General features: G+C 44.8%; 9 protein-coding genes across 33 annotated transcripts; 4 read left to right on the forward strand and 5 right to left on the reverse strand.

Annotated features, from left to right (window-relative positions):
- Positions 1 to 472: 472 nt before the first annotated feature.
- On the reverse strand, positions 473 to 14,721 carry GFI1B (growth factor independent 1B transcriptional repressor). Of its 4 annotated transcripts, none has more exons than XM_054849222.1 (7): positions 12,255 to 14,721; positions 6,870 to 6,998; positions 5,193 to 5,339; positions 4,375 to 4,637; positions 3,966 to 4,103; positions 3,328 to 3,496; positions 473 to 2,429 (listed from the first exon to the last, which is right to left on the reverse strand). In XM_054849222.1, the coding sequence occupies exons 2-7, from the start codon at positions 6,982 to 6,984 to the stop codon at positions 2,251 to 2,253; spliced, it is 1,011 nt and encodes a 336-aa protein (XP_054705197.1). In that variant the 5' UTR covers positions 6,985 to 6,998; positions 12,255 to 14,721; the 3' UTR covers positions 473 to 2,250. The 4 variants fall into 4 exon arrangements, with proteins under 4 accessions (XP_054705197.1, XP_054705198.1, XP_054705196.1 ...); XM_054849223.1 differs by having other exon boundaries at positions 3,328 to 3,493; positions 12,255 to 14,720; XM_054849221.1 differs by lacking the exon at positions 12,255 to 14,721 and adding an exon at positions 7,259 to 10,266.
- A 2,077-nt stretch (positions 14,722 to 16,798) lies between these two features.
- Positions 16,799 to 45,321, forward strand: TSC1 (TSC complex subunit 1). Of its 8 annotated transcripts, none has more exons than XM_054849212.1 (24): positions 16,991 to 17,121; positions 21,377 to 21,603; positions 24,196 to 24,258; positions 25,347 to 25,522; positions 26,380 to 26,483; positions 27,126 to 27,278; positions 29,008 to 29,152; positions 30,201 to 30,355; positions 30,680 to 30,753; positions 32,189 to 32,340; positions 32,794 to 32,903; positions 33,133 to 33,256; positions 33,640 to 33,755; positions 34,067 to 34,139; positions 35,507 to 35,605; positions 35,705 to 36,275; positions 36,975 to 37,018; positions 37,638 to 37,804; positions 38,645 to 38,827; positions 39,216 to 39,326; positions 39,883 to 40,005; positions 41,024 to 41,211; positions 41,325 to 41,486; positions 42,252 to 45,321. In XM_054849212.1, the coding sequence occupies exons 4-24, from the start codon at positions 25,417 to 25,419 to the stop codon at positions 42,736 to 42,738; spliced, it is 3,447 nt and encodes a 1,148-aa protein (XP_054705187.1). In that variant the 5' UTR covers positions 16,991 to 17,121; positions 21,377 to 21,603; positions 24,196 to 24,258; positions 25,347 to 25,416; the 3' UTR covers positions 42,739 to 45,321. The 8 variants fall into 8 exon arrangements, with proteins under 8 accessions (XP_054705189.1, XP_054705187.1, XP_054705185.1 ...); XM_054849213.1 differs by lacking the exon at positions 16,991 to 17,121 and adding an exon at positions 19,921 to 20,893; XM_054849214.1 differs by lacking the exons at positions 16,991 to 17,121; positions 21,377 to 21,603 and adding an exon at positions 16,799 to 16,847.
- Positions 45,322 to 46,993: 1,672 nt separating this feature from the next.
- Positions 46,994 to 54,564, reverse strand: SPACA9 (sperm acrosome associated 9). 4 transcript variants are annotated; one of them, XM_054849039.1, is made up of 5 exons: positions 54,024 to 54,251; positions 53,724 to 53,879; positions 50,686 to 50,888; positions 50,021 to 50,168; positions 46,994 to 48,554 (listed from the first exon to the last, which is right to left on the reverse strand). In XM_054849039.1, exons 1-5 carry the CDS (start codon positions 54,144 to 54,146, stop codon positions 48,546 to 48,548), a joined length of 639 nt encoding a protein of 212 aa, XP_054705014.1. In that variant the 5' UTR covers positions 54,147 to 54,251; the 3' UTR covers positions 46,994 to 48,545. The 4 variants fall into 4 exon arrangements, with proteins under 4 accessions (XP_054705014.1, XP_054705012.1, XP_054705011.1 ...); XM_054849037.1 differs by lacking the exons at positions 46,994 to 48,554; positions 54,024 to 54,251 and adding an exon at positions 54,425 to 54,564 and having other exon boundaries at positions 48,800 to 50,168; XM_054849036.1 differs by lacking the exon at positions 46,994 to 48,554 and having other exon boundaries at positions 48,800 to 50,168.
- Positions 54,565 to 54,614: 50 nt separating this feature from the next.
- Positions 54,615 to 125,337, forward strand: AK8 (adenylate kinase 8). Of its 4 annotated transcripts, none has more exons than XM_054849032.1 (14): positions 54,652 to 54,859; positions 57,460 to 57,544; positions 60,403 to 60,444; positions 61,528 to 61,577; positions 62,282 to 62,395; positions 68,031 to 68,099; positions 75,303 to 75,384; positions 77,008 to 77,079; positions 77,931 to 78,131; positions 80,913 to 81,044; positions 83,923 to 84,012; positions 97,154 to 97,295; positions 122,116 to 122,196; positions 124,757 to 125,319. In XM_054849032.1, exons 1-14 carry the CDS (start codon positions 54,776 to 54,778, stop codon positions 125,001 to 125,003), a joined length of 1,491 nt encoding a protein of 496 aa, XP_054705007.1. In that variant the 5' UTR covers positions 54,652 to 54,775; the 3' UTR covers positions 125,004 to 125,319. The 4 variants fall into 4 exon arrangements, with proteins under 4 accessions (XP_054705008.1, XP_054705007.1, XP_054705009.1 ...); XM_054849034.1 differs by lacking the exon at positions 54,652 to 54,859 and adding an exon at positions 55,045 to 55,171; XM_054849033.1 differs by lacking the exon at positions 60,403 to 60,444 and having other exon boundaries at positions 54,615 to 54,859; positions 124,757 to 125,337.
- A 3,278-nt stretch (positions 125,338 to 128,615) lies between these two features.
- On the reverse strand, positions 128,616 to 141,346 carry GTF3C4 (general transcription factor IIIC subunit 4). Of its 4 annotated transcripts, none has more exons than XR_008579970.1 (6): positions 140,914 to 141,346; positions 138,191 to 140,011; positions 136,276 to 136,406; positions 135,272 to 135,360; positions 133,760 to 134,230; positions 128,616 to 133,644 (listed from the first exon to the last, which is right to left on the reverse strand). XR_008579970.1 is itself a non-coding variant. In XM_054848263.1 (5 exons), exons 1-5 carry the CDS (start codon positions 141,241 to 141,243, stop codon positions 134,166 to 134,168), a joined length of 2,436 nt encoding a protein of 811 aa, XP_054704238.1. In that variant the 5' UTR covers positions 141,244 to 141,346; the 3' UTR covers positions 128,616 to 134,165. The 4 variants fall into 4 exon arrangements, 1 of the variants encoding a protein (XP_054704238.1); XR_008579971.1 differs by having other exon boundaries at positions 128,616 to 129,287; positions 131,304 to 134,230; XR_008579969.1 differs by having other exon boundaries at positions 128,616 to 130,776; positions 131,304 to 134,230.
- On the forward strand, positions 141,335 to 191,221 carry DDX31 (DEAD-box helicase 31). 4 transcript variants are annotated; one of them, XM_054848266.1, is made up of 21 exons: positions 141,360 to 141,618; positions 143,032 to 143,285; positions 143,466 to 143,541; positions 144,001 to 144,044; positions 144,452 to 144,522; positions 145,114 to 145,178; positions 146,076 to 146,120; positions 147,680 to 147,721; positions 149,458 to 149,522; positions 150,332 to 150,451; positions 150,835 to 150,941; positions 151,692 to 151,927; positions 152,283 to 152,459; positions 155,148 to 155,207; positions 161,121 to 161,171; positions 163,199 to 163,338; positions 168,874 to 168,955; positions 174,970 to 175,081; positions 180,298 to 180,478; positions 188,289 to 188,460; positions 190,798 to 190,934. In XM_054848266.1, exons 1-20 carry the CDS (start codon positions 141,544 to 141,546, stop codon positions 188,416 to 188,418), a joined length of 2,133 nt encoding a protein of 710 aa, XP_054704241.1. In that variant the 5' UTR covers positions 141,360 to 141,543; the 3' UTR covers positions 188,419 to 188,460; positions 190,798 to 190,934. The 4 variants fall into 4 exon arrangements, with proteins under 4 accessions (XP_054704239.1, XP_054704241.1, XP_054704242.1 ...); XM_054848264.1 differs by lacking the exon at positions 188,289 to 188,460 and having other exon boundaries at positions 141,335 to 141,618; positions 190,798 to 191,221; XM_054848267.1 differs by lacking the exons at positions 188,289 to 188,460; positions 190,798 to 190,934 and adding an exon at positions 185,671 to 188,282 and having other exon boundaries at positions 141,361 to 141,618.
- Positions 191,222 to 197,292: 6,071 nt separating this feature from the next.
- Positions 197,293 to 203,054, reverse strand: BARHL1 (BarH like homeobox 1). The gene is made up of 3 exons (XM_054848976.1): positions 202,604 to 203,054; positions 199,176 to 199,398; positions 197,293 to 197,587 (listed from the first exon to the last, which is right to left on the reverse strand). Exons 1-3 carry the CDS (start codon positions 203,052 to 203,054, stop codon positions 197,293 to 197,295), a joined length of 969 nt encoding a protein of 322 aa, XP_054704951.1.
- Positions 203,055 to 209,091: 6,037 nt separating this feature from the next.
- CFAP77 (cilia and flagella associated protein 77) lies at positions 209,092 to 270,749 on the reverse strand. The gene is made up of 6 exons (XM_054848961.1): positions 270,474 to 270,749; positions 233,937 to 234,036; positions 233,145 to 233,373; positions 220,462 to 220,564; positions 218,771 to 218,866; positions 209,092 to 209,323 (listed from the first exon to the last, which is right to left on the reverse strand). The coding sequence occupies exons 1-6, from the start codon at positions 270,597 to 270,599 to the stop codon at positions 209,255 to 209,257; spliced, it is 723 nt and encodes a 240-aa protein (XP_054704936.1). The 5' UTR covers positions 270,600 to 270,749; the 3' UTR covers positions 209,092 to 209,254.
- A 128-nt stretch (positions 270,750 to 270,877) lies between these two features.
- On the forward strand, positions 270,878 to 280,832 carry TTF1 (transcription termination factor 1). Of its 3 annotated transcripts, XM_054848958.1 has the most exons (13): positions 271,611 to 271,697; positions 271,750 to 271,868; positions 272,243 to 272,343; positions 272,504 to 273,408; positions 274,207 to 274,457; positions 274,822 to 275,007; positions 276,507 to 276,585; positions 276,874 to 277,004; positions 277,495 to 277,723; positions 278,037 to 278,126; positions 278,351 to 278,416; positions 279,099 to 279,184; positions 279,613 to 280,832. In XM_054848958.1, exons 4-13 carry the CDS (start codon positions 272,516 to 272,518, stop codon positions 279,771 to 279,773), a joined length of 2,172 nt encoding a protein of 723 aa, XP_054704933.1. In that variant the 5' UTR covers positions 271,611 to 271,697; positions 271,750 to 271,868; positions 272,243 to 272,343; positions 272,504 to 272,515; the 3' UTR covers positions 279,774 to 280,832. The 3 variants fall into 3 exon arrangements, with proteins under 3 accessions (XP_054704932.1, XP_054704934.1, XP_054704933.1); XM_054848957.1 differs by lacking the exons at positions 271,611 to 271,697; positions 271,750 to 271,868 and adding an exon at positions 270,878 to 270,917; XM_054848959.1 differs by lacking the exons at positions 271,611 to 271,697; positions 271,750 to 271,868 and adding an exon at positions 270,970 to 271,125.
- The last annotated feature ends 1,203 nt before the right edge of the window (positions 280,833 to 282,035 follow it).

Raw genomic sequence — 282,035 nt, forward strand, 5'->3', positions numbered from 1 at the left:
AGGTTCTGGCATGACCCAGGAAAGGACAGCAGAGTTTTAACGGGGGCTTTGAGAACACCGTCTGCTGGGCACACCGTCCCGTGTCATCTGGCGTGGTGTAGCTGCACAGCCCTCCTGCTCTGGAGAGCTGACTTGCTGCCTGTCCAGGGCTCTGCACAAATCTGTCTCTGAAGAGGAATGTCTCCGGATCCCAGGTTTTGAGCATTGTTCGTGGCTGTTCTGCAGTCAATAGGCCCCCGCTCTTGGAATTTGTCGTCTTTCCTGTCTAAGTTTGGGAGCCCTGTTCCTGACGGGACCCCTGTTCTGCATGTGGATTTCCATCTTTATTTCTACTCAAACCATATGGGGCATTGCTGTACTCTTTCCCTTCTCCTTTTCCCCTCATCCTCGCTGCCTGTGTCTCCAGAGCCAAGTATGAACTTTTCTTGGAATGGATGTTTTGAACGTACCATACAGCGCGTTAGCCCAGTTACCGAGAGGGAACAGATTTATCAGATAAATCCCAGCAGGCCTGTACATGTTGTCACTGTCTGGTATAGTGCAATAAAAATATACATTAGAATATGTATAAATACATATTTACAGTGTACAAGTAAAGCCAGGAGTACAGACTCTGTTTTGAGCTTCCAGAATGCATATTAATGACTAACAGCTTAGGCACAGCATCAAACAGGGACAGGTTCAGTGTAGGTCTTAGGAGCATAACTTTGGATTTACAGCAGTGTAACTGAGGGCAGGACAGACGACTTCTCTCCTGGCAATAAATCAATTTTTCCACTTGGACCATTTCTTCTTTGCCCATGATGGAAGCTCTCCTTCATCAGCATCGGAGTGAAATGGCAAGTGCCACAGCCCGTTCCCAGGGCGCTTCCCGCTGGTGCCATCGTCCGAGGCCACGTGTTCAGGGATGTAGTTAGGGAGTGGGCTGTGCGCTGCTACAATGCCCTGCTTAACTGAAAGCACTTGTCTTTTTAATGCTATAATACTACTTTGTCCTTCCTGTTAAGAACCCGAGGGACTCTACAAACCTGAGTGAATGACTCCACATCACCAGGAGGGGTGGAGAAATAAAAGCCCCCTGCAGTGACTTGCCAAAGGCTCTACAGTGAGAATCTAGCCGAGCTTGGAGGGGAACTGGCGCTTTACTTCTTCCAGTGCTCTAGACCTGGAAGAAGGAGGAAATACCACTGCTCTGTTTGTATAATATTTGTAAGGTACTTGCATACTATGCCAATGTGTACAGGCTAGGTCATTTCCTCCTTTACGAGAGTGGCTGGAAAGCAGAACTCTCTAGCCCTTGACATTGATATCCAAGGGCTGTTCCTGACCGTGCCGTGACACAGGATTGCTCAGGACAGCTCGAAGTCGGTATGTCCAGCATGCAGTGAAATACCGTGGGACATACCAGCCCTGATTCCAAGAGCAGCCAGTCTCTCTCGCGCGGTACAGAGACACGGGGCTTATTAGCTTATGGCTGGTGCTGTGGCAGGGCTCTTCCTGGAGCTCGCCTGGTCGCCACTAACCCAGGGATCTTTGCAGTGTGGTGCAGATCAGGACCGCATTGAGAGACCCCTGTCACCGGCTAGGGATAGGAGCTGGGTTTTCACTATTTTCCTCCCACTCCAAGCTAAAAATACAACACAGTTAACTTGTCATTTGATCACAGTAAATGCTCCACTGAAAGAAAATTACTTTTGGTGTCTGTTGCCAGAATTTATGACCTGGGCGAGCCTCTGCAGAAGCCCTGTCCAGGCTGAACGCAGCTCACTGAACGCGACCTATTTGCATGGCCCAGCCTTATCTTCCTAACCATCAAAGCAGAACATGGTTACGGCACTAGCTTGGCACAGATTGTTGCTGCCGCTAGTCCAGGAGTTCCCACCTCACTGCTGGTCAGTCTGATGAACCGAATTCTGCAAACTCTGGTAATCCAGAGCGACAGTGACCCTGGAGGAATTCCTCTGGATTTGCGCTTGCGCAGGTGACGTTGGATCTGGGCTGCTACCTGTTGTAATGGAAAAGTGAGAGCTCCCACAGGTTTCTTTGTCACCTACTGGGATGTGCAAGGGCCTGGGGCACCAGAACACCAAAGCCAATGACATGACTTTGCCAGTCCCCAGGGGAACACAGGAAGCTGTATGAGCTTTATGAGGCGGGCACCCCCATGCTGGATGGAGATGCTAGGGACATTCTTCTTCCCTGGAGCATGTACTGGCAGTGGGAGCTCCAGCAAAGACCTGGAGCTGTCCCTCACTTGAGACTGTGTTGGGTCTCTCTGTGCCTCCGTAGATCCACCTTGCGCTGGAAGCCCTTGGCGCAGAGCTCACAGCTGAAGGGCTTGAAGCCAGTGTGCTTGCGGCTGTGAGTGATGAGGTTGGAGCTCTGGCTGAAGGCTTTGCCGCATACCTGGCATTTGTGGGGCTTCTCCCCTGCAAGGCAGAGAAGATGGTAAGAAACATTTTCACAGATGAGAGGAGGTAGAAATGCCCTTTAGCAGACTTGGACCTGACTGATGCTTCAGCATCAAGGTGCTGCTAGCCCTGCTGTCCTGCTTATGCGTCTGCACTCTGACCCAGCAGCAGAGGGTGAGAAGAACCAGAGGCAGTCCTCCCCAGCTGTGTGGCCCCTGTCCTGTCTGCATCCAGGGCTGGGTACAACCATGACGTGCACGGGAGGCTGGTCAATAACTACCTCCCTGTCACACAGACGAGGACATGAGAAGCTCAGCATGACCCAGCAATGTGCGCTTGCAGCCCAGAAAGCCACCCATGTCCTGGGCTGCATCTAAAGCAACGTGACCAGCGGGTCGAGGGAGGGGATTCTGCCCCTCTGCTCCGCTCTGCTGAGACCCCACCTGCAGTACTGTGTGCAGCTCTGGGGTCCCCAACATAAGAAAGACGTGGAGCTGTTGGAGCTGAAAGAGCGTAGATTTAGATTAGATGTGAGGAAGAAATTCTTCCCTGTGAGGGTGCTGAGGCCCTGGCACAGGGTGCCCAGAGAAGCTGTGGCTGCCCCTGGCTCCCTGGCAGTGTTCAAGGCCAGGTTGGATGGGGCTTTGGGCAAGCTGGGCTAGTGGAGGGTGTCCCTGCCCATGGCAGGGGTGGCACTGGGTGGGCTGGGAGGTCCCTTCCCACCCAAACCAGGCTGGGATTCTGTGACATGCATCTCAGTGATGGTTAGACCTTCTGCTGTCTTACTGCGTAGGGATGAATAAATGTCCAGTGCCTCTGGACGCATCCCTGGTCCAATATCTCTGTGTCTGGGGACACATATCAATATGACGGACTGTAATTTGCATTTGCTTATTGTGAATATTTTGTTTCTCACCGGTGTGGATGTAAGTGTGTTTCTTCATATCCGACTTCTGGTGGAAGCGCTTGCCACAGTATTGGCAGGGATAAGGCCGTGTGTCTGAATGGATCAGTAGATGAGTGGAGAGGGTGGAGGAACGTTTGAATGTCTTCCCACACATCTTGCACTCAAAACTTCTTTCCTGCTAGGGAAAGAAAATCATGGGATGCCTGTGGCTGCAAGACATGTGACAGAGCTTGAAGAGTGTTAAGCCTCTGAGAACAGTAGATTTGATAAGCAAATCTCCTCAGCTTGTGGACTGATGTGCTAGGGGCAGTACAAAGAGAATGCGGGGAGGGTTACTTATGGAAACGGTTTACATCTTGTGATCCAAATTCCTGTGCCCTTTAGGAGGAGGCGAGGCACAGAAGAACCAGTAGCAACAATCCTCCCCTCCCATCCAAGGAATTCTCAAGGGCAGTCTGAGATTTATGAGACCAAGATCTATGATCTGTGGTCTTCAGAGCTCCTATCATTGTCATTGGGTGCTACAGGAAACCCATCACGTTTGTAACCTTGGAAATGTCACTTCCTTTATGATGGAGTAAGCAACAACTAAGGTCCAAGCACTCATGAGCTCTGCAGAGCTGGTTCTCTGGAAACACGCTACCCACCTGGGAGTGAATATTGGTGTGCTGCTCCAGGCTTACAGCGTGTCCAAAGGTTTTGCCACATACTTCACAAGCAAAAGGCCGGGTCCCACTATGAGACCTTCGGACATGGACCTCCAGTCCATGGGGAGTGGAGAATACCTGCAAAACAAAATGCCAGTGATTTTTTTACTTGAGGCAGCTGTGTCGCTATCCCTGTTTTCAGTTCCTTCTCTTTATTTGATTCTTCCATCTCGTGGGCCATGTGAACTGCATCATTCCTAGTGCCCTTTTTCCCTAGTCAGGAGAACAAGTAGGTACCCATTCTGAGCTGCGTGCATTGCACTTTGGTGTAACCCAGTGAAATGCTGATGTATGCAATGAAAATCACTCCAGACCCTCTCCATCCCCGAGGTTTTCATCTGACACACACCTTGTTGCACTTCACACAGTGGTAGGTCTCCATGTCCGAGGAGTAATGCATGCTGTAATCCAGCGGGGGCTCGGAGCTTGGCAGGAGGTGGCTTCCGTACAGGCTAACGGGGTGCTCCAGGAGGGCTGACTGCATGGTGGAAGACATCTGTCGGTAGCTGTATGGCAAGTGGAAAGCATCCCAAGAAAAGCTGGTTTTGTAGAAGGTAGGGGTGCTTGTCGTGCTAGTGCAGTCTTTGATCTGCAGACCTGGGACGGCCATCTCTGGAGAGGGAGAAGCGAGTGTCATGCCATTGCCTGCAGTTGGGCACCAGTAAAAAGTTCCCGAGGTACCATTCCCCCATTTAATGTCCTGCCTGACACTGGGAGCTGCAGTTGGTAACTCCTCCTCCTTTGATTCAAATCCTGATCCCCATACAAAGTTCCTATTATGAGTTTGATTTCAATCTGAGGAAATTTTATGGGGGAGGGGTTGCTAATGAAATATTAACTCCCCTACCAGCTCTGCTCCATGTGGTGTTTGAACAAGTATCACGTGGCCACCCGCCTTGACCCACAGAGCAGGGAATTGCATTAGTCCTTGAAATTTGGAGGCTGACTCACTGGGAATCATAGTGTGATCCTTCAGGGAGCTGCTGATCTAGACCAGAAGCGTAAAGGGAAATACAGAACGCTCCTGATGAGCTCTGCCTGGGACAAGTTTGGCCATAGACGTCAAAATAAGAGCTGCCATTTACTGAAAATCTGGACCCAGTCATAGGGCCTCTGTAAGCCAGCCCAGCCCTGACTCTTTTGCAATTGTGGTCTTGGGTAGCAGACCTGGAGCTGAAGGGCCTGGCAGCATCCTGCTCAGGTACTGGACAGGGACACTTTCTTCCTTCAGTTCAGATGGGTCCTTTTCTTGTTTAGGAACCACACATTCTAGGTCCTGCTTCTTGATGTCCTCCAGTGTCTTGTCTCCTATGGCTGTAAGCATGCAGTAGAGTCACAGTTAGTTTATTCTGGCTGTTAAGAGAAGAAGCTATTGAGGTGGGGTTTGTACTTATGTATGAACTCATGCTTGGATACGTGAGCCCGTGCTCAGTTCCCTGAATAAGTGCAGAGCGGTGCAATCAGCACAGCAATCGAGGTCTGCCCATTGCTGAGAAAGGGAAATTCCAAGCAGGATGAGATAGGCAAGGTAGAGGGGGGCAGGAAGAAATGATAGGACACTTGATACCCTATATAGTTAGAGAAAATTAACCCTAGAAGGCCACATGTCTGTAAGAGTCATTTCCCTATTTAAAACCCTTTTCATTTGTGAGGGTAACTAACAATCACTAACTTATTAACCTCCCCACCCCTCTCCTAAGAGAGCTCTGTATTGTTAACCGGAATTTATGGACAGCCGAGGAGGGAAGCAGAGAGGGGAGGTAACTGCTTCCGCAGTTGCAAGGGTGAGCACGGAGCCTTGTCTCCTCCTGCCCACGCTCCCATTTCTCCACGCTTGTCCCAGCCCTTAAAGAGACCAACCAGCCCTTGTTAGAAGTAGACTTCATAGTAAGAATCTGAAATGGACAGAAGTCCAATGCACGTGCCTCCTTTCTGCTGGAGGTGGGACTGGGCTGCTGGAGGACAGCATTCATCTGTTGTCCAAACCCTCTCGCGCGCCGGAGAGACACAACAAATGGCCAAAGGATGACGGCAGGAATCAAAATTAAAATGTCACCTCCTTTCTTTTTTATCAAACTTATCATAGGGCTGGACTCTAATTTGATAGCCAGGGCTAGAACAAAGGGTAGGTTGATCCTTGATTTGCATAAAGAGAATTTGAATGGTGCCTGAAGGAAGAAGGTAATTGTCCCGGCCCTGCCACTGCATGGGTGGCTGTGGGAGAGCAGAGGGAGGACAGCCGGCGTAGGCAGAGCAGTGTTGGTTGGTGTTAATAGAGTGTGTAGCAGCTGGCCCTTCACCTGTGAGTGCGTAGGACTCCTTTCACAGTCAGCGTTAGGGCATCGCTAGTATTTTCTCACTCTAGCTGTAACCTCCCTTGCAAATCATCGGGAGGAGGGGGTAACACACTGAGGTAGAGAACATGCAGGTCCAGAGAGAATGTGGGCAGCAAACACAGCAAGCTGGAGATCGAGGTGGCAGAGTTGTGAGTTTGTAGAAGACCGATAACTAAGTGCAAGCTCTTTTCCCAACTGTTGATTACCTGAAGTTGGCCATCTTTCCCAAACGTGACCAACTCCACGCAGCAATCTTAGATCTCAAATCTGCCCAGCTACCCAGCAGGAAACAAAGGGAGGATCTAAATTTGGGTTCGGTGAGACAGCGTGGATTTGGACTGGAGAAAGAGGGCACACAGTAGGGGATCAGTTTGTCCTTAGACTGACATCCCCGTGTGGAAGCCCTTAGTTGCTCTTTAGCTCACTCATTCTACTCCCTGAGCTTGCCCACTCAATTATTGATTTGCCTTGGTGTGTTCTTACAAGCCCAGCGGATGGATTGACTCACCAGTGAAGGGAGAGCTTATTGGATCCCACGTGAGTATAGGCAGGTCATCTTCCACAAAGCGGTGGTGATGGTAGGTATGAGCCTTTTTGCTCTTCACCAAAAAGGAACGTGGCATTTTCCATTCACTGCCTGCGCAGAAACACGGAAAACCAGCAGGTAAACCTCTGTGGTTTGGGGGGTGATTTCTCATTTGTTCCCCCGTCACATCAGCTCTGTACGCAGCAGCGGTGAGAATTAAAACTCTTCTACTAGGGAGACAGAGAGCTCATCTCAAAAGTCCCTGAACCCAGCTGAAGAGCAGGGAGTGGCCGCATGGGTTTAGGCGCGTGATGGATCTCAACTCTGGGGCGAACACACAGCTGTGGAGGGGGCTAAGCGAAAAAACTTACCGCGAGACAGTCTCTGCCACTGAACGTAGAGATGGGACGGCAGACTGAAGATGGGATTGCAGATTACCGTATACTCTGCAAAAATGACACTTCATAATCTACCCCTAGGTTGAGGCAAAGGATTACTGCTGCCTTTGTATTGCAGGTGGAGAAACAGAGGCATGCTTAAATCGCGCGCTGTGTTACAGACCAAAACTGCGCCTGTGGCAAAGATGCATTAGAAGCCAGGATCCCTGTCCTGTAGCTCTCTGCTCCGGCTGCAGGACACGGTCCCTCCCAGCGAGGACACCGTGGGGACCGCGGGCTGGAGCTCACCCCTTTGGGAAAGGGTCTGTCTCGGTGTTTGTGCCGCACCTAGAAGAGCGCGGTCCCAAGCCGTGACGTGGGCTCCTCTGTGAAACTGCTACACAAATAATAATTATAGAAACAACAGCCATAATAGGAGAGAGACAGTGGAAAATCCCTGCAGCCGTGATGTGTGGTGGGTTTTCTTCTCGCTGGCCGTAGCTTGAGCAGTTTGTATTCTGGCTGACAAACAGTCGCGCAGAGGCAGAGCAGAAGTGCTGCGTGAGAGAGGTTACCTTTTGGATCTGACTCAAATATCACAGACCGTTGAAATGACGGGTTAGGAACAAACATAAAATGCTGAAATTTAATCATACAAAATTCTCTTGCAATGTATCTGTTATCTTTACTACCCAGAACCCAGCCCGCCCTGTGCCCGCTCCCCAGGGCTAGTAACTGTTCTCATGGCAGCAGTATGACAACAGGCTCGATGCTGTGTATGGCAATATCAGCTGGCGCCTTATTTGCATACATATTTGCATTTTCCCTTGTAATTGTTCAGGATAGTAGCACTAAAAGCAAATCTTGCAATATTTCATATGAAAAGTCAGCAGTACGTCCTGGCTCTCTGTTGATGGGAACGTTCATTATTAAGTTTTGGGTTTTCCTGAGAGCAGTTAAGTGTAGCCTACTTATTTACTTAAAAAAACCAAACTCCCGTTAAGTAGGAATGACCTGAAACATCTGTGTAAGTCAGGACAGAACAGTGTGGGCTCCTGGAATCCCAAACAGCCAGGGATGGAAAAGGTCTTCTCCCTAGTGCCTGCACTACCCCTACATGCTAAATATAATTACGCAGCCCAGCCGTGTTTTGTTTAAGGGTCCGAGGGCCACGTTTACAGCGGTGCCTCCGGCGGCAGGTACGTGTACCTGGAATTCACACAGCAAGGTCTGCTGTGGAGAGGTGGATTGCCAAGCCCACTGCTGCTGGTGAGAGCCAGGCGCTCACCAGCCCAGCTGCCTTTGGAAATGAGTTACAGCTTAGCTGTCGTCTTAAATCTGGTCCAGGATTCCCACTGTTTCTTCTATGACTTCAGGGATAGCTCTTGGTGTCTCTAGCCATTTTTTTCTTCTGAAATGACTCACCTGTTTTTCTTCATATTTTTCCAAGAAATTTGCATGTAACTCGAGATGAAGAAGAGAAAACAGAGGCCAAGAGTAGATTTGTTAATTTAATTTTAGAAAGAGGACAAAACAGCACTGAGAATGAACCATAAGGATGCCCTCGGGGGAAGGGATGCTGAAGTACGTTGCTGCATTTACCCTCCCGTAACTCTCTAATGAGGTTCCTTCTAAGTATCGTAACGTGTGTCTGTGCCTGGCACAGAAATACCTCCAGCTCGGTACAAACACGGGACTGTTCTGCGACGGGCACAGCCCTTCCAGCAGCGTGCTCCGCTGAGCCTGTGCGCCTCGCGTCCTACCGGCAGTGCCTAGCGCAGAGGCGTCACAGGAGGGTCTCTCTAGTCGCGGCCCCAGACGGGGTATCTGTGCAACACAGACGTGCCCCAAGTCAACGTCCTGCCACAAACCCTTTATACGTGGAACTTCCACTCACGTCAAAGGGATTTTCCCATGTGGTGGGGCACAACTGTGTCCACAATGGAGGCTACTCATACCAGCAAGCTTTAGACATGGGATTTCTCTGCCTGAATTAACCAGTTAATTTCCCTGGGCTTCCAAGAGAGCGGAGGAAGAGGTTCTGGCAGCGGGTAGCTGAAGGCAGGGTGGCAGCCCGCACCCAGCAGTGCCTGCTGCTGGAGCCTCTCCATGCCTGTGGGCTACACGACCCCGCGGCAGCAGTCAGACAGCTCGGCCAGGTAAATTCGAGGACTGGAGATGGGCGGCAGAAGCAATCTTATGGTGTTTTACGGTAGCACCCATACGCTAAGTACACAAAGGCACTCGGTACAGCCCCTCTTTTCTGATGGCAGTTGGAAGTGGATGCACCTGAATCAACGGGATTTTCTGGATGCGTTTGCCCCAGCATATGTAGAAGTCAAATTTGGTCCAGTATCTTGCCCGCTGATAAGGGCCTCTACTGAGCACAACGATCTTTAATGCACTACTGAACGTTGCAAAAGGAAGTTACCTTCCCCCACCCCATTTTACAGAGAAAACAGGAACTGGGAGCCCAAAGCGTAGTTAATTAACAACTGCATTGGACTGTCTTTGTGATTCACACAGCCGGGTTAGAGGAAAACTCGAAGCACAGATTGTGAGAGAAAAAAATACCATCTCTCCTTGAAACTCAGGATTATCAGTAGCAAGTGATCAGCTGCTACTAATGGCTAACTATATTTCCCAGGGACAGTAGTGCTGTGGGCAACAGCTTCCGACAGAATTTAGCTTCAACCTTTTGCTAAAAATTAAACTTTATTTTTATGGGGCGTGTTCTTGCAGCCCCTGTGGCAGCAGTTTCTCTCTTGACTGGCAAGTGCACGAGGGAGTTCATTGCTTGGGCAGGAGAGCCTGCCCAAAATGCAGGTGGTGTGGCATTGTTTGGATTCACTAGAGAACATAAAATCAGTAGCCAGCCAGAACTGACAGTCTTATTTGTTTGCCATTCGTGTATCTGTACAATAACGTTGTAGTAATCTGCCCTGAGGAAAAGACAGCCAAAAGGACCCAAGGGAGAAGAACCTGCGTCGCTATTTTGGGTACCTAACTTGAAGCTCCTTGGAAGGGCTTCTTTTACCAGGCAAAAATTCCCCAGCCAGATCTGAAAGCAGACCCAGCCGGTTTCCCTCCTGTGTCCACACTCAAAGTTCCTTCATCCTCAGCGATGCTCTCTGGTGATTTTGCTGAGTATTACACGTAAAACTGTAATGTAATACTGAAACACGGGAGATTGTGTGAAAACCAAATTAGAAGGGTTTGGGGTTTTTTTAGGGGGTGGTTTCTGACTTCAGGATCCTAATGTCACTTGATCCTACGTTCCTCGTGAAGCCCTAACTCCTGCTTCACTGCACGGCACCTCACAGTTCCCAAAAAAACAGGGCTGGGTCCTTTGATACAATTTAGAAAAAATCCATATTCCTGATGAATTGGATTACGGAGCTGTTCTCTCCAGTTCCTTCAGAGATGATTCACAACACGAAACACCGTACTCGGGACGGGTGTTTGCAGGATTGTGCCACGCTGAATCAGGAACCCAATTTGCAGTGTAAATTCTATTCTAAAGCTGACTTTCATTTTCCCCTAAATTCAAGTAATCCTTTTTTCAAATTTACAAGCTTAATTGTAGACATGAAACTCTTTTTCCCACTACACTCAGTAGAAATGCTTTATTTTAACTTATAATTGATATATGTCTTCATATAAGTTGATGAGTGTACAAAGTTTTAGAAGAGGCTTATTTCCTTCCCATTGCTTAATTTATATTTACATCTTAATATTGCTGTTTTCTGTTCTTTCTGGCAAAAGTGAAGCTATCAAAAATAAAGACTAGTTTGTCTTTCAGACGACTACATTTTTGAAGAAAAAAGCACAAAACAGAACCCAACCTGTGTCTGAAATTTTTAAGAGTCCAAATAAGAGGTTTTATGGACTCCCGAGTCTTTAAATATGAAGTCATATTCAAAGAGAATTCCAGCTCTTTACAACAAAATTAATCATGTCTTCACTCGTCCACCCTTGCAAAACCGAACTTGGGGCAACTGATTTGAATGTGGCTTTTGGAGTGGAAAAATGAGCAGAACATTGTTAATTCCTGCGGTAAGGCTGGGCAAATGGACATTAAGGCAGGGGTAGCAAATCATGGTGGAAATTTTGTCCAAGAAGTGAAATGGAAATGCTTGTATATCTGTAGTATCTAGAAAAAAAACGTTTAGAATATAATTGCAGCATTCGTTCTTTAGAAACCTCATTTAGCTCCTGGCGATGTTGGGAACGCCACTGGCTGCAGCAAACTTTGCCTGAGGCTTCCAGGGATAAATAGACCTACACAGTGCAATCCAACAAACGCTATAGCCCCTTAACCTATGGATGCATTTACTGCGTGAACTTGCAAATCATTTGTTTTCCTGCTTAATGCAGCGGATCAATCTGGTGGTATATGAGGAGCGTCTATACATAGCTAATTCCATATGCTAAAAATTGTCACACTAATCAGCATGTACTGAGAAAGGATGGAAAAATAATAACAGAAAAGATAGCGTTGAAGCAAAAATCCTGAACGGGAGAGACTGAATTCTCATCTAGAAAAACTGGCATAGATTGATGTCAGCAGAGGTGTGCTGTTTTCTGAATTTAAAGGTCTGGCCCTGTAAAAGAGCAATTAAAAGGAAAAACAGAGTACGCCCTCTCCTCAACACTTAAGTACAAAAGTCTACATCTGGAAACTGTTCCTGCTGCATGGAGCTTGCTGGGACGCAGGTATCTCAGACCATTGTCACATCTTTCCTCTTTTGTTCTACTCTTACTGTTTTCACATGGGAGAGTGAAGTATATGGTACATAATTTTAAAAGGTTTGACTCATTTAAGCGAACCATTATCATAAAGGCATCCTCAGGACAAGTGACTTACGCAGTGGAATATGTTACATATTTGCAAACACAAGGAAAGAAGAAGAAAAAGCTTAGAAAAACATCTCAGAGAAGTTAGAAAAACAGTGAAATTAAAAAGTGATTAAAAGAATAAATAAATCACCTGTTTGGGGGACTTTGCTTTACTGGATTCGCCTTGAAATCTGCTCAGACAAGCGAGACGTCGTCTTCTCTCTGGACTCCTCTTCCACTTTTTCACTAAGTCGCAGTCTGCTGAAATAGACACTTCTCCTTTTTTCTCTCTCTGTTTTTTTTGCCCCTGTTCCCCTCCCTGATTTTTCAATCAGATTATTTGTGTCAAAATCTGGCGGTGAAGAAACAGCCAATAGAGAAGCAGAGCCCAGAAAGTATTTGCTTATCAAAACTTTCCAGGACTTTGAAAACTTGAAGAGAATTCACGATGCCCGGCTCGGAACCCTGGGGGCAGCACCCTTCACTTTCTGGGGCAGCTTCGCCTGCTGCAGGAATACTCCTCTGTCATATTGACAAAGAGCATGACACGGTGAAATAATGTACTGAGCAGGCATTTGTTATTTTGTCTTTTCTTTAAAAAAAAAAAAAAGAATAGCTCTTAAGAAACCTGTATTTTTACACACATTCATCCACGCATCATATCTTTCACAAACAGACACACCATCTGTCTCACATACACACACTCACATACTTGAGTCTCATAAACAAAACCATCTAGCACATATGCACAAAATTATTTTATTCCAGAATGGATCTTTTATCTCTCCAATTTCCAAGGAAAAAAGAATAAATACTTGCACGGTAATAACTGAAAAAGATGTGTGTTAATCAGCCTTCATATTCCTAGGCATATGCGTGTGCAATCCATACATATTTTTAGGCATTGCTCTATCTATATACAGCTGTATATAGGATATAAATATAGATTTAAGAAAGCTCATTAAGCAAGCTCATTAACAAGCATCTTTGCAAAAAGCTCTTCAAGAGCAATAATAAGAATTTGCACTTCTATCACTTGCTTTCAAAAAAGGTTTGAAAATGGGTTTGCAAAAGTGAAATAATTGACTGCCGAACGCTCTGTAACGGCAGGGTGGAAGGAGGGAGAATGGAGCAGAGGCAGAGAGACTTTTCTCAGGTCACCCGGTTTTCCCCAGCAGAGGTGGGACCAGGACCTGGAGAGCAGCGATTTTGAGAAGCCTTGGCCACGATGCTTATTTGGGGACAAAGAAGGAGAGCTCATCTCCCCAAAGGCTTGGGGCGGGGGGGAGAAGTAATTTCCTTGATTTCACCTATTCTCTGATGATCACGATCCTCCCGAGCGCGCAGGTGCACAGTGGCACGAGCTGTACGTGCCCTCGGTTATCCCCGCCTGCACTTAGAGCACTCCCTGTGCACGGCCGGAGTCGGGACAGCAAAGGTGCCTTCCGGGAAGCTTATACTTTACGACGTATATAAGTGCACACGCAGCTGTTGAGTGCCAAGTACTGGGACATCACCATCAGAGAAATGCCTTTATATCATGGCATTTTTCTGCTCGCTGTGAGCTTTCAAACACGTGTCACTCTTTTCTGCAATGGGCTGTGTTAGAGCAGGACCCAACTCGGTCCCTTTTCCCACCGCAGCTCAGGGTGGTGAAAGCACCAGGAAGCAATAACCCCTTTTGTGCCCTGCAACAGGGTGGGCTGTCGGGGTGGTGTTTCCCTGACGGAGCAGATGTGGTCCAGAGACACTTCAGATTCAGAGCGGAGGCATTTCGCATCCCGCCGTGCCGGGCGGCGGTGCCAGGCGTGCTGGCCCGAGCGCTCTCTGCCGGGACAGCCACGAGTCACAGCCCTTGTCATCGCGCCCTGCCATTGCCCCATGGCACCGGACAGGCTGTGCAATGGGTTTTGATGCAACTCGGAGATAGGAGCGTAGATTTCACCCGCGTTGAGAAAGATTCAGATTTTGATCTTAACCCATCTGTCATTTACTGAACATAATTAATTCTTGTTGTTTATAGAAGCAAACAATCCCTTTTCCCCTCTCCCTCCTCCCCTCCTTATTTATCTAGCTGGGTTTTGCATGAAAGAAACGTTCCCAAGGCATTGTGCTTGCAAGCTGATTTGCATCCTCTTAAACACAGGCATTTGAAGGATTACATTTCCCGCTACAAAAACAAGCATTGTAACAGAAAACCAAAATCTACATTGCAGCTTCAGGGTTTCATATGAAGACAGTTACAGGAATTAAACAAAACAGGAAAATGACAAGCTGCTGAAAGGACTGAGATGTTATTTTATGAAACATTGGAGTCGGCTTCTGCCAGCACCCCTGCATACAGACTTCCCGTTGACATAAAGTGCAAATGGCTGCAGAATGTGGCTCTTAAACTAGTGACGGTAAAAGCAAGTCAGCCACACAAAAACCCTATAGAAAACCAGTTGTGCAAAAAAATCTAACAGTATGTTCCGTACAACCTCACCGGCTAGCTGATTTCTGAGGTGCTCCAAAGAGCATTGGGCACGCTCCTTTGGAGAAGGAGGATGACTTCATCTCCCAGTGTCGGTAACCTATGCATAGAGCAACTGAAAATAAAACATCTCTATCAGCTGTTCTGCTTCCTCAAGTAGCCACCATCTCGCAAAGCCCAGATACAATTGCATACAAACTGATCTCTGAGATCATGGGCTCAGATACTCGCTTTTATGACTATTACACTAGAACACCTGAAGAGAGATGGGGACACGGCTGTCTGGTTCAGCTCTCACCCACCTTCTCCCTTTATTTTATTTCAGGAGTTCCTGCGGAGCAAATAGTTGCAGGATGGGAGCGCAGGCAGCTATCACCTCGGCTTCTTGTCTTCTTACTCTGCCCTGGATTTCTGTTTGTGGCTTCTGTTAAACTTATCACCTCTCCTCTCCATTGAAATCGCCATCAAAAGGCGATTTATACAAGCTGAATTAAAAAAAAAAAAAAAAAAAAGAGTGCTGGAGATGTATTTTGGGCTAGAAGGACCTTTGAGCTGGCCCCATGCAGTCATTCTGATTTTATGTTCTTCCTGTTGATATAATTTTCCCTGTTCTCTCTTCTTATGTCAGGGTCTGCAGAGAATGGAGAGCTGCAGAGGGCTTTGGGCTCACAGAAGCTTGTCCTGGCCCTGGCCCACACGGGCCGTGGTGGATGTACAGCCGGTTCTGCTTGCATCTGAGCACAGTTTCATGTTGTGTATTGCCGTGAGTTCTTACTACGTGTCATATGCTCCAGTGCATCCTAAGTAAATACATTATTAAATGTATAACTCAGGAATAATAAACAGGTTAATTATGACACATCATGTCCATTCTAATGTGGTCATTTTCCCTTTCAAATCTAGCAGCAAACCCCTCCTGTAGCATCCATGTTTTCTTTGTCAATTTGAATGTTACGGTAATTAAGTCACAGTAAAATAACACAACTAATTGCTTCCAGCTCTTTTCTGAAGCTCATCCTAATTTCCACTCTTTTCTGTGGCAGATTAAATAAACATGTCTTCTGCACAGCAGGAAAAAAAATACCATCACTCAGACCAGACCGTAATAAATATTAATTGCCACGCACGAGGCAGGACTAGATTAAAAACACGCTGGTTCCAAGCGACTCTATCTCATCCAGCAGCGGGATGACCTATTGCAGGTGCAGCGTGAGGGAACCATCTCTGCCCTGCAGGGACAAGGGCTGTGAAACACCACAACCAACGCCGCAGGAGTTAAAAATCAACCGATACTTCTCAGATATGGTTCTCATCTGCTTTTATTTTCTTAACACTTAGTTTCTACCTTTCAAATTTAATGTCTGTGATTCCTGCTGGTGCCTGAGGACAATTCATACAGACCAAAGAGTCAGACCAGCACCTCTGGTGCGTCCCCCTGAACTCCCCCTCCTTGGAGGATGAGAAACGCCAGGACTCTGCCAGCCTGGGGATTCAAACGCTGAGGTGAAAACCTGTTGGTATGGCATACAGAACAGAAGGCCGGAGAACCTGCCCTGAGGTAATTTCCATTCTTCTTTTCTAAACTCTGCATTTTCCACACGGAAAAATAAACCGTATCTGGAAGGAAGGATGGTTTATGGTGTATAGTTGCTGCATTTCAGCAAAAAAAAAGAATCCTTGTGCACGGCCTGTAGGAAGCGCTCAGGGGCCCACAGAAGGACGGTACGCGGTGCTTTGCACACTCACCCAGCAGAGGCGGGGTGCTGCCCTGCCGCCTCCCCCCACAGCCCCGCAGCGCGGTGCACGGCGTCCCGTTACCGCCACTCCACACACACAGGGACTCTCCAGACCGCTTTATTCCCTTTCAGCACACTCACGCACTTTAAAAACCGCTTTACAGGCAGGAGTCCGCATAACAGGTTCGCGGCGCGGCCCGCGGAGCCACCGCACAGGCAACCTCGGCCGGCCGGGCCTCCCGCGGGCACCGGGGTCCCGCTCCACACCCCGGGCCGGGCCCTGAGCGCCGCGACCAGCCTAGCAGCGCGGGCGGAGCGGGAACCGCCACACAACGACCGCCGCTGAGAGACCCACACCCCGCCCGCCGCCATCCCCTCAGGCCGGGCCTTGTTTACCGGCCGCCGCCCGGCCCCGCCCCGCCCCGCGTGACGTACCCCCCGCCCGGGGCTCCTCGCGGCACCGCCCCCAGAATCACGCGACCTCTTCGGAACCGCATCGCTCCCGTGCTGAGATACGTCCGCCGAGGGAGACCGGGTGGGTGCAGCGGATGTTCCCCTGCCGCGTCTCCCCCACGGGGAGAAGGGCCCCTGACAGGGAAGGGCCCGAGCGGGGCGATGAAGGACCGGTGCCGCGTCGGGCGAGGGGGGGAGTGAGGCGGTGGGGTAGGACTAGTTTGTGCGGCGGAGGGATTTGAGGGGAGAGTCGGCTTGTGAATGGGAGGGGGAGGGGGAGGCAGGGCCAAGATGGCGGCGCCCTGTGGGCTAGAGGAGTCCTGAGTGGTAAACAGCTGAGGGGAGGAGAAGGAGAGGTGAGTGCGCTGGGCCTCCTCCTTCCTCCCCCAGCGGGGCGAGAGCGGAGGCAGACGGGGGGGACGGAGAGAACGAGGCAGAGAGCAGAGAGAGGGGGGAGGCAGGGAGAAAGGGCTCGGGGAGGAGGCGGCAGGAGAAAGGGAAGGGGCCGGGGGGATGGGGAAGGCGAGGGTAAAGCCTGGCGGGGGGGGTGATGTTCCCCCCTCCGTCCCCTTTCCTTCCTCCCTCCGTCCCCTTTCCTTCCCCCCAGCCAAACTTGCTCTTGGTCGCTACACCCCACCCCCCCACCCCCCCCCGCGGTGGGGCTGCCCGAAGGGGGGGGGGAGGCTGGGGGCGCTGCCCCCCCCCAACTTCCCCCCCCCCCCCCCAGCCAACGCGCCTCTTTAATTTTGCGCGGTTTATCGGAAAAGGTTCAGCACCTCCGTTTCAAACGCTCAGTAGCGATTTCCAGACTTCTGCCTCAGTCACTTGCTGAGGAGGTTCCCTCGTCCGGGGTTAGGCATTAAAGCAGTTGGTAGCAGTCTGTCCCCTCGCTGAGGAAGGCTTCTCTGATTTCCTTGCTCGTGGGTAGGTAATGTGAAGTCAGGATGTTGTTTACTTTTACAAGAAAACATTTTGCTTCCTGTTATCACAGAGAACTTGGAGGACTAAAGTTCTGAAGTTTTCACCCTTTGTTTGCTACGGATGCAGCCTCTATCATTGTTTTATCAGTTTAGTCAGTGCTTCTCTCCTTGTTGTTTGGGGTTTTTTTAATGAGTCCTTTACACGGCAATCAGTGAAAGAAAGAACATGCGTTAAAGAAGTACATGATTCAAAACCCATAGAAATGACACAGAAACTGGGATCAGGTTTTGTGTGCAGAACTGTTTCCAGAACTGTTGTTTCCAGAGAGTGTTCAGTAGATGCTAATACAGAAGGTTTTCATTCTTCGTCTGGTCTGATCTTGTAGTTTCCTGACATTAACTTCTGTGGCAAGTTGTTAGAAAACAGTCATAATCGAAGCGCTACTGAAGTGATCCCATTAGGTGGAAAAAATCCTCTTTGGTTTACATGTATGAACAACTAGAAACTGAATCTTTGGAAACTCAGGAAGTTCTAATAATTAGTGCAAGCATTGGGAATACATACTTCTGTCTGCAGTTGACTTGACTTTGCTAAGCAGCAATCAGGTACTCTGCTTATCAGAAACAGCTATGCCACACTTAAGCTTAAAATAAAATCATGGGCTTAAAATACTTTCATTGGTAAAACACTTTGGTTTTGTTTGTTCATTTGTTCTTTTTTTTAGGATTTTTTTTTTAACAGCCTAGTCAACCCAGTACTAAATTGCCTTTATGAGGAGTTGCACGGACTTACTCAGATGAAAATATAGTCAGAATATCTACTTTGTCATGAGATAAGCTTTAATTAAAATGGTTCTATCTTTGGCTGTATTTAATCCTGGCTCCTTAACTCTTTGTTACTTGAGAATTTACTTTTATGGTGACTGATAAAAAGTAGCATTATTAAAGGGTTGCCACGTGAGATGTACTGTCCAATTGGAGATGTTTTGGTGTTTGAACAAACATGTGACTTTAGTAACTATTTGTAGTTTAAAATGAATGCTGGCCCAATTTAGAGCTGGACTGCTGGGATATTGACCTGTACCGATCCCTGAAATTCTTGCAGCGGCCAAGCACCTTATACGAGCTGGTGATGTGATTACCAAAATCAGTGTCTGTAAGAACTGAATAGCTTATAATACACATGCACGCACATATGCATGCAAAAACATTTAAATATATATGTATAACTTTGGAAAACATATCTTCTGTAATAAGCAAATCAAATAAAGCACTTTTTAATGGTGGAGGCAGGGGAGGGGTACCAGATCTTATGGCATGTTGCAAACAGGTGTATATTTTTTGAAAGCATATTACAGCTTAGGATCTCGGTCTGGTATGTAGCTGCTATATTTTCATGTAGTTTAATCAACATAACGAGGACAAGGAATAATACTTCCTTTGTTAGCATAAGCCTTTCTTTGGGTAGCACATTAAGATATAGAGCAAATTTCTTGGAATGGTGAACTGCTATCACTTTCCTGGGTAGTATTCTTTTTTGTTTTTCATTAAAAAGCTACACGTCATTTGGTATTGTTCTGTGTAATGCCTACTTCGATGCTTGGAGTAGTTAAAACGCCTTGACTGAGTATGCTAGGTAGTTTGCAGTGGTTTCAAGATTTACTGAATTGCAGCCTAATTCTTGGAATATGTTTAAAAGTTTCTCTTGGTGGCAGAAAAACTGCTGTAGACATTTAGGAGGTCTCGCTCTTTGTCTTACTGCGAAGTCTAGAGCTCTCTGTTTACCTGTTCATAGTTTTGAAAAGATTCCTTAGTTGAACTTATTTTCCTTGTGTACTGTTAATGAAATTGGCATGGAAAAACAGTGCTTGTTCTTATCTATTTATTTGCTATTAATATACTTGGTTGTGTGTAAGGAATTGAAATGATTCCCTTTCATGTAGTAACTGGCTTGTTAGCATGGCTTCTGCCAAAGAGTTAAATGTCAGCCCTACCGTGTTTGGGCTTTTTTCAGCATGCGTTGCTTTTAAACAATTTTCCCTCTGACAGAAATTTGATGGGTAGCAATTAGCATAGTGTATTAGCACAGCATAGTTTGAAAAGAATCTTAAAAATTGCTGAATATGATTCTCTCTCTTTGTTTGGGGTTATTGGGTTTTTGTGATCTTGCTGTTCCTGCATCAGTTAAGCACCTGTAACAAAGTACATAAGAATGTATATAATACCGAGTTACAAGTGATTATTGAGTTTAGGAATGGAGTCTCATATCAGATTTTAATATAACCAGAAAAATATGGACTACTGGAAGACGCCAGACACCTTCATTCTTTAAAAATGAATAAATAAATTAATTGTACTGCCAGTTGTAATGATCAGTTTGAACTGAGGTTTAAAGTGGTTAGAGTTATAATTTCAGGGCGGTGGAAAAGGGAGCAATCAGCTGCTTGCTTTCCTCTTGCCACCAGTGGTTTTTCTCCCTACTGTCACTTCTCATTCATTGCACGTGTCACTTCTATAATGGTAGTGTTTGGTATACCTGTGAAGAAAATATAAAGTTGAGTATTGTAAAGAAGTGTAAAACAGGCTGGGATTTTTGTATATCAGATGGGAGGGAGTGAGGCTTATCCTTTCATGACAAACTTTTCAAAGATTTCAGTGAGAAGGGCTGCTTTGTTATCAGTCTGAATTTTTCTTTGAAAACAATGATTGCTCTAAAATACTTCTGTCCTCATTCATGGCCTCTGCCAAAGCAGTACCTGAGCACCTTACTTTACCTGCAGTAGAAATGAGAGGGAAAAGTGTCAGTCTTGAGGTCTGGCTTCACTTCATTGCTGTCAGCAGTGGTCTTAGTTGTTGAAATCCCTCTTTTCTGTTGGCGGGGAGGGAGGGGGTGGATAACCATTGACTGGCGTGCCCCAAATTTAACTTACGATTAGTGAAGAGGGATGAAATGCTGATATTGATCACACACACACACCACCCCCCCCCACCCCCCCCCCAGAATAAGTTGTTCTGGTGTCTGAATTTCTATGCTGTTACAGCAAATGTGAAGGACGTTCTGGGAGGAGTGTGCGTGTATGTTGAGTGTGTCCCCCTCCTCCCCACCTCTCAGAGAAGCATAACTGGCACTACCAGCTGCTTTTTCATTTGGCTTGAGATAAAAATACACTGAACAGAAGAACATCTCTTGACAGAAATACTTACAGAAGTAATAATCTTTTGAAATATTATGCTATCTCTTTCTCCATTTAGCCTTTTCCAATTAATGTTTTTACAGTCTTTTCCTTTGTCTTGAGTTTGTAGCTTAACTGTATTGTGTTGTGGTTAAATTGGCCACTGATTTTTTTTTTTTTTTTTTAAACAAATTGGTTCTTGGCTTATTGGCTTCTCCTTTTTCTCCTCTAAGCTGGCTCCAAACTTGTATTGGTACTTAAAATTAATACTTTTTACTAAAATTTGTCTTTATGAAAGCTCTTGAATATGAGAATAAGAAGTTTGCTATTGGTGTTATATCTTCCAGTGAGATTAAAATGTTGCATTTTAAAAGATATTTAAACAGATTTTTTTCACTCTTAACTGTCGAGTGCCTTGGATCTTTTATATAAAACTAATTTTAAAAGTTAGTGAAGAATCAGTGACTCAAACCACGTGGAAATGTTACTGACTTTGTTTTAATCCTGTCATTTCCAAGTGTGGCTGCTGGGATGTGGACATTCTTCTAACAGGGGAATGATTGCAATAGCTAGGGATGGAAGTGTTAAAGAGACTCATCTTGTATACTGTGTATTTGAGAAGAAAGACGTGATTGTGATATGATACTGTGAAGATTTAAGGGAGTTCCTGTTCGCCACATGTGTCCTATCAGTCCCAGATACAAAATACCGTGGCATTCAATGGATGATCTCACTGTTTTACAAGGTAATGGAAATTCCTTAACCTGGCCTATCCTGAGTTCCTTATCTACAAGAGTTGAAAATCGCATCACAAATTACTGATGGGACTGGTCATAAATCACACTGACACCATGTGCCCTGGGAACTGTACTTCATCTACCAGAACACTGTGTTGTTTGATTGAAGTTAAAAGCCTGTTAACTAGTTATTCAGCTGTCTTTGCTTAAGTGTGACACGATTTAAGACTATCGCTGGAATTTCCTGGTTTGTTCATTTGTGTGGGGCATCACGGGCCCAATATGATTAGAGGATCTCAGTCTTAGTCTTACTTAGAATTTCAAATTCGTTCCTCACAAATGACTTGACAAGAGATCCTGCATTGAGAAAGCTGTGATTTGGTTTTTTTTAAAGTGTGACTATTTGTGTATAGCAAGGTGACGTTATATTAGTGTTTATATAACTTCGGCGGATAAACTTTCCACCTAGTGAAGTACCTATGTGTAGATGTGGTTTGGAATACTTTTATTAACATTTTGAATACTGGCTTTTGGAGTGGAGATTGCTCCACTTTCCATAAAGTACTTCAGTGCGCTATTGACTGACAAGTTTATTTAAACTATGCTGGATTTATTGGCACTAGGTCACTTGGGCCATCTGTTTTAATTAGTTCAGGGAGCTTGGGAAATTATTAGTTACCTAAGTGTATAGTTACCTGCAGCTAAGCTTGCGTTATCAGCCTTGCTTTTATCTGATTGTAGTGTTTGTGTGTGCCATCAGGCCAATAGCATAAAGTTGAACCTGACTTCCAGAACTCATCCAGAGTGTCTGCAAACGCATGTTTCTTGATTTCACCATGCTATAGTTTTTCCTCTGGCGATATCAGAATTAGTAAAACCTGCTGTTGAGGTTTTTAGTGGTGTGATGAAGATCTGGTGCAAGTATAATAGCACAACTAGAGGAAAGTAAGGAATAAAAGCGTTCTTTTCAGTGTGGTGGGGCAGGGAATCAAAGAAAAGAGAGTTGTCAAGGCCTTTATGGGGTAAAAAAGCAGAGACTAGCATTTATGCTGCTTTAATTCTCAAAACAGGTTTTGCTTGCAGGTGGTTTGGGGGTGTGGTCATGCATCTCTTTTGTTAACAAGACTTTAAACAACTAATTCATGTTGCTTAGGAAGCTGGTGAATCTATTGCTTAACGATAGCTGAGACTGTATCCTGACAGAAGTTGAGGCACCTATGTTAGCAAGCCCTTTACAGTCTCAAAGATAATGTTCTCAGAAATAAAGGAATAGATAGTATTAAACTATTTCCCCATGTATAGTCCTGCATGCATTCTGGGTATCTCAGTATAACTGAAATTTAGTAAATTAAATATTACAGTGGTTACTAGAAACTAAAAAAGCAGTTGACTCCTGAAAATGAGTCAGTTGACTCCTTAGGTTGCACGGATGAGTGGCTTTAAAGTTTCTGAAAGGATGGTGTCACTCTTTGAATATTGCTTGCCTTCTAAACAACAAACTTTTTGAGGAAGAAGTTGAAGCTTGGAAGTTTGCACATTGTGTGTGTGTGGAGGGGGAACCAAAACCAGAACCCCAAACCACAACAAATCCCAGCTATAATCATTTTGGAGAGCAGAGATCCATTCTGGTATTGAGTAAAAAGAGACTATTTCCCCCTCACCCCAAGTTTCTATTTTATTATCTTTAATTGAAAGTCTTGCTTACACTACCATCCAGTTTTAAGCCTGTAGTTTTTTCAGGTCTTGCCAGCATGGAACTTGAAAAGAAATAGCATTTAAATCTGAAACACTTCAATTAGAAGGCTCTGCTGGCTGCTTGTAGATGAACTGAAATTTTATTTGGACTGTTCAGCTATGGAGCTATGATCATTGAAAACTGAAAGGGGGGGTTGTGTTGTGGAACAGCAATTACTAAAGTTTGTTGCTAATGCAATGCCTGTTGTGAGTGGTGCCATATTATCACCTTTGAATTTGCAATCAGTGCCAGATTAAGTAAGCTGATGTCTTGCAGCCCTAATAAAAGTGACCTTGGGCAGTTCTGCAACTAGAGTGGTATGTTGCAAATGACAAAGTTTACTAGTAGACAGGTTAACCCCTGCTGTCCAGTAACATTGTTTTCAAGAAAGTAATAATGTATATAAGTAATTATAGCATTATCATTTCAAATAGAGCACTGATATATGGTCCTTGTCTAATGTCTGTCAACATTTTGACTAGAATCTAGAGACCTAAACAATTACGGTAATTAGTCTAGGTTCAGAATTTGGTAGGATAAAAGAAGACTTCTTTGTGTGTAAGACTTTACTTACCATAAATAAAACTTGAGCACCTTTGAAGGTTCACAGTATAAAACTACGATCTTTTGAAAGCCATCTAGTTGGAGGCAATTGCACAGCTTAACCTGTGGACAATTCTGGAAAAGACAACTGTGCAACACCTTTTGGTGTTTTTCAAACTGAGGGCTGACTTCCCTCTCACAGGAGGTACATAGCTCTGCTGTGCTTAGTAAAGACCTTAATGTTCTTCTGAATATACGAGGTTTGATAAGGGAGAAATAAATTGTGCCTTTTATTAACAACTTTGTGCTTTTTCTTTATTAGTGATCATGAAAAGTGTGTGGCTGACAGCACTGCAGACAGAAGCTCAGCTCGTCCACAGAAAAGGTGCTGTATACAGAATTGCAGTAAAAAAAAATTTTGTGTGTAAACTTGGTACATGTCAGTCTTGCCTTCCATGGAGGAAGTGAAAAAGGTATGCTAGCTGGAAGTAGAAGGAAAGAAGAAACCCTTGCTAATAAAATTAGGTGTGATGTCAAGCCAGATTCTTTCTGCCACTGGGAAAGGTTCAGCATAGGATTCTTATGGATGAAGGAAAAACTTGATTCATTTTGTGATTGATAGATGGATGTGATACCTGAATCCCTCCCTTGCTGGTACATGGGAGGAAATAATCTTAAAAGCCCGAAATGGCTTAGATTTACTCCTGCTTAATACTGTGAAGCTGACCAGCCATGTTATCTGCACACTGTTGCATTTAATAACCTGTGTGGGTTTTGCACTGCAAAGTTTTTAATATATTGCAAATTATACATGTGAAAACAAGGTATGTGGTGCTGCTACGCTTGTGATTTAGTATGCGCTACTAGGGTGGCCGAGAAATAGCAATTGTAGTAAACCTGAGTTTCCTCACAGCTGCAACTTGGCCACATTGCAAGTATTAAAGCACAAATCTATTAGTATGCAATAATGCAAGGCCGAGGGCAGTGAATTTCTAATCTAGCCACAGGAGTGGAGAAGGATCTTGAGATGCATATTTTCTCCAGAGTGTAGATCACTATGTGAAGGACTTGAAAGATTGGTTGAGGAGGAATTTCTGTAAGAAAGTGAGAATGGAGTGATTCCAGGAAGCTATTTGCATTTTATTCAAAACTTTAGTCTAAGGTAACTGACCTGGAGAGCAAATTGAAAAAATACGGTAACAGAATGGTCTGTCAGTCTGTATATGCTAGCTGAGGTCTTCCACAAAACAAATTAATGTCTTTTTTTAAAAAGGTGAAGAAAACCTTGCTTGTCACTCATTGGCTTCTTTGGAAACTTTTCTCTTACAGCTTTTATTGCAGGTGTGTAAACTCTAGCAATCCTTTCAGTGTTAAATGGGCAATACTGCAAAAAAGAAATAGGGAAGTGATGAGAGATTTAAGATGGAAAGGGAAAAAGAAAAGTTCCTTCATCTGCTCTCTCTTCTCTCCCAGTCTGGTAGAGAGGCACCAATGAGGAACTTCCTGAAATTTTAACCTCCACATTCATGTCAGTACGTGCATCATGGCACAGCAAGGCAATGTTGGTGAGCTCCTCTCAATGCTGGATTCTCCAATTCTGGGTGTCCTGGAAGATATAACAGCTGCGTTCAAAGATAATCTCATTTGTGGTATGTATCCTTTTACAAAATTCGAGGAAGGGTTTTGCTTTTACACCAATAAGAATAATGCAGAATAATGTGATTTTTTTCTATCAAACACAGTCTTTGCAAATGCAACTTGAAAGAAACTCTTGATATTTGGGTTTGAAATTGCTTTAAGGATTGAGGCTTCTTTTCAGTCCATTCTGCTTAATGGCATGCCTCTTGAAAGGTCTGTTATGTAATTGTTAAAATGCTATTATAAAATGAGTAGCTTTTCCTGGAGTATAACCTCAAGTTGTGAGCTGATGGAACTTTCTTTGTCAAGTGTATCTAGAAAGAATTAGGTGTCATCCACATTATGGGAACTAGTGGGATTTTGTTCATTCAAAAAATAAACAACAAAAAACCCCAACAAAACAACAGACCCAGCCTTTCCTGAAAAAAATGATTGCTGCTATTAAGGCATCCCTTATGTTGATAGAGCCTTTTCAGAGTGAGAGAGCACTGTCAGTGTCCTTGTCCCTCTCCTCTGTCTGCTGAAGGGAGAGAATGTAAAGTTATTCCTGAACACTTTACCTATACTGGGTAAAATACTCTTGCAGTTCAGCTACCTCTAGGTTTTTAAGGTTAGACGGTAATTGTTAGTTATTAAAAAAAACTAGTTACTTCCCCTGAGCCGAATGCAATTGCTTGAATGGTTAGGAACTAGGAAATGTAGTTAAGAGGTCTCATTTTCCTAGAGGTCTGGTAAACACTAAATATTGATTTATGTTATAAATTGTGTAATAGTTATTAAAAAGTTGTTACAGGGACCTTGCACAAATGCTTCATTTTTAGTGTATTAAGAATAGTTTGGTTTTTTCTTGTTTTAAACAAACTGGTAGACCGTGGACCTATGCTTGTGAACAACCTGGTGGACTATTACTTGGAAACCAATTCTCAGCAGGCACTGCATATACTGTCCACACTGCAAGAGCCGCATGACAAGGTAAAAAGATCTTGTTAAGTATGGCAGATTTTAGCCTGGTATTGGGGCAGCCTTTAAATAGCACCTGTTAGAACTCTGTTTTTCCATTCTGGTATAGAATTACCTTGTTGTAGAGGTGTAGTATCTCTGTAGTAAGAGTAGTTAAGTTTAAAAAAAACTTCAAAGGTCTCCATTTCTTGAGTTGCTTAAACTGACCTAGTTCAGCAAAGAATCTCTATAAATGAAAGGTTTCTGAGGACTAATGTTGTCTCTTTGCAATGCTGCTGCTGCTTGTTCAGTGCTAGATGTGTTAGTCTAAAACAAATTGGGTATTTTGAGAGCAAGTAAGGATTTTTAAATAGATTGAGAATGGCACTACAAATTGTTTTACTTCTGCTGACCAGAATGTTTTTATTGTTTATTTATGATAAACATTTTGAAGTGCAGTGACTGCTTCTGGACTGAATAGTTTGCATTTTGCTACCAGCAGACTTAAATTTATTGCTGGGTTTTATTTGCCCTCCTGTATATTTGTAAAATGCCCATAGTTTCCATAATTGGCAATGGCAAACTGCTGAATACAGATTGGTGAAAAAGAATATATACCAGTTAAATATAAATACCTTTCCTTTTTCTACCACCCTCTGCAAAATCCTCTATCAGCACCTACTGGACAAAATTAATGAATACATGAGCAAAGCTGCTACCCGTTTACCCACTCTCTCTCTGCTGGGACATGTGATAAGACGACAACCATCTTGGAAACATAAGCTTTCTCAAGCACCTCTCCTACTTTCATTACTTAAATGTCTCAAGGTAAGAACTGTCAGTGGTGTCCACAAAATGCTTGTACGCTGGATGTAAACATACGTACTTGTAATGCAAGGCATTTGTTTTCTGTTTTGATGTCATTTATTCAGTTAAGCTGTGAGAAGAGATAAAATGTTGATTAAATACTGACAGCAGTGGAATTACATGTACTACTCTGTGCTGATCCTGTTATTACTGACGGTCTTGTTTCTAAAAGCCTCTGTCACTGTATAACTTTGAGTTAGGGAAGTTTACTAAAACTTTTAGAAAAGTAAGTTAAAGTCAGAGGGCCATCAGTGAAGTTGACAAATGTCTTGAATGTGAACTTAAAGAGAAATATAACTTCCCATTAGTGCATTCTGAAATTTGTGCATGTAAGGTAATATACTCTACTTGCAGTGTAGATGGGCCATGCAATAGACTATTCCATGGTGGAATTACCTTGGAATTAGCAGACTTTCCCTTCTTAGCTACAGACGTGCTGGATTACAAGGACGTAGCTGTTTCCCTATGCTTTGTGGTTTGGTTTTTTTCCCATCTGCAAATTTATCAGTTATAATACTGTGCAGTATTGTAACAGGGGATAAAGAATGGGAAGTGTTTTGAGACCTAGAATTAAAATGCATGATGTAGTCAAGTGCCAGTGCTCTTCAAAACAAAAACACAATGAATTTGTAACTGCCAAAGAAGCGGCTACAAGTGCTGTTACTGGAACTCCTGACGTGCCTGACGAGTTCTGTTATCCTTTTCAGTGTGAGTCTTCTCTGATTGTGAGGGGAGTGAAGTGTGTCAGAAAGCTGGTGGGAGTAGAACAGAGCTGTGGAAGTGCTAGGGATGTGTACAGAGGCATACGGATGGACATGAAATGTGCTGTGAAAGGCTATATCTGGACCAAGGGAGAATAGAGGCCGTAGATTACACAGAGGAAGAAAAATCCATAGCACTGAATATGTCCAATCAACCTGAGTGGCTCTTGGGAGATACCAAGACCAGTTCAGTGGCACCTGGCCACAGGCTTACCTGTGCTGTTTACACTTCTGTCCTGACAGAACAGAAGAACTACCAAGGGAAGTGCACATTAAGCTGGGGAAGCAAGTAGGGACCGCACCAGGAAAGAATTTGGAACATTTTCTGTGTCCTGTCCTAAAGTCTGGTTCTCTATTACTGTTTCATCTAGCTAAAGATTTTTACCGCCACGCCCCTTTTGGTGTAAGCCGTGGGGTTACAGTTATTGTTTGAATTACTGCTTTATGAAATACTTAGCAGCCAGAGTCATCAAACAGGTTTAATAGAAAAAAGCTTTTGACCCTTGCGTTGGTAATTGGCCAACGTCCTTGAACACCCTGATCAGATTTGCAGTTTCGTAGGCTCTGAATGTTGTGTGTGCTTAGCTCTGGGAAAGAAGGCAGGCGGTGTGTAAGATGCTTCACATACCAGTGATTTTTTTCCTACCTAACTGTGGAACTGTGGTGATGTTCCCTTTTTAATTAAGTCAAGTCTTTATACAGAAAAGCAGCAGCAGAATAGGAGCAAGAATCCCAAATCTTTTTCCTTAGAGTTGTTCTGGATGAAAGAGACAATAATCTTGGTTTATTAAGTTATGGTAAGTTTCAGAGGGACTGTTTCAAAATAGAGAACTTTGTCCATGATGAGGATTCCATGTTCATGTCATCCTTGGAAAAAATTAAGTTCAACTCTTTTAACTGACTAATGCAGGTTTTGTCCCTTCTTGCAGACTGACACAGATGTAGTAGTACTCACCACAGGTGTCCTAGTGCTAATAACCATGTTGCCAATGATTCCTCAGTCTGGCAAACAGTACCTTCATGATTTCTTTGGTATCTTCGGGCGTCTCTCAGCCTGGTGCTTGCAGAATTCAGGTGAGATTTCAACTTTCTTGCATGCAGTTATGGTTTAGTTGTATCCTTGTGACTCATGCAGTTGGTGAGCACATTTTTTTTTTGTGAGACCCTTAATGGTCTGAGATTATTTAAATGCAGCAAATTTAAAAGCCCACAAACTATTCTGTTCTTTGATAGTTAGCATCAGGGAATGCTGCTTTCCTCAAAATTTAGAAGTATCTTAGATTCTTCCATGTGGTGTCGCTACTACACGAATTTTCACTGGACTGAAATGCTACCCTGATGACAGTGAAAAGCAGAGATTGATCTTAATGGATAGAGAAGGGAAAATGTTGACATTTGAGGCAGACATTTGGGAATTTGAGATTCCCAGGTATGGATGGGGAGGGGGAAGAAGCAACATATAAGAGGTTTTCCTTAATGTGCAACCATCAATAGTCAGGAAGGTGTTGGTAAAACTAGTCTTCTCAGTTATAGCATTGATTCTGATGAATTGGTTTTGCTGAATTTGTTGTAAGGTGTCTGATATCTAACACTAGCGTTACCTATGTGTGTGTCTCATGGCTATATGAACAAATGCTGTGTTAAGCCCATAGAGATGCTACTTAGAGGGCTATTTTGCATTGCAAGTAGGATTGGAACTTCTAAGATGGCTAGTAAGACTCAAGTCTGTCGTGGTTGCTTTTTGTGGATACAAGGTTTTAGTTTTTACCTTTGAAGTGAAACAAACCTTAGTTTTCTTTTTTAATCAGTCAGTCTTGAAAACTCTGGTTTGCTATCTTGGGGGGGGTTCAGGTTTTAACTTGAATAAAAAATCCTGTGCTTTGAGAATGACAGGATACTGATTGGAATTAATGGTCCGTATCTTAATTTTTGGTTTTGCTGTGAGCTGATGAGTAAGCATTGCCTGTTCTCTCAGAAGACTTCACAGTTTTGCTAGGGACCATTCATATCTCAGAAGATTTGTTCCAGTAACATTTCAAATTTAAAAGTACTTTGCTTGCATTCTTAGAAGTTTTGTTCTTTTCTCCAATGTAATGAAAAAGATTCTAACTACTTTTTCCAGGTCACGTGGCAGAGATTTATCTTGTCCATCTTCATGCCAGTGTCTATGCTCTCTTTCATCGTCTTTATGGAATGTATCCTTGCAATTTTGTCTCCTTTCTGCGTTCTCACTACAGTATGAAGGAAAACTTGGAGACCTTTGAAGAGGTAGTCAAGGTAAAATGCTGCTTGTCTCTGTTATCTGAGACAAGGAATTGATAGCTGTATAAAGGCAGGTATTTGCCTATTTAATACGCTACATTGATTTAACTGAGGGCTGCTCAACAAAACAGAATAAAAACAGGCTCTTGGAGGACTGAAATCTCAGTTCGGAGCAAGGTCATCTCTTGAAGCCGTGATCGTGTGTGCTAGCTTTATCTGTTAAATATAACGTTCTGAACTATTGGGACCAGTAGGTTGCTCATCAGCTTTGTGTAGTTTAGTGCAATCAAAAGATGCTGTACCGATAATACGTACTTCTTCTTGCTCTTACTCATCCAGCCAATGATGGAACATGTGCGAATTCATCCAGAATTAGTGACTGGATCTAAGGACCATGAACTGGACCCACGAAGGTATATATGTTCACTCTGCTATTAGGAAAGGCTATAAATGAGCAGCTTCTAGCTGGATTATTTCAGAAGGCTTACAGCAAAACCTTTTCTCTCAGCAACAGTGTGTGCCAGTGGTGTTTTGCCACCTGTATTCATAGGTACACCAGGTAAACATGGAGGCTTTCTTCATCCAAGGTTACAGCTGGATGAATAAGCAAAAACTGTTGTGAAAGGCCATTAACAACAATGTTGGGGTTCTAAATTCATTTTTTGTCTGGGATAGAATCTGTCTTCTACTTAAGGGTTGACTACATCTTAATTTTATGACTCAAACATCCTCATAAAGTTCTAAAAGAATTTGCTTATAATGAATAAAGACAAACTACCACTGACCTGCTTCATTGGCTTAAGGTTTGGGTCATATTTTTTTGGTTTGTTTGAAGTACTTGGTGGGATTTAAGTGCTTAAAATGGCTTCAGTGTGTCTTGTTTTGGTACCTAGATATTGGTTCAGTTAACAGATCAATTCTTTTAACAGGTATGTCTTAACATTATCAGCTGTATTTAGTTTTCTTTAGAAATAGGCTCATTTGCCTGCAGCAGCACCACTTGCTGCTTTTCTCTTGTCTCCACAGGCCCAGCCACTGAAGAGGAGAAATTGACTCTTGTTGCTGCACAGTAGTGCTCTTGCCCTGCTTTTCAGAGCCACTAGGAAAACACTACTAAATGGGAACCTATTGAATATCACAGTGCTCAGTTTTGCAGGCTTCTCCCAGACAGGGGGGAGGGTGGCACCACTAAAAGGAGTACAGTTGGCACAAAACTACCAGTTGAAGCCTTCTGATTTTGGTATCTTGCATTCAAAAGCAACTCAGCCTTTAATAGACAGGCTTCTGTGCTTTCTCTTCTTTACAGTGAACTTCCATTCTCTGAAATATTGGGCAGATCTAATCTGACTGCTTAATATAGTGAGAAAAAGTTTCCAGAATGAAGGAGGTAGTAATAATAATAAAACATTCCCAAAACTTGAGAGGAAAAACACAGACCTGAAACTGGCATTGCAGATGGTGTTTGCTTAAATAATGTAAGATTCCCTCACTGCTGGCATGTCTAAATTTTGACTACCAACCTCCGAGTCTAGTTGAGCTCATTTCTACAGCTGCTGAAGCTCAGGATCAACCAAGTCTTCGTACGCTGTTCCTTCTTTCCAGAGTGCTCCATGGCAGACCTTTACGGATCTCTATGTCAAAGCTGTTTGTCTCCTCTCTGAGACCCCCTCTCACAAGTCATCTGGTTGCAATTTCTGTATGGTGTCTTGTTCCAGTTTTGGCTGGGAGCTTGCAAAGCTGTCTGGAACAAATGAGCCATCCTACAAGCCAGTTCCTCATATCTCCAGGAACTCTTGTTTTAACAGTAATTGACTAACTTACTCTCTTGGATCCAAAAACTGTCTGCAGGTGGAAAAGACTAGAAACTCATGATGTTGTGATAGAATGTGCCAAAATCTCCCTGGACCCTGCAGAAGCCTCGTATGAAGATGGCTATTACTCTGTGTCTCGGAAACTCTGCACAAGCTTAAAACATCACATTGACAGACAGAGCAGCTATGGTAAGACCTGCCTGATGGCTAATGAATACCCATTTCCTGGAGGAAAACTGGTCCTATAGCAAAAAGACATCTTCCTAATTTATCCCACTTAGCCTGATTCTTAGGCATTGGAAAATAAACTGTCATTTAAAAAAAAAAAAATTATACATATATCTGCTGTGGTCATGCAGACGTACAGCATGTTTGCAAAGTTGCCTTTCCACTGCCTCTTCCTCCCCTGTCCTCCCTGCTGCAAAACAATGAACCAACAGAAAAAAAAGCTGTAGTATTTAATATATTCAATAGGTATTTTCTTGGGCTGGAAGAAAAGTCTTGTTTGCTAGCTATGACTGCATATGTTGAATGGATTTGAAATGTTTTGGCTAAAAGCCTTTAACTACTAGCTGGAAGAATCATTGATTTGTATTTGATGTGTAGGATACTTTTAATTTTTTACTTTTTTTTAACTTTCAGGGACTTCTACCCCATATTCCGCTCCTCAGCTAACACTATCATACATGCCAGGGCAGCTACCTCAGATTCTGAGCCCACAGTCAATACGGCCGACAACTGAGCCACAGCAGGTAAAGCAGAAGATAAAGCGCAGCGTGCTTTTAATGCTTTGCATTTTGCGGTTTCTTGTGAGAACCTTAAAAATTCATGTTTGAGAAATACTGTGAATTCTTCAGAACTTAGTGTACATTTCAGATTTAATCCCCATCTGATTTCCTGTGTCAGAACCTGGGTACAGGTGCTTCACATGTTCCTTTGAGCTTCACTGATTTCTATTTATTGTGTATTGCTTTCACATAGGTTACCATCTGGAGTCCTTCTGTAGTTTGTGGTATGACCACTCCACCAACCTCCCCTGGAATTGTCCCATCGGAGTCATCCCAGTCTGCATCACAACCTTACAGCAAAGCTTTTGGCACATCCGGTACGTACTGAATTTTGGAATTAGGCCTTCAAGGTTTATTATAACAGAAATTCTGGCTGTAAATTTTGCTGTCAGCTTCTTAAATGGGAATGCCACACCATGCTGTCGATAGGCTTAAGTCACTACTGTGAACAGAGTACCTGGTCATCTAGAGCAGTACTAATGCCAACACTGAGATAGGAAATAAGTTACAGTGACTTAAGTGCCAAAGCCTGATGCAGGCCTTTTGGAAGCTGAGCACTTCTATCTTCTTAATCCACTTTCAACCATTTATCAAGTTAATGGTTGAGATAGTGTTTAAACATCCAATTCTTCACATACAATATTCAGCTGAAAGGAGGAAATGGGAGCCTGCTGAGAAAACTTTTGCGCCTCCTTTTCAGCAGGGGGGAAAGGAACACCCTTGGGAACGCCAGCCACATCTCCTCCTCCACCCTGCACTTCAGATGACTTTGTACATGTTTCGCTCCCTTCAGCTGCTGCCACGCCTCCTAAAAAGGTATAACAAAATTATTTTGCCAAACAAATCTTTTTTTTCATTGACTTGACCATAACTCAGAAAGAAAAATCAGAGTAACTGATTTACAAAAAATGTTGCATTTCACTGCAAAAAAACTCATTTTCTTCTAAGTTTAGACAACTATTGCCACTTCCAGTTGCATAGTTTTAAGACTTCTTATATTGGCTTGCTATTTAAGCCATCTCCTTGCAGGAATTTCCTTTCTATGAAACAGTCCAAGAGATTTGTTTCCAACAGATGTCCAATGCAAAGAATCCATTTTGGGTTTTGTTTTGTTTTTGTTTTTTCAGGAGGACAAACCAGATCCTGGGAGGCCTTTACTGTACCGACAGCAAAATGTCATAAACAGCGATAAATCATTGGGTAAACTCTGTTTTCCTCTCCCCATTACAGCAACCTGTTGTAAACAAATCCTGTTCTTATTGACACATGCTCCACTTGCTGAACACTTCCACAGATTTTTCGCTTCCTTTTTTTCTTTTCCCCGAGTTCTTTGTAGTTCCAGGATCCTGCCTTAACTGTGATTCAACTTAAAACCTTCTTGTGATGCTTTTGATTTCATTTTAACTATTCACCTTCAGAAATAGCTAGCAGATTTTTTTTTTAACTGGCCCTCATGCATTCTTATACATGTTTAAATATACAGATCTATACTGAAGGCTGAAAAAGGATATTTACGGGTTTTTTTAAAGCTGATTCTTTGAGGGTGATTTTTTTTTTTATTAGAAGCAACAAGTTGTATATGAAGTCTTACTTGAACAAGTTTTAAGTCACATGTCTGGACCAAACTGTAAGGCTGCACATAAGGATAGATATGATGCTCCCTTTTAAAGGCTCTTGGAAAAACTTTGGTTTTTATCTACAATTATATTCCTGTACTTGAACCTTTTTAAAGTCCTGTGGAATATTGAAATCAACAGTGGATGGTTGAGGAACTCAGCTTCTAATAGGTAAATCTAGATTCCATTTTCCATTCTCTGTCATCTACATCTGTGACAGCTGTAGAAAGGGATTTTGGCACTATATTTGAGACTTCCGTCCTGTGAATCTTTACCATCCTCAAAGTGGAGATGATAGTGAAATTCAAAGCTGGTTTTCCTTGGTGACGTTGTATAGCAACACTGGAATGTGAACTTTCTGAATTACAAGTTAAAAAACAGGTTAGGTTTTTCACTGGGTTCCTAACCTGTGAGGTTTCTATTCTGCATGCTGTAGTGTGTATCTCCCTGGCAGCTGTTGCAGATTTTTGATCAGTAGTCACATATTGTAAGTTTGTATTACATCAGTTGGCTAAACTTCCTTTTTTTTTCAGGTGAGTACTGTGTCCCTGTATAGCCAGATCAAAAGCTAAAGGGGAGTTTAATGCTAACGTGGAAGTATAGTAGTCACTCTCCACTGAAGCCAGCTCTTAAAATGTATTTAATGAGTTCAGTTGCAAACAGCACATCCTCATTCATAGAGGTGGTCACCCGCACTTGTGCGATAGCAAATGTTAAGTTTACAAAATTGCATTTTGGGTACAGGACTGACCCGTGACTGATCTCTGAACTGGTTTCCACATGGAATGGAACAGGAGTCAGATAGCTTCCTCCTTTGAGGAAGCATCTGAAAGAGGGACGAGCTTATTCCAAGGCCCTTTTAGCAGTAAAAGGTTTCTGGTTTGTACTGCGATAAAGCTGGAGAAAAACGCTTCTGTACAACTAATTTTTCTTTTTTTTCCTTTTCTTCAGATACACCCAGTAGTAAAAGTTCAGTAACCTTAAGTGATCTTCCAGAGTTTTTAGGTCGTTTGTCTTTTGAAGATAGTGCTGAAAAGGACAGAGAGGAAGGTAATTTCTGTCATCCTTACATACATCTTAGCTAAGGAAGTGTTTGTAATGTTGAAATACAAGATACCTAATTATGCTTCCCCCTCCCATCCTCCTCAGATGCAATATCTAAAGAGATCTCCGAGATCACAACTGACGCTGAACACATGGTGCCTAGAGGAGGATTTGACTCTCCATTTTACCGCACAAATGAAAGTCTGTCAGGCTCTCAAAAGAAGACCCATTCAGTAGTCTCTAGCGTTCAGGGACACAGTCAGACCTCAGAGCCTTTAACAACTTCTCTGGACAAGCCTGGGCCTGAGAGTGCGCGGGAAACACCCAAACAAACATTTACTCCCATAGACAAGCCCTGTGGAGGCTCTGGAGAAAGCCCTGCTGGTAACAGGGAAGGAACCTCAGGGGAGACAAATATTTTCACTCCCAGCCCTTGCAAAGTACCAGCACAAAGAAGAGTGGTGTTTGGGAGTGGGCAGCCTCCCCTGTATGAGCACCTTTTTGAGGTTGCATTACCAAAGACTGCCTACCTCTTTGTTGGCAAGAAGACTGAAGAGCTGCTAAAGAAAGCCAAGGGAACCCAGGATGACGACTGCGTGTCCTCTACTTCTCCTGTGGAAGTACTGGACAGACTGATACAGCAAGGAGCGGATGCACACACTAAGGAGCTGAACAAGTAGGTGACTGAAAATCTTACTTTGCAAACTTTCTTGTTATTTGTTTTTGTGCTGGCTTTATTTTAATAACTGTGCCTGAAAAACAGCTGTGTCTGGAAATCTACAATGAAACCATGTTCTGTGAAACATTACTGTTAACTGAGCTAGGGGCTCTGGGTGGAGGATTTTTATATTTGCAGTGGTAATGTATTTGTTTTGATAGAAAAAAGGGGCTGTGACCATTGTACTCTTACTTCCTTCAGTAAGCTTGGGATGAAGAAGCAGAGCTGTTGGCTGTGCTGTTAAATGTGGTTTTGGTACCACTGTTAGATTTGTTTACTTTAAGTCCCACGCTACAAAGTAGAGGCCAAGGGGAGATTGACACTTTCTTCTTTCTAATGTACATGAAGCCAAGAACTGGAGAACCAGACTTAACATTTAGGTGTATCTGCTGTATTCCTTCTTTTCATCTTACTACCCTGTATTCTGCTTTGTCCTTATGCTGTTTTTCTCTGTCTTCTAAGAAACGGTGCCCTCCGTTCTCTGCCCTTGCAACCTGCTGCTTGCACAGTTCCTCTTTATTCTTTTCATACTGACTGACCATCATTGTACTTTTATTAGGCTGTAAGCTCTTTTGAGGTGGGCATTCCATATTAAAGTGACTTGCAGAGGTTTTTATATTTAAACTTACTGGCTAATGCTGCATTTTCATTTTTCAGATTGTCTCTGCCAAGCAAATCTGCTGACTGGACTCACTTTGGAGGTGAGGAAGTTTCTCGTGTGTTTTGGCAATCTGGCAATCTGTTCCTCTATTATTAGACCTGCTTAAACAATGACCTGCATGTTTTTTTTAACTAATGCTGCAGAAAAATAGTGCCCTCCGTTAAGTCATGGTTTATCTGCTTAGCAGATAAGACATCTGTGTTCCAGTGAGATGAGTTGCTTTTTTTTCATCTTTGAAAAGTGCAAGCTACCTTCCCCACAATTCTAGACGTTTCTGCTTTTGACCATTTAAGAACTGGTACCCTTCAGAGTGATGCTGATCATCTAACAGATCCTTCCACCTTTTCAATACTATTTGAATCTAAAACTGATCATTGTTTTTCTTGCTTCACATGTGTGTCATATCTTGTGTTCTTAAGCTTCTGTGGTGATGGTGAGCTTGGATTTATTTTTTTTAATAGAAGGAGCAATCCATTTGAAGCATATACGTGTTGCTCTGGGAAAAATGTTTAAAATTTTAAGTTTGTGTTGGAGATCAAATGGAGCAGACAGATTTTTTAAGTTGGAATTTCAAAGAAATCTAATTTGCTTATTTTAGAAAATATTTCCCGTATGTGGAACAGTTCAGTAACCTCTTCTGTCTTCAAACTTCAATCCAGGTTCTCCCCCTTCGGATGAGATTCACACCCTGCGTAACCAATTGCTTTTGCTGCACAACCAGTTATTGTATGAACGCTTCAAAAGACAGCAACATGCCCTTCGGAACCGTCGACTCTTGCGAAAAGTGATTAAAGCAACAGCTCTGGAGGAACATAATGCTGCCATGGTGAGCGGGGATACAGCTCTGGCAGTGATTTAAACACACTGATGCTAGAACAAGTATTAATTAGTTTGGCCAGTACCTTTCAGTACTACTGAATTAAAAAAGAAGCCTCACTTCTCACCTTATTAAAGACAGTGTTGGTGGAATGAATTGTGGATGAGTTACGTACGTTGTGATTATTAAAACCAGTCGTTTCTATTTGACGGTAGGCAACTGAATCAGTGGATGCCTGCATGCTTGACCCCTGCCAGCACTTACCTTTGGATAATGTTAAAGGCTTCACAGTTAGTGGAGCAGTTACTCAGTGCCTAGCTAGACACCTTATTGCATTGTTTGAAGAAGCATTGTCCTTTCACTCCTCAATTGAGAAGTAATAGCAAAAACTGTGAAAACTCCAGTGTTCTTTTCTGGAGGTATTTACTATGATAAAATTTGAAGTTATAAGTTCATTGAAGGATGTCTCATGACAGATGTAGGCATGCTTCATTCTCTGTCTCCACGTTATAGCTAATTCTGTCAACAGTTTCACCTTTTGATAATTCAGTAGAAGAGTCAAAAAAAGACTTCCACATAGGTTTTGGAAGATGAACTGTTGCTTCAGCTGTGAAACCTAAGTGCCTGTCAAAAGCCTGAGCTGCAGTGGAAGGATCTGCTATTGCTCATTGTGCCTTTGGATGGGACTTTGAGTTTTCAGCCTGTCCACTCTATCACCATTTAATCTCTTTTTCAGCCAAAAAAACCAAACCAAACCTTGATGGCTTTACTTACCTAGCGACTTAGGACAGATGTTCTAACTGATAAAGCAGGTGTCTTTTCTGATGTTTTGTATGGGATTCTTAACAGAAAGATCAGCTGAAACTACAGGAAAAAGAAATCCAGGCATTGAAACTGAGTCTGCAGAAAGAACAGGCGAGGTATCACCAGTTTCAGGAGGAACATGAAAATATAGTGGCTCAGCTTCACAGCCAGATCAGACAGCTGCAACATGACCGGGAGGAATTCTACAACCAGAGCCAGGAATTGCAGGTATGAAGCACGACACTGAACGAAATTGTTATCTACTTACTGGCTTTAAAAATAACCTTCCTAATAACATGGCATGGAATATCTGAGAGAAAGTTACATATCTCTGATAGAGATATTGTCCTAACTCAGAATAAGACAGTGCATAATTGGAAATGCCTGACTTCGTCATCATCCTTTTATAGTTCTATTTTGTCCTGTCTTCACTTTGGAAATAGGAAAATGCAGTTTCTTAGCTGGTCTGGGGACTTTCACAGTTACTCAGTGTAACTTCATTTGCAGTGCTGGGGATTACAGCCCCCCAGCCATGTGCCATTGCTAGTCCTTATTAAAATTTCAGAACCCTGAGTGAGTTTTGGGGGTTTTTTTTGGTTTTTTTTTGTTTGGACAGACCAAGCTGGAAGACTGCCGGAATATGATTGCAGATCTGAGGTTAGAATTAAAGAAAGCTAACAACAAGGTGTGTCACACTGAATTGCTTCTTAGCCAGGTTTCTCAAAAGGTAAGAAAAGTCAATGTTCCCAGCATCCTTTTGTGTCTTTCTGTGTGGTTTTTTTTTTCTGATAATTTTTATCAAGTGCTTTTTCTTTCTTGTTCTGAAAGAAGCGTGTGCTTAGTTCCTTAGAATCTGATATTAATTGCACAAAAACAACACAGAGAAATGTGTTTTGGTGAGGAAACTTTGAACTCGGTTCAAAGGCTTCTGGAACTTCTCATTTTGGCTGCTTTTTCCACAGTAGGAGTTTGCAGACTGAGCAATATGAGCTTGTGTTAAAGCTCTTCTAAATCTTGACATCTTAGAGATCTTGTTTATATCAGAAGTTGAGTGGAAACATGGTTATCTTAAGGGAAGCAATGCCTGTATGGTGAAGTTCTGTACAGATTGTCACCAGCTTTATGAAAACTAATTTATTTAGTACTTATTACCTATGATGCGTTGGATTCTTGTCTTTGTGTCCCTTCTTTATAAAAATATCCTGTGAACAGAGTGCCTGTCAGCTGTGACTCCTGCTGAACTGTTCATTCCAGTGTTTAATTCTGTTAATTTCTCTTTAAAGCTTTCCAACAGTGAATCAGTGCAACAGCAGATGGAGTTCTTGAACAGGCAGCTTCTGGTTCTTGGAGAGGTGAATGAGTTGTACCTGGAGCAGCTGCAGCACAAGCACACAGACACTACAAAGGTATGATGACAGGGTTGCAGAGGAGGCCTTTTGGGGAAGACTTCACTTGAGGTCATCATCAAGCTGTTCTCAGCCTTGTGTTCAGAATGAAGGAAATGCCTCATAACGTCACTTTGGTTTGAAATTGGTTTTCAGGGCTTGGATTTCATATTTAATCTTCCGTTCAGATATTTTTGTGTGCTGTAGGTTTATGGAATGTCTTCAGTGCCCTGTGCCTGAAAGTTAAGAAGGGGATGTTATGTTACACCTGAAGTCAGTTTTAGCCACCTAATGTAAATTCTTAGCAATTTTTTCTTGCCAAAGGCCAAGACTTGCTGTGCTCTTAATGTAGTTGGCAGCAGACTATTGCTGGTAAAGTGACATTGGGCTCTTACATTTGTGAAAGTGTATAATGTAGGGTAGTAGCGCTAGAATTTATAGAAATATCTTAACCAGGATTTTACAGATTTTTGTGCGGTGCTGTTTTAAAACATGCAGTCCTGCTCTTCTCAGTCATTTTCCTATTAAGAGTTAGTATTAACTTTACTAAAACTTCTGTGGTTCATATGGTTTTACTTCCTGACTTCAAAGAAACCTTTTTTTAATTAGAAGCAAGTAAATTGCACAACAATATAACTGTTTCTGCGTGAGAGCAAGTAATTAAAGAAGGTGAATAATAAGCAAAAAAAAAAAGTCTTTTACTGGTATTTAATGAAGGTCATGTTGCAAAAATTGTTTTAAAGTGGAGTTTGTCTATTCTAATCCAGTGCAGAACTGGCAAGTTTGTTTTGCTGAAAAGAGTTTTTCGTAAGGAACGCTAATGTGCTAATAAATTCCAGTGATGTATAGTTATTTTTACAGTAACTTAATAGTGTATATCCTCAGAGTATCCAGTTTTCTATATCTGTTTTTAGAAATGCTTCTTTTATTCCATCTTGCTTAAAAACGTGCCTATTTATAGTATCAGAAACACATCTAAATATTAATAAAAATAACACACGATCAAATTATACTTTAACATTGTGTTCTTTCCTTTGAGGAGGTTGAAATGTTGCACGCTGCTTTTCGGAAAGAACTGGAGAAAGCAAAATTGTGTGTTCAACAGCAAAGCCAAAGGCTTGATGCTTCCCAGAAACGGATAGCTGAACTGGAATCTCAGCTTGCTAAAAAGGACCACCTCTTCCTGGAGCAAAAGAAATACCTGGAAGATGTCAAAATCCAAGCAAGGTAGGGGTTTCCTGTGTAGAATTTTAGCTATGTATTGCCATGTGCACTGTCGTAGTTGAGGCAGAGTCTGGACACACTGGACCCGATGTATTTTGGTTTCTTTTCCTCTTCAGAGGTCAGCTGCAAGCAGTAGAAAGTAGGTACAAGGCCCAGAAGAGAATCACACAGGCATTTGAGCTGGAGATCTTGGATCTGTTTGGACGGCTAGAGAAGAGCAGCCTACTGAAAAAACTTGAAGACGAGAAAACAGAAGCAGCTGAAGCAGCAGAAGAAAGGTAAGGGTGATGCTGTAAAATATGCTGGACTCATGACCAGCTCGTTGGAAGTCGATGTCCTTGTGGAATTCCTAGCACTTGGATGCATCATCTCAAACTATTTCTGTTGCTCCCCGCCTTTTACAGACTGACTTTATTTCAGGACCCTTCCCAGGTTACTGAGAGTTGTTGACAAGACTGGAAATGCTGGTGAAGTGCTTTTCAGATAGCTGAACTGTTACTCTAAGTTCGAGAGAAACCTCTAGTTTGTCTCTTTAATCCACAAATTGTTACACTATTGTTAAGTAGTTGTTTCACATATGTCTACCTAAAGAGTCCGGGCAGTGCTGTACTTGCCTCAGATCATGCCTTTATTCTCTACACCAAATTCTGCTACAGCACCAGGATAACTTCTTGCACTGCCAGCAGATTTGTGGCAATCACTTGGTCGGGTTAGGTAAAAGAAAGATGCACAATCCTAGGAAGATGTTCACATCTCTTCCTTTACCTTAAGAGGTCAGGATCCGGTTCAATTCTGCTTTGGGATTATTGTCAGCTTTTGTTTTAAAGCACTGGATGTTGCAAAGCTGAGCGCTGGCACTTTTCTGGTTTACCCTCTGTTACTTCTGCTTTGTTACAAAACTGAAAGGAAAACTGTTGAAGTACATCTGCAGTAGCAGAAATGGAAAGGAATCAAAGTAACCTGCCTTCCCCAGCATTTCCCTGTCCATTGTAAACAGTTGCTGCCATTTCTTTGACACCGTATCCCCTCTGTTCCCAAAACAGGCTGGATTGTGGCAATGAAGATACTGTGGCGGGATACAGTGAAGAAACAATTGGTAGAAACGGAGAGACCAAACCTCCCAGCACTCGAGGTAGTAGTAGCAGTAAGGGTGGCAGCAGCAGTGAGCTCTCCACCCCAGAAAAACCCCAGAACCAGAGATTCAGCAGTCGCTGGGAGACGTCTGTGTTGCTGGAGCCCTCGACTACTGTCCCACTGACTGTAGGTTCACTCCCCAGCTCCAAGAGCTTCCTCGGAATGAAGGCACGAGAATTATTTCGCAACAAGAGTGAGAGCCAGTGTGATGAGGAGGGTGTAACCATCAACAGGCTTTCTGATGCTCTAAAGACTGAACTCTGTAAAGATCCAAGCATGGAGACAAAGGCCCCTCCAAGCCCCGATAACCTTAGCCTCTCGCCTAAGATCCAGGAAAGCAGTGTTGGACAGCTTCATATCATGGACTACAATGAAACTCATCATGACCACAGTTAAAAAGGAAGATAGTCAATCAGTGTTATTTTCATATTCTTGGCATAGAACAGGAGGTGTGAATGCAAGTTTAACTAAAAGCTTTTATGTTTCTTTGGTCTGAGCAGCTAGCTCATGCAGCGGAATAGGATTGATGTCCAGAAACGGAAGGCGGCTGCTGAATGAACGCAAAGTGGATTTTTGGGTCTGGAATTGATTTCAATTAGCCCGGCCTAACTCTTGCTTCTTTCTCCAATTCAGTCCTTAGCAGCGTGTACTAATTTGAAGGGACAGCTGTTAGCATTTGCAAGTATTTTTTCCCTTTCTCCCTGTCCTCAGTGAGTGGCTGCGTTTATGAACTTGAGTGCAATATGAGGCCAAATTAACATTTGTGAGTCTACTATGAATGCTTTGTATTTCCTTGCAAGCTTCCACTTTAGAGCAGTTAATTGTGCTGCCTGTCTGGGTGACTTCGGTTGCTTTCATCCTGGAAAGAAGCAGCACTAGAATTTCTAGTGCATTCATCTAAAGGTCTCTCTTTGCCTCTCCACTGTCCCACATCCCTCAGAGCCCAGTCTTCATTAAGTTGGACTCTGATTGAATACCTAAATGTTTAAAGAACAGTGTACCTCTGCAAAACGATTCATTTACCCTAATTCATGCTCATTGTTTATATTGTCCTTAACATTTCCTGGAAAGTTACATTTGAACAGACATTTAATAAGGAACTGGAGCTTGTAATGCAGAAGAGACAGTATATGCTGAAGACTTGTTAAAACACTAGCCTCTGATCTTCTTGGGATTTTAAGTGTTTGCCTGACAGACTGGTACTGACCTCAGACTGGTTCGTATGGGAAAGCAGTTGGGGTGGGAGAAGGACAAGGAAGTTTTACTCAAGTAGGGAGAGCATGCAGAATACATATGTAGAATTGCAAGCTTAAGAAGATTTGTTTCTCTGATCAGGGAAATACTTGTGCTGCCTGACCCTCCTTCATAGTTCTGGTCTTTGTTCCCAGTCTGAGCAAGGCCGCTGTGTTTTGAGTCCAAGAAATTGGCTTCGTTCTTCCTGGGAGTACGTTTTCAGGCTTGATTTAGAGTAGGGTTTCCTTTTGAGTGCTGTTCTGCTCAGACTGCAGCACATTTTTCAGCTCAGCAGTGTCAGTTCAGCTCTAGGTATCTCCCCTCACCCGCATCCCATTTCCTTAGACAAGGCTGAGGAGGAAGCCTGCTCAAACTGAGAATCAGAATTCTGTTGTGAAGCCTTTCCGCGTTAATCATGTTTTAGTCAATGATGAGCCTTCTGTGAAGGAGGATTGTGGGATCAGGGTTTGCCAGTGGTCAGACTCAATCTCCTTCGTGACAGAGCAGAACCCGCTGTTAGGAAGGCACTGTGCTTGTTTTAAATGTTAGGTATGTCTAGGTCCAGGCGTACTTTGACGTATCGGGCTTCACAGTTACCCTGCATCACACGTGGCCTCTTTTTCTTCAACATTCTGCGGGTGACAGCTGCTGTGTAAGAATAGTCTCACACGTACATCAAGTCCAGGTACACTTGCACTTGTAGTTCAAATCCCTTCCTAACCCCAACAGGAACAGGACTGTCACAGCGGCTGGCAGTATGCTAACCTGCGCCTGACAGTGCTTTTCCTCCCGTTTCCGCTTCTTCCATAACACCTAGGGTCTAAATACATTTCTGCCTGTCTAAATTATTCTCCGTGTCCTTTCGGTTGGTCAGTCCTAACGCTGAAAGTAAAGGTGAACTTCAGTGGTTTTGTCAAAGCTTGAATCTGCATGGAATAGAAAATAGAGAGGTGGTTGTAAGTGACAGACTGGTTTTGTCGACATGTCTATAGGCTTTCTAAGACTTAGTGGTAGCAAATGTGGTAGCGTATGTTTCGGTAAGATGTGGAGGTTTCCTGCCCCACCAGGTCCCAGCCCCAGGAGTGAACGGTTTGCACATTGCCCTGGAAGGGCTGGCTCAGGCGTTGGATGCCGTTGTGTTGGAGGAGTTCATCCACCCATCCTTCTGCTTTGCCGAGCCCGAAGAGGAATCTTGCTTATATGCTGACTTCACTTGTTCTGAGGAGAGGCGGTTTTTGTTGTCGGTTACAAAAATGCCCTGGCGGTAATGCAAGCTCATTGATAAGGTGGCTTTTTTTCTTCTTTTAAAAAGGATTTTAGCACCGGGATAGTAATGGAAACCACTTTAGGTTTGTTTATGGACCACAAAGATTATGGAGGAACAAATTTTGCAATTTTTTTGTAAGTCTAAAAATCATGGATCTGCTGTATGTAGTTAACTTGCAGTTTGTTTGAAGGGGTCCCATCAGTGAAGTGGAAACAGATTTTTTTAACTGACTGCTTTTAGTTAAATCTAAAATTGCTGTCTTTGTCAAGTTAATCTGTTCCCTGCCTCGCTCTTTGTAAGCATGTTAAACAATCCACATTAAATGCCATAAATATGAAATACGGGGAAATGGTACAATCGTAAGCTAAAGAGAACTTAAACCAAAAGAAGGTTTTGCTGTCCTTATTAGAATGTTCTAAAATGTCAAGGCAGTTGCTTGTGTTTAACTGTGAACAAATAAAATGTATTGTTTTGCACTACTCTGTGTTAAATTCCCTGCAAGCTGACCTCTTTGGGTCCAAGCCGGGCTGAGATCGAACCTGCAGAAACCAGTTTGGTACCGAAGCATCTTCTAGGACCTGCAGAGCACAGAGCACATTGGGGGTCCTGCCCCCTTTTGTGTGGGGTGCTTTGTTAGCAGCTCACTCTTCTGCGTGGAGCTAATACCTTTTTTTCTTCTGTGAAAAACAACCTGACTGAGAACATGCTGGTATAATCCAGAACTTAACTGCCAGGAGCTCAGTACTGCAAATCTGCTGTTGGCCTTCTGTCTGGCATTGGTCGTGTAGTCTAGAGACGACGCAGTGATTAGACAAATTAATAGCTGAAGATGTCAAAGACTGTGGTTTGCAAAGCTGGGGACGCTATCAGAAGCTGGCCAGCTCGCTCTGCCTCTTCTGTACCCTGCGCACGCAGGATGGTTTCTCAGACCAAGGGGAATTTTCGGGCCATTTTACTGTAAGTTTAACCTAGTTAGGTTAAGGTTGTTCTCTTTTGTCTTTTTTCCAGACTGGCACTTCCTTACTCTTTTGTGGTGGGTTGTTGTTTTGTTTTGTTTTTTTTTTCCAAAATAAATATTAGAAAGGTTGCTCAAAGTGATTTAGAAATTCACACATGAACCTCAGCATTCCAGTTCAGGACTGAGTGCAGTTCTTCACGGTGAACAACACGTGCGCGGGGATGGTGAGAGGAACATGCAGGCTGTTCATGGACATGCTTTGGCTGAGTAACGGTGTTTGTGGAGAATTTTATATAAAAGTTATGGTGAGCATTATCTTGGGGTTAGGTGATACGGGAAGTTGTCTTTGGGCCTGCTGCATTGGGATGAGTTCTACAACACGGTGCAAGTGAAATGAAAACAACGCAGAAAGGGACTTTGGCTTGCTCTTACCTTATTTAAAATCCATTTTGCGTATCCCTTAACAAGCTTAGCATTGAAAAGCTGCACTTGCTAGTATAAAAAAACCAAAAGCTATATGTTACCCACAGAAGTACATCCGTTAGGGTACAAAAAGAGAAAAATAAAGTACCTTGCTTACTTGCTAATGCTAAGTAGTATGGTTGGTAGTTCATAAGTAATAAATATGCAGTTTAAATTTTATTTCCTGAATTCAAAGTATCTTTGCTGATTGATCTTGATTTATTGGAACTACTTAGCTGTTGATGCAATGGTGCATTTTAAAAGTAAGCAGTTACAGAATAGTTCAGACCATCAGCAGGAGATGAGTTACTTTCTTCATACGTGACACGCAGCAGCCTTAAAGCTCAGCGTGAACCGGTGCTACGTCAGCGATCCCGGTGAGTGTTTGTAACGCAGCGAGGAACCGAGCACGGGTGGGGGGAACAGCCCGTGGCTCCTCTGAGGTTACAACTACTTGTGAGAGCAGCGGGGTCCTGGGCAAACCGCGGGGACGGGGCGTAGCTGCGGCCGGGAAGGGGGGGCAGCACGGGCGGAACGTGGTAAAAATTCCTCCTAAGAGCCTCTGGACGCTGAGGTGGGGGCCCGGGGGACGCTGAGGTGGGGGCCCGGCCCCGGGGAGAGCCCCGCTCGCCCCGCGGCGTTTCCCGGACGCGGCCACTAGAGGCCCCCCGGAGCTCGCCACTTCGCATCGGCTTGAATGAGGTTTTTGGGATGCCGGGTGCCCCCTCTCCCCTGAATCGCCCCCTCTCTCGTCCCCTTAGAGCCCACCGCCATCCCTGGCACTCGTCCGTAACTTCGTGGGCTCTGAGCTACGCCCCGTCCGCTCGGCTGGAACCAGGTATTTAACGTACAGAACACCTTGGCCTGGTTACGGGCTGGCAAAAGCCCGGTTTGACCCTGAGCTGAATCAAGAGGAGCAGAGAAGTAATTTATAGCCTACAGATGCCAGGATTCTGGTGAGATCATTTACTACCAGCCTGTATCTCCGTTTAAGTCTTCGAACAAAAAAGCAGCATTTATTTCCTGGACTCGCTGACAGATCTCTGGGTAAGGCGGTTCGGTGCCCTGCCTGGTTTCTCAGTGTGCATCTTGGAATTTTATGCTCGCAGAGGCTAAAGTAAAACTTTATTGCACTTCTGTGCTTGGCATTTACATCCTGTTTATGTAAATTCTTCAAACGGCTTGATTTGTAGTAGAGAAAAACAATTCTTGCTGTATCTTTTTGTCTTTTGAAGTGTCCATCCACTCCGGAAGAGGAGAACTTGTATGGAAATTAAGTAATTTGTCTAGGTGTTTTTGTGAGACTTTGCAGTCTTCCAAGAGATTCTGGTCATGTCATTACCAAATCTCAGCCTGCAACTTTTATGCATTCGTTTTTCTGCTTGTGTCTTAAAATCTTGGCTGCATAAGACTGATTGAAAGGACCAGACTAGGTTAGAAATTATTATCAAGCTTCGGGAACTGTGTTTCTTGCATGTATTGCAACCTTTGTCACATTCGATGGGACTGTTCTGACAAGCAATTTGTGCTGTGCTGTACTGTGAGAGCTGAAAGCGAACTACAAACTGGAGGATAAGTTTGGTCTCATCAGAGCCTGTGTGTTCAAATTTAAACTATATGACAGGGTGAGGAAGGTTGGAAACAAGATCTGGGAATAGCATCTCTTGTGTCCCCAACACTCGTCATCTTTTAATCTACGTAGCGTGTACTCATTCTGAAAAACTTTCCAGGACAGCAACTGTCATCGGACCCTTGTCTTTGCAACATGAAACACAATAGGGCAGCTGTGAGCAACTTTGATTTTTCTGCCTGAAGCTGCCTCTGCAACAAGGCTCTCAAAGCCTGAGAGGGCGACGGTCACACTTTGCTGGCCGTGGCCTCAGTGGTGCCCAGGAGTCTCCGTGTGACCTCAGCAAGCTTCGTTACCATTTTGAGTTCACCAAGGTTCAATTCAGTTGGATCGCGTTGTCTCCTAAAAATAGGCTTCCACTCCAGAGCGGATAGATGTATTATATAGCAACACATGTGCATAGGGGAAGGGAAAAAGTGCAAAAGAAGGTGGGGTTATGTGAGGAATACAAATGCTCCTGCAATTACTTCCCATTTCATCTGAGCTATCCTCCCTCCTCTGTATTAATTCTCCCTTCTTTTTTGGCTGTTTGTTGCCAAAATCTGCTCATCTTAAGGCAAAAGCTTTCTCACAATTTTAGCAAGCTGAGCCAGGTATGCAAGGGGAAATTGTTTATTCAGGAGTGTCTTCCAGCAGGAAGCAAAGAACAGGAGCTAATTTGCCTGTGGAAGGTGGAAAGAGCAGTCAGATACAGGGAAGACACCGTGCTATTGAGATCTTAAGTTTGTAGTTAACAGTGCTTGAATAAAAACACCACCAAAAATGCGTATCAGCTCCAGAGAATGAGGAGAGCCTGGGACTCTGCTGACTCCCCCTAAGCAGACTGGAAAGAAAGCTGTGTTCAGCACTGGTGTAAAGTCACGGTGCTGGAATTGCAAAGTGCTGGTACAAAAGCAGCATGAGACTATTTCAAATGCCTTGCAGCTTTAATGAACTAAGCCTCATAACATCCTTGAAAGCTAGGCAAGCTGGATTCTCATCTCAAAAAAGGGAAAGCACAGACATTTTAACTCGCAGTTTGAAAAGGAATGACCTGAAAATGGCCACAGCTTTCTCAGTCTCTCTGCTCCCACCAGATTCCCACAAATCACATCAACTGGAAATGACTTTGTCAGCTTTGCAGAGCTCTGGGGAGGGCAGGGGTGTTTTATTCAAGTTTGGATATTGTCATTACACCAAATAAGTGCAAAATGAAGCTTATTCTCCTTTACATCTCTAGCTCTGACAACAAAGGAGTCAAACAGGTGTAAGGGAAGATGTTCTGAGTGGTGTGTACTGGCAATGGTGTAAGAACCTGCAAGAAGGATGCAGCAGAGCACCGTCGGTGCAGCCAAAACACGCTGACCTTTCCTGTGGCCACCGGCATGTAAGGGAGACACCATTAGTGTCCTGTAGACTTTGATCCTTTGGTCCAAATGATGTGGAAATTTCAACGGGGGTGAGGGAACTTTAGGGACAAGTCTAAATCTCAAACACATGTCTGAATCCATAATGAGAGGGCTTTGCTGCTCTGCATCACGTCCTCGGGCACGTTCCTCACACCTTCGGTGAGTGAGTGGGTGTTCCTCAGAAAGAACTCTGAGAAAGGGTAAAATCCCATTTCAAGTAGCTTGCCCGAGATTCATGTCTGAGGGGTTAGAACCTGATTATTGGTCCTGCCAGTTCCCTGCTCTCCCCGCAGCGCTGGTCAAAGGGACCAGCTGTAGTGCTGCGGCTACTTCTCTTGGGATACGACTTTAAGGAGGAGAGTGGAAACATCAGCAAGGGAGAGCAGTTTGTATCTGTCCTAGGCTGGCTTACAGGGCTAACTCTTCAGAAAGTGGACTCAGATAGGAAGGATCTCTAGTATTCATTCCACTGTCTTTAATCAGCCACCTGATTAAAGGCAGTCAGGAGAAGATGCATGAACTTTGATCCTTTAAAAGGCATGTCTGCCCGGAGGTTTCCAGGGACCCTTAAGTTTCCCACTGTGATTTTCTGTGTCATTCAGGTGCTTCTTCTGGACGTGCTTCCTCCCCTGCACTTGTGCATTATCTTTGTTACTAGTTGAGGTCTGAGCTTCAGGGCGCACAGAAGGAGGTGTCTGGGAAATGCCTGCCTTCTCAGAGACAGCACTTCCACCACTCACGTTATGCAGCGTGTGCCATGGTAGCTTCTCAGTGTGGGTTACCCACTCCTTCACGCAGTCTAGAACGATGGGGATGAGGCTCACCACTCCTCCGTAATGATTCTTTGCTTCATCACAGCTCAGGTGATTCACAACGTCATGGGGGTATCTGTGAGGCAGAAGGAAACAAGTGGCAGAGTTGTCCCAGCAACACAACCCTGGTGAGCCCACGGTGCCACCCCGAGACCCCCGGGCAGAGCAGAAATGCACAGATAGAATTGCATCTTGAGAAATGAGTCATGCCAAGCACGCCATCCCAGCTGTTGGGCTAGATCTGGAAGAGTTCAAGAGCATGTACAGACACTTGCCCCACTGAAATTTTCTACAGAAGAGGAGGTAAACTGCCAGAGCGCTGCATGGGACTTGAGGGTACCAACCTGCCTGTGTGTGCCCCTCCGTGCACCAGTAAAATGAATGAACAAACCACCCACCCCCCTTTTTGTGAGTGGAGGCTGGCAATGTTTTCCCAGCAGCTGGAATAGTAAACGGGGTAGCACCTTGTGCCCTCACTAAAGCCAGAAAGGCGTTGTAACAGCACTGATGGAGAAGTGGGAATGCCCACTCTTGTGACGGTCCCCCACCACTGACAATTGCCTCGAAGAAACGAAGCTGATGGAGAGACCTACCTAGCTCGGATGGCGCTCAGATCGTTGCTGTGGCTGAGGAGCAGCTTGCATCTCTCCAAAATGCCACTGGTGATGTTGTTACCAGAGTGCACGGTTTCCAGCTTGTGGCAGAGCTTGCTTAGATCATTGCAGATGCTTAGGAACATGTTGAGGATACGCCTGTCCGTGGAATTGTTACAGTGATGGTCCATGTAGGACTGTACCTGGACAGGGGGAAAGACAGGGTCATGCATGTTAAATTACTGTGTGCTGCAAAGTTGCTCAGGTTCGTGATGGGGAGCTGCTGTCTCCTGTGGCTCTGCAGGCATGAGCCGCTACGGAAACTGCCATCCAGTGGCAGGTAGTAAGATTTCCAGAGCGTGCCTGACATCTTTGCTTCTCATTCATCGTGACTGAAAAAGGCTGGGGTGATGGATCTGCTTGTCAGCACGCCAGTGAGCCTTCCTCCCTCTTTGAAGAAGAGTAGGAGTGCCACGGCCAAAACGACAGCTCTGCCGCAAGCACCGCAGAGCAGGTTGTGCGGGAAGGGAGTTTTCTGTCTGCTCTGAGCGGGGCACCCTCTGCCACTGCCACAGCTGCCCAGGCAGAGCGGGTGGGAGGCGCGGGCAGCACCCAAGCTGGGACTGGTTTGGAGCAACGGTGCAGATGTGTTTGCACATACATGTATGCTTCACGGTTCTTTATTTGGCACCACTGGCTGAGACTGCAAACTAAACCCATTTAACCTAAATTGTCCTTACTAACCTGTTACACCAATGATATTCCCTATTTGCCTTGAGCACGATTGAATGGCATTGCATGACAAAACGTTATGCCAAGAGATTAAGTATCTTCTCCAAAGAAATTACAGGCACTTCAGACACGAGTGGTCAGAATATCAACTACTGAGCGGCTGGTTGGCAGTCATAGCTGGCCTCTGACACCTTCAGTGCTTTCTGTAAGGTTTCAAGACAAGAATGAAGTAGCTGTTCCAACGGCCGTACGGTTTCTGCATACAGAAAAGCCATGCTATGTGCTTGGGCAAATTCTCAGCAGGTTTGTAAGAAAAATAAAAAACGGCCCCTGAGGGTCCATTTCCACTACAGATTCCTCCTTCCTCGCTGTTCGCTGAGCATTGTGTCCTTCTGAGTGGCAGGATTTTTTATTGCTGCTGTGAGCAGAAATAGTCCTAAAGAGAATAGCATTTTAGCCTGGATGTTCACCGATGGGATAACAGGACTTCTTTTTCTCCACATCAACGACAGAGAGTTAATGCACCCGTGTAACCAGGATGGGGACCAGGACTACAGGAACAACGGCTTGCAAGGGCTGCCCAGCTCTGCGTTACCCAGCTGCTGATGGGCAGCTGAGCTGCAGCCAGGGGAGCTGACAGACAGCCCCTCTGCCGTGACCACAGCCGGGCTCTGCAGTGCAGGGACTCGCCGGGCGATTTGAATCCCTGGCTGAAGCAATGACTTGCCTCACAAAACCACTTGGGATTTCACTTTATACCCTACTCCGTGTAGAAGTCTTTAAGGAGCTGTTGCCATTGCCTGACTGGGGTGTGTTCTTCAACCTTTCCACCTTACTATGGTCTCCTCTTTTCTCTGAGAAATGTCATCACTCAACACTAAAAATGCTACCACATACAGCTTTTAGGGGTTACAAATGCAGCTGTGTTCAAGTGCAATATCTTTTTTTTCTGTAGTGTCTATGTTTCCATGCAAAGAAAGCTGGCGGTCAAGTCAGCTGTAGGCTGACCCCCACGTATATCTATTTTATTCTTGCAATTTCTTGCAAAATTAAAAATCGGGTTGGGCTGATTCAGGAGAATGGTAGTGAAATAAAAGGGATGTCTGGTTTTGCCCCCAGTGAACTTTCTTCGGTAGTGGTTCAGTTCCTGCACAATGCGTCACCAGTATGTGCTGCGCCAATTGCTCCCCGTTCTCCCCAGTAACTTGCTCTTTTGCCCTTTCCTGTCCTCCCCCTGGGGTAACGTGGTTGTACCCTCAGGGCTCTCCGTGCAGTACAGTTTGCCACTGCTACGTGCACGTGTTACTGTAGCACAAACAATGCTGCGGATCAATGTAATTGCTGAAGTCGTCGCCTGGGAAGTTTCGCCCCCCACAACAAGCAGGCCTTCCACCCCTGCCAAGCAGCAGCTTGCTCAATACCACTGAAATACTGGCACCTTTAAAACCAGCATAATGTTATACGAAATCTCAATGCCTATTTTTGGAAAAAAATGGTTCAGGGTAATGTTCATCTTAATCCTCTTCAACGTTACGAGCAAAGCCCTTGTATTAGAGAGAGTCAGCCCTTAGGAAAGACAACCAACTCGCTTCTGTGTCCTAATCCTAATGACAGCATGGCTTTCTCTCTGGCTTTGGCATCCATCTGGATTTTGTGCCTGCGTTCTGCTATCTCACATCCCCAATTCTAATTTTATTTAGATTTTTCTTCCCCTTCTGCCCGCCGGTGGTCTACGTTCTTCGCACTACTTAAAACATCCCATGTTATAAAAATTCCAAGACAATTCACTTACCAGCCCAGGAAACCCGTAGCCCACTTGGGACTTTCAGCCCTCAATCCATCATCCTAACTCTGTAACACAGCCATTATTTTTAATAAGCACTATAGAAAGATACAGCAGCACCAATACCAGGGGGAAGAGGCAAGCATGCTGGTTACTACAAGTTAAGGATTACAGATTCCATGTGTGGCTGGGGACGGAGGGTTGGTTTGATTGTTTTCTTGTACCCTGTGTTTCTGGCTGTGCCTCAGCAGCAAAATGATGGTGTTAAACTAAATCATAAAGTGATGCTCAGCAATAAAATTCCTTCGCTGTAAACGGGAAGACCTAACACAGGTATTTCTCTCCCCTACTTAATCTTTTGCCACTGGTTTGCAGAGTTATACGCAAATGTTACTAGAGAGTTTTTGTGCACCTTCCTTTAGTAAAAACATTTATTCATCCCTGAACTAGACCCAAGCGTGCGACAGCACTGCGCGGGTCCCTGTTCTCACCGGCAGCGAACTCTGTGCCGAACACTTTGTACCTGGCTGATGCTTGCCACAGGTCTGGTCGTGTCATGGGCATTCTCTCGGGTGCGTTGCAGTGCTCCGATAAATGTAAACTGCTGCTGCAGGAAGAGCTTGTAGTTCTGCTCTGTGTTTCTTAGAGCCTCTTTTACCTCATTCATGTCTTCCCCCTCCTGGATTTTGGGAGAGAAAGGAAGCTACTTTTTAGAAATGATGCGATTCCGCCTACGTAATTGTGTCCTTCACCTGAGCCGGAGTTGTGTAGCTTAGTGGAAAACTTTAAAACAAAAGGGAAGAAGAAGGAAGAGACGATATACCGTGCCGAAGCGCTGCAGCCCCAGGGGCCCAGGCAGGAACTCAGCCAGGCCGCGATCGTGCTGCTGACGAGCAGGCGCCGCTGAGCCCGGCGGGGCTGGCCCGGGCACGACGTGGCGATGCATCAGCCGCGGCGCCGCGCAAGGCCCGGGGAGGGGGGGGGGGATGGCGTCTGTCGCCCGGGGTGACGCTGTCGCCCGAGGGGCTCAAAGGCTCCGGCAGTGGCCGCAGCCGGCGGGGCCCTGCTCACGCCCCGTCCCCGCCCGCCCGAGGCCGGACCCGCCGAGGGGGCTGACTGCCGCCCGCCGACCCTGCGCTCCCGGGGGGCCCTGCCTGCAGCCCCCCCCGGCCCCGGCCCCGGCCCCGGCCCCTCCGCTCCCGCCCGCCCCCTGCGGCTCCCTACCGGCAGCCCCGCCGAGAGGGGCCAGTGCGGGCAGCGGCTGACCGGGCTCCCCCGGGCGCCCCCCGCATCTCCCGCGGCGCCGCCGTCTCCCCGGCAACCGCGTCGCCGTCGACCTGGCAACCGCGTCGCCGTCGCCCTGGCAACCGCGCTGACGTCACGCACCACCTCCCCGGGGCGGGGCGCGTCGCCGTTCGATGAGGTCAAAGCCGCCGTTGCTGTTAGCGGGGCGGTGGCCTCGTCCCACTCAGCGCTGCGGGGGAGGGGCGGGGCCGGGGCCTTTCCGCGTCGCGGGGTGATGACGCAAGCCCTAGCAACGCGGGAACGCGGCGGGGCTGGTTGCTAGGGGCAGCCATGGACGCCCCCGCCCGGCCATGGCCGCCGCCGCCGCCCGTGGGCGCGTACGCGGAGGAGCGGGAGCTCTTCCGGCTCCTGCAGGTGAACGGGCCGCGCCGCCCCGGGGGTTCCCCACGGCCCCCTCCGGAGCGCGGGGGCGGCCTGGCGGGCCCGGGGGGAGGGTGGGGCGGGGCGGCCTGGCCTGGCCTGGCCTGGCCTGGCCTGGCCCCGGGAGGGAGCGGCCTGGCCCCGGGGGGGGAGCCGGTTTCCTCACGGCCTCCGCCGGCGGCTGGGCGTTCCGCGGTGCTGCCCGGGGGGAGGCCCGAGCCCGGCCGTGGGGAAGGCTCGCCCGGGGGACACCGTGGCGGCTGTTTCCCCCAGCAGCCGGTACCGGGCTCGCGTGGAAACGCGCGGGTGGGTGTCCCCGTCTGTGGGAACGTGCACCGACCGAGCGCTCTCTTAATTAATTAACTTATTTTAATAATAGCCTGGCGATTGCTAGGGTTCGTGCTTGTGGGGTTTTGCGGAAGGCAGCGGCAGCCCGCGGAAGAAAGGCGTTGAGTCCGTGAGGGGCCCGGCGGGGCGGGACAGTAACAAATTAAACGCGGAAAACCCGAGATTTTTGCCCTTCCTGAGACGCGGGCGGGCGGGGTAACGTCCGCTTCCCGCCCCTGCACCAGCATTATCCGTTTAAAATCCTTTCTCCTGCTGCTGCCGTGGCTTTTCTGCGGAAATCAGTAAAAGGAGCCACGCTTCTAAGGGCGCCGTGACCAGGGGGAGCGGGTTCCCTGCCTCGCACACGGGCGTGCTCGGGTCCGGCCGCTCGGGAAGAGCCCCAGGGCCGGGCGGGGGGGTGTGCGGTGCCCGCTCCGTGCCGGTGCCCGCTCTGTGCCGAGAGCTGGGCCGGAGACCTGCGTAGCGCTGCTGCCTCCTGACTCCGCTTTCTGTGTCATAAGGCCTTGTTACTTTTTCAAAACTCACTGGAAAACGCACATATGCTTATTTTTCTTTTCTTTTTTTCCTCCTTTTCTTTTTTTTTCCGTGTAACTTCAAGGCCGTTTAGTGTGACCAGGGTCGCATGCTATTTGCGGGGGGTTGATGGAAATACCGCGCTTTGCGTGCCGAGAGGCATCGAATGCAGCTGCAGGTCCTGTTACATAAAATGCTGGTGGGATTTCCTCAGCGTTGTTTTCTTTTCCTGCTTCAATTGTGTTGTGACAACATAATGGTGCGAACAAACAGAGCTTGAAGTTACTGTCCTAAACGTTTACAAAACCCGAAATGTGAAATGTAAACCATGAGATTCAAACCGCAAACCTCCCCCAGGAATTAGCAGAACTGCGGGTGTAAAATTCAGCTGGATAAAATGAAGCGTGTACATAAGTGCTGGTAGGGCTTGGGCACAAAGTAGTGACAGTATCAATCATTGTCAGCCTGAACAGTTTTGTATTGTAGTAAGTCCAAATTTTCCATGTTTGTTATTTTTGAAGCTGCTGATAATTGTAGTGCCAAATTCCAGTTTCTTAGTTAAAATAAATGTTGTTGGAAAGTAATAATTTTCAAATGAACTTCCAATAAAAATAGAGATTTTATACTTTATGCTATGTGCTACCCAGACCTTGAAGCATCTGAACTTGCATGTGAAATAGTTTATAAACAAAATTTGAGTGTTTTAATTATTCTAATGAAGTGGAAGAAGCAGAAAAGGAAAATAGGCCACTCTAATAAAGGACAATCAATTGGTTAGAGTATAAAATTCTATCAAATGTACAGACTTTCTAGAATTTACTTGCAAATATTAAAGTGTTATGACTGAATTTTAGAAAAATATGTCCTATTCCAGAGCATTTCAGTAGATAATCTGGGTCAGAACATTAGTTGCTATTTGATGTTCAGTGTTAATTTTCTAATTACAGAATTCTTGGCTGTGCTGAAATGTCTTGTGAGAAAATCTACGGAGTTAGTGTTTCTCAGTGCTGTTCCTTTCTCTGCCTGTAAAGCTACAATCCTCACTGAAATCAGCGGGAGATCTCCACTGCTATCGGGGGGAGCTGAAGCGAGGCCCTGTGTAACCTTAAACATTTAATAGGAAAATGGGTTCCAAAATAGACATTCAAGGAAATGCTTTAAGGCTTTTTTCCTCCCCTGCCCCCATCCCTTACTCCTGGTGTAGGAGGAAGACTAGTACAGCTACGGGAGTGAGACGTGCTGCTTTTGTGGCTTTGATTGGTTGTTGGGTTTGTGGTTTCTGCGGGTTTTGTCTGTTCCGCAGTCCCTAGGCTAGTCAGAAACTTGTGGGAATGTGCTCGAGAAGGAGGTTTAACTTGCCCTGCAGAGATACTAATTGAAGTTGACTCTGTTTTCAAAACTCCTTGTATGGTTTTTATGTCAACGCTGTCTCGACCGTTATCTACACCAGACTGCTCAAGCCAAACCTTTCTGGTGTCTATGTGTATCGTAAATAAGCTAAAGCAAATAGGTTAATTTTTTTATTGGCAATTCTCTATGCTTTGCTTCAGTTTTTCAGCATCTAAAATAGGTTTCATAGTCTCAATTTTGCCTGTGAAAGGCGCCTTAAGAAAATGAATAACCATTTATAAACTCTTCAAGATCCTCAGAGTAACGTTGCTGTGAAAACGCAATCTATCATGACTGCATAGCTACGTTACATTTTCCTCTGACTTTGTCCTATTTATTTTCAGAACATGCTTGAAGAACTATTAATTCATAAGCCAGATGATCCTATTCAGTATATGATAAACCATTTAAAGCAAAACAACGATGATGGTAAGTGAAAATTGAGACACCATAAATAGCTCGATCCCTTATTTGTAAACAGCTGTTTGAAAGCTGTGCTCGAGTTGGCAAATGATGGATAAAACTTTTCAGACTGTGTCTTGAGGGGGAAAAAAAAAAAAAGAAAAAGGTGAGCGTTTTGGAATGGTTATAGGTAAGATGCTTTTAATTTCTTTTTTTAGTGGGTAATCTAATAAAAAATGCACTTTAACAGTTATAACAATGAAACCCTCTAAGGGAATAACAAAGAGTTCTAGTGTATCAATTATTAATGTGTTCTGTGCCCCATCTGATATTTCCTGTTGTCTTTAAGCTTGCTAATTACTCCTTTTGTCAGGTGTAAATTTGGGTTCCTATTCTACCTGGGCTGGCAGATTCTCTGGTTTTTGATTAGTTAGTTACTAGCTGCTGTTAATGAGTTCCAGTGCTCAGTGGCATCTCAGCTGAAGGAACGGTGAGCATGCCTACTTGTATGTGTAACAAAACCTGGTAAATTGAATAGGAAGTCTGTATTCTGCACAATAAAAGCTTGTACACTCAATCACATTATTTGATTTACAAACTGTTCACCCTTAGGCAGATTATATTTGGATATGCACAACTGAAGTATAATTTTTGTTCTGCGTGAGCTGTCAGGGATAGCTGGTGTCATGTTGCTTTGATGTTTCTTTAAAACCATAGTAAACCATTATGAAAGTTCTGCTGCAGCATCAATGAAATCATTATCACTAGAGGTGCTGTGAGCTCTTAGTGGTGGTGATCAGATGGATGTTGATTGAAATGCTGCTAAATATATATATATATATATATATATATATAAATCAAATCCTGCAAATTGTGTCCAGCCTTTTCTAATGCGGGCAGCATGAGTAATCAATCTGTTTTATAGACCCGTGGAAAATATGCGGAGGAATTTCATGCGGTTTGATAGAATACTGATAAAATTTTTTCACATTGAGCTAACATTTGTCCTTAAGCCCCATGGTATTATTTCAACAGAATTAGGCAGGTTTCCATTTCACGACTTCAGTACTTAGAGGCTAAAGATAGAACTACAGCAGTTGTTTGTCAAAGGAAAAATGCTGTCTGCTTTTGGTCTGGAAAAACCTAATAGGAAAGGGAAGGAACTCCAATTAAAATTAAAGCCTAAATGTTTTAAGAATAAATTATATGGAAAATAATGTAACAGAAATCTGTAGCAGAGTTGATTTTACTTTTTGATCATGGCGGAAGGTGCTGACTATTTAGAAGAAAAAAACCTTATTAGAGCCATCAGTAAAGCAATGAATTTTCATGATCTTGCCTTGCTAGACAGTTTTAGCCCTAGAGAAAATTTCAAACAGAGATGTGTGGAAAAGAAGCATTGCAGCTATCCCAGGTGTGAAGTTAGAAAACCTTTTTAATTAATAATAGGATCTAAAGTACTCTTAAAAATATAAACAAGTCTAATGATTATAGCATACAACTGTCTTGAAATTTTCGTAGGTCAAATGTGTGGCTAAGTGTTTGTGCTCAAGGCTCTGTGCTATTGTTCTTTGATGAGATCCTTCTAAAAGCCTTAAAGAACTGATAATTCTTTCATATACAAAGATGCTAGTTTTCTACGTGATATCTTGGTTTGTGCTAATAAAAAAAAAAGCTTTCAGGATCCAAGTGGCATTTCTGCGACTTCTTCCTTTATAGTCAACCTTCTGAAGAAATGTAAAAAAGTTTTGCGAGAATGTTCATCATGTACTATGTGCTTTTCCTGTTTGACAAAGGATTTCTCTTACAATTTAAGCTAATTTTGTCACATTAATGTTAATCATAGAATCTTTTGGACTTAAAAGAACAGCTGGACTCACTGAGTTGCATTTGCGTTATTCCAGGATTAATTTTGTTATTACTAAAATAATTGTTGAATGTTAAAACTGACTTTACTTGGAAGAGAAGATGTTACAGGATTTAATCAAGACAAAACATGGAATGGAATATGATTTGTTACTGAAGAAAAAGGCATTTTCTAGATTTTCCTGACTTCGTTTAGCTGCTGGTTTAGACCTCCAGTATTAAATAGTGACTATTTGCTGATGGGAGGGGGTTAAACATTACATGCAGCGGTGGCCTGGTTGTGCCCTTGTGTCGTATGTTTAGGGAGAATGCTTTAGAGGAGTCTTACAAGTGTGCAAATGAGTAAATCAGTGAATTACACTGCCCCATCTGCTGCCAGCCACTAAGCAGAGAGAAAACCAGATTTAGTACAAAGTGAGCATTTACAGTAGCCCTGGGCAATATTAAAGCATGATATGGTGTATATAATGGTATGTTTCGTTTTTTATCAAACGTTTGTCCAAGAAAGCTGTGTATTAAAGCTTCAATACCTAAGGGTTTTCTTGTGAATTTTAAATCATGCTCCTAGTTAAACCTCAAAAGGATCTGTGGATGGAAAGGTTTTTTGATTTTCTTTGAAGTGGTTTGAAGAAGTTGATTAGTGTTGGCACCCGAGCACTCTTTTATGACGCTGTTTATAAATAATTCCTAAGTACCGGGCTGGAGTTTCAAGGTGTTAGATTAAAAAAAAAAAACCCTAGGATTTAATCACATTACATTTGAAAGAAATTAGGTGATAAAAACAGCTGATGTATCCTTTTAAAGTATTTTTCTACATTGTGTACTAGTTCTGTTGCACTTGCAAGAACCAATAAGGGGGGAGTTTTTCTTAAACCTTCCAAGTCAGATAACTTTGTAAAGATGAATCTGTAATTTGGGTTTCATGTATGTTTAAAAATTGCACCTGCCCAATAACTGTTAAGTGCCTAGAAGGCCTCATAAAAATACATTTCACATCCTTCTCTGTGTGCTGCCATCAGACACTACCTCCCTTGGTTATCAAGAGCTGAAGAGGGTTTGGGGTGAGTAGATCCCTCCTCTGTTTTGACCCATGTTACTCCTAGTAAATACTCATTAGTCCCTTCTGTATATAGTCTGGTTTGGTTTGGTTTTTTCCCCAAGGTACAGGGGGGGAAACCATCAAAGATGTTAATATAAAATGACAGCTCGAGGGATTGCAGCCCAAGGTGTGTTCATGGAAAAAGTCCCAAATACGTGCCATTTTCCCGTGTTTGTCTTGCCTCTAATTCATTCCCAACGAAGCTTACAACAGTGATGCCTATTGTGTCGTCTGTACGCATTCGATTAAGGATTCCGCAGAACTGGGATGCATTTTTCCCACCTTGCCCCCTAAGGGAAAGGAGAGGGACACACAGTAGAGAAACACAAGATAAAGAGACGAAGAAAATTATTTTTAATGATGGCTCGAAAAATTGAAGGTAGCTGTCAAAAAGGGTAGAGAGAGTGTGCTTAATTTTGCAATATCTAAATCTTCTTTGAACCCTTACGCAACCTATTTAGATGAAACTAGAAAGTGAAATCGCATTTTTTGTGATGAGAGCCAAAAGCTTTGTCAGAGTAAAAAGTATTTTTCCTGCCATACTGTGTAAGGGAAATGAGAGATGATCTCAAGAAGTCCCATCCAATCCCAACCATTCTATGATTATGATAATAGTCGCTTTTAAATAGTCTTGTCCTGCATGTGCAAGCTAAAATATTTTTTCATCACAAAATGTGTTGGGTCTAAATCAATGTCTTGGAAGAAAAGTCAAACTCAGATAAGGAAATGTTTGTATCTTAAGCTCTGGTTCACCCATTAAACTATCCATGTGTTTAAATTGAGATATATATCTCTCTAAGTGGCATGTTTAGTCAGACTATTAATCTTATTGACCATGGAGATTAAAGGAAGACCCAGCTGACACTGACTGTTCCCCCTTTTTTTCCCCAGTGGAGCTCAATCCTGAAGTCTCCATTCAGGCAGTTTTCTGACTGAAATAACAGTTTCATTGTGATTACATTTATATTATGCAATGCAACAGTGGGAAACTGATTGGGGTTTTTGCCGTTCTGCATCCTGACATGCACGTGTTCTTGTTTCATAGCTCCCAGAATTTGTGTGCTTGGTCCCCCTGCCTCTGGGAAAACTACAGCTGTAAGTATGCTACCTTCCGTGTTAGAATACTGTCCAGTTACCTTTTTCCTTTCTACTGAGATCAGCACTTGTGAAAATTTTATTCAGAGAAAATAACTTTCAGAATTGTCAAAGTGGTAGAAGAGCACAAGACAAGCTGAAGGGGGGCGTTGCTAAGGGATGTGCCTGTGTGTTACGCTACAGGTTAAACAGAAATGTTAAAGGGAGCTCTGGGACACCTTGCTCAGGTAGTGGTAGTGCTGTAACGCAACAGAATTCTGCCTGCTTTTTTTCCCCAGATTTTTAGCAGGACTAATTAACCTGGGAGGAGTACCCCCACGTACTGGGGTATTTGTGGTATTTCCGTATTGTGGATTGCTTCATTTGCCTGGCCTGTTGTCTCTCATGTCCACTGGTACAGCTTAATTGAAAATGTCAAAGTTGTATTTGAAGCACAGAGAAAGCTGACCACAGAAACCTTACAGATGATGGTGGTCCGTGAACGCTTTCTCCTTTAAAAGCTGTGTTACAGTACAGTAGATGAAAAAGACCTTATTGAGAGCTGTAGACTCTTGAACATCTTGATAAGAAACTACTTAAAGTCACGCATATAGTCTGTATGCTTAAATGGGAGGCTAGGACAACACTCCTTCTGCAGCCTTCTGAAAAAATGCTTCCTTTTCTTACCAAATATTTCAACCTGTATTTTTTTCTTCTTCCCTCAGGCAATGTGGCTTTGTAAACATTTGGATGCCATACGTATCTCTCAGGAGACTTTGTTATTCAAGGAAATATTAACGCTGACAGAGGAGGCAAAGGCATATAAAGAAAGAAAACAGGTGTGTAAGAGGGTATGATAATAGTAGTTTTCATGTCACAGAGGAGGAATTATATGGCATTCCCACGATTTCCGCTGTTACGAGTTAGGCAGATCAGAGTAAAGATTCTTATATCTATGGTGGTTTGTACAGTGGTTTGCGTATGTGTAGGTACAGGATCTTTCAGAGAAGAAGGGTAACCTCTGCTAGATAAGAAGATATGAACAGAGATAAAAATGTGTCAGGGCATAGAATAGGGGCAGGAGAGGAAGACGACGTAAAGTAATGTCGGTCTTGAAAACATTAACCTTAGACGTGAGCAACAGAATTGAGAGAAGTCCAGGTATGTACGATACAATTTAAAGGATGGTTCGTTATATCATTAAACAAAGCATCTTCTATTTCTGCATGTTTAATAATCTCAATAAAATAAGCATTAATCTCTGAGGCCTCCTTCAGTACAAAACGGTCTGGAAGATATGTACACAAAGAACTTTTTTGATCTGACAGAGATACTTAGTTGTGCATGTTTGATTTTTCTGTAGCATGATGCAAATAACTTGGTGCATTATCTGAAAAGGAGTATGACAGTCCAGTCAGTTATTGAAAACTCTAGAAGCTCTCAAGCTGAGGCAATAGCAGCCAAATCAGGAGATTGTACTTGGGTTGATGTGCTCTACCCAACTCCAAGTACTCAGTTTGCCCCAGACAGGTTTTTAAATCCATTCATGCTTCACTGTGGGCCTCCTAACTAACGTTCAAAGGAGTTAGTCCAAAGACCATTTCTTCCAGATGTCATGACTCACAGGATAACTTGATCAGCAATGTAATTAATTGTCTTGTTATTAAAGGCTAGTGACAAGTAGATCAGAAAAATATGTTGAAAGAATATCCTGAGTACACAGAAGCATCTCTGCTTCTGATTCCTGCCCTTTTAGCTGATTCCTTTCTCCATACGTCAAGGAGTTCCACAAGTAATAGCATGGAAAAGGTCTGGTTTTCTGTGACTCTCTCTAGCAAGTCCACTAGTTTGAGTTTATCTTTTCTCCCTTGTCACCTATCTTCATAAAAATTGAAGCAATTTAATATCTGTGAGAATTCTATATGTCTGATAAATTTGATTGGAATTGGCCAACAGATTCATAATTTGCTGAGATGGTAGACAGTGTGATTAATTTTTTGTCCTTAGTTAGATTGAAAATAGGGTAGTGTTTATTACACTGAATAAACGAATGAAGTTTGAAGATGCCTGGAGTAAAAAAGATCTGAGAGGAAAGAGTTCATTGAACTTGCTGAACCTACTGGCAAAAAGGTTTGCTTTTGGTTGGGATGATATAAAATTATTCTTATTGAGAATATGTACTTTGAAATCTTCGTTCTAATTATTAAAGATTGTTTTGCTAGGTTCATAAATTTCAACTTGGAGGGGGAGAATTTAAAACAAAAATTCCCTTTGGTTTAATTACTGTAATTATTAACATATTTCAGACTATACAGATGCACTTTCAAGGGTGTCCTTTTGGGCTTATTTGATTTAAAAAGATGGATAGTGTGAAAGATGAAAGTCAAAAATGTCAAGGCTAATCAGGTAGTAAGGGGTGCCCGAAGAGCGGAGTCTGGTGGTGGTTTAGTACTGTGCAGTTTGCCTTTGGTTTTGAGATGTTAGATCCTAGAAGAACATTTTCACTAAATCATTTCTTTTGTTCTTTTATATGAGTTCGTTTCTTCAAATAGAACTCCTAAGACTAGGAGGGAACTCCCTGCTTTCGCTAAATCAATGCAGGCTTTACAATGACTTAAAATGTAGCCCAATTGCCATCTCAAGGGCTGTATTTTCTCTTGCTGATTCATTCTGCTGGTTAAATCTACTATTGCCGTAACTGACCCCTGGTTCTGCTGAAGCAAATGGTGAACTTGATTCCTCTAGCATACATACCATCCATTAGCACTAACGGGGTTTGAATGTCTATTCAGGAACAGAACAATAGCTGTTTATGCTATCTTTGATACAACCAGGGTATTAAAAAGTTGTAGTCCTGGCCAAAGCAATTTAATAAATGGAAAGAGGAAAAGCAGGACCTCAGACTGTGTTTTGGAAAGCCTGGTGTGAAGATCGTATAACACAATTTAATGTTGTTAGAGGAACGTTTCACGCATATAAGGTTACTGTGGCTAAATTAGCCCCAGTGCCAAAGGTCGTTCATTTTTAGGTCAGTAGGCCCATGTTACTAGATCTGGGCAAATGCTGCAAAAATGTCCACAAATGTTTGTTCACATATTTTACTTACTTATCTTTAGCCAAGCTTTCATCTCTTTTGTGTTCACTCCCAGTGAACATTAAAGCATTTGAGTTTTTCTGGCACAAGAATTCATGGAAGGCGTACTTAAAATACGTGATTATTCTCTGAAGCTCAATTTTTAAAGTTGGACATGCAATCATTCCCTGACACACACCTGGCCACTTACTAATGAGCACAGCTCAGGTAGTGAATTTTAAATATTGACTGTTCAAAGCAAAATGTGATCATTCTGCATGTAAAAATATTCCAAAAAGAAGTCAAATATTTTTGAATATTCAAAAGAATTTGAAGAACCATGAGCTATCAATAAATATTCCATGAACAGAAAAAGAGGCTACATTTTTGGATAAATCATTGCAAATTATTCCCTCATCTCTGGTTATTATAATGTTAATAGGAAGCACCTTCAGGTTTTTCCTATAGTGAAGTCTAATGCTGAGCTATTGCATGTTTCACTTTTCCTGTTAACTGGATAAAATAAGAAGTTGAAACACCTGTGGTAATTGTGGGCTTGTGGGATGGGTGTGCTCCTAACGCTATACTAAATTGCAGTTAAGGTGTTTGCATACTACCTAATGACTTAAAACTGCTCGAGGGTTGCATCGTATCCCTGTGCTTTTTAAGAAGAAATGTAATAGAAGAGAGGAAAACCCAAGGCATCCTTTTCTGTGCGTGTTCAGCATTCTAATCTGTTTCAGGACAAGCTACTATGAAGGAACAAATAGGAACTGTTCCAGTCTCGTGTATACATAAAAAAGACCAGCCTTTCATGTGTATTTATCTGAACAAGTTAAATCTAACCATTCATGATTCTCAGAATACTAAACCAAATTTCTTGAAACTTGACTGCTTTTCTCTCCAAGGTGCAAACTTGGAGAAGTCAGAACTTTTTAGCTGTAGCTGTTTTCAGAACAAATATATTGAAAACTTCCAATAAAAATGTCTAGGGAAAGTGGCGTCCCCCCCAAAAATGAGTGTAGCAGCTTTATGAAGAGGTCGTTGAAATATAACTCCGAGTAGAGCAGGCATGGAAGTTGAAGTATGATGTCCCTGAAATAACATGGAATATTTAAAATTAATGATGAATGAGTACAGTTTTTCAGCAGCACGGCAATAGTGGTTAAACCAGTGTATGTACAAAAGTGCTCCGAACATAAACAAAATACCACAGCAGCCGGTCTTTTCATTAACTAAGCTGAATGTTGGGACAGGCTCAGAGTTCCTTAGGTAGGATACGGTTCCGCAGTTAGCAAATATATATGTGTCGTTGTCCATTATTGCAGATTTCTGGGAGGTGAAGTCCCATCTGTCAGGCTCATGATATATTTATCTGAGTGTTTATGAGAGAGAAATTGTAGATGTGCTATCCGATATGTATCAGATTTAATGATTTCTAGTTGAATAATTAGGCATTCTACAGGCAACCTATTGAACACGATTTTGTAGGCCACTGCTCAGTAGGAGGAAAACTGACCGGGAAATGAGACTGGACTTGAGCCACAGAGAGCAGAAGGAACTAAAACCCTGAAATACCCGCATGCGTGTCCTTGCTTGTTTTTGTGCGGTAAACCCCACTCAAAAGAGAGGACTGAGAATACCACCACACTGAAAGAAGTCAGTATAATTTTGGTTTAAATTGGTTTGGCAAGGCTTAGCAGAGTGGACCCCCGGCAGCTGCTAGCCTGTCTTGACGTGACACATCAAAGAAGCAAGCAAGACGCTAGCTGTTTCTGATAGCAGCGTGACGCACCTTTGGAAGGTGACAGACTCAAAGCCACAGACCAGGCTCCAGCAGCGAGAGGCTGCAGGAGGCTTTGACGCACCACCCTATGGGACCTGCTGACTTTCAAGAAATGCGGCAATTTCTTTCCCTTTTTCTCTTTTACCTGCTTGAATGTTGCCTTGTGAATGGCTGATATTAGGAGAGGCACTGAGAACTGGGGACAGTGGAGATAAACAAGACAAGAAAACCCACCGCCTGGCTGGGCCACCTCGTCCGTTCCTCCAGCTGAGGACTGGTCTCTTTTGTATTCTGGAGTGCTTGTTCCACTCTGCTTTAAAGTGACTTATGTTTCCACCGCTCCTGGTGAAATTGTTTCATGATCTAATGAGGAAGGTGGTTATGAAATCTTTCTGCATAGTCAGTCACATTTTCATGTTGCTATCTGCATCCTGTAGTAGAACATAAACCTACAGAAATACTCTTTATTAGGATTTTGCCCTTCAGACTGTTTGGTTAGAAAAAAAGAGATGAGAACGCACAATACATGGAGCTGCGTGGAACAAAGGGTCCAGATCATGTTGTTAGGCGAAAGATAATTTTTTGACTTGGGAAGTAGAGAATTTGACTGCAGAATTTTTTCTGAGTGTTCATTTTACCAATAATGACAAAATGAATGGCACTGATCAAGACATTTAGATTAACAGCTGCTCTAACTGGTATGGCCAAAGGTCTAGACATTGTCAAGTTAAACTGGCTAATGTAGAGTTTGTTTAACCAAGTTGAGTATAGAATGAAGGCCTAAATTAAAAAGATAGTGAAGAAAATTGTTACAAGAAGGAAAGAAGGGTATTGTTAATTTCTTGTCAGAAAATCTAATATAATAATGGAAGAAATATTGGGGAGGGAGTGCTAAATCTGTAGAGGAACTTTGTTCTTCTGTCAGAGGGCAAATATTATCTTATAAAACATCTCTAGGTATGAGAAAAGTAATAGTCACAGAAGGAAACAGCACTTCCGAAAACCTTGGCGCATGCAGTTTCAATCCCATTTCACAGTCCTGAGTTTAAAAAGAGGCTAACATTAAAATTGACTTTAACATTAAAATGTATTTTAAATAAACTTTCTGGATGATTAAAGAGTGCGAGCTACTTGAAACTAAGAAACAGACCTCCTGAAAATCAGACGCTTTGTGGTGGTTGCTCTGTGCCTGAGGTCCTGCTTGTCTCACAGGGTAGCTGTCGAGATCCCTAATGCTGAGTCCCCTCACATATGAAGCAGCAGCGGGTCAGATACTTGTGGTTTGAAAAGGACTACTTGTGGATGCAATGTTCTTAGGGATCCCTTTGCAGTTTGATGTCCAATGTGTGTGTGAGTGTGTAAAACGTGCACCGCTTCCATGTGAGTGTGCAAACACCATGGACATCGGCTTTGTGTTCAGCTTATCTTTAACTCTGATTTTTGTGCCCTTATTAACTCTCTGATATATTATGTTAATGACTTGGGACTTGCACAGGTTTATTTATTTATTTTTAAGAAGACATCTCAGTTCACCTTTAACCGGAATATGCCTGCATGGTAAAATTCCTTTTGAACTCAATTGTGAATATTCAGCCTTTTTTTGTTCTTTCTTTAGAAAATTCCCAACGCGCTTTGGGCCAATCTGATCCAGGAACGTCTGTCAAACGTGGACTGCATCAAACAAGTAAGAATTGCTCCTCAGAGGGCCGGTGGATAAGCACTTACACAACTCGTGCATAGTAGTTAGCATTCTGAGTCCCGAGCAGAGGAGGGAATGGGGGCAAATCACTGGGGGCTCTGGAGCGGATTGCTTTCTTGAACATCAGCAGAGGGAGTTTGGAGCTTTATTAACAGGATAAAGGGGAGGATGAGAGTATGCATATGCTAATATTCTAGCACAGAGATGATCAAAGGCTGAACAAGCATAGCTTTGTTGATTGCCTGGGGCAACTGGCAGAGTTAGAGTGGACAAAACAGATAAACAGAAAATATATAAAAATCAATATGTTAAGATTTTAACTCTTATTGAGGAAAGGGAGGAAAAGAGAGTCTAACATTACTCATTTCAATTGTCTTTATTTCGCATTGTGACTTTTTTCTTCCTGTGTTAGTAAAAACTGCATTTGAATATATTCTCTTCTAGGTAATAATTAATATGTTCACTGTTAGTTTACACAAATAGGCAACTGGATAGGTTTAGCTGTCTTCATAGATGTGTGGCTTTTTTTCCACCCCCATGTGCTTAGCTTTAATGGCAGTAGAGACGTTTAACATAGAACCAGAAGAGAACTTAAGTAGATTAATATTGGTTGAAATTGATGGCTGGACTCGAGGAAAGCAAAATCTCTTTTATGTGTTTCCTTTAAAATCTCAGATGATGTTATGGTTTATTGAGCCCGTAATCAGCCCATTGTAAGGGATTATTTATAAGAGACATACTAATCTAATGGATAAACCCCAGGTTCTAAACAGTGCCAGACTACAGACTGCGTATTGTTTGATGCACTTCTTGAGGAGAAAGTCCAGTCCAAAGTAGGTGTTATGTTCATGAAGGACTAAACAGCTTTTTTTCAGATAAATAGCACATGTTTTCAGAACAGTCACTCTGTAGCACTCGCACCGTTGGGTCAGGGGATAACTAGTACTTCCTGACCTCACAGAGGTATTGCAAGGCTCAGAGTTTTATTAAAATCTGTTGCTTCTTAACATCATCATCATCATCTACCTTGTTGGTTGAATAAAGCAGGACTAGTAATTAACTTTGCATTGAAGCGTGAAAATTGCTTCCTAAAGCTTCTTAGCATTAAGCACTGAAAGAAACTGGAAATGCTGAAAACCTTATGTCTTGTACTTCTTTCTCTGTGATTTTTGGTGTAGTCTGCAGTGATCTGCAGACTGGATCCTTCCATCCATGTAAAACAAAATCATCTTGGGGGCTGGGCCATTGCCTTGTAGTTTTTAAGATGGTAATTCTGTAGCGGAGGTGTCAATAGGTGCAGAGAAACATCAACAAAACTAGCAAGAAGAATTAAAAAAAATGTTCTGCCCCTGTTGAAAATTTGGGCTTTTAGAACTCAGGTAATACAAATGATTGCCAAAGTTGTCTTCGTGTGCTCCAGTGCAAAGTCAACTGTCTTAGCTTAAGCCACTGACGGCAGTGGCTTTCAATGGACCCGCCTCGCGTAAGCTACATCAGATGGACAATTACACACATGAGCTGTGGAAAGGATCATTTGATCAAGATGGTGATGCATAGCTGGAGATGTAATCTCTTAAATTGTGCCTGCCTGAGGTTTGCTAGAGGCCATCCGTCTGTGTCCTATTTCTGTTGTGAGCATATAGGTGCAGCAGAATAGGTAGTATGCTGTCTCTTCAAGCAGTACTTAGAACTAGCAATAGCTAAACTTCGACCTATCCAATTATCTAATCCACTGGTTGCATGAGAATTTAATTTAGAATAGTACCTGCTGGTGTTTAACGTTACTGCGAAAAGTCATTGAGCTAAACCAGACCTTTCCTCGCTCAGCTGATCTTGTTCTTCTGCCAGGTCACAGAAGAGTGCATGACAGTGCCCGTATTTGCATTGGGAAGTATCTTGCTATAAAAGTTCTTCCTTTTCCATCAGCAGAGGAAGCTCTGAAGGAGTAAAAATAAGTTTATGTGGGTGATTTTTGAACATTTCTTTGCATTTTTAGCTAAATACAGTTTTAACAAGAGACTCACTGTAACAAAATTTTGGGATGCTTTATTGGCTCCCATACATATTTACAAATGACAGTGCAGGACTCCTCCTCCTTCAAAGAAATGTGAGCAATTGGTTTTATGAAGGGAAATTCCTGAAACAGAAACCTAGCTCATCTCTAAATTATTCTAGATTTATACCAGATAGAAATCCCATTGACGTTCATGGGGTTGAATTCCTGCAACTTTGGAGTAAGATAGTGATGAGTTGAACCCTGTGCTTTTAAACTACATCAGTATTTGCTTACGTGGGGAATTGCCAAGGATTTTAAAACGTACTGGCAACTCTAAACTGCGTGGATTTTTCCTGATGCCCCCTCCTGCCTTCTTTCCGCTTACTGTGAACTAATGAAATCTACTTTAGCGTGCAGATAAGACACAATTTTTAGGCAAAAAGCACACTGCTGTTAGTTCAAACTCTTATTTTCTTCCTACACCTAGCTGCTGTTTCTCTTTGAGTTCCCTTCCTACACTGGTACAATCAAGACCTGAGAAGACTGTGGAAGAATTTTCTGGTTCGTTATGTATAAGGACATGACTCCCTCCCCTTCTTTTCCAAATGGACCATTTTTTGTGTGTTTTAGGATCCTATGTTTCTTGCTCCATGCTTCATCATCTGGGAGACTGAAACAATGATTTTTTGATCCTTAGAAAGGAGTAAAGAGATTGGCAGAAAACCTAAGAGTTATTGATTTTTTTTCTCTACAAAATACTGTATAACTCCATAATTGATCTATTAATTTTGAATTTGCAAAGTAGAATTAAACTTTTGCATTGGTAGTCACTGTGCTTGAATTATATGGGTCTGTCTGGTTTCTCCTGAAGGTCTTTTTAGCTGAGTTTTATTTTTATTTTATTTTAACTCATAATAGTTATTTAGCACTCCAGATCAAATATCTGGTAGTTATTGATCTAGTTAAGGTTTCAGCTATTTTTAGGAAAAACACATAATTGACTTTTCAAAGTTGTGATGGTTATTAAAAATCTTTTACTTAATAGATAGTAATTCACAGTCACTAAAGCTTCCTCACATTGTGTATGCCTTTTCCATTTGAAAGGGGATCTATGAATTTTAATGGCAATATTTTCCTTGTGTGATTGGAAATAGAATTAATATTGTGGATTTTTTACATTATTGAACAGATTTATGCCATTTCTTTCAAAACATGAGTCAGCCTTTTTTTACTGAAAATGTTAATAGATTAGGAGCAGTATGTTGGACCACAGTACCACCAGCTGTTTGGTTTATTTCTCCTTGTGGTGTCGTTGGCTTGGCATTAATTGCACAGCTTTCATCCCACTGACAGTAGGAATACAGAATTTTTTGTGCCGTTGTTTTGACACTCACAGGTTTATAGATGTCACAGGCATTCTCTAAGGAGAACATTTTTATTGATCAACAGCTCTGCTGAGGCTCTGTGTTGTGTGTTGTTCTAATACAAATGTAGTTAGGACTGCGAGGGATCAGACGGGTAGGTCTCCCAGCGTACGCAGAAAACTTATTGCAAGCATTATGTTAGAACCTGGGACTTGTGTAGCTGATATGAAGACTTTTCATCTTACAGGGTTAGTACATGTTGGCTACGGCCCCTCTGACTGCTGGTGTTGTGGAGGGAATTTATAGAACCGGGGAAGGCTAGCGAAGAGATTGCTACATGGTGAATTTGTGAGAGGGCGCTGAGCAGCCTCACTCGTGTCTTAGGACCATTTAGAAACTAAGCTTAGGCCCGTGATTCACAAGAGTAGTGGTAGAATTACTTTTGATTGGTATGAAATAGTTCAGAAGGGTAGCGGCTATCCTTGAAAGGGGAGCGGAGCAACGGCTGTTGGTTCTTTCTTACCTCGGGAGATAAAGATCATCAGGTTGTCTCTGGGAAATTCCATGCAAGGATAGTGATGTTACATAGATTTATCTGGGGAGAGAATCTGCCTATTCACCATCTTTTTTGTTTTCCAGGAAGAATGTGGCTTTTTTTAGTAGCTTTGCAGCTTACTCAGCCTACAAAAATAACATGGGGAATAAAAGGTTTCTTTCTAATGGGAAATTTGGTGAAGCTGGAGCTTCTTCCATCATCCGTGCTGCTAATGTCGATGGACTGCAGGAGCTGGGTTGGCAATATTTCCACTGCACTCCTCAGTCTGCTGTTTTCTGAAAATCTCAGAAATTTTAGATTCATGCTGGCAACGCTATTACTGAAATTAATTTTTTTTGCATTATTGTCTTTCCTCTTTCTACAGATGGGAGTGAAAGGCATGTAATTACTTTTTCAAAAATACTGAATGATGATGTGGAAAAACTGTTGCAATGTGCCATTTTCCTAAAGGCAGCAGTGTTCGTGACCTTTGATCTTTATGCTTGTGGCTGAGATTTCTTTCAGATGTGCCACGTAATTCAGCATGATTTCTTTGTGCTATCCCTTTTCTGTATTTTAAGGCAGTGTCAATTTTGGATTCTGTAATTAAAAAAAAAATAATCGAGACTGTGCAGGTCAAATAACAAGAGCGAACGGAATACCCAAGGCATTATTATTGAGGTGAAAAGTGTGACTGTGTGGGCTGGGTATTACAGCTGAGAGTGGTGCCAGCAGAGGAATGAGCTTTACATTTGGGAATGACCTTGAGCATTTCCTTTCCTCCAGATTCCTTAAATCTGGAAAGTGATGGCTTTGAAAGTACTTCCTTGTTGCTGACTTCCAGCATGGCATAGTCTCCAAGGAGCACTTCACCTGGCGTTAAGGCAACAGCCGAGTGCTGTGTTTACAGCAGTCTTCATGTGGGAAAGGATCGAGGTCTCCAGCTGAAGGAGAGGGAACAGTGACCACAGAGTAAAGGCACCGTGGAATTCCTCACTTTTGGCCTTTGTTCCACCCTTGATGTGATAAGGTGCAATCCACGCATGGATGTAAGGTTACTGCTATCAAGAACAAAAAATAGATGGCTTCTTAAAGAAACAAATTTACTATGTGAAGTTACTAATTACACTTTAATGATAGTCAGGAGGGCAAAAAATACCAGTGTTTGCATAAAGCATGATAGGCATATTTTAAGTCAGGTCTTGCTCTGCTGTGTTTTGCTTCCTCTTGCTTCGTTCCCAAGCCACACTCCCTTTTTTTTTTCTTTTTTTTTTTTTTTATCTGTGACATCTGCTTGGAGCTTGTCCCTCCTGTGATACCATACTACTTGCAGCTGTTCAGACCTCCAGCTCCGAGCTGTGCATGGGGTGCCCTGAGCATACGGCCTTTTTGATGTGTGATAAAACAGAACCAAGCCACTGGGGGTATGGAGAGGGAATGCAGCAGAATATCAATAAACCTGTTCTGAACAAAGCTGCAGCTCTGTGGTGGAATAGACATTTCACTGAAGTGTCAAGTAGATGGATAATGTATTCTAATTAGGGACTGACTGATACCCGGGAACTCGGAGACCTTTGGAAATAAGATCCAAAATGCTAACTATTTTTGTAGTGTCTGTTTATTTTGCATTTGTTTAATGCCTTAAAATGTATTTGTTGCAGGAAGCTCTTTATTGTGCTATGCTTTCTTCCACTGCAAAAACTTTTAGCTATAAAATTGTTTATTGCTTGGTTTAAGGACCTTTGAAATTTGTATATAAACCTATGGAAGTTTGCTATGCATTGTTAAAAGCAATACTCGGTGCTTACTGCCTGTTGCTCAGTATGTGATTTTGAGCAATAAGCTGTAGTGAGATCAGAAGCAATGGTTTTGTGGGGTGGGTTTTCCTTGTTTTGTTTTAGTTTCCAAAAGTGTTGCACTTGGAGAAAATGAGCCAGATTTGTAGTTTGTGTAAATTGGCATAGATTTATCGGCTTCACACCTCTGATGCCATTTCTCCCCAGAAGAGGATCTGGGCCTGTATACATGTTGTACGAGCACAATATATTCAGAACTAGTGCTGAAGTTCCTAGCACGCCACTAGAAATATTGTGCAGCCTTGCCTCCTGCGAGTCCCAAGGGGTAAATTGATTTCTCAGCACCCGTGTGACCTTAGACAGCGGTTCATTCTAATTCGATAGAGCAAACACTGGGAGTGGCAAAAATGGCTTGCAGTTACTTGAGTCTCTTATTTTCTACAGGTATCAGCAGGATGACATGTTCCTGAAACCAGGCTAATTAAGGAATTTTAAATAGTCTACTCTATTTTCTTGTATAATTGGAATGTCCCAATTTCCTCCTACAGAAGTCATGGAGATACGTTTCCCCGAAATACTTCTAAAACCTTTGGACCCCATACTGACAGAGCTTCAAATTTATGTGGGGGATGATAATGATTGCTAGCTAATGCAATATTAAAATATCTTCTTTATTTCAGTACAAAGATGGTTTCCAGATTTATTGTAGTATCACAAAGTTATTTTGAGGTATAGGATACAGTGACAAGGACACGTGTGGCTAAGCAACTAACAGATAAATTAGAGAAAGTTTAGAAGATTCAGACTTGAGACTGGGAAGTGGATTAGATTTCAAATACTGCATCACACACAAACTGAGTGAGGCTGCAGCTCTCCTACGGTATTTCACAGATCTGTAAATGTTTTTTTAAAGATGCTCAATCCAACACTTAGCTGGCTATAACAAGGACTTAAGGGAGCAAAAGGCTTTTTTTCCTTTTTTCTTTCTTTTGCTCTGTTGCTTCATTAGCTTTGGGAATGCTGGTTCCATTACTGTGAGTTTTCCTGTATAATTTAAGAAAATAATGAAAGCGTGCATATTTTCCTCAATGTTCTTGGCATTAAATCTGTCTTTAGATTTGTTTAGCCGCTTTTTTTTTTTATACACAGTGTGGGCTGGTATCCTTTTGAATATTTCAAAACTGTAGAAATTGGTTTGGGCTGTTTTTATTCAAGATAGAAGTTTCTTTTTTTTTTTTTTTTTAAGATTGAAGCATTAAAAAAATCATTGCTACACTATGTAAGTTCCCATTTCTTTGTGGCAGTGGTATTAGTGCATGCCATTTCACAAAAATATCAGTGCTCCATGTTTGCTCTCTTCTCTCACAAGCATCCATGACAAATATTGTGCTGTTGTGAGATCAGAATGAGGTAACTTTTGTGCAAATAGCACCGATATTTAGTGCTAATTTTTCTGTTTTCCAGGATCAATAACCGTTTCATGTTTTTGTTCAATAGGGATGGATTTTGGAAGGCTTCCCTGAAAATCAGGAACAGGCATGGATGCTGCAGTCATCTGGCATCATTCCTAGGCATATTGGTAAGCAGTGCAAGGTTTCTGTGTGATTGCATCCAGTAGGAAACACTAGAAGTGTTTCTCCCCCAAAATCCTCAGTAAATTCAACACTGATACTGAAGACACCAGAGTCACCAGACAGCAGAATATTTCAGTATAGTTCAGATTCACTCGAAAACTTGAGGTAACCTGTGAGATTTTGAACCCTGTCTTTCACACAGGACCCCTTTTCTTCTCACACATTAGAGTTCTGTAAATTCAAGACCACTCCAGCAAGTGTCTCTGAGCACCTATATTTAGCTTTGTTTCTGTTCTAGGTTAAAGTTCTAGTCTAAATTTTCTCTGACTTCAATCTCTAGAAATCAGCCTTTATCCTCAGACCAAAACAATTTCTCATGTACTAAATACAAATTCATCCTTCTGTTGAATTAGAGAATGCAAACTTTGCAAACTTTACTCCACCAAATGAAGCGGAAACATCATGATTTTAAGCTTGACCTTTCAGACTGTGGGTGGATTCTGACTTGATTTGAGAGGAACATTTGTCTACTGGCAAAGTGCTGATAGACAAGACCTTGGCAGCTGCCCTTGCCATCTAGAAGCAGCCAGTTGTCCCGAATTAATATAGTTAGAGAACCTACATGGAATGTAAGATATTATTATTATGGTTGTGTGGAATACAGTGTAAAATGATAAATGTAGAGCATGCCAGTGGATAGTGAACTTGCCAGAATGTTAGGAAACTTGATGAATTGTCACTTTGGATTTGATTTGGATGAAATTTGACTGTTAATGAAGAATTCAGAATCACTGTTATAAAGTTAGGCAAAAATGTTTAATGTCGAGTACTTGCATGTATTTTTAATATAGCTAATAACATCTGAAGCTGAGTTTTGCTCACAATTATATCTCTGCAACCAAGACCTGAATGAGAATCTTAAAACTCAGTCTGTCTAGTTAATCAAAAAGAAGATTGAGAGGAGATGAGATTTAGAGTGTATGAGTACCTTACTAGGGAGAAAATTGTCTGAAAGAGCTATTTGATACAGAGAAGAAAGTAATAAGAACTTGTTTGAAACCTGTAATCAAATGTACTGAAAATAGTAATTAAATTACAGTGTTTAACTGTGAGGATGATTAGCCGAAAGCAACCAAGGGAACGGACAGATTCTCCATCTTTTGATGCTTTCTAATCAAATTTGAACAGTTTTCTGTGAGGTTATCAAAAATAAATTTCACTGGTATCACTACTAAAGTACCTGCATGAAAAGTAATTGGGTTTGATATAGAAGAGAATCAGTCTCAAGCGATCTGTGAGTACTTCTGCCCTAGGCTCCAGATACAGTGTAAGTCACAGAGAACCTTGTTGTTTGGTGTGGGGACCGAGAGAGCTCGTACTCAGGGGTATAGAGCTGTTACTAATGTATATTTTATCCCACTACACTGTTTAGGACATGGAGCAAAATTCTGATTGAAAGTGAAGTATTTGCAGGTAGAATACTGGGAAAGGAGAATGAGACAAATGTGCTTGAACTACATTAATCCATCTTTAATACTAGGATACATCTAAACAGTAATAGGGAATAAAGCAAGTAACTAACAAGGGCTACGCTTTTTTCTTTTTTCTTTTCTTTTTTTCGTACCTAGTTGTGCTTTATGCTCCAGACACTGTGCTGATTGAGAGGAACAGTGGGAAAAGGCTTGATCCCTTCACAGAAGGTGCGGTATGTGTTTATTCCTAATCTCCACTAGAAACTGGAGTGTTGCGTGGTCCCAGAAACACTGCAATACCAGTGGGATTAAAATGTAAATGGTATCCCTTTAAGAACTAGTAGGAATTTATAATTATAAATTTAAACTGTTTGGAAGAAGTCTTTGTTGACACTGTGTTATTTTCTGTGCCAATAAAATATGGGAAAATGTAAAGCTCAGTATTGAGCCTGCAAACAATTGAACTATGACAGTACAGAATACGTGAAGGTTTAGGTCTGTCCATATGAGCTTACCTTTTGCTATGCATCTTTGCTAGATCCTGTTGTAGTTTTTCTTTCCTGAGGTGCAGTTATGGTTTTAGGTATGTTCCATTAAATGACTGTGAGATAGACTTCACTCTATATTGTCTGTTGAATATTATATCAATCATCCATCATGAAATAAAATCCTGACATTGCTCAGTAAAAAATCGTGTTGGATGTTTTAGGAGTGGCATTAGGATGGACGTTCTTAACTAAAGAAATGGCTTTTATTTGCTATAAAGGAGATTTGCTTATCAAAGGTCTTGCTTAAGGTTCGGCCTAAGAATTTGGAGGCCTATCCCCAGCTCCTGGTTCTTCCTTGTCATGCTGTCTTGGCTCCATAGGTGAGCCGTCACCTTGGCCACTTCCTACCTGTGCATCTGCAGAGTAATAGTCAGCTGTCGGTACAAGTAGAGAGGGAAGTGCACAGGTTATCGCTTGTGCCACCAATGTAAAGCTTTAACAAAGAGCTTGATTTTGTTTAGGAAACCTTTTGGAGCTGAGCAAGACCTATTAGATCATCCTCTTGGTTCCTAATCAGTGTCTAACTTCTAGAGGTGTACCATACGACCTTTGACTGGCCAAGTGATCTGCTAGTACAGCAACGTTTGGTGAAACCAGAAGACCTATCTGAACAGGAGATGTCAAAGAAACTGCTGGAATATCACAGAAACTTCCCTGGGATTTTCCAGATCTACCAAAAAGTTTTGAAATTGATCAATGCAGACCAGCCTTCCGTGGATGTCTTATCACAGGGTAAATATGTACCTTTATGGCAAATCTGATAGTTGATGAACTCCTACTTGAAAGGTAGTTCCTAGCCATTAGAGACAGTTTGCAGGATTAGGGTTAGTCAACACAGATGGCTCCCAGCTGAGTTGTGTTCTCTCTAGTGCAGCGTTTGGGCTGGTCCTGGTAATTATTCTGCAGGACTAGAGTAAGTGCAGATAACTGGGAAGTCTTAGTTCCACGGTCCTGCCAAGGAACAGCTGACGCAGTAGAGCAAATGTCACGGTTATTTCTGCAAGAGTCTCTTCTAAAAGGCTGCGTTGTGGCTCAATTGTTAATCTCCCAAAGGGCTAGTACCTTCCACAAGTCTGATAACGAGATGTAGGAGTACTTCAAAGCCAGTAACATTTCATTATTTAAAAGCTGTTTGTGCTGGTAGCTTTTCTGTTCAACAACTCTTGTTTGCCTTTGCTTGACTGTAATGCGATCTGACTTTTAATGTTGATTCTTCAAGAAGAGAATAAGGAAACTGCCAGAAAGACCAATTGATAACGTACTTTGTAGCTGTCAGTCTGTAGATGATCTGTTATATCCCGGTAATTTTGCATCTCAAAAAGGTCTTTTTTTAATAACAAGTGCTGCACTTTTAAGATAAACAAGTAGGAAGTTTATATTCTGAATTTACACATTAATTACCTCTAAATTACTTAATTAAATTTAAAAGTTCATATCATCGTTCATAAAGAATTCATGCCTTGAATTGTAAATAAAAATGTGAGTGCCTGAATATTAATTATTATTAATTAATAATGTAGTGAGATAAATTGAAAACTGGAATGGAAAAATCCTCTCTAGATCTTTTTTCTGCAGTGCATCAAGCAGCCAGATTTTTTTTTTTAAAGAATAATTAGATGTGGAGACTGTCTAGGGGATCATTACTCCTAATTAACTTGGTTATTTACTGCAAATTAAGCATCATTTGTAAGCAGGGTGCTTTGCCTGTAATGTTTGTGCTTTTCAATACACTGGGTTATGGAAAATGTTCAGAATAACTAGAGCACTCCTTGGGTAGCTGATACTTGGGTTTTAGTAAGTTATGCAGCAAACACACTATTTTCCGTTATGATTTTCCAGATTTTTTGTGAAGTATTTTTATTGCTATAGATAGAGATGAAAAAGAAAGAGGAGATGTCCTATCAGTCTTTGTATTACTATGGATTGTTTCATACAATTATAAAATTTTGTAAACTTTTAAATTACTGCTACCATATGCTAGGACAGGTGCCATCAAATTCCGTTGTACGGTGTACTATCCCAGTACAGCTTGTGGCACTGGAGAAGGAGATGTTTATGGTCCCACGTGGTTGCACTTTGAGTTAGTTTCTCAATACTTTAGGTCCGCTATCTAGAAATAGCAGGGATGAAGTTTGCTGGAGATGCTTCTTTATTATGAAAATATTTTATAATGATGCCAAAATGTCTAGCAGAAGGTCCTAAAAAAATTCTTAGTATACAGCAATGTGTTAAAAATGGTAGTTAAAATAGTGACCCTTATGATGTTCTCCATCAATCCTTTTGTGAGTTTTTTTTAATATGGGTTTGTGATTCATACAAATGTTAATGTCTAAGCCTGTCCTATTTGTTAGCCTAAAATATCGTTTCATTACAAGGACTCTTTTTAGTCCAGAGAGTCTTTTACTTGAACTGAAGATGTCTGGGCTAACACTTAATTGTATCCATTGCAATTACGGAGGAAATCAAAGCCCGTGTAGGTGTGCCCATGCTGCTTCAATCGTGGGTAAACATGGTAGTCAGGATACGGTGGCATTTGAATCTACGATCCCTGGAAAGCTTGCGGAGCTTATGCTGAAGCAGAGCTGCTCTCTTCACTAGTAGTTAGCCGTAAAAGGGGCACAGGGAGTGAAAGTGTTTGGCTGTGTCTAAATAGGATCCTAACTTGTCCTCGCTGCCAAGCCGTGTTGTCTTTTAGCTTCTCAGTGATCTATCAGGTTCTCTTCTGAGACTGAAACAAAGTTCAGATCTCTCCAGTACAGCAATGTTGGTGATGCTTCACATGTCTTGTGGTCTTCCCAAAGCTCTTACAATCTGTAGATTGACCTGAATGTAGTATTTCCTACGCAATACAAAATGTAGAGGAATGATGTCCAGCAAACAGAGTGGAATTGGACAGAGAAGCTCAATTATCCTTGGGATGTTATGCAAAAATGATGGACAAAAGAATAAAAACATACTCAGTTATGTGTTCTCAATGCCGTATTGTGTCATTGCATCCTATGCTACGAGTCTATAATGTTGTAATTAGGAGTCTGTTAATCACGCACACAGCTGGATAAATGTCATATTAATTTAACATCCTGAGGTTTTACGCTTAAATATTTGTTCAGAAACTGCAGAAAGTATTACATGTAATTATATCCCTCTATAATTTGCATGGTAAAATTGTACTTATCAAGCAAAAATTACTTCTGCTAAAAACAACATGGTAAAAGAGTAATTATTAATTGAATCTGCTCTTTAAAATAGTTTGACATCTACTGATGAAAGAAAGTATAGGAGTGTAATGATAATAAGATTTCTCTCAGTATAAGTTGCTGACAGGACAGTTTTATCAGTCCTGATTGTGGTTGGAGTATCTAGATGTTCCAGTGATAAAATAAATGATGATCAACATGACAACCTTTTTTTTTTTTCTTTTTTAAAGAGAGAAGTTAATCAATGTTTATATTCTTTTTTTAAAAAAAGAATAAGGATATAAACTGTATTTCTTACCTTTCTCTCATGTTCTAGTTCTTACCTATGTCCAAACACGGCACCGATCAGCCGCCCCCTTTACACCGCGGATTCTCTTTTGTGGACCCCCGGGCAGTGGGAAGAGCCTGCAGGCAGCACTAATAGCTCAGAAATACGGTGTTGTCAACAGTAAGTTCTCAGTAAATATGCACTTTTCTCAATTCCCCCTTTCTCTCTTTTTGATCATTTATCTTTTCCTGTCTGTCTGTTTTACTTGCTCATAAAATTTCTGTTTGTCCATTGCTGTGGATGTCAAATTTTGAGGGAAGTGAAAAGCATTTCAATGAAGAAATATAACCCAACAGAGCATATATTCTGTGACAAACCAGCTCTAACGGGTTTTTTAGTCATCATTTTTTATACCCTTTACATCAGTATTTTTCCATGGGTTAGATTCCCGTGGTGCTCTGAATTCTTCTGTGGATCAGTGGATCACGAGTGATGTCTGCAGCTTCAGCTCCCTGACCAAAGTTGGGGCACTTTTAGAACAGAATTTACTCTGCACTTTAATGAGAACAGAATTTACTCTGAACTTTAATGAAAACTGAGGTTCTGTGCATCTGAAGTAATGTATTAGAAAGGGAAGCAATTATTTTAAAATGCATTCTCTTTGCTTTGTAAAAAGGAGACCCAGAATATTCTGTATGAGGCTTGTTCGTGGTTAGCATGCTAATGATAATAAGCCCTGTAATATGAACGCACAGCTGGGCGACAGGATCAATGCGATGTGTGTCCATGTTCTATAATGCCTTCTAATAGTGGAGTAGCCATAAATTACTTTAAACGACTGTCTGATATCCGTAAAATTTGCTGATTAGTCATATCCTCTTTTGTTAAGTAAAAGGCAAGTTTGTGTCATTAGTATTCTCTCAACGTATACCAACTGAAAAAACCAGAATTAAGTAGGTAGTGATTTTTTTATCTTGGGGAGACTCTTTAATTAGTGGAACTCACTCTGTCCGTAGTGATGTGCCAGTTTCCTCACGTCTTCCCTGAACTCCTGGTGAAGTCATAAGATTTAATTGAACCTGGATTTGGCTTTACATGTGAATAACAACTTCAGGATCTGATTGTTTTCAATCATAGGTTTAGTAGATCTGCTCAGAAAAGAAATAAATGTTTTCAAGTTCAAACTTGAACCTTCAGAGAAAGCCATATGCTTTCTGTATAATGGTTCCAACAAAGGCACAGAACCAGCTGTGAAAGTGTCTGCCTCTTAGTTTGGGCTTCTAGGTTTAGTATTTTTGTATTTTAAAACTTTATTTTAGTGTTTAAAAAGCCATGAATATGACTAAATTGATACCAGTGAACTTGCAATATAGATTTTTAAATAATTTAAATTTACCTTTTTCAATACTGATAAGTACAAATAAAATTGATATAATATTTATGCTATCGGTTATTTTAATATTGCTGTAGTTTATAATGTCATATTAAAAATAAATATTTGTAGATTTATTCAAAGCTGTATTTTTAATGATTGTGTAATTGGCTTAATGAAAAATAAAACATGTTTGAATGTGTTAAAAATTAACTTTTTCTCATGTTTCTGAATATTTTTTTTGAACTTTATTTCTAAAACTGCAAGTTTGATAGTGTTTTCATCTAGGTCAAAATTTGCATTTTTAAAAAAGTGACTACTATATAAGAAAGTTGCAGCTCTTTTTACTAAATACCATTACCACTGCTTTACCCATATGTTAAATTTCAAGTATACTGTAAACCGAATATTAGAAGAATTAAGTATTTAAAACAGAGTTGGAAGACCATCATTTTTCACAATGGTATTCAGCGTATACTTAATTTCCAATTAGGCCATTGGGATTGAAGTACAGGCTTAAAAATTTAATCCTATGTTTAAATAATCTCATGAACTGGATTGAATTTAGGTCTATACATATCTGTGGTCTTAAGCTGGGGTCTATGCACTGAGTTTCTCTTAGGTTTTTACACCGTTTATTGTGAATATGAATTTGCTTCTCCGGGACAGGTAGCGACTGTTAAAATTTGTGTTCATCCCTTGTCACTTAAACATTAAACTTCTTCATCTTTGTCCAAGAAATGTTCCTGTGGAGTATTCTTACTCTCGCTTGCCGAACTGTGCGTTTGACAGCGATAAAGCAGACGAAAGGGCTTGCTGCTTTTTCCGTTACAGTCAGTGCAGATGTTGGTGCGATTCATTTCCGAAAAGGGGGAATCAGCTGAGGGTTATTAATTGAAAGGTCATGCAATAATGTACGGAGGGACTGTTACTAACAGTGACCAAAACTGAGTTGAAGCTAGGACTCGTTGGGAGATTGTGTAACCTCTCGGTGCCTCAGTTCCCTCCCTGCAAAACGAGGGTCAGGGCTGTTGTACCTCACCGGCGTGGGGCAGCGAGAGTCAGTGACTCGGGTCGGAAAGCGCTATCCAAGCCCAGAGGAGCCGGATTTCCCATACAGCTGTCCTGGCTAAAACTTTCACTCTGCCTCTCCTGGTGTTCTGCGTATTTGAAGTCAATGGTACTATTGCATTAGCACAGTTTTTTAAATATAATTCTTTCATGATCATTAAATGATCCAGGGAGTCACTTCCTTGAACTGCATGTTATCCCGCATCTCCAACAGTGCGGTTCAGCTGCTGTTCACCAGGTGTAACTTTATTCAGTAATTATAAGTTTATAAAAAGTGAAAACTGCTAGCAATCCCTTGAGTTATTATTTCAGAAACATATTTGATTAATATCTTTCTCTCTATCTCTGTTTTTAATGTGTTCTTTGCCAAATGTATTCTTTTTTATTCAGTATTCTCCCCTGCTCAGTCTCTTTGCTTTTTTGCTCTGCTTGGCCAAAAAAAAAAAATTAAAAAAAAAAAAAAATCTAACAACAAACCCAAAAACCCTACAACTTTTATTTTATTCAGTGACCTTATTCCAGTATGCAACTTCTGGGGGTTTTTTCTTTTCTTTTCTTTGTTGCTTCCTTTTTAAAATTTAACCTTGTGTCTTTTTTGTTCTTCCTTCCTGTTAGTTTGCTGTGGGCAACTGCTAAAGGAAGCTGTTGCAGACAAGACAAAACTTGGAGAACTCGTTAAGCCTTATATTGACAATGGATACCCAGGTAGGGCACGTTGTTGTCTCATTACACTGTAGTTACAAATTTGTGGTGGAAAAATAAATTGTGAGTGAATTTTTCTTGGTCAGATTCTAATCTGAGCTACATCAGAGTAATCTGGAAGCCGATTAATTCCATTCTTTACATGTGATTTGTAGCACTGAGTAACAGAAGTTAGATTTCTCAGCTCTTCAATGGCTTCAAAGCAAATAGTTCACTGTTCCAGTGAAATTGAGATTTCTTGTACATATTCCAAAATTTTATTTCCATGTTTTTATCTCTAAATCAAAATCAGAATTCTGATATAGATGTGTAATTTTAAAATGTTTAAGCTGTTAGTTAAAGCACAGAATCGTGTTCCAGTCTTATTTCAAGTGGGCTATCATAAAGACTCTGTTTATAGCTGTATTTTGACTTGTAGAATGCTGCTGTAGATTCCTCTACTTTCATGCAAATGTTTTTAACTTAAAAATAAAGTTTCTTTGCACTTCATTTCTCTCAGCATTTTTTGTTGTAGGAGAGGACTGCCACAAAGAATATCTAAGCATACTTTGCTTTTGGAAGGCTCTGCGGTGATTTCAGATAAATCATAAATACCGTAAGCTCCTTAGGGCAGCAGCTTAAACTTACATATTTGTTAGTTGTCTTGCACAAGGATAACTCTCTGTATGTGATGGGTATTAACAGTCAGAAACCATCTGTACTTCTACAGGATAAGTTGTATTTCAGTAGGGTGGAAGAATGTTTATTTTGCCAAAATACGATGGCCTGCAAGAGGAACTTTGGGTCCTGTTTCTCGCCACAGGCCGTGTGGTTACCAGCGATACAAATGTAAGGAGACAGTCCTGCTGAAGGGTGGGAATCTCGGTTAAGCTTCAGTATTAGTGGCATTTTGAGCAAACCCCCCCTGAGCAAAGAGAAATCTTCATGGTCTCTTATTTTTGGCAAGGAAAGCCTTTTGGTGAGGTGGAAAGCTTGACAGTCCCCTTTTTTTGCACAATAGCTTAATCCTGAGACTGAATTACACACATCTGAAACAGGAGCCTATAAAATTAACTGAAGTTCCCTTGATACCATACCAAGAGATTCGGTACTTTTCTAAGCGTTTCAAAAAGACCTTTGGCAGCCTGCAGCTGTGGGTATTCTATCCCTCTATCAGTCACTTTATCAAGCCACAAGGTAATACCTTTTAACTCTGAACTTCATCTCTAGTGAACGGATTGCGATTATTCTTAACGCAGTGACTTGGCTGGTTCAGTGCCTTCGTTTGCTGTGGCAGCCACCGTATTGCTGAACGAGAAGCTTAGGTGGGAACCGCGGGAATGGAAAGCAGGAATCTCTGCAGCCTGACAGAGAGAGGCTGGGTCCTCTGTAGCATAGGCACAGAGATCTGGGAGAGGATTGTCTGCTTTAGAGATACCGCTAATCAGAATGGCCATTCAACTCCAAGGCGAGAGATCTCAGTGTGTATTAGTGGCGATTTATCCTACGCCTTCATGGGTGGGAATAACTTCTGCGTGTGTGTAGGCTGACTGACCTGACTGTGGCTACCTGGGTATGTAGTTTAACTCGCGTTGTGGAGATTGTTTTAAGCTCTGGACCCGGGGTTTTTTTGTGGTATGCATTAATTTCAGAACCTTATGTGTATACTGTAATTTCACTTTCTTCTCATCTCAGCAGAGTGGAGGACAGCCACTGTAAATACCTCCCTCTCTAAACTTCAGTTAGGGCCGAGATGGGAGTTTGGATGATCTATTTATTCAAAGATAAGTCCTTGAAGAGCTGTCTTTACTAAAATGCTCTTTGTGTATTTTATAAACTTCATCTTAACCATTAAAGTTCCTTAAAAGAGATGCTGAAAGCATTCCCAGTAGAGTAAAATAATTGCAGAGATTCTAATTTTCAGCCAGTCCTAAAAATATGCACATCCTTAGTCCAAGGGAGCTGCTTTCATTTTAGGAAAATGAAATTGAAGTTGTAATTCCTTTCTTTGCCTAGATCAGAAATTATTTCAGATTTAGATCAATTTTTTTAATAGAGCATGCAAGGATAAAGCTGTACAATGCTTCTGAATGTTAATGGGAGTAATAACTATATTTCTGTGCATTGTGCTAGAAAATTCTCACTTAGTTTTTGCTTATATGCACATATATTTTATTTGGTGGGACATACTACAAAATTAAGGGCTGAATAAAAATAAATATTATATAGCAATACCAGAAATAATAAGTTCTGTCATTTTGCTAATCCTCCTCTCCCAGGGATAGCAAAGAATGAATTTACATTAGTAAACACTAACAAGAATTCATTACTGCCCTCACAAGAGGCTTGGAGAAAATGAAAGAACATAGTGTATGGAGGAGGAAAGATGGGCAAAGAATCTTTGCTGTCTTGCTACAGAGTTACAACGAGGTTAAGAGAGGAAAGATTCTTGCGCTGTTATAAACTACATTCAGCTTCAAGTAAATCACATTTGAATAGAGTTAGTTTAGTCAATAGCAGAGACTGTTATAACTGGAAAAGCAATTAGAATGTCAACATTTTCATTGCATTTCTAGTTATGTACCGCGTAAGCGTAGTTGTTCCTTTGGGCAAGGAATCGTGCAAGTGATATGATCACCGAATGCCCTGGAACCAAACGCAGCCCGTGAGAAACGTTGTGCTCTAATCATCGCTAGTCGAAATGAAACTAGTGCCATGAAATCTTGAGGCACGCCTCACATAGTCTTAAAATGCTTGCCCTGGGGACTGATCTTAGTGTGGTTTCCCTTCTTGTGGACACAGTTGATTGCATACAGTTAGTCATTTAACACACGCCAACAGGGTATGCTGTGGTGTCAAAACCCAGCTTATTCAGAGCTGACTCATTATTGAGTTACGGAGGCTGTCCGCTGTCCATTCTGTTCTAGTTGTGGTTGACTAACTCGGATCTCTTCTGGGTTTTAGCATTCACAGACATTCTTTGTGTTGTTTTTTCCTGTACTGCTGCTTCACGTATACAATGTGTATATCAAGAACAGCCCAAGCAATTCTATTATTCACCCCAGAAGGCAACTCGGTGCATTTCCATTTTCTAATATTTTCTAGTGTTCGCTGTCTCATAAAGACTTTGTCTCATGCTTTATCATACTTCTCAGTTTCGTATATGGTGATTTATTTTGCTTAATGAAGGTGGCGTAGATATTTTGGAGCCCATTAATTTTTTAATTCCCGGGACATTCTAGTCTACAGTTGGTGCCCACTAGATATTAAAAAATGCGCTTTCAGAGAAAAGTTCAGCAACCTGACTGCTTTCTGTCTGTCATAAACATAGAGTTGTTCTTTGGACAACCAGTCTGAAATGCCCAGACTTTTCCTTTAGGATGTTGTGGGTTTCACTGAATACTGGGCAATTATTGCTAACTATACTCCAGGCAGAAAATTACCAGCATTGGAGTCTAATACCAGTCTTCTGGTCACCAACTGCAGTTCGTTTAAATCTTGGTCAATATTGCTAAATTTAGCACACACCGTTTGCTTGGGCAGTCTAGGAAGATTTCTGTTTGGAGTAAGAGGTGAGCGTAGAGGCCAGAACCCTTCCACGGGCAGCAAGACAACTCACATAAATTAATTCTTTCAGTTTGATTCCTTCTGAAATGTTGAGAAGAGACTGTTCTGTAGACTAGTCCTCCCCTTCTAGTAATTCAGACTGTGGACAAATGATGCGTATGTAGACAGCCTCTTCGTAGACCCCACAGGCTTGATGAAGACCTTTACGTGGAATTTGTGTCCCCAGGTTGCTGTAATTCTGAGGAGGGCTAGACTGCTTTCTGGACCTGTCTCATTGAAACATGGGCATGCATTGATTTAAAGTTCCATCTGCAGGATCTGTGTTCACCATTTTAAAGGTGTCTATCAGAATTTGATACTCTGGGAGGAAAAAAAAAAATGCAGAAAGCATGTCTGCTTTTTCGCCCTTAAATGTTCCTGGTGTTTGCCCCTTGAGATGTTTGCATTTTATTAATGAAAATAGAAGCAGCGGCATTTTGGGGCATCATAAAAATAGGAAAGGTCATCAGTTAGCTGAAAAGAAATTTGCATGCCAATCTGTTCAATTCTCCATGTTTTCATGGTGAAATAGCATGGAGTGATCACTACTAATTAATATACCTGTTTGCAAGGCTGCAATAAATGGAGCCAAGAAAAGTGAGATGACGAGAAAACAGCGTGAAGAGCGGGGGGGGGGGGGGGGGGAACCCCCACTCCCAAACCAGTAAGATTCTGCTTTTCAGCTGGGAGAACTGCTATTAGTTTGGGTAACTGTTTTTTCCACCAAAATGAAGATTCAGGTGGTAAAGAGAATTCATGGAAGACAGATAACATGGCACTGTTTGCAGCCTCTTAGAGTTGAACACACACAATCTGTGTTGGTTTTTCCCCTTCTTTCTTCTATTTTTTAAGTAGTAATATCTGAAGCAGTCCCCAATGGCAGGCTGCATGTGGGGGGTAAAATCTGGAATTCCCTAATTTCTCCTGTTTTCTAATAAAAACTATTACTGTACAAATGTAGATTCCCCCCCCCCTTATTTTAAATTGGAATGGTTTTAAAGGGGTGCTTTTTGGTGTAGCCTCTGAAAGTTGGGGTCCCCTGGTGATTGTGATCACAGTCTCACTGAAAGCACTTGGGTTTGGTTTGGAGTTTTTTTGGACATCAAATTAATATTCTCATCACTAAGTGTGAAGTAAAGATTTGACAATAGAGCAGCTTCCTCTTTGTTAAAAACTTGCAAAGAGTTTCAGAGTTGAAAGGCTGAGTAAATCTTTGTATCTGAGGAGGTAAGCTTAGTGTTATTTCTTGTTTTTAACAGCACTGCACTGGCGAGCTGCAAGCTGTCTGAACATTGGAGAGAGACCCTTTGGGAGCTCCATTGGTTTTCAGCAAGTCTTTGCATGCAGCGTGTTTGTACTAGCTGAAGACAGCGCATGGCTCTCTAAATAATTTACAAGTTGATTAATAGACTCACATGGGTATAATTAGAAGAGGGAGAGACAGCAGCTACAGTAACGGGTACAGTGCTTGGGGGAACTAGAGACTTTATTTTTTTTAAAGAAACTTTCTAGGGTGCTGGGCGTTTGAAGATAAGTTGGGAAGAGCTCAGTGCCTCTTCTCTTTTGAAGTGGAAATAGGACAGTTTGAATCCGTCGAGTTTAATTTTTCACAAGCTTTAGGGGCCCTGCAGTGCAACTCCCTTTTTATTATTGAAAAAAACTCTCCATTTTTCTTTCATTTTTCACACACATGCACACACACACGCACACACACACAGAGCCCAAACACTAGCTAATAAACACATTTATTTTCTACTTTATTTAAGTTAGTTTTATAACGATGCTGTATCTTCACCTATATGTGCACCTCAATCACAAATATACTGTGTAAAGTTACAGAGATATTTATGAATACACCATACTTTAATTTATGCATTTTTAAGAAACCTTCACCTCTGTTTGACAATGCTTTTGAAGTAGCTCCGTTTTTCAAGTCAAACTTTTGACTTTTCCTCTGGGACTGCTACAAAGGTTTTTTTATGGAAAATAGGTAGCAGTCTTTTTTCCTACTAGGAGAAAATTGATGGTCAAGAGAACAAAATAAAATTGAATTATTTGGTTTTTCTGGTTTAGGTGTCCATATTTTAATGAAAGATGCAAGGTTGTAGAATAGAGAGTTTTACATGAAGGCATATAGGCAGTAAATTGCCATCTTCTTTCCTGAATTTTACTTTTTTTGTGTTGAATCACAACAATACGGTACATTAGAGTCCCCTTTTCCTTTATTTAAAAATCTAGAGTATATTTTCCTTTATTCTACGCAACATGCAGCAATCTGGCTAGCGGATATTTAGGGCTGAAGTGACACTGGGGTCACTCAGTCTATGAAGATGTTTTTAAAGGACACCCAATTAAAGATTTAAAAAAAACCCTCAAAACACCACAAACAAAACCACACCACAACAAAAACCAAACAACAACAAAAAACCCACCCCCAAAAAACCAACAACCCTGGAAGCCAGACCAGATGAAATACATATGATTTTATTTAAGAGTCTAGTGCAGTTGTTTTGGGGAGCAATTGCGATCAGTCAGCAGATACGGTCCAGCCTATGTAAATGCTGCGGTCTCCTGGTTTTGCAGCAGCGTCACCGTTGTTACTGGGGTACTGGCAGTCCAGTATTAGGCATCGTAACTCCCAGGGACAGTGCTGCTGGAGTCTGTGGGTTTGCGCGAGGGAGGGGGTAAGGCAGGTTGGAAGTTAGAACACGTCAGATGCCCACGGTTCCCATTTTGGGTCAGGGGGATCAATGTGCGCCACCAAAGTGCCGCAGACCCTCGTGGCTTTGACTGAAGAGGTGGCCCTCGGCCATACAGTGCCTCGTGCTTGTCAGGGGCTTTTAAACAGCAAAGCATGCTATAAATGCTAAGTATTAATCTTCTATGTTTAGTTTGATCTTTGTTGCTGGTAGTCTTAAAAACTTAGAACCGCGCTGTTTCCTTTTCTGCTACTCTCGCAGCACTAGCTCCTCAGCAAAGAGCTGCTGGCTTGAATTCTGTTTGGTTTTCTGTTTGGAGTTTGGGATGGGGAAATCACACGAGGTTTTATAAGACAACTGGAAGGGAAAGCATGTTGCATATCGGCAGCATCCACTTTTATGGTCTTTGGAGTTTAACATCAAATTCTGGCTTTGGCTCTATTTCATTGTGTGCCGTACATACGGAATCAGGCTCCTGTATGAAACAGACTTTTTTTAATGACAAGCAAAACATTTAATATCTCTTGTGTATCATTTATATTTCTGAATGTCCCTCCAATGTGGATGGTAGGTGTCAGGAGGAGCAGCAAGAAGAGACACAGGACTGGGCAGCTGATCCCGCTGCTGGGGATCTAGAATACGTGCGGCACCAGGCATCACTGGTCAGGGGCAACAAACGCCTTAACGCCATCTCTTCTCGTCACGTGGTGAATCAGTGTTTGGTATAGAAGGCCAAGATGTTTTTCACCACGATTATTAGACTAAATTTATTCTTTTTTTTAAAATATTATCACTGTCAAAAAGGGTTTTGTAGGCCAAATTCTGTCCTGTCACAAACCCTGTATTCTTTAGTAGAACTGAACTGATTTAGAAATGAGGAGGAAATAGGGAACTTGGTTGATAATGAAAATGATGCGTTAGATGGGTTGGAACTGCAGTTGCCATCTTGTGTCCAGCTGTATTCCCTCTGCAGAAGCTGAAGGAGTGAAAAGAAATAGCGCAAATATCCCTTTTGTTACTAGTTTTAGAAACTTTCAGGTTAGAAACGTCCCCGTGAGGTAATTCAGAGTAGCTTTTGTCTTGCAGGTGGGTAAACTGAGGCAGAAAACCTAGTTCAACTCGAGCCACGCCGCGGTCAGTGAGCGAGTGTGGACGGGCACCCGGGTGTGTGGACCCTGACCTCAGCGTCAGCCCGCTAGGTCGTCCTGCGACTCCCTGAGAGCCTGTGCCATTAGGCAAACACGCAGACGCTGACAACATCGCAGAGGCTGTTTTCAGGGGAAAAAGAGCTTTTTGTGTGTGTATGCTGGGTACTCAATTTGGACTGAATTTCATTGCTAAATCTGAAGATGCCACTACCAGGTAAAGCAGCGTCACTAAATGTGATCAGACGTAGATTCCTCAGTCTGGCTTGCTAACTGTGAGTAAGAATGATGCACTCCTTTAGCGTGCATTTCTGAAGGTCTTAATTTATCATGTATCATTCAATCGATGAGTTGGGACTGTACCTGCTTTAAAAATGTCATTGCTTCCTCTTTAATACGGCTAATTCCTATTTTAAATTACTAAAAACCTCCAAAAAAAAAAAGGTTCTAATATATTCAAAGAAACAAAAATATTTAGAATGTGGAAATGACCTATTTCATCATTATTTATTTTACTGTATTAAAACCATCATTCCAATTCTTACAGGGAGCCGTTCTCAGCGGTGCCGCGTATGTAAAATGCGCGAGCGCAGACGGTATTTCTGTGTACATTTCCCAGCTGATGGAATTACTAACTAGGGGGTACGGTACTTGGCAAATGCCATTTCAGTGGTGTGATTTCTCACGTTGCCTCTTTATCTACCGGCTTCACGCGAGCTTCAAAACCCAGGAAACCGGAGCTGCCGTCAGGCTTTCCCGAGGACTAAGCGGGCTCGGCAGCGGGCTCCGGTTCCGTGCGTTACCCACGTTCCGGCCGTGCAAGTCCCTGCCGCGGGGGGGGTCCCTGCTGCCCGCCGGGGGGGGTCCCTGCTCCCGGCCGCCCCGCGCTGCCCGCCGCGCCCGGCAGGTGGCGGGAGAGAACAACCAAGCGCGGGGCCGAGCGGGGCCGGGGGCAGCCGGGGAAAGAGCCCGCGGGCTCCCGTGGCCAGGAGGAAGGGTCCCGTTGGCCTCGCTGCGTGGGAGCAGCCGGTGGCCTTTTCCTGCCGGCGGCGGTTGCCGCTCACGGTAAGCGAAAGGCGCCGGGCGCTCGGAGCTGGGGAAGCGGCCCCGTTCGCGGGTCTGGGCTGCCGGCAGGATTCCCCTGCAATACCGAGCAACCTCCAGGACGGTAAATCGCTGTGAAAGCCTTCTCAAACACATTCAAAACGAGTTGATACAATCTCTGAAGACGTTAATGTGGGCAAGAAAATAGAATGGTTCCCCGAAGGACCCAAATAAAATGACCCACTGTGAATAATGCAGAGCGCATAGAGCAATGAGCCAAGCAAATCTTACGCTTTGCTAAATTTAGGATTGAGAGGCCAATCCGGGAAGGTAGCCTTTGGCGGTAGCTGATACTCAGGGCAAGATGTTAACTGTCAAGTACTCGGATCAAGCCTCGAGCGTCTGAATTAGCTAGGTCTGAAGAGTTTCACAGCTAAAAAAAGAAAAAAAAAAATCTCCGAGAGAAGGATAAAGGGTAAATGGACAATATTGTCAAAAGGACCTTAAACTTTTTACAGCACAAAGCTGACAGAGTTTATATCTGCAAATCCAGTTATGCTGTACTTAGAATCAAGGTTTTATAGGTTTGGAGAAGTGAGTCACTACCCTTCAAAAGTCTGTTTTAAAGGGAAATATATGGAGGAAGAATCAATTTAAATATGATAATTGTATAGCTTGGAGCACTGACAGCATTGAAGCTATTGGAGAATAGTGCCCTGTAATCTCTCAAGTAGTGTTTTTGCATTTCAGACTGTGCCTTTAATGTTCTGTTACTTTTGTCTTGAGCAGATGGTATGATTTTGTCAACTGATTGCCTGATTCAGTTTTCTATTAGTCCTGCAGATCCATGGGTTGGGTAAGAGCTAATAGGCCACACTCCTGTGCGTTTCATCAGGAAGTACTTTTCATGAGAAGTGCCTTATACTTGTGCAAACCTTTGAAGCTCTGGGAAGTAAATTTATTTTTTAAATGGTCTGCTGGAAGGTGCTGATTGACAGCCCTGAAGACAGAAAATCTCTAGGTGTCCACGCAGCAGTTCCAGCACGAACAGCAGCACTTTAAGCCTCTGTACTCTGCCTGATCATACCCTTGAGTTGATGAGATCACTTCTTAAGTCCACAGCTGCTAATTCAGCTGCGTAGTCTAGACCATTAACGTGGTCAAGGCAGGCTCAGAGATAAAGGAGGAGCTGGTTGTGGCCTCATTCTGCCACGTATGCTACTTCTGAGGTTCACCATGACCTTGGTCCACAGCTATGTACAGTGCTCTCAGCACAGGGTATCGCTGTAGCTCTGCAGCTTTACTTCTGAGGGGTGAATTTTACTCCCGTACCTGGATTTCTCACCTTAATAGAGATGTGTTTCCACGTTACCTAAGCTGGATATCTCTTTGTGGCACGTTGTAATTTTTACGAGAAACTTATCTTTGGACTTCTCTAATGATAAAGTAAAATCTCTCCAGAGTCTCATTCCCCTAACTTTAAGAGTTGGAAACTCACACGAGCTTATGTTGAAAAGGAATTGACTATTCAAAGCTCTTGTGCTTCATAATCTACTTAAAACACGTAGGTTGAGTGTCTCATCAGAATAGCTCTAAATTTTACTTTGCTATGTAGCCCGTTGGGTCATGTGCTTAAGGCCAGGAGACCTCTGGCTAGTTCCTTACAGACTGCGTGCCCCCCAGTTACAGGTTATTAATTTGCCTTACATTCAAGAGACAGTTCCACGTGAGTGAAAAGGAATACCACACTGCAGAGTTCTTCGTTGCCTACTCTCTCTGTACCGCAGCAAAATAAGAATAATACTGATTTCTTTCTTCCTTTTTTCTCCTCTTTTTTTTTTTTTCCCTCTGGTCTGTGGAAGATGTTTTACAGTTTTAATGCAGCTGTTTTAAGCGTGACTGTTTCTGTTCAAGGGCAGCTGATGTACTTTGTAATGCCACTGAACAGCCAACAAGCTACGTTCCCCTATTGCGTTGAAGTGATAGGTGCGTTTGCTAATCAAGAGGAGAGCAGAGCTTGCTGTCTGACTCGTTTATGTTTTATTTCTCACCATCAAGCTTTAGAGAGAGGCACGGAAAATATGTAAGCATGTACATTATTCAGTGATGTATATATGTACATGAGTACACAATCAATCAAAAACGTATTGCTGATCTCTTCTGGTCAGTTATGGTTGGAATTAGCAAGGGGTCAGGCTTACCACGGATCCCCAGAATTACTCAAAACAGCCCATGCCTGGCATGCCATTAGATAAATTTGTAATTAATCGTTACCACATCTCGTTAGATTACTGTTGTTCTTGTGATTGCTTCAATTTTGTTCAAAAATAGTGACCAAAAGGGAGGATTTCAATCATCAGGGATCTCAGAAGGCCTATGGGAAGCGATCAGATCGAGGAGATGCTGTCTGGTTCCCATCACAATTGCTTCTTAATTTTTCTTGTAGGCTGTAGTGTTTCTCCTTCCCATATGCAGGATGGAAGCAATTTGGCCCCTGGAACTGAAAATTCTCCTACGATCTGCTGAAGCTGAACAGCGCAGTATATCCAGTTATTCCTCTGGGCCGTTCCTGGGGCTTTCAGCCTCTGTCCTAATTCCCTGTTCCTCTCACAGGAATGTCAGCTCCAGCAGAAGCCTGCTTCAGGGTGGTTTTACTCATGGGTTTGTAGGTTTCATTAAAATCTCTTGCAAAACAGTCTTTAAGCATTCTGAAATTGTTTCAAAAAAATCATGTAATTTAGCATCTTTATAAATCCATGTTAACGATTCCAGTAGGAACCATGATAAAATAACATACATCAAGACAGAAAGTTTAGTAGTGCTGCAGCTGGAAATTCCAGAGTACAGGAAAATTCCACTGGTTTTTGTACGGAATACATTTTGGGGAAAGAGAAGGTGGGATTTTTTTTTATTATTTCCTTTTATCCTGCCAGGATGTCTTGGGTTTGTATTAGTTCTTGTAACTGGGGAGAAGAACTGCCCTGCAAAGAGCACTGAAATTCTCCTGTTATCCCCTCCCCGCCTGCCTGCAGCTCAGGCCTTAGATAGGTATCATCTGCCTAATAACGTTGCTGCCTGCTGCTGCACTATTGTATAGTTAATTTTCTGAATCCCCTTTTTAACAGAATGCCTAGTTTTGCACTGTCATTTTGCTCTCTGTCAGGTGTCTGGTTTTATTCCATTCCTTTTTCTTCTAGCAGATGGAGAATATTACTCTCCTTGTTTGGTTTGGTTTGTTTTTTAATAATGGAGATATCCTCAATTAATACACTAATCTGTTTTTTAATTAATTCCCTACAGTTTTCTTCCCTTTTTGCTGGTACATTGAATCCTGAGTGCAATTCTGTAAACTCAGTAATTTGATTATTTAAAGGAGAAGTAATGAATTTCACGATAGAGGTGTAAGCCTTTAGGAAATGTTAAATTTCAGGAAGCAAACGGATTCTGTTAGTGCGGTTTAAAACCTGCTTGTGCCCGGGGTATAAACGTGCACTGGCAATAGTATACTGAAACACAGGCACATTCCTGCCAGCTAGTGCTAAAGCCAGTTGCATTGTTAGAAATCCGACGCGTACGCTCTCCTCCAAGCACTTGTTGTATTTTTGTATGCAGATGCAATGGCAGGGTGAGTATCAAACCATCAACTTTCCATGATGTGGATTTATGCAGCGGTTTTTATTGTTCGTTTCCAGTAGAGACAACGGTGTATTAGGCAGACTGTACAAGTAAAGAGAAGGGACTCTCGTTGCTTCTTGAGAAATGTTTTGGCTGGTGCTTTGGGAAGTAGCTGGAGGGGATTTTGCTGACCTTCCTTTGTGGTTATCTGACACTAAACCCATCACCTTGCAAGAGTCCTGGCAAAATTTATAGTCCCCCTTATTGAACCTAATCATTTAATTTTGCTGTAAAAAGAGAAAAAGAAATTACAAGATATATAAGTTTAAGTATCTTGATTGAAACAGTTCACTTTAGGAAGGCTGTAGTGAAAATATGCAGGAGCCTGCCTTACCACTGTTTCCCATTAAATAGAATTTTAAAAGCTGCATAGTAATTGTAATCCCAGTCAGCACCTTGCCCTAAAGAAAAATAATAATAGAGGAAAGAGAACTTTTATCTCTAAAATTACGGAGTCATCAATGCAGTAATTATAGTAGTTGAAATACATTTTGGAAATTTATTTTCAGTTATAAAAGCTTCAAGCCTTTGGGCAAATTGGAGAAATACCGCATCTAGCCTGCTGTGGCAGACCCATTATCATCTGCTAAGTTAAATACAGAATGCTACGGAAATTTCTTTCCTGTTTTAGGATTTCTTTTACACAACTCAGGTCGTTATTTTTGCATTTTGATAAGATTGCGTCACACACTTCATTGTGACATCAGCCCAGTATGGCTGCGAGAAAAAGCACATTGCAAAATTATGTAGGCATCAGTTTTTACCAAATGCTTTGCTTTAGTCCTGCAGTTCCTTATGAGTTTGGGGGTTCCATGATGGCGTGGTAAATATGCAAAAGTCAACAGTGACTCCTCTCTCCAGAATCTGTCATTCGTAAATAGGGATAACTCTGGGCGTTAGTTCCTGTAACAGTCTGACCAGAAAAAAGTAGTGCGTATCCTCCTTAATTGCAGACTCAGCATACAAAATCAATGTCATCTTTTTAATCCTTTGCAGTCCCAGACAACCTTGTTATGAAGATCCTGGCAAAACGCCTAAACGCCCTGGACTGCGTGACCAATGGTTGGGTGCTTTATGGCTTCCCAAGAGACATCGAGCAGGGAGAACAGCTGCAAAAATCACATATTATGCCAAACAGGTAAGATACAAATTTAGCAATCACGTTACATATATGAAAATCTGCTTATGGAAAGATACAGATCTTTATTGACGTCGTATAGGCTGTTGCACCTTATTTATTTATTCCTTCCTTAGCTAGAAAAGGGGTCTTGCTCCCGGAGAGTAGGAAATAGAGCATTGGCCTTACAAATCCTCCAGATGGCCAAACTGTGCGAGAGAGAAGAGTTTTGTTGTTCTGGTTATTTGTTTGAGTTGCCTCTAAAGGCAAACCATAAGAAATGGATTAAAGTTTGGATTATATCAGAAGGTGTATTTTATTTGCAGCAGGAGGGGGGATCTACATCTTCTTTCTTTAGCACTGGCGTAATATCGTGGAAGTATATTAGTATTGCAAGGAGCTCATTATGAGACTTTTGGGTTTTGTGACATAATTAAAAACAACATGAGAATTTTATTTTATTTGAGCTACAATGAAGTGTTCAGAAATGTAATATAAGAGAAATGAGCATCAAAAGAGAACTGCTGTGACTGCCAGGCAAATAAAATGGAGCTGCTCTTTACGGCTGGCCCAAGGGTGGTGAGGATTCGAGATGCTGGGGTACTCATCAAAGCCAAGAGGCTTCTCCATTCCCCTCCAGGGCTTCCCGGTTCAGTCCATACCACTGCCTGACGCAGTGGCCACTCCAAAGGCACACGCTGGAAATCTGTAGTCTTTATGCTTCCAGGAAGCTTATCCTTATCGAAAAACCAGTGGAAAAGCTGTATTACCCACGTCAGTGTTTGAGCTGGCCAAGTTCCTCTTCCTGTGCCTGCTGCGTGGCTGCCCTCGATCGCCTCCTCCCCGTACAGGCTGCGGTGGAAAGACGTACGAGGGTGAGGTTGAGCTGGAGAGAGAAGAGAGGAGAGCGAAAAGGGAGGGAGCTATCAGTCATGCCATCAGGGTTTAAAAATGAAAGTATGGAAAACAGCAGTAGCTTTATTTATTAAAAGTAAGACAAAATACATCTTAAACAGGAATCCGTTTCATGAAAAAAGGGAGAAAGAATCTTGAAACGTGTGCTAGATTCAGTTAAATACCATTTCCTATGGATTATTCTTCACGCGTATTTAGAAGAGAGGTCCTGAGTCCCTGAACGTGTATCTGAGTACCTGAGAGCAGTGTGAGCACTCAAGTGTGTGCCATGTGCTCCTTTACAGGATCGAGACCTCATCAAGTGAGGAAGAACAACTCGTTATAAAATTGTATGTGTGGAAATTTGGCACTGATCCATTTGCTCAGCTTCCATTTTCTTTAGAGAGCTCTGCACATCATATCCGAGTTAAGAATTTGGCCCCTAGTATTGTATACAGGGGTTGAAGTAAGGGACAAAAATAGACATCATGCTACCTGATTGATTTTGGAGCTGATGTTTTCCATGAAACTGAAGCAGTAGGTATAGAAGGGAGAGCGGGTGATTATAAACAAAAGGACATATTGCAGCATAGGATAGCAGGGCAGTAATTCAGTTTCAGTTGTGATGCTAGTTATAAAACACTATCTGCAGAGGTGGTGTTTCTGACATCGGGAGAAAAACCTGATAGAATTATAGCCTTGAAATCAATCTGGGAATAGGATGCAGAAATCTATAAATCAGACACAGAACAATCTACAAAGTCTCATTTTTAGGAGGGCTCTGTTGATGAAATTAGATTAAAATAAATTTACATATATATCAAGTTTATTATTAAAATCTAGTCACATCAGTAAACAAAATTATTTGTGAAAGAGTATGTTACTCTGTGTTTTGAACTCAAAGTAGACCTCTTTGGCTGATCAGAACACAGAGTTATTGTCTGCTTGTCAAGTCACAAATCTATTCCTTAGAGCTAATAAATGGTTAGTGTTCAAATACTATGTTTTATCTGACTCCCACCTCATAAAGCTAGTACACATAATACTAAATTATACAGCATTGAGCAGGATCAGTCTCCTGACTCCTCCATCTTATGGAAAGAAAAACAAACCTAGTAATTGATGGTAGAAAAGAAGGAAAATAAAGTTATTTGAAAACAAACAAAATGGGCCATAAAGTTTGTTAAAATGTAATAATAAAAAAAACTCATACAGCATCAGCCACTGCATCCAAAGAACTGCCCTGGAACAAAAAGGAAAATAATTCATTTTCCACTGAAAAAGTAGGGTACAGGGTTTTCTTTAAATTAGAATTTGCAGTAGAGCAAAGGCTTGCTCACAGACTGGTACAGGAAAACCTGCCCGTACCAGACGAAACCTGTCTACCAAGGAACGGCTCTTTCTGTACTCGGAGAAGACGCGTATTGCTTTCTGCGTTCCTCCCTGTGAAGCAGTTACTGCTAAGTGGACGGGATCCTAATCGTATTGAACTGTGGCAGCCTTTAGGGCAAATAAGAAGCTGAATCTATTAGTGGTCTCTCAGCTAGCCAGTAAAAGAACACCGTTAACCACTTAGCGCCTACGGAAAGTGGGAATCCAAGTACAACTACAGGTTGGCATCTGAAGCTCAGAACCACTAACGCAAAGGACTGAATTCAGCTCCTCATCCAAATGAGTGTAAATAGGTATTTTAGCTTTTTTTATTGTTAGTGCTTGAGCAGCAATAGGAAATATCCAGTATAGGCACGGATAGTTCTAACGTACAGAAAACTCTATTTACGATCTAGCAAAATCTTTCTTATCCCCTTCTGCTCTCTCTCGCAAACTTAGAGTTGAAATAAGATTCAGCAGCAACAGTGTCATCTGTTGTGCATCTCTTGTCGTTAGCTTCAGCTGGTTCATCACCGGCTGTCTGCTGGTTCCAGGCCAGCTCAGGGCAATCAGCAGTTTAAGGATTCCCTGAGCCAGAGGGTCATCTGGACGGCTGTCTAATAGCCCATTTTCCTTGACTTTATAGTCTCTTTTTCAACACACTCTACTTCTGGCCTCCACCAAATCGTATGGAAAGGAGTTTTACTTTTTCACTGGGTGTCGTATGAAAACACAGTGTTTTTTTCCAGGTTCCTTTCTTCTGTTGAAACACAGTTGTAAGCGTTCCCTGTTCATGCTCTCCTAACACTCCTGATTTTATAAGCTTCATGTATCTGCCTGCTCAGTCACCTCTTTCCCAGGCAAAGGACCTTGGTCTGTTTATCCTTCCCTTTCCTAGAAGTCATTTCTCTCTTCTGATCATCCTGCCCCCCGTTCTCTACCTCCTTTAGTTATTCTAGCTGTTTCTTTCCTGAGGTGGGGCAACCAGAACTGCATTCAGTTTTGAGGGTAGCACTGTGTACTGGATGTATATCTGTGTGTATATATATAAGCATACAGATTTTAATTTTGATCTTAAGTCCATTAGTCACAATTGCTGATATTCTATTAGATGTTATCGTGATCGATTTTGGAAGAATGTCTTGTGTGTGCAGAACACAGTAACTACGCAGCGTCTCTTTCATTGGAAAATATACTGAAAAATCGCAGTGTCACACACCTCAATTGAGTGTGTACAAACTCAGCAAAGAGCCGAAAGACCCTTTGACTCAAGATCTCCGTAGTTAAAACTGTGGCCAGAGTTGTGTTAGAGTTCTCCTCGAGCCGATAAGGCAAGCCCGTCCGTCTGCAGCAATGGGCTCTGCTGCTAAGTGCCTCCTGGCATCCCCAGTTCCTCTGTTCCATCATCTCCTTAGGGGTTTTTCTGTCCGACCTGAATCCAGGGTCAATTGTTTTACATTTCGGTATCGATTAATTATATTACAGTAGTATCTACAAACATTACAGGTGGACAGACAAAGCTGGGCAGAGGAGAGATGAACTTCAGGCTTGACCTAACAATACATATATAATATATTTCAAATAGCCATTTTTCCAATATTAAAGTTTTTTCTTTCCCAGTAGACAAAATAAACAGCACTAGCTTCTCCGTTGCCAGTTTTCCAGTAGTATTTTATTTGGTCTTCAGAACAATGTGGTTGTATCCCCGATTATGTAATCTTTTTACATAATATATTTAAAGCTTCTTTTTCATCACACTAAGAACCTGTATTCAAACAGTTTTGGATAATGAAGTTCCTGATTTCTAAGGTAGAATCTGTAAATATGTTGAAAAGGGAAAAATCAGAATGGAAAAAATTTATTTTTTTTTTTACTATTTGGTCTTTGCATGGGGCTTTCATATTTCTGCAGCTGATCCCAATGTGGATTAGGGATAATAAACAGCCTATTAATGGAGGCCTGAACTAGGAAATGGAGTTTGAATCAGCAGCAAAATTCAATGGCTGGCGAAGGTTAATAACTCCATTACTATCAGCTCTATTTTTTAGCCGTTTGAAGAGCTAGGTGTTAGCCTTATCTTACTCCTCATTAATTGAGCTAATAGAACCCCAGTGACCCTACCATGCTGCCATTATCTGAGAGTTTACCAGACATGGACTGGAATACTTATCGCTGAATATGTATTCCTCAGATTCATTTTTTATATCAGAAATAGCTTTGTTAAAGATTGGCTGTCTTCAGCTTTCTGTTTGCCTTTTCATTTCCATGCTGCCTTCTGTAACAGCTACATATTTGAAAATTAAATGTAAATGACTTAATTAAAATCCTATCAAGGAACAAGCTAAGTCCCAAAATACTTGCATCAAGGAAACATAATAGCGATTGAATTATTCTGACGTGGAAAAATCTTACAGGGCATTTTTAAAACTTTGGCCTAATTTAAATTATGGATATTGTCTATTTATAATAGATGTGTTTTTAATTGCTGGCATACAAAAATCTGATGAGTAACAAAGAAGAAATGTTATAATTATATCTTCCTATTTTCTCCTCATTTTCAGGGGAAAAAAAAAAAACCACAACAGAAAAATGATGTAGTAACCAAGGTACTAAATCAGTACAATAACATTTGCCTGCACCAGGGAGACAGAGAAACAGTAGGAAAAGTTCAAGTGACCTATGTAGGATTTGGCTTAATTTATAAAGAAAGTAGTAAGAATAATGGGCAGACCAGTTCTCTCCTTCAGTCATTCTCATTTTTTGTCTCTTTGGATTAGAAAGCAGCTCGCTCTTACCAGAGCCATTATATGGTTGCTGCTTTACCGACTGTTGTCTTCGCTAATGCTAATTGGTTTCCTTTTTATTATCGCTTTGCGCATCAGCGCTCCCGTCTCAGCTAGGCTCTTCCTCCTCCTTCACGTGTTCAAAGTCAGACCGACTGGTTCGGTAAAAGCTAAGGGGCAAGACAGCGGGAGCCAAAGGGGCAGGATCTTCTTGAGGTCAACGGCATGATTATAAAATAGAAACATATTTTGGAAAATGCGTTTTAGGTGACAAACTTGTATTTGTCTTTCCCACCCCAGTGAAGGTACTCACCCTCTTAGCTACGCTGACTATACGTGAAGCACACACGTAGCTGTGCTCTGAGGGAGCAGAACGCCCTGGCCAAGTGACAAAAAGTACAAGGTTTTTCCCCGGCCAAAACGCGTTACAGATTGTGCTCACTGGGCAAGATTAACAAAGCTTCCTCTCACCTGGACTGGTGAACGACTCATCTGCTTCACTGAGTGAGTGGGAGCCGTTTAATCCACAGCTGCTACCCCTGTAGCCTTTCCCAAGCCACAATAATTCCGTTGCGTTATCTCTTGATGCGTTTTGAGACTTACCCTTTTCATTGACAAGATTTTAATTAAGTCTTTTATCTTCGTTTTCTGATTTGCCTCTATGGCAAGAGGTGTCGCTGAGCACTCTATAACGGGCACAGTACGCTCCTGTTACCTTACGGGTAACAGCTCTACGTAAAAAGGTACACGCTGCTCTGGCACGAAGGCTCTGTCACACCCACGGGCTACCTAATAGTGACACCTGATTCTCCACGTGCAGTGCGAAAAGCCGCACACACGCAGTCTTTTACCCTACGCACACCTGACGGGAGCAGCTCCTTACGCACATTGCCGAGGCTTGGCCGTTGGTGGGGAATCCTCATTCTCCACTCTCCCTCTCTTCCTTAGTAGGTTGTGCTCGCTCTCCCCTCGTAACATAACACTAATGTATTGCTATTAAATAATCCAATGGATAGAAAAATGGATGATTACAATAAAAGGATTGTCAATTCTGCTGCACATTCTGCCCGACCTATCTTGGTACCATAAGATCCTTTCTATCCCTGGGAAAGGCGTTAATATGCATCTTGAGCCAACAGCAGCAAAATATCAAATAGAGTTTATAGAGTTTTAAAATCCTTCTACGGACTTGCTGTAGGATGCTGCATTTGCTGTCACAAGCATCACTTCTTGTTTCTTATTCTGCCCCAACAAGAATAGGAAGTATATTTGGCTTCAGCTGTGGGAGGCAGGTATTATTTTTACAAGTTACCTCATACACGCTCCTTTTGATGGCTGGAGTTTGTTTGGTGAAATCCTGGATACAGCAATTAAGGAGATCTCTGATCTCAGCAAGCTTCCTAAGTCTCCGGAAGAGAAAGAAGAAAAGTTTCTACTTCTAAGTCAATATTTTTATTTTTTAAGGACCCAAAATCACATGCACAATCCTTTCATTCTTTTTGCTGCTGAAAGGAGGGATATTTTTCTGCAGTAGCTACCTCTCACAAGTAAAGAGATATTAGGAACCATGAAGACTTTCTGTCCTGATTGCCCTTATGTTGAAACCACTTGTCTCAGGAGATGCCACCACTATCAGGGTTGCCTTTCTGAACTCAATACCTAACTGGAAGGGGAGGGAGGGAGAGAGAAAATTCTAAAAGCAGTAGAATCTGGGCTCCTTTTCCTGTCTTTGGCGATGGTAGCAAGGTTTAGGCAAGGCAAACTAAACCAGCAACGTCTCTGCTTTCTCCACGTGGGAACAGCTAGAGTCAAACTGAAAGCGCTGGGCTTAATCTTAGTGCTTTCAGTGCTTCTTCACAAAGTGCCGTGAAGTATCCTTGCTTTCAAGGTAGAGCTCCTAGCTCCTCCTTTGGCTGCCAAAATCAGATGCCTGTGTGGCAGCAGCAATTTGAACAAGGTGACTTTGAGTAGGTGACATTGGGTGGTATTGGAATCTTGAAGAGTCAAAGAACTTTGAACGCTGTCCAGTTCAACATTAGAGGAAACTTTCTGTCTGAATACTTGACTCTGCATTTGGAAGGAGCCAGCCAAATCAGGCAACATTTCAGAAAGAGTCAAGATCCAAGAAGGCCTGATTTGGTTGGCTACACAAGAGTCCTGTGCCCTTACATGCTCTCAGTCACTTCAGGGCAAAGGACTGGCTTGTGTCCCTACAGACAAAACCTATTCACTATGGGCTGTTATTATCTGAGATTGTCTCTAGTTCCTAGAAGGAACTGAAGATTTTTATTGAACCAACTACCCAAGTTCTCACATATTTGCATTGAAAACCTTTCCATATTACTCAGGAAGCCGAGATGAAGGATGTCCCGTGGTCGGTACGGGGAACTTGCACATTGCCATCTTGTCAGGGGAAGAGAGGTTGTTCTGAGAGGAGAGCTGAGAGCTGCCCGAAGGAGGAGTCAGGGTTTTAAAATCCTAAATCACAAGGACAACTTCATGGCACTAACCTCCACAAATCAACGACGACAGTTCAGGGCGTTCACCTGAGAGACAGCTTTTGTTTGAGGAATGAAATGAAACAGTCATGGGAAATCACAGTGTTAGCGTTTAAATAGTAAAGTCACCTAACTGTGCTTTTCTCCTCTGAAGTCTCTTTGCTTTGGTGACCAAAATGCGTGAATAAAAACCTAAGAGCATCCCCGCGAGCTCACAGACCTGGGTTCCTTTGGGTCTCCCGCTCTGCTCTCCATTCCTCTGGCTCTCCGTGACTGACTCGCTGGGTTGGGATCCAGCAATACTCAAATGCTGTTTGAGTGCTGCAGTGTTGAACCCGAAGGGCCGTCCCGCAGCTCTCCTCCGAGGCTGCCTGGTATAGAGTGACTTTGGACTAACAATTTTGCTAAGACTGGTATGCAGGGAAAGATGCAGCTGCACGCAGTCACGCACCATCAGTGCATCTCCTGGGCTGTAACACTGATTGATCTCAGCAGGGTAAAATATGATGTGCTTTGTCAATTCTGAATAGTTCTTCATGAACTAAAGCAGTCATTTTCAAAATTTTACCTTAATTTCTTCAGTAGTTCACACATAAATAAGAACCATATAGATACAATTCTGATTTTGTAAGATTTAGGAGCTTTTTGTAAGGAAGGTACTGGTTTCAAGATCTGACTGGAACCAGAAAAACTTTTGAAAAATAACTGAGGGAGTAAAGCTTCAGATCTAATGGCGTGGCAGCATTTTAATTTGCACTGGGTAAGAGAAGACGTGTAGATAAAACCGTTGAGAGTTTTGCATGTGTGAGAACTGTGAATGGAGGCACTTAGTGTCTGAGAAAGCACGACGGGAAAAGGAGGGCCGTCCAGTGTTGTCAGGTGTCTCACGTTGTGTCGATCTCCTACCATTTACTGCAGTGGTGTGGTGGCAAAAGTTGACCGAATATTATTCTGAGTAAACGTAGAAAGGTCACCCTTACCTCTGTACAGGTTAAAACTGAGTTTATGAAAGTCTGTTCCTGCATTTGCTGTCTGATCCTGAGAGCAGAGGAGCAGTGCTTTCGGAGGAACTGCATTACAACTGTGTGTTACCTTTGAACTCCACGATTACTAGAATTCAGGAATTCTGCAGTACAAACCTAGTGCCAGCTGTGCTCTGATTTAGTAGGCTCTTTGGATCCGAGACTAATCCCAGAGTAAGCCATTGCTCAGAGCTAGTGCTGCTGGCAAGATTGGCCCGTGCTGAAACCCACCGGCAGAACGGGCATCGCGCTGCTTTTGCTTAGATTCTCCACGCTGAAGATCTGGGAAGACAAGAGCATCAGTCTGTAGCAAATATAACACGGCTTGGGTGATTAAAACTGTCAAGCAATATTGCATGTTGAATGGAGACTAGTTTGTCATTACCATGAGGATTAGAAAGTGTAATCTTCATTAAAACATCAGGGGATTTACTGCTGTTTGCCTTGGAACAAGGTATTTGCTCAGAATTTTCTAGTAAGTAAATTTAGCAAGTGCAGGGCAATTTAAGAAAGCAGAGCTGAATATTGCCACAGCTTGTTCTGCAGGAAAGATGTGGGAATGATCCCTTCTGTCTGACGGATGCACTGGATCGGATTCTGGTGGTCTGGATCACCTGCAGTCACGTAAATTTATTAATCACCGTCACTTAAATTGGCTTCCTTTGGCTCAGGTGTAAGTGGTGACCCAGTGGTTTTGTGCTGTGTAAGGATCATATTTTCTGTCTCTAAATACATTGTGTTTACAAAATTCCGTGTTACAGAACTCTGTCCTTTGTAGGGCTTGAAGTACATTTTGAGTAAGGCTTTTATCCGTCCCATAGAGGCGTTTCGATGTCATCCTGACATGTGCTGTATTTCTGAGCTCAGTAAGACCACTGTCATGCTTTGCGCATGATAAAAATTACTTTTTAAAAAAGTGTAGTCTAATATTGTTCTGATATGAATGCTGATTAATAGCCCACTGATATGCACTGAGTGAACGATCCAGAGGACAGTCTGTTCTTTTGAGATAATTACCAAATTTACAGCAGGTTAAAACCCAATCGTTTCCTTTAACCTTCTAGTACGTGTTGCTACTTTCATGAGCATACTTTAAGCTGATTTTCAGGCCAAATATATAGGAAGAGTTCCTCCTCACATACTAGCAGTGAAATCAAAGGACTTGTATTGGCCATGAATTTGCCCCAGAGTTAAAGAAAACAAACAAAATAAAGAAACCATGAGGCGTCTCCACCCTTTGAGTTCTTTGGACTCGTCACATTAACATATATTTTTCTTAGCAGTGTTTGCAGTAAAACACTGAACTGTCAAAGCGAACTTGCCATATTTTGGTAAAGTTTACTTTCTCCTTCTACAAGTACAGTTTCCTCACGGGATTCTGACTCCAGTTGTACATTTCTAACCTCTGTGGATGAGACTGCATGGAATTAACTGGTATAGGAGCAAGCCCTTGGCTTTCATTCCACCATTCAAAATATAATCACAGCCTGAAAACTTGCTGCCATTGTTTTGTTAAAAATGTCCATTATTCTGAATCCAGGTTTTTATTAACCATTATTCTGAATCCAGGTCTTTATTAACTTTCCATTAATAAATAGCTGAAATGCATTTTGCTCAGTCATTATTAAAGAATTCTTGTATTCCAGTTATGTAATTCTTTCAGTAAGTAGCTGTTACTCAGAAAAATCATCCACTAAAACACAGCAAACCCAACGATGGCAGGAGAGAAGCTTGGACATAACGACAAGGGAGAACTAGGAGCAGATTCGTTCCTGAAGTCTCTGCTACGTCCTTCTTTGGCTGTGTATTTGCATTGCAAACATAGGAAGTCCGAGCAGTACAGCTTCCAACTGTCCTGTCTGCAAAAACGTGTGAGCAGCTTCCTCTGATTTATTAAGCACCACGTTGTTTTACTGCGAAGTGGAGGAGAGCTCCATATCCAGGCTGGGTGTTTGGGTTGAATTCCTGCCTTGCAGAGGATTTTTCCAGCGGTTCCTAAGTTTCTCATCACGCCGCCTTCCTTCCCCCACCCCTACCTGACCCTGCTATAGATCTCAACTGTTGTTTTACCTTGTTGATGTTTTGTCTATATTTGCTTTAACCAGATGCCCCTCTTTGCATGCAGCACTGGGACTCATCCCCTCTCTCCTATCAACAATAATTAGCCTTGTAAGACTAATGGAAGAAATCGTGTCTAATTACCCTGTTGAAGGCCCAATTATGTTATTAACATTTGTGGGCTATAAGCTAATGATGAGGAGAGCCTCTCATTTGCATAGCATTAAGTTAATTGAGCTGGAAGCTATGGGGTGGGTAGCAGTGATGATAGCAGGATTCTGTTACAGAATGGATAATGATGACCGGAGTAGGACGATTCACCTGACAGGTTTATTAATTAACAGCTATCTGATTACCTAAAAGAAATGGCAAGTGGCAGTCCTTCTGAAGGAAGCTGCAGTATTTTTTTAATGAAAGATGCTATATCACTGCTGACGTTCTGGGGTGATTTATGGTAATGGCAGCGTAAGCTCTTTACTGGGAGCGTACACAAAAACCTGTTCTGGGTTCCTCCCTGCCCTTGCAAAAACGTGCTGTGAAGGTCTGCTCTTTCTAAATATGCCCAATTCTTACATGGTGCACAAGGTAGGGCTGTGCCAGTGAATTTGTGTGGTTGTATGAACAGCATATTTTGAAAAATCCTGATTTGTTATATAATCTGGGAGTTTTGCCCTTGAAAGAGCTGGAGGATTTGATTTTGTAAAAGGTTTTTTTCATTGTGGTGTTAGGCAGGATTCTGTGTTGTATTAGGGAGAGAATAACTGTAAACATTTGGCTTTTCGCATTTTTCTGGTATGTACAAACTGTGAGTGAAGGCGAGTGCCCTTACCTCCAATTTATTTCTCAGTACAAACAGTTACGCAAAGTTGTTAGGCCTTTTAAGGAACAGGAATCATTTTTTTTATTTATTTAAAACAGTTCTAAGAATAAAAGTCCATCTTTTTCTTTTTGATTAGATGTCGGAATCTGTCTGGTTAATTCCAAACACGTTGTAATTCACAACAGATTCAGACGGAGTCTTGTTTGAACTATAGTGTCTTTTAGATGAAAAAAACCACTCAGTTTAAAAGTTGCCTGAGTCCCAGACTGAGTAACTTGCCACACAGTTAGTTGTTGTTAGAAACGCACACCTCAGTTCTGAATGTATCTGAATATCAAATATAGCTTCCAGCCAGCAGATCCTTTTAGATTTTTTCAGCTACGTTGAAGAGCCCATTATTGAACCACGTGAACTGCAGAGCTCACCTAGTGACTGAATTACCCAGTTCAGCCTGGACCAACCTTTGACCAGGCTTGTCCCGGGAAAAAAAGAGAATGCTACAAATTCTAACCTTTCAGAGAGTGACTCGATATCCATTTAGGTGGCCTGATGATTAGTGTTTCACTAGTAATAGATTGGTGAAGAGTCCCATAGATAAAATACAATCACCGCTACTTTGCTGTTGGAGAACTTGGATGCACAAAGTCTCCCTGCGTCTGGCTTTTGTTGGGTACAGCGGAGCTGAGAACGTCGCCTTGACCTGATGTGGTAAAGAGGCCAAAATTTCAGTTTACTAGACAGGTACAGGCATTCACAAATCACCACAGGCACTTTGGTCAAAAGGAGAAGAAAAATGAAAAGTCAGAGACGAAGGAAGTAATCTGGGAGAATAGCTCCTGGAACCAGCTAACGGTCTGCGCTGTTTACTGGTCACTCGCAGCTGCCAGCGAGAACAGCGGGTCGCATCAGTTGCCACCGACCGAGGGTGACGTGCTCTGTGTAATGTGCTCTGCGTAGCTTTGGACGCCTGTGTGCTGTGGAGCAGGCGAGGGAGAAGCCGTTGTGTAACGTTTACAAGGAGCATCTTCCATCTCCTTTCCAGCACGTGGTGGTACCGAGCCTAACGTCCGCAGTCGGGTGGAAATCACCTGAAAAGGTTGTTCAGGAAACTAACGCACTGAGCGAGTGTCTGCGCTGGAATTTAAACCCTACGTCCTCCTGGTCCTCATTAGCTTTCTGTAATCACTAACCCATGCAGTCAGTGCTGGATAGAAATATCTTTACTGAATAAATTAGTTTTTCTGTAAGGTGTTCTGTAGTTTGTCACAGTGCCTTGCTGTATAAAATAGACAAACACAGCATCAAGCCAAGATCTGATAGATCAGGAATTATGTATTTAATTCAGAGTTCTGTATAGAGTGCTCGTAAAAGCTTGATCATGATAGAGGGGCCAATAAACATTTGGGAACATAAATATTTCTGTAGGAAATGGCTTTGTGAAACATTTAGTTGTTGAGTAATAAGAAGAACAGAGAAAATCAGAAGAGTAGAAATCTCTAGGTACTAATCTGATGGGTTATATACGTTGCAATGATAATAACGTTAAGAGAGATTCTTTTACGGGACCAGTAGCAACAACTACATCGAGTCCTGCCCTTTTTACTAACGTCTTCATCTTCTTGTGCTTGCCCCACTTGCTAGCTCTGCTACTCCAAAATTCACCTTTAAACCTAGAAAAGCAGTGGATGACTCTTAGGGGTGCTGAGCTACTCCTCTGCTGGGACACAAGGCTGTAACTCCTCTGAATTTGCATGAGCGCAGTGTTTTGAGTAGGCAGGGCAAAGCCTTGGAGTCTCGGGCCGTGATCAGAAGTTCAGCAGAGGAACGGATCCAAACCTACGGAAGGCCAGGCAGCGTTTGTTGTCAGGGACGGACTGCAAGGGGAAACAACCGCGTGAGGGTTTCGGGGGAAATGATGCTCTCTCTTTGTCTTTTGTTTTTCTGGAACATCCGTTACTTGAGAATTTAGGCATCAGTCCCGCCAGCCAGCACAAGGAAATATATTTTAGAAAAGCACATATCAAAAAGTATTTTAAATGGCCAAATTGTAGAACAAAACGTTCCGGCAACACAGCTGGTGCTCTTGCCAGTCTGCGGGCTAGAAAATAAGAGGAGAACCTGTAAGAAAAATGAAAACAACCTAGGAATAGCTAATCAGGTTAGAAGTGATGTTTTGGCTGCAAGGATTTTGAGGGCTGTAGAGAAAAATAGAATAAGATTAGAAAATGTTTGTCCATCCTGTATGACAGATGTGGGAGAAGATGTACTCATTTGTTACTTCTCTTTTTTCCTCTGGAAACAGCAGCAGCAATGAGCTGGCAGGCACAGTGAAATGCAGTTAGCAAAAGTAACAGGAGCTGAAAGTTTGACCTTTTGTGATGGAAATTTGATATGAAAAAAGGGTCTTTTGATAATTTCTCTATCCAATCAGATACGGAAGATGTCTTGATCCTGTTTCCTCATTTGCATGCTGACTGATCTCATTTGAAAACCCAATCATTCAGAAATATTGGGACGTCAACAGAAACGTTACAAGCAAGGAGCTGTTTTATCTGAAAGGTCTGCAGGATGTCATCTCTTGTTTTTCACTCCAGTGGCCTGATCTCTTCTTCGTGATTCCATGTCTTTATTGGCAGGATAAGTTGAACATATTGAAATGCAAATAGCCCTTTCCACATTGAACCAAAATATAGGAGGTTTTTTGTACGATTGATTGTATCTGGGGCGCTTCAAAAGCAACAAAGAAAATATTTGCTGCAGTGCCTCTGATTTCTTGACATTGCCAAGTTCTGATGCTTCCCGCGAGTAAACACTGGCAGAAAGTGGTTCCTGGGCCCGCGCCCCACCTCTGCTTTTTCCCCACGTAAGGCCCACGTTGCTGCAGCTCGCTGTTTCCGGGGCCAGTGCGTGAGGTTTTAGTTTGCCTCCACGGACACACAGACTTTGTTGTTATCCCAGGTGCTGAGTGTCATAAATGTATTTAATGGATTTTACCCAATTGCAGATGTGTTTAATCCAACGCTGGTGTAATTCAAAGCCTACCGAGATCACATGTTGGCTTTCAGCTGGGTGTGCCACTGTCCAGACGGTTATCTGGCCAGAGTTCAGACCCTAGGCGCTGCCCGCTTAGGTGAGTTTAGGATCAACTTTATCTCCCAGACGATTTAACCTTTCTATTTCCTAGAACAGGCAATCCAATTTCCATTTTACTCAGCCACGCAGTGGGTTAACGGCAAGTTTTCCTGCTGTGTAACTGGTGTCGTTACCCCTTATTTCGGAGACTACCTATTAAACTAATGTCTTAAACCAAAGTTCTGCATTACTTAACCCAGAAGCTAGGGACAAACTAACAATATATAGTAGTTCTGAATAAAGGAAACTGTTTAATTCTCTTTTTTTTTTTTTTTTTGGCGTACTACCTTTTTAACATCAGGGCGGATTTGGAGAGGGGATTTCGTGCTCTGTGCTGTGGGGTGGAGCACGGGAGGAGGAGAGGCACGTACTGGGGCGCCAGCGAGCGCACTCCGCAGGGACTGCCTTCCGAAGCCAAATCCTGGAGGGAACGGGTGCAAGGAAAGGGATGAACTTGATTATAAGCTTTGCATAATAGGATGTCTCAAAAGTCATTTAGTTGGTGTTCGTACAACGCTTGGAAATGTAAAGCTCTAAATTAGACAGGAGGTCAAAATTTTCCATGGTGTTCCTCAGGTGGGTGGCAATATACCTGGTTGGGGACGCACAGAGGTTGGCAGTCTTCATCACTGAGCTACAGAAATAGCGTATTTACCCAGCTTGTTCTTTATTCAATAGATTTCAGGGTTTACGCACAAGTTAGTTCATGTTTTTGTGATATTTATCTGATAGTACCCGATTTCTTCAGCAGTGCATGTATTTCTGTAGATGGGTTGGGGATTTCATTGCTAGAAGAATGTGCCTGGTTTTGACTGAGGAGTAACGTGACTGATAGGCCTCTTCAAATCAAGAGGATCCGTTTCATCAAATCCTGTGGCCTGTCAGCTGCGGGGGGAGCGCTTTGTAAAACAGCAGAAATGGTAAATTCCCCCATTCCTTGCGTAATAAACTGAAGTTGTTGGTGTGACTAGCCCGACTCAGCGGCTCTCTGAATTAGACATTGAGCATTCTCCCAGATGGGAAATCAACCTCCTTCATCTCTCATGTATTTTAGAATATCGAACCATGTACGTTAAAGCACGATGTATTCTTCTCGATAACCACAGCAATCTAGCTCCTCCCTGCTGGATTTTTTTAAATATACTTCCCTGTCCACCTTCTTCTATTGCTCCTCAGTATCAAAAGAAAGAAATGCAGTTTAGCGTACCAATATTTTCTCCGCGGTGAAGTCAGCATAGAATATTAGTGTCCAAAAAGTTGTAAAACAAAAGACTATCGTATGTTGCACCTTTTTAATCATGTAATTGCTGAGTGACATTTAACTCTGGGGCTTTAAGTTACTCCTTTGTCAGCCAGCCTTCTCCTCCTGCCCCTCTCGTTCCTCCCTCCTCCCGCAGCAGCCGCCTTTTGCAGAGTGGTGCTTTAACTACACTGAAGTTTGGCTGGGCTTCTACATATTACAGCAGCAACACAAAAGCAAACAATTGAAGTATTTGGGAACAATGAAATATGTATGGCTATCTGTGACAGCCCTATAAAGCAGAGCAATTAGCCGCGTAATCCGAGAAAGCCAAAGCGACCGGCAGCCCACGGTTCCCTATTAGTTAAATGCTTTTTGTACGTCCTCATCCCATCAAATCAACTAACACTTCCTTTAATTGGTTCATGAATTATACAGCTTGGCTGCATTATAATTTAATCACCAGTAAACATTCCTGGGGCCCGCTGTAAAGTGTATAGCGCTCATTAATTCCTTAATTTCAGCAGATGGAAGGGGAGATCGGATGAACGGTGGCAGTACAGAGCGCCTTGGGCAATGGAAGAAGGAAAAAAAGGTGGGGGGCCGTTTAGGTTTTTTAAGGGCTGTCAGAAACTCAATCTGTGAGCTGTCAGCAGCTTGGACCCGTTTCCCCCCGCCTTCACCCCACCTACTGCTGCAAGTGACTGACGGATTCATCTGGAGCCTTGTCAACCCGTCTTTAAACATCAAGCCAGCGGGTAAACCAAGCCCAATGTAAATTAATTCTTGTCTTACGGGCCCCCCTTTCTCTGTCCCCATGAATATTTCATGGCGGGCAGCATAAATATTAATTCTAATAGCTCTGCACAGTGGTTATTATTTCTGTTTTATGACAAATATTCATAAAATATTCAGGACCCTTTTTTAGAACATTTACACACTTGATTGTGAAATTTTCCAGCTTCCTGGGGACACAGTAAACATATTGGGGTTCTCTTGATGGACTTTTTTCTCTCTTAATTAATACTATGCCACATTAATATTTAATCAGATTTAGTTTGCTTTTCCCCAGAAGTGAACCCTATTACATTTGAGGATTTATTTGACAGTATTTAAACAGGGAATTTTTATTCCCTATTATGAAATTGGTTTCCTTTGACACACATATAAAATGACACATTATAATCCATTCTTTTATTCCCTCCTCTTGCCCCCAAATCACACACTTTTTTGGTGTCAGTTCTTTATTTTTATTTTATTTTATATACTAGATATCCTACCAACAACAAAAGTTAGTGTTTAAATGATGGGGGGAGTTTAACGTAGCATTTTACAGGAACACGGTATTAAACATCATTTACTGTAAGTTTGATTCCATTTATTTAATAAGAAAAGTATAGATTTCCTCATTAGGAGCAGGAGGTACTAGAGAAGAGCTGCAGAGAGGTAGCAAAGGCATCAGTTCTGATATGAGTTTGCTAGTGCTTAACCCTGGAGTTCTTGCTCCGCTCAAGATTTGCTTTGCAGAATCTAATTATTGCAGGGGAGGGTTGCAAGCATCTAAGGAAACATGACTGCGTTTGGGGAAGCGGGTTCAGGTTCCTGACCTCGGGCCTCTGGGGCTGCAGAGGCTTTCGATTATCTGGAACTGAGTTTGATTAACCTTGCGGCTAGTGGAAATCGTGCCAGCCACATTACTCTAAAGCAGCGCTGGCTGCCATCTTATTCGGTGATTCATAAAGCACTGCTGGAATGAACTCCAGGGGGAATGCAAAGATGCTAGAATAACAGCTGAGAGTAGGAAGGAGGCAAAGAATAAAAATGAGGGGAGAAATGTAAAGCAGTTTTGAATGGAGGTACTAATGCATCCAAGCCACTTACTGCACATGGCAAGAGTTAATATTGCCTTCTCAAAAGAAGCTTTAAAAAATGCATTGAAGCCCCCAGTATGAAAACATTTGCTCTGTATATGCCTTTCGCTGTGCTTATGTAACGTTTACACAGCCGGTAGCTCTTCAGACCACCGTCGTGTGGAATGGCTCTCGCTGCCAAAAGGCCCGGGGTTCTTCGCTGGTGTAAATCTGCGTGACGCCAGTGGAGCTACGTTGCTGTATCCCAGCTCGAGATCCAGCCTGTTGTTCCGTAAAACACACTCGGTGCTACCCGCAGGGCTGTGCCTCTTTCCCCTGCGTAAGCTGGTGTGGTACCCGCTGAGACGCTGCTGGGGTGGGATGCGGGAGGGACCCTGCCACCTCCGCTGCCTGGGCTGCTGGAGGCTGAGCACATCTAACAGAGCTGAAGGGAGGGAACATCTGCAGCTACGAAGGATGTTGTTCATCTCGCTCCCCTGGCCAGAAGCCATGTCCTGGGAATTGTGCCCCGCTTAGCTGCCTTTTGTAGTTATTCGACAGAAATGCATCCATTTGAAAAGAAAGATACAGTGTCTGGAAGTAGCTTGTCATCACACGAATCATTATAGGAGCTCAATGAGCGAAACGCTTGTGCCGATTAACCTGTGGTTTAGCGTTTATGCAATGATTTTCCCTTATGGTCAAAACCTAGAGGGTGAAATTACTTCCCAAAATAGAATCAAGCATCTTTCATCAGAAGATATCCCAAAATTTGAAAGACGTCAGTGAATAAAACCTCCCAACAGCTCCTTCCATAAATAAGAGGTAAGGATCGGTTCATCCGTTGCAGAGACATGCAGAAGCAGTATTCAGGGCAGGAAGTAAACCAAGATCCATGTCCAGTCGGTAGTGCAGCCTCAGAAGATCATTTGCAGTCTGGTTACCCATGGGCAAAATACCTGGTGTATAGCTGCAGCGAGAGAAACGTGAACGAGACTGGGGGGAAGGCAGATGGGATCTATGTAACCAGGTTAATTTTTAAGAGGGGATTTTGGGGTACAGAATGTAATTATGGAAATGTGTTCAGGATCTTGTGGCTGGGCCCCTAGTTCTTGAGAAGAGCCTTAGCCAAGCTTTCAGGTCAAAGTGTCTTTATACTACAGGAAAGGGAGCATTCTTTAGGGGAACTGAGAGATCCGAGTCAGGTATCTCTGGCTAGAAAGTCGATAAAGACGAGATGACCTGGGGTTTAGCTGGGATTAGTCACTTGGATTCAAATCTGAACTTCCTTGTACCTGCCGGCTTGAACCACTAACTAGATTTGCCATATTATTGTGGCAATTCAATGGTGCCACCCAAGAAAAAGACCTTTTTTGCAATGCAGATTTTTCTTGTATCCCGGCCAAGCCTGCCATCCCACCCGTCTGGCTTGTGGTCCCTGTGTGATCCAGAAGTTTCTATAGTTTTGTGCGTTTTTTGGAAACTTTAAAAACCAAAAACCGTGGTCAACTTTAACAATGGCTCTTACAGATTAGCCAGTTCAGGACAGCTGCTAGAGATGGCACTTGTGTCTCTGCCAGTTCAGTCCATCACGCCCCCCCAGGCTTTTCCATCCTTTTGCGAGAACTGTGTTATTCCTTCTCCGCCTGCTTTGGCTCTGTTTTGTGAACCAAAGGGAGGAGCTCGCATTTGTGCCAGTGATCTCATAAGGCTTTTACCTGTGGTAGCCTTTTAGAGGGCTACTGCATCCATACACCTCAACAGCCTCATCTCCTTTTCAGCTTTATATCTCAATTACAAAACTTGTAGGCATTGCATTGCCAGAACTAAGTCCTCCAGGAGAGTTATTTTCCATGGGGAATTGTGCCCTAGCAGCAGATAACGCTGTATTGATATCTCCACATTGAGCACGATGTACTGTGCCTTATGAAAGGCTCAATTTTCTGGCCTTGAATTTGACATTTGCTATTTGTCTGCTGGAAAAGAGGGAAACTTTGCATCGCTTCCTCCCTCTCTTTCATTCTCTCTCTCTTGCTTTCTTTCCCATTCTCTTTTGCTCTCATTTAGCTGGGGTTCTGTCAAAGTTCTGCCAGCAAAGTTTGCTGTAACTTTGAGATCACACAGGCATCTGATCTTCACATTCTTTTTTTTTTAAAGCAGACTGATGTGGTAGGTTGTAAACTGCCAGGAGCACTTGCTAATTTAGTAGTTAATGACAGTCACAGAGAGTGTTTTTCTTGCCCCTGGAGAGGTTTTAGACACAGCTGGGGTAGATTTGCCACTATCAATTATGCACAATTTTAAACAAGAATTGGCCAGCAGGGGCCTCTTTTTTTTGCAGAGTGCAGAGCGTGAAGAATGGGAATATGGCAGCTGGTACCTGCCTACGAGGGAGAAGATATAGAGCAGTCAAGAAAATAAGGGAAAGATTAATAGCTTGCTATTTTTAAAGTTGCAGTTTCAACTCAAAAGTTTAAATGCTACATTAAAAGTGGCCCGGTGTTGTTTGGTGTTGGTTTCTTTTTTTTTAATTCAAGCAGCCTCACTTTATTGCAAGGCTTCACCTGGCCCTGGTGTAGCCACAAGCAAGCCAGCAGTCTGTGTTTTTAAAAGCCAGCTAGGGAGTCAGGATTCTGTCTCAGGTATCACGTTGCATCACTTTTCATCCTTAAATGAAAACAAGGTATGAATTCAATTAGATTTAATGGTACAGGTCAAATTTCACAGACAATAATTTTACAAAAAGGGCTTGGCTTTGGGCTCCCCTCCAGCAGTGTCAATCCAGAGCAACTCCAGGTAACGGGAGATGCCAAGGATGAGAAACCGATCTAAGTAAACAGCCCAGGTCTAGAACAGTCAACATCTGGATCCACCTGGGTCAGCCTCTTCAAGCAGCGATGTTTAAATTACAGGACCAACAGCGGCAGAAGGCCGTGGCTTACAGGCAGAGCTTTGGTTCTCTTGAGATGTGACGGCGGCTGGCAAGGCAGCGGAGCCATCCTGGAAGGTGACTGTCAGCACGCAGGAGCAGCGTGCTTTAGTCCCAAGCTCAGTGCCACCGGAATTCAGGCACACAGCATTTACTTTTCTTAGGGCAATACTCGTAATTTTTCCATTATAGGCACTTTGAGTCAGTGACATTATATCCACAAACCAGGAAAACCGCCACCAAAAAAATTCTCCCGAAGACAACTCTGAGCACTGTCAATTGTTAATAACGTGGATTAACTAGGTTGCTTGCCATCTGGAACAAATGCAGTTCAGGATTAGATGAATGCTGTTGTGTAGATCGAAAAACCTTTCTTCATTTATTGTATGGTTGGGACGCATTTTTCCAAAAATGCTATCTGACAATCAGGCGTGAAATAAAACTTACACCACCCATACTTTTACCTTCTCCTCTCTCCATTTGTGAGGGGAAGGCATCAGGATGCTCTGGTGACCTCTGAGATCTTAAACTATGCTGTCCGAATAGCCAGAAGCGATTGGAACGCCCCTTTGGAATGCCAGATGGCCGGTAGGAAAAGAACGTTATATTCCAGCTCTTAGAGACCTTATATGTTTCATCCTCATCCAAAGGCGACTCGTTCTCGTTTGACTAGGTACACAGTGAAGGTGTCATCAACATTATTAATTTGTTGGAATTTAATCTCTCTAATGTATCTGAAAGCTGTAATAGATTAGGTAAGTGATGTCAAGTGCAGGGAGGAAGAGGCAGGATTCTGACACAAGATTTTCTTTTTTTCCTTTTAACATTTGTGTTCACAGTTTTATTATCTGTGAAAGCCGGCTGTCAGGACTGGACCTTCTCTCACCTCCCTCTCCTGGGAGAGAGAACAAAGGAGAGAGGACAGAGCTTTGCTTAGGAATCACCTGGCTCCAGTCGCGCGTCCAGCAGCGCCGTACCGCTCAGCGGTAGCTGGGGGACATTTGTCCTCAGAGACCTGGGCTGAGAGGCTCTGCCCGGTTATACCCCCCGAGCACCGGTTTGTAGCCAGATGCCAATGATTTTCGGTTGCCGCCGGGCAGGCGCTGCGCCCACGATGCAGGAGCGAGGACTCGTGGTGCATCTCTGCCCAGCCCTCGGCGGCGCGCGCCTGGCGTTGCTGCTGATTGACGTTGTTCACCCGCTGCGGAGCGGAGCTAACAGCTTGCCAACTCGGCTGCAGAAGCTGCGCTAGATGCTAATCCAGCAGTCTAACGTAGTATACTTTGATAGGAGGCTGTGTTTCCTCGCCTCCCTGTCTACCAATTCTGATGACATCTGTTTCATATTTCCCCTTGATAGAAGTTGTGACACATTACAACATACAAAGCCTGGCTGATTCCTAAAGTGAGCTTTACAGAGGATGCATTTATGTGAAAAAAAAAAATTACCGTCGGTATGTGAAAGGGGCCAAGCTCTGCTTGGAAATGAATCCAGCACTTGGGAGTTCTTCCAGTTCCTGCTCTAAATGCTCGATCAAGGTCGTGGATGCAGCCCTCTATCTTACGAGGATTTCCAAGAGAAATCCAACAAACATGTTACCTGGACGGTTGGAGGGCAAGTTTGTTAAGCGCTCAGAGTCGTAGCAGCCTGAGAGAAGGACACAGGCGACACGTTGCCCAGAAATACCTCGGGGAGCTGAAGGACCCAAGGCTAGCACTCCACAGAGAGCACATACATGTACATACGCGTGTGAGTAAGCCTCCAGGGGCTGCATAATAGACCGTGTGTGGTATGTGTCTCCTTCAAAATGATAATAAAGCTTTCTAATTGGAAGTATTTTAAGTCTAGACGGTAGTTCTGTCAGTGTTTTTCCCCTTCATCTTTTTTCCCTGCTTCAGAACAATTTTGAGCTGACAGCCCCGGGGAGTGATGTTTTCTCTTATCTGCAGGAGCTGCGTGGTACGGCAGGGTACGGCACCCCACCTTCCGTTGGGAGGACCATTGGATTCGGAGTCTGTGCTGTTGTATAGTGTATTCCGTGTGCGCCGTTACACGGTGTGTGTGGGGAAAAAAAAAATCCATATTAGCAGGGATGTCTACGCTCTCCCACACCTTCCCCCTACACTCTTCTTTAATGGTGACACCAGACTGGATAATAAGAAGCATCTTGTATAAAAAAGAAGGGAATCTCAGACAAGGCTTTCAGAGTTCATTTTGTTGGCAGCTTTTTAAGTGGAGTTTTTTAGGCTCTTCTGATTCAAATACCTTAATACTTTTTGAGTTAGTAACTATGAATTACGACAAGCTTTCTTGATATGCCAGGTTATAATCCTTTAGTGGTTTTGTTTATTTCAGAATATAATAGGAAGCCGTATCAATTATCATGACTGTATAAATGTTGTTCCTCTCTACTAGAATATTCATCCCGAGACATATCATCAGCTGTTACCTGTTCTGACAATCACGGTTTTGTGCCATTGTTGGGCAACAGAAACAAAGAAAAACAAAATGTTAAGAGTGTAAGGGATAAAAGAGTGTTGAAACCGTTGTTCTCTTCCTGTCTTTGGAATCTCCGAGATCTTGAATGTTTTATTCCTGGCTGTTATTTTGTTACCACAGTGTGAATAGAAGTCATTATCTATAAACATTTGAAGAGAGAGACGATTTTCATAACTTTAAATCCTACAAAGGATTCTAGTAATCTGCTATGTGCATGCCAAGGTAAAGCTCAGCCTTTCATCTGGTCTGCTCCCACCCAGTCAGCGTAAAACGTTCCTTTGGTGAATGTCTAAAGCACACGGCATCTTTTGTGAGAGGCAGGCGAAAATGAAAATAGGAAGCCTGGCCTTGAAGGCAGCAGCAGGAGAAGGTGTGTTATAAAGAAAGATATCTTTACAGCCTTCAGGCCGTGCTCGGTTGGTAAAAGTTTATTTTCATAAGTTGTCAAAGGAAGCTTTATTTTTTATTTTGTTCTGAGTTAATCATCGAGTGTGATCTTTGTCCGGACCTGCTTTAGCCTCCAGTAGCTGGGGGACTCACGTCTGCTCGTTCTCAGCAGTTTGTCGCCCATTTTCTGCTGAAGAGCTGCTGAACGAGAATATAAAAATTAACAGGACGAGTCTAATGAACCAAAATGCCAAGGAGGAGTCAACGTCAGATGGGCACAACAGTTTATACACAACAGCGTAATGTGACCGGGGTCAGTAGCGGTGTTTATTGTTTTCTGGTGCCGCATCCTTGAGTCAAATCAGGGCTTTTGCATAACCGGTGTGAAATGAGTTGGCAAGTCCGCTCCGTCCTCCGGTGAAAAAAAAAGGCTGTTCATAGCATGGAACCCGCACCACTGACACTGAGGGTCTGACTTTTTAAGATGGTGAGCAAATATGTCTTGTACTGACTTAATGGGAATTGCGGATTTTGATCTTAAAATTAAGCATTAATATATCCTCCTTAGCAGTCTCAACAGCCAGGCTGATTGTCGAGTGGGTTACGCCGTACTGAGCTGCCTTCCGTGCCCTGTTCTCTGCAGAGCGATGCTGACGGAAGGGACAGGGAGTTGTCAGCATCGTAATGCGGTGCGAATTAAGTCTTACCACTCCTTCCGCTTTAAAGGACGCACGAGGACTCGCGCTGTGGGGCTGTGGGGAGGCAAGGGCAGCAGAAGTGGAAGTGGTCTAAAACAGCAAGAGTGGTCTAAACCCCTTCCGTGGGCGCTGAGTTGTGCAGTGCTGTCATTAGGGAAGAGTAATTATTCTGCCTGATGTTGGCAGACAAGCTCTTTTTCTGCCCTGGACGGGAACAGTGGCGATTTTTATTTACCTGTTGCAGCACGTCACTGTGATTGTATTTGCTAGTTGGGTTGAGAAGCTGGATCCAGAGGGCGTTCAGAGGTACCGGCTGGGTTGTGAGCGAGCTGTGACAGACTGAGATCGGCCCCAGCTGTATTTCAGTCACTGGTGTCCACGCCGTGTTGTGCGTTAAGCCCTGTCAGTGCACACAGCACCACACACGTTGCGCGTCAAAGAGCTGCTGCCTCGATGAGCTCGGAGACTACACAACACGTGAGGAGAAGAACCGGAGAAGAGATCCCGTGCGTACGCTCCCGTCGTCTGATGATGCAGGTTCGAGTGGTCCCTTCCACATTTGTGTGTGTCCTTTGTTTGGGTAAGGATTAACTCATACTCTGAAGGTCACGAGTGATGTTCTCAGGATGTTAATGCACCTCATTGTTATGTTCTCCATAGGGTATTTTTCTTTAATCTCCCCTGTGAATCCATCGTGGAACGGCTGTCTCAACGGAGGATTGATCCCATCACCGGGGAAAGGTTAGCACTCATGCCTGATGTTTAACACTTTTCAAGACTGCCAGTGAGATGAAAGCACGAGATAGACTTCATAGAAGTCTAAGGAAACTCAGGAATATTGTACTCTTGCTTAGGGATTCCTTAAAAGAAAAGTTTAAACTTTCATAGCTGCTCGAGTACCAACCCACCTCCCGGCTGCAGCAGGCTTCTGTTCTCAGAATAGGGCGTTTTAAAATCTTGGAGCCTACAGCAGCAAGTAGCTCAGGTCTAACATTTTAATGGTAACTAAATTGGTTGGTAAAATAACGCTGAGGGAAGATGTCTGAAACTGAGCCTAAATGCAGATGGTTTGCAGACATTCCCATGGGAATTTTGAAGGCTTCCCAGCTGGGGAAAATGGAAAACTTGCTGCATTTTACTTCCCCCAGCTCCTGTGATGGTTCCGTCTGCTGTGACATATTAATATAATTCCTGCTCAGCAGAGCAAACTCGTTTGAGTCACTGAGTCACTATAAAATTGGGTTCTCAGATGTGGCAGTTCATCTCACTGGCAGTCACATCACCTTGTCTCACCAGTGACCTTCAGGTTTGCTGTCTTCTCCACTCTTGTTTTTTGGGGAACAAGTAACAATGAAATACCTTCCTAAATACCTGCTGGAAATGGTGTGGATTTCCAGCTTCACTCATGCTCTGTTTCTATGATTCCCCACACTTAAATTTTAAACCACTATTTTACTTTTCTAATGGTTAAATGCATCCTATTAAATCAAAGACAAATACTGAACCCTCAAAGATTAAGGCCATAAATACTGGATTTGCCCCAAAGTGATACGTGATTATTCAGACTTCTCACTCGGGGTGCAACATTAACTTGTGACAGCAACAGTGATTTGCTGTAACTGCTCTCTTCGGTTTAGTAAGCAGTGATGCAGTTGTTCAGAAGAAATGAACGGTATGAAGCAAATCATTCACACATCTTTGCATTTCTTATCATTAGGATTAGCCTGTTCAGTATCTGCTCCAGTTAACACGCTTCCTTCTTCCAAACTCTGGGTTTTATTCCTTCCAAATTCATTGTGAATTGAATTGGTTTAGATGTGTATCTAATCCTCAGCATTACGATAAACCCGCACCACTGGCTACAGCGCAGCGACGAGGGCGGCTTTCAGCTGTGCTCTGAGTAATCCTAATGTGGAAGGAACTCCGTGTCCCCGTCACTGTACCAGCTGGAGCTGCAATGCAGTTCTGTGCAGACACACAGAGGCTGCTGCTCTCCCCGGTTTTGCATCTATCCCAACAGTTTCCGAAAAATTTGGCTGTACGGGAAGAGGGATAAACTGGTTTTGTGTTAGGGCACAGGAGCTATTTACTCAGAAGTAGAATTACTGTGGCAGGAAATTTAAATACAAGTTTGCAGAACAGCTTTTAGCGATTGTTGGGAGCCTTTGGCGATGCAGAAACGCCGTCAGAATTCTTTTTGGTGTCAGCTGTCTGGGCAGGCTGAGCTGGACCGCGGCACCGCGACACAACTCCGGTGATGAAAATCCTCTGGCTGGCTGAAGCCTGCTGACTGGTTGAGTGAACCTACAACTGTGAATTCAGGGAAGCCAAATTCTGGCATTTTGGAAATTAGAAATAACCAAAACCTACCTCGGAGTGAATTAACCTCTTTTTATCTTCAGCCACTATAAAAAAGATGTTAGTAATTACACTCTACCTGGTATCTGCCCAGAAATAGAGACCGAGGAAGAGTACTTGTGTCATCTTAACTTCTTCCAGTGACCTTTAGTACTAACGGTGTTAATCCTACCAGTAGCAGCTTATCAAGAGGAAGCATACCTGTCTTCAGAGCTCGAGCTTGTGGTGATTTGGAGGTTGTGTCCAGCGAGGGCTGTGCTTCCGCTGCCCTTCTGCCGCTTGCTGGAAGCACTCAGCCACGTGCTTGCTAATAGAAAATACCTTAAAAAGTTAATACTGGGGATCCCAGCCCTGTTGCTGCACTTTTGCATCTTGGCAGGAAAGTCCCCAGTGTCTGAAAGCCTGAAACACATTTTAAGTTACAGGTCCTTCAGCAGTGCCAGGGCCCAGGGCTATGTTTGGGCTCACTGATTCAATGCAGAGAAAGCGCTCAAAGTTTGGCAGTTTTTTTCCTGACTAATGTCCAGCATCAGCGTAACAGTGAAGCACAGCAAAGATTTTTAACAGATGCTAAGGTTTAAGGTTTTTTTAAGATAGGAATCAAAGATCACAAGTAAAATGCGTGTTAGGTTGGATCTGAATGTGGAGCGCTGGGCACGTAATAGAGATTTCTCCACACCTTGTGCGACGTCTATAAACACCAGCAGCGCTCTCCCTGTGTCACCCCAAGAGAAACTCTTGGCTTTGAGTATCCAGGATTCTTGAGAGCAGCGATGACAGGTTACTTGCCCTGAAATTTCCACTCGTTGTTTTGAAACCCCAGCCTAGAGTAGAAAGAGGCACTTCCAAGGAACTGGGGTAGGCAAAACCATGGACTGTCTTAGGAAATGGCCACTGTGTCCTCAACTGAGCTAAAGTGGTGGTGTTTGTATCTCATCTCCAGATACCACACTACATTCAGACCAGCACCCACACCGGAGATCCAAGCCCGTCTCAGGCAGAACCCTAAAGATGAGGAAGAAAATGTTGAGAAGCGTGTGGAAGTCTATTACAGGAATGTCAAGGAACTGGAGGATTTTTATGAAGATGCCTTTTACATCAATGCTGACCAAGACCCTCATGTTGTCTTTGAGATTATAGAAAGCTGTATCATTAAGCCCCTTCCATGCAAAAAATTAAAAAGCTTATAATTAATGAGGATTTCTGTAACAGTTGATTTTAAACCTTTCCCCGTAATGTTTGCAGTCCAGTCACTGAAGCGGCAGGTTATCCTCAGTCAGCCAAGCTGTGTTAACTCTGAAGCTCACCAAGGCTGAGTGAAGCTCAGAGAGTAAGAAATTGTGCTTTATGCAAAAGTTTTTTGGTTTTTGTTTTGTGTTCCAAGGCGTGAAGCAATGTGGCTAGGGAGGTTCCGCCGTTTAATTCAAATATCTTTTTCTGATGCTGTGATTCTGTGAATAGTGGTTTTGTTTAACTGTGTAATAGCCACGAAGCCAATTCAGGCTATTAAAGCTATTAGACGTGCCTGGGTCTTAATACACGCAGCGCTCTCCACCAAAACTACGCAGGCACTACCTGCCTACCTCGCTGTCAGTCTGCTGCGAGCAAACACAAAAGCAAATGGAAGAAGAACGCTTGCAGCTCTGCAGCGCACTTTCCCCACAGACAACTGCCATGTTTTGAGGCCAGGGTGCTGAGGTTTTTACTCCCTTGTTAACTCAGATTGCTTAGAAGGTTCTGACAAAGCGGTCACTTTGCAATGCACCGGCTGTCCCCGACACCCTGTTCGGCAGCCCGACCCCACGGCCGGGTGGGAAGACTCAGAACGACTGGAAAAAATACCCAGAGCCATAGAAAACTGGTTGCAGGTTCATCACTTTCAGAACCCAATTAAGGACATAACGAGCTGCAGGAGCAGATAGGTTACTAAATTCTGTTTTCCTGCTGAGGTGAGGCTCCCAGTCTGTCCCAGAGGCTTTTCTGCAGCAGCTGTTCCTCCACTGTATTTCCTGCTGACCGTGGGTTCCACCTTCGGCTGCCCCGACTGAGCTGTGCCCGGGCAGGTTGGTGCCCAGGTTTTTCTTTGCTCTGGCTGGATCTGGCTGCTGTAAATGCTCAGGTAAGTCCTTCTTAACTGGAAGATCCTTGATGGAAACCACAGCACTGTTTGCTAGCTCTGGCTGTGGAAATGCACATCCTTAATGCTTCTAAGGCAGGGGTGAGATGTGGTGGTGTGATTCAGAGGAGTGCAGAGTCTGATGCCTCTGTTATGTCTCCCTCTCTTTCTCCCTTGTGTTTGGGTGTGAATTCCCCTTGAGCAGGGGATGGGGAGGAGCTCCAACGTCCTTCTGGAGCCCTCTGTGCCTGGGAAGACGCAGGAGGTACGTGCCATCTCCTTCCAGAGAGGACAGGCCTCCAGGAGCCTTTTGGGTTTAGATGATTTCTCTGGTCCTCTTGCTGTAAATGCATTTGGGTCCTTGGTGCTGTCTTTGATCATGTGTGTCCAGGTCTGTATGGAGTGCTGCAGAGATGTACATGCCAAATTTCCTCTTTGTGCCTGTGGAGTAAATCCAGGTGGGAAGACCCTGGTTATCCAGATGGCTATGGGGATATTGTGTTATTTTGGAGGTCAGAATTTTCAATACCTTTGGGGGGTTTGGATGGGAATTGGACTTTCCAGCCTTGAGGGCAGCTTTTAGAATCTCAGAATGAATGTATTTGAAATCAAAGGAAGCCAAATCCTCCGGCACCAGCAATGCAGGCTGAGTCATCTGTGTCTTTTGCGCTGAGAAATTCCAGCTCGTGGCTGAGGCAGTGGCTGCTCCCACGGCACGGGGCCCAGCCACAAACTCTCGTGTAAAGCTGGGCAAGGGCATTTATAACAGTCCTACCTGTTACAAATGTGCTGTTTGGTAACCTACTTGGGCAGCTGTTTTTTATGCTATTGCTATAAAGATATGCTGTAGCATTCGTGCATAATTGGGAGCCCTTCTATTAATAATACATGGGAAGCTCATCTTGCTAATATCACCTTCATCTGAGTGTTCCTACTAAATATTTTGATAGATGAAATGGATAGAGAGTGTATTTAAATACTGTTTGTACTGCAGCTAGGGTACAAAAGGGACAGTGCATCTTTAATTAGACAGGTACATCTGCTTAATTAATTTAGCTGTAAAGCCCTTTTTCCTCTTCATTCTTTCATCTACATGCGGACGCTATATTAGTTCCGCTCTGCTGGTTCCATAGAAACTGAGAAAAAGAGCTCGTCTCATTGAGATGCGCTTGGCATGTCTGGGTACGGAGTCTCAGGTCAATGGTCAACCCCCAAGGGTTTGCAGCAGGCCTGAAGTGCAGAACGTAAGGGTTAGCAGAACATGCTAATACTCATGTAGAACTCTCCCTCAGAAACAACTAAAACAATTGACATTCATTTAATTACTGTAAACGAAACAGCCCCTGCATCACTTTGCATAGTAAAGCCTGTTAATACCAAAAAGGTTCAGTGGGTGGAAGGAGGAATTAGGCTTTTATAATTGGAATGCAACACTTGAAAACCAATTTGGTAACTACACTTGATTTTATTAGCATCTTATTCTGGCAAAACAAATGTTGAGCAATGAGAAAAACAAGGTAAAGAGGAGGTGGTAAGAACACAGCGGGGACCAGACGTTACTTATTGTACAGCTTGCCCAGTTCTGAAATGGACCTCTTTTATCACTCTGCTTTCCGAAGACACTTTGCGGAGAGGGCTGCTTGGAGGTTGTGCCATACCCTATATATTACGCTGTTAATTATGTAGTTCCGCAACAAGATGAGTATGTCCAACTGTTCTACAAACTCTCGTGCCCACCTGCTCCAAACAATAGATCTGGCAGTGCCCTATGGTGGAAGGACGCTTGAACACCCCCAGGCAGGAGATCCAATCCTCCAGCACCGTCTCTGCAGGGACCCCCTGGAGCTCTTGAAAGATTTCCCCTGCTGCCTCCTTTGGTTTCTCACCTGGCCTCATAAGGCTTGGGTGCTGCCAGCACAAAAACCTTAACCATAGCTGCTTTTACCACCGCCCGCTCACAAGGTGGTGTAGAAGCTGCGGGACTGTACCGAAGGAAGGGGCAGCAAGGCGTTCGTACCAGCCCTTAAGATTGGGTTTAGAGCCAAGACAGGCTTGGCAGGTTCCTGTGCCTCAGCCCTGCTCCACAGAGGGGCAGCTGGAGCTGAGCTGATCTTAAGTAGGAACAAACTGTGGTTATGACCCTCTACCTGCCCCTCGGTGTTGCAGTTGCCAAAACTGGACCTGAAGGGCGGCTCTTGCCTTGTCCTACGCACTTGGTACAGAAAACTGTCTGTTCCCCTGTACAAGCAGGTGTTCCTGGGTTATTCTCCTCTTTCTGCAACAAGAACCGTTTCATTCTATGGAAGAAAAGAAAAGGTGATGTCAGGCCCCTTTCATCAAAGAAAGTTGGGTCTTTAGTAGCATTGTTTTCAGGAGCTGGGGTGCTGCCACGCGGCAGTTCAGGCGGCCAGGGAAAAGAGAGGGGGAGAACCTGTGCTGGCGAGGAGGAGGGAATGGTTGAGTGGCTGAAGGGCACTACCAGACCCAGCTCCTCTCCCAGGCTTCACCACCAGAGTTCTGTGACAAGGGCCACAGTGAGATTTTTATTATTAGTCCTTTTTTTTTTTTTTTTAAAGTGTGAAGTCTTATGGTGAAGGACTGAGTGCTTGACTACACTGCTGTTTCTTGTCAGTCTCAGCTCTTGGCCCCCCATGTCCCTCCCAGAAATTCAGTCCTTTAAAATACAGGCATTACAAACAAGTACTTTATTTATTTAGAATAAAAAAGGAGCAGGATTACAATGCTACTGTCGCAGTATACAAAACATTCATCCAGGTTTGCTTCATGTTTACAAAATGTGCCATATACACAGCATCAGTATTCACAGCAATGTTGTCAGACCCTCCCATGAGCGAAGCCTCAAAGGAAAAATCCAGAAACTAAAGATTAAAAACTCAGCTTTGCTTTTCGTGCAGCCTGGTGACCAGCTACAACACTCACACCCCATAACGGAATTAAAGTAGCACCAAGAGATCAGCTAGATCAGCGGAGCAATTAAACTCTGCTCTGAACAGTTTCACTTGGATGGCTCGCGGGTTTTCCCTTTTCAGGGCTGGCCCCCTAGTTTTGTGTTAAATAAGAATGCTGCAGGGCTCAGCAGTGCCGGAGTCCTCCTGTGACGAAGGTGCTCCAAACATTCACATTTGGGTGGATGCAGCCGCAGCCTAAGACAGCACACGGAATTACTCCGCTTCCTCCCCGAACCGTAGTGTCGTTAATGCAGTAAGTGCCTTGCGTACCGGCTGCGTGGCAACGATGATACCTCATCCGCAGGCAGCTGTGACGCTCCTGAGGTCACTGCCCAGACCATGACAGAGCAGCAGAAGTTCCAGGTCTTTTGAGCGAAGGGTGCTAAAATCTGAGTTAGCGTTAAAAATTAGTGACAGAATAAGAATATTCCAAGTGACACCAAGGGTCTGGGAACATCTCCAGTGTAAAGTACGAGTTAGGACTGAGCATAGCCAAAGATTAACACAGGCAGAAACTGAAGTGAGACTACCTACCCAAGGCCCTCCCTCCATCACTGTACACGCACGCTGACCTCTACAAGTTGTGAAAAGCTACCCTGGATCGAGACTTCCAAGAGAAGGCTCGACTCTGAAGGTGCAGGAACCTTAACAGGTAGGACAGGACTCCAGAGGAGTAGAGCCAGGCTCAAGCTCTCCCTGTTTACTCACATGGAGGGGAAAAAAGCAGCTTTCCAACCTGGTATTCCCCAGCGGAGCTGCAAACTATCGGGCATCTCCACGCTGACGCTGGTACCAGTTCTGGTTAAACCCCACCCACTTCGATGTAAGTCTGGAGTATAACCAGCGTAATTGTGCGTTTACAGGCCTGATACAGAAACTTCAAAAGGGAATACAAGAGGGCGATGAGGACAGACATGGTATTGGTAACTACTTTGAGCATTTCACCTCTGTTTACTGAGAGCCTAGCAACGCCTTCTTCCAGTTAGTTTAGATGCTTACTTGAAGTCTGACTTTTGCCACGACTACCCACGCTTTGAGGCTAAGACTGCTATTGCCCTTACTTCCAGCTGCAAAAACATGAACTAACATTTTGCAGTAACAAATTTGAAGTTTATTATATTATTAAATATTGGACTGCTAGTAACTACATGCTTACAAGGTGACTGCCAGAAAGAATTCATTACTCGGAGTCCTCAGAGAAGGGATGGGCTCTCTCCCTGACACCCTACCTGGAGATGGCAACTGAGACTCCAGCAGTTGCACCTGCAAGGCTGTCCGCTGCCTCGCAGACTGGGCAAGTCATGAGGGAAGGGCTCTATGTTTCAGAAATTAAACTGGTACAAACAAGTCTCCCGTAAATGTTAGTTTAGGGCACAACAGCACAAGTGTGATTTGTTAGCCTTTAACTAGGACTATAAATGTTTGCGTTCAGTTCTTTTATGTCAAGAAACCCTTAATGAGGATAGAATAAATGGTGTTCTGCTGCCCATAATCACTGATGATACATTAGCCAGTGGAAAACCTGGTAAGTTTAAGAAAATAAGGGAAATATTTATTGCCTGTATGTATGCATTAGCAACCATAATATTTCCTCTCTAGAAATATACAATGGGATTAATAGGATGGGGGAACATACAAAAGGAAAGGATGATTGAATGCTGAAGTCCCCAACCCATCGCTGAATTAAGGTAAAAGGCAGCAATGAGTTCTGCTGCCACCAGCTCTAGAGCAGGAGGTGTAGCTTGGAGACCCAAGACAGAGTCCTCGTGACCCCAAACTTTGACCTCAGTTCAAACAACGGCACGTAGCACCAAGGCACTAACAAGCTGTGCAGTCCAGAGCTGTTCTGCTTACCCAGTGAACTTGGGTTTCTTCAGCCTAGTGAAGGAGGGATAAGTTTATCAGCATGAGCAGCATGAGCATTTCAATCTTAAATGCTGTCAGAAGCTACTTATCGAGGACAATGACACATTAGCTTCAGACACAGAACACAGCATCTATTAATTATCAGATGCAAGAGCAAGTACCACAATTCTTTAAAAAAAAAAAAAAGCAGCACTGCATCAACAACAGCTTAGTCCCTCTGCTGAAGCATTACTCTTCCTCTGGAGGTGAGGCACCATGAACAGCCAGAGTGTTTACCACTAAATGGCGAAGCGGTTGAGGAGAGCCTTCTGCTATTCACTTGCTTGGGATATCTTGCAAAACTTAGGGCAAAAACTTAGCAAGAGAAACTCTGATTTTGTGGGATTTATTCTTTGAATACTTCACTTGGTGTCCCAAAACAGATTGGGCCTTACTGTTGGATAGCTCGACTACGTATCAGCTTGAGAAGGCAGTTCTGTTAATGGCAAAATAGCATGGGGATCTGGCAGCAGGTGCTCGTACCTCCCTCAGCCACTCACCTTCCCTGCGTGGGATCAAAGTGAGGGGTTTGATTAGGACGACACGAGGGATAACACGTCAAGGTGCTGCTGCAGCCCTGCAGGTTGTTACGGTACTCCAACAGGAATGGGACTAATGTCCACGTTCCCAGAATGGCGTCCAAGACCAGTAAAAGGTTTCCTGAAGGAGGATGTCTCAGCTGGGCAGAAAAATCCAGTAAGATCAACATCAGAGGTTACACATTACTGGTCTGAGGTGTGCTATGCTATTCAAGCCTATGCTAGTTAAAAAAACATGTAGGAACCAGTGATAGTTTAAAAAAAAAAATTAAATCGCAATACCTCTTTGCCTGTTGCGAATGGGTCAGGGTGAGAAGTGAAAGCTTTGTGCTAAAGGATCTCCACTGGCATGCAGACAAAGCCAGCATCGTTGGCTTTAAAATTCCATTATCCCAGCAGTCATAAATCAGATTAAATAAACTGGCAATGGTATACTGAGTATCTACTGCCTTGAAAGACAAGGAAAACTAACAATGCTAGGTGTACTAGAGCTCCTACATGTCTAAAGCATTAAAATTCAATCCAGGGAAAATCAAGGTAACTGCTAGAAGTATTCACCAGGAGTTAATCTAGTGATATCATGTTGAGCCTTTTGGTCAGCCAGACTTAAACGCTTTAGCAGATCAGGATATTATTATGGTTTCTAAGCCAGTATCAAATAAATGTTGACTTTTTTTTTTAAAGCATTTACACATGGTTCTGGACACACTCTCACCTTTTCCATAGTCAGGTGAATTTCTGAATTGGAACACTCGCTGATGAACTGGTCAGGACTGCCTGGACAAGGACTTGCAGCTTCCACTTAAAACATTTTTCCTACCACCATGAATAAACCTGTTCAGCTGGAAACTGGAAACTGATGTTCTGTTCCCCCAAACCCCATCAACACTGGCAAGAAGATAGATGCTGCCCCAGGTACAGTACCTGGCCCCAAACTACGCACACATTAGTTATCAAGGTTACTCTTTGTTTTACTAGATGCTATCATGATCTACATTTTCTTTCTTTGCAGACACAGTGAAGTAATTTCAATTTTCAATGCACAACAATAAAAAACTAAACATTTCTTTAATACAATTATGGTATCACTTCCAAGGGTATTTACAAACAGGGCTAATTATTTTACAGATGAATGTGCTTCTGCTGTTCTAGGCTACTATATTAATATTATTCTCAGTCACAGCACTATCATGCTTTATGCATGAAACTCTGAATAGTAAGGACAGCTGACTTGTTTTCATGTCAGCTGAAGCAAAAATTTGCTCCTACTAAAGGTGAAGGAAGGTTAAGAAAATATGCATAGTCATTACGTCAAGGAAAGTTAAGCACCAATCCACACATGCATAGTTGGAAACTGATCCTGTCAGGACAATTCCTTGATTTCTCAAATAGCTACAGAGGACTTCACACACAATTAGAAGTGTCATGAATCACAAACAGGGCAACACATCCAAGTGTCCAAATTGGTATTCTGAAGAAAGCAAATACATTAACTTTGGATTATTTGACAACATGGATTTAAGCCAACGAGACAAATTGTACCAAATAACCATACACATTTTGGAGGTATTACTCCTCTAACACTGCATAGGAAGTTGAAAAGGATTCTCCTGCTCCCCATAGGAACTAGATGCCAAAGAGAGAAAGATGGGGTTTTTTCCTGATAGGACAGTTAGAAGGCAGAATAAATTTCTGGGCTCAGCCATGCTACATCATTGGCATATTTATGAATCTCTTGATGAGAAAGGGTTATACAAGGGTTATATTTCACCTGTAACATTTTAGCCATGGTGGGGTTTGGGCTTGGGGATTTTTATTGCATTTTTATTAAAAGAGACTCTGTCAGCTGGGAGCGATTCCTTGTGTGTCAGACTTCTCTATGAGAGAGACTCTCCATTCAATTGAAAATAAGGTAAATTGGTAATGTTTTTGGTAACTGAGTTATACTGAAAAAGATGATTCCTGTGGGTAGAGGGTCAAGTGAAATGAAAGGCATGTACGTTGGCAAAAGCTAGGAAGTGGTTAGAACTTAGTTCAGAAAAAGAAAGTGGGGCAAGAGATTTAAGACCATTGGAAATATTTTTATATATATATTAGTGTTTAATCTATTGCTATTAGTTTAATAATTATTACATTTAAAAATTATTCTTACTGATCCATATTTGACTCGGGCAGCCAATATTACCCTTCTGACTGCAATACTGTTAAAACAGTTGAGAGGCAGCTATTCTTCTAGACTTTAAGTGAAACTAATGTAACGGCCAATTTCTCTCATATGGCTGTAACTGGCATACGCTTCACTCTGCAAGAAATTAGAACCACAAATTATTTTGATAGTTTAATATTCTGCAGCAAGTGCCAGTGCTTGTTAAAAAGCAAACGAGAGCGCACCACAAGCCGAAGCCTTCTCTACCCACCAAGACCATTCAAGAGGCAGCTCCGCTGTTCCTGTCCCAGGGAAATCACATAGTCCTGTCCTTTTGGGAAATCACACAGTTGTCAGGCAGAAAGGACAGTTCACGCTGCACGCTTAAGACTTCAGTTCCTTTTCGGTAAAAGGAAGTGTATCCAGCTGCTGCTGTGTCAATGGGGTACGTTTCCAAGCCGGTTTATAAACTTGCTCTTCTAGATGTACTCCTGTTTCTGGAGCATGGAAGTAGCTCTGGACTTAAGGAGTTTCTAGAACCTCCTGTGTTCTATTTACAAGGGCATGGATAACATCTTCCCCCTCCAGTAAAGTCTATTCCCATGCTCGATATCCTTCCAGACTGAAGGGAGCTTATGCAGCAGAGAAAATAATTTCAATCTTTACATAGCTCTTCTCTAGAACACGGGAGAATCACAAAACGTGCAAGGTCCTTGCAATAACCTCTTGATCCATTCAGGATCTGCAAATAAGAAAACAAGTTGTTTAAAGCTGGAGGTAGAGATGAACACAGGAGCGATGGGACAAACTAAACAGTAATCCTGAAACAGTTTGTACGTATTCACTGTGCAAGATTAACTGGGAGTTCAGAAGGAATCCAACCCCAATTCTGTCTTGAAATTTCAAGTAATGTCAGTTGGAGTCCCATGTCAGTGGGGGACAAAATTAAGGTGAAACAGTCCATGCTGTATCATTCCACACTCATCTAGTTACATAGGAAAACAATTTAAAGGATCACCATGCCACAAATGTAGCGTTCTCATTTTCTGAACCAAAATTAGATACTTCACATAATGCAGTCCTTGGTTCCTATTTCTTCATCCCTCTCCAATATAAGGAAATTAAGTTTACAGCCTCTCTCTACAGAGGTTTAAGTTCTTGACCCTTAGTGCTGACTGGAACACCCACAAATTATGGGGAGAAGAAAAGTATCACCTACACTTTAAGACAAACTGTTTAGTGTACCAGCTGGGAAAAATACCAATTTTCTTGCACAGCTTGTCCTTCCTCAAACTCTGAAAATACAAAGCCAAAAGGTTGACTGGCCCCCACAGCCTGCCATTACTGTCTCTGAAAGAGGTACTTGTGGCAGGCTTGGGACCTAAGCCAGCACGATGCCAACTATTTCTTAACCTGTGCTGGATCTGTTACAGCTTGTGCTGAAATAGAATGTCAAAGACCCTCAGCTCTTGCAGAACTGGATGCTAATATATTCAACTTGAATACAAATGAACTGTTGTAGCACTCCACCACAGATTATGTGTTTACTCAGCTCTCATTAAAATGTAGTATTTATAAATTAATTTCTGCAGTCACTACTTCGTAATTAATGTATGCCATTAATACATGGATGACAACAGGACGCTGTGAAACGCAGAGCACTAGTACTTCACCTGCTAACTGCCTGTAAAAGGGAAAAGTCAGTAAAACTAATTCAAGTTATTTGGCAGATAAAACTTAAGAATACACAATCCAGCCCCTTTTGGCCACGGGAACAGTTTACCTTCTGGGGTTGGATGCCGTGCGATGCTGTCATGAAGCAAACACCTCCTGTATTCCAAACTTTGACAGGACTGGTAGGTTAGAAAGCACCTGTGAAAGGACAAGTAGCTTTATCAAGAGGCTTGGGGTCTGGTTCGGTTTTGTGACCTGCTCCTCTGCCCTGACTGGAGGCTGGGTTCTGTTCCCAATAGACCTTGCTTTCTGAGAGTAAGGGCAGTAATCAGCCACAGGAAACATAAAAATTAATAATTTGTTAATTCAGGTAAATGATACTTCACAAGTATACCCAATTACATATGGTCACAAAAATAAAAAGGCCAAAAATCAATACACCATTAAAAGAAGTTTCATCATTGGCCAAAAAATTTTAGCATAGAGTAGGAGAGGCGAAAAGCTGAAGGTTACTGCAGAGGGGAAGAACCATTAAGGCAATGACTGTTTAGCCAAACCAGCACACAGTATCTGTTAAGCAAAAGTTTTTCTTTGTGACAGACTACAGACTTGTGAAGTCTCTAGGGACAATCACCACGTACCCCATACATCGATGTTGGAAGATTTCCTTTTCTAGATGTTCCAGAATTGGTCTGATGTCTCTATGTGGCTGTTTCCAATCATTTTTTTTGTTAAATTACTTTGTTTTGAAATGCTGAAGTGGCTAGAACAAACCCTCCTTTGTGTGCTTTTCCAAAGGATGATTTATGCTTGATTTTTCCCTCATCTACTTTCTCCCTGCCCCCATCCTCCCCCTGCTTGAAGAAAAAAGTTAGATGATCAAAAGCATTTTATTTTAAAAAATGTACTGATAAGGGAACCAAATCCAATCTACAATGTCCTCTCTCTCATGGAAGAGGACAGTTAACAGCCAGCAAAGATTGCAATTAACTGCAGCATGGATAACATGCTTCATGGCTTTTTACTCCAGCAATAAAAAGTGGTTTAGATTAGTTATTTAAGTATGTTTAAATTATCCAGAGGAGGGCAAAAAACTCTTTAAGAACCAGTTACCTGAGCCAAATATGTCCGTTGGAACAGACTGCCTGTTTGCGATCAGTGAATGGCAAGATCTCTTTACACAAGCTGCAGTGCTCTGGAAAAGTCTGTTTGTTCATTTTCTTTAAGATATGCCCAATCAGCACCTGGGAACACACAGCAGTCAGCATTGTTTACAGCAAGACAGCTGCCTACTGAAAGGTGAATTCAAAGAAATAAAAGGGTAAGAAATGTAATACATTGATAAGTATTAATTGATTCTCATGCTGTTGTCATCTCCTAAAGATTTCTGTCCCACAGTAAAGGGATACAGAACTTAAGAGCAAGTATGTTACGTTAAGCTACTCGCAAATTTAAGAAGTACTGAAGAAATTGGTATCATACCACTTTAGAGGATGCCACTGACCATTATAGCAATGCCAATGCTTTCACATTCTCGTGCCTATTGCAATGGATGTGCTAAAAATATATCCTGTTCAGGAATTACCTGGATGTAGGTCTTCAGCAGTCATCTCAGAGTATACATGTTTATAGTAGAACATTTATGTGATCAAATTTGACATTTCAATAGATATAAACCACATCCCAGGGACGTTTAAAATGTGACAGCAAACTGAATAAATAAAATAGAATTTGAGTAAGTCAGTCAGCTATTAATGACTATAAAAAGAAGAACTGTGTTTACAAGATAAGAAAAGCAACCTCTCAAACCTCCAATTCATAGTAATTGGCTGGTAGAAAAACAAAGCCGTTCTGCCAGAACACTTTCCTAGTGAATTACTGATGGCCACACTGTGTGGCCTGCCTGCTACTAAGTCCAGCAGAGAGAACACCACGCTACATCAGTAATGGAACTGTGCTTCCTTCCTCTGTCCTTCTGGATGCAATGTAAAGGTTGATTTTTAGAGTTCAAGTGATTTAAGGACTTAGGTACCGAAAAGAACTGTTCTCTGTTCAAAGAGGTACAGAGACATCTGAGACATACTTGTCATCGAGTCTTAAGAGCCAGGAGGCTGGCAGCAGAGTGTTCCCACTGAAGCTTCCTTTGTCTCACATCTGTATGCAGAAAACTTGTCTGCCCACTGCAGGGCTCACTGATCACTTGTTTCCTGCCACGCATGCTTACTCTACACATTGAAATAGTCAGGATACTGTCCTTGCAGTTATGCTTTTATTTTGGGAGGGAATATTGCAAGTTTGGGAAGAGTTCCTATCATGGCTAAGCATTCAGTTATATTTATTGTAGTTCAATAACTGCAAACGTGCCTGAAGGTTCAGGCCATATATGTTACAACAAAGACATTCAATCAGCTTGGTTAATCCAAAGTCCTGCATAAAGTTCTGAATCACTGGATTTAACTCATAAACCACAATCACTTTCTGAAGAACCTCTGTAACTGATCTTTTTGCTGAAGGCTCATGAAGCAGTGACAAGACCTGATGTACCACCTGAACAGTCACAGTACCTTCAATTATAAATACTTCAAGAAGTGATACTGCAACTCTTAAAATTACAACTGCAGATGTTTAACTGACTAGAGGAAATACCTCCTAAGTTTAGTTTTGTAGAGATGATAGGTTAAATAAGCTTAGCCATGAAAACAAACATCACTCGCAGTCAGTACATGTTCTAAACCCACCAAAGAGCCGTGGAATAACCGTGGTCCTCTCCACTGTTCTGCAAAAACTCAGGCATGCTTATTCTTTATTGTGATCCAAATTTCAACATCTCTATTTACATTCCCTCCTACTCCATAATTTCAAGGAAGGACAACTTAAGCTGTATGCTCTATAGAAGCTGACTGGCAAGGATGACATGATTACAGTTCTCTTTCCCACCCCCAAAGCTGTATTTTCATTTAAGGATACGGAGGAGGAAGAAAGAAGTCACTTGTAATACCGAATCCCCAGAGCATAGAGGTGCACTTACTCGTGCTGTTCTGTCATCATAGCCATCATCAGACATTAAGAAGTCACAGACTCCTCTGGTGGGAATACTGGTGTTTTCTGTAATCCATGTGTGCAGATAAACTTCTCCCAACACCCGTTTCATGTGTTCTCGTGTCAAGTGCATTTCTACTGCCTCAATTTGTGCCTGTATTTCAAGAAGCTTTTCTTCCATTGGCTCGCGGCCTCCTACATCACTTGACTGATGAAGAGAATCATCTGCAGTGTCATCTACGTCTGTACCTTTGCCTGTGTCACATAGGCTCTGCTTGCTGGCTTGTTTAGAAGTTCCTTCCTCTTGATCGTCTTCAGTGCTGCCCATCCCAGGGGAATCTGATATCAAGATTTTTGCATCCTCATGCGAGGGTCTCCACATGACCTCCGAGGGAGCTTTCTGCATTGACTGGTACAAAATCCTCAGGAGGAACAGCTTAAACCGCCAGAAGTAAGTAGAACCACAGCTCTCAATCTTTTTATCCAGTGCTTCCTGTAAGAATTGAGGAATATGCTTATCCTTCAAAATTTTCCAGCGTACGAGATCCGTCAAGTCCACTTGCCGGAAAAGGTTCTGAACAGAAGATTCCAAGAGCTGCGCAGCTGCCTCCTCAAAAGTCTTAAGGGTTACAAACTGAACTTGGTAGTTTTTGTTAACCGGGTGAAGACCGTTAGTCATGCCCTCTGTTGTAATAATTGCTAAGTATGCACCACATGGGCTAACAGCTATTCCGTGAGTCCTGACAGAGCCAAACACTTCTGAGAGCTTAATCAGCTGGTGCTCAAACTTTAAAGCAACATCTGTGAATATAGGAATCAGCTGCCTTACCTTTCCATCACTGGAGCACGTGTACACCGTGCCGTTCTGTTTGTCTGCTGTCAAAGATACAATTGGCAACGAATGAAGCCCTGTCACGTGGGAATTATGGACATTCAGACCTGCTTTGGATATCAACAGGAGACACCAAAACACATAAGCTCCTCTTGCAGCCACCACTAAGCTACAACTGCATTTCTGGTAGGGGTGGTAGAGAGGAATACATTTGATACTATGCACTGGTAACTGGTCCATTTCTTGCCATAAGACTACAGGTTGTCTCAGTGTAAAGTAGCCTTTGACTGCTTTTAGATTGACAGGAAGGATCTTAACTGGTCCAAAATCACTCCCTACAATAAGTCCGCTCATCTTTCGGTTGTTATGTTCATAGTCCCACCAAGACAACACACTTGGGGAATTTATTCCAGACTCTATGGTATTGCAAGAGGTAATTGATTCCTTACCCAGAAATGGAAGCTGAAATTGCCAAACTGCAATGTTACTGTTTTCAAAGAGTACTGCTAAGAGCACGCTACCAACATCCCGGCACTCGTTGTTGTGTTTCACCTGCTGAGTGGTGCAGATGCCCGACCACTCCATGCGCACTGGAGTCTGCATGCTGTGCCGTCGCTGAAATTCAGAGAAGTCTCCTAGTTCTCCGCGGGGAGTGTCAGCCTTAGAAAGTTTGTAACTGGCTTCATACAAACGCTCCCCGTAGATCTCTGTCAGGTCCACCAGCTGCACCCACTGCAGTCTGTTGAGGTTTGCGTGGATTGTCAATCGATTGTCCATGGTTAAAGCAGCAAGCAGGCACCTTCCATTCGCGTCACAGCCCAGCGGTGACCAGCTGGAATACTTGAATCCTCGCATAGGTGGCAACGACTTCCCCTCGGGATTGAATACTCGATCTAGCATAAAAGTTTGACTAACCGTTGGATCCGCTGAACTTGCAAACTTTTCCTTACATTCTGCTACCTCCTTTTTTGGACCAACCTAAAAGATAACAAATAACTTTTAAAACAACTGTAGAACTTTTTATTTTAGGATGACTTTCCTGGAATTCCCACTTGAAATACAGCCATCGCCTCTCACACCCTATGCTATGCTGTTCCAATGGGTAATTAATGTCACTCTTGAAGACTTAAGCTTCGTTGTTAGCTTGAATTTGTGTAGTTTTGACTCTCAGCTATTGAATCTTTGTCTGCTGAATCTAAGAGCCTGTTTTCAAACTTCTGTCCGCAAGTGTGTACTTAAAGGTACTTGGCGTAACATTCGAACTCTAAAGCACCCTACTTCAACTGAAGTTACTCCACGTTCTCAGCATTGTTTTGGAAGAAAAGTTCAGATCTATAACAACAGAACTATTTAATGACATATTCACCCAGACTTGCCACACTGGGTGCTAAGGAGTGTAACAAGTCAGAAGCCCAAAACAGTCCCTGCTGCAAAAATCTTTCAACATAGGTGGCAAACCAAGAAAGATTTTTACTTAAAATTTTACTGAAATTATTGTCATCAAAGTACTGGAGCTCAAGTGATTCTTAGAAAAAACTGCTAAACTTTAGAACCCCTGACGGTTGGGCTTGATGATCTTAGAGGTCTTTTCCAACCTGAAAGATTCTATGATTCTAAATCCACCTGACAATGGATCATCATATCGCCCCCTGACATTACTGGGCCATGGCTGGGTTTTTCTCCCCTGCACTTTTAAAATGCATCAACGCACGAAACGCTGCAAGTTGTGCGCGGGGCAGGAGCAGCCCGGGGGGAGGCGGCCCTGAGGACTCCCGCACCGGCCCGGGGACACGTAGCGGGGCAGCCCCGGGCCCCGCGGAGGGGGAGGCGGCCGGTGCCTTTCGCCGCCGCGGCGGGCTGGGCTGTGCGGGACGGCTCACCTTGAGGAGACAGGCGGCGGAGGGCGCGGGCACGGCCGTGCGGTGGATGACCATCTCCTGCCCGCCGCTGTGGACGTCGCTGAGCTGCTCCAGGACGGCGATGCTGCGGGCCGTGCTCACCGACACCCGGTGGTCCTCCGACCAGGCCAGCGGCTCCAGCCCGCTGACACCGTGCTGCAGCCGCACCGCCGGCTCCCGTCGCACCACCGTCAGCCGGAACCCGGCGCTCGGCGCCGCCGTCGCCTCCTCGACGAACGAGTCGAGTCCCAGCGGCGGCTCCTCCTCCCCCGCCGACAGCGAGGGGCTGCCCCTGCGTCCCGCCGCCGCCATCTTACCGCCGCCTCACGGGCCGCAGCGCGCATGCGCCGCCGCCGCTGAAGCCCCCGGCCGCCCCGGCTGGGGCTGTCCCACCGCCGCCTGCGTCGCCCCGTGAGTCCGGCGGCGTGGGCAGGAGGGACGGGCTGCGCCCCGCCGAGCCCCTGCAGCGGGGCGGCTGCGGCCGGGGGGTCCCGGGCGAGCGGCCGTTCCCCTGGGGGAGCCGCTGCGGCGCCCTGTCCGTCTCCTCTCCGCCCTCGCGGGCTGGGCCCGGCCCGAGGGGCGGCCCTGGGGCCCTGCGGGAGGCGGCGGGCCATGGCGGCAGACGGGACGCTGCTCCTCAACCTCAGCTCGGCGCCGCGGGGCCGCGGGCCCGGTGCCCCCAGCCGGGTAGGTGCGGCCGGGGCCGGGGGGGGCTGGGGGCTGGCCCGAGCCAGCCCTGGCGGCGGTGGCTGTGCCGGGACCCGGGGTGCTGCCGCGGGCCGGAGCCGTGGCTCTCGCCCTGACCGGACCCGGGGGAGCCCAGCTGGGGGCTGGCCTGGGGAGCCGTGGTCAGCGGGCCGGGGGTCAGCGTCTGAAAAGTTACTAAACGGAGCTTTTGGCTTTTCCCCCCGAGACGGGGTTGATGCCCGCACAGGGTGGCTCGGCGGGCAGCCGGGCCCGGCGCCTTGGGCGGTTGGTGGTTGTGGAGGGGGAAGCGCCCTCAGGGAGCGGGTGGGAAACGGCGGGTTCGAGCTGCCCCGGTCGGTGTGGGGGGGCTGCCGGGGCTGCCCTGCGCTTCCCTCACGGTGTGGGGGCTGAGTGCTGGAGCTGCCTCATGCAGAGATGTCTTCTTCTAGAGTGAACTCGTAATCGCGGGCACGCCATGAGCTGCGGGAATAGGTGCTTTCCTCTCATAAGTCTGAAGACAGAAGAACAAGAATGGGTTAAATAGACGTTTTCAATTCTAGAGTCATTGTTACAGTGCTTCTGTGTTGTTTCAATTAGTATTCTTAATTTTAAAATCTTTCTTAAAATATTGTGCAAAAGTATGTGAGAGTTAAGTGATTGCCAGGATTTACCCTGATTACATTAGGTACTTTGAGGTAGGGCACCACCACCCTCACTTTTCTGATAGTGAATGTTGGTGTTGGCATAATGAAGATTGTGCCGGTATTTCACGCGTTTTGCTGTTGTGTCGGGAAAAAACAATTCATTGAAAAAGGATTGTGGGACATTGAAGAGCTTTGGGGAGCAAAAGAAGTTAAATTTAATTTTCTTCTTCCCTGTTCCTGGAGGGATATGAGGAGAGCAAAAGTTTTTCTTGAGATGACTGGAAGATCGGTAAAATAAACTGCTGCAGAAGAAGAAATAAAGAGCTCAGAAATGCTGAAAGTTGGCAGAAGCATAAGTTGGAGTGAAGTACAGGGCGTCCTTCCTGCCCAGAGAAAGAAGGAAGCCGACGGGGTAGCTTTAACATAATCATGAGATTTGCACAGCTTTTGAGAGAGACTTTTAAAGCGTGCTCTGCTCAGTTACTGGAGAAGCTAGATGAAATCCTTTAGCAATGAGCACTATATATGACTTTAGATTTCTGTTTGCATTTCAGTAGTGTTCAGAGGTCTCGGGCATGGTGGTGAATCTATTAGAGTAGGAACTGTCTAGCTGCAAAAGTCAAACTTACTTTCTTTAGTCATGGGGTAGGGGATTCAAAAAAATAAGGGATCTGTCTGTGGGATGATGTTTGTGTTCAACATGATACCATGTTGCTAATTTTCAGTCATTAATTAATTCTTGTTATCTGCTTTTTTATCAACATTAAAGCAGTCTAAAGCTCTGAAAAGAAAGCTCCAGTCACCACATGGAAACCCACCTTTGAAACGTAAACGTAAACCATCAGTAAACACCTTCAAGAAGTGCGCTGCGGAAGCTGACATCAAGGAAAAGGGAAGTTCATCCCAAAAATCTCTTCCTAAGAAGCAGTTGACTGACAACCAAAATGAAAGCCAGAAAAGCAAACCTTTCATTAAGACGTCCAGCCTGTTTAAAAACAACCCTGATATCCCAGAAATTCACAGGTATTGTAGACAAATGGGATAGGGGAAAAAAGAAAAACTTTCAATGCCTTGAAATTCACTGTCTTGAATTCTTGCCCTTGCTTGGGCAAAGCAGTTGCTTGGCACATGTAGTTTCTGTTTACATAGAATGCTATGGTATCAACCGCTTTGTTTTGTTTTGGTTTGTTTTTCCTAACTCAGAAAAGCTGTCCAGCAGGTGCAAGAAAATGTTTTCACTACAGATTCTTTTAGCCAGTTGGACCTCCATCCACATCTGGTGAGTGGCAGGAAGGCTGTTTGCCTTGAAACATGGGTTTTTTGGGCGAGGGGCAGGTTAGAGAGCTGAGAGGCACACCTTTATTTATGGCAACTTGGACAGATTTGCCAGTATTTCACCTGATTTTGTTGCAGTCCTTAGATCAGCGTGCTGGCCAGCGTCCTGACCTATCCCCAAACACACTGTCCCAGCGCCCTTCACTGTTTGCAGTTATAATACCAAAAAACCACAGAAAACTTTGGGAGTGCAGGATTTTAACAAGTCTGATATTTCATGATGTACCAGCAGTGGTGTAAGTCTGATTAACTATTTTGAGGACCTGGGAACTTTTACATCCAGTTGCCCTGGACCAGTAATGTAGAGAATAAGCATCAGTCTTCTGGTTTTTGCTCTATCTTGTACTACAAAAGGAACAGTTTGACAATAAAATCTGTTTACTGTTCTTTATTATCTCTCTAGATCGCCACAATAAACACCGTCCTAAAGATAAGTAGCATGACCAGGTAAGCATATTCATAGAAAGACTTTGCACTTCACTACCCCTTAAAACCAATGATTGTTTCATTATATGTGACTTGTTTGTGAAGACCGCAGTACCTGTTAAGCTGTCCCATTTGCCATAGGGTTTGTTGCTTTCAAATTTTGGCACGAGAAATAACTTGTAAGTTAGGCAGCGAGTCAGTTGTTGCAGCTGAAGGTGGAACCTTGGAGTCCTGCCTTCTAATTTGAATTATAAAACTATCTTTTTTCAATTTGTCACATCTGATGCTTATCTGATGTAGCTACACAGTAGAGATGAATGCATAGAATTTAGGGTAAACAGTTTTGAAAGAGTCACAGTATGTTAAGACCTTAGGATTCTATCCTGTGTCGCATTCGTATTTCTTAACCTGTTTTATTTGTTACACAGTGTTCAGAAACAAACAATTCCTGTGCTCCTGCAAGGCAAAGACGCGCTAGTGAGATCTCAGACCGGTTCAGGTCAGTATTTAATTGTCATTCTCCTTCACTAGGGCATATTAAACTGCATCCCAGATACAGAACCAAAACCTCTCATTCCCAGGACAAGTCATGAAAGCGACAGGCTGGGAAGCCTGGCATGGGACTGCCATGGCACAGTCAGATACTGTGCAAACCTCTGTAATGGCGCAGTGGTGGGACTGAATGTTGGTGTGCAGCTGCCAGCTATTGCACGTAGGGCTTTTCCAAGGCTCGTGCTGGGGATGCGGATCCAGGAGGCTGGCGGAGCTAAGCAGCTCACGCTCTTACCATACAACCTTAGTGCTTGAGCTATGTCTGGATGTCTCATTTCCTTGGGTGGGTGGGGATATTTGTTTAGACCGATCTTAGTGGGATGCCACCAGCTCTCTTTTTTTTTTTTTTTTAATTTAACCCTTTGGTGAATTGCCTGTTGATCTTTTCTGGAAGCTTTCTACTTAATTAAAACTTTTCCAGACTCATGACCTCAGTTTAAGAATGGTAGGATGAATGGTACTTTAATTTGATGGAGTGCTGCAATTGCCACATTTTTTTTTTGATGGATACTCTTCCAATTTTCTCCCTTTTAAAAAGGTAAAACTCTTGCCTATGGGATTCCACTTGTACAGTCTTTGCAAGGAATGAAGTCCAAAATACAGGTAGGTGCAACAGAATTAAATACATTTCCTTTTGATATTAAGATTAATAAAAATAAAATCCAGCTCTTATTTTGTAGTCTTCACTGTCTCTTCTGGATACAAAGGTCAAGCAGTCTCTCTTCCTCTTTATTTGTGCATATGGCTTTTGTAATCCTTCTGTACTGTTGAGGATACAACAGGATCCTCCTGTACTGTTGAGATGCAGATGATACAAGAACAATGTTGCACATCGCCGTTACTTCATGCAGTAGGCTAAATTGTAAATAGGCCAAATTGTCAGGTTTGGAGAAGGTAAAGTGCAGAAGAGGCAATGGTCTGAAAGACCATGGGGGAACTGAAAACAAAGGTTACTGCCATGTCTTTAGGAGTAATAAGCTTTTAATCTTTGACATGGAGTGAGATTTGATAATTGCTCCCAGTTTGGATCATCTGATTGACCAGAAGATGCTACTGTGGATCTGCCATCTCTTGTGCGTTTTTTGGAGAGAGATCATCCTGACTTTCTTTATGGACTGAAACATTTCCAGCCCATCCTGGATTGTTCCTTTCTGCAGCTGCTACCTACAGATTTTTGCTGTGCATCAAACATGACAGTATTTCTGCAACTCAGAAATACAAGAGTGAAACAATATGCGTATAGAACAAGATGTTGAGTATGACTGTGAGCAAGTTTCCATGCACAGCAAAGAGAAGGCAAGGCAGTACTGATATTTGAAAGACTGATTTATTTTTTTTTTTTAAAGCTGATGGGAGGGGGGAATACCCCAAACTGTTGCGTACAAACTTGTACTCAAGCCCTTCAGAATTCACTTTGGCAGCTAGTAGCAGTTAGATGTGGAAGTGCTCTGTGTATCAGTGCTACAGTCTTAGTGGACTTTTTGTCTTCTCTGTTTGCAGCGCAGCGATGGGCCTTATGCGCTCGTATTAGTCCCAACAAGAGAGGTAGGTGGCCTGCCTTCTTTCTGATTCTGTCTGAATCTGAGTGTTTGAACACTGATTTTTAGTGTGTAGATGTGGGTCCACCAGGGACTGTCTTGGGAAATGTCTCCTTTTGCTCAGATCTTGCCCTCACAGAAAGAGGGTTTGCTGTCTGGATGTGTGTTCTCATTTTTGTTCTGTGCCATACCAAAGTAAGAAAGAAGGAATCTCCAAATTTTCCTCATGTGGTGGCAAATAATTGTGAAGACTGGAGAAACTCCCTAGCTCAGTGTATGAGAGGGAGAAGCTTGCCTAGCTCACAGAGGGGGAGTAAGTAAAACCAATGAAATCAGCTTTGCAAATATGTAGGTTTATACATACATTTCATTTTTAAAGCCTTTTTTTCAAATCCATAAGTGAATGCTGAGGATGAGGCTTCCAAGAGTTGGTTTCTCCACTGAACTCTCTTCTATTTGACTTTGCCTTTGCAATTGCAAATAATATCTTTCAGAGGAGGGTATCAACTTTTTTCTTTTTTTTTTTTTTTAATGTCAAATGATCGTAACTTCCATGTGGAGAATTGATTGCAGGTATCTAGTTTGGGGCACAACGTTTTATGCAACCTGCAGTGCAGTATCTCAGCTCAGTTCCGTGAAAGGAGAAGGCTCTGAAGCTATTTCAATTTTTACAGCAGCAACTTACTGCCTCTTTAGGATGCTGTATGAATACTAAGCATGTAGGAAACTGTAAGCTTCTTTAAAGGGCTGCCACTGAGAGTACTTAGGAAGATAATTTGTAATTACAGTTGGTATTACTTTTACTTTGTCATGAAAGCAATAGCCTTTCTTGAGCGTTTGGCAAATAGTATGTAGCATGTATAGTCAGAGCATTTAAAATAGTTTTACTCCATAACTAAGCCCTGCTCACATACTCATTCCATTGATGAGCTGGAGTGCCACCATTGTCTTTCTCAGTTGTCTTCATTGCCGCAGCAGCAGCAGTTGTCAGGCAGCACATGAAACCCCACAGCTAAATGCTTTCTACTGACCAGACGTTTAGGTTTGCAAACTTTGTACTTACCACATCTGTTTTGTTGACTGGGAAACAGAGAGGTAGAGAGATCCAGAGGTATGATTGCTCCGTGGGTCAGGTGAGGGAATAGCGTGGTCTGTCCTGACTGCCAGAAGATAACTAACCTCTGGACTGCATTTCCTTTTCATAGTGGTTTTCTTCCAGAAATTGTGCTATTTTCCCTTTTATTCTTCCAGTGGAGCGAAACCTTCTGTGGCTTCAGCTTGTTTTCTCCCTAGGGCATTCAGAGAAGCTAGCAGGAGTCTGTATTGTCCTGAGAGTTGGCTTGTGGAGCTGAACCAGTGGAGAGATTTTTGAACAGATCCAAATATGATGAAAGAAGGATTATGCAAGAGAATCACAGCTTCTAAAACAAAAAATAAGGACATAATCAGAATTCTGATAATATACTTAAATAGATTATCTTACATTTTGAGCCAAAGGGGCTTGTAGTCCATTTTGGTAGACCAGGGACTTTTTCAGAGCTCACTTTCTTTTGTTGATTTCCATAGCTTGCCCTCCAGAGTTTTGATACAATGCAGAAACTGCTTAAGGTAAGAATTCAATGCTCCATGGTGTTCTTATTGCTTGAGCCTCTTGCTGTAAGATGCTAAACCACTTCAGTTTGTGTGAATTCCACTGGATGTTTAAGGAAAACCAGCATCTGGCAAGATACGTGGTCCTTAAATATAAATCTGTTTGTCTTTAAGTGGATTTAAGTATGATTTCCCTGTGGCACGTTTTAAACTATTAAATGAACAATTAAGTGATTAATTATGGCACCTTAGCTGCAGATGTTTTCATAACAAGCATAGTTGATTTTCACAATGTTTTGGTTTTAGAAGTACCTACCATTGTCTAGTCTGAGTTATGAATAGAAACTCTCACAATGACAAGTACCGTTTTACTGAAACTAATACCAGGCAGATGGGTTTCAGATGGGAAGTAGAACTTGGTGAACTGCTTTGACAATTGAATGGCTGGAGAAATTAGAAGGCTTTTAAAATTAAATGATAGTGCTTTCCTTTTAATTGAGGCAGAGCATCTTACCATGGGGCTAGAAGGTATCTAAATCATTTAGCTGATCGTAGTCCCACTCCCTGTTCTTTTTTTTTTGCTTTTTTTTTTGCTTTTTTTTTTTTTCTCCTTTGAAATAATAAGGCACTTTCCAAGTCTTTTTTAGTGCTGGAATTGCCAAGTAAGATTTTGTTGTGTTGTGCTGAGGTTTAAAGTACTTCAGTCTTCTTCCATAGTAATTAGAAGATACTATGAGTAGACTTTTGATGTCCTTCGAAGGATGAAGTCTGGATTGACCCCCTTTAATTTTTCTTTGTTGCATATAATGTGTAGTAACCATCAAGTCCAGCGTAAATTGTCATAATGACCCAAAGCAGAAGATTTAGATTGTGGTCTGACCTTGGAGTGTGTAATATGATTCTGTAATTTCTGAGAGAAAAAGGCTAGTTGAGCGGCTCTTGACGCAATTACTCTGCCAGCTACTGAGTTTATATTGTGTGGATCTTGCTTAGACGTCTTTCTTATTTTAAATCTTAAAAAGGAGCTCTCTTTGTAGAAACTATTTTGTTGGAGTATTTCTGGCAAGCAGTGACCCGTGCAAACTTAAGCCTATTTACCAGTCAGGCATTTGTGCAATCCTTACAAGCTGTGCTCTGCTTCTGTCCTGCATTTCCTCTGAAGTGAGGCAATGGCAGTACTGTGCTTTGATTATCTCCCCTGTAAATATTGGGCAATATAGGATCCAATGAAGGGTTGGACCTCATTAATGTAAGTGACAAAAACTCCTGCCGATATCAATGAGACTGACATTAAATGTTCACAGACATGGTGACCGCGTGCATGTAGATCAGTGTATGTATATATAAACTTTCAGTCCTGTGGGTTTTTTTTAAATTTTCCTTGGCCACAGGAAGGTATTGCTTAAAGGCAAGATGAAGAAATAGTGTTGTAGCTTGTCTTTGAACATTTAGGCTACATGGGGAGAAGGAAAAGAATTATTATTATTATGTGATTGGAAGTGGTGCAAAAATGATTGCGTTTCTATCTTCCTAGACAACGTGGGAAGCAAGTTACGTGGCTAGAACTAAAAGTGCCATTGATACGTAGCTGTGGGTGAGAGAGTGCATGTAGACTATATCTGTTAGATTAAATCAGATGCACACTGCTGTCAGCCCCAGTCCTTTCTCTTTTTGCCAAGAAACATAATTTTTGGGTTAGGCTCTGTCTCTTTATTAGGAAGAATCTATATTGGTCTTGGTTTTCCTTTCTGTAGCCATTTGCCTGGATTGTGCCTGGAGTGCTAATGGGGGGAGAAAAGAGAAAATCGGAAAAAGCCAGGTAGGAAGCCAACTTAAATTGTATTTTGGGTCCTCCTGCTCTACAGCCTTTTTATTTGTTACCCTTCTTTAGAGTGCTTTGCTTACTGGAAGAGAGGATTGTGAGTTTGGATCAAGCTGTGATCCCCCTGGATCTTATACACACACAGTGACTGGGTCAGCAGGAAGTATTCACTTCCCCCAGTTGGATCTATTTCTAAAATGTTGATGAGCCTTCTGAGAAGATGATCCCTTGTGTCAGTATTTTTTTTTCCCTCTTCTGACAAACACCTGTATTTGCTTACCACTGAGTGCTGTCTACAGTATTTGTTACGGGGGAAATTGCTTTCTGGAGAAGAGATTTCCTGGTGCTAAAAATCTCTTTTCCCTTTTCAGGAATCGAATTGTAAGCTGTTAATCCAAAATGGAATTTTCATTTCTCTATGTATAAGCATACACAAAAGAAGTTTACTCTTGACAGTAAAAAAAGTACTCAATTAGAAAAGAAAGCCTAGCTTTGGTGTTTTAAATTTTTTCAATAATATTAATATTTATTTCCACTGTGTCTTTATCACTGAGTATGCCTCTGAGTATCAATGATGATTAAGGTTAAAATTTAGCTGTGCAAAAAATTTCAGTTTTAATAAGTGAGAAAGTACCATCCTTGCTAATTTTACTATGGTCATGATTTTCTCCTCTGTAGATTTCAGTTCCTCACTCAGAGTTCCTATTCCAGAGTTGCTGGTAACCTGGATGTTTTTTGGTTGGTTTGTTTTTGTTTGGTTTTGGTTTTTTGTTTTTATTTGGTTTGGGTTTTTTTAATCTAAACAGGTTACGTAAAGGGATAAATATCCTCATTTCAACTCCTGGTCGCCTGGTTGATCACATCAAGTCCACAGAATGTATTCATTTCCGTCGCACTCAGTGGCTGATTATTGATGAAGCAGACAGGTAAACTTCCAAGTGTTTAGATATGGAAAATAATTATGGTACCCTCTGCATCTACATTCGATATTTCACTAAACAGTTTAAAAAAAAAAAAACAGAGCATGCACACGATTTTAAACCATTCATGCTCAGTGGCCTCAGCCAAGCACCAGATGTCTGGGATTAGGAAGAAATGTCCCCTTTTGACAGATTATTGTACAATTATTCATTGCAGAGATTGTCTCTGACGTGTCTGACCCTGGCAAAAGTTGAGGATGGAACAGGGAGCTAGATGGGCCAAAGATCAGCTCTAGCACTTCCCCTGTTCCTAATTGACTCATGTAGCCTTAAGACTTTCTCCTCATTCCTTCCTACGGCATCTTTCATCACCTCTTCTTTTTTTGTAGGATCCTGGACCTGGGCTTTGAGAAGGATGTAGCTGTGATACTCAATGCTTTAAATGCTGAGAGAGACACACGTCAGAACATCCTGCTCTCAGCCACCCTCACGGAAGGTGGGTTATAGACAGATGGTGTCTCTTTTAGCTGAATAATGCACAGGCAACTGCAAAATAGGTGGTGGAGTCTGGTTATGTTACAGCCCAGTGTGAAGCCCTTCACAGAAATGGAATAATGCCTGTTGATATCTTTGGGCTTATGACATTTGTCCTTTGTTACCAGACTTTCTGTCAGTGTATGTACTTAAGTGATCCTTACATATGTCTCTCAAATTCCTGAGAAAAGTCACCATGAACCTGGGAAGCACTGGTTTGTTTGTTTGCTTTACAGGTATAGAATTAAGGCAAAAACCTAACAACAGGGCAGTACAGCTGTTGTGTGATTTGCTTGGCATCATACAAGAAGTCAGTTGCTGACACAGGAATTGAGCCAGGCCTCATGACTCCTGCCCTCTTGACAGAGTGAAGATCTGTTGGGTTTTTTCCACATACACAGTTAAAAACCAGGACTGCCAAACACTGTCTGTCTGGTCAAGACATTTATGTAATGTAAAATAGCTGAAGCAGTGTCTTGTGATGCTTTAGGTGGAGTCCACAGCAACTAAGCCTGGCTGAAAAGTTGCCTGAAAAGTCTGAAGTTTGTGGAGGTGTTCTGCCAGTGTCTGAGGCATGTCTTGTTAGTTCCTTGCCCTTCACTGCTTTTCACTGGAATTGTGCTAGTTTGTGGGTGTTATGTGAATATATCCTCGCCCTCTGCAGCAGCACCCCAGACTGGACCTCAGGTATTTTTCATTTTCTGTGATTTAGGAGTAACGCGGCTGGCCGATATCAGTTTGAATGATCCCATCAGCATTTCCATAGCAGATGAAACACAGAAGGGGCTCAAGCCAGCATCACAAACGGACAGAGAACCCCGTAGTTCATCAGACTGCATGGGCCAGGAAAACTTTGCTGTTCCGGAGAAGCTCAAGCAGTATGTCATGATGGTCCCCAGCAAATTGAGGCTTGTCACGTTAGCAGCTTTTATCCTTGAGAAATGCAAGGTGAGACTGTGTTTGCATTTATATTACTGAGTAGCCCTTTGCCCTTTCCAACTCCTTTATCTGTTACTCTGTCAAGGATAGCATGGATTAGAGCTAGGGCTTTGAAGTGCAGCTGGTGTACAGGGAGCCACGAGAGAGCTGAGGTGCTATTGCATCTTTCATGCCGACAGTGAGATACCTGTGCAGCACGTACTCGTACTTCTTTCATGGGCTTAGTATTTGGTGTCAACCTCCTTAATCCTTTCCTGGATAATCCTATCTCCAGAAGTGGAAGCCACCTAGATCTTATAATGATCAGGGAATTGGGAGAGGCCTGTGGAAATGGTCATGTGCAATTTTCTTGCTTTTCTTGCAGTTTGAAAAACGCCATAAGATGATCATCTTTTTCTCCAGCTGTGAACAAGTGGAGTTCCATTATGAGCTCCTTCTAAAGGTCCTTTCAGGAGGGCTAGAGTCAGAACAACCTGAACGTTCATCTGTCTCCTCTGCATGCCTACAGTTTCTACGACTGCACGGCAACATGGAACAGGAAGTAAGCATTCTCAAAATGTCAGGATACACAGTTTTATTCCTTATTCCCTATGATTTATTGTGTGGTTATTTTGGGGAGGAGGGCAGGAGAGAGGACAGAGAGTCAATTTACCTCTGGGGCCTCACTCTTCCATCTGCTAATGAGAATAAGAATATTGTCCCACTTCTGGAAAGTACCTCAGTAGCTATATCTGAAAAACACAGCTGAAGAGGCAAGAGGTGTTATTTCAGCAGGCTGAGGCAGCCGTTCAGTATTCCCAGTGGGCACACTTAAACCATTTATGTATCCATGGTTCTCTCTCATGCAGTCAGGACAGGCTCTTAATACCAAAGGAAAACGTCATGCAAGCCCCAAAACAGTACTACCCAATAAGTTGCCCCCGTTAGATGAGGACAGAGCAGTTTGGCTTTGGTTTTGAAGAACAGTGTCTTGATAGACTGCTCTTTTCCCTGGGATGGAATAGTAGCAATATAACAGTGATTACACCAAAATAGGTCTAGGTTTTAGCCAGATAGGCCTGGGTGATGAGATTGGAACTTGCTATGGAGTGCTGAGAGGCCAGGAGAAGTGTCACATGAGCTGTCGCTCCAGCGTTTCTCTCAATAGCTGAGGAACCTGCCTTGAAGGTTCAGCCCCTGATCCTGCCCTTCGTCTGTGATGGAGAGAGTTACCGCTCTACTCTGAGCTGCACAGCAGAGATGGTAAATGAATAGAGCTCTTCTGATGAAGCAAGAGGTGAAGAGCCATTGTTTTTCTCACTCATTCCCATCCTGTGGAGACCAGAAACATGTGCTTTGCTGTCTCTGCAGTCTGGCCTTTCCTCAACCTGCCTGCCTGAGCGAGTGAGCAGGCCTGGTCTGGCCCAACTCTACCCTGACCAGCTGTTAAGCCAACAGAACACCACTAAGTAGCTGGCACCAGGGGAAGGGTTTTGCCTTTTTAGTACCCAGTGTGTAATTAGTGCTTGATGTCTTCAAATTAAGAGCATTAATGGAGCTAAATTGTGGATCCCATATGGTACTGCTGAGCACGGCGGCTGTCATTGTCAACAAGATACAGCGTGCTCTCCTTTAATTTTTGTCAGCAGAGGGTTCAGTGTGTCAGCAAGGCCCAAGTTTCCCTTCTTTCCTAGAACAGTCCCTCTAGCTGGGAGTCAAGTATGTAAGGACGTTCACTTAACTCCTAGCTAGAACTCTGAGGAGGAAGGCTTGAAACATGGAATCAAGGATATTTTGGAAGGAGGAAGCAAAAGGGGCAGGAAGGAAACAGGTATGGTTTTTCTGAGGCCAGAGACAGCCTGAACCCTGAAAAGGAAAAGATTAAATGGAATTAGATCAAGGGAGTGTGAGTGTGCGGTTGTTTCCCATGACTAAGGAGAAGCAGTGTAGGTGGATAGGTGGTTCTGGCTAGTGAAGACCAAATGCTACTGAGGCCTTTGGTTATAGGTGCTCAAAGATTGTCTTGTGTGATAGCAAAATGGTTGTGGTGTCATGTGGGTTGGAGAATCAGTTTATGTTGCTTTTATCAAGAAAAAACCCACCCCCCCTAAACAGTTAGTTTAACTAACTGGAGTGTGTTTAGGAAGGTTTTGGGACCAACAAAGCAGGAGGTTTTTGAAGGTGAGGAGCCAGACTGCCGTTCTGGGGCTCAGCAGCTCAAAGACTACTGGTGGGGTAATTTGGCATCTGGGGGCTGCGGACCAGCCCGGCCAGGGAGCCTGAGCTCGTGTTAGAAGTGGGGGCTGCAGGAATTCTGCTGATGCAGACCCCCAATAAGGGCGAGGCTGGGAAGTACCTGCCCCAACACTCAAGGGCAGGAACGATCCCCATCCCAGTGTCAGCAGCCCCGTTGGTGGCCCTCACCAGTATGAGGCCTTTTCTTGTGGGAAGGCCGTGGGAGGGTGTCCTGGGAGCTCTGTGGCAGCCCAGAAGTCCTGCCTCCTTGCCCTCTTGGGCAGGGGTTTCTGGCCAAGGTCTCATCTCTCCTGCCCTGTTACTTTGAAGACTTATCCCACAACAGTTCACATGAACAACTGTGCAGCTTAGCATCCTCGATACTTAATAATTATAGAGTCAGTGCAGTGACTGTCTGCATGCCCCATTGGGCTCATGATGAGGCTGATCTCTTGTGATGTGACTGTATCGCTGTGTCAACAAAATGGGCTTATCCTGCCCATGGTGTGACTGGATGGACATTTGTAAAGTGATGTATGCATTTCCAGGCAGCAGTTATTGTGTCCAGCTTTTTTTTTTTTCATTCACAAAAACCTATGTTGCCCAAAAAGTATGCCAGTGCTTCTGTTGCTGCTGCCTAATCTTTTGTGGATCCTCCCGCCGTGTAAAACAGTTACTCCTTTTTGACACACACAGGCCATGCTTCTGTGCAAACCGCAGAGTTGTTGGTTCTTTTAATTTGACCAAATGCATTCAGGCTTGCTCCAGACTCTATGCCTTCCTGCCTGGCACCACAACTTTGTGCCATAGATCTCTTTTTTTTTTTTTTTTTTTTTTCCTCCCCACTTGCAGGAAGAGTCTTAACTGGAACTTGTGAAATCAATTCCTTTGCTTTTGAAGCTGTATGTGATATTTTGAATGAGGCATAGTTGTTAAATGTTACATTAGCTAATTTGCTTTATGTTTGATTGTAATGTGTAGAAGCACTCTTCATTTTTCTGTTTCAATCCTCTAGGAAAGAACAGAGGTCTTCCAGGAGTTCCTAAAATCCAAGACTGGCATCTTGCTTTGCACTGTAAGTAACTTAGAGTCCCTTTGCGGCTTCACGCTAATGGGCCTGTCTGATATCTAATGGTAGAACAGAGGATTTGGCACTGAGCTCTAATTCCAGCTCGCTGTCTGACCTTGAGGAAAGTCATCTCCTTTTTCTGCATCTCACATGCTAAATAAGGACTGATGCACTCTTTGCAAACTGTTAATACGATCTTTTGCTGCAAGGTACCATATACAGGAAAAAGTGTATGTCTTACACAAGAGGCCTCTAAGTATTTTGCATGATCTTATGTGTGGAAAAATCCATTTGTTTGAAGCTGGAACCTTCTCTTCTACATGGAATCAATAGAACGCAATCCTAATTTGTAGTATGCACCATAACTGCCAGGTAAATTGGACGTAATGTGATATTTCCCATCTTAACGACTACCCCAAGGTTAAAAACGAAAACCTGCAGGGATGGAGGGGAAGCCCAACCAGAGAATGGTGTCATTAGAAATGCACATGCTCTACTGCTCTCCATGCTTTGCCCTTCAAGCTTCCTCCAAGGGTGCTGAGGGAGAAAATCTTGTCCTCTACTGAAGTTTGCTGGCACCCTTGTGTTGTGGTGGCACCTTCCGCTTCTCGTTTCTGACCTGTCGGTGCCACAGCTAGCCTGCTGCAGTGGTGCAGAAGGCTGCACGATTTGCTCTCTAATAGTGGCAGCTGTTGATCTGAAAATGTGTGAATCTTGGCGATTTCTACCCACCGCAAACTTGTAAATTACAGCGATCGGGAGTAATTAGAGCTGAGAAACCCTCTCCAGCTCTGAAATGACTCCTGTTCTTGCAGCACATTATTCTTAAAGGAAACTAGTTGCAATTTTTTTTTTTCAGAGAGTGCGGGCTGAATTTTATCTTACTTTTATGTCCACAGTTCAAACTAGCACTGTGATATATATAGCAGTGTTTGATTTAGCGTTGCCAAATTATATATTGTATCACCTGTAAAATTGTAATTGTTACACGCTAGTCTTGGTCCTGCTCATGTGTATGACATTTCAGTGATTTGATCAAGGTAAATATGCATCTTTGCAATGCATAAATGTAACTATAACTTGGTTTCCCTGTATATAGAGGTAAATCTTAAGTGTCTGAACTGAGGAGGATAGCAAAGTTTAATTGTTCAGTGGTGTAGATTAAGTGTTTTGAAGATAAGAAGTGTTTGGTAAATTCTAAATGATAAAAAGCTAAACTTTGTTATCGTTCATGCACATGCTGTCTGTAACTGAGAAATTTCAGGGAGATCTCTTGTTACTGAAATTTCAGTTTAATGAGTTCAGAAAGACAGTGAATGTTCAATTTTAGACAAAGAGTAAACAGAATCATTACAATCACTGGGATATCAGTTCCTGGGTGAGACTGTTCGAAGGGGAAATGCAGCCTGTGGCAGGAAAAATCTGCCAGGAAACGTACAGCTGTTGGCAAGGTAGGAAGAATAAGAAGTTGGATAAAGAAATCCCAGTGGATGGGATCCCCCTCTTGAGACACCGGAGATGTGGTTTGATTTCCTGCTGTGCCACAGACTCCACACAAGTGGATGTGGAATTGTGGTGACAAGGCAAGTAGCCAAATGTCAGCTGAGCAGCGATAGTTGTGTGTTTGCTCCTGACCTGTCATAAATGGGAGGTAACGTGAATTAACCTAGATTGCCATGAAGAAGGTAGTGTAAGGTAATGCATTTATCGTAACCCTCCTTCGTTTCAATCTGAGCTACTCTGCATTTACTGCAAGGCAGGGATGCAAATCCTGACAGTTACAGTTACTATGGCTCAGCTGGCGCGTGGTTAGCACGTTAAGCACAGTAAGTTGCGTGTCTGAGTCCAAAATCTCTCTGTGCTTCAGCTCCCCATCTGTAAAATGGGGATAGTAGCACTGTTCTATCTTACAGAGATGTTGGGAGGACAAATGCATTGAAACCAGGAGGTGGCCTGTTACCACAGTAATGGGGACCATATGGACACCTTAATATAGAGATACACTTTGCTGTAGTCCCACATTACAGGTGCCTCCCCAACGCAGATGTCCAAAGGGCAGCCAGGCACTGTGACCACCTCCTGCCTCCGAGGACGTTGCTTTTTCTGACACTTTTCTTCATATCAGCAAAAATGTTTTGCAGAAAGACAGTTCTGTTCTTTTCACTGCGAAATCACGTTTTCTGCCCACAAAATTTTGAAACCTGGCTCACAAAAGAAACACAAATAATGTTGCCGTCCTTCCCTTGTCCCTTATGCCATGTTCTCCACCCATCTTTCCGCTCTAGTAAGCAATGGGACCTGCTGTTCCTCTTATTAATTTGCTCTATGTCATATGTATATTAATATATTCCATAAAATATTTTTGCCAGACAATATAAGCTGGCAGACAGGAAAATAAAGAAGGGCCGTGTATCTCAGAGGGTCTCATCCAGATTTATTTCTCTCTCCTTCACTGAAGTTCTTTGCGGCTTCCTTTGGGATGTGCCTTTTAAACAAGTTCATCTCTTCCAGGGAGAGAGGAAAGATCATTTGGAGATTGTTTGCTGTTTACTCAGTCACGCTAACTCATCTTGCCAGTTTTCTGGCGGCCCCAGCCAAGAGCTTTCGCCTCTGACAGCTTCTGTGCTCTCTCCTTCCTCCTCTGATTACGCAGCCCAATCTGTCACCCTGCCGACGGGGGTCTCTACCCTGCTGATGGCTTTCCACACTCGGCAGTAATGACTTTTGGCAGGCCGGGAAGGCGCGAGAGCTTCTTCCCCAGCTTGGAGAGCCGTTAGGCCCTCTCTGCCTGTTAGCTAAAGCACTTTGTGAGGTTCTTTGGTAAATAAATGAGTCATTTTAATCCAACTGACAGCCTGGCACCTGAGCAAGCTGCCTTCCATCTGTACTTCTAGGCCTCATGTAGGCAGCCAATTGTCAAGCTCAGGGCCTTCAAGACCTCACCATTGAGTGTCTTTCAAAAGCAACTTTAGCAATTTCCTTTGCCCTAATTAGATTGTGTGAGAGGCACTGAGCAAACCAAGGCCCTTGCAAAACTTTTGTGGCTGTGTTGGTTCTGATATTCTGCAGTGATATGCCTCGATTTTGGTGTGGCCTTATCGCCCTCCGTTCCCTTGCACCCACCCCACCACTGCGAGCACAGACTGGTAACATGAATTGTTAGGAGCAGAGCTTGCAGCATTTCTGGGGGTGCTCAGGTGGACCGTGCCTCGGTGTTGTGCTGTTCTGTGGCTTGCAGTTGGGCAGGAACATGGTTAAAGCTTCAGATTACTGTGTTTGCTTGGCATCTGGATTTTCTTTAAAATTGTACTGGTGTAGATTATTTCTCCTTGCTGTTGTGAGATGGTCGCTCAATTCTCCCTTCCATTGCCTATTGAAGGGAATCAACAGTGACCTGCTGAGGTGTCATATTCTTCATTTCCCCGTTACTAAGGAATGGTGGTGTGAGGTCGTGCATGGAAAGGGGAATTCCATCTGGGGCAGTGGAAAAGAAGGGAGGGCAGTACTTTGGAAATCTGTTGGGCTTCTTGAAAGAGTACTGGCAGCGGATTAGTGCTGCAGTGTGTGGAATAAACGTAGCGCTAGTAAAACTGGATAATTGTTGCTTGAGTTGTATTCCCTTTCCTGGTAAGGTGACCCAGAAGTATTTTTCTAAAGATCTGAGAAGCAAGCAGCTCATGGGCTCTGCCAGCAGAGGAAGGCGAATCAACTCAAACTTTTTATCCTAATTCTACCTTGCTGCTATCTACTAGGGTCTTTGAGGAAAAGAAGCTACAGGAGACGCAGGTGGACTGATACTGAGGAATCTCTGAGAGTTTGCAAAACACTCCGATTACCAGTAAATCCCAAGACACTTCTGAAAGAAAGCCAAGTTAAACCCCGAGGGAATAGCTGCTGCTATGTGTCAGTAACAGCTGAATGGAGTTGGTGGCATTGTGAAAACAATAGTGAATACAAGGCTGATGATGGGAGAGAGCCTCCTCCTAAAATGTTGTCCTGGCCATTTATTAGGCTTTCAGTTAACCTTTTCAACTTTCCTGCTTGCTTTGGCAAATGCACATGAGAACAATACTGTCTGCAGCAGTAGTTTCCCAGCCAGAGGTGTTGAGAAGAGGTATCTTAGAAGAGAAGGGAAAGAATCCTGATGGATGAGAGGGATGACTCCTGCCATCTACTTCTCCCTGTGTTGGAGGTGCCTTCTCCTGACCACAGGGACGGCTTGGCTGTCTGTTTATTTTGAGTAAACTGACCCTGTCCCAAGGTCAGAGCCCTCTCATCAAACACAGACTTTCCTATACTACTGGGTGTGAGAGAGAGCACGGTATAGGAAAAGACCAAAGACTTGTCAGCATGCAAGTATATAACACAGCCAGCCAGATCGGAATCAGACATCAGTGCTCCTGTCTGATCGTGCTGTAGAGTTTATAATCTTGTTATCCTGGTAACTGCTGTACACGTTCCCCGACTTCTCTTGATTTATTTTCTCCAACCTCCTTTAAATGGCTTTTTGTACATCTGTTCATTCTGACTCTGGGAACAAGTCATTTCTTAATGAGCGTGTTGGAGCAAAAGTGTGTATTATTTCAGAGTGGGCGCTGTGGAAAGTGTCTCCTCTTTTACTGCAGTTAGAGCCACAAAGCAACCTGGCTGGTGCTTATGGGAAGGCCTTTGCTGCCAAAACATCAGCTTCCTAGTCTTTTAACGTGTGTGGGAGTTGCATGAAAACACTTCAGTGGGTGGCTGACACATTTTTAGTACATTAAGCTCCTGCTTACGTTCTTAATATATTCTATTTTGCAACTAGCTAAAAGATACATGTGTTCCAAAACATTTCCTAACAGAGTTAAATCTGCACACCTGCTCTGTTATTGCGCGTGGTGAATGTAAAATCCAAGGAGTATGTGAGGACATTACTAATGAACAGAAAATCAAGAAGGGAGATTGAAACGTGTTTGCACTCTCTCTCCATTTTGAACAGTATTTAAACTCTCTTTTCTCTTTGAAGGGGTATGGTTTTTGAGCCACACTGGCTGTGGATAACCAAAGGGTCTCATTCAAGTCCTTCTCCAAGTTGATGGGTTTTCTCACCAACTGGCACATCAAATAACACTCCTGACAGCAGCTTCAGACTCTTTTCTTCAGGACTGCGTTTTGTTTCTCCAAATCAAAGCCAGACTGGTTAAAATCTAAGGGATAGCTGAAATCCCCTCTCCTCAAGCTGTACTTTACCTTCCTGCAGATTCTGCTAAATTGTTGGCCAGGTGACCTGCAAGTCATCTGCTCCTCAACTTTAGGCCATCACCTAGGTAACAACTAGTTAGTTGTAGGTGGAGATTAGTGCATCTTTGGGCATTCTACTCAAGGCCTAAGATCCTTGACCACTTGCTTTATGGCCATTTCCCTTTTCATCCTTAGCAGCCTGGATTTAGTTCTTGGGCTTGCTGTGGAGAAAGGTGTACTCAGAACTAGCGTTGCCTTCCAGAGATTTAATTCTGCCTGTCTCAGTCTTTGAGTAGTAGGTGCCTCTAAGCAGATCTGTTTTCATCAATGAAACAAACTGAAGAACCAAAGGTATCACTATCGTTACTGCAGTTGATTCTCTCAGATATAACATAAAGGGACTATAGCAGACTGCTGTAAATCAGCACCACCTGAAATAGGTGTTTTTATATCCTCTAGGTTTTGGGCCATAGTAGTGGATCATTTTTTATTGTATTAGTCTGTTAACAATATTCTTTGTGTTTTAAACCTTCAACATTATTTCTGACCTTCAGTCCATCTCTCCCCAAACTAGGCACATAAAATTCCTACTTGCATAGCCAGTTGTTTCCTGGCATAAATGCTATCTCTGAAGAGTTCTTACTTTGCTGATACCTTGTAAGCATTTTTACTAAAGTAAATTCCTTATTAATTTTAAAGGATGTTGCAGCACGTGGACTAGACCTGCCTCAAGTTACGTGGATTGTACAGGTATGTGTGTACGAACGTATTAAGTGCAGTCTTGCTCAGATGAAATCTCTTTCCAGTCCAGACCCTCTGTCTGCAGTTTGCTGGTCTCTGTGCTGATGCCTACAAGTGTGGGAGACCCACAAGTTCCTGACCGCAGACTGAGACTCAAGGTTTTGCTAGGATATAGCATTGCTATCTTATCTTTGGTTTTGACAGTCTGTTTTCCTCTTCAGTAACTCCAGTGTTATCAGCTGTGTAATAATATTCCACTGGCTGGGAGGAAACACCCTCTCTCTCCCCCCACAGGAAGCTAAATCTTGTGAAGTACTGGCCATCTCTCTTGCAGTTCTGTGTTTCTACTTTTTTGAGCTTGCTGGGGAGGCAGTTCCATGAGGAGTTTAAGTGCAATCCTAATGTTAAACATTGAGTAGTCCGATAGTGTCTGTGCAATGACCTGAATGTTTCAAGTGAGGCTTTGCTGGGCTGGGGCTGGGTGGCTGTAAGCATTCAGCTTTCAGTAGAACTGCATAGTTCAGATTTTCCCTGAAAAAACAACCCCAACGCTGCTGCATTGCTGTTGACAGAAATATTATCTTTGAAAAAAAAAATAGAAACTAAGGGAGATGGATGGAACATTAAAAATAGCAGCCTGCCATTTCAAAGAGGCAGCTTGGGGCATGAAGCAGATTTCATTTTTATACAAAAACTATAATTAAAAAAAAGGTTAGTTGAATTGAGGAAAAACTGATCCAGAGATTTTCATGTATCAGATGACACCTGGGTAAAAAGAACGGGGCACAGAGCCTCAACAAAGCCTTTTAATTTCTACCTCATCCCTTCAGGTAACAAATTTTATTTTATTTTAATTTTGTGTTTTTAAAAAAGAAAGATTGTGTAGCAGCTAGCTAGTTGGAGAAGGTTGGGGAAATGAAGTCTTTAATTCCCAGATCTGTATATTAATATAATTTAACCAAAGATATAGTTGCCAGTGTTAGAACGCAGTGCAAATTACCTAAAGCCCTGGGAGACTTCTGTGTGTCCAGAAGGCGAAATCTCAGCTGTCCTGAGAGCTGTGTCCAAGAGCAAGGACCTGCAGGGAGCAATTAGATTGCTCACAGCATCTTACTCACACCTCTAGCCAGTAGAAACTTTGCCAGAGGGCACAGGTATAAACACTAGAGTGGGCTTTGGTTGTTGGGTTTTTTCCAGTTAAACTGCTGAGGGCTCATTTCTGAGCAGTATCTCTGTGCATGTTCATTTTTCCAGGAAAGGGGAGGGGGGGGAAGAATAGGGGGAGGTTAAAGGGAGGGAAAATATGTCACCCTTTATCAGATCTTGCAAATGGCTGGGCAGTTTTGATTCCCAGTGAAGTATATGAGAGGCACCGCTATATTAAGGGGGGCTTTAAGCAACATTTTAGTAGTGCCTGGTAGTTGTACATGGGAAGACAATTGCTACCTGCATCATATCCTGCTGAAAGCAGCACTTACTCCCTCATCTCTCTCGGATTTCTTCTAACTAGTAGCCAGCTATGATTTAATCAAAACAAAGCAATTTTACCCATCACCAAATTTGAATCCCTCATTTTTTATTTTATGGCTTTTCCCCCAAATGCAGGGCAGACAGCTTCCCACTCTCTATGCGCAGTCCAGGGGACTGTTTGGTTTGAGGTCTTTATGAGGTTATGTTATTTTTTAATTTTTTTTTTTTTAAGGTAAGCAAACAGGTTCCTGACGTGCCTGTATAGAAATAAAATGTAAAAAGCAAAGAGAGAGACTGAGATGGGGAAACTGTCCTATTATCTGAAAGTTGGCCAATGTGTCACATTCACATGTCAAAAAACTGCTGTGGCTGAGGGGGCTGAATGATGGTTACAGGGATGAGCCCGATGGGCTCTTTATAAACAGGCCAGTTCTGAGGGAGGTACAGCATGTGGGTTTTGCTAAGATCTCTTTTGTTTCAGATGAGCGGGCTGAGTATCTCGTTTATAATTAACACGCTGTGTTCTATTAATTCCTCCTTTCCCTTCTCATGTTCCCTTTTTGAAGTATAACGCTCCGGCTTCACCTGCGGAATACATCCACCGGATTGGGAGGACGGCTCGCATTGGCTGTCACGGGAACAGCCTGCTTGTCCTGGCGCCTTCGGAGGCAGAATATGTCAGCTTGCTGGCTTCTCACAAGATTAAGTGAGTCAGAAACGCGAACAAAAGTTTCAGCTCATCCTTGCTAATTAACCTTCCATGGCACTTTCAGTGGGACTGTGTCTCGTGCAGATTTTAATAAGAATTTATTAATTCTTGTGATCCAGTACTGGCCCCAGACTAGCAAAAGGAGAAAAGGAAAGTGTGTGAAAATAATCAGCCTGACAGATTGTGCGTGAGTGAGTGTGTGTGGTGAGAAGCAGTGAGGACACGATAGTCGGAGATCCTTTACACTCTGTTGTTATCTTTCTGGCCCTGGGTTCAAATCGTGGCTATGCGGAGATCACAAGTCAAATGAGCCTGTCAAATGCTAACTGGCCATCTGCCTGCGTAGCACCATATTGTCAGAGATTGTGCTTTCTCTTCAGGAGAGATCCGGCAGAAAAATAGCTAGGGAGCTGTGGGTCATATGTGGCAGGTAATTGGCCAAGATGTGTTGTGTAAGTGGCTTGTGACAGGAATAGTAGAGGCTTTTGCAAGTGGTGAGTGCCCAGTATGGTCCTGGAAGGCAGTAAGGGGGGGGAACTCTACAGACCAAGAGTGGGGTGTGCTTCCAAGTGAGCTGAGAAGGCTTCTCTTGCACCGGCTCTAGCTAGGACTTGGGAGTAGAGAGCAAGCCAGGCTGGGCAAGGACCAGCCCAATGTGCAGTCCCCTACCTGGTGGCTGGCACACGACGAGATTTTACTCCAGCTCTGCTTGTGCAATGGTCCTTTTGTGGATACAAACACAACTCGCTGTTCAACGTTGCTAGTCTGGAGCGCCATCGGGTCTCAAGCCTCCTCAGCAGTCAGCTGGATATATGTGACTCCCCTTTCTCCCTGCACTGCTGTCTCTCGGCGTTTCAGAACAGCAGCTGAGTAGAGTCCCTTTAGTGTTGTAGTAGTGTTGATGGAGCCCTGTAAACTCATGCAGAAATTAGTTCTCTTTTATTTCTTGTGTTTATGTCGGGTGGAGCTACTTGGAGTCCAATTTGGTTTTGCATCCTTGAAACAAACAAATGTTGGCAGTAAATACAGGCTTATTCTAGGCTGTGAGCCATTTAGTGGTCTAACAAAGAGCCATCCATCATCCCAGGTAACTATCTATTAAGCAGACACCAGCAAGACATGGAAGGCTAAGCTGACAGGGGTTTTTTTCATGTAACAAACAGCACTGACATTTAAAGGTGAAATCCCACATAATTGTGAATCTTTAACTCCAAGTGGAAAGTTCTATTTTTTTCTATTTTATAATATTTTGGTAGTGTTGGAGGAAGGAGAGGGAAATTTTCCTCCTTTTTTATTTTAAATGTTAATGCTTTTATCTGATTTTATTGGTTTTTAACAAGTTTAAGGAGCAGCGTCACTCATGCTGGTAATTATATCTGCTAAGGAGACCTGTTGTTGAGCTAGCCGTGTTCTTCAGGAAGCTGTAGCAGACTGTGCTGAATGAGCAGAGAAGAGGTTTATGTGAATTTATATTTTTTTTTTTTCTTCCACTTCTCAAATCAGTATAGCCAAACAACTCTGGGGATTGTCTTTTCTTGTTTCTTTGTTTGATCTTATTCATAAAACGTGCTGCCCTGCAGATTAGGGACTTGCCGAAAGGAAAGAGTGTAATTTGCCTTCCTTGACCCCGTCTTCAGATGGAAGAAAATTAGTGTCTAATTGGCATGGGTGGGCAGTTCGGCCTGTTTGCAGTCATGTGTCCTCTGCTCTTCCTACATAGTAGCGCATGGTGTGAGAAGGGGCAACGGGATAGAAAAGAGAGCTGATGAATTACAGAGAAGATGCAGGAAGGCAGCTTGAAGCTAAAGGCAGCAAGTGCCATCAGCACAAATTGCTGTTACCCTTCATAAACAGAGCATTATGGTGATAATCCTGACAATTTAATTCAGTGCAAGGGCGAAAGACAGCATGTGTTGGACTGTCACCGATCCTCTTAAGCACTGATAATTTTTATTTCTTTACCCTAAGTCTTTGTAGCTTTTGACTTGGACTGCACAAGTTACTGGAGTTTGCTTTTTTTTTTTTTTTAATTCTTTGCTTAATTTTTAAATCTCTTGGTTTTTGTTGAGGATGAGTGTGTTGTGAATTTTTTTTTAATTTGTTTTTTCTTTTTTTAAATGAAATTCCCGCGGGGTTTATTGAAATGTAAATACTTCATAAAATATGTATTTCTAAGAAGACAAAGCATGAGATGGGTCCGCGCAGCCTTCAGCTGGTGTAAATGAGCAGTGCCGTGCTGATTTGCAGTAGATGAGGATCTGACCCAGAGTTTTTTCTGAAGCCCCTCCACCCACCCCAGCATGCATGGGAGTAAGTCCAGAAATGTTGAGAGTCGGAAGTAATGAGAGCAGACGTGGCTTTGTTCCTGGATGAAAATCCACTTCGGAATTAGGGATGACTGCCTTTGAAATTGGAAATCGCTCGCAATTAATTTTCACCGGTACCTGAAGCCTCTCCTTGGCTTCCACTGTGGAAAAGCAGCGTTAGCCTTTGCCAAAACGATCTCACTTTGGCTCTGCTGAGATCAGTAATTCCCGTTGGGGCTGAAGAAAGCTGCGTGCCTCTCTCCGCAACTTATTTTGCGGTTTTTGTGTGGCTCGAAGTTGTGGTTCCTTTACCGAACTGTAAATGCATATGTGCACGCACATGCATACTCATGTTTTCTGTACATTTCCTCTTTTTTTTTTTCCTCCTTCTTTTTTTTCCTTTTTTTTAAAGATTAGACTCCAAAATGTTCTGTCTCGGCTCTAAGCATAACTAACAGATTTTCCTTCAAAGGAAGGAGGCAAGAAGCAGAAGGAAGTCACTGAGGTTTACTTTTACTTTTTTTTTTTCCTTATGTCTCTCTTAGTTCCTTCAACTGCAATCTAGCAGCACCTGCCTCGACAGCTATCAGATAATTTCTTTATCTCCTAACAGCGGCCTAACTAATTTATAAAGGAAAACGCATCACCGTGAAGGCACGAGTCATTTCTCTCCCTTCTCTACGGCTGTGCTTGCCCCCCTCCCCTGCTCCCCTCACACGATGCTCCCCGCTGTGAACCAAGTTCACATATCTGTTAGGCTGCGAGCTGGCAGCGTGCCAGGCGAGAGGAGGATCGGAGGGGGGGTGACATCTCAGACAAATCAATGTCAAAGGTTTGACGTTTTCATTCATAGCGGTGTCAGAGCAACCTTTGGGGGGGTGGGGAGGTATACTTTTCTCTTGCTTAAGTGGTTGCTATTTATGTTTTAATTTACTGTTATACTTTTCAAAAACAAACAGAGAAACCCTCAGTTGTCTTTTTATGCTCCATTTCCCTTTCTCTCCCATCACTCCTCCGCCTTTCTCCACATCCTCTGCGGAGGAATCTGCTACACGGGGAGCCCTAGCTGCACAGCGATGGGGCTTGTCTCCCATATAGGATATCTTATGGCCACGCTGGCCTGTGCCTTCCCAACTGGATGGCTCTTTCTTTGGACCATCTCTTTTCCTTTCCTTACGTTGTGATGAAGAGCTGGCCGAGGCTGAAAAAGCAGATTGTAAAAGTAAAGGTTTTTGCCACTTTAACCGGGACGGACTGGGGAACAGGCCAGGGTCACGGTATCCTGATACACAGTATGGCAAAGATTTATCCCTTCCTCTTAGCCAGGTGTTTTGAAGGGGATATCCTTGTTGTTATAATTTCTTTCTATACAAATTGAAGAAAATCTGCAATGCTTTCTTTCAGAACCCGCATGCATCTTTCTGCCCATCTGAGATTCAGTAGTCTGAGAACTGTTGGGCCCCCAAGATTTCTCTCTTCCTTAGGCTGACGTAACCCCAAATGAACTCCTTGGCTTCCATGCAGTATTTATGATTTATTCTGGTCTAAAAAGGAAAAAAAAAAATCTCTTTTCTAGAGATGACCTTTGCCCATTGCTGAAAACTTAGGCCCACAAACTTCAGCTTTTATCATCTGAGTAATTCCCTTGGAAATGGGACCCAGTTTGGATGCAGCTGTAATATTAATGGCCTAGAGCTGCACAGCTGTTCCTGTATTGTCACCTGGTGTGCGTGTGCCCCACAAGACAGTGTTAAAGAGGATGAAGAATTTCTAGTCTCCTGTAAATGCACCTCTAAGTAGGACCACTCACTTTAAAATGAAGCAGGTTTGTAAGCGTTTCCAGTATCTGGGCCATAACAGTACCCAGCAGTGTCTTGCAAGCAGGACTGGAGAATAAATCATCTGGTTGAATCTACAGGAGGAATGTGAGTCGACAGAATGAAAATAAATGCCCAGTGTGAAGCCTGGCTAGGACAGCTGACTGAGTCTCCTGTATTTAAAAAAAAAAAAAAAAAAGCTATGAGGTCCCTAGTGGGCCAGGCTTTGGCTTTACACTTCAGATGAGAGGGAAGGTGAGTTCTCAGAATGGGGAAGGAAATCAAACCGTGTATTTGGTGTCAGAGGTGGCTTTTGAAGCCATAAATTAATTGGAGGGTGAGTGTGTCCGTCAGGATGTGTGTCTCAGAGCTTTGACCCAAGCGACATAGCAGTAAGTTGGAATGGTGTAAGATCTTGCAGGAAAGAGCGATGATGTGTCCAGAGGGAAAGAGGCTGTGGGAGAGTTGGCTTGATAGGAAAAGTTCCGTGGGATTCTGTTGTTACCCTCTGAGTTCAAGTCACTATGAGAGGAAGGAGCAGTGTCTTCACACAGCTTTAGTTTTAGCTCTTTAGTTGTGGGAGCGTGGCCACTACCATGGGTGGAAACACATGTGTGTAAACATCAAAGCACTTTGCTCCTTTGAATGAAGGTTGAGCAATGTTTCTGATTCCAGAGAATCTGGAAGGTAAATTGGGGGAGACAAGATGTAGGAGAAATAGCAAAGTAAGTGGAGCACATCTTTCCAGCCTGTATGTGTATGTCTCAGTCTCTTTCTCACACTTGCAAAAGCAACTGAATGCAGACACCTTCTGCTCCCTGCCCGTGGCATCTAATGTACAATAAAATGTTTGACACCCGCTGGGTTCAAAGTGGAGGCTACAGATTTTACTGTTTATAGTTACAAAGCAAATCTACAAGAAGTGTTAATGTTACGAGCTACTTCAACTCTGTTTTGAGTTTCTTTGTGGAAAATGTAACCAAATGATTCCCAATTGTCTTGGTGCTTCTCAGTGCAAGGAAAGAAAAATTATGAAAACAATGAAAATATAATTAAAGGCCTAAATTTTTTTCTTTTAATCAGTTACTCTGATTGAGAACCACCCTCAGTTATTTTGATGTTCTTTCTGAATTGGAGTGTGTGTTGGTGACTTGTAACAGTGACAAGATTGTGAGTAAAATTGTGTCTCTGTTCCAGTGAAAGCACCAGAAATCGAGATTTTACAGTAGTTACACTTTGAGGGTTGCTGAGTGAGTGTCTGGGCTAAGACCTCATGTATTTCAGGGATAAATTCTTAAGTTGAGCATGTAAATCTCAGTCTTCTTGCTATCTGTTATCAGCCTGTGGCTCGTTACACGCTGTATTTGAAAAGGAGGAGAAATGGTAATTTTTTGTCTTTGTTGCTTCAGTGTTTCAGAGATAAAGATGGAGAAGGTGTTATCCAGCCTGATGAAAGATGATCGTTTCAAGTTGCACAGACCAGGAAGCAAGGTGAGCTATTCTGCTGATTTGGAATTGCTCCAATTTTCATATACCAGTTAAACAGCACAAGTATTCCTCCTTTAGCTTCTATATTTACAATACGAAGGTTGGTATATGCATGATATCAGGCAGCGCCAATTATTAGAGAACTGATAGCACAATTGTCCAGTCTTTATGCTCTTGTCCTCAAAAAGCAGTCACTTCTAACTCTTTAGCAAATATTTTTGTAACATACACTGAAGGTTTATGGCTGCAAAAGCTTTGAATTTTTTCCCCCACAACATTTCTGTTCTGCTTGGCTTTTCTGCACTAAAATACTGTTGGAGATCACAAATGACACAAAACTTCTCTGAAAAAATCAGGAAAAGGTATTTGGTGACATGTTACATAGGTTTGGGGTTGTTTATTATTGTTATTACTGCTACCTGTATTTACTTGGAGCCTAAAACGAAGCTCAGTGGGTTGTCAGGCATCTTTTCATTGACTTCGGCAAGCCTTGGGTCTGCCTTCAAGTTGCTAATTCACAGAATTCAGTCATTTGGGATTGATGGCTCGGGTGTTTCTGTGTTCTGGCAAATTAAATCCTCCAAGAAGCCTCATTTTGAATGGAAGTCAAGAATGCGTCAAGCATGATGCAGCATGCTTTTTTTTTTTCTCTTGTTGCTGTTTTGCCTGCTCGTTCTTTCTGTTATACCATGTATGAGCCTTCTTGCTTCCTGCAAATGACTGCTACGAAGTGTGGTGTTCTTGGTAAACATGCTTTTGAAAGATGTTCAGTTCTCCTACGTGCCCTATATTTCACAGAAAGCCAGATCTGTGGCTCATCTGAGTTACAGCTCTATTTAAAGATCTTTCCCACCACTGCAGTTTTTCACTGAAATCAGCCTGTAATGCTTATATTTTAAATGTTTGGAATGTGTCTAGGATATTACCTTTTAACTCGTTCAACAAATATGTAAAAGTTTAGTTGTGCTTCTTTAATGCAGAAATTATTTTAATAGTTGTTCTGTGTATAAATACTTTCCTTTTCTCCAGAATGTGCTTATAGGCAGGTAACTTTGGGTTTCCTTTGGGGAGTTTTTCAACAATTTATGCAGAAATTGCACTTTAAATTTGTTGCTGACGTAGGACAAAATATTATCTGTTCTGGGCTTGAGGACAAATGTGTCATGGAAAGTGAGCAAAAAAGAGAGCATGTGTTTTCTAGGAAATTATGATTTGTCTTTTGAAAAGTCATTTGGGAAAATGCCTGGTGAATGTTGTTGAATGTCAGAGCCCAGTACTTGCAGAGGTTCAAAATCATTGCTCCATTTTGAAAATTCTCACCTAAACATCTCAGTACCTTTTGTATCCTTCCCTTTGGAACAGCAACAAAAAAGCTAACAAGTCTGTTTGCTAATTCTACCATGCTTTCAAAATTGTAAAAATACTCTACGTACCTAAGCACAGAATATTCTAAATACTATTCTTTTAGCCTTTCTTCGTTCAAAAAAAAAAAAATAAAACCAAACCATATTTGAAAGTAGCTGTTACTCTGGTTTTTGCTCAGCAGTGCTGCCTGTGCATGCCCTGCCATGCCAGGTGCTGTACGTGAGTACATGTACAGAAGGAGCTGGTTCCTTTTTCTTGCAGTCAAAGGTGGGATTGAATTCCTCTCTTCCCTCTGCCATCAAAGTGAATGGGATTTTGCTGTTGACTTCGCTGGAGCTAAGATATATCTGCTCTGGCTGTAGGATGGTCTGAATCTGCTGCAGGAACTTATAAATACAGAATAACCTATTTTTGTGTGACTCGGAATCTGAAAGGACTGGGACTGAGAAATAGAGTTTCTCTTTATGGAAAAAAATCTGTATCATTTAATGGGGATGAAATTACAGTAGTTCTGTCAATATCAAATAGGCTTCTTCAGGAATTACTTGAAAAATATATTAAATACAATCGAGGATTCATTCTGTTTGCTAGCTTTGTATTTTATTGCCATCAGAGGCTCTGTAAGTGGTCTCAGTGTGTTCTCAGAAGCTGCAGGGGCATGTTTCCAAGTTTTCAGGAGGGTTAATCTCTATTAAATTCTGTAAGTTAGCCGTAAAGATGGTACAATAAGCTGGGAATGCAATGGGACATTGCGTGGGACAGAGAGTGATTGAGGACGTGTTATGAGGAGCTGAACCTGATCTGTTTGTGGTGTTGCCATTCAAGAGAGTGTTAGCTTTGCTTATCAGCTCTCCGTGCACTGAGTCATGTATATATTATAGTCGTGCACACAGGAACCTCATTATAATGCTCTTCGGTTCTCATTGCCTCAACTGAAGTCCATTATAAGTACCACATTGGAACATGTATTTTTTTGGGCTTCTGTGTGCAGCCAGGGAGCAAGCTGAAGTGCCTGTAAAATGTATATTTTATATTTAGGTGTATAAAATATATATGTGGCTATGTCTGGGTGTGTGAATGTTCACCTGCCTACAAAGAGAATAAATTTGATCTTTCAACTTTTATGGAGGGGGGCAGGGGGACTTGGTGAGTTCCAGAGAAGGTGTGTGGAGGTTAGTAAAAAGTTGTTATTAAAACAAAATCCTTCATTTTGTTTTGAAGTATAATGGAAGTAGGAGATGTTACAGCCTGGCTTTTTGGTGCTTTTTTTCCCAACCTCTTTTTTTTTTTTTTTTTTTTACTGTTTTAAGAAAGAACTTTTCTACTTTCAGTCTAGTTTTATTGTGTTTGAATTCCTTTTTCCATTAACATATTTTCTTAATGAAATCCGAAGCTTGCAGTATTTATCCCACCCTCTCAAACCTAAAAGCTGCAGTCTTTATAATCAGAAGTTTCCTTTTTCTGAAAGAAATAAGTATGTCTCTTCCTGGTGTAGTTGGCATTTGGGGGAGTCCCCCTGATGTCTTGAACAGGTTAAATAATGTTACATCCAGGCCCATTCTTCTTTTAGCTTGTAGATACCATTATCCATCACAGTCATTATGCTACTGGTTAGGGATCTGCTGGAATAGGCTTTTACTCTAAGCAAACACAAGGTAGAAAAAGTTCTCCCATCCCACTATTTCTCCATAATGGCAATAATGCTTCTTACTTAACAGATGGAACAAATTCATCTAGATGGAGAGCAGATCAAGCAAACCTCTGGGGTAGGCTTTTATCTTTTGGGTCTTGGAAAAATGTGTAAGGTCTCAAATTAATTGTCCTGTTCATCCGAACCAGGATGCAAGCAGGTTTGAAGCTTGCTCGTGAGTAGAGCATACAGGATGGCTTCCAGTAGCACTGTTCTATTTGATCTGTCCAGACACTCACACAGTGTGCAGGCTTTATTTCCATAGTTTGGCTCTGGCTCTGAGTCAGTTTTAAATTTAGATTATTTTTTATTATTATTATTGGTTTTGGGTTTGGTTGTTTTTTTTTTTTTACATGAACCTCCATGGAAGGCAGGAATCACACAGATTTTTTTCGTGCCCATTAGGGGGCAATTTTAAAAGGAGATCTGTCTCAAGGGGCTGAAGGGGATAAAAGACAAGGTGGAGATGGGAGGAGGGGAGAAGCTGTTTTCCCAGTACATTATGTTTCCTGCCATTTGCTTTTTTTTTTTCATTTATTTCTTTGGACTGACCTCACACTTTGGAAATTATGCATCTAGTTTTTTATCCCTCATTTTTGTCTTACTTTTTTTTCTTCCCCCCAGCACCAGGAAGAAGAGATGCCTCATTTTGAAACCTAAAGGGGGGAATAAGAAAAGTCCTTTGTAATATATTGCCATATTATCACTAAATCCCCTGACAGTTGTGACACAGAAGCAAGTCACCTGTCACTTAAGCTTGAGGTCTCTTTAATTTTCTCCTGGAATTCGCACCAGGCTGTCTTTAATTTGAGGCCTTTATTGGAATTCTGAAACCTTTCTGCCTCCCCGGTGCTCAGATCTATTCTGAGTGCTGTTACAGAATGTATACAATAACCAACAGAGGGATTCAGAGGGGGCTGAAGCACTGTTTATTTAACACTCTGGAGGGATTTTCGTGCTTATTCGGTCCTGGCTACCCGGCTTTCAATATCGCTTTGACAACCGTTATGCCCTTCTCATTAATTTTAAACAGTTAAAACACAGGAAAAAGAGAAAAAGTTTTCATTATTAAAGTGCTTTACTTTTTAATAACAGAGGATTCTGTCCGCCAGGGGAAAGGGCAAACCTCACTAATTTCACATTCATATTAAAAAACGCTGGGAAGGTGACACTTTGTGCTGCCAGGAGGCTTAACAAAAGAAAAGTGATGGGGGCTAGGAGGAGCAGGTGGGGGGAGAAAGTTTTATGTTTCACGTCAATGGAAACTTGTTAGTCACAACAACGAGTGTCCACTTCGGGGAGGCAGCACCGCTTGTATTTATTAAACCTTTACAGAGGCCCCTCAACTGGAGACTCTCTCAACTGATTAATAGGCACATGTTAAGTCAAACTAAAGGCATCTGTGAAATGGGCTGTATTGCGAGTCTCAAGTAGATGAGGAGAGGGCAGAGACCAGAAATCTGGGAGATTCTTCATGTAGCCTTACAATACCCACCGTTGTCTTTGCTGGAGATGCAGATGGACAGTTAGTCCAGGTAGTGAGTGAGCAGGAACTCGAGTCCCCATGTGGGTTTACTGCATTGAAGAATAACCCAGTGGCTGGAAGCAGAGAGGGCCCTGTGCAGGGCGTCTAAACTGCATTTGGGGTCTGTCTCTGGGCAGATTAGCGGTTAGGCTGTAGAGTGGCAGATCTGGGTCAGCAAAACATTTTGTGTAGGCTGCCAGCAGCATTGCCTGGCTTCCACGATCGCCAGGGTTTGCGGTGTCAGCGTGACACGGTTCCCCTGGACTGGCAGCAGTGCAGAGGTGATGCTTGCAGCAGTGAGGGAAGGAGGGTTATGCACATTAGCATGCAAATCTACCGGGGAGAAACAACAGGATTGTTGCCTTGGCACAGGCTTAGTACATAGTCCTGGGAGCTGGATGTTTGTTTTCAGTCAGCCCTGGTCAGATGAGGAGGTTGACCAGTATCAAGTCACTGCCTTGGATCTGACACTCTTAGACTTGGATGCTGGTTCCTGTCTGAGTAACTTTTGAGAGGTGCTGTCCTTTGTTGGGAGAGGTTCACATCCATGGACGCTTGGCTTTGCACTTTGCTGTCAACTTTCCATCAAAAAATTCTCTCATTTTCTTGTCCACGTTTCCTCTCTCTGCTTGGGTACTTCAGGGAGAGCATCAGCCCTTTTTTTTCTTTTTTTTCCCCCCCCCCCCCCCCTCCCAGGAACAGCTTGCTCCCAAGAATGTTTGCTTTCCACATCCTGAACTGCATCCTGCTGTCTGAGCCTGGGAAAGCTTGAGCATGTGCAAAATTGCCCTTTTGGTCTAAGGAAGTTTCTTCTGTTGTGCCTTTGGTGCAGAGGGCTTGTCTTATTCTAGAGGAACCACGCGATGGCAGTTGCCATTAAGTATGACTTGTTGACAGTGAGAAAACATTATGTAGGCATCAAAGTGAGAAGTTAATTTAGTTGGCTTTGTTCACAGGTATTGAATTTGGTCCATTCTCTGGAGCTTGGGGCTGAACAGAGATCTCCTGCCCCCACTAGTGCCAGGAACAGGCCAGGTGTTTTGGGGAGCTGCACAGGGGAACTTGCAACATCAGTCTAAAATTTAGTATAATATTGAGTCTGGGGGAGTTATTCCAAATAGAAATGAGCAGTGGTATCTGGCCTGTTGAATCTGAAAGGGGAAAAAAAAGGAAAAAGGGGAAAAAAGTAGGTGATAGATGTTAGAAAACACAAAATTAAAACTGATTTGCTCTCCTCACCACACGGCGCTCACTGGCTGCTTTGACTTTAACATCTTTATCTATATTTTTTTTTCTCTAGTAATATTGAGAGGATTACCTTTGTTGGCCCCTGGGTAGTTACTGTGTGATTTTACTGTTATTAAATCTATTGTAAACTGCTTCATTATTCCTGACTCAAATTCTCTCTTTCCTCTAATCCTCCCACCGCCCTTGTAGAAATCCTGTGGCATGGACCCTCAGGAAGTCCGGGAGCGGGCCACGGTCTTGCAGACAAAATTTGAAAATTACGTTCACTCCAGTGAGGGGACTGTCCGGTGGGCAAAGAAAGGTCAGTGTGTTTCTTTTCAGCTTATTCCAGAAGGGTTCATGTAAGCTGCCAAGGTTTTCTTCTGGGGGAGAGCTTCGGGGAAAAGGCCTGGAAGAAACATTTTGGGGCTGTTGGGCTCTGTAGGGGGTTGAGATGGGCCCAGAAGGCTTTGTGATGATATTAAATGTTAATTTCTTGCATTCCCATATTACGTGCAAATGAGGTTTAAGCTTGGCTTTCGATAGGATTCACATCTGAGGGCTCTGACCCAATCGCATGAGCGAATAGATTACGTGTATTACGTATGCTGGGCAGGTCATGGGTGACCTGCTTAACCACGTCCTGGTGCAATACCCATTAGATGCTTTCAGTGTACACCAGGGATGAATTTGAAGCCTGTAAGACGGGATACCTTGGGAGCAACTCTTAACAGGCAAGGATCTTAGACTGGAAGTTGTTGTGTGGGATGGGAGAAAAATGAGGGAGAGGGCAACTACTCAAACAGGCAGGAGGAAGAAAAAATGGGATGGACTTAATAATAATTGTAGCTAGGTGCAAACCTGGGATTTGATCTCCCATCTTTGCCAAGCAGGATGCACAACAGTTGTCACTGAGTAGTACAAGAAACTCTCTTTCCTTCTGCTTCTCAGTTTGGAAAATCCACAGGAATGTGGATTTGAGGGAAAGACGAAAAACTCACCAGGGATGTGGTAGGAAAAGAAACACTAAGCATTCCCCTGAGAGGAGCCAAAAAGGTAGTGCAACATAGGCACCATAGGAATTTGGTTATTAAATATTGAGACAAGTCCACAAAATGGAAACTCTTTATGCAAGAAACTGAACCACTCTTGCTCACAATGTATAGGACTAGAGCCTTTCCCATTTTTTTGAAACTTCTCCTTCATGTGTCTCTTCCTGATTGTTTTCTTTTTCACCTGTCACTGATCTGAGTCAAATCCTACCGTCTAAGCTTGCGTAGAAGTCCTGGTGATTCCAGTTCTGCAGCATTTGCAGTTAGGTTTGGATGAGAGCAGTCCTGATGAGATGAATTTTAATGGTCTACATCGCTTCTGTTTACCATTATATATACGTGCTATATGCGTATGCGTACAAGTATACCATACGTACTAAACTACATAAATCACATACTAAGGGGCCCAAAACCAAATGGGGAAATTGTCCTTTGAGCTGTACAGCGTCATCAAAGAAACTGGATAAGGGAAGGCTGTTCTCAAGATACAAGTTAAGTTCAGCATTAAAATTGTTTGGAATCAAGAGAAGTGATTGTTCAAGAGGTCAAAGGTGCTGTTTTTTTTCTGAACTTTGTACTAACTCATTAGGTGATGACATAGCAGAACGACTAGAGCTCATACTATGACTACTTGCTTACCCCAAATTTTTCTGCATGCTTTTAATGATGCATGGCTGTATTGATGGGTGAGGTATTTGAAATCCTACTGTTTCACTCTGCTCTACTCCCCACTACTGCATGGCACTGTACTGATTCTCACACACACACACACACACACACACCCCCCCTCAACAGTTCCAGCGCTGATTTTTTTTCCTCAAGGTTTTGAAATACTTTTCTCCTACAGTGAAAGTGTTAGAGGCTTGTTACACAAGCAGCTTGTTTGCACCCATTTTCAGGTGTGTTGTGCTACTTGACTGGTGTAATTACTTTTATAGCTGCACTTCTAAGTCCACAATCTTGGACTAATCACAATCATGTGACTAATATGATCAAATCCTTGATTCTGCATGGTTGAGCTTCTTGTCGCTCCCCTGGGATTCCTTATACCCTATGTGAACTTCTAACCTGAAATGGCTGTGACAGGGAGGACAGCTGAATGGCTCTGCTCACACTTAGAAAACCTCTGTGCTTTATCTCTCCACAGCGTATGTCACACTGTGCACACACACACACCCCCCACGCACACTTGTTGCTGACCTCAGCACTGATAACTTTTTTAGCCACAGACAAGATGTACAGAAAATATATCAGGAAATGCTGAAGTGTTGTGCATCCCATTTATCTTGTACAGGAGCACTCCACCTCTTTTTCCTACTCTGCTATCTACATATGCAAATTTTCCACTGCTGAGTGGCTTCCATAAGCCCCCTCTTCCTCCCCTCTGCGCCAGGCATCATGAATAATTAACATGGCAGCTGGCTTTTGCTTTCATGGCAGACAATCAATTGGAAACTGTGCCAGAGATGCATTTGTTTCTCTCTCTTTTTCTCTTTTTCCCCATTTTCTGACCTAGTCAATGTTAATAAGCAGTGTCTTGACTGCAGCCCGCTTTCAAAAGGCGAGTGGCTCCCTGCCCACTCACCCCTTCTGCCTCTTGATCCCGTGTTTTCCAAACCCAAATCAAATGGTTCAGTGAAGGTGCTGCCCTTCAAACTTGATGGACTGATCAGCAGTGAGGAGGGTGGGAGGAGGGGTATGGCTGAAGGACAAATCTCAGGAAGTGTGGAGCCCCTTTTGGGAAATGGAGGACTCTCCTCTGAAGGGTCACAGGTACTCTGTTTTGGAGCTGTGAGGACAGGTAGAGCTCAGGAGACTTGATCCTTTGTGCCACTGGGATTACAGGAAGGGTGAGGAAGCAAATGCTGCTTTTTTCTCCTCCATGTTTCCCCATGTTGTAGCCTATAGTTGAACATTTTGCCTCATCCTTTCTGTCCTTAGTGCCTGTGTGTGGTGAGGGACAATACTTACACGAGCCCACTGCTGTGGCACGATGCTTGAATCCGTGGTGGGTTTGGTGCATTCTTCCTTCCTGTTCCCACCTGCTCTGTTTGCTGGCAAAATGACTCCACAGGTTTATCCAGCCACGCAGCTGAGGCTGCACTCTGGGGCCAGTGCTGAGAACATGGCGAACAGGTTATCTCACCTGTCTCGTATCTCATTACCCTCTTGTCCCGTTTGAAAAAAACAAGCCAACCCATCGAACTTCCATCAGATTTTTTTTTTCCTTTGGCTTTCCACAATTACATTTCCTGTAGAAAAGTGGGGATCCGCAGGTGCAAAGGACTGTTCTAAATCCGCTCTCTTACATGAGTGCAAATCTGAATCTGCGTCCCGCCCCCCCCCCCCCAGGCCAGTATACGTTGCCTTAAACTCATGTTGGTGTGGCAAAAACTGTAACAGCTCAGGCAGTTTGCTCCTGTGGTGTTAGGATGAGGTAATCTTTATGTGAATTATGGCCTGACTGGCACTGTTACCAGTCTTTTTGAGTTGTTTTCATAAAGCCTTATCTCTCTGATCACAAAATTCTAACAGTATTTCAACTTCAAAAAAAACCAAAAAAAAAAACCAAACAAAAAAACCCCTTTTAATACTTTGCCACTATGATTGCACATAAAAGCTCTGGCAACACTGAGAGGTCTAAAGACCTGATAGTAAAGATTTAAAAATGAATCTCACCCACAGAGGTCTTCATTTAAATCTCATGGGTGCAGTAACGAACGTTAGCAGCTCTGAGCTCCTCAGAGGTAAGGCAGTTGCATGAGCTGAGGTTTCAACCTGCTGGTATGGCTTAGCTTTGGATTAGTGTCTTGCAGCTCTCCCTGGTTTTGCACGCTCTGACTCAGGACTGGATCTGGCAGTTGTCTGTCAGGACTTTGGGAAGAGGGGGGCCTTTGACACTTTGATTCTCTAACTCTGATCTGGGGAGTTAGTACCAGCAGCCTTTCCTATCTGAAGAACTGTGGAAGGTGAGCTAAGCCTTCATAATAACAGGATCTTTAGTATCAACCATTTCAAATGCTGTGAGAGAGACAGCTATATTAGCTCCAACGGGACCAAATTCGGAGTGAGAGCAGGTTCGTATTGTTCCTTTTGAAGAGTTACACCTTCTCATAGCAGGTGATTTTGACCAATAACTTTATGAAAAAAAGCAGCAGAATAGGGGGTTTGAGAGCATTTGAGGTGGTTTATAAGCCCTCAGAGGGATGACCTTCAGATGAGACACTGAGACGAGGTGTTTGGAATTTAGCATTTTCATTTTGGGAAAACACAGGTCTATTGATGCTCAGATGCCTCTAAAAGAGTAGTGTTGTGAAATTGGGAAGAAGGTGCAAAAAAACTCAATCTTTTCTTCTCATTGATTGGGAAAAGGAGTTCGCTTTACTCAGTAAACAGAGCTTTGATGGATTCCCTGGGTCCTTCCAGGAGCTGATCTCCTAAAATGACATTTTTATTACTGTTCATAAACTCCAATCTCTGGCTGCTGCCAAGAGATTAGACATAAGCTGTGGGCAAACTTGCTGGTCCGGTGGCTCAACAGGCAAGGGCAGGAGAGGTTAGAGTTTAGAGCTTGCTGCTGTCAGGGGCTGAGGGGGAGAGAAAGATGTAGGTGGTGGTTGGAGTCAGGGCTGGGGAGGCACAGGAGGTTCAGCAAGCAGAGGAGCAGCAGGGGATTGAAGGGAGGCGGTTTTTGAGCTGTGGAGTTTCCTTACTAAAAGTCCCTCTATTCCCCATAGCAGAGAGGACAGCCTGGGTGTAGTTAATGTTCCAGGTACGAGGAGGAGCAGTGGTAGTGTTCATATTAGTGGATGATTGTCTTTAGAGCAATGAGCCCTGAGGGAAGGGCATTACAGGAATATAAAGATGTGAAGGGAAATTTGCACACAATTCTATTATTTTTCCCTTTTGAGAAGGTGAGCTCTGTTCTCAGTGTGATGATGAGTCAGGAAATCCATCCGGCTCTCGGATATTTATAAGGGACTAGCTAGTAACTGGTGAAAAATGCATGGACTACTGGGACTGTAATATCAGAGGAGTCTTCCTATGCCACCTCCATGCTTCTCTCTCCCTCTTTTCATCCCTCTATTCCCTCTCTCCCTCTGTCTGCTGTCATTTGATGTCAATGACTCTTCTCGTGAGATGTGCTACAGACATCACCCTTTCTGGCAGAAGGGGCATCCTTGCAAGAAGCAAACCTAATGCAACTTAATGTAGCTTTCAGTCCCTAACACTTTTCCACCACCTACCTTCTCCTTTCGGGATTGTACTAGCACTATACAACCTTCACAGATTTTTAACATAACAACCTTTTCTACCAGCTGCTGGCCAGGAGGTGTCCCAAAGGACAAGACCAATGTCCTTTCAGCTGGAACAGCTGAATCTTTAAGTGTGTGTGTGTGTGTGTGTGTGTATATATATATATATATATATATATAAAAATGCAGAAGCAAACATAATTCACTTTTTTTTGTTTCTTTCCCTTCAGCACTGCAGTCTTTCCTTTGTGCCTATACTGCCTATCCCAGGAACCTCAAGCACATCTTCCACATCAAATCTCTCCACCTGGGTCATGTGGCCAAGAGTTTTGGCCTGAGAGATGCCCCCCAGAACCTGACTGCTCTTCCAACTGCTGGCTCAAAGAAGAAAACCAAACCAAGACCAAAAAGGTAGGCCAACTTGATGTTCTCGAGCCAAGGAATACCACGTGACAAGCTATGGTGTGCTTTGCTGCTCAAGATTCTTGTTCCTGCTCCAGGAATCTTAGAATGGTTTGGATTGGAAGCAACCTTCAAAGATCATCTAGTCCAACCTCCCTGCCGTGGGCAGGTCACATGTGGTTGTTCTGAGAGGCTAAATCATGTTGAGCCATTGGCTTAGCTGGCATTGCTCTCTGAGCTGTTGTGTCATTCCCCTTTTTCTGATGGCTTTAGAGAGCCTAAAAACTACATTTATTAAACCAACTTAGTTGAACATTTGAGTGGGAATTCAGTTTAAAAAAAAAAAAAAAACCACAACTAACCAACCAACCAACAAAACCCCAAGCAGCTCACTTCGTTTGACTTCTAATTAATATGTTCTTTTTTTGAAGGAAGCTGCTAAGTGTGGAGGTGCACCTACATAGACTAGCCTGGATTTTGCTGCAGCTTTTCCATTTTCTGAGCACTTGAAAACCACCATCTTCTATGAGTCTTATGAGCAGAAACAGCCTAATTTTTATTTGTTTATACTTCAGTCCAGAACTACCTTGAAGGATAAGGAAGGGTACAGACAGTGTTCCAGAGTGAGGCATGAGACTTCCCACATATTGGAGCGGTCCTCTTTCTTGTGCAGGTTTTGGTTGCTAGAGCTCCAGCAGCAGTCCTGTTGTCATGGCCAAGCACCTCCATAGTAGAAGCTGCCAGATTTTTTCCATTCACATCCCCACTTCCACTCGTGTGGTCCTACAAAGACCTGCGATCCCTATCTCAGGATCAATTGCAGTAACAACTCTTTGTCCTCATCCCTGTATAGGAAAAGGCTCTCACAGATACAGCTGTGCTCATAAGTACTTGCTGTTAGTGTAGGACATGAGATGATAAAAGCATCAAGGAAATAGTAGAGAAATTAATATTTTTTGCTTCTCAAATTTGAAGTTGACTCTCGTGATCATTATGAGCAAGGCTGTGTGAGTGCTGGTTTATCTCACAAAGAGAGTCTGTTCCTCCCTGGCCTTGACGCATACCAGTTCTTCTCTCCTTTCTTGCACTTGTTCCAATCCGCTGTGCAGAAATAATGTTCCCACCTTGTCTTTTTTGATCACATCACCCTTGCTTTGCTTTTATAACTGAATCAGGAGCAAAGTATGTGTCTTAGTGTCTTTAAAGGCCTTCTGTGGCCTTGTGTGGCCTTTTTTATCACCTTTCCTACACTAGACAAGCAGTCGTTTGTGGGATTTCTCCCACAGTTCCAGCAGCAGTTTCCTGGCTGTCAGATTTGCCATGGGACAAATTGTGTCCATCCTCTCAGAATGGTCAGCCGCAGCTTGGACTACTTTTTCTTCTCCCTAAGAAGACATTAGCTTAGTACCTGAAGGAAAAGGGAGGACTGCAATATATTTTTTTAGTTATGGTATGATCAACTGTAGTTATATAAGTACAAGCCCGAATCAAAAGGCAGATGTGTTGGTAGAAACGATCCTCCTACAAACTTGTGCTCTGCTGCCTGTAGATTTAAGTAGTTCTGGCAAAAGCATTTCTGCAAAATCATGTGGGATCTTTTCCCAGAAACAGTCTGTAGCAAAGCTAGAGTTACAGCTCTGTCCCCTCCAGTGCATGGACAGGGCTGTTCCTGTGTACTCTTTTCCTGTGTAAGGCATCTGAGACTCCCTGATGCTTCTGGAGGAGCAGAGCCCTGAATCCTCTCCTCTGCTTGAAATGGAGCTGGAGGTGCTCAGTACATCCGATTGTAGCTACTTCGAGTTGGTTCCACAGGATAGATAATCTTCCCTCTTGAGACTGCAATGTTAAGGGCTCGCTGTCTTCCCTAGGACAACAGCAGAATACAAACTTGTGGCTTGCCTGTAAAATCACTGCAGTAATTCAAAGGAGGAAAATCTTTTTTCTTTTATCAGTATCAGTTATGACTCTTTCGATGTAATTCTTGCTGCAAACTCCATTAACAAATGTTAGCCGTGCAATTAAAGCACTAATCCACATAATTGTTCGTGGGCTGGTGACATCTCTTGCACATGTACATATCTTGGCAGGGGAAGCGAGGCGAAGGGATTTTAAAATAAAAAGTTGGAGACAGCATTGTCCTGATTTGAGAAGCCACCAGGGACGGGCCACTGATCTGCCTCCTGCTTCAGCTGACCTTCACCAGCAGATGGGCAACAGGATGGGAATGCCCCTGTGAGCAGGGGATTTAACGGAGCTTTATTTCAGGAAGAATAGCCTGATTAGCCGATAAAGAGCATGTAAGATGGTATGGGGTGGGCTTTGATGTCTTGCTGGCCCAGCAGGGTGCCAAGCTATGACTGACAGTACCATGTCACAGGATTACTTGGCCTGCAACAATGCCTCTCTGTTCCTATGATGTTGCTACTCTGTTAGAGCTACTTTTTCTCTTGTTACGCACCTCTTTTAGATGGCATTCCTCCTCCCCAAGTCTTCATCCTATTATAGTATGGACAAGCTCAAGATACAGTAGGTAGTTTATGCACAGGACGTGTGGGGTTGGGGGATGTGGAGGTGTTCGAACAAATGGTCTGAGTGATTTGAAAGCTCATTTGCACGTGGATTGTATAATTGCAGCTCAGGGAAAGTGGGCGGACTTTGCACAGGTTCATCATGGCTCAAGCTCCAGCTTGCAAATCCAGGAGCATCTGGAAAGTTAAGACCCTGCAGAAATAGCCAAAGTTGTGATGTGCAACAATTGTTCTTGCCTGTGAAACTTGTTTCTAATAAACTTTCTCTCTGTGTGTCCTTAAAAAAAAAAAAAAAAAAAAAAGCCAGAGAGAGAAGATATGTTAGTATTTATAGGATAGTTTAGAGAAAGTGAATATAGATACAAATTTCGTCTCCACTAGCATAAATTCAAGATAGTGCTGTTAACGTACAGAGAATTGCTTTTGATTTCACACTGACAAAGCAGAAAGCAGAATTTAGCCTGCCATTTAGAAGACAAATGGTTTTTAATTGTAAAATGCAAGGCTTGAAATTATAACAGCATGGTCACAGAGCAATCTTTTTAATTATATTTCTCACATGATACCGTGAGTGTTGGTTGTCGTATTACACATTGTCTCCAAACATCCGATACTTGTTTTTAATCAGTCTGCTCGCTAAAGCCTCATCTCTCAGCACCTGCCCAGAGAATAAAGAACAGGCAGTCCAGGTTGAAAGTGGGGTAAAGGCGATCATTAAATGTTTCCTTAAGAGGACAAAGAAAACTTTTCATTTCTTTTGAAGTCTCCTTTTGTGCTTACCGCCTCCTTAGAGAGCCTGCTTGGGGAAGGTGAGACCGGAAGACAGAGCAGCCAGGTGTGTGATGGTTCAGAGCTGAAATGTGGAAGCAGCCCTCGCCTTCTGAATGCACATGTAAAACTTTCATGTATTTTTTAAACCTCTCTGTGCAAACAACTGTCCCCTTAGCTGTAGTGGTTCTTGCAAAACCCGATCTGAAGATGGCAAAGGAATTGCTTGTGATTTTTTTTGAAAGTTGAAATGCTGTATTTAGGTAAAGAGATGAGCCCATGAACCAGATACCGTATATTAAATTACAGTACACCAGCTTAGTAAGTGTCTGGGCTCATGCTTTTACTGGAGGGTAGACGCAAGGAAGCTGATCTCACTTCCATTGAGGGATTAACTGTCTTTCCTTGACTGCAGAGAAGCAGCATGCACAGGAAGTAGCTGACATGCCAGATAGACATGTCTTTTGACTCTTTCACAATGCAGATGCCAGAGACCTATTGCCATTCCACCGAGCAGCTCTGTGCTACTCAGTTTTTAGCATTTTGGATCAGTGGGGTTTTATGGGATTCTGTGGTGACTGATGGTCTGTTTTCTCCTTTTGAACTCTGGGAGACTGGTGTATGTCCCCAGAGGGTTTCACTGTAATGAGGAGTTGCGGCTTAATTTGCCTTGTTTGTGAATTCATGCCATTACAAAGAAAGAGGTAAATCTTTAAGTTTGATAGATTCTGTGGAACTCATTGCTACAGGGTGTCTCTGATGCCAGAAATGCTCAGAAAGATTGAATTTACATATGAGTATCAAGTATATTCATAGTTACTATAGCATGTGCAAAAAATTAGTATAAAAATTAAGGTCAAAATCCCCTCATGCTTCAGAAGTTGTCCACCCCTTACCTAAAATGGGATCAAGAAAAGGTGTCCAGGGTGCTTCCGTTTGAGGGGATTGATTTACATCATTATTACACTGCTATTGCTCTGAGTATAGATATCATCATGCCCTTAAGGTTTTGGCTGCAAGATTATTGTGCTAATTCATTCTTCAGCGTTTAGTGGTCAGATAGAATTAGACTCCTGCTGGGAAATCTACCTTGTAACCCTGTGTATTCTCATCTGCGTGGTTAGGGCAGCAGTCTCCTTTGGGTGAAAGCTAGTAGCCTTTTACCTTCTCCCCTACCTCGTATCCTTGATTCCACTTTTGAACGTCTTGGCATTGACAGTTTTGGAAAGACCAATGCTTCTATTGACAGGGCTTGCGAATCAAGGCTGCAGCTGGGTCTCCCTGCACAGCAATTGTCTAATCATTAGAAGCAGTTTGCCTGCCAGTTTTTGTGTGCCATTTACAGCTTTCCTAATATCACTTAATTAGTCAAAATGCAAGTTTGGAATTCTGCCCACTAGGAATTTCACTTGGTTTGGGCAGTCTGCTCTAGAAAGCCAGACTGGAGCTCAGGTAAGAGCATGGATTCATCCACTGGTGCAAACGGATCCAAAAATTAGAGTAAGAGACATGGCTGCTGTGAAAGAAAACAGCATCATCACTCTTCATGAAGGCAGTTCAGGGACACAGACAAGTCCTGCTTAGCACATCATGATATTATAAACAAGACTTGTTATGAAATTAAAGTTTTATCATTGTAAAATCCATCTGATTGCTATCTGCATACAGCAATGTTCTTTATTACTGTCCTGTTCTGCCACAGCACAGAGCCTTTCCTCCATCTTTGAGCAAGCTAATAGGGCTTGCACGTGGGGCTGGAAAACAGCTGTGCTGTTTGGTACGCACCAAAAAATGATCAGCTCTCTCTAATTGAAATATATTCTTTTAGGCTGGGAAACAGCCTGACAGAAGCAGAATCCTTGAGGTTCCCAGTCTCCCAGTGGTGCTTTCATCCTTTCTCCATAGGGCGAAGACCAAAAGATGGTAGCGACAGTGGAGCTGTGGAGTTTTGTCTCTTTCTGTGTAGCTGAAATACAATTGACTTCAGTAGGTATAAGGTGGGCTTTACTGTTTAGCACGAGTCGGCATGAAGACTGCTGTGGTCTGACTGTTCTGGAACAGCACTTGACGCTCAGTCTGGGTAATAATTTTCCCTGATCTTCTCAAGGTAGCATTTGCATCAGCTGATAACAGAGTACCTAAGCCATCTGTTGACTTGTCGAGAGCAGTATAGGATTGCTGATGAATTTCTTGCCCCTGCTCTGCAAAAAAACACCACCACAAACCAACCCAAACAGGGTTGTGTTGGCTGCAGATGGTTCATCCACCACTGTAAGTAGAAAAAGCAGGTGTTGCAGCAGCCTTGGCCCAGAGGTAACCCAGCTCTGTTGCTGGCACGATTTCAAAGAGCTGTTGGAGATGCTGTCAGGCAGATTGATAGTGCAATCCATGTTGAAATGTTTTCTGATAAATGAAACAGCGTACTCCTGTCTCCTCCAAAGACACACCATGAGTTCTGGGACTGTGCGTCAGAACTTTATACTCCTTCTTCCTCAGCTGGAGCAATTTGGGAGCCTTTGGTTGCTGCAGATGCTGCAAGTTGGTTAAAGGTCACTGCACTTGCTGCACTGCATTGCACCAGCATTTCACACAGCTCAAGACAAAGGAATGGACAGCAGTGCCAGCCAAGTTGAAGGAGACATCGCTACGAACAAGCTCGCTCACCACTTAGATAAAAAGACTAGCAGAGGCATCCTCTGCGGTGTCAAATGATGTCCAAGAAGCCATGCGTGTATATGTACCACTACTGTGGCATGTCAGAGTTTTTGGCTTGGAGATCAGCTTGTGATTCAGTTCTGTAAATGAAGCATATGTGTCAATGAAACTTACATATGAGAATTTTGAAATGAAAACAAAAAATTATGTTGGATACCCATTCCTGAGTGTGTTGAAGGTGTGTTGCATGTAAGCTAGGTGGGACTTTGTGGTGAGTTAGTATCGTGTGGCACAACAGAAGACAGAGCTGGAAACAACAGAGAGGATTTCAGGCTAGTCACCTATGCTGCATTCACCTGCTTGGATTGGGTTTTTTTTTTTTCATTATGTGAAAAAAAAGATTTATCTTGAATCTTTTCTAATACTCTTGAGAAAAGCAAAGAATTGGGAGTCAAGGGTCCAGAAAAGGAGACTGGTCCAAATCATTCATATTTCCTCTGAGCTGGAGGGTTGGGCAGCACCAGCTCCCTTCCTGACCACTGAGGCTCCTGAGTGGGCTGGGGAGGGGCAGCAGCACGCAGACAGAGGTAGACGGAAACCGAAGCAGAGAAAAGGAGGATTTTATTCTCTTTCCTTTGCTGGAGACTTTTTCTCTCTTGTTTCTTCCAGATGCTCCTCTCCTACCTTTTCATCATTCAGGAATGTATTTAGCAAGATTCATGAGTTTCTCATGTTTAAAGAGTGAATAAAATAATTCCAGTTTTCTGGAGGAGGGCAGAGCTTTTTTAGTCTTTAAAAGTTTGTCTCTGGCCTGGTCTTTCCTGGCCTTTCAGGATGTAACAAAGTCATCTGGGGCCAGTTCCTCTGTTTTCTTATTGTCTCTCCGCTGAGGCTCTTGGTACCAGCTTTTGTGAGGTTGCAACTTAATTACAGATGTGCAGAGGCAGCTGTAAATCTGGGTCTTTTATTCCTTTCTGTGTCTCCATGAGGAGGAGGGGAGCTTTTTCAAACCATGCCAGGCAATTACTAGGCTCTCTGCCTTCCCTTCCTCACTGTGCAAAGCACCTTTCTCTCTCCTTGATAATGAGGTGATTAGATAGATCTTGGGGTGGTACAGGTTTTGCCCTATACCTGGAACATAAAGCCCAAAGCAATGGTTGGGTCTAGGCTTAACCCTAGACAAATTAAGGGATGATGTGTCCCCCACTTGAAGCTGGTGGTGCTAACTCATCTCTGCTGGCTCGTCTGACTACTTACCAGTTCCTGTCTGTGTCTTCTGGGAGTCCCGATCCCCCATATCTAGCATAAAAGAGTAGTAGTGCAGTGGTGCTTCTGCCTGGCATTCAGTACGTGACAGCACTGGACACCCAGTGTGCTGGACAGTAACACAGAGAAGTCACATAGTTTGTGTTCGGGGACAGGTGCTTCCTTACTTGTGTGTTTGGGGCTGTTTCATTTTCTGAGTTATGACTTCTCTATTCCTGTCTCATTGTCCCCCAGCTAATAAAAGTGGCTATTTTCTCATGTGTTTGAACATTCCTTTCTCCTTTAAGCCCTGCTGAAATCTTGGCGCTGTAGCACATTGGGATGGGTCAGTCGTTAGTGAATCTTTTCCCCCCTGCAAGTTCCCCTTAGCTGCACTGTTTTCTAGTTCCCCACCTAAAAACTGACTGTTGTGTTTGGAAGAAGGGATTTAAAGGGCTGGGGATTTCTCTGCCCATTATCAACATGATGTGTTCTCATTAGGGCTCAATATAGCGTGATAGCTAGACATGAGATCAGAGAAAGACATGATGACAATCCATGTGTTTATCCAGTGATGGGAACATGGGTTCTGTCTGTGTTGCAAATGCATCTTACATTTACAGCCTTTCTGTGAAGCTTTTTGCCATGGTATCCAGTATCACTACACAGCTCTCTCAAATTAACATCACACCAGCCTTCAGCAACAGGGAAAATGCAGTCGTCCTGGGTTGTGAGGTGGGAGAATGGACATGAAGGCCAAAGAGATTAAATACCTTGCCCAAGGATGCTTAGAGGGTGAGTATCAAGGTCTCGTTCTGCTCTCCTGGGCTTTGTCTCATAACGGGGCGGTTTTCCTCGCTGATGTTATCTTGACTGCTCTGGCAGAGCCCCAGAGACTTTCACCAGTAGAGCCGAGAGGGGAATTTACAGGTTTACAACAGGAGTCGGAATCCAGCCGGGGATCCTGGCCTGGTGCACTTTTCTGGTGTGCTGTCACAGCAGACTGTTGCTGTTGCCTGTGGCTCTTCTATCGCGTGGTTAAACGGGGCCTTGACAGCTGCTTTTCTTCTCTCGGTGATCAGCATAGGCTCCACAGCACAGCTCCATCGATTTTTGTGGCCCTGGTTAGAGGGAGAAACGTCCCTTTTCCCTGCATCCTTGCTTTTCTGTGTACAGCTGATCACCACGGCAGGGGGTATTGATTTACTAATTGGGCAATGATTTCACCTGATTGATAATAAAGTGTTGGACAACCTCCCTGCTGAGCTGAAACTCAGCCCCGCAGCTACTGGTGGATTACTTGTCCTTTGCAGCAGATAGTTCCCTGTTGTTAAGTAAACTGATCTGTTGCTTGGTAACCCTCGAATTACTGTAGTAAATGCTTGGAGACACAATGAAAGTGTCAAATAGAAACTTTATCAAGTGATGGAGGGGACTGAGCAGAGGATACAGCCGCACTACAACGTTTTGGTGGCAGAGCTGGGCTGGTTGAGGGCACGCCTTGGCCTGGCGCTGTGCGTGCACTCCCAAGCATCCCTCCGTGCTGCCGCGGCCTGTGCGTTCAGGAAGGCAGTTTGACACGGCACATCTGCTGTGGAGGTACTGCAGGTATGGCTTTACCAATAGCGTGTTTGCTTCCTTAGCTGTACGGATGCTTTTGAGTTGATTCTGTCTTTTTGTCTTTATTTCTGTGGGTTCAAACCAGGTGATGGCTGTGCGTCTTATTTCTCTGGTACATCCAGTCTGTAGCCCTTCTGCCAATGCAGAGCTTGAATGTTTAATTAGCGTGAGAATGGAGACTACACCAAAGGTAGCAGAGTCTTCTCGCATGTGTTTTCCAGGCTTTCTCTTCTTGGGAAAACCGTCTTTCAGTGGTAATCAGGACACCATCCTTCTTATGTTCTGATCCCTCCTTCCAAACCCACTCCAGCCATGAAACCTACACAGGGATGGAAAACAAGCTGTGGAAAAGGGGGCAAGCAAATACCCCAGACAGCCAAGAGTTTGCTTCCCTTCCCTTCTTTGTGTGTTTGGCCTAATGAATGGATTGATCTGTTGCTGCAGCCAAAAATGCTTCCTTCTCCTGTGACCCCCAGCGTGGTGCTGGGGACCTGAAGGGACAAGAGGCAGTGCTATAAGGTGTCAGCCTTCAGGACTGCTGAGGTCCATGTGTTGTCATAAATGCACCCCAGCATGGACGTGTGGCTTCTGTTCAATTACCTCCTATTTAGAGGGACAGATAGATTTCTGTTCACTTCTCTGGAAATCTTTGAGGTCTGTTACCAGTCCTTATTATAAAGAGGAGCGTGGGATGTGCAGACACCAATAGCTGTGGATACCACGTTGTGCCCAGGACCATGGAACACGGTAAGGAATGGCGGGTCCTGCACCGAAGAGATTGCACTTTAAATAAGCGAGGGTGATGGCAGCAGTCAGGATGAGATTTGCCCAAGGTTATAGAGCAGGACATGGCAGAACTTGTGGTGCAAAAATGCTGAGTGGGTTTTTTTATATTTATAGCTGGCAGTTTAAGGCTGCAGGGAGATCCATGTTGGAGTTTAGTGGCTGGGCAGAATGCAGCTACCTTTGCAAAAGCTGGTCTCTGGAGAGGGAGGCTGTAAGGTGCATGTGATGTCTGCAGGACACTGCAAGAAAAGAATCTGTCGGGTTTAGACTCCTGATGTTTTATTTTTTTGCTTGTTTGTTTGGGTTTATTGTGTTTTCAAGCTCTGGATTTAAGCTCTGTTTATAAAATGTTTCCATTGTTCAATGTCTTAAGGCTGATAGAGGGGTTTTTTTATTATTATTATAATTTTCAAACTGCTGTGTCACCTAATTCATCAGCCTTCAGCACACAACCTTCCCTCCTTCTCCCCACCACCCCTGCAAGAGCATTTGTACAGAACAAAGGCTTGCTTTTAAAAACGGCATGATATTTTGCCACCTTTGTGAAAACCTGTCACAACAATATCTAATTTTGCATGAGACAGAATTTCAAATCAAGCCTCAAGAAAAGGAAGCTGTTCCTCTGCTAATGCGCAACTGTCACTTTCCACAGCTGTAAAATAAGTAACCCACCTAGCAGCATTTCAGAGAAGGAAGTCTAATTCCTCTTCTCTTCCCTCTACCCAGGTCTGACCTTCTCAAGAAGACCCACAGCAAACGTCGCCTTGCTGAGATCTTGCGATCTGAATATTCCAGTGGGATGGACACTGGTGTATCCAAGGTCAAGAAGAAGAAAAAACAGAGAAAAACTGGCAACCAGCAGATTCCAACGTAAGCCAGGACCTTCCAGTTATTGGCTGCAAAACCTGCTTGAGTGCCTCAGCCGGGGGTCAGGGTGACCTGCCAAATCAACTGAGGAGTGTTTCAATTCATCAGGCAAACAGGGGAGGGGTCTTGGAGATCCCAGCCTCCTCCCCCTCATTCCGTAGGTCCAAATGGAGTCGAATCCATGCATGTCCTGTTGCACTACTGCAATTAAATGTGGCTTCCTGAAGATCCACCGCGTTTCTAAGGTGGTTTTTGCAAGAAAAAATAAAAAAGGTTAAATGTGGTTTTCAGAGAAATGTGTTGTCTGTATAACATAAGACAAGTGTACTCAAGCAGGGGATGCTTTCCTGTTTAAAAAATCCATAGAAACATTCCACAATCTGTTTGGTGGGTTATTTTTAAGCAGATAAACAGTAGTGGCAGAGGAAGTTTTCCAGGAGCACATGTAAAAGGGGAGGCCGCCCTTTTCTTTGTCATTACTCAGGGGACACTTCTGTTCCTGTCTCAGGTAACATAGCCAACATTGCTGCCACCTTCTCTCTGTCCTTTGTGTGCTGGGGCAAGGTCTGTCCCTGGACACTGATCGTTAATCGGATGTTGCCATCTGCAAGGAGTCTCCCCGATATCAGTGCAAGTGGTAGGATTGCGGGGAACTCTTCAGTGTAATGACACATGGTCCCTTTGGGGCAGAGCTCACGGGCACAAAACTTCATGTCAAAACTCCTGAGTTTGGGAACAAACGTCACCGTGGGAAGGAGCCAGCGTGGAATCCAGCAATCTCCAAACTTCTCCTTGCCTGCAGCGTATTGTCATACCTAATTATATAACGCAGCGTACATATGAACTGTCTCACCTCTCTGAACATTAAAGCCTTTGCAGGCTCCTGCTAACACTTGCCAGTAGTAACCCCGGCGTTTGGGGTTCTCTCCACTTTGGCTAGGCCTATTTTGAGTACGTCCCAAACTAATGGTTTTCGCTTCTTGCTTTTCCCATTTGCCTTTTGTCTTGGTCTTGCTTATCATCAGAGAATCGGGACATCTGAGAAAAGGGATGCGGTGTGGCCCCAAATGTGATGAGGCCGGCGCTTGTTCACCATTGCCCAGCGTGAAGTGGAACCTGAGCTCTAGTGAAGCCCGTGACCAAACTCCCTGCTGGGTTGGTGAGGCGTGGGGACTGCGTGGGGGAGAGCGGGTGCTCCCCAAGGCCTGCGGCAGCCTCACAAGCTTCCCCAGGACCTAGAGGTGAGCACCCACCTCCCTCTCCCTGCGCTTCTTCCAGCACCTCCTGTAACACAAGTGCCGAGCAGTACACATTGGAAAACAGTGCAAAACCCCACCAAAACACAATTTTCTGCTGCCCGCATGGGCCTTCCTCGAGGAAAGAGATGGGAAAGATAGCCCACCCGTGACCCACCTGGACCAGGAAGTGCTCAAATCCAGTGGCAAGTTCAGGTGCCAGAAGGGGAAAAGTACTGAAAAAAAGAACGTAACCAGATGAAAATGATACCCGCTTTGTGAATACAGAATTGAGGGCACCTACTTTGGGCTGTAATGAGTCATTCTAAGGGCCGTAGGAGGGAAGCAATCAGCCCAAAAGTATTTAGTTTCTGAAGTGAATGTAACTTTTGAGAACCAAAATGATCTTTTTGCTCCCAGGCAATTACCAAACGTGCTGATTTTACTGCAGAACTTTTTTGAACACTTCAGAAAGATGTTAATAAGGCTCTGGTACAAAATTAACCATGGTTTTGCAGAGAGAAAGAAGTTACTAGCATTTATTAGATTAAGATAAAATAACAACAAAGCCCACCTGATTTTGTTATGAGTACTGTTTGGAAGAGCAATCAGGTTTAAGGCAAATGTCAACTTAAAGAGAAAAGAAACCCCCGAGGATGAAAATGACTCAGAGAAAGTGATGCCAAGAGTGTAAGTTTGGGAAGAACTGATCTTGTGCATGAGGGGAAAATATATGACCTTCTCCTGGCTGACTGTCACGTATGAATTAATAGGGATTGTTGGCAAATTCATAATAATAAGAATAAAGGCCAACAGCACATCAGTGAGAGACATCAGGAAATCTCATTGCTGTCTGTATTAACTGGGCACGTAGCGTTACAAATGGTTATGATGAATAACGTGATTTTTTTTTAAAAAGAAACTAGAATGCCTTTTTCTTTCAGCTTCACCATCTTTTAGCAGATAGCTCTGGATTACTAGTGTGTTTAGGCAAAAAAAAAAAGGAGGAGATTGTTAAACAAGAAGGAGAAGGTGTTAAATGCACACACACCTGAAGCTAAGCTAAGTTTGCTCTTAATAAACTTGAAGATCAACGTGCAAAATGTGTTTGCGTTGTAGCTGGCTCAGCAGGAACCACATTCTGCCCTTATTTACACTTTGGCAGCTCCAGATTGGCTCTGAGCTGGCTTCATCATTGTGCATCACTCAATTCAGGAAGAACTTGGTAGGTTTGGAGTTAATTGGTACTCAACTCGAAGCATCTCTTCATCAAGGCAGGGCAGGGTGTGGGACTTGGGGTGGAGCAGGGTGGCCAAGCTGCAGAGCTCCATCAGCAGCAGGAACGGGGTGTAGAAGCTCCTGGGTCGTCTGAGCACCCGAATGCTGGAGGAGCTGCTGAGGGTCACGGCACAGCCCTGGCGTAGAGCAAGCGGATGTCGCCCTGAACTGCTGGATTTGTCCCCTCCTGCTCTGAGGTACGTGGCGTGTGTTGCCAGGGTCTTGGCTGGGTGGGAGCTGCCCACGCAGCTCATAAGGGTAAGGGACATCGGCTCTTGGCAGTGGTGGGTGAAACTGCGGCTTTGTTTGCAGCGACATTGGCTTTGGTCAGGTTTGCTTTCTTAATTGTGGTGAATGGTAGGGGTCTTGCTGCCCTGCAGCGTGAAGTTTCTGCATTTGGCCTGGAAATAACGTCACTCTGGAGCTTTTCTGTAACTGCCTGTGAGTCAGAGCTGGGCTGAGCCGGGGTTTGCCTGCCTTGCTGCCTCTCTGCTCCCTGCTCTCACACCGCGAGTCCTGCCTCTCCCAGGAGATGCTCTCGTGCCTTTTCTCTGCTCTCTTCTGGCTCCGTGTCCTTTGCCAGTAATAGGACCCCACATCCTCCTCTCCTCTGCGGCTGGAACATCTTGAGTTTACACTTCAAGGCTTTGCGATAGGAAAAAGCAAGGAGGTCACCTTGGTGCAAGGGTCACAGTTGAACACCTGCTTTCAGTGTCTAGGTCAAACGCAAGACACCTTAGCACTGGTACCCCACCACTGAGAAGCACCCGTAACTAAGCAGGGTAGAAAGCAACAGAACTTTCCTGGTTACAACGCCTTATTTTCTCCACAAGCCTGCGGAGAGGGCAGGAAAAGCACCGATTGTTCTGGGCTTTCTATTCTGGCATAATTTCGTTTGGTGTTCAGATGAAACCATAAAATATCTCGGCTAGAAACAATTCTGCTGATTTCATTGAATTTGTGTGTGTTGGCATGTTCAGAGGAGCAGCTTTCATTCTTTGTGTCAGGAGGGGAAGAAGATGGCCCTCAAGTTGGGTAAAAGCCCAGAAGGGGCTTGAGAGCCAGGATTGTGTTTGGTCCTGGCAAAGTCACTGCACTAACTGGTTTGTGTCTTGGATGTAGAGCCTGGTGCTGACAGAAACCAACCACCAGCAGCCTGTCTGTTGGAGTCTCGGTACCCCGGGACAAATCAGCAGAGCAGACCCGGTGCAATACTCCAAAGGTTTCCTTAATGGGCCTGGTGCGCCTTCTCAACCATGCCATCATGCATCTAATTTCAACCCTGCACAGCCTGTCCCACCCCTGAGGACTAGCCAGGATCACACCCACTTGGCACTGGCTTCTGGAAATGAGTAGAGTTTCCAGCCCGGGCTGGGTCTGCTGTAGGTGCAGGACCAGTGCTGGTGGGTTCTGCTGCTGGACAGCGGGGTCCCGTCTCAGTCCCCACACACAAGCAGGAGCTGAGGCTGGTTCTTCAGCAGATTTTGAGGCTGCTGAGATCCTCCCGCACAAGATGCTGCTCATGTGGCAAGTGCGGTGCTCACTGACGAGAGCCTGCAACGCGTGGTCTTCCCTAAACTGATTTATTCTGAAGCTTAACTTGCTTGAGATCTCCCTGTAGAAGACAGCTCCAGCCCTTGCTTCCCCTCTGCTCTCTTTCCTTCCCAGCCAGAGCAGGCACAGCCATTCCCCCTTCCTGGAGCAGAGTTTTCCTGGGACTCTGCCCCGCTGTCTCCTGCCACAAACCGGACCCTGTCACTGTGTTACAGCGCTGGCTCAGACCTGCTGTTACAGGGGAGTTTCCAGCTTCTTCCAGACGTGAAATGGCAAATTTAAATATTGCAATTACAAACGTGTAACGAAGCCTTGTACTTCATTAATGTAAGAGGAGGAATCTGCTACGGCTACAAGGACAATTAAATATTAGAGAATGTCTTTGATTCACATTCCTGCTGTGTAAATGGGAGGAAGGCTGCTGTATGCTCCTTGCCTTTGCGCTCACAAAATGAAAAGCACACCCACTGCAAGTTGTCCTTTGATAGATTTTTAATATGATTTTAAAGAGTTTTGTTTGGCCTCATTCTTATTCAATGAGATTAATTTAAAGCCCTTATCCCCTGGGTTTAAGTCAATCCATGTAGGATTTGGGACGGGGGTTTGTTGCCCAGGGAGGGGGGTTGTTTGCAGGCCTCTCTGAAAGACTCCTTTCCCACTTCATTAACCCCGAGCTGGGAGCGACCCCCCCCCTTCCTCCTCCTCCTCCTCGCCCCAGCCGAGGCCCGGGGATTTACCAAACTCCCCCATTCACATGCAAAGGACCAGCCCGGTCCACAAAGGCCGGGGGCTCTCGCTGCCAGGCGTGGCTGTGCATTTGGCCGAGCCGACAATATCCCTCCCCGCGGGGCCGGCGGGGCTCGGGGGTGCCGGGTCGAAGCTCCCGGGGCCGGCGGGCCGGGGGCATCGGGCTGGGACCCGGCCCCGGGGAGCTGGGGGGGGATCGGCTCCGCAGACAGCCGGGTCCGCCGGCTGCGGAGGGCCGGGGGGAGCGGCGGAGGGCCGGGGGGAGCGGCGGAGGGCCGGGCGGGCTGAGCCCGCAGCCCATCTGTCGGCTCCCCGAGTCGGCGAGCCGCTGCCCGGCTGTCCCGGGGACCAGCTGCCGGGCTCGCTGGCCGCGGCCAGATGAGCGACACTTTTAAAGGGTGGAAACAATCCATTTTCCAAAGCGATCATTTAAAGCACTTAGGCAATTATACACTTAAGATTAGCGTTAATAATTCACCAGCGCCGCGGCTATCACAGCGCCGGGCAGCAGCATCGCCCCGGTCCCCCCCTTCCCCGTCGCTCCCAGCCCCAGCGGCGGAGCGGCCGGCCCCGCATGCCGGTACTGGGCCCGAGCCCCGGGGGGCGGGGGGGGGGGGGACGAGGCCTGAGGGGGAGCCGAGCCCCGGAGGGGGGGTTCCCTGCGATGGGAGGTGGGAAAACTCCTCTTTGCTTTTCCCTTTCCCTCGGCGGCGGCTGATCCGCCAGAGCAAACAAGCGGGAGGGGAAGAAAGGGCCGGCGGAGGCGAGACCCGTTTGTTTGTAAAGAAGTTTTATTTCCACATTTAAAAAAGGGGGGGAGCGGGAGCGGCCGCGGCGCCCCGAACCCCCCCCCCCCTCCCCGCGCCCCCCGGCCGGGCCGGCCCCGGGATACAGACTGACAAGAATCACTTACACAAATACGCCCTCAGGGTTCACAAATAAATAATTCATATACATTTTGCGCACCGTATTTACATTTCGCCGCTTTTTGTTTTGTTTTTAGTTACGGACGTCCCAAAGTCTCGCTGCGGCGGGCGGGGGCCAGCGGCCCGGGACCCCCCCGGCCCTTCCCGGTGGCGAGGCCGGTGCCCCGGGTTCGGGGAGCCGGACAAGGCCGGGAGGGAGCTCCCCGGAGCCGTCCGTGGCAGAGGTGGCTTGGGCCCCCCGGCGGTTCCTGGGAAGGGGGACGAGAGGCAAAGACTCCCCCGGAGCAGCCGGCCCCTGCCCGTGCTCCCGGCGCCGTCCCAGGCAGGGGGGGGACCGCAGCGGCCCCGCTGCCCTTCGGGGGCACAAGGGGGTTAAGGCGGCGGGGGCGGGGGGCAGCTCTGCCGGCTCTCCGTCCTGCCAAACCTGCCCTTGTTTCCTGCGTTCTTTATATATATTTTAAAAAAAGGAGGGGAGGGGAGGTCTCATATTTATATATATATATATTTGGGGATGAGTGGGAGTCTGTCGCTTGCTCGCGGCCCCAGAGGTGGGGTGGCCCCCTTCAGCCTCCCGGCCCGGTGGGTGCCGGTGGGGCTTCCCGGGCGGCCGGGGCTCACCGGGGCTGCGCGGCCCGGGGCAGGACGCCGGGCAGCGGGGGCAGGGGCGGCGGGGGCTCGCTGCCGCCCTGCAGTCCGTGGATGAGGATGCGGGGCACCAAGGGTCTCTGTAGGGTGGGGGGGGGCGCGCTGGGTCCGCGGTACAGGTAGAGGGCGGCGCCGGGGTCCAGGTTGGAGACCAAACTCTGCGGGTAGAAGTAGGGCGAGGGGAACATCCTCTGGAGGGCTGAGTAGTTGCCAGCCTCGGCCAGCAGCTCCAGGCCCACCGCCGTCTGCCTTTTCCACTTGGTCCTGGGGGGGGGACAAGTCGAGAGAGGGGGTCAAGGAGGGAGGGATGCTCCGAAAGCCGCTTCCGGGCTCTTTTCACCCTTTGCATACCCCCTTTCCCCGGGCTCTGCTCTCCTTGCACATCCCCTCTCCCCGCCGCTGATTCCCGGGGCCAGTCCCCCCCGTATGGCAGGGATGCGATGGGATGGGATGGGGGGCACCAGCACAGTGCAGGGGGACGTAGACCCCATTAACAGGACAAGAGGACCTATCTCCCCGCTGTCCCCGCCGCGGCAGCCCGGCGTGAGCGCCCACGAAGCCTCCCGGGAGGCACCGGAGCCACAGGACCGGGGCGGGGGGGGGGAAATCCCTGCGATATAAATCGCGAAGGGTATTTCAGTCCCTTCCTCGGGTGTAAGTTCCAGATTGTAGATTACGAACTGCGTACGACACCTCGTGCGTGACACGGGGGATCCTCTGCCCGGCAGCCCCGCCGCTGAGCAGGGATGCTGCTGCCGCCGCGATGTCCGGCCCGATGCCGCCGCGGCCCCGCTCCGCCTCCCCGGGCTCCGGGACCCCCTCCCTGGGCCCGGGCCGGGCCGGGCCACTGGGGCGGCTGCGGGAGTCCCGCGGTGGGACACGCGTGGGGCAGCGTCCCGGGGCATTCGTTTGCGGCATATATACATATGTATGTCTGTATATTTTTATATGTATATGCATATATACGTCCATATAGGTACAGGTATGTGTGCGTATATATATGTGTATGTGCCGGACCTCGAGAAGCCCCGGCCCCGGGACCTCGCCCACGCCGGGGCCACCGGTGGGCCGGGCTGGCCGGGGAGCGGGGCTGGGGAAGGGGCTGCGGGCACCGGCCCGGCTCCGGCGTGTCCTTGCGGGAGGGATTTGGGAAGAGAGGGGATAAGCGCACAGCCTCCGCCGCCGCTAAACTCCCCCAAAACCCCGACGTGTTGATAAGTCGCGGATCTTTGGAGATGGCGAAGCGGGACTGGAAATTAGGGGGAGGGGGTGTTAAAATCTGGGGGGAGCGAGGGGACGAGGTGGGGGCTGCAGCCGGGGGCCCCTCATTTCGTGGCCGTGGCAATGGTCGGGGCTGGGAAAGCGCCGACCGGGACGCCCGGATAAATCCACCGAAGCCATCACACGTCTCCAGCCCTTTTACAGATTTGTCGCTGAAGCGCTAAACCTATTTCCAGCAGTAAATTATTCATCATAATAATAATTGTGTAATTACTGTAAGGGGCGTTAATTATTGATGCCCAAAGCAGTAATTGGTATCTATTATTAATGGGCCGATGTGTTATGCTGTTGTGTTTAGCTGGAAGCCCAGTCCTGTCTCCACGCCTTGCCGGGGCTGGGGGCACGGACTGCCCCCGCCCCAAACCTGCCCTGCCCCGGCATCACTTTTCTCTCCCTTACTTTGGGGTAAAAGGCCTCGGAGCACAGGCAGTCCCGAGAGGGGGACTTTTTCTGGTGCCAGGAGGGACGGGGTGGCTGTGGGATGCAAAAGCCCTGCCTGGTTTGGGGGTGCGGGGCCGGGGAGAGGGGCAGGATGGGACCCTGTGGGCAGGAGGGAACGGTGCATTTTTACCTTCGGTTCTGGTACCACGTTTTCACCTGCGTGTCGGTGAGGTTGAGGGAGGCGGCCAGCTCCATCCTGTCCTGCACGCTCAGGTATTTTTGCCTCTCGAAGCTGCGCTCCAGCTGGGCCAGCTGATGGTCGGTGAAGGCGGTGCGGGCTTTACGCGGCTTTTTCAGCCTCACCGGGGGGCTGTCCCGGGAGCTGGAGATCTCTCGGTCCCCTTCTTCTTTCACTGGGCCGAGAGGGAGGAAGAGAGGCCAGGTCAGGGCAGCAAGGGAAAATACCTCAAAAGAGAGGGGCGTAACTCATTGCAGTGGGCTCAGGCACCGAATCGGGCTCACGGCGCATTTGCTCTGCCACCCCGTAAATTTTAACCCCGGCTGCCTACGGGGGACTCACGGGGTGCCCGAGCCGGGCCCGGCCTTTCCCCATCCCAAGGCCCTGGGAGCGGGGCCGGAGCGCCGGGCTGTGCTGGGGGGGGACCCCCGCATCTCCCTCACCCCTCATTTCTCACGGGGCAGGATCCTGCTCTGAGTTTATTCCCCAAAACCCAACAGCTTTCTCGATGCTTGGATATTTCATTTCCTTCTTTATATTCTCTCTTTTTTTGTGCTTTTTTAAAACTAAAACAAAACTAACCCAAAATGAAAATCCTGAGCCCACATTTTTGGAGGGGAAATTCGCTGGGGTGGTGCTGATTCTCCCTCTCCGCGGAGAAGCCTCCGTCCTCCCGGGGATGCTGCCGGGGGATGGAACAAACCTCCCCTCTCCAGGGCGCACAACGAAACACCGGGGAAGGGGCTTTGCAAGCCCGCGCCCGTGCCGTTATTTATCTTAAAAAATACCGAACGAGGCGAGGCTGGCGGCGGGTCGTTAGCGCGGTCGGTACATACGCACCGGCGGAGCGACGCGGAAATTTATGCCGCGAAACATTAGTAGGTGACGGGAAAATTTCCGAGCAGAAAAAAAAAAAAAAAAGAGGGAAAAATAAATCCGTGTTTGTGGTCGCTTTCTTCATCCTCCTGGAGGAGATTATGTGGCGAAAAGTCTCGGTTTATACAAATCGGCGGCGTTGGGATTTTTTTACGGGGGTTCATGTTAAATTTGCTGGTGACGGGGGTTAGCAGGGACAGGGCTGCAGCCGAACGCGAGCTGATTTCTCTCTGTAGGAAGACAATAATCCGGTTAATTGAGCCACCGGGGAGCAAAACCCTTCAACCAGAAATCGCGGCTCTGGCCGAGCAGGCAGAGCCCGACCCCGGGACGAGCCTTAAAACACGGAGACCCGGCTCCGGTTCCCGGGGAAAACGGCAGCTCCGGTACCGGCCGGGAAGGGGCCGGATCCGGCCCGGGCAGGGCGGGGGGTCCCAGCCCAGCCCTGCTCCCTCCCGGGAAAGGCCCGAAAGTTTGTGCGGAGTTTTTCAGCGGAGAAAAACCGAGTCCGGCCTCTCGCACCCCGGAGAAGGCAATTCCGCCCCCCCCCAGCCCCCCGGCCAGGCCGCCTCGTTCCCCGGGGCCGGGGCTGGTCCTCGGCTCCTAAAAAGTTCCTGCTCGCCCAAGGGCTGCGCTCTTTGGCGGCGGCGGCTTCCCCGGCCGGCTCCAGAGCTCTCCTATCTTAAAAAAAAAATCGATGATAATAATAATAATAAAAAAATATATATTACGGGTCTTTCGGCATTTTGGCTTGGGCCAAATCCTGCCGCCGCCGCTGCGGGTTAGGCCCGGGTCCGCAGCCCTTTTGCGGTGTAAATCAGGGGCGTTTTGCCCGAGGAAAAGCTATTTCCAAAGCATTAAAAAAAGATCCCGTTGGGAGCGGGGACCTTCACCCGCTACCCTTTTGAAACCGTGTTTTTACCCTCATCTGCGCGGTGTTATTTACCCTAATTTGAGCTGTGGTTTCCTCCCCATTTAAGCTATGTGTCCCCCCCCCATTTAAGCGGTGTTCCCCCCTCCATTTAACCGATGTTTTTCCCCGGATTTAAGAGGTGGTTTTCCCCCCATTTAACGGATTTTTTTTTTTCCCCATTTAAGCGGTGTTTTTACCGTGGCCGTGTCTGCCCGGTCGCAGGGGCAGGAGAGGAGCCGAGCGCGGCGTGGGGTAACGACCCCCACCCCAAACCGCCCCCCCTCCCCCAGCTTAGGGGGGTGCGGAGAACCCGCGTTTCTTCTCCCTCGTTTCCTTCGCGTCTCGGCGATTTGTTGGAAGGGGAGAAAAGCTGAAGGAATTCGGAGAAGGGAGGGTGTAGGAAGCGAAAACAAAACGCCAAGGTGGGAATCGCTGTTTTCGATCCCGGCCCTGCAAAACGGCGGGGCCGATCCCAGCCTTTCTCCCGGGTCACTTCCAGCGCCGGCACCGACCCGGGGCTCCGTCCTTCGTTCAGAGAGAAAATCTCCCCCTGCCCCCCGAAAAACGGGGCTCTCGCAGCGTTTGGAGGCTCGTTTGGGTGAATATTTTTTCCTCCACGAACCGGGTTTCAGCGCGGCGGCTCCGGGCGGGCCGAGGGTGCATTTGCAGCCGGGCCGGGGCTCGGCCCGTCCCCCATTTTCCTGCCAACCTCCCCAAATCCAGCGACCCTGACAGGTGCCATCGCCTCCCCTTTCTCCCCCCTTGCAGCCGGGTACCCTCGCTTTTCCCTCGAAAACAGCCGGCAAACAATTTTCCCGGGTGAAAGTTTTTGCAGGGGTGATGGGGGCGGGATGGGCAAAGACACCCGGGATAAACTGCTCCAGGGGGCGAGGACCGACCCCCACCCCTCCCGTGCTTTCCCCCACCCCGGCTGCCGCAGGGGGAGGCGGGGAAGGGGCTGCGAAGGGCCCGGGAGGCCGAAGCCCTCGGCCCGGGGCAAGCAGCCGCCGCATCCAGTCCCAGTCCCCACCGGCGCCGTGGATGCTGCCCGGGGCTCCCTGTCTGTCGTGCTCGTTTGTAAACCATCTCCAAATTAATAATAGAAACAATACAAATCGAATCAAATCCCGCCGACTTTCTTGTTCGTTTCTCACCGGAACAGGGGAAACACCCGGCAAATCCGTGATTATTTTATTATTGTTTTCTTTTTTTCTCTCTCTCTTCCCCCCCCCCCCGGTAGAAATCCGCCCCCGGTTCTCCTCTCCCTTTTCCCCGCGGGTAGGAACGAAACAGCCGGATCTTCTCCGCGGAAAACAGCTCGGCGGAGCCCCCGGGAGCGTTTGGCGAAACACCGATCGCCCCAACCGCTTCCACCGGGCCAAGCCCCACCGAGCCCCGACCCCCTAAGTTTTCCCAAGTTGACGCCGACCCCGCGGTCATTTCGGGGACGACCGGTGCCACGACTTCCCCTCCATCACCGGGGCGCGCCGGAGGCGGCTCCGTAGCGGGCTCCCGGTGCACCGGGAGGCTTCTTTGGGTCCAGGCCGCCCTGCCTGCCGTGCAAAGCCCCAACGGGGTGAGCGTCTCTTACCTTTGTATTCCGAATCCGAGGAGGAGCTGCTGGTGTTTTTTTCCATTTTCTCCCTAAAGTCCTCGCCAGGCTTGGTGGGGACCCTGCCCGCCGGCTCCTGCCCGCCGTGAGGTCCATTGGTGCTGGAGTAAGGCGCGCAGGCGGCCAGGGGCTTGCAGTCGGCCAGGATGTCTCTGATGAGGAAGGAGGAGGTGACGGTCCGGGACTGGGAGGGAGCCGAGACCTGCCCAGGCTGGAGGTGCGCATCCAGGCCCGGCCGCGGCACCGCCGCCTCCAGGCACTCGCGGCCCGGCGAGCGGGGCGAGGGGCACCCGCTGCTGCCCTCCGAGCGGGGACTCAGCTCCAGCGGGGACCGGCCGTCGCCCACCAGCGGGTCCCCCTTGGGCACGGCCGGGCTGCCGGCTCGGTGGGAGAGGATGGAGTCGATCCCAAACCCGGTGGAGCCCTCCATGGCCCCCGCGAGGTGCCGGCGCTCACACGGGCATTGGCGGGGAGGGCGCGGCGGAAGCGGTTCGATAATGATAATTAACAATAACGGGGGGGGGGAAGCTAAAGAAAAAAAAAGGGGGGGAAAGGTAAAAAGAAAAACAATAAAAGAGCAAAGTTCAGCCTGGGATCCGGGCAACAATTGCTGCAAGGCTCTCCGAGGCGCCGCGCGTTAGATCCAGGGCTGCTCCGTCTTCAGCATCGCGCCCAGCTGCACTCACAGACAGACACACAGGAGAGGGGGGGAGAGGGAGGCAGAGTCAAACTTTGTCCGCGAAGGGAGTGGGGGGGGTGGGGGGACGGACCCCAACCTCACTCGGGGTTCCGGCCCCTTACCCGGCCACCCCACCCTTGCCCGGAGCCGCGGAGGCGTCGGGCTGGGGGGCAGCCCGGGGGCTCCCAGCCGGAGGTGGGGAGGCAGCGATCGATAGTGAGGTTTCGCAGCGCCTTAACCACTTAATGATCCAGAAATCAATGGGGAAGGGCGGGGGGGAGGGCGGAGGGGGTGGCCAGCCGTCGGGCCGCTGCGGCGCCCCCCTTCCTCGCCAGCACCTCGGACAGCGGCAGCGGCGGCGGCGGCGGGGGGGGGAGGAACCGGAGTCACTCCGGAGCCGGCGGCGCCTTCAGCACCTCGGACAGCAGCGGGAGCGCCGCGCCCTCCGCGGGGGCGGGGGAAGGGGGAAATGGGGGGAAAACCCGAACTTGTGCCACTCCGGCTCGGGGACCCCAGCAGCTTCCCCCCACCACCACCCCCGCCCCGTGCGAACGCGCCCATTGGCCGCGAGGCGTTTTGGGGGATGTCACTCCCCGGCGGCGACACCTTGCAGCTTGATTAACGGGAATTAATTGCGGCCCGCATCCCCGCGCTTTCCGGGCGGTTTCCGCCCTCTTTTGCTGTCATTATCCCACTGATGGGGCTCGTAACGGGGTGATTAGCCGCGGGGGGGGGGGGGGGGAGGCGAGGAGGGGATCGCGAGGGGTTGCTGCTTTTCTCTCACCTCCCCCCCGCAATTAGCCGATCTGCCAGTCCCTCCCAAGCAGGGAAAGTTTTCCTGGGCGTTAAAAATAATAATGATAATAATTTTTAAAAGATAAAAAGGAAAGGCAAAGCACCGAAATCCTCCTCAAATCCCCACTGCAGAGGCGGCTGCTCTGAGCCCGAGGTAAACCTCGGAGCTGCGAATTTCGTTGAATCCCCTCGAAATCGGTTGTGAACGAGCAGAGAGGTCCTTTAGAGCAAACGGACGCGGGGCCACCGGGCATCCGCCTTCCCAGCGCAGCGCTGCCGGAGCGGCGGGGACCGGGCATCGCCCCCCGCCCGGCGCGGCGGAACCGGGGCTGCTCTTCCCGCTCTCCTAGCGCCCAGCGGCGTTACCTACTGGTGCAACTGGGAAGCGACCGGATTTTTCCTGCCGTTAATCCCGTTTTAAATGAAATCCCGACGGCCCCAGCCCGGGCTGCCCGCCCTGCCCGCTCCCTGCCCGTTTCTCCCGGAGACACCAAGTTTCCTCTCTCCCGCCCCGTCGGGATGTTTTGCTGCTGTTGATCTCCCAGGCTGGAGGAGGACCGGCTCACGCAGGACTCCCACCTTCCTCCCAGTCAGGCTGGCTCCTGCATCCTCGGGGGTTTGTTTAGGGGCTTTTCCTGGGGGCAGACCCTTCGCCGCGGAGATGAAGAAAACGTCCGCACCCGTGAGCGTGAAGCTGCGCCGCTTTAAAGCGACGTCGCTGGTTATTTCTCAAATACTCGATTTCCTCTGTTCCCCACCTTCCCGGCCAGGCAGCTGCATCTTGTCCCTCTTCCAAAGCCGCCCTTGGCCGGCAGCTTGGAGGCGATCAACGAGGGGAGAGCCGCCCCCCCCACCCCTCCGGGAAGCCCGGCTGCCAGCTGTCGGGCAGCGGCGCAGGCAGGGCCCCCAGCACCTCCTGCCCTCGGCCCTGCAGGCTCGGGGCCGGCTGGGATCGGGGCAGCGGAACAAAAGAGCCTTATAGGATAAGCCCAGAGACAAAATACGCATCAGCCCCGGTCCCAGCCTGCCCCGACCGCGGGGGTGCAACGCGCCCGGTGCTGGGGGCTGCTTGTCCCTCCCTGTCCCTGGCTGAAGGATCCCTGCAGCGGTGCTGCCCCAGTGCCAGGGACTGGGGGCCAGGCTGAAGGGTCCTGGTCTGCTGGGGGTCGGTTCTGTGGCATTTGCTTCCCCAGGCAGGCCTGGTCAAGCATCGCTTTGGGGTGGTCCAGAGCAACAGATGTGCAGGAACTGGTCCCAGTGAGAAATGGGGCAGAGACCCCAGTGGGGATTCCCAGCTCTTGGCAGTGTGACTGTGTTGGGTCCTGGGCTCTGGCAGCCTCCCTATCCAACCAGAAGACCCTATTTGGGATGGAGATCGGCACTGGGATCAGGACCAGCACTGAGGTTGTGTTTGGTACCAGGAATGGGACCAGAAGAGGGAGCAGGGCTGGGAGTGGGTTTGGAATCAGGATTTGCATCAGCCATGCAGGGACAGATTTGGGCTGGCGGGTCTGCTGCTGTGTTTCCTTCTCTTGAATAAAGCACCTACCTTCAAACAACTGCGAGGAAGTTTCCAGATCAGACCCACTCTCTGATGCTGTGCAAGATTTTGGGGAGGGAGTGTGTGGTCCAATCCTCATCCCTGAGCAGGCACTATATTGTGCCATCCCTAGCCAAGGCCTTGGGGACAGAGACTGTCACTCCTAGGCCACACTTGGAGTTCCCAGCAGCTACAGATGCACTTGCTACTCATGTTCAAATGTCAGTGTGGCTGACATTAATCAATGTTAATTATTAATATTATTAAGTTGTTTCAGATCTAGACTCCCCAAGGCAGAAACATACCCATTCTGCCCATATGTGGTGCCCCTACATCACTGGACACTGGACAAATGGCGTCCAAATGATTTGTCTGTGGCTCCCACCACAGGTAGGAAATCCCGTGTACAGACCACTGAGCAGTGTGCACTGCCTTCCCCGTGCATGTCTGCCCTCAAACCCCTTTTTCTAGACTGTTCCTGTTCACAAATACGTTGGCATGCACCAGACAAGAGGAGATCCCTGATACCAACTGTGTTTCCAGACACCTCTTCACAAGCCCCAGTTGCAGCCCAGGGTTGGCTCTAGGCCTCTGACAGCTTTGGGAGCTGCCGTGCATCCCACCTCACTGGGTGCTGCCGACAGACAGGATCAGGCTCTCCTGGCACCAGTCGCCAGTACGGGTTTGGCCCTGGGGCCGCGGGGCAGGGCTGACCCCAGGCTTGGGCAGTGGGGAGAACCCTGACAGGGCTGGGGGATGTCACCTCCGCAGCTGCGTCAGGGGTTGGAGGACGTGGGCTGCTGGGCTGTGGCGATGGCTGTAGCAAGAGTTAGCCTAGAAATATCTGCTGGTGGTGCACAGACCAGGATCTTGAAAGAGTCTGGCTTAGGGAGGAAAATCCCCGGGGGCCCTGTTGTACTGAATTTCTCTCTGAACCCAACCTGCGTGCCCTGGCAGGTGCAGAGAGGGATGCTCAGCAGCGCCAGGCTTCGGTGGGATGCTCCAGTAACGAAATTAATGTATCTTCAAGGGAGAGAGAGAGGGGCAGGGCGGCTCGGGGTAGGGGAAAACGGCAGAAAAGGGGGGGGGGCAGTCAGCTGGGGGGGGGGGGGTCGCAGTGACGGGGAGGAGCAGGGCTCGGCGGTGGGGAAGCTGCAGCAGCGTTAAAATCCCCTTTACCAGTGGGTGTCACTGCAGGACAAGGAGCGTCCGGCGCCGGAGGGCGGCCGGGGCTGCGCGGGGGGGTCGGGACCCCGGCACCGGGCTCCGCCGGCACGGCCGGGGCAGCGGGGAGCGGAGGGGGACGCCCGGCTTGCGGCTTGGTTGTGACCCCCCAGCGAGCTTGGCCACGGGCTGGGGGTGCGGGGGACCGGCGACCGCGGTGGGGACGAGTCCGAGGTGGCACCTCGGGGGGGGGGGACGACGACGAGGCCCCCCGGCCGGCGCCAGCCCTCACCCCTCGGCAGAGTGGGTGCAGGTGGGTGCCGATGCAGCGGGGGCTGGGTGCCCCATGCTCCCGCCGGACAGCTCGTCCGAGCTGTGAGACTCGGGCCGTTTGGGGCACGGCTCTGCCCAGGATTTCGGGGCAGGTCTGGCGGCTACAAGCCCCACGGAGTGGTGTCTCCTCCTGAACGCACTTTATTTGACGTGGGCGTTGCTTTGGGGGTTTCTGGTCTCTTTGGTGGCTTCTTGGGCCTGTCCCAAATCAGGAGGTCTGCGTGGGCTTGGTTCACACCGTGTTTCTTTGCCAGCCCTTTTCCAGCCATGCAGGACTCTGGAGATGCTTCTTTCCCTGTGCACAACCCCAGGACCTGAGCAGTTGCTGCAGGAGGACGCAGATGCTGTGGCTGGACCAAGAGCTGAACAGGGCAGCAGGGCAAACCTCGTGTCTGGTTTCTCACACACTCGTAAACAGTGCCATTTTTAGCCTGACAAGTAATCTGAGGCCTGGCTTCCTCCCTGGGAAGGTGGGAAAGGTCTCCAGTTATAATCCACCTCTACCAGCATGGCAAACCCTACTGTTATCCTCCCAGTTATTTTAGATGGGGTTTATTTAGAGGCCTGTACTAAAAAGAGGGAATCACATACCAGGGTTTCCCCTGTGTGGAGCAGATGATTTCTTTCCTCCCTTGGCTCAGGTGTGGGCAGGGTGGAGTTTGCTACAGCTGCTTCCTTATATAAAGGGCAGGTTGAGGCACAAGCTGCCCCTAAGGGAGGGGATGTGGGAAATGCCAGAGCAGCTGGTGTGGAGCCTTTCTTGTCCTGGGAAAGGTAAGAAAAAGCTGCCCCTGCAGTTTACTTTTTTTTGGTGTGTGTCTTAAACAGTGCAGTTTCATGTCATGTGGAACTCTGCTCTTTTAAAAGTTTGGCTGCAGATCTGATGGGGGACAAGCCCTGGGCTCAGCATCGCTTCTTTGTGTCCCTTGGCTGCTTGTGGGTCTGTGTAGGAGGGCTGGGCTAGCCCCATTGCTGAGATGTGTGGGGCAAAGTCATGCTGGGCACCTCCACCCCCTCTGCAGTGCTTGTTACTGGCCCCTTCCAGAGCTTGGGGTGCAGCTGGGGCTGCCTGGGACAGCAGATCTCACCCCCTCAGACCATGGCCCTGAGGTGCCCAGCCCATCCTGGGGTGAACACACCTCAGCTCTCTGAGTGTCAGTGTGATGATCAATATGAAAACTGAAAGCTAACATTAGATTTAAATGTTACCTGGTACAATCTGAAATGTAATAGTAGATGTGAGAAGCAGTCTACATAGAGGTAATTAATTATTCCTCTAGTAATCTTGCAGCTGTACAGTTAAAGTAATCATAGTTATTACCAAGTGGTGTTTTCTTGAGGTCAAACGCCCTGTTGTGGGGGAGATGGATTGTAAATGTGCTGGTACCTGCCTGAGCCTCTGCTGTTGCTCGTTGGTGACCAGGCTGGGGTTTGGGTGCTGTGAGGCTGAGTTGGTGTTGGTGGAGTTTGAGTTTGTCCAGTGGCTCCTTGGAGAGGCTCAGCCCTGAGGGACATCAGGCACCAGCAGCTGTTTGAGGGTAAGCATGGAACTGGCTGGGGCCATCTTTGAGTGAAGGCATCGCTCTGCGGTGAGGCCTCTATTTGGCAGAGCGCTCAAAGCAGGTGTTTGGATGCTTTCACACAGGCAAGGGCTTTGCTGAACCAGGCAGTGATGGGCAGCTTGGCAACGAAGTGAGAAGGACTGATGGATTATGAGATAGTATAGGCTTGATATCAACTGTGATATGGTTGCATTTAATATATTTGTTCAGAACAGACAGTGAAGGAGACTGTCCTGCTTTGCCTGTGGGGCTGTACTGGTGCGAACACTGCCCTGTTACTGGTGTGAGTGTTGTTACCTAAAGCGCAATGAGAATTGTGTTGATCAGGCTAAGGTGTGCATCTGACATGAAGCAATGAACAGGCTGAGACAGAATCATTCCTCTCATATTTATGATTTCTTTGGCTATATCTGCATTAGTATAACTTTATAAAACTAGAGAGAAAGCCTATTGTCTATGGCTATCGTGGGGTCTAAGGGCTGTGGTGTTCAGCACGGTGCTGTGGTCCTCGCTGCCTGGATGCTCTGGGGAAGGGGACCACGTCTCACAGGCGCCTCTCAACGGGAGGCACTGAACGCCTTTTTACGAGCATCACGGTCTGGAAAAGTACTGAGATGAGGCCCAACCTATAACGAAAGCAGCACATAGATGATTGGTTACAGCGAGCAGCTGGCCAAAGAAAATAGGTTGTAGCACAAACAGGGAAGAGATTGCAGATTAGTGCAAGGCATTTTGCCTGTTTGGGAGATGCTGCTCTAGCTGAAGTTAAACACTTAGCCCGTTTAACATGAGGACTAGTTTTCTGATTGACTTCTTCAGGGGATTCTTATTCTGCCTTAGTAACGAGATCCTGTAGTCTTACTATCGTGTGTTGGTTGTCTGACGCTTTCAGATGCCGGCTTGTGTTAAGGTGGACCTCGAAATAAATATGACTTGTTTTCCACAATGCAGGACTTGCTTATGTGCTTCCCTGAGGGGGCCAGGATGCGCTCGGAGCTCCCAGGGAAGCCCCTCTCGGGGTCAGGGACTCATGTGTGACGTGCCCAACACACACATGAGCAGCCTCTCCCCAGGAATCACCTCGGAGGAGGGGAGGGGGTGAACATTTGCCTGTGACAAATAAACAAAGGGGAAATCACCTTGGGGAGAAAGGTCCCAGGGCCCTTTGGGGTGAGCGGTGGGGTTTGCACGCAGCTGCATGTGGCAAACCTGTGCAGTAGATGCAGAGTTACTGAGATCTGTGAGTGTCCTCACCCACAGAGTGGATTTGCCTTGGGGGGCCACGGGCTTTACCTGCCCCAACACAATTCCTTGTGCCGTGTATCTGCCTTGTGCGGATGTGCAGAGCTGCCTCCCGCTTCCCCCACCCTGTTCAGGCTGGCTGGATGTCAGGTTTTGCATATGTAAAAATACACAGCAGTCTTTGCCCTGAAAGGCTTGCTAGTGATCTCATTAATCAAGACAAACAAAGCGTATTTAGCTATTCCCCCTCTCTGGAGAAAAGGCGTTCAGGTACTTAAATATGCATTTGAGTGCCGAACTTCAGATGGCTGTTTCTGGATGTTTTTGCTTTCTCACAAGTAGTAGCAGTGATATAACGCCTCTCCAGGAGGGCAATGTGGGGATGGCGGAACCAAGGGCTGCTAAAATAGGTGGGCAGCCCCTGGGAGCTGGCAGGGACGATCCCCAGCTGGGCTAAGTCCAACCTCCCATTAAAGATATAGGAGTTTTTCCCTCAGAGCTGGAATTGTTGGAAAAATCCAGAGCCTGCAGGTAAGGACAGCTGAGCTGCTTCTCTCGAATGTGCCTCTGCCTTCCCCGCCGTGCTCCTGGCCCACCAGTGCTGGGAACTGGGCAGGGGGAAATTTCTGCCTGGGATTGGGCTGAAGCCACAGGGGGGAAACAGTGGTTTACTCATTCCAGTCTTGGTACAAAGCTCCCAGGTGAGAAATGTCACACTGAGCCATGACTGGCAGTAATTAAAATTAGCAGAGTCCTTGACAAAGTTGTGAGGGATGCCAGCTTCTGCTCTCAGGATGAGTAAGTGGGAAGCACCAGGTGTAGGACAGGGGACAAGTGCTATTTTAAAAAATGAGAAACCCTCTCATAATGAGGGACACTTGAGAAGTATGGATTAGTCCCAGGCCAGTAATTAGAGTCAAGATAAGGGTGTCCTTGGGTCAAAGGTCTTACTATGACAGAGACTGGTGTTGAGAAGTCAATGCCAGTGATGAATCCTCATCTCTCATTCTTCTAATTCATATTTTAAATGATGAACCCAAAGGTACTTCCTCTAGAGACAGCTGATGATCTTTACCATTACTCTGGTGTGGTTACAGCCTGTTATGCCAGGATTTTGCCTGAATCGTGGATTTGGAGCTTTGGCTGTGGCAGGACAGGAATATAGTTTGTAGGCACAAGCTTGGTTTTCCTTGTAGGATGATGGAGCTGCAATGTTTTTCGTTTGCTGATTAGAAGCAATATTTTGCTGTTCATTGCATTTGTTATTGGCAAATTAAACCTGCAGGACACTTGCATCTGGGATGTTGTAAAGTCAGTACTTGCTTCAAAGAATTAGAGGGGCAATAAAAAAACCTTATCACTCCTAAAACTGAAATATGTATTTGGGGGTTATTTTCATTTGGGTTTCTCAGTTATGATAATGTTTTAAATTGGAGGGCTGTAAATGATAACTTGTCAAGCATTAATACAACCACGTGCATGTTGCAAGGTCTGTTAACGGGGGGCTAATATATCACACATGAGATACAGGAAGGTGAAGCTGGTACAGGGAAGGTGCTGTTGGTGTTGGGCTTGGTGACATTCAGGTGGGTGCTGGGCACTGTCAGCACCTTGGGGTGGTCAGTACAGTTACTTCTGGGGGGAAAGGTAAATGCGAATCACCCTGGGAGGGGAGAAGTTTTAACCGATGTAGCTGGATGAAATGGTTTGTGGGAGGTGTTGTGCGTGAAAAGGGCTGACAAGCAGCGCCAGCTCTCCTGGCCTGGAAGGACCCACGCTCGGCTGCAGGGAGATGTGGCTGCACCCGCTCCTCTCCAGCACCCGCCTGCTCAAAGGCAGCTTCCCTGCCTTGCGTGATTTTTCATTTTAACAGCAAAGCCGCCCCTAGACTCAGCCTAGTTTTTCCATCATCCATTTGATCGAATCCTTTTAGCGGGTGACAAAACACTTTCTTGAGCTCTCGTTGCAGGAAACCAATCTCTACTCCTTTTTCAAAACCTCTCTCATTTACAGGAGTCTAACAAATCCTGGGCCTTTTAAGTCATCTCCTCCTTTTGTTCTTTTTTTCCCCAAAACAACAAAAACCAGCAGTGCCATGTTTGTAGATTTTTTCGGGGAGGAGGGAATAAAATACACAATATGGGAGAGGGGTAGGGTGTGCACACTGACGCACGCCGCGCGAGCATCCCCGTACAAGCAAAAGCCACGCGTGCGCGCGCATCGAGATGCAAATGATTTCCGTGAAGCTATCACTTGTAAAGCTTGACAGAAAATAATGAGAAACACTAAATCTTTTATAAGGTCAACACTCAAGCAGCTGTCAAACAAGAAAAGAATTTAGCGAAAGATCCGCAAAAACTTCCATCGCCTCATTAAATCCAACAGGGCCGGGGCCCGGCGTGGTGAGGAGGCACCGGGGCGCCTCCGTTTTGTGTCAGTAATTTGCGGCGGAGGAAGAGGGAAGACGAAACAGCCAGTGCCGAAGGGGCCTTGGGGAGGCTGGGGAATCGTTAGTGCGCCAGGAGCGGCCTCGGCTCCTAATTGGAAGCATTGGGCATTATCAACGGAGGATTTGCCTCGGCTCCCTGACAGCTCTCTAGGCCTGGAATGATAGCCCACTTGTCAGTGTAAAAGACCATTAAAAACAAACCATTTTGATTTAATTGGAGGCGGTGCGCTGGGGGCCCAGGTGAGGCGCTTCATCAGCCGATGTTGGCTGCTGATGCCTTTTTCCCCCTGTATTGATGGCTTTTTTTTTCCCTCCCCTCCCTTTCAAAAACTGTCTGGGAAAGAGAAAGAGGTGCTGAAAGATCCTTCACAGCCGCATTGAGAGCGGCTTTCAATAGGGTTGTCAACAAATGCCATGACAAGTTAGAGAGAGGCAGGTATTTTTAAAACAGACGTTATTCTGTCCAAGCTGAGCTGCGCTCGGAGGTGTGTGTTGGATTATTAGGGTTACAAATACTGTGGCTTTTCCTGGCAGTAGCGTGCTTAACCAGTTTAATGAATCGGGTTGATTTTTTTTATTCTCCCCACCTTTCTAATTCCAAGAATGTAGGGAAATGCGGGACAAGGGAGTCTGGGCTAAATAGTTCCTATCTGCTTCAAACCCAAGAAGATTTCAAAAAGTGCTCAGAATTTGACTGCTGTATTTAACGCCCATGGAGATTTGGGGTGGTTTTTTGCTTCCTGAGAATAAAGGTGTCAGATGTTTACTGGAGTCCACTGGCCTCTTGGTCTGGGCAATAGCGTGAGTAAAGGAGAATTAACCCACTGGAGCTGTAACCCAGCGTGTGGCCACCTTGGCAGATGTCCTGGTGTCAGACCAGAGCTGCCAGCTTTCACACGGCCCTCGTGTGTTTCAGGTTTGAATCCTGACCCTTTCCGTGCCCGGCAAGTTTTACTTCCAACTAAGTTGTCTGTTGGTGAATAGCATCTCTGCTGAAGGCAGCCTAGGTCCATGAGTAAAACTCCAAGTCCATTTAAAAAGCACTTCTGTGGATTTGTGTATGAAACAGCAGGTAGCACCGAAAGCAACGGTAGGTGCTCCCCTGTAACCCAACACAGCATGTGTGGATTTACTCTTCTGCGAGCCGTGAGGTGGTGAGCACCCCAGATCTGATCCTTCATGGGGGAGTATCTCCAGAACAGCAATGGGCATTGGTTGCCAACAGTTGCTCGTGCTGCCTTTGGACCTCCGGGCGTGGATGCAGGTGGAGCCTGCCCTGGAGACGGTCCAGGCTGGAAGGCTGCACAGGGAGGGGTGGTGTTTTCTTGTGTCATTTAGGAGATGTTGGAGAGCAATGAAAGTGGCAGAGGAAGGATGGGTTAGGATGTCTCTGAGGGAGATATGAGGAAGGGCTGAGCATGGCAGAGGGCAGCATTAGGGTGCGATGGAGACGTTGAGTGTCTAGGGCACGTGCGAAGGGATACTGGGAAGGGCTGGGCCATGGAAATGCTTTGCTGTGATTTGAGCAATTGCATTGCTGGAAGTTTCAGTGGTTAGGCAAAACAAGAAAACCTGCGGAATCTGCAAGAAAATGTAGTGATGGTGACTGGGGCCTGGAGCCCGCATGTAGTCACAGAATGGCTGTGGTGCAGGAGGTGACATCTGCTGCTGTGGCCCCAGTGGAGATGTGCAGGGATCGTGCTCAGGGTAGCTGGGTCTCTGCCCATTTGGAACCCTGCAGGGTGCTGTATTTTCTTTTTGCATTGTGCCTGTTGTAGGCTGGTCAGCACTGAAGGCCACCAGCTGTCACCGCTGGGCTGGAACCCACCAATTCATGTCACTTGGGCCATTGAACAGCCATCAGGTGGTCAAAATCCCAGCTGAAGGGAGGTTTGATCTGGTACCATGGTGACAGAAAGCTCTTGAACTCATTGCTTTGTTCTTTAAGCACTGTTTAGGCTGCAGGAGACAAGTTTTGTAACACTCCAACTCCATGAAGTTTTGCTGCCTCAAAGCTGGGAGGATAAATGCTGAACCTGAAAAGCCAGCCCACCATGCACTGCGTGTATCAAGCCTAGGTTATTTAAGCAGAATCTATGGCTTTTCTGACAAGACAACAGTTGCAAGATTACATGAGCTGTGCTTGTCAGTTCAGCTCTTTAGACAAAAATAGAGGCAAGGCATTAAAAAAAAATGTGGAACATTTTTGTGTGTATGTGGTAAACCTCAACTGTTAATTCTGATGAAGGATCAGGCTGTGAGCAGATATCGGATCCCTGGTGAGAATCAAATTCTGGAGCCCAGAATTTTGCTGCAAAGTTTATACAGTGGGGATTCCTCTAATTACTTTCAGTGGAAATTTACCTGACAGAGCTTTCCCAGGTAACGCAAGGCATATGCGGGAGAGCCGCTCAGCCGTTGACAGAGCCTTTGATTTTGTGCCAGGTTGCAAATTAAGTCTTTTGCCAAGGTACCCGAACACTTGCTCGTCAATTGCTTATCGCTTATTCATATTGTGCATCGAGCGCAGCTCGTTTCATCTGCTTGGGAAGGCAACGCGTGTTGACAAAAGTGTTGTCCAAAGTTGCTGCATTTTCTTTCCTCCCCCTGTTTGGTCAGGTAAACAAGACTATTCTCCCCGGAAAGCCACCTTGAATGTCTGTGCAAGTTGGAATTCTCTAATGAGCAAAGGAAAAATGCTGGTGTGTGTCAGTGACACGCACTGCATGGAGCTATTCTGACACACGGGTGAATTCTGTCCTACATCACTGCTGCCTGAGGTGTTGCTACCAGAATCCTTCTGGACTGACTTGACAGCGCCCTGGAAATCTATTGTGGAGTGGCCAGTGTTGACTTACTGACTTGGATTGTGACTATCAAGTATTCAGACGGAGGTAGCTGGAGCCTCACCCTGGGCTGGCACGGGCAGGGCTGTGGGGATGCTGTATTTATTTCAGCAGCAACATCCTTTCCAGAGTTTGGTTGACGCGGCGGATGCCATTCTGCCTGGGCCAGCGCGATGCTAGCGATGAGTGACACTGGGATGGGACGCATCCCATGAACATGGGGGGCAGGAGTATTTATTTATGTCCACGCTAGGTGCCTGAGGTACAGTCCCCTGGGAATGTAGACCCACATCCACAAATAAATGAAGTCTTGGTGCGCAGTCCCAGCTGTGTTGGCAAAGCCTGAGCCCAGGAATCATGTCACTGCAGGCAGAGTGAGGCAGAGGCCGTTTGCCTTGGGGGGGTGACTGAAGACGAGGAGGGCAGGAGAAGCATCTTGCTGAGGTGAGTAAGGAGTTAACTTATGTTTGGGTTTGTAAAATAAAATAAAATATATATACTCCAATTCAGCAACTTTCCCTAATGAACTGCCCGTCAGGACGTGACTGGCTCCTTGCGACCTGTTTGTCTGAGTGAGCTGGAGGGCCCAGGAGACCGCACGCCAGGTCTGTCCTCCAGAGCGAGACGTGGAGCAGGAGCGATCACGCGGTGTGGGAGAGCCTGTAAATCACCCGGTTAGCTTAATAGCGTGGGTCATTATTCTAAAGCAGCGGGGCTGAAACCTAAATCCAAATGAAAATATAGTCAATTTGTCTATACTTTACTGACTGAATGACTACGTAATGTCATGCAGTCCTGGCAATGCAGGGAGCAAGCAGAGGCAATTAGTGGGGAGGGCAAAGCCCCTTTGTTTTCTTCTCTTCCACTTTCTCTGCAGGCTCCAGCGTGGTGCCAGGAGATAGCCTTGCAGGCACTGAATGGATAGTCTAGTTTAAGAACCAGCAGTGACATCCGTGCCCAGTTTCTGCAGCTTTCTGTAAGGGGTTAGGATGGGAATAGAAAAATCCTCCTTGTTGGTTATTATGGGGCAAATGGAACAAAACCTCATCTTCCTGCTGCCCCCTGCTTTGGGTTACAACCATCTTGGTAGCTCTGCATTGCTCCCCCCAGGCGCAGAGCAGGCCAGACTGAAAGGCATCATGCCAGATGACAGAGGGTGACTGAGTGACAAGAAGGATGAGTGGCTTGAGGGCATGTCACACCCTTGCACCAGCCTCAGGTCACATGGAAAAATAGCCCAAAGTGGGGCTGTGGTCAGGGCAATGGAGTCTCTAAATAGTCTTGCCCAGAGTTTGAAGTTGTTCCTGGGCCAAGAGCATCTTCTGTAATGGCGTTGAAGCAGGACAATGTCACCGAAGGCTGGTAGGAAATAATATGCAGATGGGAATCTGCTAAGGAGCTTTCTGTAAAGTGAAATTTTTGTGTTTGCTTTTCATACTGCTTTTCACACAGTAGGATGAGGGCGTTATATGGATTAAAGACAGAGTTTTGGTAAAGTGCCTACAGTGGTCAGTGCTAATGGCTGTCCTCCCCAGGACAACGAGTCTTAAAGCCATAAAGTAGTTATTCACCACCATGGAAGAGCCTGAGAAAGGTTTCATGAGGACAGAAACACTGCAAGAACTCCCTCATCTCTTTGGAGCACTGATCTCTTGTCACCCTTGTAAAGGAGGGATTGATAGAGTGACGCCTGGAGTCCCAGGGTTTGGGTGAAGAGTTAGACCAGTTTGTTTTTCAAGACCATTCTACCACCTCCTGTGTGGAATCCAACTTTACAGAGATGGTTAAAGCACAGTTTGGAGGCTACCAAGTGTCTTTTAGGGACTATCCACTTTCTCTGGGTTGTTACTGCTTTTAACTGAGTAAACATTTATGAATGTTCACGAGAACTTATTTTTCCATGGAGGAAACCATGCACTGAAACTCAACTGAGCAACGAATTTCCTGACCCAACTTCTAACATTGGCTGTGCCTGTTAGATCTGCAGCTGGGGCCAGGCAAACCTTCCAGGTTAATGTAATAAGAAAGGAGGAGTACAGAAAATCTGCAGAGGCTCTGCAAAATGAGCTGTCCCTCCCCCCCGGATCCTGTTCTTGGGGAGGAAGGGAAGATGACAGGAAGGAGAAAGTCAGAGAGAAGAAGAAAAGACTTGGAGGTTTGAGAGCTGTGGCTGGGGAAGGAACCCAACCACAGTCATGGATGAAACAAAAGGGAAAGCATGAAGAAAAACACAGGCTGAAAAATGAATAGTGATGGAAAGGTCTGGGGTGAGAGGAGCTCTAAAGAGGAGGCTTGCCCCAGTATCTCGTGTGACTCACACAATCTGTTTAACAGCGATCGGTCATGTTCTTTCCTTGACACTAGCCGCAGCAGCAGCTCTGTGCTGACAGGCAGCGGGGATAAATGATTACTGACATATGCTAATCGGACAGTCTTAGACAGGACGTAAGAGGAATACATCAAGGTGGTGCAAAACACATTTCTTGGTCGAAACTCCCCAACTTGTACAAGTAAATTAGCTTCAGGAAGTCACAAGGCTTCTTCGTTGTTTTAAACTGCGGTTAAAAATCAACAGCATGGCAAAAAACCCCCAAACCTATCAGAGCAAGGGCTGGGGCGGAGGGCTGAGAGGCTCTTTGCAGTGGTATCTATCAATGCCAGATATGATTTTGACCATGTAAACTCCCTGCAGGGTTTCAGTGCTCTCAGACTTTCTGGTGTCTCCTTTCCATTCCCCTTACCCAGCTCTTTTCCCTTCCTTCCTAAAATGCCCCCTAGCTCTTCACTTGAAGTTTCCCTGTAATTTACACCACAAACAAAGCTAACAGGATTCAAGCAAGTACCCCAGAGCACAGCAGGATGAGCAGATGAATTCAGGGAGATGTTCAGATCCCATTGCTAGTACAAGAAATCTTCACCTTGGCTCTTATTTGGATCAATTAAAGGAAGTGTCATGCACATCTGTAACCTGGCTAGACCCTTTGTGCTGTCTCAGGGTGAATATTGTCAATCAGATAGTTTAGAGAGGTATCAAGAGTGCAGGCTTTCTGGAAATCTCTAATTCTTGGTGTGAAAATGCTTCTTGAAAGATCTGGTGTGGTTTGAGTTATGGTGAGAGCTGATAAAATGGCAGGCTGTCAAAATGCAGGTTGGACTGTCCTGCTCATGTAGGGCAGTTGCAGGAATACCAGCAGAGAACAGAGGCACCCCCAGTACTAACAGGAATAAACAAAAAGATGCTTCTCATCTGGTGAAGCTCATGAAAGTGCGCACAACAAGTGAGAAAATAAGTCATTAAACCCTTATCTGGGCAACTGCTACCTCTCTTCCAGGGCCTATGGTTGCAAAAACCATCCCACGTTCCAGTCCAAAAGGTGCTGATGATTGAACACATCCAGCATGGGAGTATTTTAGGGTCTGGCTCTCAGGGAGCTCTGTAAGAGCCTCGTGTCTACCTTCATTGTGTGCTAAGGGTGTTATCAGGGCATGTGAGCAAGGTTAGAAGGTGTCCCTGAGTTCGATCAAGTGCTCCATACCTTCTCCAAGTGGGGCAGGTGCCAGAAGGACTCCTCCTTCGCAGGTAGTGGTTGTTTTCGCAGAAATGTGGTGCGAGTTTCACGCGCTTTGTCTTTCTGTAACCAAAGGTAAACAAGACTGGGTCGAAACGGTTGCATGGCTATATACATCAGGTTGGTGTCACGCAACGTGATGACACGGGGATGAGCAAGACTAAAAGTCGCCTTGGACTGATGATCACAAGAGCCTGATCTGGGTAGTCTTTTATGTCCATGTAGATAATATTGATATCTAGAACATGGATGAGGAAAACATGAGCAGCTGCCAGCTCTCAGTGTCTGTTTTAAATGGTATCCCAGGGAGATGACCACTGCCTGCAGGAAGCCCTGTGCTCTGACCTAGAGCAAGGGCTCATCACTAGCTGGGAAAGCCACTTCCACCACCCCCACCGTGGCGGGGAGTTCCTGGCTGTCCAGCATGTGTTGCACTCTTGATTAATTGCAGCTTGCAGTGCTTGATAGTCCCAGCACAAGGCAGTGCAGGTACCTGGTGGATGTTCTGGCCAGTGTACGAAACCCTGGGGAATCTGCTCTGTGGTCTAGGAGGTAGGTTTGTGTTGCTCAACTCAGTAATTGGTGGCTGCGGGCTTCGGGAACTTGATGGAGGGAACTTAGTGATTAAAAACATCAGTCATTAATAGATAAGGTAGGGGTGCACTTTCCAACATTCTAGGCTTATGTATTCATAAAGTAGCTGCTAATTAAGAACACTGTATTCTTGCACTTCAACTATAAAGCATAGTTTGTGGTGGCAGTAAGCCCATTGAAATTGGTCATTACCATATTAGCTCGACTCTTCTTTGAGCCATTAACTAATAAAACAGTCATTGGCTGCTTTTAAATGTTATTACGCTATTGGTATGTTTAACAGCACAGAGTTGCACTGTAAGAGCTGCTGTGGGTGCTGGCATCAACCACACCATGCCAGGATCAGGACTGGTGATGGTCCTTCCAACATTTGGCTGCTCCATTGTTTTGTCCACTGTCGCAGGTAACCTGAGCAGAGCTGATGCTGTCCAAAGGATAGCCTGCAGGGCTCCAGGCATGAGCATGACATAAATACCAAAGATAATTTGAAACCTAATTCTTTGTTACGGCAGGGCCTTTTAGTATTGTGACAATGCAGAGAGAGGCAGAGCCTCCTTTTTAATTGATATCAGGCGTTTAAGTGGGCACCCTGTGACTAGAAGCATATTGATGCAGACACATGTTTAATGATGGCTAGAAAGGTGTCTCTGCAGGACTGGTGCCTAAGCCTTTTGAAAGGCCTTGGCCAAAGCACCACTGCCCTGGAGAGTTTGCTTGGCTTATGCGTATATCTTCAGATACAAAAATACTTTTAAAAACCCTTCCCTTTTGTCTCCAGAGCACTTTCAGGCACACACGCTGCAACTTGGACATCTAATGTTCATTCCCACGGCATCGCCCCACGGGACGTGCTCTGGCTGGAGCCAGGCTCATCGTGGCTGGGAAGCAGTTACCCTTTGTTAGGCTTCACCAGCCTTCCAGTAGCCAGGGAGGATGGTTTCCCAGCTGAGAGCCCTCCCCATGGCTGGGAGAAGCCCTTCCATCGTGGGGTGGGACAGTGCGGGGGTTATGCCTGGTAGCAGTGCTGTGCATGGCAAGGAACAGCACTGCTGGAGTACTATCACCTTTTTCTTTTCCGCTCGCTGGGCTGCTGTCAGTGCTCTCTGCTGCTCCATCCACAGCTCCTTATATTTGTGTTGGAGGAGGTCAAAAAAGGGAGTACAAGGCCTGGAAAATATTGAAAAGACAACAATATAATCTGCAGGGTTAATGCCTCTCTTTACCTTCCCATGCTGATGCCCATCTCTGCTCCTAGAAAATGTGACTGGTGAGAACGTGAATAAACCCTTGCACAGGAAAAGGCTTTCTCTTCCACAAGCAAGACTCAACCCTGCGTTCATTTGCAGTTAATACACCACAGCCTGCGCATGGGCACAACTGACACCTCTGCAGGCAGGGCCCGTACCACCGCTGCTGTTGAAGCCCCGGTGTGCTGGAGGGACTGCGGAGCACCACAAACTGTGGCTCAGCCTTGGGCCCTGCTATGGCTGCAGGAGAGCGTTTCCCAGCTGGTGCCCGATGGTGGGCAATGAAAGCACCGAGCAGGACGGTGTCCAGAAGCAGAGAGCTGGGCCTTTGCATTGTCACCCCGGAGCTCAGAGGAGGAGCTCTGGCTCTGACCAGCTGAAGGTGGACCTGCTGGGTCCCCTCCAGACTGACACAGCTGTGGCAGCTGCCTGGGAAGAACCACTGGGTGCAAGGTGCGTTTTTTCTCAAATAAGATTGCTTTTGCTATTAAAATGTCAATACTGTGTAATACCAAAAAGCTGCAAACAGATGCAATGATGGATTGGGTGAGAGGAGCAAGTGCTGTCCTAAGCAAGCTGAATAGGGATGAAAATGGACTCAATGCAGGTCAGGTGTCTGCAGCAGAAAGAGGAGCTGAATTGCTGAGCCCTGGTCTAGTGCCTCAGCTGCACAAACCCGATGTATTTGCCCCTTGAAACAGGTTGCCAGGGAGCATCCTGGCCAGGAGAGGACCGCAGCAGAGAGGAGCTGCGGATGACCATGGTTCTAGAAAAACAGTAAAAATAAAAGGCAGTTGCTTGTTGGCCAGTGTCCCGTTCAGCTGCTCTGAGCTGGCATTAACCTGACCGGCTTGTGGCAGAGCCACAGCCTGAAATTGTTGAGCCTTGCTCCTTGCAAGTGGGGATACTGCAACTTCATCAGCCACCACGGGAGGCAGAACCGGCAGTGGCAGCAGCAGGGCTCTTGTCTTGAGGACAGCATGTCACTTATTGCAGTGGCTGTGCTGCTGTTTTCCCCCCAGAAGCAAACACTTGAAGATGATGGAGGACCTCGATCTTGGGTTTTATTGGTCCTTGTCCTTGCACACCTTGCTGGGGAGGGACTTTTCTTATCTCAGTAGCAACCTATAGCAGCGTGGAGCCATCAGCCCCAGCTCTGCTCCCACCTGTAGCCCGCAGCGCCTTCAGCTGCAGGTCCCACAACAGAAAAGCAGCGCTTTCCCTGCCTGCCTGGACCCAGCGCAGGACACCGGGGACTTGGGCTAACTGCTGCGCTGCTTCTGGGCCTGGAAGGTGGTTTCTGCAGAGAGAGCCTATGCACCATGGAGTGAGCTGGTGCTTCAAGGCTTTTGGCAGGAGTGGGTCCACAGTCGGTAGCAGCCAGCTTTTAGCAGTCTGAAGAATCTTTGACAATCACGGAGGGCGCCAGCAGCGTGTATGCAAATAGTAACTCTTCTGTTTCTTGTTCCTTCACCCCTGCGGTGACTTTTATTACTTAATTATTGCACACCACATGCTTCAAAACAGCCTAATCTATGGTCGTGTTTTCTAATGATACTAGATGTGCGATCCAGCAATATACATCCCAAGGGGGCATTCATATCAGAGGAGACATCCTTCTGCAGACCTCCTGTTTCATAGGTCACATGCTGCAGGGCTTTTCGAGGCTTCACTTACACATCAGCTGTGCTGCTCCAGACCGATATCTAGAGACACCCGTGCCAAAGAGAACACTGACATTCACCCCTTGTTGTCTGATCTTCTCCCTGCTCCTTCCCTTCCGGTTTGGCATTTCACACTGATCAGAGCTGGGGAAAATATTTACAAAGGACAAACCGTGTGGCAAACCTGTGCTTGAGTGTCTTATTGTCTGGATGGGTCTCCAGTCTCGTTGCATGGTGTAAATTGTGGTAGTCCTGGCACAAGCACATGGCGAGCCTTGCACTTGGACTTGTTTCCTTGGCCTGCCCCTTTGCTCTCCAAGGCAGGAGCTTTTCTGGTGTGCAGGAATAGCAGGGACGGATGCAGGAAAACCCTGAGCCTTTGTGTGTAGCGTTTGATTATTGATTTTTGTGGTAGCTGAATGTGTTTTCACATCTCTATGGAGGTGACTTTTACCGTCTCCAGTGGACCAGCCAGTTGGTGACTGATTAGTCCACAGCTGGCTTGTAAGTAAATGCTTGAAAGGACACATTTGGGCTGATGCTGTTCAGAGATCCTTCCCTGCCGTGTGATTAATCACATTTAAGTCCTGATCCAGCAAAGTATAGAATCATGCCTGGAATAATACGCGCATGAACTGCCTCTTTGAAATCGGTGGGAATGACTCGTGTGCTTAGTTATAAGAGCTGGTGGGGCTGTAGGACGTGAGGCTTCATCTGGCTCTTCCGGCCTCCTTTGAGAGAAATACTGAGAAAGCGGGGAAGAGCAGGGGATGTCAGGTAACACGCTGCTTTGACTAAGGTTACCAGAGAAATTTCCGCGAGGAGGCTTTTTCTTTGTAGGTCAAACGCTGATCTCGTTGGAGCGGATGGGGAATTTTGGCCCCGATATCAGTGCCACTTGGCGGTGTGACAGGGTTTCTCATTTGCAGCTGGCCTCTGGGAAAACCTCCTCTCGCCTTAGTGTTACTTAAGGACAGGAACGAACGGCTTGTGCGTTCTGTTTCCTCTTGTCACCCTGCCCAGATGTCACTCCTCTGAACTGGGAGGATTTTGCTGTTATCGTCTGCGGATGCTGCGGGGAGAGTGGGAGAAGCATCTGCTGAAAATGTTTATTGTGGATTAAAATCCATCTCGTTCAGAGTAACTCAGATCTCCTTGTTTTGGCACAAGCACCCTGCCACAGAAAGGAAAGGGAAAGAAGTTCTGATAGGATGTAACAAATTATTTATAATTGTGGAAAAAAAATAATCAGCTGCTTCTTTTTATAGTCAAATAGTTGGAGCCACTTCTAATGTTGACATTTCCTAAATATTTTAAAATTTATCTGTGCACACTTTCAAAACTATTATCCCTGAAACAGTTCCCGTCTCTTTAATAGATGCTCTCTAATTTATTTTCAAGAGTCAGGGTACAGACCTATTTTCAAATGAAATGACAAGCGCCTGCTAACTTGGTTATACGATGTGGTATGCTAGTCTGCCAGAAATCTCTCGGAAAAGAAGCTGCAGCCTCCTAATAGGTTATTTTACTGTGAAAACAGTGTTAAAAAGTATAATAAAGTATTAACAATATTAAAATAAAACAGTGTAGGCCTTAAATGAGCTACAAACTAGTTAAATCTATTCTATTCAACATGAGCCTTCAGTGCTTTGCAGCTGATACCTCAGAGCTGGGATTTATCTAAAATGAAGGCACCAGGGACGTGCAAGAGAAATGGTAATTATAATTTGCAAACATTAGGCTGACACTTTTTTGTGTATGTGTGTATAAATTCTGACAGCTGTGATTTGTGCCATGCCAGATAGTGCTCCGAAGAACTGGGAAGGGCTCCCTTTCTGGCAGGCCATCCTCAGAGCAGCAGCTCATTAAAACTTTGGAGAAGGAGAAGTTGCCGAAAACAGGAAGGCGTCAGAACCATCTGAGGGACTTTTGGTACACGCTTGTTGAAAGGTGTTTGAGAAGAGAGCCTTGGGTCTGACAAACTGGAATTTTAGTACGCCTCTCCGTTCACAGTGGGGCAAAATAATTGGTCATCAGTGACTACTAATTTGGTTTAGTAGCCAGAGGCGTTTTTTTTCTTCCCAGAAAATCAATGACAGTGCTGAGGTCTGTTCAACGTGATTCAGCTCAAGATGGGTCCTCATTTACCTCTTGATGCTTCTTCCACTGGAGACAGCTATTTTGTTAAAATGAAATTAAAATCTATCTATAATACTTGGCTCAGGGAGCGGCACCCGTCAATGCCATGCTGCTCTTGAGGTTTCAAGGTTGTCAGTCTCCCCTCCGACTTATTTTCAAAGGTTTATATATCAACGGAAAAAAAGGTACTTTGCAAAAGTGGATGCCAAAGACTTTGCTCAGGAAGGGGGTCTATACCAGCTTAAAAGGTGCAATCAATTTGATTGCTAAGGTGTATTGTAAAAGGGTAAAAACTTGACTTGCGATTGCCTTTTTCTTGTGTAATTCAAAAGCATAGGGGCTTGTAAATATTTTAGCGCAAACTTCAGCCCTTGGATTTTCCGGGTAGGTCTCCAGCCAGCGCCGAGGGCTCCAGCAGCTCTCTTCCTGCTGCTGGTCAGGACGGGCTGCGGCGGGGAGCGGAGCGAGGGAGCAGAGGACACGTGCGTGGGCATCGACTCCCTGGGGGCCGTGCAGCTGCTCGGGCTGCGCCGAAAACATTGCTGTAATTTCAGTGGCCGCAGGATCTGGCCCTGCATAGGCGCTTATGCAACAGATAAATCATGATTGATTTGGTTTGCAGTTGTGATATTACAATCGTGTTGCAACACCACTGCCTATCCCAAAACTTTAACCCTTTCTTGAAAGGTAACGATGTTTCAGGGGGTTTCATGGGCCTTCGGCTTTGCTGGTGATGATCTGCTGCTGCCGTGCAGCCGGGATCTGTCTTTGGGGTCTTCAGTCCGCAGGGGAGACCGCTGCAGGGGGCACGGCCGTCGTATTCTTTCCTTGCGTACTTCACGACGGGAGGGATTTGCCCTGTGGTGGTAGTGTCCACAAAGAGATTTTCCCCTGGCTTGTGGCCGGGCCAGCTGAACCAGCACCCACCAGCTCAGAGTGGTTTCTTATTGGGAACCGGTTTGGTCTCCAGCATCTCTGGAGCGCGGGGCTCCTCGGCGCAGATCGTCTTCGGCAAATAAAGCACAAGCTGGGGTCTGCGATTGCGCTCGGGGCCTTGGGGCACGGCCAACGCAGGCAGCAGTAAGGCATTAACGCGCAGGTCCCTCTGCCCTCGAAGGGGGCTGACAGCGCAGGAAAACTCTGATTACAGCTCCCTTGTACTGCTATATTGTCTTCCTTCCTCCCCGGTTACTGATGGGCTGGAGCTAGCAATCTATCTGCTGTTAATTTGTCTCTGTGTAGCCCAGCAGGAATCTGGGGCGTGATTACAGCTCTGGCCCTCGTGCGAGAGCCGGCATGGCCCCGGCATCCCCCTGCAAACTGCCTGGCTCTTCCTTGCCTTAATTGTTCCCCTTTGGCCAGTGGACCTGTCTCTTCTAACGAGGGCAGCGAGGAGGGCCGAGGTAATTGAAGCACTTAGCCACACTCCCAAGCATTGCCTCCTGCAGCTAATTAGGAAAGAGGGCTGCTGGGCTCTTCGTTATTTCTTTTAATTGTTTGTGGGTTTTGCATAACAGTGAATGGCAGAAGAGGGATGTGCGGTTACTGGTGAATTCTTGACTTTGAAATTTGTATAAAAGGTCACTTACAATTTGTTAACGCTTTCACGAGAATGAATTCAATTAGCGGCTGCGGCAGTCCCCGCACACACGTGTGCGGGTGTTGGTGAAGAGAGGGAGAGATGGCAAAGCAAGCAGGGCGTGAATGTGAAGGCTCCTCATTTTCCTAAGGAGCTTGTGGGCTATACGGTAAAGTTATAGGCCCCTTACAGCTTTACGGTCCTCTAAACAGGTCCTGGCAATAAACCCGCGGAGAGGCCCGAAAGATCATTTTTAAATGATCTCCACTTGTCCTCACTTTTCATTAAACACTGAAGAAAATAACAAGAGAAGAATTGGTAGAAAACACTCAGGGACCAATTTTTTTTGCAGTCTTTGGGCTGGCAAAACTCTGAGTTGAAATAGTGAGTCTTTTACCCGCGTGGCAGCTGCAGGATCTGTGCCGTTGAAGCACTGATTAGTCTGGAATTCTGAAGCTTCTTTACAATCCTTGTAATTTGGATGAGGAAATAACAATATAAATTATTTCACTGTGGGCAGCCAATGAGGCAGTGGCTTCTTCTAAGTGTCAGAGGATCTGTTATTTTGCTCAGAGGGCTCGTATGTACAGAACAGTAAAAAGAATAAAATCCATTGTAAACATGCACTTTAAAAGATTTATCAGATGCTCATAGCTGTACTTAGGAGTACACATGGTTACAAGAGCACCAATTTGCTTTACTATTCCCCCCCAGGCCCAGAGTGAGATGTATACTTGTAATGGTCCTAAAGGCACACGTGGAAACACGTGTCTTGCAGTGAAGATACCCATTAAATAACTGGCTTCACAAGCTGGAATTTGTGAATTAGCATGGATTTTTGGGTTGGAGATAGCCTTTGGCTGACTTAATTGAAGATTATTTAGATTAGTTTTCAACACATTTGTGTACTGACTGGAAATCTGCTGTTACCCTCTCAAAGTGAGGTGGGATGCGATTATGGGACAGAGCTATTCTGCCTGGAGGTCTCAATCCACGGCTGAGAGTGAACAGTGCTCAGTCTGCAGCCATCAACAAATGCAAAACATCCTGATGAGTGAAAAAAAAAAAAAAACGCCAAGAAACACCCCCCCCCCCCCCCCCCCCAACACTGAGCAAAACAAATCAAAGAGCAAGGTCGTCCCCTTGACCTCCATCCCATGCTTGAATCTCTGTGGCTGGGTGGGAACATTACTTCGTTTGAAAAGATGTCAGTAAGGGCTGAAAAGCTTTGCTTTCACAAAAAGGATTCTGTGGTTATTTCCCCCAACCCAGGCTTTCATTGCACAGACTGCAAAAGCAGAAGTTTGCAGGTGAAAAAGTCCACTTGTGGTACGTAGTAGTTCTAGATGGTAAAAGTTTTGGTAGAAGTTTTTCAGCCAGCTGTAATCAACGGAGATAAATCCATGGACAACAGCCAGTCTGTGTGAGAAAGTAAATTACTTTCCTATTCAGTGTAATCCAGTTGGTAACAAGTGATCTAAATATCTATTCTTTAGATCTTTTTTCCCAGCTCTGTGGCTGACGTGCAGGACCTGAAGCCCATGCCAAACCGTGACTCGGCTGTTTGTTTTCTCTTAATGCAGGAGCCTGAAGTAGTCAGAAACCGTTACCGCTGCAGTAAAGAACTATAGTGAAGGGGAAGCAGTATCTTCATGGTGCACTCAGGATTTTTTGAAGGGGGTAACAGGTCTTTGCCCAACCAGATGCTGCAGCCACCCGGGCACGAGGCAGCACGATGCAGGCGGATGTGGCTGGGAGCTCTGCGGTAGCTGATGTACGCGCAGCAATGCGAGCGCGTACCCAGCCTGGAACGTCTCCGGTAGAAGAAAATGATTCTTGAAATAGAAAATCTTATCTTAGCAATGTGAGAAAGGTGGCAGAGACGCAAAGTGCCTTTTGCTGTGGAACTGGATAGGATATGCAATTATCTGAACTGATGGGAGTCCTATATTTTTTTAACTTGGTTGCAGTTTTCTGGTGCCTTCAGCCTGACAGTGGTTCCAGTTGCTATGTTACATTTTTATAATTTATTGTGTCAGTGCTCAGATTTTTTTCTAAAACTTTTGCCCCCCAATCTTCTGCATTTTTATGGCTTTACGCTGTCTTATTTGTTTGGTTTCCAGTGATCGTGGATCAGCTGTGAGCTTGCTGTAATATTAATCTTTCTTGTCTGTCCAGCTTTTCCTGGTGGGTTCTTTCCAGGAACACCCTCTGCTCTTCAGTATTGTTTCTTCGACATATCTTTGCAGCTGGTCTATAGCTAGATTAGCCTTTTTTTCCGGGGCCGTATATTAATGACCTGAAATATTCTTTAAGTGTCAAAAATAAAGCTACCAGTGCACTCTGTGCTAAAGAGATGCTGAAAATATCTAAGCATCTTTTGGGCAGCTTTCTAAATTTTGTTCTGGCTGTGTGCAAACATCATGAATGCTTTGGGTGGAAAGGCCGCTTGCAAAGCAGAAGCATGAGCATTGAAACCTCCCTTCTCGGGAAGGTGAAAGCTAAGGACAGAGCGGTCGGTTAAGCCAAGAAGCTGCAGGGATAGCCAAGGTAACAGCTGAGCTGCTAAAGGCCAGTGAGACAATTGTCAACAGAGCATTAGGACAATTGCAAATGATACAAAGAAAAGAGGAGGTACTGGATAACGGATGCCCTTGGCCAACTGTAACAATGTGAAGAAGAGAGATTGCGGTGACCAAATGCTTGAGATGTGAGTTTGCAGGAACATGGTGAAAGCAGCTGCCGAAGGATTAAGACCAGTTTTAGAGGATGGGAGGTGGAACGGTAGGAAGAGATGAAGTTAGAAGGAAAATGGGATGCAAAATTCAGGAAAGGGACGGTTGAAGCGAAGGCAGACGATAGGGGGGGACCCGGCAGGAGACATGGGGATGACAGAGTGCCAGGGAAATCTTGCCAGCACACCCAAGGTCAGCCCAACCTACAGGCCAACTGCCAAGTGGATGGCAGCACGTCGGAGGCAGGGTTACGGCCGTGCAGGGTTTGAAGGAGGTACAGGTGTAGGATGGCAGAGAATGGCACGTCTGTGCGGTCCTTGTGTCCAGGACTACGTTCTGGGACATAGCATGCAGAATTAGGAATCTTGCACTACTAAGAGGCAAATGAAAGCTTTTTTCTAAAAGCAGCCCTGGAAATATTGGGCAGTGTGTTCATGCTGAGGATGCATTGTGTGCTGCTAGCTCCTGGGGAGAAAACTTGTGCTTGGGGTACCAGCTGTGTGCTGGTGTGTTTTGGCTTCAAACTCCTTGTGTGACCTTGTGCAAATCAATATAATCTAAAATCTAGCTATAGACAGCATCCATATCTTTGCACTTATTTCTAGTTCCAAAAATGACCATTTAATATCTGCTAATTTCAGTGCACAGTGAACTTCAGTCAGAAAAAAAGTGGTTGGGAGGATAAATGTGGGTCTGGACATCTATTAGGCTTTTCCAAATGCATCTTGAATACCAAGCTGTATTGACACCAGTGAAGATCCTGGAGGTCTTTATAGACCTTCTGTGTCTTTAGATCTCCAGTATCATCAAAACCCAGCCCACTCAGTGCCCCGCATCCTCCCTCTCGCAAAAAAAGACCATTACACAGAGAGTATAAGGGTTGAATACACCTGCTAGTAGCACTGTGGGGCTATTTTAAATGAAAAGACCAAGGACTTGGGTCCAGGAGGACAGCAACCCTAATCTGCACACTTCTTAGAGCTATGTAATGTCATGCACAGAGCACGTGGATGGCATGGGTTTAGCTCCTGGAGGGGAGGTGTGGCCGAGGATGGGCATTTTCCTGGACAGATAACCTGGAGACTCTTTGCAGTGGGGCTGAGGGCTGGGACAGGTGAAGCTGAGCGTGCACACACTGTAACGTGGTCGTTACCCCGTGCTCAGCGGACGCGTGCTCCCTTGCAAATTGTGGCTTGCACAAGGCAGCTCTTGTAGAGATCAGAACCCAGAGTGTGAACTGGGGGAGCCCGAGTGGAGGATGCCCCACGGGGGAGGCTGGGACCCTACCACATCCTCGTTACCGCTGACCTTGGCACGAGCGCTGCCTGCTGATGGATCAGCTACGGCGCTGGACAAGACCCTGGGGAGCCACTGTATTATCTATTATCGTCCCATCAGTGCCTCCCCTGACCCCTCCCAGCTCCGAATGCCACAGGCATCAGGGAGGGAATAAATCTCTGTCTAATACTGAGAGAGAGAAGGGAGCAAGAGCAGAAAAAAGGAGAGATGAAAAATGTTCTTTTTATGACTCTCACAACAAAGCTGGCCACATGATTCGTAGCAAACATGTCTCTGGGAAACGGGAGGGAGAGAAGAGGGGGAATCAGCAAAAAAGCAGAGCTGCTTCTCTCCCCTGGAAGGTGCCCATGGGGAATTAATAGTGGGGTATGGGTGACCTTTGAAGGTAAATATCCGGGGAAAGGAAAGAGGCCTCAAAGCTTCAGAAAGCTCACTCCAGTGTCTGACGCTGCTGTGTGAAATGCTCCACGCAGCACACGTCCTCCATGAACGGAAAGCAGAGGGATAAGTGATCTGCCGTGCTAAAGGGGAGCAGCAGGGCCAGGGCGTGATTAACAAGGCACTAACAGCACCCACAGCGTTTGTGTTCACTGCTTTTTGGGATGATCCGGGAGAGCTCGCACTCGTGAGCCTGGGGAGAACTCCCGACCTCAGTGTCTTTAGGAGACAGAAGCCTTTAGCAGCGCAGCCCAGGGCCTGAGAAGGGGCTGGAGAAGCCCTCTGCACGTAACCCGCTGATGGCTGCAAGACCACAACCAGGTTCCTGCGACGGCTGCTGAGCCGTTTGGGCGTTATAACCCCCCGTGCTGCCATTCCCAGGGAGGCAGCCCAGCCCCGAGGCTGCGTGCTGGCACTAGCTGCAATTCTAGCTGCGCACGGGAGCTGCAACGGGGCTGCGGGTACAGACTGGCAGGGTTTGCAGCGGTGTGCTGGGGACTGTCCCAGAGCGTTGGCGTCCTCGGGCAGGGTGGCTGCAGCCACTTCCAGTGCCACGGGAAGGCACCTTTCCTCTGTGGCCTTCTCGGCTGTGCTGTGCGCTGGCTAGGGAATGACACGCAGGCTCTGCTCTTGGTGAGAAACTTCACTTCCAGCTGATGTTTACCAAAGTGGACGTTTCTAAAGCCAAGCAAGTGCTTGGAGTCATGGAAAAAGACCGCATGCCACGGTTCTCCTCTTCTGCCCCCAGACAAGCACATACCTTAGTTGCGAGTGCCTTCCCAGTTAGCAGCACTAAACGCGGTCGTACAGGACAGAGTCTGAAAACAGAAACAACTTAAATCCGTTGACAACCAAGTGATTTTGAGCAGGGCAGGTCTTGCTGAACCTGGTCAGCTGGGACTAGGGACAGGCTTGGGCTGGGGAGCGCTCACCAAAGCGGGAATCTTTAACTTGCCAGTCATGGAAAAGTGTGTTAAATTCCCACTTTTACCGAAATGGCTGTAGCAACTCCTTGGTAATCCCAGTAATTTGATTTTGTCTATAACGTGCTTTTAAAGTAAAGAGATAAATACAATCAGTCTGCATAAAAGGTAGCTATTAAGAAGCAGGCAAGTTGTACAATAATAACTTTAAATTAAAAGCCATTTCCCGCTACTTCTGCTGTTGTGGGGTCTGCAGATTTTCCTTAAAACTTTTGAAACGTGCCTAGACTTCTTACAGGCAGCCATTTAACCTCCGTTTATGAAAAAATAAAGCAAAATTGATGTTGATTTTTGTCTACATTGGGGGATACTTTTGCAACATAAAAGCCCTTTTGCCTGCAATTTGCAGAGCAGCCCTGTCACATCGGTGAGGGCTGATACTGATAAAGATAAAGCTTTATAGCTGGGGCATTTGCAGCTAACAGCAAGCTAATGCTACATTTTCATTTTGATGCAATTAATGTTAATGTCTGCTACGAAAATTGTCATTAAATACCATTTTAAAATCCATTCAATTTGCATATGCAAAGCCCATTTACTATCATGTAAAATACACAGTGCTGTTCATCATGTCTTTTCTCTAGAATTTGTAGCTGTTATTTTTCTGGTAGTGATTATTATCCAGCTCTTAAAATGAAACCTAATGTCTGGTCCAGACCTGCACAGAGGAAGAAAACCCTCCGCTGCTGCGGAGCCCCTTTCAGAGGCTTTGAGCACTTGTCTGTGCTGGACTCGCCCTGGCTCTTCCGGACCGCGGTGTCCTCCAGCCTCCCTCGTGCTCCCACGGAGGACAGGCAGTGGAAGGACCTAGAAGTCAGTCTAAGCAAAGTGCCGATGTTCTCCCCTGCAGATTCCTTGTTGCACAATTTTCCGTGAGAAATCAGCACAGCAGGCAGTTGGGAGCTGCTACGCGAGGGGGATGTTAAATGGGTCACTTCTAAATGCTGTACCTGGTGGAACCTCAGGAAGGGCCCACGTGTGCTGGATGCTTTATAAAAAATCTTTTGGAAGATGCTGCAGTGCAAAAGATCGAACTCAGTGTGACACCTTGAACACCCTGCGGCATTGCGAGGGATGAACGGGTGGGCTTGTACCCGTCTATAGAGGGGTGGCTGGGGGAGCAGCAGGTACCAGCTCCTCTCCAGCCCTTGGGAGGGAGCCCGAGAGAGCAGTGAAAAACTTCTCTGCCTCCATTCTGCTGTACTACCAGTTTCTGCCCACTGCAGGGAGGTGAACTAACAAGTGGGAGAGAATGGGATTAAGAACTTGAACTGATCCTTAACTACACCAGAGTATTTTGACCAACGCAAACAAGTAGAAATGTTGTTCCTCTGATTTTTTTCTGATCCTGGGAAGCCATTATTCTGGCTTACAGCTTTTCCCGTTCCTTTAAGTTAAAGGATTGCCATTGAACATATTTTTAAGAGGTGCCAGAGGTGAAATGAGGATTTGTTGTGGCATGTAGATTAATTTAGGTCATCGATTATCTGACACACAGTTGCAATCGGACACGGAAGTGATGCTGCGGCTCAGTTGCAGCATGTCCAGGTTCAGCACACTCCTCTTTTGGGGACTCTCCTAGCTGAGATGTGGGGGAGATGCAGATGTGAGGGTAGGAAGGGATCACTTTATTCTGAGAAGGGCCCCAAGCCTTCCTCCTTACCGTGCTGTGACGCCATAAGTCACGTCTGCAGGTATTTTAGGAGGACATCTCTTGAAGCGACTGTATTCATCATCTTTGCGCCGGATGTCCTTGGCCTTGTAGTACAAATTAAATTCACGGGCTGTGGTATAACCGGCCTTCAGAGCACCACAGTTCATGGTGATGAAGTCTCGGGGCATCTTCTGAACTGAAGCGGTCCTGGGCTTTACCGTGTTCCAGTGGCCTATTGCTGGAGATGGAAGGAAACACGAGAGGCAAAGAGAAAACGATGAGGCATCGCAGTAACTCCTGCTGGGGAAGGCAGGCTGAAGTTTGTGCACCATGCACAAGGGCTTTGCATGGCTTGCATGCATTTCGTCATGTTTTCACCGTGGAGTGAACTTTGTATCCTATCGCACTGCATTTCATACGGGGACATCTCCCATCTGAATGGGAAGTCTTCTCAGCCTCCACCCTGGCTTGCTCAGCAAGTCTGATTTCACAGGGGAACTGGCCCTGAGAGCACAAAGTCGGAGCGCTCTCAGGTTTTGAAACTGGCCACGTGTATCACCCTTTGCAGGTGCCGTGCCCCTCTCTGCTTAGGCTCTGTGTGACTCTAGAAAAGTTTCCAATATGACAGAGAAACGTTACTAGTGACCAAGCAATCTGGGTGGTATTAAGGAGAATGGGTGAATTTTGGAGTTCACCTCCAGCTTGATGAGAAATGTTGAAGAGCACTGGGAAGGAGAGTCGAGTCCCTGCTGTAGTATTAGGGCTTTGTTGCAGGTCTATATTTTAGTGGTGGTGTCATACCTTCAGGGACTCCTCCATCTGTCCTGTGGACGTACAGCCCATATGAAAAATCAAAGCCTGGCAGGGTGTTGCAGTTTCTCTGGGGCTTCCCCAGTTCTGCCTGCAGAAGAGTGAAGTTAAAGGAGAAGTGTAAAGACCTTTCCTGATAAGTTAAAGCCCCTGAAAATAAAATTTTGTAACAGAACACGCCCACGAGTACCAGGAGTGGCTGTGGCTCCACTTGGCGTGGGTTTGTATCCCACTGGACACAAGCGAGTGTGACAGTGCAAAAGGAGAACTCAGCCATGCGGTTTCGCCAGAGCTGAAGGCTAAGGGATGCTGAATGTCACACAAGTTTTTACCTGAGTCATAAAGCAACCTAGCCTTGCTGGAAATAGGGATCCTGACTCAATATATCAGGACTTGAAGTCTCCTTGTTTGGTTATTTTCTCCTTTGGCTGGGATGCCCAGCCGTGGTGTCTGCTGGGGAGACTCTGCAGCTAGTCTTAACTTTCCTTCGAGTTACTTCATTTCCAAGTTGTGCGCCCTCCCAGAAGCCCGGCACAAACTTTCCCAAGCACAATCACGTCACTACTCCAGCCTGGGAACAATCGAGAGGCAAGGCATGTTGCAGGGGGATGAAGAAGGGGGAGCAGCGACTGGGGTTTATAGCACAGAAAAGAAGAAAACTTGAGCTCAATAACCTCATTTCTATTTAGTTTTAAAATGAACTATTCCCCAGCCCATGCATGTCCCAGCCTGGTGGTGTCTGTGGGATTAACTGACCTCCCCTCACCCCTTTGTCTCTACCCTCCCATCTCCATGGTGAAGTCACTGCAGGATGTGTGTGTCTTGAAACCTTATTGCTGCTTGAAAGGGAGGTGGTGGAGGAGGGAAGGGGCGAGAGCCTGGCAGCCTGGGTCTGGGCATTCTTGCTAGGAGAAGCTGGAGCAGGGTCAGGCAAAAAGTTCCCTGGAGCCCTGAGGCATGGTGGGGGTGTTTTGGGACAGGTTATTTTCCATGGGAAGGGCGTTGGGGGAGGTTGCAGGTGTTGGCAGATCTTGTTGGGAGAATGGAAGTGCTGAAATCCTACTCTAGTGCTTCTCACGGGTGAATCATTGAAAATTGGCATTGGAATGACCGTTATTACGCTCCAGAGTGAACACTCTCCGGATCAGGAGATGCCGAATCAAAGGCAGCCTTTTCTGCAGGGACTGACTGAAGAGTGAGACTGAAACTGAACCGCCTCCAACTCGCCACTGTGGCAGGTCATGGCTGTACAGCGGTCGATAAGGGACGCTGCTGACCAGAGCTGCTTGTACAGGAACACCATCCAACCCCAAATTTACATTCTGCTCCCAGCTGGCACTGCGCAAACCCTGGCCATGGTTCTCCTGTACGCTGCCAGCCTGGTGGCCCCTTTCTAATGAGTTGTTAAAGGGTACTCACCAAGTGTGAGTGATGCTGCTGAGCAGCTCTAGCTGTTCTGCATCACCCTCAGCTCAGGCAAAAGTCTTGCTGAGCCAGTTTTGCCTGGAGAGTGAGGGTTGATGGCCCCTGCCCAGAACAGGCACCTTTCCAGAGGGCTCTGCATTGAGTTCTCTAGAATTTGCTTGTAATTTCTCAAATTTTTTCACCTGCAGCTATTTTTTGTGCATTCAGTTTGGAGTTTCTCAGCTTCTGTCTCTACACGCAGCTACACAAAAACTGAAAAGCACGCAGCAGCTGTGGCATGGGGCTCCTCACTAGCGTGTCCGGGAGCGAGATCATGCCCGCTTGCTTGAGCGACTTGTCCGTGTTGTGACAACAGGGCTGCTCCTTGGCAGATCCTGGCAGGCTGGCTGTCAGCTTTGCCACGTTGAGATCACTGGGCCTGCAAGCCCGTGCAGTGGTGCTTTCGGGGAAATCCAGGGTCTTGCTGCCCCGGTCTGGAAGTGCTTCATCTCAGTCCCGTTAAATCCATGCACTTAAATCCAAGCAGCTGTGGTATTCCCACAACTCCTAGGAGCACAAGTTCACCAGAAAATGAATTTTCTGGACTTGCTAAGATCCTTTGATAGACTCAAAAACTTCATCAGTGTCCTTGCCCTGTGCAAAGCTACAGATGCTTTGCTGCCAACAAACTTTCTGAAAGCGATCAACTCAGCCACCTGATGCAACCTGTGCACGACGTGGCTGTATTCCCCCCGCTGCCTCCTGTGAACCTCTAGCAGAGGAAGGGACTGGCCCTTGCAGATGTGTCCAGCACCAAGCACGATGGGAGCGAGCGGGCTTTTAGTGCTACCGCAACTGAAATATCTCACGGCAGCGCTAAGCCATATGTGCACGCTGCGCGTGAGTTAGGGAGCTCGCACGAAGCGTATAAACTGGTGCCAGGGATGATAAAGTAGCTTTCATTGCTGATCTATTTCCCCTGTATTTACAGGCATTTGTACGCTAGCTATTTTTAGAGTAGTTGCCACTGATATACAAGGGAAATGGTGTAACGTTCCTCAGATGCATGAGAAAAGATTTTTTTTCCAGGGATCGTGTTCTGATACCAGATCAGCTATGTGAGGTCAGAAATCTGCTATGATGGCAAAGGTGTGGCAGATGGGAGAAAATTGCCGAGAAACTGCAGGAAAGGAGAGAGGTTTGTAACCTGTGGCAAAGCTGCTTCCAGATCTTTGAATGCAGCCCTCTGTAGAATGGAAGAAATTACCGGATTTAAAGATTCCCTTTTGTAGAGCACCTGAAGTTAACACAGTTGGGTGCTCGCTCCATCGCAAAATGCGTGCACGCTGTTTCCTTTTATGATCGGGTGGCATTTTACAGTCATTTTGCACTGAATAAATAAAGCTGGAGGTGCTGGATAATTAATTAAAAAAAAAAAATTCTGGTCCAATATGTTGAATGTGGAGAGAACCTGTGCCTGAAGAAGATCGATGGACTCGGTGGACTCTGGTTGCCTGCCAACATCTCTTACCCACAAAAGCAAAGAAGGAGGAGGAGGCAGCAGGCATGAATCTCGCTCAGTGTAATCCAGGATTACAGCCTTCCCCTTTCATAAATTAGCAAAGCGCTGTTGCAACCTCGTGGGCTTCATTTGTTTGTCCTGGGGCATCGTGGGTGTGCTGTGTCGTAAAGCGGTGGGGACAGTGAGCCAAAGTTGATACAGAAGATCTTCTTTTTCTTCCCCAGCTCCAGCACCGTTTCCTGTGTTCAGGTTTAGCCTGTCACAGAGCTGCTTGGCTGGAATACAGATCTGTCTGACAGCTGTGCCCATCAGCAGACAACTTCATTAAACCTCATTAAGATGTCATTTCGCTGCCTTATTTCCCACCTCTTGGCTCTAATTAAAACCGTCTCTCTCTGCATCCCAGGCGGTCCTAATTTTCTCTGGGTACCTTCTGCAAGTTTTCTCCCTTTACGACCTCAGAGAGGAAAATCCGGCATCTTAAATACTGTTTATCCAGCCCATTTGGAAAAGACAACTCTAGACTTTTTCCTGAAGCATTCCCATAGCATCCTGCAGAGATCATCACATCCTCCCAGGGCTGCAAGAGACGTGTGCTCAGGCTTTGTTTGTGCTCTCGAGCTGCCTTTAAGGACTCAGCTAATGCATCCTTTCTCCTTGGACCCGATAACTTTTGTTGTTGAACCAGGTGTGTCTGAGCTGGGTTTGGAGGATGCCATGCTCGGACTGGCTGCAGCGGTGGGGATGCCTTGGGGTGTTTGATCGGTGGGGATGCCTTGGTCAGCTGAGGAGCGAGCGGTGTTAGGTGTATTGAGTTCCCCGGTCTTTGCCAGGTAGTTTCCGATTTGTGCAGTCCTGGGTTTGGAGCCCTGTATTTGTATTTAAGTGTCGAGTGGTGTTGGAAAATCTTCGCTGCGAAGGAAGAGGAAGGCTCGGAAATGGGTGTGTTTGTAAGAGGTGGATGCGTTGCAAAGGTGTGAGGAAGTACAAAACCTTTAAGGATTCCAGGTTTTGTTGCAAGACTTATTTGTGGTTTATCCCCTGGTATTTATGGCCCATTGACAGGCGTTGCATCGATTTTTTTTTTTCTAAAGACAACTGAGACCGCAAGAGCGGTAGGAGATGCGTCTGTGCGGAGACATACAGCGAGAGATGGAGGCGTGGGTTTTTAATCCCTGCATCTCAGGCAGCCCTTCGCTGGGAGCGGACGCTGGGCAAATCCACGAATCCTCTCTGCTCCGACTCAGCCGGGGCTGCCCCGTCCCCTCCTCGAGGGCTCTAATCTGTGGACGCCTGCGAACCCCGCGCCGCTGCATTTTCAGGCCGCCAGGCCCTGCTTCCTTCCCCGCCTTCTGTTCCCCTTTTCATTACACCCCCTTGTACAGTAAAGCCTCCCGTCACGCTGCCATTACTATTATTATTGCAGATTTACTGCACTTGCAGAGTGAAGTGATTGCGGTGACAAGGCCCGGCATTTTTCCCTCCTTCCCCCCGCGACAGCTTGAAATCAAGCCCTTCATTTGCATTTACATGATCTTGCTGTGCAGCTTATGAGATCGGGAGATTTATTTGCTACTTAGCTTGATGTTTGATTACACTCTAAGAAGGCAGTGAGCTACAAAGTGCAGGGATACATCAGAACTGAGCTACTGAAAGCCTCTGGGGGACAGTATCTCAACATCAGGTTTAGGTAGATGAGAAAGGGAATGTTCAGTGTTTTGAGAAAGGCAAATTTGATCAGATTTTTTTTTAAAGGTGTAGGGGGAAAAAAACTTACTTTCCCTCTCTCAAAAAATGGTTGGGAAAGCAAACATGTTGTTAGAAAAACACACCTGAAAACCTGGATTTGTTAGTGCAGAAGAAATCCTAGCAGGGGCTGGTGGCTGCCAGGCTGCCTGCTGCAAACTGCTTGTAACTTCTGCTCCCAAGATTATTATTATTAAGTTGGCAGTTGTCTTCAAAGCTTTTCATAAACATTAAAGGTCAAAGTCAAAGGAAGTTTTGCTTGATGTAGGACCGCAAAATCTGGCCCCTTCAAAACATGCCACTGAATATTAATCCTGCTGTGATAGTGGGGAAACTGAGGCAGGGAACTACTGTGCCCATGCAGGACAGCGAAGGGAATGCAGTTTGGGTGGGGGAGAGAAGCGGACCGTTCCTGGTACCCTGCTGTGTTCAGAGTGGGAGATCAAATTATTACAGTGCCCCGCAGCAGTGTGAGAGTCCTCCAGAGAAAAGGGTGATGGTTGGGCGCACAGGGCTGGTGAAGCTCAGGGGTCTCACTGTGCTTTTAACTCCTCTCGTTACGAATACTCCAGACAGGGTAGAGACGCTGCTAACCCAGAGCGTGTCTGCACGTGCACCAACCTGTGCTCCTGGCTGCCCCGCACTGGGAGCTGTAGCCTTATTAGCTAGAAACTTTGCGTGTCAGGTCTAAATTCCAAAGATTTTCCCCTCTAGTAGCTCCATCTTGCGTGAGACCGGCAGCAGAGGACTGCGAGGGTGGGTGGGACACGAGCATCCCCCTCGCTGGGTTTGACGCTGGTGGCACAACCGGGCTGCAGACGGCAATTCCAGCCCAGGGCTCTACCCACCCGTCCTCAGGCCCCTTCCCATCACCTCTGCTCACGGCGGGGCCGTAACGTCGACAACCGAGGGCCGCGCGCACGGGTCCCCGAGGCAGAAACCCGTGTCTAAGGAAGGCCACCCGCTATCTGGTACAGTATCTATGTGCGCGAACGGTTTGTACTTAGCTTTTAGTCTTGAAAATTGCCGTGAGATATGCTATTACAATTAATCATTAAAGACTTAAGAAAGAGTATACCCCATTACATAAAAGACTCCGGCGATGATCTTTATCTAACTTGTAAAATGGGCAGACTTGATGCGACTGAATAATTTTCCTCTCATCTGCACAAAATCATGAATGCAAGTCATACTTTGAGCCTGAAGTGAACACTGCGAGACCAGCCTATAATTACCAAAACAGAAAAAAAGAACAGCGTTTTCTAATGAATGACAAGCCACTAGGTGGAAATCTAATTTGGTCTAATTAAGCAGCCTTTGTGAGGATTTGTCTTTAGATGAAAAGAGGGAGCCAAAGAGATCTAAATGCAAATGAACTCTATCATTTTGGTTTTAAAGGGCCAGACAGATATGAAAGTATTTGCGTACACAATACTTTCATTTGTCTTCATGGGTGTATTCACCTTCTGGTTTTCTGTTGAAAAATCCTGTTTGCCCCAAAATTCTGTGACTCTGAATGCTAGTCACTCTTTATTGAGTTAGAAGATAACGTGCTGTTAGAGGGACAATTTTAGCAGTAGGATATCGCAACTGTTAAAATTGCCTTTCTCCGTCACAGGGCTGCTTCTTTCTGCTGTTTGAAAATGGTTTTGGGAAAAAAAAAAAAAAAAAAGATGCTTTTTGCTAGAGAGTCAGATCCCAAGTCTGCCGCTTTCGATGCGTGGCACCATATAACTCTCGGGTCTTTGGGGGCGCCTGCTGGACCCGGAGCTCCTCGTGTCAGTATGAATTACTTCAGCATTGATAAATCACCATCACCTTGCCCAGTTGTGCTATTTCTGCTGATTCTGCTGACAGTCTCAACGCTGGGAGCAGGCAGTCCAGGTACAGCCCCAAAGGCTGAGACTCAGAGGTGTTTGACTATAATTGAGATGGAAATATTGAAAACGATCTTTTCCTGCTCTATTAAATCTGCTTCTGACTTTAAGATAAATTTGTGTCTGTGTAAGGTTTCGTGCTAGCGTTGAAGGTCAAAGAAGCGTACGCGTTTCTGTAGTGGGTGTCACAGCTTGTGAAGTTCACATCAGCCCCCGCTTGCTTGCAAGCCCCGAAGCAGCAGTGTGCTCTGTAGTCCTAAGACAGAGCTGCGGGCAGGAAGGACGGGTTATTTGGGCTAAACGAAGGTGGATGCAGTTTACAGCTACCGCTAGGCTGAGGTCTTACCTGTACCTGATCTTTCTTGAGCTACAACCACCACACACCTCTAAGAGGTGGAGTGAGCCTGGGAGAGATTTGAGGATGTGAAGGGACAGCGGCAGAGAGGTTTGGTATAGCACGAGGTGGCCCTGGAGCAGCTGAATGGAGAAAGACATCTCTGAGTCCTTGCTCTCAGGGGGAAGGTGGAGGTATGGACAGATCTGGGTGCGAAAATCAGTGGAGCAATTCTGTCTTCAATGTGGCAGCAGTTCTGGGAGCTTTGGGGAGAATGTGGGCAGAGCGGTGTGTAGCACCGTGGCAAAAAAACCCCAAAACAAAACAAACTATTTTACCATCTCTGCATTTGACTCCCCAGAGAGATGCGAAACCTCCAGAGAATGGCTGGACAGGGTGTAGCGGGGTTGTCATTTCCCAGGGAACCGCAGCCTTGAGGATACCTACTGTGTCGCAAACCCTGAGGCCCAACTCTGCCAGGGAATGCTTTTGCCCAGTGTCTGTTGGCTTCAATGGGAGTGCTGAGGTTCAGCTGAGAGCAGCATGTGGGTTATTTGAGGATGGGACAATGTTGGGTTTTGTTTTTTTTTTTTTTTTTTCTTTAAAACACCCAAACTTTTCATCCCTTTCCAGCAGTTATGGCCTTTCCTCTGTGTTTCATCCTTAGTAATATCTGTCCTATAAACCTCCCCATCTGCTACTTCATGTAAGATCCCCTTACGTTCTCAAGGCCAGATGTTGTCCCAGATTATGTCCAACGAAACTCAACTTAGCGAAGCTGCTGTTTACACCGTGTAACTTGCTGCTGGCTCCTTCAACTCCATACAGTTAGTTTTAATTTCCTCCTCCTGAATTTCTCTGGGTGCTCTAGAACGTATTAGGACAAATGCTGCCAGCATAGCATCCCTATGAGCCACAATGACGTTAAAGGAGTTGAATGCACGCGAGAATTTGACTGTGGGCCTTTTCGAGCAGGCTGAACGTGGCCACATTCCCTGTATAGCAAAACTTCCACAGTGGCACAGACCTCTGATTCTCAGGGCCAAATTCAATCCCTGGCTGCAAATGAGATACTGGCTGCCTTGAGAGCTACCTGTTATTTCACAGCAGGATTTGCCTGAAGTCAATACACTTGTGGTTCTTCCTAGAACAAAATATTCAAATATTTCAGACTAACAGACAACTTGCCAAATTTGGGCAAACCTCTGGTTCAGGAATCTTTCGGCTTTCACTTAAGGAGAAGCTCTAATCTCTGATCAGAGATGCAGGAACTTACCAACTTCAGTCACCTCATGTACAGAATAATCTCCGTTTTCATTAGAGAATAGATAAAAGTTTTTGCTGTTAAAAAAGGATGCTGTTTCTTTAATGTAATAAAACCTCAGCAGGACAGAACGTCTTTACTAGACTATCCCCCACTATTCCCACAAGAAATCAAATATAATCCTATTTAAGAAGCTTTAAATAATTTTGAGCTTTCATATTGACTTATTAAAATGCAGCTTAAAAAACGCCTTCCTTGCAATCCCTTTACAAGGGTCAGGGATATAAAATTTGAAGAAATATGATTAGTAGATCAGTTGGAAAGATATATGCAGCAGCTTCCAATTTCATTATTTAAAATGCCCTTTTAGAAGAAAAGGTGATTCTGTAAAAAGTGGCACCATCTCCCTGAAGGAATCTGGTTCCAGGGTGTCCAGTCCTACCTCCTGCATTCAGCACCCAACACATCTGCTAGGTTTTCCTTAGCCCTGAAGAGCCCTTGCAGCTGGGACGGAAGAGTTGGTTTCTGTGTCCTGATACTCCAGCAAAATAGAGGCTTATCAGGCTCTAGGCACAGAAGACGCCAGTAGCACTTGTGGCCGTTCGTTGCTCAGTGCAGAAATCAAAGCGACGGTAATAGAGATGCAAATATGCCACAGAGGACAGAGCCGTTGCAGAGCTGAGGGCACGAGTACAGTTTGGCCCACAGAGCCTTTCTTTTACTGCTTGGGAACCTTCAGGGATGAGGAGCTCCTGCAACCTTCCACATGCTGGTTGGAGTGGGATGACCCCCTTTTTCACTTTCTAAACACTGTGTGTTGCAGTAGAAAATTATGGTTTGAAATAGGGATCCTGCTGTGCTGATCTGTACTCTCTGCAGGGTGAACCGCATCTTACCCGAGCAACGTCTACAGACTCCACCAGAGCATCCCGAGGGGTCCAGGCAGAAGTCTCCTTCCAACAGACTTCAGTCCAGTTGCCCATGTTCAGCCCTATCAGCCTGGGAAGAACTGGGATTGTAACTACGAGCATTTTGAGGCACGTTGCTAGAAACTTTAACTGGAAGGTGCAGAGAAAATTGAGTCAGTTACAGGTTGTCCTGAGCTTCCACTCAGCAGTTCTCCTGGGACTGGCAGGGTTGTATGGATTGAAATGACGAGACAATTTGACCCCCGCTCTTGAAGTATATTAAGTACAATGAAGATCCAAATTGTGCTGTCAGTTAGACAGAGCTCCCATTAAGCACAGAGGGTCTTGTGCTAATGCAAGAATCTGCCTGGATCATTTGCTCTGTCCTACAGCAAAATGTATTCAACATGCTGAAATTTAACTGCAAAACCTAGTGAGCAAAATCACACCCTGCCCATTACGCTTACAGCCAGTTACTGTGAAATCCTAATGTGTCAGACTTTCTCTGGGAAATAAGGTAACTAATAACTTTACTGCTGCCTAAGGCTGGACTTTGGTCAAGGCTGTCAAGGCTTCTATGATTTTCATGTGTTTTTGAAAAAATAGCCATGATTTTGACACGTCGGGACTTCTGCGTGCGAGCAAGCAGGGAGCTGTAATAGCTGAACTTCCCCGCGAGCTGCAGTGCTCAACCTTGGGCGCTCTGCAAGACAAACACCAAAGGGTCCTGAGCCCACAAGCGCCTCGATGTCCTCAGCTCCCCAAGAAGTCAATGGCAGTCAAGCGGGACTGACTGCTGGCAGGATCTTGCCCAGAGGTTCCTCCTGTGGCAGGAAAAGCAGCAGTGACACCAAAGGCAAGACTAGCAAGCACTGGAGAGAGCCTTAGTCCCCCAAGGAACTGTCGTGAGGTTTTTCCCTGCCCTGCCTTCCTAATTTTCTACATTTATGACAAATAATTGTGAAACTGGTCTGAAATAGCACTGGGAAGTTGCTGCCAAAGGTTAAAAACTATCGTTGCCTATGGGTTGATCTTATTAATGGTGCTAAAAACGTGGCAAAAGTTATCTGGCTTACAAATTAATGCTTGTTATCTTTGCAAGACGCATATATTTCTAAAATTCCCTATAATCCTACATCTGACTTCCTCATTGCTTTCCCCACAAATTTTCTCGGCACAATTTCAACTCTGCTTTGCTCTATTGTTTTTCTTTCCAGCCCTATATTTTTTTTTTTAAAAGCTAGAACATAAGGGGTCAGATATGGCTCAGGTGACGTACACAAGTAGCCCAATTGTTTTCAAAGGGGCTACCTTGTGAGGTAAGCAAGAGTTGGCTCAAAAAAGTCACTTCATAATTGCGTCACATTTGCTAAATCAGATATTTTACGCGCTTAAGAATTCTCTGTTCCCTTCATGCTCAGCCATTACAAAAGGCTCCTGCTCTGCTGGAGTTCTGACCCATATTTTCCCTGCTGCAGTCCAAATTTGGTTGCTAAAAGGTAAAGGGGAAAAAAAAAAATCTGTCTCATCACATCTTTCCCAACCCCTGTTCAGCTGCTGTGGTATTTTCCTTCATTATGCTGCTGCCTCAGACTGTAAACCTCTCTAATTTCCTACATCGCAGCTATTTATTTAAATGCTAACTCGCATTATGAAGTGATAATCCACAAGCGCAGGAGATAATTTATGAAGCATTTAAATTAAGAGGAGCAGCTAATTGGGAGCATGTGTCTTATAAGCCTTGCTAACACCAGAAAACTACAAATTAGGGAGAAAATGGAAGATATTTTTATCTTGCTTTTTTCTTTTGTAATGCACTGAGGAAAAATATTACCATACATCACACAAACACTGCTGCTCACAGAAGTCTTCTTTTCTGTTGTTCGCTTCATAGTTAGACTAACACACAATGCTCTCATTATTACAAATTCCTCATTATAACACACAAAATAATCTTTGCTCTCAGAGAAGGTGGAACGAGGTGGGGTTTTCTGTCTCCAAATAAAGTGGAATAAATTTCCCAGGAAAGGTCCCCTTCTCAGTTACACACATTAATTTAAAAGAGCAAAGACTCCCTTGTTTATGGGGATGTTAAAGTGCATTTAATTTAGGACTGCATCATGCTGTAAGAGTTTTATAGGTTTTTGCTGAAATAAGAATGAGCATAAATGGCTGTGGATCAGGGAAAAGCAAATGTGCTGCGGCCACAGGGCTGGAGGGAACGCATTCCGGGTGCTCTGTTCAGATTTTGGCACCTAAGTCACAAACTCTGATTTCACTGCAGCTTTGTGGTGGTTTATTCATAAAGACTAATATTGACCTGAATCCGAAGAGCTACGTGCCCCACGCCGTGCAGTTCCTGGGATCCAGCTGTATGACAGAGATGGCTCACTAAATGCTGCTGGGACGGGCTCATGGGGAAAGGAGGGTTTTGACACCCAGGCCAGGACAAAATAGCACGGGGAGGGTGCTAACCATCCCCAGCTTGAAGTTCACAGTCTTGCACCAGATTCCCTGGGTTTGCTCTCGGAGGCTGTTGCCTCAACGGGGAAGGTGCAGTGCTGGGTGTCCTCGGGAGGCAGCTGCTTTTGCCTGTAACGCCCCTTTGGTTGCTTTTTTGGATGTTGGTGCTTTGATCAGAGGAAACGGCTGGGATGTTCTCCCATAGGAGCGAGAGAGTTTCTCTGTGCTCCCCAAAGAGCATCCTGGGCACCCAGAGGACTGCGTTAACACAGTTCAGAGGGAACTCCTGGGATATGGAGAGTGAAGCTGACAGTAAGGACCACCTTAATATACAGCCCTCTCCCAGCCTTCAGCAACCACTTTAGAGTAGCCTCCCATGGAGTTGTGCGAGATCTTTAGTTAGGATCCTCCTTTACTAGGCAACCGGTTCTTGTGGGTCCCTTGTGTGGTTACTCGAGACAGATTCACTGTTAGAGTAAAATATTGTGTGCGCGCTCTGCCTTGCAGGGTGCTTGGGAACCGCAGTGAGGTCCTTGCACGGAAGATGCCCTGGAAGTGTGTGTGTGAATTCAACCCCTACACGTGACTGCATGTGTGTGCACTGCGTGTCGAGAAAATACCTCCCTTTAATCTTTGCATTCCTGTTTCTGCTCTTGCAAATCTCCCTTTACATATATCCTGTCAAAAGCAGTCAGCAAACAGGCTCTGGCATTATTGGAGTTGCTCCTCAATTCGAAGGAAACCATAAATCTGAAACTTCAATCATATCTTTATGATCATTCAGCAAACAGAGATGGAGGATTTATTCAACATGGGATAGCAAAGGGGAAACTGCAGGGGGTTATTGCAGGAGATATTGGTTTAGCTAAGGCAGAACTGCTCCCTCGGGCCTCTCTACGGCCGAGCCAATGAACAATGGCACCAATGACAATAACAAGGCAATTATGGGGAAGAGGGTGAGGAGGGGGTAATGCTTTGTTAAAGATAGAGGTAAGATTCCAGCATGGTGTCTCTTTTGTGTGCTTTCGAAACCAAAGGATGGTGTGTCTGCCTGGGGTGGTCTTATTAGGAGCTGGTGATCCTAAAAACACAGCAAGTGCTTAAAAGAGCCCGTAGCTTGTGCGTGATTGTGCTGCTCTTAAGAGGTTATGAAGATTTCCTCCCTAATTAAATAGGGCTGGCGATAGGTTCCCCTAATCCGTGCTGCACCCCAGGGCAGGAGATAAGTACCTAAACCTCTGCTGACAGAGGCTTGTGTCTCTGGCCATAGCTGGTTTTGGGTTTTTGGCATTTAGGACTAACGCTTGTTACCAGGAGGGGGCTCAAGGGACCCCCCCTTGCCGGGGAGACACTCAGACCTTCACCCCAGGCTGGCCACAGTGTCATGCCACAAACGCCACGGCAGCCCTTCCACCCGCTTAACCTGGAAAGGCTGTTTTGAGGTTGCTCGGTGACCTGGTGCCCAGCCTTGCACTGCTCCCAGCCTCATATTTTAGATTATTTTTTAATAGCTGTAGCCAACTTTCAAAAGCCTGTCTAGAAAATGAAGCCCAACCCTTAGGTTTCAAATACAAAAAGGTTTTTGAACGCCATAAGCAGGCATGCTGCGTCTGCTCTCATGGGGGTCAAACTCGGGCAGCGCTGGAGGGGGCTCCTCCCGCGGTACCCCCCAACTTCAGCGTGCAGCAACGTCGGCGTCAGTCGTGCCCATGGGCCTCTAGCAGCAAAGTTTCCTGAGTGCAAAATGGGAACACAAAAGCTTTGGCACAAAGGGATGGAAATGTTCATGGGTGAGCTGGGTCCTGCCACTGCTGCCAATAGATGTGACTTGCATGAAATTTGCATCTTTTCAGGGTGCGTTAGAGACAAACGTCTCTTTTTAAAAAAAGATGCGATCGTGCAAAAGCAGGAACTAAGTGATCCATCCCTACCTGTCCTGCCTCCCCTCCCCTTCTTCTAGCCATTTTTCCTCCCCCCCTTTCCCTTGCGAGCCCCCGAGCAGTTTGTTTTTGCCTGCAGAAGGAAGCTTGAAATATTGCAAAGGGGGTACAGGCAGCGCTCCCTGCGGCCTTGCCCCTGATGGCACGAATGCAGACATAAAATAACCCAGCGCCATCAGTAACCTGTCGCCAAAGCCCCACTACGAGGTGAGAGTTTTCCTCCCTGCCGTGGCTGTTAGCTGCAATGTATTTCTCCCTGCACTAAGCACCGTCTTTCCCAGGGCTGCATTACAATGATTTATAAACCCCATTTCTGGGGAAAACTAATAGATCAAAGTGAGGAGAAGGAAAAGGAGACATGAGCAGCTGGAAGAAGATATTGAAGCACGAAACAAAAACAGAAATGAAAAAGTAGTTTGTGGCACTAGTGAGTTGTTCTGTGCTGCACTTCTATTATTGAAAAATAATAGGGGGAATCTGTATTTTAATCCATTTTTTTAAGAGACATTCAAGTAATCTGAAAAGCTTTTCCTAGAGCCAGCTTGCTTTTGTGTGTTTGTGCATCTCTTGCAGAACCAAACGCTTATTTTGCTGTTTAGCCCTTCCTTGTCTATTCTCATGTCATTTTTAGACTTTCCGTGTTTTAAGCAGCATCTAGATTTTCAAACAGGGTAACAGAAAGCATTGCATGGAGGACTGATGCTCAGCTGGACCTGAGCCTAGGATGTGCTTGTTCCTGAGCTGAGACTTGGTCGGGTTTTACAAAGGGATATTGTGGGCAGAGACCAGGGCGGCCAGTGAGGTGCTCTGCCTTTGTTTCCGTTTCCTCTCCTGCGCGGTGGGGACGAATGGACAAGATTCATCACGTAATTCTCAGTGTCAGTCAAGTTACATCCCAACTGAACTGAGCCAGGAGTACAGACCAAGGCTCATCTCTTAGTTTTACAATGATTAATGCATTAGTGTTTGTAGGAGCTTTGGAGATAAGAAGCTAATTGGGCTTTTGCGTGTGTTCTGCTTGTCTGGTTCAGCCACCAGACATCCCTGACTTCAAACATAGGCAGTGGTGGAGAATTATTATGAAAATAACCATAATCCTTGCGCAGCACTTCAGATATTCAGAGGGCTGCACAAACCTTCTATCTACAGTTTCCCCATATAGCATGTATGTAAGTGCAAACGTTATACACAACAGATGAAATGCTTCAAATAGGACAAACAGCAGATTTGGTGGAAAATGGGTGTGTGGCAAGACTGCAGGGGCTTTCCTAAGAGATTGCACAGAGCCATGAGATGGAAGCTGATGAATTATCCCTAGGCATGTTCCAAACTTGTCTCAGGCTTACAGGTTTCCATTCAAAGTCTTTTTTCTACATTCCTGTTGTCTTGTTTAAATTTTCACTCTCCCTGGCAATTTCCTGTTGCTTGTTAATGCTGCAACATCGTGTTAACTTTAGGCTGGCCAGTTTATCTTGGTTCCTGATTTCTGTTGCATCCTTTGGTAAAACGGTGTTCCTGGGGGAACACAGGTGCAGGCATATATTCACGGACATGTATAATTGATACTTCTCAGAGATAACACGGGAAGCAAGCATGTGTTGAATGTGCTCATGTGCCTGCTCTGCACAAGGAGCGTTTGTGCTTGTTAACACGCAGGAGCAGCGTGGGCAAGGAAGCTGCGTGTTTTCCCTTTGGTGACTTGCAAAAAACATGGCCTGGAGAAGACACGCCTAGGATGGCGTTCAGGAGCAAACATCCACGATGTGATCTGCTTTCAGCTATGTTTCATAACTACCAATGAGCGAGCTAAGCATTGCCATTTGCAAGATCAACAGCTACCCATTCAATCAGCCTGAGATGACCAACATTCTCATAGCGAGCCTGACTTTTGGCTCAGGGCCCTGATCAGTAAGAGCTGAGCGAGTTAAAATGAAAATACCACTCTTGTTCTGGTTTTTTCTTTTTTTTTGCTCGTGCCCTGTGAGAAGCAGTCTAACACCCTACTCAAAAACACTTCAAGCCAGAGAGGTCATCTTGCGGAGACAGTCATCCCCTTCCTCCTTTTGGTTATGCAGACCCAAGCAAACACCACTACCCGGAGCCGTGAATCTGGCGCTGGTGTCGTAGCTGGTCCCTGGCGTGGTGGCACACCAGGCAGCCGCAGAGGCCCTATTATTTTCACTGCGTGGATCCTGCTTACTGCTGACCAGAGCCTAACACAGCTGCCTCTTCCACAGACCGTGCACTGGTAGCTGTCGACTGCATCCCCTATTACAACAGGCAGAAAAAGCTGTCCATGCTCTAATAGCTATTGTAACCCTTCTAAAACTATGACAACATCTTTCTTCTGACTCCCCATGGCCCAGTCAGTCTTTACTCTTCTTCTGTTCCCTGTCTGCAGAGAGAACTCGCAGGATGAAAGACAGCTAGGAAGGTAGGGAGAGCTGAATGTGGACTAAGAGCTGCCAGAGGAATATGAGAAGAGAATTTTGCCCTATAAGCTTTAATAAGGTGGTGGGTTAAGAGAAATGCAGCTAGGGAGAAAAATGGGGAATGTTCTCTCTCCAAATGGGCACTGCTTCAGTTTGTAAAAGCACCAGGGATTCCCCATGTGGCTTAATTTATTATTTTCCCACTCGTTAAATGCCAAAACAATAAAGCAAAATCTATTGTTAGCTTTAAAATGCAGGTGATTTGCATATGGCTGTGATAGTCCTACTGCTGCCTTCATTTAAACTCAGTAAGCCGAGGTACCTTTAAAAATTATGACTTGTTTTACATTTAATATACTGAACTATGTTAACATAATATTAAGGGGCTGACTTCACAGCTTAATTGCTGATCACGTAGGAGGCTGCTTTAGCAGAAGCATTAGTCTGGCAGTGCTGTACGGCCTGATGTGAGAGGGGCTGGAACAGCAGCCTGCACAAAGGGGCTGCAAGCTGCTCCTTCCCTGCCGCAACGCTCCCCCTAAGAGAACCCTGGAAACCCAGTCATTTTTACTCCACTCTTGGTTTACTCCCTTGTGTTGGAAGGTGTTTGGTGCCCTATTGCAGAGCAGTGCCTGCGCGATGCAAGGAGGAGATAATTGTACCTGTACAAAGCAGTATTAGAAAATCAGGTGGGTTATTTTCCCCATTCAGTAAGATTTTGCAGAGGGGAAGAAATGCACCATTTCCTGGCAGAGCTGAACACGTACCGTGCTTCCCAGCCCAGGGTCTCCAAGGTTGCTGCAGAGAGATTGTGAAATTCTAGTGTTGTTATTGTATCTTCTCATTTTCTTCCTTCCTTCTTTGACCCTTCCTCGTGTCAGGCTGAATGCAAAGGGGATAAGTATTGGGTATGGGAACCAGGTTCCCAATTAACCTCTCCTTGAATTCAGAGACCCTGTGACAGGATTTTGGTCGATACGGTTGGCTAAGACTGCAGGCTGGTGCTTGGGAAGGGTGAATTGCCACGGTTTCCTTTATACCTTCTGTGTTTTTGGCATGCCGAACCACTGGGCCAGCACTCAGTGGCAGAGCATCACCTTTAAAAAGGGAGCTTCTGCATGTGGCTGACTTGTACTTGATCCCCAAACCCTTCAGCAGCAAAGTGGCACACGGTACTACCCTTCCTATCCGCTGTGTCAAAAATATAATTAGGGTCCAAATACTGCCCCACGATGTGTCCAAAATAAGAGGCACTCATAGGCTTTTCAGGAGATGAAGAGGTATCCAAGCATTACCAGCTGCTCGCATCCATGTGTCTCTGACTTCCACACACGGTTCCGATTTGGGAGTTCTGGACTCCGGAAAAAATTTGCTTTTTTCTCAGTTAAAATCATATAGATTGACAGAGATGTACACCAAGTTCTAGCCCTCTATGATTTAAAAGAGCAAAGTTATAGGCCCCTGAAAATTGGGGTTTATAATAGAAGCACTGGCAAACCCTTAACTACAGAGAAGCTACCAGGCGTTGCAACAATAATTGGGAAGGGAGGGAAAAAAAAAAATCACACTGTGTTTTTCAGTGCTTAGCTAAGAAATACAACAAGAGAGTTTATTGCTTGCAAAACACAGCTGCACTGCCTCAAATTGGATGGAAAAACGAACCCTGATAATTTATTACACCCCTAAAGTCACAAGAATGTACCCATAAATTACTTTTTTGGAGGGGGAGGGAAGTGGTACCACTGTAGTCCATTCTGCACAACCTACTTATTAGTATCATAATTTATTATTATTATGCCCTGCTGCAAATAGAGAGGCAGATAAAACTCAAATCTATTAAAACAACCGCTCCACTTTCTCTGAGCCACTGAGGGACACCATTCCAAAGGAAATGAGATAAATTACTAAGACAAATGTATGAGTCTTGCATTACAGCACACAGCTTGTATAAATGCAAGAGCAGGAGGATAATTCAAGCAAAAAAGAGTCATGTTAACTTTTCCCATTCAGGATTCAACACAGAGGTGTTGGAATAATATCAAGTGGTCAATTAAATATTTCTAATGTATAGATTTTTTTCCTGACGATTCTATATGTTAACATGGAATGAATGTGCGACGCTGAAATAACTGCCCTGCTTCTATTGCAAATGTGCTCGGATCAGCGTGTATTTAAAAACACGCTTCACCCAGCTATTGTGAGGAAGTAGACACCCCACTGATAAGTCTGAAAATTATATTGATAGAATATATATATCCATATATATCCAAGTGGTGCTGATTAGTTGCAAAGCTGAGTTGCATTCAAGCTTGGTGAAAGACGCTGTTTTGCAGTCGCAGAAGGGCAACATGGCAGAGCCAAAGCTGCAGTTACAAAGTTTACCACATGCCTCTGCTAATGGGTTTCAGGTAAGTCAACAGGAATTTTGTGATATTTTCCCTTCATTTCCTTCTGGGGTAGTCAGCTGGACGGGCAGTTTTTAATGCTGTCCTCTCCTTCCCTGCCACGCGGATGGATTAGCAGAAATGATAATTGCATTGGGAGGTTATTGCTCATCGCCCTCTTCAGGACAGGAGTCAAATGCCTGTCAGGTTACTGCAAAGCCAGGATGAGTTTGCTGCTCTTGGCCATAGCCACTGGCATATAATGGAGCCCTGATTCTGGAGGCTGCTGGTCCAGAATGGGTTTGGGTACAATAAACCTAGCAGCAATCTTCTTTCTACAGAGCCAATTTGTTGTTTTCAGTTTTATTTTTTAAAAAAAGAAAAACAATGCACATGTGATAAAAGTTTATATTGGCCTTTTCTAAGTAATGTAAGAGTTGTGCAGGTTTAGCTGGCTTCACTTTTATGAATGCTGGGGATTCTCAAAGCAGAGTACATGAGACACAAAGCCAGTGAAACCTCGATGGTCCACAATGTAAACAAACTTAATGAGAAGAAAAGAGTCAGCAATCATTTCATCTTCCCTACAAAGCCTGCTGCTCTGATCGGGAAAACATCATCCAGGCCACGCAGTAAGACACCGAGACTCTGAGCTCTTGCTACAGAGGGTGGGGGAACAGGAGGGATTGGCAAAGGAAGGAAATGAGGCCACCTACTCGCTGCGATACTGAAGATTTTTGTATTTACAGACTGCTGGTGGCCTGCATCAATCTGTACATCAGATTATTACTTCTACACTCTTGCATACTTATAGCAACTCTGTGTGTGCGTCTAGGTCTCTCTTGAATGATTCTCCGCACCCTTTCATATTCCCTGTGTTGGCCCTTTTTTGTGTGGGGATTACTCTTCATATTGATAGCTGTCATACTTGGAGTGAAAAACGGAAAGAAAATAAAATTATTTTCTGAGCTAAAAGGTACATGAAATACATTCATAAAGCTGTATTTAACATTGCTCCAGGTTTGGGCTTGGACATTTGCTCCTGCAACTTCTCTTAATTGTTTACATAAGAACATGAAGGAAGAGAAGACAGGAACTTGTTCCACCTTCATTTGAATGTCACTTGCCAAATCCAACAATTTTAGCTTTTTCTTTCTGGGCTTTCGTTCAGATCCTAGATATCAAAGTTCCCAGGGAAAGCTGAATGTCGCTCTCCAAATGTATTATGTATTACTTCTGTAGGATAAGCATCTTGCCAGCTGGAAGAAACATACAACTTTTTTGTTTTCTAGCTGTGCTTTGTAAAGGTATTTCCTTCAGATTTGGCATTTGCCTTTCTGGCAAAGTGCAGGGCTACTACTTGGGCTCTTCTGGCACCTTTTCCTCCTGCTTTTGCCTTTCCCCCAGGGAAATGTTCCATCTGCAGGGTCCGGCAGGTTCTAGTATTGAGTTTGGTAGCTGGTTACCTTCCTCCTGAGGTTCTGGCACTGCCTGTTTACAAGCAGGAAGGCAAAGAGGGGCCAGGAGAGGACACCTCCTTCCAGGCTCCGACACGTGCCTAATATGCAGTGCTTAGTTTCTACTGTATATGGATATTCAGCTTTTTCATAAAAGAAACCCGTGGTTTCCCTGTATCGGAAACTGTGGGTAAATCCCTACTATTTTACAACATCCTAGAGAGCCCCAGGGCTGGCTGTGCCTGTGTAACATCTTTAAAGCAGCAGCAAACAGCATGCTTTTCTCTGAGCAACGGCTGCCTTTCTAACGGTGGACCAGGAAAGTCTGCTGCAGAACCGAGGCTCTGAGGTTCACTATGGAATCTGCTATTGCTGACCTACAGGTATCGCCTGAAAGCCACAGCATGACACCATCTCTAATGAAATAATGAAATACGGCATCATTATCAAATGAAAAACAGAATAGTAGTATTTCCAGGGGTTTTGCATTGATTAGAGGGACAACAGAAGTATATCCATGTGTGACTGAGAGACATTAGATGGGTGATGTTCACCTGTCTTTTCCATGTGTTGGAGGAGCCCCTACAACACTGTGGCTGGATTTTCTGAGATGACTGGATTTGGAAGATCCAGTGGCATAGAAAGAAGGATACTTCATATTGTATAAAACAGTCCGTTGCTGCAATTATATTCTCGCTTCCTAACTTGCTGCTTTCTGTGCTACAGGTGATGTTGGGCAGCTCTTGTTTGAGCTTCGCTAGGATTTTTGAGAGCTAAAAGAAGTGCTGCATGTACTCAGAGGCAGGACTGGACAGCCTGGCATCCCCAAATCAGGGCCATCTTTGATCCCAGTCTGCACATGGAGAGGGCACGTGCCTGGAGAGGTCAGCTAGGAATATGGAAAGCTTGATCTCAGTGAGCCATTTTGTGTTGCTCTGGGATACGTGTCACTGTTGAAGCCCAGTTTCCCTCTTCAGAAGGGAAGAGGATGATAGGAGCCTGAGTGGAGCAAGGATAGTGAAATTTTAAAGTATTATGACACACATACATTTAATATTACATCACATGTAAGGGAACAAGCACATATGATCGCAATATTACAAGATGAATATAGGTCCTACGACATTAAATTTAGTGCCTTGTGATTGATGATCCTTTGTTTGCAGGTTTTCTTTTATGTATGTATTATTTCTGTAGGATAAGCATCTTACCAGCTGGAAGAAACATACAACTTTTTTATTTTCTAGCATGTAATTTCTGTTTGATTCACAGCTAATAAATAGGTCATCTTGTACTTTTGAAATGCCAACATGCAGTAATTCAGTGAAATAGAGACTCTACATTAAAAAGCTGTCAACCTCAGTGCAATTTTCCTGCACCCTACACTCTGGAAAGATACCTTGTCACTCATGGTTCAGCTCTGTTTTCCTGAAATATCTCTTCTTCTGCATAAATAATGAATATAGTTGCATGAAAATATCTGGCACAATGTCTGTTCTTCCTCCCGCTCTAAGGAGCTGCGGTACAGACTCCGTATTTATTGGTTGATCTTCCCAACAAATCTTACTGAAATCACAGGTGTGGTAATAGTGTGGCCCCCTCCCAGCTGCAGGCAGGTGTTCTCTGCTGTGCTAACCCCCTCCTACCCGCCTGGCTGAAGTCAGGGAAAGGCTGCCTTAAAAAAAGCCTTTGCTATTTAGTACTTCTTAAAATGTAAAGGCTACACGATATAGAATAATTTAAAACACTCGTTTTCAGTCTCTTTCCATTTCTAATGTGTTATGCAGGTCTTGCACAGAAAAGGTATTGGGCTGAAGCAGATCCCAATCAGTAGTTTTTAAAATGAATTCTCTTCTTTAAAAAAGCTAGATATAAACCCCATCAGATTACTAACGCTGTCTTCTGTTTCATATGATCTGAAATGCGCAATTTACCGTGGTTTTTATGGCTTTGTCCTAGTAGCCCACTAGAGGTGACACAAGGACGGCAAAACCTGGTTCTGCACCTCTGATTTCAGCAAAAATCTGGTGGAGTTGGGCTGCTGTGACACTGCCGCTAATGACGGGGGAAAGAAGGCAGCACTGTTTACTCACAGACTTAAGGCTAGAAGGAGTCTCGTGATTTTCTAGTCCGATCTGCAGAATCATGATGCATTCAAGGGATCCCACCTTCAGAGACAATTTTCAGATGCAGTGCAGGGAAATTTCTGCAGTGCCGATCCCAAAATCTCCAAGTACTTAAAACCCACCATCACAGTACACAGACAAAATGTCAAGCTGAAGGTTTCAGCCTGCTGGTGTTACTCACATGAACGGTTTCCCCTGCCCCTAAATTTGATAATGCGATGTGAGGCAGGGACAATACTGTTTCAGTGAAAAACTGGGTGGGCTCAAACCATGAAAAATTTGGCGGCGCCTTTTGAAGAAAAGTTGAAATTTGCAAGATGTCAGCCCCATAAAAATGGGAAAACCAGGGTGTGCTAACCCCCTGCAAACCACGTTTTATAAGGGATAAAGCTGCTGAATCCTCACAGTGAGGTCCAAAAGTAATTTAAATCTCTTCCCCTCTCTCCTTGCTCCCAATTTCCCCATCTCAGTCGTACTTAGATGCATCAGCTGAGAAGGAAAGTTAGAGAGTGACACTAATAACGAGGGCTCAGACACACTAAGAGTATTAAAAGGTTAGGTCATGGTGTGTTCTATTAAATAGAATATTAATTGAATTCTTGACATCTGAGGTGAACTGTGACATGCTCATGGGATAAATATTGCATTTAACAGGGCGTCATGACTTAAAGCTGTAAATACTATTGAGCATCAGTGCCAGTCCTTCACAACAGATCTTAGCCTCAGTCCTCACGGTGCGAATGCTCCCTTCGAGTTTTGGAAGCTTGAGCTTAAAAACAGGTTTCACATTTCTTGTTTCTCTTCTCAGTTAAGTCCAAAATTGCTTCTTCCATCTTAAGGCTACACTCCACCTCAGACCTTCGGTTACAGACTCTCAATATAGAGCTAGAAATGCATGTTTCAAATGCCATGCGTTACAACCTATTGGGCACAGTACAGGAAAGGTTGAAAGAAAATGTCTCCATCTCCACCCCTGCACCGTTAAGAAGATTAAAACATTAAAAAGACCAATTAAAAATAGGGAATCTCATGGCAACATTTTCATTAACCCTCCCTGGTTCTTCTTTCTGTCTCATTAGTCATCACAGGGAGAGGAAGGATCATTTTAATTAGCAGCATTGTAAAGCTTTATTTAAGGCAACTGCCCCTCCTGCTGCTCTCTGGATTACCCTGCCAGCTTATAAATACAATACCAAATCATTAACAGCCAAAAACAACACCACTGAAGAGTTTGGAAGAAAGAAGATCCACTATGGTCAATGTTTAGGGCTCTTTAACAAGGTCCTTTCTCCTTATTCAGGCATAATTCAAGCGTAATATTGGGCTTTATAAAACAACTCAATATCCTCTTACAGGAAAGCCCTTTCTAGTTGAGGATACCATGTGTTCAACTTTCGTCCCCTTTGTTTTCAAGGCAGTGAAAGCACAGAACCACATCTGATAGGATAGACATGGTAGATAGGATCACAGGTTTTCCAACGTCCCAATTTAGAATTACTTGTTAAATTCCCAAATTAAAGGGACTGCTGCACACTAACAGCCTTGCAGGAGGGAAGTGAGCAATGAGACCCCAACCGAGGGAGGCTGGTGGAGCATTTTAGAAAGAGGTTCTTGTGAGTTTAGGATGAAAACAAAGTGAGTGCCTGCATTTCATGAAAAGGAAATTGCTTTTTCCAATCATCGCTTGCTGAATTTCACATTTTTGCAGAAATGAGCCCAATAGGTCTGTTCTATTAAGAAACCCTCAGCCAGTGTTCCCAGCCAGCAGTTTCCATACCTGGGAGCGTAGTCCAGAGTGCATGTCCGTGCAGAAAAGAAAATTTGCTCTCCCTCACACCCATGCAACGTATGACTGACCCCCACTGCAGTGCACAGGCTTATATTGAAAGTAGTTTGAGTCTCTACATTTCAGTCAGGAATTAGATGCAAACCAAGACCTCTCACCCTCTTGCAGGGTCGTGAGTCAGGGACACATTAGTGGAAAGGAACAGGACAGCATGACCCCAAATCCTGGGGGACTGCCCCACACTTGGGAAGATCTGAACATTGCCTTCCCACCCCATGCTATTTCATAGTCCTGCAAACAAACAGAACCTTTTCCTTCTGGACCATCCTGCAGCAGCTTCTGTCTTGCGTCCAGGAGAATAGTGAAGAAAACATCACATTTCTTAAGACCTGAGCTGCACAAAATGTCCTCCTTACCAAGAAACCACAACTCAGACTATTAGGATTCACCCTTTAGATCTGTGGCCTACTTTCCCTGACCTGAATATGTAACTGTGGATTCTTCATTACACCTCGGTGCTGCGACCTCTAATTGTTCATCACTGTCCAGCCAAGGCAACCCAGTCTTTCCCTTGACGCAACCTATTAGCTACACACAGGAGTTTAAACACTGTGAGTACTCTACCATGGAGTTTTCATGTTGGGACCACACTCAGGATTTGATTTTTCACTGTTATAACATCACACAGGTGAAGTTAGCTGAAAGTTTGAGATTTTGCTGCTGGGTGCCAAATTGCATTAAGGTAATTAGCCACCTAATTCTTCCACTTTATTGCTTGATATGACAAAAAGAAAATCAGACCAGAGGGGACAAACTCTTAACATTGAAGTCTGAAAACACAAAGTGCAATTTATCTCCCTCTGAAAGCAAGCTCGCCCTGACTTCAGTTGGAGCACTAAGGAATTGAGGAGATAGTATCGGTTTCTTCAAAAAATGTGTATATTCCTCAAGAAAGGTTTAAAAATGACTAGGTATACTTGGCTTTACCTACACGGACTACTGTTTAAGTAATTACAAAAAGGAAGACAGTAATGATGTATCGCTGAATGATTAATGTATCGCTACATAGAGTTCATTTCATGTTAAGTCAAGATCTGTATATGTGGAGGTTTGCAGGGAGAGGTGATATCTTTTATGGAAGTAACTGCTACATGTCAGACAAAGTGAATTAGAAAGAAGTAAAATACTTCCACTTTAAAAAAAAAGAGGGGAAGGGAAAACTACCAAAGTTCCAGTTTGGGACTGACCAGCCCCTCTGCCCTCATCTCACCTCCACTCAGACACACTGAGCAGGTCACAGACCTGAGCTACTGTCACTAAATGCTCATCACCAAAACTGGGGGAGGCTTTCAGAGGCCAGCGCGCTGCCGGTGCCTGAGCAGAACTGCAGCTTCAAGGGATATCAGTCTCCGGAGATCACGGATGCTAAGCTCACTTAAAAACAGGCAGTGACGAGTAGTCTTAGTAACAGTCATTGTAAAAGTTTATGTAGGAGTTGCTTTGTTTTCTATTTATAGCCACACTGTATTTTTCTTGTAATACATTTTTAATGACTTATAAGGCCTAGTTATTTATTCTACTGAAGCCAAATACTTTCTCACCTTGCTAACGCAAGTGAACGAGCTGTGCACAGAAGAGCTACATGGGAGATGGCTGGATCTGCTCCCCGCGCTGGCAGCAGGCGGGGGGACGCTGCATGCCTCTCGGGAGCCCCACGGCACCCAAGGCACTGATGCAGTGGGTGCCCCAAGCATGCAGCTCCCTGCTGCCTCTCTGCAGAGGGATTGCTTGTGGAGGGCCCTCCCTGGGCCAGAATATTTCCAAATTACTAATTATTCTATCTGCACACAAGAGAGTCTCTTTTTATGGTTATTTTGCTCTATATTTCCTAACCCAACATCAACCTTAGCTAAAAAACAACCCCCAAACCTGCAGTGCCGCAAAGGCAGCGGCCCCTTCCATCTATGTGTTGAAAAGTTCAGTAGCACGAACAACAGACCAAACAAAAGCAGAAGCCGGGACACTTTGAAATGACAGGTATTTGCATGAAATATAATTAATCTGCTAAGCCAGCATCCATCCCCAAGCACAAATGCTGATTGCCTCATGATGAGTCTGACCAGAATGGTTTTTACTCTGCTGTTTTTTTCTAAATTGTTATATACCAAATATTTTCTTTTGACTCTTCTTTATATTTAGATTAATAACTATGTAATCACTTCATTAGTTTATTTAGATTATGTTATTTTAGGAAATTATTGTTTAGATCAGCTTTGTCCTTCTCATCTAGCTATGCCTTCCCAGAATTAAGCAATATCTGAGAAAACCAATTAATTGCAACTCGACCGCTGTAATGGGGTCTGCTCTACAATGTGGCAATGTCTAATGGAGTTTTAATTTCCCCATGGTGAGTCAACATTTGCTTAAAGAGAGAAGACTGGCAGAGAAAACAACTGCCCAAGACACACACAGCTTCTTCCAAGTCTGTGGGGCTGAATGGGCACCTTGGAGCTGCTGCTTCTTCTTTTGCGGGTAAAATTCACAGAGGGTCGTAGCTGGGGCAGTCAAAGAGCATCCCGATTCCCACCACAGGCTGAGGTTTCCCATGGACTTGCAGAACATGGAGGACATACAGCCCTCCATGGCTCTCAGGCTGCACCTCTCAACCTTGGAGAGTGCTAAAATGAACTTGTTGCCCAGTGAAGGTTTGACGGCCCTTTTTCAATGCATGGTCTTCCCTAGAAAATATTTATTTAACTGTCCTGGGTCCTCGCTATGCAGTTGCACCAGCAAGTCCTTGTCATGGATCAGACTCCCATTATGGTGAGGAGCTGCCAAAAACAAAAGTCTCATCTCCCAGGAACCTGCTATGTAACCCATGTAACTTGTGACACACATGGAACAGCAGAATTTATAACGAGATTTTTCCCCCCCCCCCCACTAATTGGATTGTTCGGAGTATTTAGTACTGCCAGAAGTTACATTTGGGATTCTGGGGGAAGGTGAAGCACCCAGAGCCCTCTGAAATGCTCCCAGTCTCTCCCTTGCTCAGGCCCTGGGCATCTTTGCAAACCTCAGCCTACGTGCTGTTGATTAATGACTGTTTTGCTTGGTGAACACTGACAAACTTCTGAAGTCAGTCTGCCTTTCCCAATCTTCTGACAGCTTAAAACAAAGCTACATTATGATGCAACCAATTTCAGCAGCATCTGATTAACAAAAAAGGAGGCCACAGCTACCTGACAGCAGCTGGTGGTTATTTTTTATTTCTAAAACAAACTGATGGCCTCAAACACTCATACATGTATTTATTTTTTTGTTTAAATGTCTCATTTCCAGATTTTTTTTGGATCGTGCAGAGAAATAAAGTTTTGCAATTCTTCTTCTCATAATAAGTCTGTCCAAAAATGATGTTGTTCATTGTGTTGAAAGATGGTCTCATTTTCTACTCAAAATTGGTATGAAAAATTTGCCTTGCCAAATGAACATTGTATACTGAACTTGTCAAATCCTCTTTCCTGACACAAATAAAAGATAACATTGGGTGGCAGCATGTAAAACAGCACTGACAAGACAGCTAGGATGGAAGCAAAGAAATGCATATTTTTCTTTTTTTCTCTTCCTGAGAAGGGTAGGGGAAGGATCCAGGTGAGAGAATGCTGGTGTGTTACAACCAAAAATACATCATCTAAAGACTTAACAAGCGGGTTGTAAGATGAACATAAGCGATTCCATTTTTGATTAGCAAAATCATGACAAAAGTCTCGACTTTTTTCCAGGCAGCCAAGAAAGCTGCTAAGTAGAAAAAGTGGCTGGATGAAAGGGGTATTCAGTTAAAAGTTCACAACTATGCTGTGCAGGCTGGAAGGACTCCTTATAGCACTGCTGAAAATTATTCCAAGTATATTTAAAAATAAATAAGGTAATGATAGCACTTTCATTAGATCTGCAGTCATACCATGTAAGTGAAATTTTTTTTCCTATTAAAATTGTTGATTGAAGGCTGTTAGCTATTTATCAGCCCAAAATTACATTTCTTCTCTCCTAGGGGTTGCCTCTGTTAAAAATCACAACAACTGCCTAGTTAGTAACAAGAAAAGACTCCTAAAACTGCAGTTTCGGGTCGGGGGGGAGGAATAAAGGATGAAACACAGATTGCACCTTCAAATCCCCGATGGCATCACGCTTCTTTGTTCTGCTAAGAAAAATTAACCTCAATCTCGGCTCAAGGTCCCCCGATTGATTATCATAGTCATTTAAATACTGTAATCTCATTTTCAGCATCAGGGAAAGGGAGCGAAAAGAAGAAAAAGAGAAAGAGGTGGGGAAGCGAGGGCGAGAGAAAGAGAAAACAGAATAAATTATCTGACAAAAGGAAAAAGGGTCTTTCTGCTTATGGAGCCTATTTCAGATCCTTCCACTTGATTGGAAAAGTTGATGAAGTTTAAATGAAGCAGAATTAGAGGCTCAGGCCACTGAGTATTGACAGGGGCCCATGGAAGAATGTGCAATTCAATAGGCCTGATTTCTGTGGAAAACAGGGGAAAGGCCTAAATGGTATAATCTTCAATCAAATCTAACATCGACACTGACAAGGCAGGGTAATGAGATAGGCCAGATCAGGCATGTTGGTTAAAGAAATTAATCCCTCTCGCTGCACCAAGAGTTCAGCTTTGATGCCTATTGTACAGACCCCCGTCCCAGCCTATCTAAATGCTAACTAACTGCGAGTGTGATCTGGGACTGTGCTTTTCATTGCTGGGGCTAATCTGATAACAATTTTAGCTCCCTGATTATGGCGGCAGAAGTAGCACGGCAGCCCCTCGCCGTGGCTCCGCAGAGAGGGAGGAGAGGGGCAGAGCGCAGCGATGGATGCAGCTGCGCCGGTGCGGGAAAACTGGCGTTTCGGTGTGTATTAGAGCTTTAACACACCGTAATACATGGTAATTAGTGTAGTTACAGTCGCCTCCTGACCAGCTGATTGGCGTCTCCCGGGAAGCACCGAAGGGGCCGGGCAGCGAGCGGGAAGGTGATCGGAGAGAGCAAATGTAAAGGGATGTTGGGAAGTTGAAAAGCGTGTGGCAAACAAAGGGGCTCTTCTACCTGGACGAGCAGCCCGAAGCCCACGATTAAAACCAGCTTTATTTTTCAGGCTAGTTTGCTCTTTACTAAGCAACACAAGGTTTGCTGTGTTTGCTTTTCTTATTTATTCCCCTTCCCCCGCCTGGGAATTACACTATTATTTTTAACCAGGTTTCACTTGTAAGATTTTTAGGCACAGAAAAGCACGTTGGTTTGCTTAAAAAATTCAAACTAGAGATATTTCCCCTGATATTGAAGTTTTCTTAAAGGCTGTTGTTGGAAAACCAGTAATAGGGTCCCAGTTTCATTTATGTATGCTAGTGCAAATAAATGTGAGTAAAAAAGTCATGGTAATTTTTGTTATAAAGTACAAATGGTTTAAAAAGAAAATATCCTCAAAATGCAGGTTCTGTCTAATCTGTACAATGTGAGCAGCCAAGCAAGAAGAAAACATTTTCTACAAGATGACAAAGGCTTCTCAAATTCAATAATTAAGCATAAGAGCATCTCTAAGAATTTGCATGGAAAGCAATTTGCCCTTGGGGAAAGCGTGGCTGAAAACTTGTAAAAAATGCGGAACTGAAAATGTTGGTCTCTGTGATCGCCGTGAATGTGCTTCGTTTGCTCTATATTCTGCTAGGCAGCACTCAAAAAAGAGGGGAAATGACTGCAGAAAGGTTTAAAAATGAAGAGCTTTTTGCTTTTCCTTTGGGCAGCTGCCCACTGGTTGCCTGCCCAATGCCCTCCTGTCCAGGATGGTCCTTACTGAGCCCCCGTCAGCTTTTCCTCTACGCCCAGGAGATTTTCTTGTGCCTCTTCCAAAGAAGGAGGGATATTTATTGTTGGCGGGGTGGGAAGTTGAGGGTGGTGAGGAAGTGGGGCAGAGATATTCCTGTGCTCTTACAGGTTTTAGCAGAGTCTCCGGTGCTGCTCTCAGCCTGCTGGGTTCAGCGTCTCTGGAGAAAGGTTCGTGAGTGAGGGCACGCAATTGGGATTTGGAATATCCCTGACTTTCTGCATGGCGTCTTCGATTTGAGTAAGTCTGAAAATCATCTCTTGGCTTAACGTGGTTTGGGGCAGGCAATGCCATAAACTGGTGTTGGCTCTCCCCCAAAAGTTTCTTAAATCTTTCAGACAATAAAGCCTGAGTTTCAGGTTCATCATAAAAATTTATAGCCTGACGCAGCTCTGAGCACACTGCGAGTGCATGGACCCATTTGTGACCTCTTTTCTTTCTTTTTTTTTTTTCTTTTTTCTCTTCTGCCTACATTCTCTCTTCCTTTGGCTTAATTTCTGCTTTTACAGCACCCACAACTCAGGCAAGAGGCTGTACAGATGTTCTCTGCTATGACAATGCTGCTATTAGGGTCATAATGCAACAATTCGGTCTAATGGTTATTATTGTGCTAGCTGACTTCAATAACGCACTTTTAAATCAAAGGGCCTTTGAAGCTTTATTTCCATTGTACTAGACAAATAAACATAGAAGATTTTCACAAACATAAAAGGCATTCACCTTGTAATGTTTCTGGGCTTATTAGTCTCACTAATTTGCATTGTTTTGTTCACATAAAGGATCAAAATGCCCTTTTGCTTGCTTTTACATACTGCATGCTGATCTTGGAGGTGAGCAGCTACGAATGCCCGGTGCTGCTGCTGCCGTCCCTCTGTCTGCTGAATCACAGCTGGCAGTTTGCTGCCTGAGTCCTGTCTTCAAATAACCAGGAGAAAAACCCACTACTTTTATTCATGCAGAATGTTTACTTTCCTCTCGGAAATGCCTTATTTATTTCAGTGGTGTCTGTGCAAAATATGGGAGGGCACTAAAGCTCATAAGGAGTTTAATTTTTAGTGTACCAAATAATTCATTTAAAATCTTAAATGAGTTCATGCTGAGAAGAAAACCCTTAGAAGTCAGAGCATTGGAAAAACAAAGCTCAGAACCAAACCTAATGATTATTTGACTAACCAGCCCCTCATTAGTTTATTTCTCTAATGAATTATTGAGCTGTACTGTGTAGACATTTCAGAATACATTTTTAAAAGCACAACACTGGCCTTAGATTGCAAAAATATAATAGCAGTAGTGATATAATAATAATAATAGTAATAAGCACACAAAATGCTGCATAAACACTAATTAATCCTCAGCGTCCCCAAGCAGCAAGCACAGAAGGCAGGATGCTCAGCACATGTAGTGATTTGAGGTAAATAGTATAATTAACACCAAATAAGAGACAACCGTATTCCAAATACGGCTCGCAGTACTTGCAGCTACTCTGCTCTGTGTTACAGGGGTTAGTCACCTAAGACAGACAAACGAAAATCTGGTCCCCAACCAAGTTTTCAACAGACGCATTGATTCCAAACAGCTCAGAGCAGGCATTAGGAGAGGGAACAGTTATTTAAACCAACAAAGCTAACACCTGAGGGAAGTTTTCCAAATGCTTGTGGAAGAGGCTTTGCAGGGTGGTGATGCTGTCAGCAGAGTTCCCAACACCTGGAGTTCCCGGTCAACACGGAAGCAGCTGTGAGATCTGTGGCTGAGCTCCCAGATCATTTGGTGAGAGCAGAGGTGTGCTGTGGAGACCATGGGGCTCTGTGCTGCCTTGGTATGTTTGGTGGGTAGGTGCTCTGTGGAGAGGGAGTGATTTTGCTCTCTGTCAGTCCCAGCTGGCACGCAGACACTACGCCTGCACGGTGTCTGATAGCTCGTACAGCCGCTCCCTGAGCACCCAGCGATGGGTGTATTTTTAAGGAAGCCTTTATTTTATCACCTTCCCTTCCTGTGCAGGTTAGCAGTTCTTGCACAAAGGTGGAGGAGGATTACAAAGGTGAGTGTTGCCTCCCAGCTCTGCCCTGAGAAAGGGCTTGGCAGGATGGGAGAATCATTCCAGGTTCACCTTGGTCCTTGCTATACCGGTGCTGGGAGAGCTAAAAGAGATGAGTGGATTTGGAGAGAAGGTTTAAAAAAACAAAAAAGAAGGTGAGGGTTAAAGGCTCAAAGATTGAGCACAACATTCAGGTCTAAAGCCTTGTTACAGCCAAAATGCAGGTCTATTAATAAAAGCTTCAACTCCAGAGTGATAGAAAACCTACCCTTTCAGTAATTACTGTTGTAAGAGTTGTTTGTGATGCATGCAGTTTACAGCTCAAAGTTGTGATATCCTTTTGCACATAATGCATTTGTTCGTGTTTGTCTCTTGCATAATTAGAGCTTTTTTCCCATGATGTGACACGATTTTAGTTTGATAAAATGCCCCTGCTTCCTTTTCTTAGCTGTCCTTCCTATGAATTGCTCCAAAAAACAAATTGAGGTTTGCAGCAACTCAACAGTGCCTCGCTCTGTGACAAGTGAGACGGCTCAGAAATACTTCCTGATAAGCTCCAACAGGAATGAAAGGGAAAAAGAAAAATATGGTGAGTGATTTCTGCCTTTACTTGGTACCCACGTAGTGAGTGGAGTCCCACAGCCACCCGGCTGGTGCCCTGCTGTCGCCCGCACCGAGCTGCTCTCCCCGGACATGGAGCAGGTTCCTGGGTGAGCATGGGGTGAGCTCTCCTGCGCATCCCCTTCTTCCAGTGAAAAGGGCAGTTCAGCCTCCCTGACCTAGATAATCCTTCCTCTACTGGGATTACCAAAACCAAGGCTATCAGTGTGCCAATTTCTGTGGTTTTGAGAGGTTTTTTGATCGTATAGTCTTCCTCTGGAGACTGTGGCTGCTGAAAGTTTATTGCCTGAGTCCTGTAGCTTTTGTTCAGTCTTCTTTGGAAAAAAAGAAAAAAATTCTACCCCTCAGGGCTGGAGACAAAAGCTTAGGAAAATGAACCCTAAATGGCCTGGCATTCAGACCAATGCAAAGAGCCTGGCATCTGTTGTCATGTAAAAAGCTTTTAAAACAAATATTGCACGTTCCAGTAGCGCTGAAAACTTGCGTTGGTTAAATCTGGTTCTCCTGCAGCCTGGATGACCTGACACCAGCCTTCAAGGCACCAGCACCATCCTCCTCCTCAGAACTGACGGTTCTGAAACAACTTTTTAAGTGTTGAGAGACGCATTTCAGGCTCTGAAGGGGAGTCGGACGCCTCTGAGCTCTGAAGGTGTTTCATGGAGAGCAGTTCCCTGTTTTCTGCATGTCCCCTGGCCACACTTTAACAGGTTAAAAGGATGCTTTGGCATGTGGGTCTGGCAGCTGAGATTTTCCATTTACCTTCGCACACCAGGGATATGTCCAATGCCAGGCTGGTGACACAATGACTTTGGCAGCGATACGTTGAGCTTAATCATGGAATATTATCCAAAAGATGTTAATATAAATGTAACCAAAGTGGTGTGGGCCGCTTTTTCTGGAGTGCGTGTCAGGCATGCTGGGGGTTAAGTGTGGTGAAGTCTTGTTTCCTGCCCAGAGCTTGCTTATTTTTGTAACACAGTAGTTTTCAGTAAGTTTGTACTGAGAAAAATGCTTGGGTAAGGCTTTTACTGGTAAAAACAAACAAATAAAAAATGCTTTGCTCAGATTTTTACTGGCATTAGTAGATGAAATACTTTCCTCAGATTTATGCTGCAAGCAAATACATATTGATAAACTAAATTAATTTATTGATTAATTAAAACACATCATACATTCTAGCAGAGAAAAATAGAGCATTCATCCCTAGAAATCCTTATGTGAAAAGAGTATGTTTCTAATCTGCAAAAGCCAGTGTGTGTGGACGCATCCTGGTGGGAGGATGGGGCTGGGCAGAGCTGAAGCAGGAGGATCAGCCAGAAATGCAGGCCGTCGGCTGTGCAACGGTCTCCGTTTGGATACGTGATGCCTCATTTAGAACACATGTGAGAGAACTGGGAAAGATAGTAGGGGATCCTGTTGTTAGCTGCTGCAAAGTTGAAGGTCTGTCACACTTGCATGAGGATTTTGGGGATGGAGGAGGAAGATCAGGGACCAAGTGTCCCATCCATCACTAGTGGCCCTCAGGTTCTTGTGTATTTGCTGTCTGGTGAACTTTAATGACAACTATTGGAGCTGTGTGTTCCTCAGTGCCCTCCCACGGCTGCCAGAAGCACTTGTCCAAGCAGCAGTTGTCTCAAAACCTTTTGTCCCTTTCTTCTAAACCATCTTTGTGTCCTTGGTTTTCAGGTGGCACTGCACAGCAGGAGGGTTGGGACCTGCTGGCCATTCCCTTCAGTAGCTCTCTCCAAATTGCCTGGTTCCCAGGGCTCTCCCGGGGTCGGAAGAGATCCCAGACTGCAGTTGGAAGCATGAAGAGAAGAGGTGGCAGAGGGCTGACTCTGTGAGTATGTCACTACTGATGAGTATGCCGCTACCAGTGCGTGCACCAGCAAGCAGGACTGGCTGAGTGCCAGTGCTTATCCAGTAAACTGCCATCCCGTCACTGTCACCCCCTGGCAGCAGAGGACACCCTGGTAAATTCAGCATTCAGTGGGGCGTGACACAATGTGGAAGGCAGTTGGCAGGGGGGCAGCAGTTTGCTACGCAAACTTTACAACATAACTTACCATGAGGTGAAATTACCGCTGGTTCCAAGAGTAAAAGCATCTCTGTTAACAGCACGGTTACTCTGTGCTAAAGGATAGCATCAGATGTCTTTACATCCCTACCAGCTGGCTTACAGTGAAGGACACCCTCTGCAAGGAAGCCCTGAGCAAACAGAAGTTGTCCAGAATGCTAAAATTTATGACTACTTTTTTTTTTTTTTCAAAACTTGCTCAAATTTTAGTTTCACCTGGCCAGATAGCATAAATCCAGATTGGGTCTTATTAAAACATCCCATGATTTATATAACTGCTCAGAATTCCCACTGCCAGGATGCTCTGCAACAGTTACACTGAGGAAAAAAAAACCTCAAGCCCTAAAGCTGGGGCTGAGCAAACTGCTGGACCCGAGGGGAGAAGACATCAACTGAGTGCTAGGGACAGACAGCGCTTGGCCGAATGCTCCCATCCAGACAGGCAAAGCTCCCACATAAATCAACATAATCTTAATGACTGCACATAATCTACCTGCAACATGTACACCCCAGGACAGGAGCTGCCCTTTGTAGGATTAGCCCAGTGTTGTATTCTTAGACCTAGAATTTACAGTGCTGATGGGTGGTTTATACCTGTTTCAATTTAAGGAATGTAAATGCCTTATGAAAATAAGTAGGATCAACCCAACCCCTGCAATCATGCCCTAGCGTACCTTAAATGACATATAATTATATAATCTTCTGATTCATGCATCACCTAAAAATGTATTTACTAGCACATTTTCTAAGAAAGGCACAAAGAGTTTCAGGGATGGGGAGGATGCGGTGCTGCCTCCTCTCCCTCCCAGCAGTGCAGCCACCTACATCCCCAGGAGCTTCGCCCTGCCTACGTCTGTCCTTACCAGCTCTTTCCAGGGGCAGCTAGGGGAGGAAATTCTGCCCCAGTTCCGCTTGTAAGCGAAGGTACTGCCGCTTCCTAACAAACTTACAGGATCCAGAGAAAAGAAAGTGGACATTTGGGGTTTGAAACAGTGAAGCTGCTTTTGAGTTATGATGCAAAAATGTACTTTTTTCCTTTGCCTTCCTAGTATAATTTCCAAATAGATTTTTAGAGTTTCACGAGGAAAAAAAAGACAAGATATTCAACGTTGCAAGACTGAAATTTTCTGTGGTATTCCAAATTCCAAAGTTTTCTGGCCGACTTCCAGGCCCGCCGGTGCCGGGGTGCGATTCCCAAGGGAACCCAAGACCTTAAAACTACCGCAGCACCGGCTGGACAGCCGCGGTGTGAATATCACCGGCGTCTGCTGTGTCAAAAACAAACGCTTTCGAGCAGAACTGGCTGCCCTCGCCAGGAGAAGGGGAAAAGTGCAGCTGGGGAAACCGCTCGGTGCCCGCTGCCGGGGGGGTGCGGGGCCGCCGCTGCCTTTTCCCCTCTGCACCCTCAGAGCAACGATCCGGCCCCCGAGCACCGGGCGGGGGTGTGGGTGTGAGTGGGTGTGTGTGCACACCGGGCTGGCGGGGTGTCCCCGCTGGGCACTGGGGTCGGAAAGAGCTGGTGTGGGCACGAAGCCGTTCTGCGAGTGCCATCCAGGGGACGAGAGCTGAACTTCAGCTGCTGCTCGGGGCGGGGAGGGGGGGTTGCAGCGTGACTTTCTGCGCTTGGGGACGTGGGTTAGGAGCGGGCAAGCGAAGTGCGATGCCTGAAGCTTTCTAAGGCCCGCCCTGAGCTCGGCCTATCCACAGGACCAGGGTACAAAGGAACTGACACCACGAGAAGCGTCAGGAGTTTGTGAAGTGACCGTAACCTGCACAGCCTGCCTAAACCTCCTACTTCAGGCGGTCGGGGTTTGTGTTCCCCCCCGCCCCCTCCGCTGCGGGGCTGTGGCAGAGAGCGGCCCCAGGGACATCTTGGTCCCTGGCTCTGAGCGCTCCTCAAATCGCTTGAAAAAACACCCGAGCCTCGGAGGGAAAACCCATCCCATGTCACCACTCTGGGGCTACCGGGTGTTTACCGGTGATAGGACACAACGGAGCAGCGAGAAAACACGTTTTCCCCTCCTCGTCACATAAATTATTGGGGGAATAAACTGCTTTCAACTGTTGTCACCCTCCAGGTGCTTTAACGGGAAACTTTTCCGCTGTGTGGTTGCGGTAGCCTGGGGCGGCCTGTCGGGGATCGCGACAACCCCCCCCGCCCCCCATCTCTGCCCGGGGTCCTGCTCGCCGGTACCGGCTCTAGGACGGGGGGGTGGCCGTGGCCGGGCAAGGAGCGGGTACGGAGGGGAGGGACCGGGAGGCGCCGGGGCTCACCTTGAGGATGAGCGGGTTGCACAGCATGCTGTCCCGGGCCACCCCCAGCCGCTCGTTCTCGCTGCCCGGCTCCACCTCAGCCAGGGTCAGCGGCCGCCGCGGGGGTGCAGCGCCGCCGCCCGCCATGGCGCCGCCCGGACCGCACCGTACGGCGGCGGGGGAAGCCGGAGCTGAGGCGGGTGGCGTTATCCTGCCCGTGGGCGCGCAGCCCCGCCACGGGGCCCGGGAGGATCTCGCCGCGGAGCTGCAGCTCCCACCCGTGAGCCTGGGGGTGGCGGCCGTGCCTCGTCTCCTAGCAACGGCCGTCCCAAGCCATCGGTCCGTCGCTTTGATGGGTCCGGCTGGGACAGCTTCCGCTGGGAGGAGGCGGGACGGCGGAACGGAGAGTCCGGTGGCAGGGTGCGGGGGGGAGCAGTGTTGCGGGCGGACGCCGGGGGTAGCGCGGTACGGCGGGAGGCCCCGCGATCCCCGCGAGGGTGGCGGCACGCGCTGTGCCGGGCGGGGGGGGAGGGGAGGCCAGGCCAGGCCAGGCCGGCGGGGTCCTGAGGGCGCTGCGGTTTGTCCCGCTTCGGCCCACCCCGGGGCCACCGAGAGGCCAGTGGTTGCTCTGGGTGCCTCGCTCGCCCTCGGTGGTCCTGCAGGGAGGCGGAGGGTAACGGCGGGCGGGTCGGTGGGCCGGGGGGTGGGCCGTGCCTCCACGCAGGGGGTGCCGTGGGGCCTTGTCCCACGTCCTGCCCTCAGGCGTGCCCGCGGCTTCGGCTTGTGGCCTGCGGCCTAGCTTTCTTAGCTGGGGCGAGCTGTGCTGCGGTGTCTGTGCTGCGGTGTCTGTGGTGTGGTGGTGTTTGTGGTGTGGTGTCCGTGGAGGTGTGCAGCGTGGTGTCCGTGGTTTGGTGTCCGTGGAGGTGTGCGGTTTGGTGTCCGTGGTGTGGTGTCCGTGGTGTGGTGTCTGTGGAGGTGTGCGGTTTGGTGTCCGTGGAGGTGTGCGGTTTGGTGTCCGTGGTGTGCTGTCCGTGGTGTGCTGTCCGTGGAGGTGTGCGGTTTGGTGTCCGTGGTTTGGTGTCCGTGGAGGTGTGCGGTTTGGTGTCTGTGGTTTGGTGTCCGTGGTGTGGTGTCCGTGGTGTGGTGTCCGTGGAGGTGTGCGGTTTGGTGTCCGTGGTGTGGTGTCCGTGGTGTGCTGTCCGTGGAGGTGTGCGGTTTGGTGTCCGTGGTGTGCTGTCCGTGGAGGTGTGCGGTTTGGTGTCCGTGGTGTGGTGTCCGTGGTGTGGTGTCCGTGGAGGTGTGCGGTTTGGTGTCTGTCCCAAGACATTTCAGGGCAGCCAGTTCCCAGCAGCGGTGAGGACATAATGTCTGGTACTGGTCAGCACTGGGAGCTGTGTTGGGGATGTGAAATTCAAGGTCTTGTATTTCAGAGATGATGGGATGTTGCTTTATAAGTGTTTTTTATGTACTGGCTGTAGAAAATGTACTAAAAAATACTTCCTGCCTGCTTTGTGTAACTGTAATTTTCAGGAATACATTTGTTCTGATTGAAGAGTCAGTTCGCACTGACAGGTCTTGGCTCGTCTCAGGCCTGTTTGAACATGAGTAAGGCCAGTCAGAGGCTTCTAATTAGAACTTGGGTTTAGTGCTGATTAATATTTCCTGACTACTTTTAGCTTGTTGCTGATTCAGTGCTGAAAGCCCAGTTGAATATAGCAGTCTGTCGTTGTTTAGTTATTCAAAATCAACTTAAAGCTAATAGCTGTTAAAGTGTAACTTTGTTGTTCTAGGAAGGCAACTTTAAGGCTGAATACAGCTGTGATGCACATCTGTTTGATGAAGAAGGCGTCACTTTTTTGTAGTCACTTTGCAAAATTAGCTGGATTGAAAAGTAAGTATCTTTATGTTTCTAAGATAATATTGAGTAGTTCCATAGTATTTTAATGTTTGGGGTGGTGTTGGGGTTTTTTGATTTTTTTTCTTCTTCTTTTTTTCTGTGTAATGCTACATAAATTATAGCACTTGAGTAAAACTCATATCTTTTATTTAAGGTAAGAAAAAATATGACAGAAAAAGCAAGTGCAGATGATTTTCAAGTTTGGGATCATCTCAAGAAGAAGAAGAAGAAGAAGAAGAGAAAACACAAAGAATACGATAAGAAACATGAAAATGATGAAAATATACAAAGCGCAGAGCTTAGCCGTGCTTCTCCTCTGCTGTTTGAAGATCAAGCAGCACAGGGTGGTGAAGGCTGTAAAAAGAAGAAAAAAAAAAAAAACAAGGGGGAGAAGCAACAGTCTTCCTTAGATAATTCTTGTGTAGGACTGGAACATGAAATTAGTGATGAAATGGGAGTGGATGTTTCCCGAAAGAAAAAAAAGAAGCAGAAGTATAATGATAGCACAGATGATCAAAGCAATGTAAGTTATGTCACAGTAAATCAGTGTAGCGCTGATAGTTGTCAGAACATCAATGCTGATTACATGTATTTAAAACAATCTGTTAAGAGAAAAAGAAAAGAAAAATTGCCTGCAGAGGATGAGGTACATGAGCTGCTTACCTCAGAAACACACAATAAAAATGATGAGAAAAGATCGAAGAAGAAGAAGAAGAAGAAGAAGAAGAGACACAGTAGTACCCAAGATATGCAAGAAGACACAGATGTAACCATTGACCAGTCACTGTTGTCATCTCTGGAGCAAAACAGGCTGGGGGAAGACACAACCTTGCCGTCACCTGCAGAAGAGGGTGGTGTGGCAACGCCCCAGCAACGGCATGAAGATAGCGACTGTGATGTTTCTCCTGCTGTGCGTGAAGATTCTACAGATGTACCTGCTAATGTTTTTAAGCTGACTAAACCAGCTGATCGATCTCAAAAAACTCCAGTGCGTGCTAGAAAGAAAATAAAAAGCAGTGCTTTTGTCATGGAAGAGAGCTCTTCAGAATCTGATGTAATGTAAGTTTAGGTTTTTGGGTTGGTTTGTTTTTCTTTTCCCCACACCCCAGATACGTTTCTGTCACATTATTTGGGTCCCAGATTTTTCTTCAGTCTGTATTGTATGTATTTTTAAAAACAACTTCAAAAACATTTAGCGTATGTTGAGGTGTTATGGAGGCCTACTTTAAGAGCTTAGTTATCAATACAAAAAAATTTGTAAGAGTACACTACCATTGTCTTCAACATAGAATATTTTTTTCTATTTAAAAGCCTTAAGTATAGAAAAAACTTATGTGCAAGTAATTCACATTTAAGGGGGGAAAAAAAAGAAGAAAGGGATTCCATTTGTTAACTTTGGTGTTTATATTGAACATATGCATTTTTGCCAAACAAATAGTAAGGTCAACTAAAGAATTTAATGTTCTGTGCAAACAAATGCACATGGGAGTAGCACTTGGTGCTTTTACAGTGTGTAGAACCCACAATAAGAGCACTGGTGATGGAAAAGTTCTGTACTGCCAGTGATAGCAAGAGGCATTATTTCTTCTATATGTCTATGTGTGAGAGTTTTGTGGGAAAGGTTCGGATTTTCAAAACTTCAGGAAGCTCTTTGAATATTGTAAGTATAGAAATTTGGTAATAAATTACATCTGTGTTAAAAGGCTAAAAATACAAGGGCATGGATGTGTGATATATTCCTTTAAAAGAATGAACATGTTCATTAATTAATGGTAGAGATACTAACAAAATCTGTTTTTAACATATTTTGCAAAATCTCTAGTTGTGTGTTTTATTGTACTCATTTTTTAATTTCAGGACACCAGAGCCCTCGGCATCAAATAGGAAGAAGGACCAGAATAGTTCCTCTACTGAAGTGGTACCCTCTGATGAGCTTAATCTGGATGATGAAGAGTGCCTGGACTCTACCATGACTTCAGTCCTGGATTTGGATACTGCAAAACAAGAATTGGAAGAGTTTATTCCTCATGTGAGGAATATATCAGACAGTTCCATCAGGAAGATGGCTGGAAGAGACCTAATGAGGTTTAAACAGTTTAAAAAACAAGGTTAGCGCTCAAAATATTGTTGCAGTGAGGAAGGACTGTGCAGCTGTGCTATCCTTTTGACAGAGGAAAAATAGTTTGGTTTTGTATCGTGTCTGTCACATCCATGGAGTCTGGCTCACTTCATTCCAATGGGCATAATTTTCTGTTTTTCTGCTTTGTAGCATCTGCTTCCTCATTGTCAAGTTACAGCCCAAAGCACGTGTGTAAATTACCTGCTCCCAGCTCTTGTTTTGTCTCTTTTTCACTTCTCTTTTTTCACCTTTTGAATTTGTTGATATATGTTTGCAAAAATGTGAAATGTAATGCACAAGAGATGGTGCTGGAGGTTTGCTTTTTTTTAAATAAAACTTTCTGTATATTTCAGGTATTGCTGTCAAGTTTGGTAGATTTTCCCAGAAGGAAAATAATCAAATCCGGAAAAATGTTGAAGAGTTCTTATCGATTACTGGAATAGACAGTGCTGAAAAACTCCTGTTTACCTCACGGTATCCGGAAGATAAAGAAACTATCAATCGCCTAAAATCGGAACATCTTTTTTGTGAAAAACTTTGTAAGTATTTAATTTCCTTCTCAAATAGCTGATTGTTATATTCCACAGCCTGGTGATATCACGATGTATTTTCTAAAATAATTTTTTATTGAAAAGCACTAATGTTGCTAAATTTGGCAAAAAAGGAGTGTGCTGCTGAGATTATGTAGCTGGTAATTTGTACAGTATACTGTTCTGATTATCTTTCCTTGCTTATGAAGAGTTTAGAGATTAAAATATCATGACCAGCAGCAATTGCAGACTTTCAAATTTGCATTTGGGCTTTATGGCTTAAGGTGCCTTATTTGCTAGCCTCTAATTAAGCATAGTGACTTATTAATGGGAGATGTGATTAAGTCCTGTCTGAAATTGTCAGCTGTTCTCAGAGCACATAAATAGGTGGCAGATTCGAGACTGAGTGATGGCAGAAACTGAAAGAAATTAGGTAATTTTCTGAGGTGTGAGGAAAACAAAATTCTTACGGCTAAGGTTCTGTCTGCAGGAGGAGCATTTATTCTCTTCCTCTTTTCTCCTTTTTTGGGCTTTTCTTGGCTAGAAAACATTCACATTTCGTATGGCAAACATGCTCATTTTGGAACATCTGTGATGAATCTACTGGGTGCACTTTTCAGTGGCATTCTGTTCTGTGTTTGTTCTGTATTGTTAGCGTAGGCAAGGCAGACTAAGTGACAACCTGTAATGGATTTGGATACTAGCATTTATTTAAGGATTGATGAGGCTACAGATTTGTTCCTTCTTGATTATTTGACACACACAATCATCCCCTCTGCATCGTCACATTTGCCTGGTGTTGACTTCCCTTCCCATCTGGGAGATTGCTCCTGTTCTGGGAAAACTGGGCAGAAAGTCAGGTCAGTGTTCGGTGAGTTGCTTGCAGCCACCTCTCCTGGGCGTTGCTGGCCAAGATTGTTGATGTGTTCCCAGGTATTGGTCTCTTCTCTGCTTCAAGGATCTTTCGTCCAGCCAAGATCTTCACTTTGGTTTTGCTGGATGCCCCCAGTCCCTGCTTTTCCCCATTGAACTAGGCTGTACGCAGAAGCAGAGTATCTGCCTGTCTCATGTCTCTCTGCTGTGGGAACATTCAGTATGTTACTTACATTTGATCCAGATGTTATCAAAATTTACAGCCAGTCCATATAATCTGTAGCTAGTGAGTAGCAGGTTTGTGCTTGAGAGTTCAAAAGTTCAGTGTTTGGTATTCCCCCACAGGTATGCACACACCTACACAATTATTTACCAGCTGTCAGCATTCACAATCGTACCATGGTCATAACAGTTACACCTTTGAAATGCCTCAGGGGATTCTCTTCAGACTATTTTCTGTGCAGTTACCAAAGTGTTGTAGAGTACGTTCTCTTGAATGGAGGGAATCTATCATTGGCAGCATGGTTATGAAAATGTATGTTGCTCGTTTTTGGTTTTGTTGCATTTTGGCTTTTTTTAAAGTGGCCTCACCAACGTAAGAAATGTTTCTTAAAAATGAATCATTTACCTTCTAGCTAAGGACATACCACGACCCTGGAGGCTGATATATTATCGAGCAAGGAAGATGTTTGACCCAAATAATTATAAAGGGAGGTGAGTGAGTAATTTGAAAGAGTTTCTGAAGGCTAATATCAGTCTCTGATGTTTATTTGTACATTAAAAATGGATATAAATGAAGATCATCTCTCCCATTTGTGTCAGTTACTGTGACTTAATTGGCAGTTCATTTTTCTGACTAGTTCTTAGCAAATTGTCTGTTTTAAAATACGACGTGAAGTGGTAGTGATGAGTAACATGGGAACACTTGTAAAGATTACAGCTCTTTTAAGATATTGGAATGGTTTGAATTTGCAGTGAAGCTGTTCATATTTCCTCGACTAGGTATACTAAGGAAGAAAAAGAAAAATTAAAGAAGTATCATGCTCTGCATGGCAACGATTGGAAGAAGATTTCTGAGATGATGTCCCGTTCCAACCTCTCAGTTGCTATGAAATACTCTGAAATCAAGTCAGGTATGTAATTTTAAGAAAAACAATTAATTCTGTATATTGCAATGCGAGAAGTTATTTTAACTGTATGTATGTGCCCTAAACTTGAGGCAAAAATCCCTAGAGTGGATTTTTTTGTTTTTATAATTAATTTGTGGTGGTAGTTCTTTCCAGACCACTGATTGCTTTTTCATACAGAAAGGATAAGAACAGTCACTGATAGAAAAAGGAAAAGTGCAACAAATGCAACTCTTTAGTAAATGTAACTGATATCTAAATAGGTGCTTTCAGAGGGAGGGCGGGAGGAATTTGGCAACCAGGTTTTAAAAGGCAGAAACTGGGGATCAGTGCTATTCATTAGTGATGAGGCTGAACTCCTCTCTCAAATCTGTTGTGCAGAAGAGTTTCTAGGAAGTGTGTTAAGAAGCTGGTCCTGAAAATAATTTGCTCTTTTGCCTTTTTTTTCCTAATAATTTATGATTAATTATAACTTAACCTTATTTTTCAATTTTAGCTATTAATTATGGTCCTTGGTCAAAGGAAGAGACCCAGAAATTAATGCATGCAGTGGAGGAGGTGATTAGGAAAAGAATGGAAACTGAAGATGCAAATTCTCTTTCATCATTGGAAAAGTCAAAAAGAGATCTCTTGATTGACCGTGAGAAACTGTACCAGAAATTGCCATGGACTGAGATTGAAGCTAAAGTGGGAACCCGATATTGGAGGCAATGTAAACAGAGATGGTAAGGTTTAAAACTAAATTGAGACAGTAAAATACGTTCCGGGGAGTATTTATTCTGCAAAACTGTTTGTACCATGATGATTGTTTGGTAAGATAAGTAATACATAGGTTGTAGGCTACAGAAGAGGTGTTGCAAATGTGTCTGAGACAAATAAATAACTCTTTGCTGGCTGTGTAAGTAAGTTTTCTTCTTGCCGCGATAGTGAAGCCTGATTTCTGCTTCTCTGTGGCAGCAGTAGCATCTTGAAGACACTTCCTTTTGATGCTTGCAATTTCTTGAAATGACAGAAACCTTTTATTGTGTGTTTTCAAAGGACTACAGTTTTAACAAACAAGATGACCAAAGGGCAGCAGTTATATCGGGGAACCAAAGGATTACAGGCCAAGATCAGCCTTATTAAAAGGTAGAGTTCAGAGTTACTGGAATGTTTTTGTATCTCTTGCTGTTCTGAGTTGTTTCTATAAAAGCTTGCTGAGTGAGAATGGCATGCCTGCGGTTTCATACAGGTTTTGCAAGCATTCTTTCTTTGGACAAAATGTCCTGTGACTTCTGACTGGGGGAGCTGTGAGCTTTATTGAATTATTACTTGAATTCTGCCTACAAACTGCTTCTGTATTATATTCACAGGTTGTATGAAATGAAAGTGGAGGATGCTAATGAAGTAAACTGGGAAGAACTCAGTAATACTATTGGGTAAACTTGTTTCCCCTTTGTTTACTGGATACAAAGGATAGTTGAAGCAGACCGTCTTAAAAATTCCACAAAGGAATCAAAGTTATTAGACCTTTGCAACTATAGTAAATGTCATTTAGTCTGGTATATCTTTGCGTAGTACTGAACGGTAAACCATGCCTGTAATCTCTGAAACTAGCTTTTAACGGCTTCAGGCAACCCTCGCAGTATTCCCAGTGCATTCTGTGTACTAGAACCGTGTTATGTAGTCTGTGCTAAAGTCTTTCATAAAAGACTTTTCCAGGTGTTGATTAACACATAGCAAAAGGGATTATTATTGGAACATGTGACACAATGTAATAGTCTTCTTCCAAACAAACTAAGTGTTGAATATGAAATTACCACTACAGTGAATGCTGTACTTTCTCTACAGTGCTGCTTTCTTTTCCACATAGTTTCATTTACTGGTTCTTTTCACTAAGCATACAATGCATATGCGTAACGGGGTAGTTTGGGTTCTTACCTTAAAGGGGAACTGCTGTCTTGAAAAACTGTTTGGATTAGGATTTGAAATCCATCCTTTCTACCTCAGGCTTAAGGTACTGTTTTACTGGCATCACTCTCGTGAATGGATAACTTAATAACAACTAAACTTTGTAGTAGTTCCTTGCACCACTAATTCTTTGAACTCTTCTCTTTTCAGAGATGTCCCTAAAACCTATGTTCAAGCAAAATTTTATAAGATGAAAGTCTGCTGTGTCCCTTTGTGGCAAAATAAGACTTTTTCTGGTGAGTATCCCAGCTGTTTATATACTCCTTACGGTTTTTGCTTGACTCTGAAAGGATACATATTCTAGTTTAATGCTTTCTTAGTTAGCTTTCCCCTAAGTAAATTGGCTAAAATCTCAGGCTTGATACTTATTTTACTAAATACTCTTTTTTAATAATTTTACTTTCAATGGTATCTTCATGGAGGGCTTATCAACCACTTCTCTTTAATACCTTGGCTTTAAAAGTTTTATGACTGTGTTTTTTTAATTTATCTTAGCATGTATGTGTCTGATCTGCCCTGCAGCCACTATGATTACTATGGAATAGTGAGATTTTTTTGCATTTAACACTGACAAAATAATTGCTGTCAGTAAGATCCTGTTTCCCCAAGGCATCCAGTTCCCCTACAGATCAAATTAAGACTATTTTTTTCTCTTTTTCCAAAGAAATTATTGATTATCTTTTTGAAAAGAAACTTCCAGAACTTGAAGAAAAGTTGGAAAAAAGGAAAGGGAATCACCTTAGTTCTGACAATTCAGCAGCCAGGAAACAGACGGCGGTGTTCCGACTCAGTGACATTTTTGACTCCAGTGAAGAGAGTGATTAATTGACTGCTTTAAAAGCAATTCCCAGTCTGCATATATAACTGCAAAAATGGATCTGGTTGAAAGCGGGCACAGATCAACAACTGCAGGTACATAAGCTATCTAATAATGGAAAAAGGAAAGATATGCACGTCTGATTTTCTTGTTTCATATTGAAGACTGAGGTAAATACAGGTTTTGTACTGCTGTTTTTTACCTTAATTTAGCTCTGGTTTTAGAAGTCTTTATTAAAGCATCCAAGTTGCTTTCTGAATGTCTCAAAAATGGTATTTTTCCACTGATTTGTTTTCTATACAGTTGAAAGGTACCATCTACCCTTTGAGCATGAACTGGGTTTTTAGAACTTTAATGAATTTTAAATAATTTTAAAAAATTCACGGGTTTGGAAAAAGGCTTTCGGTTTGCTTTTAAATCTCTATAACAAATCTTAAGACATCTGTGCTGATGGAAGCAGCACAACTTTGAGTTGTTTTTTTTTTTAAAAAGATACCTTGTTCTTAAAAGCACCTGACTTTTATTTTTGATGTAGACTTATACTTTTATCAGCCCTTCTACAGAAAAGGGATTTTTGTCCATTACTATTCATAAATTGTAATGTCACTTCATTCTAACCAGAGCAATGCCTTTAAAGTGTTATTACTATTTGGAATACAGAGACAAAATGGACAGTGTGTGTGTATATGTATACACACACATACGTACATATATATATTTTTATTGTGCCAAGGACAATTTCTACATTTCAGTAAGAAAGTTGAGGGGTAAGATGGAGGTTGTACTCATGTTGTTGTATGATATTTTAAAGTATCTGCCTAGTGATTATTTGTAAACTGACCGAGTGAATGTAAAAAACCAAAACAAAACTAATATCTTACTATGCATGTAAGGTATTTGTATGGCTTATTTCCTATATGCTGTATTAGAAAGTGATGCAAGATGACTTGGTCTCTGACATACTGCTTTTTGATGGTCATTTTGATAAGTGAGAATTTACTTCTTTAATAATTGTCATTGAAAATACAAAACTTTCAGCAGCATGAAATAAAGGACTTGTTGAAGGTTCTTCTGGACTGTGACTTATAGCGAAAGATGTTAAAAGAGAATTGTCCATATTTAACCGTAGTCCGGCTTTAGTCTCTCTGAAGATAGCAAACAATGTGATTTTTGTGAGACGGGCAGGACAGCCCCTGAGATCAGCACCTGTACGAGGGCAGGTTTTCCAGCCAAGAGATGAAATGAGGCAGAGGGGAGGAAACGTACCAGCGCCCTTGCACTTGGGTCTTTCACTTGCTTCTGCTGCCTTATGGGTTTGAAGGTTAAAAGCTGAAGAACTTGAATTTTTGAATCTAAGTGGTTTGTGGTTTTCAAGTTGGGTTGTTTTGGTTTTTTTTTCTGGAAGATGGAGATCCTCTGAATTTTCTGCAGGCTAGAGCACAAACGCTTGCATGGTTGTAGAGTTTGTAGAGTAGATATCACAGAAATAAACTTCTACCTCCATAACGAGATTTATTTTATCCTTTGCTTTAAAGGGAAACTTCTAAAGGGAGACTCCTGCTGATACTTGTTAAAAGCAATTTCTTTGCAAAATAACACGAGGGCAGGAACTGTAGACTTGGAGCCATCGCTACACTGGCTGCTTTGGGAAAAACACAGAGTACGGAAAGGGCTCCTTCCCCGCATCTCTGGGTTAACGTGGTGTTAGTAATCTGTTTGCACATGGGCAAATGCTCGTTTGGAGCAGGAGAGTACTTGTTGATCCCTTCCCTTTTGCTGAATAATGGCACTGAAGAAGGCATCAGAACACAGCTTTTCCCTTTCCCATCATCTCATAAAGGCGCATGAGAGCGCAGGGGGGAGGCAGTTGTTTCTTGCAGGTATTTGAATATTATTGAAAACGGAGCAAACTGTGCAGAGGTTTAAAAAAACCCAAACAAACAGGCTCCATGCAATGATGAGGGAAATAACATTGACAAAGCTTTGTGTATCAGGCTGCATTATAAATAAGAGCATGACAGATCCATCAAGTCTAAAAAGCACTGCGCGTCCCCTAAAAACTTTGGTGATTCAAGCAGGTATGTCGTTTCAAGCGTTTTCCTGGCGTGTTAACGGCCTGAACGGCGTTCTAGAAGAAAATTCTCGGCTGTGTGGCATTATCAAAGACGGAGACAGCTGGGTTACAAGAGTTGCGTTTGCAGCAGAGAAGCACTTCAAAGTCGAGGAGCGTTGCGGCGGCGGCAGCAGGAGATCAAAGGGTGACTTGCCTT

Source organism: Grus americana, chromosome 20 (assembly GCF_028858705.1).
Source record: "Grus americana isolate bGruAme1 chromosome 20, bGruAme1.mat, whole genome shotgun sequence".
Taxonomy (NCBI): domain Eukaryota; kingdom Metazoa; phylum Chordata; class Aves; order Gruiformes; family Gruidae; genus Grus; species Grus americana.

Bases quoted from the DNA above. Each gene is read 5' to 3' on its own strand.
- GTF3C4 (XM_054848263.1), bottom strand. From the start codon at position 141,243: ATGGCGGCGGCGGGACGCAGGGGCAGCCCCTCGCTGTCGGCGGGGGAG. The intron at 135,361-136,275 runs GTAACTGGTTCT...GTCCTTTCACAG, and splicing joins AACGGACATATTTGGCTCAG to GTGCTTTCTAACCTACCAGT. The intron at 134,231-135,271 runs GTAAACTGTTCC...TCTTATTTGCAG, and splicing joins ACGGCATCCAACCCCAGAAG to ATCCTGAATGGATCAAGAGG.
- TSC1 (XM_054849214.1), top strand. From the start codon at position 25,417: ATGGCACAGCAAGGCAATGTTGGTGAGCTCCTCTCAATGCTGGATTCT. The intron at 30,356-30,679 runs GTAAAATGCTGC...TTACTCATCCAG, and splicing joins CCTTTGAAGAGGTAGTCAAG to CCAATGATGGAACATGTGCG. The intron at 37,805-38,644 runs GTGAGCGGGGAT...GATTCTTAACAG, and splicing joins AGGAACATAATGCTGCCATG to AAAGATCAGCTGAAACTACA.
- CFAP77 (XM_054848961.1), bottom strand. From the start codon at position 270,599: ATGGCGGGCGGCGGCGCTGCACCCCCGCGGCGGCCGCTGACCCTGGCT. The intron at 233,374-233,936 runs GTATGACACCAC...TTCCATCTCCAG, and splicing joins AGATGGAGGAGTCCCTGAAG to CAATAGGCCACTGGAACACG. The intron at 220,565-233,144 runs GTAAGGAGGAAG...AATATTTTCCAG, and splicing joins ACTTATGGCGTCACAGCACG to GCCTTGTACTCCCTTTTTTG.
- GFI1B (XM_054849218.1), bottom strand. From the start codon at position 7,059: ATGAGAAATCACCCCCCAAACCACAGAGGTTTACCTGCTGGTTTTCCG. The intron at 4,638-5,192 runs GTCTGCTACCCA...CTCCCTCTCCAG, and splicing joins GCCAGGCCCTTCAGCTCCAG to AGATGGCCGTCCCAGGTCTG. The intron at 2,430-3,327 runs GTGAGAAACAAA...TCTGCCTTGCAG, and splicing joins ACACACTTACATCCACACCG to GGGAGAAGCCCCACAAATGC.
- DDX31 (XM_054848264.1), top strand. From the start codon at position 141,544: ATGGCGGCAGACGGGACGCTGCTCCTCAACCTCAGCTCGGCGCCGCGG. The intron at 163,339-168,873 runs GTGAGTCAGAAA...TTGTTGCTTCAG, and splicing joins CTGGCTTCTCACAAGATTAA to TGTTTCAGAGATAAAGATGG. The intron at 175,082-180,297 runs GTCAGTGTGTTT...CTTTCCCTTCAG, and splicing joins TGTCCGGTGGGCAAAGAAAG to CACTGCAGTCTTTCCTTTGT.
- AK8 (XM_054849032.1), top strand. From the start codon at position 54,776: ATGGACGCCCCCGCCCGGCCATGGCCGCCGCCGCCGCCCGTGGGCGCG. The intron at 61,578-62,281 runs GTAAGTATGCTA...TTCTTCCCTCAG, and splicing joins CCTCTGGGAAAACTACAGCT to GCAATGTGGCTTTGTAAACA. The intron at 62,396-68,030 runs GTGTGTAAGAGG...TTCTTTCTTTAG, and splicing joins CATATAAAGAAAGAAAACAG to AAAATTCCCAACGCGCTTTG.
- BARHL1 (XM_054848976.1), bottom strand. From the start codon at position 203,054: ATGGAGGGCTCCACCGGGTTTGGGATCGACTCCATCCTCTCCCACCGA. The intron at 199,399-202,603 runs GTAAGAGACGCT...CTCTCGGCCCAG, and splicing joins CTCGGATTCGGAATACAAAG to TGAAAGAAGAAGGGGACCGA. The intron at 197,588-199,175 runs GTAAAAATGCAC...TCCCCCCCCCAG, and splicing joins ACGTGGTACCAGAACCGAAG to GACCAAGTGGAAAAGGCAGA.
- TTF1 (XM_054848957.1), top strand. From the start codon at position 272,516: ATGACAGAAAAAGCAAGTGCAGATGATTTTCAAGTTTGGGATCATCTC. The intron at 277,724-278,036 runs GTAAGGTTTAAA...GTGTTTTCAAAG, and splicing joins AGGCAATGTAAACAGAGATG to GACTACAGTTTTAACAAACA. The intron at 279,185-279,612 runs GTGAGTATCCCA...CTTTTTCCAAAG, and splicing joins GCAAAATAAGACTTTTTCTG to AAATTATTGATTATCTTTTT.
- SPACA9 (XM_054849036.1), bottom strand. From the start codon at position 54,146: ATGCATCGCCACGTCGTGCCCGGGCCAGCCCCGCCGGGCTCAGCGGCG. The intron at 53,880-54,023 runs GTATATCGTCTC...CCCAAAATCCAG, and splicing joins GGCTGCAGCGCTTCGGCACG to GAGGGGGAAGACATGAATGA. The intron at 50,169-50,685 runs GTAGGTCTCTCC...TCTGCCTCACAG, and splicing joins CTGAGCGCCATCCGAGCTAG to ATACCCCCATGACGTTGTGA.